Genomic DNA, 288,358 nt, shown 5'->3' with positions numbered 1-288,358 from the left:
CTCCTCTTGGATTGGGAACTGCCTTGCTCCGGGCTTTCCTCCTCGTTGCTGCTCTCTGCATGCACCTGCTCTGTCTCCGCCATGTGCTCTACCACTGCGCCAAAAGAGAAGGGGTGGGGAATACACTACAAAGAAGGTCAGGGGAGGAGTTTCACGCATGCCCAGTGTATATAAAGCATAACACGCGTGCATCGTACGTACGATCTGAGTGGAGGACAGAGTAGCGTAAGCGCCGATCGTGCAAACGAAGGTGCAATTTTAACTTGGGACACCAGTGGTTAGTGGCCTATACTGCTTATAGATTGAGGCCTATATTGGGACAAGATTAGGAGAGTTTAGCCTGACATTAGGGTTTGTCTTGTGTCTTGCAGAGAAAATGGATAAATTTACAGACCCAGACTTCCTGCCAAACTTCATAGACAGGTACAGGGAGCTGCCATGTCTCTGGCAAGTCAAAAACAGTGACTACTCTAACAAGCTAAAGAGGAAGGCAGCACTGGAGAAGCTATTGGATTTGGTGAAGCCGGTGACTCCCGCGGCAGACATCACCTATTTGAAGGCCAAAATTGGTGGCCTGAGGAGCACATATAATAGGGAGCGCAAAAAGGTCCAGGATTCTATGAGATCAGGAGCAGCAGCAGATGACGTATATGTCCCCAGGCTCTGGTACTATGACAGACTGCATTTTGTGTCAGACCAGAGTGAACCCAGGCCATCGCTATCTACACTTCCTTCCACATCAGATGAGGCTTCAGATATCCAACCTGGGCTTTCCACCCAGGAAGATGTGGAGAAGCCCAGCTTGAGCCAGGTATAGCATTGTTCAACATATTTTTGGACAAAAATTGAATGATGTTAACTAGATGCTATTTTTGATCACTAATTTCTGATTTAACAAAGTGGTTTACATATCAATAGACAATAGTAGCCAAAAATGATTGGAACAAGAATGAAAAATGCTGAGGTCAGAATAATAGTCTTTTCTATTTGTTAACATTCAACTTGCAACAGTCATGAGCTTAAAATTGTGTGATTGATGACCAAAAACCTAAAACTATGTACCATTTTCTTACACAGGAAAGTCTCAGCCAGGAGGAGGCCGTGGAAAGCAGCCTGACCGAATCCCAGGTTCCTCCCCTCCACCTTCCAACCAAAGGAACCAGGAAGGTGAGGAACCTGGAGGAGTCAGCAACTACTTTAATTTGCCAGGCTACTGAGGTACTAACGGCGACCCCTGGTGGCCCCGAGTTGTATGGCTGTCTGACAGCCAGTAAACTGGAACGAATGGAGGAGTGCCAATGCCGCATCTGTGGGGAAATAATTCTTCAGGCCCTAAACAAGGGGATGAGGGGCCAACTCACAACTAAAATCCACATGTGTGAGTTGGACTATACTCCTCCACCAACTCCAGCAACACCACCAGTACCTCCAGCAACACCACCACCACCACAGCCACCCAACCCACCACAGCAGCCTGGAAGGAAGCCTGGAAGGAAGTGTTGATATTGATGCCATGGGTTTGGTGTGGTGTGGCAAAAGACACAGGCTGTGTAAGACCACAGCCTCGGGACATATATGTCATCTGCTGCTGTTCCCTATCTCTTGGAGTCCTGGATCGGATTGTGCTCCCTTTTAAATGGACTCCTCAGGTTACCAATTTTGCCTGTCAAATAATTGATGTATGCCCTGGGTTACAAAGGCTTCACCAATTCCAACTGTTTCTCCAGCGTTGCCTTCCTCTTTATTTTGTTAAGACCCCTATTGAATTTCTAATTTTTGTTTCGACAAATACTTGGCTATGTGTTTTACTTTAAAAAGGACAGTTTGTGAGTAGGCAGATACATTTCAAAAATACAATGTCAGATTAACAAAGGTCACCAACATAGTTGTATCACTTTGAGGTTAAGAAATACAAGATAATAATGGTGTTGTGGTAACTGTTGTGGTATTTTTAGCAGTGCAACACAGTGTTTGTATATATTGATTTTAGATATTGCGGTGTTCAAATATCTGTGAGTACTGCTATTTTTATTTTTAATGATCACTGTTCATTTTTACTTTTAATGTTTTGCACAAAGGGTGGTTAGCTCACTTGTAGTCAGAGTCTTCGAGTGAGAAAGTGATACTCCTAAGCACCAAGGCCTGAGGTGTGCCTTGGCCTGACTGGTCAGTATGCCTGAAAAGAGGGCATACCCTGAATGTAAGAAAAAGTAATATGAGTATGTATGAAGATTGGGGGAAACGAGTGGGTGGGAACCCAGAAACACAGACGAGCCCTGACCTGACAGAGGAGGAGGCTTAAGTAGCCCTCTCAGCCTCCTCCCACAAATACAGGCTAGCCGGAGCACTTGTAGTCAGAGTCTTTGAGTGAGAAAGTGATACTCCTAAGCACCAAGGCCTGAGGTGTGCCTTGGCCTGACTGGTCAGTATGCCTGAAAAGAGGGCAAAAAGACACACATTTTGGTGAAGAAGGGAAGGTAACAATCCATCAAGAGGAGTAGCGTGTGCCCGGATGGCAACAGTATATATCCGAAAAGTGTCCACTATGACCTTAGAAACCCCCCCGACTCCTGACTTGGTGATGAGACAAAACCCCCTACAGAACCTGCGAAGCTACCCAGAACCCAACTAAATGTCCTGTGAATGATTGGACAGAGCCTGAAGTCCGAGACGACCCAGACATGAGAATGAACTGCTTGTGAATGAGGATGCGTGGGGGAAGGGGAGCAATGGCTGTCCCTAGGAGCCCATGCAAAATGAATAGCCGAGAAGATCGAAACTTCAAACGGACACCAGTGAAGTGCTCAGTGAAACCCCTCCCTGAGCAGTCTTCCAGGCCACATCCTAGACAAGATCTGAGCCGAGAGTGGAATCCAGAATCATGATGACATTTGCCCAAACCTACCACTTAAGGACCAACAAGGGGATGACGAATGTCAATACAGCCCAAACTGAGAACATGCACAAGAGAAATAACAGACAACAAGACATGAGAACAACAACGCCCCTCTGTGCCTACCTAAGTTTGAGAACATGAGCAGAAATGTCAAGACTACTGCGCGTGAATGAATCTGATGATGGACCCCCCCCTTGTGTGAGTAATGAGTGAGCCCGAGTAACCTGCCATGCAGAGACAGGTAATTAACTGAAAACTAAGGGCTGGTGTACCCACAGACTGCGGTGCGTAATCGTACAGGTGTGGTGAATGAACGTGCATCGTATGATGTATGTTATACGGGAGATAAGATTGTGGTCAACAATCATTAACAAACGAAACCTCAGCCCGTATGGAGCTGTAGACGTGACAGATCCTGACATGTGAGCCCTAGCTACCTGACACAGGTACAACCATGAACAAAAAGCGATGAGACATGACAAACAACGAAGATGAAACAGCTACCGGAGTATGTGCTGTGACTGAACAACAATGCCCCTCTGAGAAATGCTGAAGCAGAAACCTTGTGACAGAAATCTTGGGGCAGAAACACAATGACAACAACGCTATGACAGAAAAAGCTATGACAGAAATGCTGAACCAAATTCTGAGAAACCTGATGACAGAAAAACCTGGGGCAGAAATGTAATGACAGAAACCTTGGGGCAGAAATGCCATGACAGAAAATGCTGGGGTAGAAAACACTCTGACAGAACGCAGATGCAGAAACGCGATGACAGAAATCCTGGGGCAGAAACGCTGAGGCAGACATGCCATGACCGAAACGCAATGACAGAAACGCTGAGACTGAAATACTGATGGCAGAAATGCAAAGACAGAATCCTGGGGCAGAAACGCTATGACGCAAATGTCGAGACAGAAAAAACTGAGCCTGAACGCTGAGCCAGAAATGCTGGGGCAGAACACGATGACAGAAAACACCATGACCGAATAAAGAAAAAACGCCATGACAGAAATCCTGGGGCAGAGATGCCATGACAGAAATCCAGAGCCAGAAACGCTATTACAGAAATCCTGGGGAAGAATGCTATGACAGAACCCTGGGGCAGAACCTCTATGACAGAAATGCCGAGACTGTACGCCGAAACAGAAAAGCTAGGGCAGAACGCTGAGATGGAAATGCTAGGGCAGGACGCTGCGATGGAAATGCTAGGGCAGAACGCAGCGACGGAAATGTTGAACGCTTATGACAGCAGTGCTAGGGCAGAACTCTAATGCCCCGTACACACGGTCGGATTTTCCGATGGAAAATGTCCGATCGGAGCGTGTTGTCGGAAATTCCGACCGTGTGTGGGCTCCATCGGACATTTTCCATCGGATTTTCCGACACACAAAGTTGGAGAGCAGGAGATAAAATTTTCCGACAACAAAATCCGTTGTCGGAAATTCCGATCGTGTGTACACAAATCCGACGGACAAAGTGCCACGCATGCTCAGAATAAATAAAGAGATGAAAGCTATTGGCCACTGCCCCGTTTATAGTCCCGACGTACGTGTTTAACGTCACGGCGTTCAGAACGATCGGATTTTCTGACAACTTTGTGTGACCGTGTGTATGCAAGACAAGTTTGAGCCAACATCCGTCTGAAAAAATCCTAGGATTTTGTTGTCGGAATGTCCAAACAAAGTCCGACCTTGTGTACGCCCTATAAGAGAGAAATGCTGAACCCTAAGACTGAAATGCTGGGCAGAACGTTAAGCCAGAAATGCTGAACGCTATGACAGAAATGCTGAACGCTACGACAGAAATGCTGAACGCTATGACAAAAATGCTGAACGCTATGACAAAAATGCTGAACGCTATGACAGAAATGCTGGGCAGAACGTTTAAGACAGAAATGCTGAACACTACGCCAGAAATGCTGAACGCTATGACAGAAATGTTGAACGCTATGACAGAAATGCCAAACACTACGACAGAAATGCTGAACGCTATGACAGAAATGCTGAACGCTACGACAGAAATGCTGAACGCTACGACAGAACTGCTGGGGCAGAAACACCATGACAGAAATAATAGGGCCGAACGCCATGACAAAAATGCTGGGGCAGAACGCAACAACAGAAATGCTGAGGCAGGAAACGCTATGACAGAAAAAACAATATGACCGAAAAAACTCCATGACAGAAAAACAAGCGCTGAGACTAAACGTCTAAACAGAAACGCTATGACAGAAAACCTGTGCCAAAATGCTATGACAGAAATCCTGGGGCCGAAATGCCACGATATGAACACTTGTGACTGAAGCGGTGGATGCCCGGGAGACGTGCAGGGATCCCCCCCACATGATGCCCCACGTGAATACCGGGAGGTGAGCGGTCGGGTGAGCGCCACCCCTGGCCATGAGAACTGGGAGACGTGCGGGCGTCCCCTCCACGATGCACAGCGCGGTACCAGGGAGGTGAACTGGCGGGCGAGTGGCAAGTGGGTGGGTGGAGAATGGACTTATGGACGGACGCACCCCCCTCCCCCTGGCATGAGAGCCGGGAGAAGTGGGTGGGGAGCACCCCGGACAGATGGGGCTGTGGGGAAAGTAGGTGGTTGGAGGATGGATGACTGGACAGACAGCACAACCCCCCCTCCCCCACGGCGTGAGTGCCGGGAGAAGCGGGCGGGCGCCCACCCAGGCACTGTCAGGAACAGAGGGATGAAAGGAAGAAGCGGGCGGTGGCCCCCACGACTATGCGGGATTGTGCCCAGATGGATGGATAGATCCCCCCGCATGGGAGCCGGGAGAAGCCAGTGGGCAGGCAGCACGCTGACCAGATGGAGCCGTGAATGATGGATGGACGCCCCCCCGCTCCCCCCAGCATGAGCGCCGGGAGAAGCGGGCGGACCCACAGCTCTGGCAAGGCACCTGGATGAGAGATGAAGAGAGAGGCGGGCGGCGTCTGAGGTAATGTACGGATGCCCCCCCGCTTCCCCCTGCACGAGTGCTGGGAGAAGCGGGCGGGCAGCACCTGACCAGCTGCAGCTGAAGGAGGAAGGAGGGTGGGTGGAGGATGGATGGATGCTGGGGGATCAATTCCCCCGGCATAATCACCGGGAGAAGCGGGCGGGCCGCACCTGACTAACTGCAGCCGAGGGGAAGAAGGGTGGGTGGAGGATGGATGGACGGCCCCCCTCCCCCGGCATAATCGCCGGGAGAAGCGGGTGGGCGCCCCACCCCGTGGTGCCGTATGCAGAGAGGAGCAGGCAGCTTGCTGGACATCCCCCCCTAACACCCGGAGAAGCGGGCGGACGGCTCCCCCCTGGAGCAAGCTGGTAAGGGGAGACAGGAGCTGGCTAGTGAGCGGCTCCCTCGTGGAGATGTATTACAAGGGGAGAGGAGTCGGCGGTGGGCGGGCGATCGAGCACCCCCCCGCTGAAACACCGGGAGAAGCAGGGACCCGGAAATGTGGGTGCCGAGGGGGGACCAGGTGGGTGGATAGGCGAACTCCCCGGTGAAGCACCGAGAGAGGCACCGTCACCATGTGCAGCCAACCCGGAAATGACGTGTAGGCCCCACCCCCTATTGAACCCAGAAACACCGACGAGCCCTGGCCTGACAGAGGAGGAGGCTTAAGTAGCCCTCTCAGCCTCCTCCCACAAATACAGGCTAGCCTCCGTCTAGCCTTTACACTTATTAGTACAGCTTCCATGCATTAAAACGCTGTTTAGTTGCAAATACAAAAATACATATAAATACTGCTTACCTGACCTGTTGCCAGAGCCAATATTAGGGAATATGGTAGAATTAGGCAGCTATGGCCTGTAGACTGTGATCACAGAACTGCCCATAACTGCCCAGAAACTACTGGGCAAAAAATTATGGGAGACAAAGTTTCTGGAAATTACATCTGTAACACATTGGAACTTCCTTTTGCACCCTGGACTATACAAAGCTTGTCTTGTCTTGAGGTTGCCCTAAAACATTTGAGAAGGTCTGGCACTTGTGGACAGACTCAGAATATGTAGCTGATGATCAGGAGTCCATGGACTGAATCCATTTGCTCCTGATAAGGTTTAGCCTACGTTATGTATGGAGTTACTCCTCGGCAGTGACTCGCGATACATTTGTTCAGATACGATTCCAACTTTGAGTTATTGTTCTCCTGTTACAGTATCCTAATGGTTGAGAGGGAACAGGAATCTTCTTATAATTCATTCATCCTTGAATTTACTCTATTGGAGAACAACTGATCGAAGGTGTATGGAATGTTTTTGTTTTTTGTTCTATGATAGAATGTGTTAATTAGTAATTGTGTGATTTATGTTTTTGTTAGACGGGGAATGCCCAAAGCCTATGTTTTGTACCTATATTTTTTACCACTTCAATACAAGGCACTTTCACCCCCTTCCTGCCCAGGCCATTTTTCAGCTTTCAGCGCTGACGCACTTTGAATGACAATTGCGTGGTCATGCAACACTGTACCCAAATACAGTTTTAATCATTTTCTTCACACAAATAGAGCTTTCTTTTGGTAGTATTCAATCACTGCTGGGTTTTTTATTTTTTACAAAACAAAAAAAGACCTAAAATTTTGAAAAAAAAAAGTTTTTCTTAGTTTCTGTCAGTCAATTTTGTAAATAAGTCATTTTTCTCCTTCACTTATGTGCACTGATGAGGCTGCACTGATGGGCACTGATGAGGTGGCACTTATGGGCACTGATTAGGTGGCACTGATGAGGCGGCACTAATATGCCGCACCTATGAGCCCTGATAGGTGGCACTGATGGGCACTGATAGGTGGCAATGGTAGAGGGCACGGATAGGCAGCACTGATGGGTGGCACTGATCGGAAGCACTGATGAGCACTGAAAGGCAGCACTGACGGACACTGATTGGTGTCACTGATGGGCACTGATTGGTGGCACTGCTGGGCACTGCTGGGGCTTTACTGTAATCAGGGCACTGATGAGCAGTGCCCTGATTATCTGTCCTGGTCTCCCCTGCGAGGAGATGCAGCTGATCGGCTCTCCTTGCCACACACTCTCCCAGTGTGAGGCAAGAAGAGCAAATTACTGGAACTTCCACATTTACATGTGACCGACTGTGATTGGACACAGCCGATCACATGGTTAAAGAGCTGCCGCATTATTGGCACTTTGCAGAGATCGGGTTTGCGCCGTGTTCTAGTAACGATTGCCGCTCTGAGTGCCCCCGCGGGTACGCAAGAGCGGCTGTTCTGGGGCGATGTCATATGACGTTGTCCCAGAACAAGATTTGGAGGACTCTGGGCAATCCCCGGGAGAGGCCCTAGCAGGGAGCCTGGGAGCCTTTAAATATTGATGAGTCATGCCAGCAGGGGCATTCGGTGGAAGATGGAGACACAGTGTTGAGAAACCTGATGGTGGTCCTGAGGGATACCCCCTAGTCTGGACTGGGGGGGGCCTTGCTTTGGGCTGGGGCTCAGGTGCTGGAAGGATCCTGCCAAAACACACAGGAGGAAGTCTTCCTGGAGACACAAGAGCAAGAGAGGACAGACAGAGTAGTGCAACACTGTTGGGGACTTACAAAGGGGGGAGCCTCCACATGTAGCCAGTCTCCCTTGAAGACAGCGATGTGCTTAAGTCTTCTATCCTTCCCTGGGAGATCTCTTGAGAGTCAGTCGGATGAAATGGTGTATAGAGGCAGCCAGGAGGGTTAGTGAAAGGGGCAGCTGAAGTCGGGTGGGTTGGCAGTGCCTGAAGAGGTGGTGCTGGGATCAGTGAACACAGAGGAGAAGTTACATGCTGTTTCACTACATTTAAGCTACACTTAAAGTGGTTGTAAACCCACGAACAAAACAAACAAAAAAAACCTGCAAGTCAAAGGCATAATGAGCTAGTATGCATAGCATATTAGCTCATCATATATTACTTACCTTGGATCGAAGCCCCCGCAGCGGTCCTCGTTTACCGCTCCGGCTGGTGACATCGCTCCCGGAGTTACTTCCAGCGCTGTGATTGGCCGGATGATGTCACTCCCGCGCATGGGAGCCGCCAGTGATGGCACAGTCTAACTGAAGCTACGGCACATACGTGCCGATGCTTCAGTGCGCATGTGCCGATGACGTTGGCACATGCAGATACACTGGATATCTCCTAAACCGTGCAGGTTTAGGAGATATCCAGGGTAGTTACAGGTAAGCCTTATTATAGGTTTACCTGTAGCAAAAAGTCTTGTAAAGGGTTTACAACCACTTTAAGGGATGAGTTCCTGCCTGTAATGGGCTGTCGCTAATCTGACTGGGAGCCTGTCAGAGCATTTCATAGTGATTCAGCTAGAGCAAGCAAGTGTGTGCAGGAGGAAAGAGGAGACGGGACTGTATATAGGAAATTGTCCCTGAAGTTTGCTGAAGTCGAGTGGGCATCCCATAACTTCCCAGTCCCAATCCAAGTTATTAACCCCCTAATAAATAACAAAAACAAAGCTACGGCCTGTTCTCTGACTCTGGGTGCTTGTGAAGATTCAGTGTGCCTGGCTGTGCAGGAGTGGAAGATCCCTGTTCATCTGCAGCTCCTACATGGAGTGTGCTGTACCCCTTGTTACTCATTCATCAAAAATTGTAAATAGTAAAATAAACACACACACTGTAAAAAGGTATTTTAATAAAACAAAACATATCTGAGTACCTGAGTGTTTTCTGAGTAGTGTGTGTGGATCGTTAGTACTTGTGTATTGTGTACTGTATACTTGAGTATTGCGAGTGCACGTAGGTCTGCGACTGTTCTGCGATTGCACGTAGGTCTGTGAGTACCTGTGTATTGTCTTGAGTATAAGTGCCAGGAAGCTAGCTGTTAGGTAATTTGGACAGGGTAAAATCCCCAAATCCTCACTAAATTTAATAGGTACGATGCCCGGCGGGTGTGGAGAGGCGACTCTTTGTACATCTTGCTGCATGTATGCGTTCCTTGATCATCCGATCGAGGGCGAATACTGCTGTGCAAAATGTAAGCACATTGTTTCCCTGGAAGCCCAGGTTCTGAATCTGGGGAAGCAACTGTCAGCACTGAGAAGTCCCTCCATACTAAAGGAGAGCCAGGAACGTACACGGCAGGTGCCGGCAGGGGCCAGCACAGAGGCGGGTGGAGACAAAGAGGTGCAGGCACTAGCAAAGAGTAGATGGGTGACAGTCAGGAGGGGTAGAGGGGGAAGTGCCAGGGAGGCCGATCCAGGACTGGAGCATCCCAATAAGTACGCTCCATTGAGTGACATTGGAGAAACCAGTCAGGGACCAGCACTGCTGGAGCTGAGGGACTCTCCTAGATGCCGGGGGAAGAACTCCTCCAGTGAGAGTGGGGGGGCAGCAAAGGGAAAGGAAAGACAGATTCTGGTGGTAGGGGACTCAATTCTTAGAAGGACAGAGAGGGCAATCTGTAACCAAGACCTGAAGCGCCGAACAGTATGTTGTCTATCAGGCGCTCGGGTGGACAGATTACTGGGAGGGGCTAGGGAAGACCCGGCTGTCATGGTGCACGTTGACACCAATGACAAAGTCAGAGGCAGATGGAGTGTCCTAAAGAACGATTTTAGGGACTTAGGAGCTAAATTGAGGAAAAGGACCACCAAGGTAGTATTCTCAGGAATACTACCGGTACATCGAGCCACACCAGAAAGGCAGAGGGAGATTAGGGAAGTAAACAAGTGGCTGAAGAGCTGGTGTAGTAAGGAGGGGTTTGGGTTTCTGGAGGACTGGGCCGACTTCTCAGTCGGTAACCGGTACTATAGAAGGGACGGACTGCACCTAAATGAGGAGGGTGCAGATCTGCTGGAAATGAAGATGGCCAAAAAGTTAGAGGGGTTTTTAAACTAGGCGATGGGGGGGAGGGTCCAGAGACAGAGATAGCCAGCGTGGAAGATATTCCAGAGGGTAGTATTGGGGGATTAGTGGTAGGTTAACCAAAGCACAAAAACACAAGGTGAGTATAGTAGCAAGTCCTAGTTGCAATCTCGAAACACCCAATACGAGGACAATATGTGACCGGTCTAAACTATGTGGCATGTTTACCAATGCCAGGAGCATGGCGGACAAGATGGGTGAACTAGAGATACTGTTGTACAAGGAGGATTTGGATTTTGTGGGAATTTCAGAGACCTGGTTCAACAGCTCTCATGATTGGCTGGCAAACATTCAAGGGTATACCCTATACCGCAAGGATAGAGAGGGTAAAAAAGGGGGAGGGGTATGCCTATATATCAAGAATAATGTACAAGTGAATGTGAGAGATGACATCACTGAGGGAGCTAGGGAGGAGGTGGAATCCTTATGGGTAGAGCTCCAAAGGGATGAAGCTAAGGGGAAAATAATACTGGGAGTATGCTATAGGCCCCCTAACCTGAGGGAGGAAGTGGAGACGGATCTCCTATCACAAATTGGATTAGCAGCAAGGATGGGAAGTGTTATCATAATGGGGGATTTTAATTATCCAGACATAGACTGGGCGGAGGGAACCGCGCATTCTTTTAAGGCTCGCCAGTTCCTTAATGTCTTGCAGGACAATTTTATGGGTCAGATGGTAGACGCACCAACTAGAAATAAAACATTACTGGATCTAATGATTACCAACAATACAGACCTGATCACGGATGTGGAAATACGGGGCAATTTAGGTAACAGCGATCACAGGTCAATTAGTTTCAGTATAAATCACACAAATAGGAAACATGAAGGGAACACAAAGACACTGAATTTCAAAAGAGCCAACTTCCCTAAACTACAAACCTTGCTAAAAGGCATAAATTGGGATAAAATATTAGGAACAAAGAATACGGAGGAGAGATGGGTTTGCTTTAAGAGCATATTAAATAAGGGCATTAGCCAATGTATCCCATTGGGTAATAAATTTAAAAGAGCGAACAAAAATCCTGGATGGCTTAACTCCAATGTAAAAATGCATATAAAAGCAAAGGAGAAGGCCTTCAAAAAATACAGGGTTGAGGGATCATCCTCAGCATTCAGACTTTATAAAGAATGCAACAAGAAATGTAAGGGTGCAATTAGGACGGCTAAGATAGAACATGAAAGACACATAGCGGAGGAGAGCAAAAAATTTTTTATGTAAACAGTAAAAAAGGGAGGACAGACCATATTGGCCCCATAAAGAATAAGGAAGGACATCTGGTTACAAAGGATGGGGAGATGGCGAAGGTATTGAATTTATTCTTCTCCTCATTCTTCACGAGTGAATCGGGGGGGCTTCAGTAACCAAAACTGCAGTGTTTATCCTCATGACACAACACAGGAAGCACCTTCATGGTTAACAGAGGACAGAATTAAAATTAGACTTGAGAAACTTAACATTAATAAATCACCGGGACCAGATGGCTTGCATCCGAGGGTACTTAGGGAACTCAGTCAAGTGATTGCCAGACCGTTGTTCCTAATTTTTACAGATAGTCTACTGACTGGAATGGTACCAGCTGATTGGAGAAAAGCCAATGTAGCACCAATATTTAAAGGGCCCAAAATACATCACTGGGAATTACAGACATCAATAGTATGTAAACTCTTGGAGGGGATGATAAGGGACTATATACAAGATTTTAGTAATAAGAACGGTATCATTAGCAGTAATCAGCATGGATTCATGAAGAATCGTTCTTGCCAAACCAATTTATTAACCTTCTATGAGGAGATGAGTTGCCATCTAGATAAAGGAAGGCCCATAGACGTGGTGTATCTGGATTTTGCAAAAGCATTTGACACAGTTCCCCATAGACGTTTACTGTACAAAATAAGGTCCGTTGGCATGGACCATAGGGTGCGTACATGGATTGAAAACTGGCTACAAGGGCAAGTTCAGAGGGTGGTGATAAATGGGGAGTACTCAGAATGGTCAGGGGTGGGTAGTGGGGTTCCCCAGGGTTCTGTGCTGGGACCAATCCTATTTAATTTGTTCATAAACGACCTGGAGGATGGGATAAAAAGTTCAATCTCTGTATTTGCAGACGATACTAAGTTAAGCAGGGCAATAACTTCTCCCCAGGATGTGGAAACCTTGCAAAAAGATCTGAACAAATTAATGGGGTGGGCGACTACATGGCAAATGAGGTTCAATGTAGAAAAATGTAAAATAATGCATTTGGGTGGCAAAAATATGAATGCAATCTATACACTGAGGGGAGAACCTCTGGGGGAATCTAGGATGGAAAAGGACCTTGGGGGTCCTAGTAGATGATAGGCTCAGCAATGGCATGCAATGCCAAGCTGCTGCTAACAAAGCAAACAGAATATTGGCATGCATTAAAAGGGGGATCAACTCCAGAGATAAAACGATAATTCTCCCGCTCTACAAGGCTCTGGTCCGGCCGTACCTGGCGTATGCTGTCCAGTTCTGGGCACCAGTCCTCAGGAAGGATGTACTGGAAATGGAGCGAGTACAAAGAAGGGCAACAAAGCTAATAAAGGGTCTGGAGGATCTTAGTTATGAGGAAAGGTTGCGAGCGCTGAACTTATTCTCTCTGGAGAAGAGACGCTTGAGAGGGGATATGATTTCAATTTACAAATACTGTACTGGTGACCCCACAATAGGGATAAAACTTTTTCGCAGAAGAGAGTTTAATAAGACTCGTGGCCACTCATTACAATTAGAAGAAAAGAGGTTTAACCTTAAACTGCGTAGAGGGTTCTTTACTGTAAGAGCGGCAAGGATGTGGAATTCCCTTCCACAGGCGGTGGTCTTAGATGGGAACCTGGATAGCTTCAGGAATCTATTAGATAATCACCTGAATGACCGCAACATACAGGGATATACAATGTAATACTGACACATAATCACACATAGGTTGGACTTGGTGGACTTGTGTCTTTTTTCAACCTCACCTACTAGGTAACTATGTAACTATCTCACAATGTAAATCCAAAAGATTTTCCTGTATTAGTGTTGGGTCACCTAATGATGCATTTTCTGTCTTTTTGGATCTAGGGGACATTCCCAGTGGGGTGGATGCACAGATGGACAATTTTTGATTTTGTATATATTATGCCTGACTAGTTCTAGTTTATTTATTTTTGACATTTGCACTTTCCATACTTAATGTCCCTCATGGTATGACACTTTTAATTTGTTTATTTGATATTGTTGTGTCTTATGTCCCTTTTGGTAGGTACTGTAGGTACTGTCTGTTCACATTGAGTCAAATCCTGTCCCATATGGTAGGTACTGTCTGTTTGTATTGAGTCAAATCATGTCCCATATGACAGGTAATGTCTTTTTAAATTGAGTGAACCTAGTGTGTTTTTTAACATTAAAAGGAATACATACTAGCATCTTCTTAAAGTGGATCTTTCTGTCGCCTTACAAGTTTGCTGAAAAAAATGTGACAAAATACAGCAGCAGCAGTATCATTTTTCATAATTAGGATCTGTCCTATTATTTAATCCTTCTCCAGGCAGTCACTTTGCTTAGGATGCAATCTTTTATCAGTCTGCTGCAGGTAGAATGAAGCATTTCCTTTGTTTCCCTTCCCCAGTGACATCAACATAGTAACTTTTGTAGCAAGTCAGAGTGAGAGGCTGCGGTAAGATCTGTATCAGGCATTTCTGAACACAGCCAAGAAATGCATAGGCACTACAATTTACATGTGTATAAATAAACAATGTGTATAGTGACCCTGGATGATGCCTGAATAAAGAATTCTCCCCAATTCTAAGGGCTAAGTATCACATGTAGTAGCAGTGCCCACAACACTGATTTCCAGCTTCCAAGGTGATCCAACATGCATGCCACATACACTATATTGTCAAAAGTATTGGGACACCTGCACGCACATTAACTTTAATGGCTTCGCAGTCTTAGTCCGTAGGGTTCAATAATGAGTTGGCCCACCCTTTGCAGCTATAACAGCTTCAACTCTTCTGGTAAGACTGTCCGCAAGGTTTAGGCCTGTGTCCATGGGAATGTTTGACCATTCTTCCAGAAGCGCATTTGTGGTGAGGTCAGGCACTGATGTTGGACAAGAATGCCTGGCTCACAGTCTCCGCTCTAATTCATACCAAAGGTGTTCTTTCATGTTGAAGTCAGGACTCTGTGCAGGCCAGTCAAGTTCCTCCACCCCAAACTTGCTCATCCATGTCTTTATGGACCTTGCTTTGTGCACTGGTCCAAATCATTTGGTGGAGGGGGATTATGGTGTGGGGTTGTTTTTTCAGGGGTTGGGCTTGGCCCCTTAGTTCCAATGAAGGGAATTCTTAAGGCGTCAGCATACCAACACATTTTGTACAATTTCATGCTCCCAATTTTGTGAAATAGTTTGGGGATGGCCCCTTCCTGTTCCAACATGACTACACTCCAGTGCACAAAGCAAGGTCCATAAAGACATGGATGAGTGGGTTTGGGGTGGAGGAAATTGACTGGTCTGCACAGTGTCCTGACCCCAACCCGATAGAACACCTATGGAATGAATTAGAGCAGAGACTGCGAGCCAGGCCTTCTCCTCCAACATCAGTGCCTGACCTCACAAATGCGCTTCTGTAAGGAAGTTCAAACATTCACAGACACACTCCTAAACCTTGTGGACAGCCTTCCCAGAAGAGTTGAAGCTGTTATAGCTACAAAGAGTGGGCCAACTCAATATTGAACCCTACAGACTAAGACTGGGATGTTATTAAAGTTCATGTGCGTGTAAAGGCAGGTGCCCCAAAAGTACTTTTGCAATATAGTGTATAGGTGTATGTAAACTATGTAAAAATGGCCATACCTAAATTTCAGCTTTAACTCTTTTGCTGTCAAATCACTTTTTGCATATTTTTTTGCACATGTGTTAAAATGCACATTTTAGACCTGAAGATTAGTTAAAACCCTCAAACTTTACATATTTTCTGAAAACAGAAACCCTAGAAAACAAAGAGTTGGGTATTTGTATGTCACATGAATTTTAGTGCAACTGTTTATCAAACTTATTCTCAGTAGAAAAAAACTTTACAAAAGATTTAGGGCACCGAAATACAACATATGACCCATTTTGTTGATAAGATAAAAAAGATGAGGGTGCATTGAGTAAATACAGATGTGCTCATATCCCGGCAAAAAATTTGATTTCTTGGCCATTTTTCAGAGAATATGAATGATAACACAAAAACTTTTCTTTCACTCATGGTTAGTGTTTGGCTTAAGCCATTTATTATCAAGCAACTGTGTTTACTCTTTTTAAATCATAATGGCAACAGAAACTACCCAAATGGCCCTGATCAAAAGTTTACATACCCCAGTTCTTAATACCGTGTATTTCCCCCTTTAACATCAATGACAGCTTGAAGTCTTTTGGGGTATATGTGGATGAGGCTCTTTATCTTCTCATTTGGTAAAGCTGCCCATTCCTCTTGGCAAAAAAGCCTCCAGTGGAAGCCCAGGTTCTGAATCTGGGGAAGCAACTGTCAGCACTGAGAAGTCCCTCCATACTAAAGGAGAGCCAGGAACGTACACGGCAGGTGCCGGCAGGGGCCAGCACAGAGGCGGGTGGAGACAAAGAGGTGCAGGCACTAGCAAAGAGTAGATGGGTGACAGTCAGGAGGGGTAGAGGGGGAAGTGCCAGGGAGGCCGATCCAGGACTGGAGCATCCCAATAAGTACGCTCCATTGAGTGACATTGGAGAAACCAGTCAGGGACCAGCACTGCTGGAGCTGAGGGACTCTCCTAGATGCCGGGGGAAGAACTCCTCCAGTGAGAGTGGGGGGGCAGCAAAGGGAAAGGAAAGACAGATTCTGGTGGTAGGGGACTCAATTCTTAGAAGGACAGAGAGGGCAATCTGTAACCAAGACCTGAAGCGCCGAACAGTATGTTGTCTATCAGGCGCTCGGGTGGACAGATTACTGGGAGGGGCTAGGGAAGACCCGGCTGTCATGGTGCACGTTGACACCAATGACAAAGTCAGAGGCAGATGGAGTGTCCTAAAGAACGATTTTAGGGACTTAGGAGCTAAATTGAGGAAAAGGACCACCAAGGTAGTATTCTCAGGAATACTACCGGTACATCGAGCCACACCAGAAAGGCAGAGGGAGATTAGGGAAGTAAACAAGTGGCTGAAGAGCTGGTGTAGTAAGGAGGGGTTTGGGTTTCTGGAGGACTGGGCCGACTTCTCAGTCGGTAACCGGTACTATAGAAGGGACGGACTGCACCTAAATGAGGAGGGTGCAGATCTGCTGGAAATGAAGATGGCCAAAAAGTTAGAGGGGTTTTTAAACTAGGCGATGGGGGGGAGGGTCCAGAGACAGAGATAGCCAGCGTGGAAGATATTCCAGAGGGTAGTATTGGGGGATTAGTGGTAGGTTAACCAAAGCACAAAAACACAAGGTGAGTATAGTAGCAAGTCCTAGTTGCAATCTCGAAACACCCAATACGAGGACAATATGTGACCGGTCTAAACTATGTGGCATGTTTACCAATGCCAGGAGCATGGCGGACAAGATGGGTGAACTAGAGATACTGTTGTACAAGGAGGATTTGGATTTTGTGGGAATTTCAGAGACCTGGTTCAACAGCTCTCATGATTGGCTGGCAAACATTCAAGGGTATACCCTATACCGCAAGGATAGAGAGGGTAAAAAAGGGGGAGGGGTATGCCTATATATCAAGAATAATGTACAAGTGAATGTGAGAGATGACATCACTGAGGGAGCTAGGGAGGAGGTGGAATCCTTATGGGTAGAGCTCCAAAGGGATGAAGCTAAGGGGAAAATAATACTGGGAGTATGCTATAGGCCCCCTAACCTGAGGGAGGAAGTGGAGACGGATCTCCTATCACAAATTGGATTAGCAGCAAGGATGGGAAGTGTTATCATAATGGGGGATTTTAATTATCCAGACATAGACTGGGCGGAGGGAACCGCGCATTCTTTTAAGGCTCGCCAGTTCCTTAATGTCTTGCAGGACAATTTTATGGGTCAGATGGTAGACGCACCAACTAGAAATAAAACATTACTGGATCTAATGATTACCAACAATACAGACCTGATCACGGATGTGGAAATACGGGGCAATTTAGGTAACAGCGATCACAGGTCAATTAGTTTCAGTATAAATCACACAAATAGGAAACATGAAGGGAACACAAAGACACTGAATTTCAAAAGAGCCAACTTCCCTAAACTACAAACCTTGCTAAAAGGCATAAATTGGGATAAAATATTAGGAACAAAGAATACGGAGGAGAGATGGGTTTGCTTTAAGAGCATATTAAATAAGGGCATTAGCCAATGTATCCCATTGGGTAATAAATTTAAAAGAGCGAACAAAAATCCTGGATGGCTTAACTCCAATGTAAAAATGCATATAAAAGCAAAGGAGAAGGCCTTCAAAAAATACAGGGTTGAGGGATCATCCTCAGCATTCAGACTTTATAAAGAATGCAACAAGAAATGTAAGGGTGCAATTAGGACGGCTAAGATAGAACATGAAAGACACATAGCGGAGGAGAGCAAAAAATTTTTTATGTAAACAGTAAAAAAGGGAGGACAGACCATATTGGCCCCATAAAGAATAAGGAAGGACATCTGGTTACAAAGGATGGGGAGATGGCGAAGGTATTGAATTTATTCTTCTCCTCATTCTTCACGAGTGAATCGGGGGGGCTTCAGTAACCAAAACTGCAGTGTTTATCCTCATGACACAACACAGGAAGCACCTTCATGGTTAACAGAGGACAGAATTAAAATTAGACTTGAGAAACTTAACATTAATAAATCACCGGGACCAGATGGCTTGCATCCGAGGGTACTTAGGGAACTCAGTCAAGTGATTGCCAGACCGTTGTTCCTAATTTTTACAGATAGTCTACTGACTGGAATGGTACCAGCTGATTGGAGAAAAGCCAATGTAGCACCAATATTTAAAGGGCCCAAAATACATCACTGGGAATTACAGACATCAATAGTATGTAAACTCTTGGAGGGGATGATAAGGGACTATATACAAGATTTTAGTAATAAGAACGGTATCATTAGCAGTAATCAGCATGGATTCATGAAGAATCGTTCTTGCCAAACCAATTTATTAACCTTCTATGAGGAGATGAGTTGCCATCTAGATAAAGGAAGGCCCATAGACGTGGTGTATCTGGATTTTGCAAAAGCATTTGACACAGTTCCCCATAGACGTTTACTGTACAAAATAAGGTCCGTTGGCATGGACCATAGGGTGCGTACATGGATTGAAAACTGGCTACAAGGGCAAGTTCAGAGGGTGGTGATAAATGGGGAGTACTCAGAATGGTCAGGGGTGGGTAGTGGGGTTCCCCAGGGTTCTGTGCTGGGACCAATCCTATTTAATTTGTTCATAAACGACCTGGAGGATGGGATAAAAAGTTCAATCTCTGTATTTGCAGACGATACTAAGTTAAGCAGGGCAATAACTTCTCCCCAGGATGTGGAAACCTTGCAAAAAGATCTGAACAAATTAATGGGGTGGGCGACTACATGGCAAATGAGGTTCAATGTAGAAAAATGTAAAATAATGCATTTGGGTGGCAAAAATATGAATGCAATCTATACACTGAGGGGAGAACCTCTGGGGGAATCTAGGATGGAAAAGGACCTTGGGGGTCCTAGTAGATGATAGGCTCAGCAATGGCATGCAATGCCAAGCTGCTGCTAACAAAGCAAACAGAATATTGGCATGCATTAAAAGGGGGATCAACTCCAGAGATAAAACGATAATTCTCCCGCTCTACAAGGCTCTGGTCCGGCCGTACCTGGCGTATGCTGTCCAGTTCTGGGCACCAGTCCTCAGGAAGGATGTACTGGAAATGGAGCGAGTACAAAGAAGGGCAACAAAGCTAATAAAGGGTCTGGAGGATCTTAGTTATGAGGAAAGGTTGCGAGCGCTGAACTTATTCTCTCTGGAGAAGAGACGCTTGAGAGGGGATATGATTTCAATTTACAAATACTGTACTGGTGACCCCACAATAGGGATAAAACTTTTTCGCAGAAGAGAGTTTAATAAGACTCGTGGCCACTCATTACAATTAGAAGAAAAGAGGTTTAACCTTAAACTGCGTAGAGGGTTCTTTACTGTAAGAGCGGCAAGGATGTGGAATTCCCTTCCACAGGCGGTGGTCTTAGATGGGAACCTGGATAGCTTCAGGAATCTATTAGATAATCACCTGAATGACCGCAACATACAGGGATATACAATGTAATACTGACACATAATCACACATAGGTTGGACTTGGTGGACTTGTGTCTTTTTTCAACCTCACCTACTAGGTAACTATGTAACTATCTCACAATGTAAATCCAAAAGATTTTCCTGTATTAGTGTTGGGTCACCTAATGATGCATTTTCTGTCTTTTTGGATCTAGGGGACATTCCCAGTGGGGTGGATGCACAGATGGACAATTTTTGATTTTGTATATATTATGCCTGACTAGTTCTAGTTTATTTATTTTTGACATTTGCACTTTCCATACTTAATGTCCCTCATGGTATGACACTTTTAATTTGTTTATTTGATATTGTTGTGTCTTATGTCCCTTTTGGTAGGTACTGTAGGTACTGTCTGTTCACATTGAGTCAAATCCTGTCCCATATGGTAGGTACTGTCTGTTTGTATTGAGTCAAATCATGTCCCATATGACAGGTAATGTCTTTTTAAATTGAGTGAACCTAGTGTGTTTTTTAACATTAAAAGGAATACATACTAGCATCTTCTTAAAGTGGATCTTTCTGTCGCCTTACAAGTTTGCTGAAAAAAATGTGACAAAATACAGCAGCAGCAGTATCATTTTTCATAATTAGGATCTGTCCTATTATTTAATCCTTCTCCAGGCAGTCACTTTGCTTAGGATGCAATCTTTTATCAGTCTGCTGCAGGTAGAATGAAGCATTTCCTTTGTTTCCCTTCCCCAGTGACATCAACATAGTAACTTTTGTAGCAAGTCAGAGTGAGAGGCTGCGGTAAGATCTGTATCAGGCATTTCTGAACACAGCCAAGAAATGCATAGGCACTACAATTTACATGTGTATAAATAAACAATGTGTATAGTGACCCTGGATGATGCCTGAATAAAGAATTCTCCCCAATTCTAAGGGCTAAGTATCACATGTAGTAGCAGTGCCCACAACACTGATTTCCAGCTTCCAAGGTGATCCAACATGCATGCCACATACACTATATTGTCAAAAGTATTGGGACACCTGCACGCACATTAACTTTAATGGCTTCGCAGTCTTAGTCCGTAGGGTTCAATAATGAGTTGGCCCACCCTTTGCAGCTATAACAGCTTCAACTCTTCTGGTAAGACTGTCCGCAAGGTTTAGGCCTGTGTCCATGGGAATGTTTGACCATTCTTCCAGAAGCGCATTTGTGGTGAGGTCAGGCACTGATGTTGGACAAGAATGCCTGGCTCACAGTCTCCGCTCTAATTCATACCAAAGGTGTTCTTTCATGTTGAAGTCAGGACTCTGTGCAGGCCAGTCAAGTTCCTCCACCCCAAACTTGCTCATCCATGTCTTTATGGACCTTGCTTTGTGCACTGGTCCAAATCATTTGGTGGAGGGGGATTATGGTGTGGGGTTGTTTTTTCAGGGGTTGGGCTTGGCCCCTTAGTTCCAATGAAGGGAATTCTTAAGGCGTCAGCATACCAACACATTTTGTACAATTTCATGCTCCCAATTTTGTGAAATAGTTTGGGGATGGCCCCTTCCTGTTCCAACATGACTACACTCCAGTGCACAAAGCAAGGTCCATAAAGACATGGATGAGTGGGTTTGGGGTGGAGGAAATTGACTGGTCTGCACAGTGTCCTGACCCCAACCCGATAGAACACCTATGGAATGAATTAGAGCAGAGACTGCGAGCCAGGCCTTCTCCTCCAACATCAGTGCCTGACCTCACAAATGCGCTTCTGTAAGGAAGTTCAAACATTCACAGACACACTCCTAAACCTTGTGGACAGCCTTCCCAGAAGAGTTGAAGCTGTTATAGCTACAAAGAGTGGGCCAACTCAATATTGAACCCTACAGACTAAGACTGGGATGTTATTAAAGTTCATGTGCGTGTAAAGGCAGGTGCCCCAAAAGTACTTTTGGCAATATAGTGTATAGGTGTATGTAAACTATGTAAAAATGGCCATACCTAAATTTCAGCTTTAACTCTTTTGCTGTCAAATCACTTTTTGCATATTTTTTTGCACATGTGTTAAAATGCACATTTTAGACCTGAAGATTAGTTAAAACCCTCAAACTTTACATATTTTCTGAAAACAGAAACCCTAGAAAACAAAGAGTTGGGTATTTGTATGTCACATGAATTTTAGTGCAACTGTTTATCAAACTTATTCTCAGTAGAAAAAAACTTTACAAAAGATTTAGGGCACCGAAATACAACATATGACCCATTTTGTTGATAAGATAAAAAAGATGAGGGTGCATTGAGTAAATACAGATGTGCTCATATCCCGGCAAAAAATTTGATTTCTTGGCCATTTTTCAGAGAATATGAATGATAACACAAAAACTTTTCTTTCACTCATGGTTAGTGTTTGGCTTAAGCCATTTATTATCAAGCAACTGTGTTTACTCTTTTTAAATCATAATGGCAACAGAAACTACCCAAATGGCCCTGATCAAAAGTTTACATACCCCAGTTCTTAATACCGTGTATTTCCCCCTTTAACATCAATGACAGCTTGAAGTCTTTTGGGGTATATGTGGATGAGGCTCTTTATCTTCTCATTTGGTAAAGCTGCCCATTCCTCTTGGCAAAAAAGCCTCCAGTTCCTCTAAATTCTTGGGCTGTCTTGCATGAACTGCACGTTTGAGATCTCCCCAGAGTGGCTCAATGATATTGGAGGTCAGGAGACTGAGATGGCCACTCCAGAACCTTCATTTTATTCTGCTGTAGCCAATGACAGGTGTGTTTTGGATCATTGTCATGTTTGAATGTCCAATGCGCAGCTTCCTGGCTGTTGAATGCAAATGTTCCTCCAGTTGTTTTTGATAACATACTGCATTCATCTTGCTATCAATTTTGACCAAATTTCCTGTTCCTTTGGAGCTTACACATCCCCAAAACATCAGAGATCCACCTCCGTACCTTTCATCATAGGCCTTATTGACTCCTCTCCAAATGTAGCGCTTATGGTTGTTGCCAAGAAGCTAAATTTTGGTCTCATCATTCCAAATAGTGTTGTGTCAGAAGGTTTGAGGCTCGTCTCTGTGCTGCTTGGCGTATTGTAAGCAGGATAATTTGTGGCATTTGTGTAGTAATGGCTTTCTCGACCATGCAGCTCATCTTTCTCCAAGTGCCTCCTTATTGTGCATCTTGAAACAGCCACACCACATGTTTTCAGAGAGTCCTGTATTTCACCTGAAGTTATTTGTGGGTTTTTCTTTGCATCCCGAACAATTTTCCTGGCAGTTGTGGTTTAAATCTTAGTTGGTCTGCCTGACCGTGGTTTGGTTTCAACAGAACCCCTCATTTTCCACTTCTTAATTAGAGTTTTGCTGATTGTCATTCTCAGTTCCTTGGATATCTTTATATATATGCCTTTCCTGTTTATTACAGTTCATCTACCTTTTCCCGCAGATCCTTTGACTATTCCCATGCTTTCCCCATGACTCAGAATCTAGAAACATCAGTGAAGCACTGAATGAAAGATGCAAGGGTCTGTCAGGAGTCCAGAAACTCACTGACCTTTAATACACACACACCAATTACAAGCAAACAGATCACAGGTGAGGATGGTTACCTTTAATAGCCATTCAAACCCCTTTGTGTCAGCTTGTGTGCATATTATCAGGCCAAAATCACCAGGGTATGTAAACTTTTGATCAGGGTAATTTGGGTAGTTTCTGTTGTCATTATAATTTAAAAATAGTAAACACAGTTTATTGATAATAAATGACTTCAGTCAAACACTAACCACGAATGAAGAAATGTTTTTGTGTTATCATTCATATTCTCTGAAAAATGGCCAAGAAATCATAAATTCTGCCAGGGTATGTAAACTTATGAGCACAACTGTAGATACCCAAGATGTCATGCCTTAAAATTGCATGTGCCTGTGAAAAAACAACATATTCCGGTGCCTAATATTGGCCATAGACAACACTTAAAAGCCTTCAGGTAATTATTTTAGAGTTAGGCCCCATACACACTATCATGCCCCGTACACACGGTCGGACTTTGTTCAGACATTCCGACAACAAAATCCTATGATTTTTTCAGACGGATGTTGGCTCAAACTTGTCTTGCATACACACGGTCACACAGTGACAAAAGTGTTGTATCCATTGCGAACGCTAAGTTGTCGGAAAATCCGATCTTTCTGAACGCGGTGGCGTAAAACACGTATGTCGGGACTATAAACGGGGCAGTGGCCAATAGCTTTCATCTCTTTATTTATTCTGAGCATGCGTGGCACTTTGTCCGTCGGATTTGTGTACACACGATCGGAATTTCCGACAACGGATTTTGTTGTCGGAAAATTTTATAGCCTGCTCTCAAACTTTGTGTGTCGGAAATTCCGATGAAAAATGTGTGATGGAGCCCACACACGGTCGGAATTTCCGACAACAAGGTCCTATCACACATTTTCCGTCGGAAAATCCGACCGTGTGTACGGGGCATTAGATTTTCTGCAGATTTTTGTCTTCAGATTCACCAAAACCATATAATATGAGATCAAACCTTAAGAGTTTTAATTTGTATGTAATCAGGCAGGCCTTTGCACTACATGGTTTTGGTAAATCTGAAGACAAAAATCTGCAGAAAATCTAATAGTGTGTATGGGGTCCAAATCATGAATGATGGCCCTAGCTTTATTGCTTTCACTCCAGGGTGTTTTAGCAGGGAGTGTGTGTAAATTCCCCTGCTGCTGCCAATAAAAACGTTGTCAGTGGCAGTAAAAGGGTTAAAGAAGGAACATCTAAAAGCAGGAAGTATTTAAAGTTATTTAAATATAACAGATAGCCTTGCGAGCAAGTAAAATACAATCTGAGTAATGTATGCAAGCAGCAAGTAACAATCTCCCAATATAAATGTGCAAGTAAACTCAAAACAAATAATGATGCACTGGTGATAATAAATGTATCCAACCACTTAAGCCCCATACACACTATTCGATTTTCTGCAGATTTTTGTCTTCAGATTTACCAAAACCAGGTAGTGCAAGGGCCTGCCTGATTGCATACAAATTGAAACTCTTATGCCCCGTACACACGGTCGGATTTTCCGATGGATAATGTCCGATCGGAGCGTGTTGTCAGAAATTCCGACCGTGTGTGGGCTCCATCGAACATTTTCCATCGGATTTTCCGACACACAAAGTTTGAGAGCAGGCTATAAAACAAAATCCAATCGCGTCAATTTCGACCGTGTGTGGCCAGTTCCGACGCACAAAGTGCCACGCATGCTCAGAAGAAATTCCGAGACGGAACCGCTCAGTCTGGTAAAATTAGCGTTCGCAATGGATACAACACTTTCGTCACAGTGCAATGTTAAAAATGGTTTAATACAGCGCACTCTCTTCTTCTTTATAATGTGAGAAGAATGAAGTAGTTTTGCTGCTCATATTCACACAGACTTCTCACAAACTTCTTTCTTTATTATTTATCGGGATTCCCTCAATATATTTTGATTTGTCACATCTGACAAAATTATTTTTGGGTTGTTTTTTTTTTTAAATTATTTTAAGGCATCATTTTTTCAAATTTTTTTTAGGTTTGTATTTTTTGTAAGGTTGATCTTTGTTTTATTTTATTTTTAGTTTTACTCCAGAATATTTTTGTGTGTGTTTTGTGTGTAAAGTTACCACAACACCATTGATATCTTGTATTATTTAATCTCAAGGAGATTGTTTGGTGTTGGTGTCTCTTGTTAATTTCACATTGTACTTTAGAAATGTACCTGAATCCTCACAAACAAACTGTCCTTTTTGAAGGAAAACACACATAGGCGAGTATAATTGAAACAAAAATTCCTTTATTAAGGGCTCAGAACCAAACAAAGAGGGAGGAACAGCAGAAATTGGCGAAGCCTTGGACCCCCAGGGCAGACATCAATTCTTTAACATCAAAATTGGTAGCCTGAGGAGTCCATATGTAAGGGAGTGCAGTCTGGTCCAGAAGACCCCAAGATCCGGAAAGCAGCAGATGACATCTGTGTCCCCAGGCTGTGGTACTACAAGAGCCTGCATCTTTTGCCAGACCAGACTGAACCCAGGGTCATCACTTTCTGGTCTTCTTTCCACGCTTCCTTCCTGGCTGTGGCTCTGCTGTTGGAGATGTGGCAGGAGGAGGAGTAGGACCTGGAGGAGGAGGAGGAGTAGTAGGACCTGGAGGAGGAGGAGGATCATGTGTGAGGTCACAAATGTGGGTAGCAGATGTTATTTGGCCCCTCAACCCCTTATTGAGAGCTTCCAACATTAAGGACTCACACATGAGTTGTTAGCCCTCCTCCATCCGCTGCATTTTGCAGGCAATTATGCCAGCAAAGTCCTACTCCACAGTGTGGGGGGCTGTCAGGGCCTCTGTAGCCTTCCAAAAGAGGCCTATGGCAGCCTCCTCCAGGATACTCCTCTTCCTGCCACTTTGTCTTTACAGGTGGCTGGGAGGGACCTGGATATCAGGCAGCCTGCTCAGGCCGGCCACCTCCTGGCTGAGACTTCCCTGTGTATGAAAAAGGGACATGGTTTTAGTTTTTGCATCATCAATCCCAATCATAAATTAGTACTCCAAACTAACATCTAGTTAACATCATTGATTGGACAAGCAGAAATATTTAGAGGAATGCTATACCTGGCTCAAGCTGGGCTCCTCCACATGTTGCTGCCTGGAAGGCCCAGGTTGGGCGTCCGAAGCCTCAGCTGGGGGGGAAGGAAAACTGGAGAGTGATGACCTGGGTTCAGTCTGGCCTGACAGAAAATGCAGCCTGTCATAGTACTACATCCTGGGGACATAGATGTCATCTGCTGCTCCGGATCTCTGGGAATCCTGGACCTTCTTGTGCTCCCTTAGATAAGTGCTCCTCAGGCCACCAATTAGGATCTTCAAATAGGTCATGTCTGCCGTGGGGATCACCGTCTTCACAAATTCCAGCAATTGATCCAGTGCTGCCTTCCTCTTTGTTTGGTTCTTATATTCAGGGTGGTTTATCTCCCAAAGACAAGGCAGCTCCCTTAACATATCTATGAAGATTGCCATAAAGTCGGTATCTTTCAAGATATCCATTTTCACTGCAAGACACAACACAAGACAAACCCTAATGTCAGGCAAAACTCTCCTAATCTAGTTACAATATAGGCCTCAATCTAGAAGCAGTATAGGCACAAGTTTGGCTCTTACCTTCGTTATCATGATCAGGGCCTCCGATACTCCTTCCTCCGCTCACAGATCGTACGTACTACGCACGCGTGTTACGCTTTATACACACTGCGCATGCGTGTAACTCCGCCCTCCCCTGACGTTCTTTCTAGTCTATTCCCCACCCCTTTTCGTTCAGCGCAGTGGGTGAAGAGCACAAGGCAGAGTCAGAGCAGGTGCATGCTAATTATAGCAACGAGGAGGAGGAGGAGGAAAGCCCGGATCCGGAAACGTCCCGATCCAGAAGGAGATGATTTAAGGCCTCAAATATGTCCTTTGGTGAGATGTTGGAGATGGTGGACATCCTGAAGAAGGCCGACTATGACGGAAAGTATGGACCTTACCCTAACCCCAATATCGGAAAGGCCAAGATCATGGCGAAAGTGGCGGAATTTCGGGGTACGACAATCGAAAGATCAGCTCAGGAAGCGGTGGTCGGACCTGAAATTAAGAGAGCCCAAGCAGTACAGAAAGATCCAGAGAGTGCTGCAAAAAAAAAAGTAGTTGTGCTGTGTTCCTATTCTTTTTGTCTTTATTATGTTCGTGCTGCTCCATGTGCTTTTCTTAAGTGTTATACAGTTTAAAATGGCAACTTTCATGTTCATGGTCACATTATTCGTTCGTATCAAATATTTTTCTTTTGGCCTATAAAACACCATTGTTTAGGCCATATGCATTTGCCCACATTTTTTAGGGCCTACTTGTATGAAAAATATTTGGTTGTGTAGATGGGTTTGTTACTAGAATGAAATGCAAACTAGATTCTGTGTAAGGAGAGGACACTCAGCAGCTGTTTTCACATCTGGACGCTGGAGCACTAGTGTGGGACACAAGAACACTCTTTTTATTAGGGGGCCCACACAAGTGCTCCAGTGGATACTATAGGGGGGTCTCCATCTGTGAAGCTTGTACAAAACAGGTAAAGTATAGAAGCTTGACAAAGGAAACTAAAAATTCTACATCTTGGAACACTTCCAAGCAATGTTTCATCTTTATAGTTCTGCCATCAAATATCTGTGTGCTAAGTATACCATTTTTGTTTTACATAGGGGAGAAAAGACTCGGAGGACACCCCTCATCCGAGGAGACCACAGACCCCCCACCTCGGGAAGAAGGGGAAATACCCCCAACCCAAGAAGAGCAGGAGGAGGAAGAAGACGTGGTGGAAATAGGCACCACAACAGGTGAGTGTCTGTGACCACAGGCTCAGGTAAGAGATGGATGCCGGCATATTTATAACACATGTTTTTTTTTGGGTTTCTCTCTTTTTAGGTGATCGTGATGTTGTGGATCCAGGGCATTTCACCTCGGAAAGTGCACAGATCCTTATTGGGGAGATCATGGGGTGTAATTTAGCATTGGAAAACCTCAAGAAAAACATCAATGATGTTATTCAAAAAAATAATAACATCATTGATGTTTTGGGGAGAGTTTAAAACCCCTCCAAATCCCTTTGTTTTTTTGTGTGCTACAATGTTAAAAATGTTTTAGCGATTTTTAGAAAAGCCAAATTTTGAGGATGCACACAGTGTGTCAACATGTGCTATCTGCCATCACGGGAGATCAATGGACGCGTTTTGGGGGTGCAACCCCTTCCTCAATAATAGAGTAGCTGAGAGGAAGGGGTTGCTCCCCCAAAACACGCCCCTTGATCCCCCGTGATGGCAGCTAGCACATGTTGACATTCGTAAATTGGTGTGCATCTTCAAAATTTGGCTTTTCCTGGGGTGACTTCACCCCATCTGAACGCAATATCAAACACAGTTCCTAAATACTCATGTCTAATATTGCCTTCAAGTTTTACCTAATGTGAACTTTGTAAGTTCAAGAATTGTGTCTTTCTTGTTGTTTTGAAACATGCCTGTTTTATCTTAAATGGACATTTCTATTTTTGATAATGCCACCACAAAAATTGTTATACAATAAACATGTTGGTTTGTTTTAAAAACCTTTTCTAAATGCACATGTGATTATGCAGGTATTAAAAAGATTGTTAATCAAGAATGTGTGGATTATTGTCTCAACGCTACAACACTTTTGTGGTGATGTAATTGCTGCTTTCTGTGACAATGGGTGTTATTTCCTAAGGGCAAATCCACTTTGCACTACAAGTGCAGTTTCAGTGCATTTTCAAGTGCACTTGTAGTGCAAAGTGTATTTGCCTTTAGTAAATAACACCCAACAGTGCTTTGTATAAGGTTACACAATCACGCCATTTTCAGGACTCACCACATTTCAGTCAGGGTCAGCTAAAACAAACACAAGCAGTAAATGTCACCAAAGATTTGCTTCATTTTTTTTTATTTGATCAAGGTTTCACAAATTGTCTGGCATATTGATGGCCCCCCTACCCTCAAAGAACTCAAAGTATCTTAGCCGGACATCACGGGCACTCAGGGAGGGCAAGCCAGGACGGCCACTTTCAAGCGCCGTCAGGGTTGTTTAATTTATAATTCCGGCCTCAGGCCCAACTGAGCCAGCGTAGTCGGCAGAATGTTGCCGTAAAAAGTTATGTAGAACACAGCACGCCAGGATTATATGATTCAGTTTATACTGGATGGGTGTAAGAAATAGGCGGAACCGGCCATGATTCCAAATGTGTTCTCCATCACTCTTCTGGCTCTGGCCAGCCGGTAATTAAAAACCCTCTGGTCCGGGGTGAGGGTCCTCATTGGGAATGGCCGCATAAGGTGGTCCCCCAGCGCAAAGGCTTCATCTGCAACGAAGACGAATGGGAGTCCTTTCACATTGTCTTCTGGAGGTGGCAAGTCCAAGCTGCCATTCTGGAGACGCCTGTAAAACTCCGTCTGGGCGATGACTCCACCATCGGACATCCGGCCATTCTTCTCCACGTCCACATACAGGAACTCATAATTAGCCGACACCACCGCCAACATCACAAATCTATTGAACCCCTTGTAATTATAATAGTACGACCCCGAGTTGGGTGGTGGGACGATGTGGACATGTTTCCCATCAATTGCCCCTCCGCAGTTAGGAAAGTCCCACCGCTGGGCAAAGTGGGAGGCCACAGTCTGCCATTCCTGTGGCGTGGAAGGAAACTGTTGATGAAAAAAAAAAAAATAGTCTTTTTGCACATTAAAACATGGAAAGCAGATTAGACACAAACATTCTTGGCCAACATCCAGATAACATTTGTTAAGGGGAATTTTACAACACCAAAGTATAAGGTACACCTATCATATCCCCCCCCCTCTCATGGGCCATTTCTAACATTATGGGGGGGGGGGGGACTCTTGGACAGGTAACCCTCTCCACTTCATTGAGAGATGAATGCCTAAATAATGAGTATTACTTGGAACAGCCCCTCCTTAGTTACACTATTGGCAGCCCACTGGACAGGTAAGAAGTGTCATAATACAAAGATATAAATACACACTGTACACATTTGAGCACATTTGGACATTCTGCTATTACCTATCAAGATAATAATAGTATACAAAAACTTTAAACAGTACCATTTGAAAGTATACAGGCAGGCCCTTGCACTACATGCTTTGGGGAATTCATCCATACATCTGAGCACAAAAGAGATGGGTATAGTGTGTATGCGTTTGACAAAGTCACCAGATGATTGAGGATAGATAGAGAATTGGGATCAGCTGACTTAGCAGTTGGGGGGAGGGAGGGTTAAAAATGATTTGGGGTCCCCCCAAAAAAAAGCCTCTGGCACTCTGCCTGATTTTAAAACACAAATCAGATTTCTAAACATTTTAGGGGGTGTTTGGGGTAAAGAACTACTATGGAGCTGACAAAATACATTGTTAAGTGATTACATGAGGTGAATATAGGGCCAGGAGAGCATGCTGGGGAGGTAAGTGAAGGCAAATATGTATGAAGGACAACAAAAATAATGACATAAAAATCCAGCATGCATGAGGACAAAGGGGACATTCACAGCATATTACAATCATGGTAATTAGGGAATGTGGAAAGAAATACAATATATTATCAAACATTAAATACAATAAAATGTGATATTAAAGGATAAAAATCTTACCTTCATATACTCCTTCTGCAGGACCTGGATGATGGCAGAACAGGTCTCTGGGATAATGATCCCCAGAGCCTGGGGGGAGATGCCTGTCGAGAACTTCAAGTCCTGCAGGCTTCTCCCCATCGCCAAGTACCGCAGGGTAGCGACTAGCCTCTGCTCCGCAGTGATGGCTTGCCTCATGCAGGTATCCTGCCTGCTAATATAGGGGGTCAGCAAAGCCAACAAACGGTGAAATACGGGGTCCGTCATCCGGAGAAAGTTCCTGAAATCATCAGGATTATTCTCACGGATCTCGCGGAGCAAAGGCATATGTCACGCTGGAGCAACCAATTCTTGGTCCATGAACTCCTCCCCACCCTGTTCATGGACTGGACTTGTGTCAAGGTAAGGACCCCAACACCAGGCCCCCGCACAGCACGAACTCTACGAGGAGTACGTATACGCAACATGGCTAGAAAACGGTCGGCTGTTCAGAACGAAGTAACAGAACGCACTAAAGAACAGCAAGGCCTGTGAAGAGCGACCTGAAAAACAGTAACGAACGAACAAGAACACAATGACTAAAGTCACGCGGAGCTTGCTTGCACGCACTGAAGAGCAGATACAAACCCACAAGCACAAACTGAACCGCAGAAAACGATCTGAAAGCCACGAGTCTGAAAAAGCGCGAATCGTCTCTCACCAAACTTTTACTAACACGAGATTAGCAAAAGGAGCCCAAAGGGTGCCGCGCTTGGTTCTGAACTGGCCTTTTCTAGTCTCGTCGTATGTGGTTTACGTCACCGCGTTCTTGGCGATCAGAAATTCCAACAACTTTGTGCGACCGTGTGTACGCAAAACAAGTTTGAGCCAACATCCGTTGGAAAAAATCCTAGGATTTTGTTGTCGGAATGTCCGATCAATGTCCGACCGTGTGTACGGGGCATTAAGGTTTGACTTCATATTACATGGTTTTGGTAAATCTGAAGACAAAAATCTGCAGAAGATCTAATAGTGGGTATGGGGCCTTAGTGTCTCAATTCTCCTGTGCAAATATGAGTGCCATCATAATAACATGTGAATATACAATAATATGATACATTCATGTGTATTTCTTCTTGTAATAATATAAATCCCATGCTTGAGTGCAGTCAAATATTTAATTAACCTCCCTGGCGGTATGATTATGTCAGATTTTTATGTCAAAGCAGTACATTGTTTTGCATAGAAATTTGGCTTTTTATATTGTAGGCCTGTAATTCTTAGTAATAACACACTTATATCTGTCCAAACAAGAGTCTAGTAGACATCCCGGGTATGATAAAGTTTGAAACACGAAATCATAAATTATAATATAATAAATAACTATAAATAGTTATAAAAAAATATTAATATAATAAAACAAATTTCCTCACGATTCCCTATCGCTTGATTCTGCAAGTGTTCTAATTTACTATCGCTGTTTTCTAGCTGGTCTAAAAACACTTTTGACGTAAAGGGACACTTTTTGGTTGCTATGGTCAATCTCCAGTTTCCAGGCAGAAAGAACAGTATATATAATATAAAACTGCATGCAGGGCAATGGACAAAGCACTGGGGACAGAAGGGATGTGAAATGATTTCATACAGTAATGTAATCTGTAAGATTACAGTGTACTGTATGTATTATGAATTTTGCACTTTTTGAATTTGCCGCTGGACTCCGGCTCCATGCGTCGTGACGCTCGCAGGGAACAGAGCCCGGAACACAGAGCATCGGGGCGGAGGACAGAGCCCACAGACACAGCGGGGGCACATGGTAGGATCCTGGGGACAAGGTAAGTACACTGCACCAGGATCCTGAGATGCAATCCCGAGTGTGGCTCGCGGTTACCGCTAATGGTACTGAAATGTAAACCCCGAGCCACACTCGGGAAAACCACCAGGGAGGTTAATGAAAATGTCAGAAAAAAGTTGGAACTTGTTAAGTCTTCACAAATTCTCAAAAATCCGTGCTTTGTATCTATTCACCTCAGTGCTCCCCCATAAGAAATGCGCTCACCTCACAGAGTGTGACCTCACACTTAAGTTTGCTCGAATAAAGCTTTTAAGTCACCCCGGACTAACAGATAATGCTTTCCTCCTCGTTGCTCCATTGTTGTGCCTCCATTATGGATCAATATATATGAGAGAAAAAGAGCTCCAAATAGTGCTTATATCATTTTTAACAATATTCAATTTATTAAAAAAATGTGCATAGAACTCACATTTAAAAGGTGCTCCAGTGCACCAACTGTATACAGCAAACATCATTAAAAAAAAAAAAAACGATGCTGCAACTACTTCGTACCTCTCCGTGAAAGATGCAAAAGCGTCTTGCCAAACCAATCTGCCCCTCCCCTACACGTTACATCACAGGGTCTCGTGACTCATTAGGGGGATTCCTGAAGTTGGACAAGACGCTATATCCTCTTTATTCTACATCCATTCTACCCAGTTGATTTTTTGCTTTGGCAGCTGTGCTATGTAAATGCTACCACCTGCCGCTCCCATAGACCGTGTTTGTACTATGTCTATAATTGATAAGACCAATCAATTCCGTTTCAATCTGTTTGTGTATGTGGGCTTAAATCGGATCTTTGCTCCTATATCGCTGGCGCATCGTGGATAAACACAATGCCATACTCTAAATGATTCCTATGCATTATAATACTATATATGGGGCGGCACAGTGGTACAGTGGGTAGCACTTTCACCTAGCAGTAAGAAGGGTCGCTGGTTCAAATCCCAACCACGACACTACCTGCCTGGAGTTTGCATGTTCTCCCTGTGCCTGCGTGGGTTTCCTCCGGGTACTCCGGTTTCCTCCCACACTCTAAAGACATGCTGGTAGGTTAATTGGATCCTGTCTAAAATTGTCCCTAGTATGTATGAATGTGAGTTAGGGACCTTAGAATGTAATCTCCTTGAGGGTGTGGACTGATGTGAATGTACAATGTATATGTAAAGCGCTGCGTAAATTGACAGCGCTATATAAGTACCTGAAATAAATAATATATATAATTTGTAAAAACAATATGCAAACCAATAAAACTGTATATTTAACCGCTTGCCGAGCAGCGCACGTCGATTTTCATCGGCAGAATGGCACTGGTGGGCAAAAGGGCGTACAGGTAAGTCCCCTTTAAGAAGCGGTACTGTGGGCGCCGTGACCGCAGACCGCGGACTCGATGTTCGCCGGGTGCCCGCAATCGTCTCACGGAGAGGTAGAACGGGGAGATGCTTTCGTAATCATCAAGAGCAGCGACCGATCACTGTCATGTGAGGTGTAGCCCCTCCACCCACAGTTAGAATCACTCCCTAGGGCACACTTAACCCCTTCACCGCCCCCTAGTGGTTAACCCCTTTACTGCCAGTGCCATTTACACAGTAATCAGTGCATTTGTTATCACTGTATAAATGACAGTGGTCCCTAAATAGTGCCAAAAGTGTCCGATTTGTCCGCCATAATGTCGCAGTCCTGATAAAAATTGTAGATCGCTGCCATTACTAATAATAAAAAAAAATAATAAAAATGCTATAAATCTATTCCCTATTTTTTTAGACGCTATAAATTTTGCTCAAATCAATCAATATACGCTTATTGCGATTTTTTTTACCAAAAATATGTAGAAGAATACATATCAGCCTAAACTGAGGAAAAAAATTGTTTTTTTATATATTTTTGTGGGATATTTACTATAGCTAAAAGTAAAAAATATTGCTTTTCTTTCAAAATTGTTGCTCTTTTTTTGTTTATAGCGCAAAAAATAAAAACTGCAGAGGCGATCAAATACCACCAAAAGAAAGCCCTATTTGTGGGAAAAAAAGGATGTCAATTTTGTTTGGGTACAACGTCACACGACCGCGCAATTTTCAGTTAAAGCGACACAGTGCCGAATCACAAAAAGTGCTCTGGTCAGGAAGGGGGTAAATCCTTCCAGGGCTGAAGTGGTTAACAGACAATATATTTTAAAGACACCCTAATAACTATTTCCTATATATAAATGCAGCAATTTCAATGATTTTTTTTTGCTTTTGCAGGTGTGCTATGTAAATGCTATCATCTGCTGCTCCCATAGGTCGTGTTTGCACTGTGCCTATGATTGGTGAGACCAGTTATTTACAAGTTAAAATCAGGTTTTTTTGCTAGAAAATTACTTAGAACCCAACGTTATATATATATATATATATATATATATATATATATATATATATATATATATATATATATATATATATATATTAGACACCCTAGAAAATAAAATGGCGGTCAATGCAATACTTTCTGGCATACAGTGTTTGCGCAGCAGTCTTAAAGCACACTTTTTTTTAATTAAAAAATAAGACAACAGTAAAGTTAGCCCAATTTTTTTCTATATTGTGAAAGATATTGTTATGCCAAGTCAATTGATACCCAAGATGTCATGCTTCAAAATTGCGCCCGCTCGTGGAATGGCAACAAAGTTTTACCCTTAAAAATCTCCATAGGCGACGTTTAAAAATTTCTACAAGTTACCAGTTTTGAGTTACAGAGGAGGTCTAGGGCTAGAATTATTGCTCTCACTCTAACAATCACTGCTATACCTCACATGTGTGGTTTGAACACCATTTTCATATGCGGGCGCGACTTATGTATGCGTTCACTTCTGCGTGCAAACTTGGCGGGACGGGGGCATTTTAACGTTTTAATTTTTTTCTTATTTATTTTACTTTTTTTTTATTTTGACACTGTCCTTTTACAAAAAAAATGTTGGGTCACTCTTATTACTATTACAAGGATTTTTGAGAATTTGTGTTACAACTTTTTTCTGACATTTTCATGAATTAAATATTTGACTGCACTCAAGCATGGGATTTTTTATTATTACAAGAAGAAATACACATGAATGTGTCATATTATTGTATATTCACGTGTTATTATGTTGGCACTCATATTTGCACAGGAGAATTGATACACTAAGCGGTTGTATTTAAAGTTGTTTATACTTCTTAAATCACTTTTCCTTTGTTTAAAAGAAGCTAAAACGCACAAGTATCAGTATGAATGAGGCATTACACTTACACATTACTTAGCATTTACTAAACAAGAAAAAAATAAATCTGATGACAGATCCACTTTAATAGGTAAGAAGCTGGTGTGTTTCAGCCTACGCAGCCTTTGTTGTTGCTGAAGTCCCTTCTTTCTGGGATCAAAGCAGTAAGAAATGTAACAGCCTTGTTTCAGCCTACACAGCCTTATCACTGCTAGTAACCAGTTATGATTAAGGTCATGTAGACTGACACAAGGCTGTTACACTTTTTTACTGATTGAGCCCAAAAAGAGGGACTTCGGCTGAGAGTTGCTGTGGTTATTGCCGGAGATTTGCAAGATGAAGCGGTGAATTTCTCCTATGTGTACTTTTTAAGAGGTATTTTACAAGTGATCCACTACTACAAAATGTTATAATACATCTTTTATTAATTTACACTTGTAAAGTGCCACGTAAACTGTTTGCTCTTTATAAATTCTGTATTATAATCATAATTGGGTATTTAGTCTGGTGTCCCTAGCTCTACCCTCTAGGAAGCAGGTCATTTCATATAATTTGTGAGGGTTATCTAGCTATGCCCAAGAGGGTTTCTACCTCCTGGACATTCTTGTGTGCTTTTTTGTATTTCATATGTAAGTTTTTTATGAATTTCCTTATTACGTTTTTTGGGTGCACATTATTTTATGTTCATACATAGTCATATATGTTCATAATAACTGACACTTTTTAATTGTTTCTCCGCGGATATTGTTAAGGCCCCTTTCACACGGCAAGCCCGCTCGGATCCGCCTGTCCGTTTTTAAGGCGGTTCCGAGCGAACCATCCATTGACTCCTATAGGGAGACGGATGTCAGCGGAGATGTGCCTGCTGACACTTGTCTGCCATTGATTCCGCTAAAAACAGAAGTATGGTGATACATTCGCCATCCAACTTGGCGGATAAGATCTGATGAAAACGGACATGCTGTCTGTTTTCGTCCGATCTCTCCATAGGAATCGGTGGCACTCTGACAGGCCCCTCCCCGCTCAGTGAGCAGAGACGGACCTGTCATCCGCCGGCTCAGCGAAGATCAACCTAGCGAACTCCTGCTGAGCTGGCGGACTCCACTAAATGGATCCGCCTTGTGTGAATGAGGCCTAAAGGGGTTGTGAAGGTAATAAAAAAAAAATAAATAACAAACATGTCTATACTTACCAACTTTGTGCAATGGAATCACACAGAGCGGCTGGGAACCTCCTCTTTTCGGGTCCCCCCCCAGTGCTCCTGGCCCCTCCTCTCTGTCCAGTGCCCCCACGGGAAGCTGCATGGGGGGCATTTGTGCGTGCTCATACCCAAGTCCTTCTGCTGGGTCTATTGACACAAAGGGACTTGGCCCCGCCCCCTGCTCCGTCATCACTGGCTTTGATTGACAGCACTGGGAGACAATGGCTCCCCATGCCCCAGCAAAGCCAGTGAGACCTGAAAGTGAGGGAAGAAAGGATCTGCGGATGTGCATGGCGCTGGATCGAAAGGGGTCTAAGGTAAGTAAAGGGGGGGGGGGGTTTAATCAGCAGCTAGAGCATCTTGTAACTTCTATCAGTGTCTGGTTAAAGCTTGTAGAGGGAGTTTTCATTCTCCCCTGATTGTCCTATGAGGCTGCAGGACCCTCTGTCTTGCCCTGCGCTGATCACATGCACTCTGCCAAGGAAAAAAAAACAACCGCTCTAGCAATACCCACCAAATTGAGCATGTGCAGAGTGCCCCCAAGGCGCTGATATATCAGCAGATAGATTGGGGACTGTGGAACAAGGGGAGGATAAGAGAAGACAGGAACAAACAGCCCTTTTACACAGTGCAGAGGATTAACCCCTTAGGTTCCACAGTGAGTATAACAAGCATGCTTTACTGCATATAGCAGGATTGCTAATCATATGCCCTAATACAGAGATGACCACGAGAGGGGGCATTTATAAACCTGCCCATGAAACACAATGATCAAAAGATGTAATAGCAAGAAAGTAAATATTTAAAAGGTCACATCAAATAACTTATTTTAGGTACATATTGGAATATTACCTTAAAAAATATATTCTAGCTTCCCATACAGACACCAGATAGAGAGAATGAAATAATGAGGTGTTTGCAGACGTGAAAACCACCAGATGGTAAGCGATAAAACGGCTCATCTTCCGTCAAATGATGTTTTAGTTATTAGGATGGTTATTACAGACCAGATTAGGTTTAATGTTTTAACCAAAAAGATCACACAGAAATATAGATTGCCTCCTGCATTTAAAATGACTAGTCTCAAAATGCCTTTTAACTCCATATTTGACTTTTATGTGTATTACTACAGAGCTCAAAGTCTTACTGTAGCATACTTTTGAAGACGATCATATTTTAGATGGTATATATTTGAGAATATGATAAAGTAAGACAGAGTAGGATAGACCACCTCCACAGTGACTGCAGATTGTGCTAAAACTCATTTCATTCTATCAGTTTCAGATCTGCTGAAATCAGTGCTTCTACCCTGTTAGCCTTATTAAATATGATAATTGTGAACAGTTCAGAACTAATAAATTATGGATCCTGTCCATAGCTTTGAAGTACAATTCCCATGAAAATGTTGTATGTCGAGTACACTATATTGGTAGTGAAGATAAAAGACCTTGCCAAGCAATTCTGGACCTTGGATGCACACTGAAAAAAAAATATCTAAAGACCATGAGCACACCTTTCATGCCCAGTGTTTAACATGCCTGCCGTGCCAGGTGTATTAGTTGGAGCTGCCTGTTGGTTTGATAGCCTGGTTACTTTCATTGTTTCAGAAATGAAGATAGCACAAAATGCTACATCATACTATGCCAAGCTTTTGATTTGCTTGTGTGTAAGCTCCACCAAGGCCAGAATTCAAGTTTTTTTTTCCAACAATAAAGTACATCTAGCATTGCCCCCCACCCCAACATACACCCACACAGACACATATTCTTCATTGCAAGTATAAAAACCTTGGACAGGTCATTTTTGAACACATTGTTTTTGTTGCATTTTCAATAAAAGTTGTTCCTGTTTAACCCCTTAATAAACCTTTGCTAACTCCACATAACCATAATTACCTCTTACCTCCTTTTTGTATTTGCTAATTTGGTGGCCCAATTTATTTTGTGCTAATGTATTTTTTTTTGTTTATTTGCATAAAAAAGGTTATATTTTACAAAAAGCATCTATGTCAGAAACCATGAATCAAACTGAGACAGAAGTACATTTAAATCACACTTGTTTAATAATAATAAAAAAAGGTAAACAGAGTAAACTGGAACGGATAGTCAGACAAGCCAAAACGTCAGGGAGCCAGAGAACAGCGTAGTAGAACAAACAGCAAGCAGGATCGGGAGCCAGAAGGAATGTCAGCCAAGCAAGTCTTTAACAGGAACACAGGAGAACGTCTCTAGAGATGTGACCAAGGCGAAGGCAGAGATCATCTGCGAGGGCGGCTTAAGTAGGCAGGACTGATGAGCAAGATATCATCAACAGGTGAGTCACTGTGGAGAGATAGGAGCTGACAATTAGACGACAGCTGAGCAGAATGCTTTTAGAAGGAAGGGCTGAGCCCAACCCTGACACTCTATCCATTTTGAAATATTTTGGTTTCTATTTTCCTATAATAAATCTTACACACACTGGCCACTTTATTAGGAACACCTGTTCAATTGCTTGGCAACACAAATTGATAATCAGCCAATCACATGGCAGCAACTCAATGCATTTAGGCATCTACACATGGTGAAAATGACTTGCTGAAGTTCAAACCGAGCATCAGAATGGGGAAGAAAGGGGATTTAAGTGACTTTGAACGTGGCATGGTTGTTGATGCCAGATGGGCTGGTCTGAGTATTTCAAAAACTGCTGATCTACTGGGATTTGCACACACAACTATCTCTAGGGTTTACAGTGAATGGACCGAAAAAGAGAGAATATCCAGTGAGCGGCAATTGTGTAGATAAAAATGCCTTGTTGATGTCAGAGGTCAGAGGAGAATGAGAAGACTGGTTTGAGATAATAGAAAGACAACAGTAACGCATATAACCACTCGTTACAAGGAAAGTATGCAGGATACTATCTCTAAACGCATCACATATCGAACCTTGAAGCAGATGGGCTACAGCAGCAAAAGACCACATCGGGTGCCACTCCTGTCAGCTAGAACAGGAAACTGAGGCTACAATTCGCACAGACTCACCAAAATTAGACAATGGAAGACTGGAAATACATTGCCTGGTCTGATGAATCTTAATTTCAGCTGCGACATTCGGATGGTAGGGTCAGAATTAGGCGTAAACAACATGAAAGCATGGATCCATCCAGTCTTGTATCGACAGTTCAGGCTTATGGTGGTGGTGTAATGGTGTGGAGGATATTTTCTTGGAACACTTTGGCCCCCTTAGTACCAATTGAGCATTGTTTAAACGCCACAGCCCACCTGAGTATTGTTGCTGACCATATCCAATAATTTATGACTACAGTGTACCCATCTTCTGATGTCACTTTCAGCAGGATAATGGACAATGTCACAAAGCTCAAATCATCTCAAACTGGTTTCTTGAACATGACAATGAGATCACTGTACTCCAATGGCCTCCACAGTAACCAGTTCTCAATCCAATAGCACCTTTGGGATGTGGTGGAATGGGAGATTCGCATCGTGGATGAGCAGCCGACAAATCTGCAGCAACTGCGTGATGCTATCATGTCAATATGGTCCGAAATCTCTGAAGAATGGTTCCAACACCTTGTTGAATCTATGCCACGAAGAAGTAAGGCAGTTCTGAAGGCAAAAGGCAGTCCAACCCGGTACTAGCAAGGTGACGGAGTTGTTGACTTTTTTTTTTCATATAAACCTACCCTCGGTATAGTCACTGCTCATTCTTTCACATATACAGTATCTCACAGAAGTGAGTACAACCCTCACATTTTTGTAAATATTTACTTCTATCTTTTCATGTGACAACACTGAAGAAATGACACTTTGCTACAATGTAAAGTAGAGAGTGTACAGCTTGTATAACAGTGTAAATCTGCTGTCCCCTCAAAATAACTCAACACACAGCCATTAATGTCTAAACCACTAGAAACAAAAGTCAGTACACCCCTAAGTGAAAATGTCCAAATTGGGCCCAAAGTGTCAATATTTTGTGTGGCCACCATTATTTTCCAGCACTGCCTTAACCCTCTTGGGCATGGAGTTCACCAGAGCTTCACAGGTTGCCACTGGAGTCCTCTTCCACATCTCTATGATGATATCACGGAGCTGATGAATGTTAGAGAACTTGCACTCCTCTACCTTCCGTTTGAGGATGCCCCACAGATGCTCAATAGGGTTTAGGTCTAGAGACATGCTTGGCCAGTCCATCACCTTTACCCTCAGCTACTTTAGCAAGGCAGTGGTCATCTTGGAGGTGTTTGGGGTTGTTATCATGTTGGAATACTGCCCTGCGGCCCAGTCTCGGAAGGGAGGAGATCATGCTCTGCTTCAGTATGTCACAGTACATGTTGGCATTCATGGTTCCCTCAATGAACTGTAGCTCCCCAGTGCCAGCAGCACTTATACAGCCCCAGACCATGACACTCCCACCACCATGCTTGACTGTAGGCAAGACACACTTGTCTTTGTGCTCCTCACCTGGTTGCCGCCACACACGCTTGACACCATCTGAACCAAATAAGTTTATCTTAGTCTCATCAGACCACAGGACATGGTTCCAGTAATCCATGTCCTTAGTCTGCTTGTCTTCAGCAAACAGTTTGCAGGCTTTCTTGTGCATCATCTTTTAGAAGAGGCTTCCTTCTGAGACAACAGCCATGCAGACCAATTTTATGCAGCGTGCGGCGTATGGTCTGAGCACTGACAGGCTGACCCCCCACCCCTTCAACCTCTGCAGCAATGCTGGCAGCACTCATACGTCTATTTCCCAAAGACAACCTCTGGATATGACGCTGAGCATGTGCACTCAACTTCTTTGGTCGATCATGGCGAGGCCTGTTCTGAGTGGAACCTGTTCTGTTAAACCGGTGTATGGTCTTGGCCACCATGCTGCAGCTCAGTTTCAGGGTCTTGGCAATCTTCTTATAGCCTAGGCCATATGTAGAACAAAAATTATTTTTTTCAGATCCTCAGAGAGTTCTTTGCCATGAGGTGCCATGTTGAACTTCCAGTGACCAGTATGAGAGAGTGAGAGTGATAACACCAGATTTAAAACACCTGCTTCCCATTCCCACCTTGTAACACTAACGAGTCACATGACACCGGGGAGGGAAAATGGCTAATTGGGCCCAATTTGGACATTTTCACTTAGGGGTGTACTCACTATTGTTGCCAGCGGTTTAGACATTAATGGCTGTGTGAGTTATTTTGAGGGGACAGCAAATTGACACTGTTATACAAGCTGTACACTCACGACTTTACATTGTAGCAAAGTGTAATTTCTTCAGTGTTATCACATGAAAAGATATAATGAAATATTTACAAAAGTGTGAGGGGTGTACTCACTTTTGTGAGATACTGTATATATATATATATATATATATATATATATATATATATATATAGTATCTCACAATATGGGGCATTGCTGAGGTGTTATGGAAGCCCAGGTTGCTTTGATAGCAGCCTTCAGCTCATCTGCTGGTGTTGGTCCACTGTGTTGTATCAAGTCCAAAGTCAGTGCAGCCCCCTACCAGGAAATTCTAGAGCACTTCATGCTTCCCTCTGCTGACCAGCTTTATGGAGATGCTGATTTCTTTTTTCCAGCAGGACTTGCCACCTGCCCACACTGCCAAAAGTACCAATACCTTGTACATAAGCTGATATTTTGTATATTTTTTATTAATAAATCTTTATTTTACAAAAACAAATGTAATGAAGAGTTAGCCATGACACAGAGTTAGCATGCTGTATTTTTAAAATCTAATCGGCTGTGGTCATTTACAGTACAGCTATTTTTTTTAACTGTTTAGAGCTTGCCACATGTTGGCTGTGTTTGATATATATATATGGCTTATTTCTCATTTTTCAGATTTATATTTATCTAACAGCAAAGAAATAAAAATTACCTTTACAGGTTTTAGTTCTCATCATAATAAATGAGCTTCAGGACCATTATTTTCATCCTTGCTTCACTACCTAGTGGGTAATTGACCTTAAAAAAGTATGCTGTCAGTAAAGTCAGAACTCCTAAAGCAGGGTTTTCCAACCTTTTGACCTTCCTGAGACACACTGGAAGAAGAGGAATTGTCTTGGGCCGCACATAAAATACACTAAGAATAAGGATAGCCGGTGAGCAGAAAATGTCAGGGAGATCACAAGTCACTGATATAAATAATGTACCTATCTGAGTAATAAAATTTTTTTTGTAATATTTTTTATTATAAAAGTAACAGATGACAACATAAAACTAGTGTGATATTTGACACTGTGTTTGATAAACTAACACATCAATATCTGGTGCAATGGGTGGAGTATTTTAGGTTCTAATTTTGCCCTTTGTGTACTTCATTCTTAAAAATAGTTGCTCACAAATATTGGTGCTGCTGAAAAGTGGTAACATGAATAAGGCGTGATGGTAAAGATTGGGGTATTTTTCTTTGATAGGATAAAATTTGTAAAAGTCCAGTAAAGAGACACTGTCAAATTTTCCTTTGGCAGCATGTGTTTACTAAGTGTAAACGCATTGTTACAAAAATGATTCATGAACATTTATTTCCTAGAATACATCTGCCCTTAGCTCAAACATGCATGCAGGAGAGTGTGCTTAGCTGAGAAAGCCCCTCCTTCTCTCCTCCCCTCCTAAAGACTCCTGGGCAGTGGTGGGCGGTCCATTAGGGGCGCAGCCCACCCAAATTTATGCACCCGGCCCGTAATCTACATGCAGGGCTCCGGACGCATGGATTTCAATGGGTTTTTTTTTTGAAGCACACGATTAGAGCTAGAGGCTCTAATTGGCTTCAAAAAAGGGTGGGCTCAGGGCACAGAACACTGCGTCCTGAGCCCACCCAGTTGTGTGACATTAGCAAATTAATATTTGCTAATGTCTTCCTGCTGATCCCGGTCAATCAGGAAGTGCCCTGAGACCCGATGGGCAAGGGAGTCTTAGGACTGATCACCGGCGTCCGTCTCCCACGGGGGGGCCACTGGTCGATGCCATCTGTGTCCCAAAATATTGAGCACCAGCCGCCAATGCTCCTGGGATGTATGACATAATTTGCCTAGGCAAAAAAACAGGAAGTAACTGAAGAAATGTAAAAAAAAAATAGCTTAAAACAAGTACATATGATATACTTTCCTATCTATTTACTAATGCTAGCAGCATGAGGATTAAAAATAATTATTGTCGATTGGGAGAGAAGTTCCACTTTAAGTAAGTTTAAGATTTTGTGCTGGGCTGCATTCATAGTCGTCTTGGGCCACATGTGGCCTGTGGGCCGCATGTTGGACACCCTTGTCCTAATGTGTTAGTTCAGTACTTAGTAAGTATTAAATTTTACTGCAGGTATTGCACCTGTAGAAAGAAGTCTGCAGTGTCAGCTCCCACATTTCTATCCTGAAAAGCAGCCACAGACATCACACGGTGGTCAGAAACGTGGATACAAACTTACTACAGAAACAGTAATGCGCAATCTGAGAAATCATAGCCAATACTCCACAGAGTGATCAGCTCAAGTTGCTGAAAGATCATAGCAAAGCTTGCTTATGGCAACTGCCACCACATCTGTCCATTATCATTCCATCAATGATGATGTGATATTTATGATAACCTGGAGATCTTACATCATTTTTTTAGCCATCTGTTGGACTTGCATTTTGTAATTGTCAATGTCGTATGTGGCTTCACATAACATAGACAATTAACGCTTAGGATTTTGGTTTGTTAGTTTACACTAAGCAAGTTTTAGGCATACAAGTATTTGATTTCAAATTAAAAAAACAGTTCCTAATCTCTTTATCAATGTTTTTCTGTGTCATGTCTACTCTGTGTCCTTGATCATATGTTTTTTTGTTTTTTTTTTAAGAATATAACTTGGGATCTAGATTTGAAGCATCCATATTTTTGCTGTAGACATTAAATATCTTATAGTATCATCATATGTCAAGTAGAATGTTTACCAGCCATGAAACTTGTCATCCCAGACTAACAGAGCTGGGACAGTGGGATCGCGGGATGTGCTTTGATTGACAAAAGAAATGTAGAAGCAAAAGGGACAAAACCCTCCGCAGCAGGCACTGTGATAAAGAATAATAAAGGGAAGGGGCTTTCTCTTCAGAGAAGGAAGGTCATCCAAATGATAGGAATAAAATAAACAACGTTTGTGAAGTTTGCTTTTCAAAAGCATTCTGGGCCTCCTGCCTCCATGGTGTGCTCAGCACTAGGAATGTTTGATATCACACACTTTGAAATGATGATATATTCATCGCTGTATACTAACCAAGTAAGTTGCTAAACAGCATCAAAGAACAAATCAAAGGGCCAGATCGGAGGCTTTTAAAGGTAATAAGGGATGTTCAAACACAGCGCTGAGTTTGGATATTTTCAGGCGTCCATAGAATCATGCTCTGCAGGAAATAGCGTGAGAAAGGATTTCAGTGTTGGATTGCTTGCTGCTTATTATGAATGATGCTGCCTAACTCATTATGTGTTTTTCTTTTTTTTTTTACTAGTTTGCAAGGACACCGCACCATACATGAAAGGACTGTAAGCTGAAAAACATGTCATTCTTCTCATCAGAGAAGCAAAGTACAAAATGAGCTAATTTTCTTTCTTCTCCTTTTGTGCCAGAGGTAGCTTTAAATACCTCTGAATAGCTAAAAAGGCTGGCTGTTTTCTGAGAAAGGGTCAAAATGTCTCTGAACCCTAGGTACCAGTCTGGTTTTATCCAATACATCTGCATGTGGCACACATCAAGGCCAGCGAGGCCTCCAAAGTTTTTTTTCTCCACTGTGAATCCTTGTTGTTCTTTTAATCAGTGATCAGAATAGCAAAGCTTTAGAAATCTACATGGAGCTCTTTGTAAAGTTAACTTAGTGTTTGCTTTGCACTTGTTGTACAGCAATAAACAGTTTTACTAAATAACCTAAAAAAATATAAACTTTCGTAGGAATCATTAAAATTAAATTAAAAAAAAAAATTAAAAGGGTAGGTCCTGCTAAAACAATTACCGTTGCATCTCAAATTAGAATATCATCAAAAAGTTAATTTATTACAGTAATTCAATTTAAAAAGTGAAACTCATATATTTTATATAGATGCGTTACACACAGAGTGATACATTTCAAGCAATTCTTTATTTTAATTTTAATGATTATTATGGCTTACAGCTAGTGAAAACCCAAAATTCAGTATCTCAGAAAATTAGAATATTACATAAGACCAATAAAATAAAGATTTTTAATACAGAAACGTTGGCTTACTGAAAAGTATGTCTATGTACAATATAGTATGCACTCAATACTTGGTTGGGCTCCTTTTGCATGAATTACTGCATCAATGCGGCGTAGCATGGAGGCGATCAGCCTGTGGCACTGCTGAGGTGTTATGGAAGCCCAGGTTGCTTTGCTATCAGCCTTCAGCTCATATGCATTGTTGTGCCTGGTGTCTCTCATCTTCCTCTTGACAATACCCTACAGATTTTCTATGGGGTTTAGGTCAGGTGAGTTTGCTGGTCAATCAAGCACAGTAATATCATGATCAATAAACCAGGTATTGGCACTTTTGCCACAGTGTGGGCAGGTGCCAGGTACTGCTGGAAAATGAAATCAGCATCTCCGTAAAGCTGGTCAGCAGAGGGAATTTCCTGGTAGAGGGCTGCGCTGACTTTGGACTTGATAAAATACAGTGGACCATCACCAACAGATGACAAGTCTCCCCAAATAATCACTGACTGTGGAAACTTCACACTGGACCTCATGCAACTTTGATTATGTGCCTCTCCACTCTTCCTCCAGACTCTGGGACCTTGATTTCCAAATGAAATGCAAAATTTTCCATAGTCCATGATGATTTGGGGAGCCATGTCATCTGCTGGTGTTGGTCCACTGTGTTTAATCAAGTCCGACGTCAGTGCAGCTCTACCTGGAAATTCTAGAGCACTTCATACTTCCCTCCGCTGACCAGCTTTATGGAGAGGCTGATTTCATTTTCGAGCGGGACTTTCCACCTGCCCACACTGCCAAAAGTACCAAAACCTGGTTTAATGATCATGGTTTCATTGTGCTTGATTAGCCAGCAAACGCACTGACCTAAACCCCACAGGTATTGTCAAGAGGAAGTTGAGAGACACCAGACCCAACAACGCAGATGAACTGAAAGCCACTATCAAAGAAACCTAGGCTTCCATAACACCTCAGCAGTGCCACAGGCTAATTTCCTCCATGCCACGCCACATTAATGCAGTAATTCATGCAGAAGGAGCCCCGACTAAGTACTGAGTACATACTATATTGTACATGGACATACTTTTCATTAAGCCAACATTTCTGTATTAAAAATCCTTTTTCTTTTTTTTTAATTGGTCTTATATAATATTCAAATTTTCTGAGATACTGAATTTTGGGTTTTCACTAACTGTAAGCCATAATCATCAAAATTAAAAGAAAGAAATGCTTGAAAAATATCACTCCGTGTGTCACTTTTTGAAATGAATTACTGAAATTAATTAACTTTTGATGATATTCTTATTTTATGAGATGTACCTGTATATTGTATATACTGGGGTTGACTTTAAGGCCAATAGGCTGTTTACTTTGTAAGTGAAGTTACACTTTGTAAGGGAATTAGCCCCAGAGCTTAGTGAGTGTGGTGAAATTTCAAAGAATACCCAATCACATGCAAGGAGAATAAAAATAACAGCCTTTTTTTTTTTTGTACGCGATTTGGTAATGTACATTTGCAGCCTATGGGCCTTGAACAGCCTTATTGCTTTCAGGAAATCAACCCCATTGTTTGCAAAATCCAGCAATATAAGTGACCATAATCAGTAGAGTAGTTCCATCTGCCCTACACTGGGTCCATGGTTCAATTATGGCATATGGAGACAGACATGGGAATCTCACAAATCTGGTATATTCTTATGGGGGTAAAATATGTAGCAATTGGACTACCTTTCCTTACCTGTCCAATTATTATTTCTTTCTGAGTCTAAACATGCTGTTTTATTGTCACATGACTGTCCTTTTAGGTCTGTAGACATCTATTAACAGTGCCTCAAGTCCCTAGCATTAGAGACCCTGTTGATAGACAATTCACTTCAACAATAACCTTTCCATAAGATAATATTTGCATTTAATCTATTTTATTCATACTTACATGTACAAGCATCCTTTGTGTAGATAACCAAAATCTATGAAACTGTCAGTACAGGGGTCAGTCTTTTGACTGGTTGAACGAAAAAAAAAAACTGAATTGACTCCCCCATCCACACTTGAGTCAAATGTGGGAATCCTCACCGTTGTGTCTTTGTATTCTGAGAGCAGGGAGACTCACTCACCATCAGAATACGCAGATCGGCACTGGAGGGAGGAAAGTTCACTTTCTTGAAAAAGTCAAATTTGCTAGAAAGTTTAAAGGCACTTTGCAAGTGAATGAAAATATATTTTTAAAGGAAAAACACTGCAAGCAAACTTGCAACTGGAATGGATTTTTCCAATAGTCTGAAACAGATATTCAGAAGCATCTAGAAGTTGATTTGTGAAGACTGGTTTAAAGAAAACCCCAGTGGATGAGTTGCCTAGAACAACCAAAAGCATTCCTTGTCAAGAATAAAATCTGGTTGGCCATTTTGGGTAACCACTCCTTTTTCTTGCATATATATATATTAATTACAATGACATCACTCGGGGTAAACTGTCTTGATAGCCAAGGAGCAGCCAAACTTACTAGCATAGACTGTGCTGATTATTTTTTGGGGCTACTTGAGGAACAAATGAACGCTCATCTTCCACTGTGCAATCAGAGGATGAAAAACTTCAGTCTAAGCAAAAACGTTTCTAATGGCAATCCTGCATAAAAAGTAAATACAATAGTAAGTTAAATAATAATTATTCCCTAGATATAATCTATTAACAATTTTCATTTTTTAAAGGTGCATGTGCTTCTTTTGGGGCAACATACTGTGTTTTTGGCACGATATGCTTCAATAGGAGAGCAAAAAAAAAAAAAAAAAAAAACACATAAAAGAAAATGCATAAAAAATGCCTACAAAAACATGCTAAAAAAAGGCATGGTTATGCAGCGCAATAGTGTGCACCTAGGGACAGCCATATTTGTTTATTTAATATGCAGGCTCTGTTTGTTGCACTTTGGTTGTACTTTATTGCTCCATCTCATAAAATGTATGAATGGGCTGACTCAAGGAAAACCATGAACTCCCTGCGTGGCTGATACTCTATCATATCTGAACTGTTTGCTAAGCAGGAATCTGAGTGATAGCACCGGGACACTCTAAGCTCCCTATAGAGGCTAAACTCTATATTTATTACATGAACTAAAATATGGTAGAGCAAACTTGTAGAAATGTGAGTCCTATAAAAAAAAATATATATATACTTTCTGATAAAGATTGCAATGGTTACTGCAAGCTTAATAAACACTAAATATTCTTCCTTTAAAGCTTGCTGCTGTGCTGTGTGGATTTAAAGATAAAGGAATATTTTTATGAAATATATATTTCTAGCAAGTTAGTGATGGGAAAGGACATTAGCTGGAGCTCTGTGAACAAGAATTCATTGTGGGATACGCTACCAGTATACAAGCAGTTCTGGGAAGATCACCAATTACTTGCATAGCAGGAGTGTCTTCAAACGTTCTGCCACAGCCTGCTCACAGCAGTGGATTAATTTCATTAATGATTTCCTGTAGAATGAAGATAAACTAAATGAATGAAAACAAAGCTGGGACTCATTTACAAGGATGTCACAGTCTGCCATACAAAGTTTTACACCAAACGACTAAATATCGCTCATTACTCATTAGGTTTTATCTCCCTTTTCTTTCTTTCGCCAGTCGAGAGCAAAGCAGCTCATGCTTTTTTTTTTTCGGAAATTGATTTAAATTAATATTTTACATGAAGGAGGAGTTTGTTTGTTCATTTACTATGCTTTCAAAGTTTTTCGAACAATAAAATGACTTTGAAACATTATGAAAGAAGTTGTTTTAGGAAACATTACACTCAGAACAGATCTCGGGAGAGCTACTCATTAGCATTTCACATTAGATAACTGTTTATTCTGAATAAATCTGTGAAGCCTTTCTAAACGGTTTTATATATGGAAAATGTATATAAGGAAAGGATATATTGACCATTATCAGCACTAACAAACAATTTATTTGGGTAAGACGGGACCTGGGAAACTAACTTGATATAATTTGAACCTTTGGCCAATAAACTATATATTTCTGAAAAAAAGAACGTAACGTAGGGTAGAGTCACAACATGTAATGATTGTTGGGAGATTAAATACAATATTATCACACTTATGTTGTGACATATGGGGGATTTACTAAGTACAAATAGAGATTTTCTCTTAGAGCAGCACAATTATACATGACAATGCAGCCAAGAATGGACATAACCCATGTGTGCTGCATGCGGATGTGTCACCTGCTATTACTGTATTACTGCACTGAGGAGATGCACGTGCATACTAGCTCATTATGCCTTTGCCTTACAGGTTTTTTTTTGGTCAGGACATACAACCACTTTAAGAGGCCCCCACACTGCACAATTTATTTATTTTAGATACTTATATAGCAGCATCAATTTACGCAATGTATGCATTTACCTGGATGTGATAAACACACTGCAATGGATGGCCCTGGTGTGATGGTGCCCTAAGGAGATTGAGTACATGCTACAGAGATGGTGGCACTTTTGCCTTTGCATAGAGATGATAGAGCAGCTGTGACGGACCCCGTACTCTTGAGGAGTATGTCCGCCGTATAAGCTTCCCTTGCCCAGTAACAGCACGATCCAAGATCCCTCAGCCCACCCAGCCACTAGCCGTAACTCACTGTAGGGTGAATAAAAGCATAAGACTTTATTGAAGAACAGACACAAGTATTTATCTCTGAAGACAATCCCCCCTCCTTCTTGGCATAGAGACAGAGGGTGGGGTAAACTTTACATCCAATCACATGAGGCACAGGTACATTCAAACATTTCAACACATCAAAAACTGAGCATGCAGCCAACAACTAGTGGTACTGAAACATTTAACCTTGCAACAACTGTTTAAAACAGTAACTGGGCACACGGATCACTTCTTTCATGGAGAGACCTGTAAAAGGAGCTTCTCCTCTCCAATGACCTTGAAATAAGTGCCTGCAAACAGTTCAAATATCCAACTTTGTCAGTGGGAAGAATACTTGAGAAAACTCTTATGTCCAAGGTAAGTGTGGTTGTACTGGGAGTCTGGTTAGATCAGACCAGACTGGGCTTCTCAAGTCACCCTGTGCCCCTAATAGACACAGTGTAACTTACACATAAGAGGGGCCTGGGCAGGGCCGTTTTTTCGACTGGGCACGCTGGGCAGTTGCCCGGGGGCCTCATTTAACTGGAGGGCCCCACCCAGGGCCGATCCTCAGCGCTGAAATCTGCTGCAGAAGACTTGAATTTGACTGACTGCACTGCACTGGTTGCTCGTCACTTGCTAGAATTGCCTGCCGCCCAGCATCTAGCTAGCAACCAGTGACATCAGACTCAGTCTGAGGCCGCGGCCGCCCCAGCATTCATGGCGCCGCCTCCTCTGTGGCTAGTGAACAAGCTTCGCCCACCTCTGCCATTCAAACAGCGTGGCTCAGAGGGAGCGTAGCAGAGCAAAACTTTCAGTTTCTAAAGAGATGGATCTAGACGGACGGCCCTGAGATTGATAGCTGCCTTGCTGTGACTCACTGCACTGCACCAGGCCAGCAGCCTCAGGTAGGTCCAACTGTCTAAGACTTAAGCAACTTCAAGTTGTGCCCATTAAAAGCAACCATTGACTGTGCCCATCAAACACAGCCACTGTGCCCATCAAAGCTGCCACTGTGCCCATGAAACACAGCCGCTGTGCCCATCAAAGCTGCCTCTGTGCCCGAACACAGCCACTGTGCCCATCAAAGCTGCCACTGTGCCCATCAAACACAGCCACTGTGCCATTAAACGCAGCCACTGTGCCATTAAACACAGCCACTGTGCCCATCAAACTCTGCCACTGTGCCCATCAAAAGCTGCCGCTGTGCCCATCAAACACAGCCAATGTGCCCATCAAAGCTGCCTCTGTGCCCGAACACAGCCACTGTGCCCATCAAAGCTGCCACTGTGCCCATCAAACACAGCCACTGTGCCATTAAACGCAGCCAATGTGCCATTAAACGCAGCCACTGTTCCCATCGAAAGCTGCCACTGTGCCCATCAAAAGCTGCCATTGTGCCCATCAAACACAGTCACTGTGCCCATCAAACACAGCCACTGTGCCCATCAAATCTGCCACTGTGCCCATCAAACACAGCCACTGTGCCCATCAAAGCTGCCACTGTGCCCATCAAACACGCCACTGTGCCCATCAAACACAGCCACTGTGCCATTAAACGCAGCCACTGTGCCATTAAACGCAGCCACTGTGCCCATCAAACTCTGCCACTGTGCCCATCAAAAGCTGCCACTGTGCCCATCAAACACAGCCAATGTGCCATTAAATGCAGCCACTGTTCCCATCGAAAGCTGCCACTGTGCCCATCAAAAGCTGACACTGTGCCCATCAAAAGCTGCCATTGTGCCCATCAAACACAGCCACTGTGCCCATCAAACACAGCCACTGTGCCCAAAGCTGCCATTGTGCCCATCAAACACAGCCACTGTGCCCATCAAAGCTGCCACTGTGCCCATCAAACACGCCACTGTGCCCATCAAACAGCCACTGTGCCATTAAACGCAGCCACTGTTCCATTAAACGTAGCCACTGTGCCCATCAAACGCTGCCACTGTGCCCATCAAAAGCTGCCACTGTGCCCATCAAACACAGCCAATGTGTCATTAAACGCAGCCACTGTTCCCATCGAAAGCTGCCACCGTGCCCATCAAAAGCTGACACTGTGCCCATCAAAAGCTGCTATTGTGCCCATCAAACACAGCCACTGTGCCCAAACATGCCACTGTGCCCATCAAACACAGCCACTGTGCCCATCAAAGCTGCCACTGTGCCCATCAAACATGCCACTGTGCCCATCAAAGCTGCCACTGTGCCCAAACATGCCACTGTGCCCATCAAAGCTGCCACTGTGCCATCAAATACAGCCACTGTGTGATTAAACACAGCCACTGTTCCATTAAAAGCAGCCACTGTGCCCATCAAAAGCTGCCACTGTGCCCATCAAAAGCTGCCACAGTGCCCATCAAACACAGCCACTGTGCCCATCAAACGCAGTCACTGTGCCCTTAAACGCAGCCACTGTGCCATTAAACGCAGCCACTGTCCCCTTCAACGCTGCCACTGTGCCCATCGAAAGCACAATGGGGCAGCAGCGTTTGGACTGGCTTTCACTCGTGTATAGAAAATGACATCCTAAAAACCATTGACTTCAAGCCAATTATAAAGGAATTCTCTACAAAGAAGTATCGCAAATTTAATAAATAATTAGTGCTTTTGTACGGTCCCATTTCAATCTGTAATTTCTTGTTTTTCAATTTCTTGCTTTTCAAGCTTGTGTTATATTGTCCAAACATTGTGTTAATGTTTAAACACTGATTTTGTTGGAAGTACCAATAAATATAGCCTTATTGATAATTTGCATTTTTATTCTCGTGCGTGATTGTGTAGACAGGGCCCCAGTGCTCTGTATTGCCCGGGGGCCTATAATGCTCTTAAGATGGCCCTGGGCCTGGGGAGCTGAAAAAGGAGTTTCCTGACCCCTCTAAATTAAGCTGGGTTCCAAGGGCCCCCCTCCCAAAGTGACAAGACCAGTCACTCTGCATAAGGATATATAAAAGAAGCCCCCTGCACAAAGTTCAGAAGTTTTATGCTGGATTACTGCACAGATCTAGAAGAAATACACACATTAATATCAAGATTCAAGGTAATAGTAAACATGGGTCTTTCATCTTGACAATATTTATTTAACCAGATTTTAGTTTGGGGTTTACAAAACAAAAATGTTTACTCACCTAGGTGGATGAAGCATCGATCCAATGCTGCATTTGTCCCCCCGCAGGCTCGGCATTGAGAACGGCTGAGATTCATAACTGCTAAATCTTCCCCTCCACTCTGAGCAGAGAGGTGACTGTCAGAACGAGCTCCACTCCTGTGATCCATAGTGGAGGTACAGCCAAAAAAGCAGAAATAAAACCATTGATTTTATTATTTTCCAAAACAGTTACATTTAAAGCATGCCGTGAATGTCACAATTGCTTGTGCACTCAGGCAAACTTTCAATCCATCAAATGTCTGGTGTGCAGCTCCATGGCATCTGCAGATTAAACAGAGGCCAAGACGGCAGCTTCCTTGGCTGTAAAGGATAGAAGGGTTTAGTTGCACTTTAAATATTTTATGGTATAAATTAAGTCCTGTCTAAAGGGCTGTTCTACCCCAAAACTAATCTCTAAAAGGAAACCTACATTCTGAATTTTAGGCATCAGCAATGCACAAAGGGCTTTTTGCATTACACAGGTGATCCGGTATGATCTCAGATCAAAGCAAAGGGTAACCTCTTTGAGATGGATGCTGCAGTCCACATCTATTGATAAGCTCTCTACCTGGAAGAGTGCTGAATGTTACACCAATGCAGGGCTTTTTTTTTTTTTTTTTTTACTATTCTTATAAATCTGAACACTAAAGCTAAATTGACTGAAATTCGTCTGAAATTCGAGGCATGCGTGGGCCTGTTGAAACCAAATGGCTCCACAAAGCGCAACTGAAAAATTAGATCTTTGTACTCACCGTAAAATCCTCTTTTCTGTGGACACAGCCGGATCATTCGAACAAGTATTTTGCCAAATGTAGGAGTGAGGCTAGGTACAACCGAAAGATTAGGACACAACCCAGGGGGTGGCCCCTGCTGCTGAAACCCACCCCCCCACCTGCAGCACATTTTCAGTTAGTAGCCAGCAGTATAGAGATATACAGTATAACACGAGACAAAAACTCTGTTAATAGGGCTTCAATTAACTCAGAGAAAAGGATTTTATGGTGAGTACAAAAATCTAATTTCTCCTTTCACTCATGCATTGAAGGACACAGCTGGATCATTAGAATGAGACCTTTGGGACAAAGCAGTGCCAGATATCAGGGTGGGACAAGATTAAGCAACAAACAGGAACTAATCCCCTGCAGAACTGAAACAGCTGCCTATAAAACCTAATTTCCAAAACTTGCATCAACAGAAACTTAAAGTATGAACCAACGACCAGGTAGCTGCCGTGCAAGCTGGGAAACAGAGGCAGAATACCAAAAAGCCCAGGATGCACTCAAAGTCCTGGTAGACTGGGTAGTAACAGAGAATGGAGGTTCCCATCATGACAGACAGTAAACTTGAACCACAGTCTGCCAAATCCACCGAGGTATGGTCAGTAACACATGTCCTTTCTCAGGACCATCAAAGATAATAAACAGGGTATGAATCCACCTTATGGATGAATGTGGTAGCGTTTAGGTAAACTCCATTGCCTGAACCACATCCAAACTATTGCATTTCTTTAGGATGAATCTGATTGGGATATAAGGAAGGTAGAACAATGTCTTTATTTGAATAGAACTCGGCAAGAAAGATAACTGAGGACAGAGAACCACCTTACCTAGCAGTACCAAAAATGACTGTTTACAAAAAAGAACATCCAGCTCCAACACACTATGTGCAGAGGTGATGGCCACCAAAAATGCCACCTTCTGCGATAACATAGATTAAGGAATACCCTGCTTGTCTTCAAAAGGAGGTTTTTGTAGGATAGAGAGAGAGTTCCATGGCATTAAGGGTGGCATAAAAGGGGGGACCACCCACATAACTCCTTGAATGAAGGTCTGGAATAAAGTGAGAGAGGCCAGCGGGTGTTGAAAGAGGATGGATAGGGCGGAAACCTGGCCCTTCATGGTATGGAGTATGGAGGGCCATCCACCAGTTTATGCCATGGTGAAGGAAAGCTAGAACACGTGCTACTGAAAACCTGTAAGGTTGAAAACCCAGCAATTTGCACAATGTGAAATAGGCCTTCCCGGTATGGTAGTAAATGAATCTGGAGGATTTGTGAAAAGCAGAGAAAAATGTTCTAGGTCCTAAGCTCTAGGCAAAAAAACTGAATATGTGTTTCAGCTGGGTAGTTTGGCCACCAGCAGGGGCCGCCCCTGGGTTGCGTTCTAATCTTTTGGTTATACCTAGTGTCCTACTTCTGCAGGCAACGCAATACTGTAAGTGTACATATGGATCGACACACACCATGGATCGACAACTTCCGTACATTAATACTGTAAGGTTCAATTCCACTGCTGCAACTGTATTCTTCAATGAAAAAAAACAGAGAAAATTGAATGAGTTTGAAGGAATATTATTGGTCAACTAGTTCAGTCACATGCAGTCACTGTTTGGGTATTCAGACAAACACAACAGCTGTCAGAATAGAACAGCCAGGAGGACCAAGATTCCTCCATCTACATTGTTCAGTTCCAATAGGGGAAATTAACTGATATAAAAATTTAAACATGTATGGCTATCTTAATGAAGGATTTACTTAGGTAAAGCAATTAACTCCAGCACTTGTGTGGCACTTGTTTTCCAGGCAGCCTTTTATAACATATCATAAGGCTCCAGAGACATTCTGCATTATCTTCTTTATTAATAGAAGCAATAAAGTTATATCCGCTCAGAGAACATGTCCCAATTTGCAAATCCTTTATGACAAATAACATTCTAAAAAGTCCTGTGGAGTGTCATTTAGCATTTTATCTAAATTCTTCTTTAATTAGAATTGCCTGCTTTTCTTTCATACCGAGATACTGCACTTAAAAGATATTAGATGGTACAGTCAGGGTGCAACCTACCTTGAATGAGAATGAAACAGGCTGCTATTGCTGATCATTCCTAAAAATGCGAGTCTCCTGGGTTTTAAACCGATCCACTGCCTTCAGTTTTTTCCGAGTCAATAATCCTGAACAGGTACCATGATCAGGAGTTCTCGCTTCTTGCTCGACTAAGGCTGCACACATGCTCTTTGTTAAATATATAGAGAGGGAGAGTACTAAAGCCTTGGTAGTTAGGCAAAAAGCATTTTAGCAAAGTGGTCAGAAATGAAAGCCTACATATTTCTCTCAGTATAGGGATGTATTAGGATAGAAATATGGAAGCTGTATTAATTGTATGTTAAACCAAGTTAAAAAGCATAGGGGCGTGTACTGGACCAGCATGTGAGTAGCCGCATTCTCACAGAACTCCCTCAGGTTACCCTAAAGTGATCCTGTTCCCGGCCATAATACACAGTTTCCAGGCCATCGGATGACTCCTGCACCTAGTGAGAACCTGCTGTGCCACCCGGTTCCGACGAATCCACGATGGTTCTGAGGGGAAAGAGCACGGAGGATACACAGAGCCCGGAGCTCCAAAATGGAGCTGCCGTGGGTCTCCAGCAGCGCAGGCCTCGTGGCACTGATAAATCTAAAGACACAGTGAGTAAGACCCCTAAGAATATCAGCATTGATCCCCCCTAAAGACATTTGTTATTATGCCCAGAAGCTGGCAGGATCCCTGAATATTATTGACTCGGCTGAGGAGGGGAGAGATACAGAGGGAGAAGCTGTGGAGCAGATGCAGGGAGAGGAGGAGGTCACAGCATGCACAGATGCAAACATCATGGAAGCAGTCAGAGGAGCTGGAAGCGGATAGTGAGGAGGAGTACAGTGCACAGTCTACCCTAGCTGAGATCCTGAGAGCAGTAAACAAATGTACAGCCTCAGTTAATACACTGCAGAAACTATTTGGTTGCCTAAAGGAGGAAGTGTCCCTGACAGGATCTGCAAAAGATCAGAGAAAAAACCACTGCTGCTGAAAGCAGGATCAGTGATATACTGTAGAAGATAAGCTTCCTCCACTGATCAGAGACTCGCAGTACAATACTAGGATGGCAACCTGTAAAACTGGATGAGAAGGATTAATGTACTTATTGTGACTCTCCCTGAGAAAATGGAGGGCAGGGACCCCACTGATTTCGTGGAAAGATGGCTGCTGGAGGTGTTTGGGAAGGAGGCATTTACATCACTGTATGCTGTTGAAAGAGCTCACAGAGTCCCCCTGAGGCCCCTACCACCAGGGCATCCCCCTCGTCCCGTCCTGGCACACATGATGCACTACAGAGATAGAGAGATCATCCTGCTCTTGGCCCGTGAGAGTCAAAATATACAGTTTAATGGGGCACGCGTCTCCTTCTATCCTGACTTCTCCACTGATGTTTAAAAAAAGAAGGGCCCGCTTCACCGAGGTCAAGAAAAGGCTGCAAAAATTACAGGCGCCTTATGCTATGTTCTATCCGGAAAGGGTTCGCATCACAGCAAAGGGCCAGGCCCATTTCTTTGAAAAGGCAGCTGATGCCTCTGTGTGGCTGGACACAAATAAGAATGCTTTCCGTCAGGCCAGGAGACTGGGGCCGAAGAGGATTGACCTAATCGAGGTCACACTGTGCTACCTGCATCCATGAGCCTGGGAAATACCCAGCTTCAATGGTGCCCCCTTTTCCCTCTGCACTGTTTTGCAGCTGTTATATGCTATGCCGGGAACAAGAGTTGATTTACTGTTCTTTTTCTCCCCAGAGCATGTGTGAAGCGAAATGCTACCCCATGATTAATGTGTCACGATGTGACTGAAGTGGCTCCCCTACTGGTGGTTGTGAGGCCAGCAGGAGACAGGACCTGTTGTCCTATTAACCTTGCCTCTGCGAAATCTTTTATTGCAAGAATTCTCCTGATTGCCCTAAGGAGCTCAGCTGAGACCAGGGCTTTGCAACATCTGCTTTTTTCCCTACCAATTGCTGCAATAACACTGATTGTTCACCTGGAGTTTAGAGTGCCATTGCACTCAGTGGTTCAACTTGTTTGGAACAATATATAGAGCACAGGACATAGACTGCAACGCATAAGTTCTTGGGCACTATGGGGCCTATACCACAAACTCAGACCTTTGTTGGCTCACCGCCATTGGATGGGGGTGGGAGGACAGTAAATGAGACACTGTGGAATGTGATATTATTTAATTGCTCTGATATGTATTTACTATGGCCGGGGGGATGTACGTGTTGGCTATCGTGTCCTGGAATGTTAGGGGTCTGTGTGACCCCCTCAAGCATACCATAGTTTCCACATCTATGCGCAAATACCTCCCTGCTATTTGTGCCTTACAGGAGACTCACCTCACCCCTGATTCCCTGTCTTGCCTGAAATTCCGTTGGGTAGGCAGGGCCTATCATTCCACTCACACCTCATTTTCCAGAGGGGTGAGTGTATTGATACATGGCTCCCTGGATTACCAGGAACTTGATTGTGTGGTTGACACTGAGGGGAGATATGTCATTCTACATTGCCGTCTGTTTTCTTTGAAATGTACACTTGCCTTTGTTTCTATTCCACCCCATATAGTCATCAGGTGTTGCGGGCGGTTCTTGAGTTTCAGTTGAGGCACCCGGATGTACTGTTGTAGATCTTGGGTGACTTTAATTGCTACTTGGACCCTCAATTAGACAAACACCCCCGGTGGCACCGCGGAGAGGCATATGCTGAACAGACTTGAAAAAACTGGTTGAGGAGGTGGGCTGGATCGATTTGTAGAGAAATAGGAACCCTGGGGAGAGACAATTCTCATGCTTTTCAAAATCCCATTTGTCACTGTCAACATTGATCTCTGCGTGGATACGGCTGTCCAATCGGCGGCGGAGATAACATTTGCCTAGAGGGGGATATCGGATCACTCTCCACTGGTCCTTAGTTTGGAGGTTAGTCCCCCCTCGACACTTCTCAGGGCCCCTTGGAAGCTTATTGCCTTTTGGCTCAATCGTCTTCCATCCCAGGCCCAGATCACACAAAAAATAACTGACCTTTGGTTTGATCAGGTGGGGCATTCCAATGAGGGGGTGGGTATGGGATACATTTAAGGCCTTCCTCAGGGGACAATTTATCAGGGAAATTAACGGTTTTAAAAGTCCAGAGCACAAAGCGAGGGGGTGGAGAGATCGGTTCATGATTTGGAGGTCGAGTTTATCACTAACCCCACAGAGGTTCGTAGGGACGCGTGGTTGCGCTTAGCCGACTCACCTCCTCCACGGCACAGCGGAAACGCTTCTTCAGCAAACTTGCATTTTATGAGGCGGGTGAACATACTGGACGCCTGTTAGCAAAAATTGCACACTCACAGTAAACATCACCGTCCATTGGTGCCTTAAGGGTAGCCGCCAGTACAGTAACCAATTCTCCTGACACTTTAATGGCGGCTCTTAGCTCATACTACTCTGACCTATACAGATCCTGGCAGAATTATACATATTAAAGTTCTCTACAAACATATTTAGAAGGGGTAGAGTTACCTTCTCTGTCTGATGCTGACAGGCAACTACTGAATGCTCCTCTGACACTGGAAGAGCTACAGGTGGCGACTGGAATGTTCCCCAACTCCAAAGAACCGGGGGAGGATGGAATCCCTACCGAGGTGTATAAGCAGTATGGTGAACAGTTGCTACCTAAGCTGTTAAGGGTATTTAATGATGCCCAAAAAAATGGGTGCTTCCCTACCTCTGTCCAAAGCCATTATAGTTTTGCTGTTGAAACCTGGAAAGGATCCCTTAGACCCAGGCTTGTATAGGCCAATATCCCTTTTGCAATCGGACGTGAAAATACTGGCTAAGGTGTTGGCCCTGAGATTGAACAAGAGAATATCTTTCATAATTCATTCAGACCAAGCGGGGTTCATGCCTCAGAAATCAACAGCTATAAATCTACACAGGCTATTTATCAATTTACAATCTAAGTCCGATAATATGGGGGACAGAGCGTTGCTCTCCCTTGACGCCCATAAGGCCTTTGACAGTATTAAATGGTCTTATCTATGGGCCATCCTGTATAAATTTGGGTTCGGAAAGGATTTTATAGGTTGGGTCCAGCTGTTGTATAGCTCTCCGAAGGCAGCCATTAAAAAGGCAGGGAAGGTATAGCCTTACTTTAGTCTATTTAGGGACACTAGACAGGGATGCCCCTTGTCCCCTCTACTGTTCGCGCTGGCTATAAAACCGATAGCAGCCAGTGTCCGCTCTAATCCTAACATCAGGTGCTTTGAATATGGAGAACACCACCAAAACTTAATGCTTTATGCCGATGATACCATGCTCCTTTTGGGAGACACGTTGTCAACCCTGGGGGAGGCTATGGAGGTTATCCGAACATTTGGCCACTATTCAGGTTTGGTGATTAACTGGACTAGGTCGTCTCTCATGCTATTAGATAGGAAACCTGACCCACAGCTGTCTACTCTGCTAGATATCCCTGTGTCCGCGGAATTTAGATATTTGGGTATACAGGTTACACCTAACCCACTAGAGTGTATCACCTTGAATCTGACCCCTTTGCTAAATTGCTGCAGGGGTCGGGTGAAAATGTGGTCTAGATTGAAACGGTCAGCGGATAAACTTGATCAAAATGATCTTGATGCCAGCTTTTATATATACTTCACAACTCCCCTATGGTAGTTCCATTGAAGCACTTTCAAGTTAAGCCAAATAAGAGATCTAAAAATTGAGTTAATTCAACAACCAGGGTAAAATTGGAACAGTTACAGCTCCCTAAGGAAGCAGGTGGGTTAGCGCTACCAAACCGTTGGTTGTACTATCTGTCCTTCCAGCTACAACTCATAGCTAGAGCTCTGTGCCCTGCTAATACTCAGGTATTGAACTTGGTGGACCCTACGTAACACCTTCTCTGGGTTGCCACTGGGGGGGAGGTAGTGGAGGGTTTGGCAGCATCATGCCGGGTACACACGAGCGGACTTTCCGGCAGACTTGGTCCGACGTTCTTCCCGCCGGACTTTCCGGCAGACTACCGGAACGGACGGACTTGCCTACACACGACCGGACTTTCCGGCAGGCTAGGTCCGCCTGTCTTTCCGACTGACTTTCGCCGGAGTTACGCCGGACTTTCAGAATGAACGGGCTTGCCCACTCATGGACAAGTCCATTCATTTTGAACGTGACTTGAGTACGACGGGACTAGAAAAGGAAGTGAATCTTGCCGCTTTTATCGGTGAGATTGACACCTTGCGAGCCGCGTCGCGGGGCATACCAGGCCCTTAGGTCTGGTATGGATTTTAAGGGGAACCCCCTACGCCGAAAAAACGGCGTGGGGTCCCCCCTAACATCCATACCAGACCCCGATCCTAACACGCAGCCCGGCTGCTTGAAGTTAGAGAAATCACAATATGGCACGAGATGGCAACAATACAGGATTACTTATATGACCCAAATATTTAGGGATGGCAAATTATGCTCATTCCATACTTTACAGATGGAATCTGAACTCCTTGCCTCTATGCTGTTTTATTATTTCCAACTCCAACATGCTGTCAAGGCCCAACTGGGAACTGACGCGTGGACCCAGAGTCCAACACCCATTTTCAACTATATGAGGGAAGTAACCTCATACAGAGGCTTTATATCGTGCAGCTATTTCATGCTGCTCAATAAATTCCTCCCTGACAGTACTACAGGGGTCATATTCAAGTGGGAAAATGACATTGGGGCTTTTGAAGAGGACCAGTGGGAGGAGGCACTTGCCGCAGTTCCCCGATGTTCCCTAAATGTCGCTCAAAGGCTGTCCCAGCTATATTTACTCTTGCATGTCCATTACACGCGAGCTAGACTGGCGGGAATGGGTGTGCGAGATGATCCTGCCTGTACAAGCTGCATGAGAGACCACGGTGATCTGATCGATAGGTTATGGCGGTGCCCAAAATTGCATATCTATTGGAAGGATGTGATGGGAACTATTAACAGAGTATTTCAGGTCCGTCTCAAGGAAAACCCTAAACCAGTGATGGCGAACCTTGGCACTCCAGATGTTTTAGAACTATATTTCCCATGATGCAGTGTAGACTCTGCAGTGTAGCTGAGCATCATGGGAAACGTAGTTCCAAAACATCTGGGGTGCCAAAGTTCACCATCACCGCCCTAAACTATGCTTGTTGCGAATTATTGAAGTTGCCCCTGAAGAGGAAGCCTCTAGCGGTAGCTAGGGCCCTTTTCCAGGCTAGGAAATGAATTCTGAGACAGTGGAAGTCACCTTAGTCTCCTGCTGGTACACATGCGCAGGTCCCTTTGGCTTAAGCATTGGGCAGCCGAGGCTTCATGCAAAAGATTTTTGACTGGGTTCACGTTTCATGGGGAACGCTTGTTTGGGGATGATTTGGACAAATTAATCCAGAGGATTACCGGGGGGGGGGGGGCAAGACTACTTTGTTGGCGGTTAAGAAGAAGAGTACGTCCCTCATTTAGACGTTCTCTTTCCCCAGCCCCTGGAGCCTCGACCTCCAGGCAGTGGCGACGGCCTCTCCAGTCCAATACTAGGGGAAAGGTCCAAGGCCGGGCCCAAGGGCAGAAAAAATCTTGGAGTCCAAGATCTGTTAAACAGAACCCCAAAGCCTCCTTATGAAGAGGCTCCCCCACTCAGGCGAGTGGGGGGAAGGCTGCTGCGGTTTGCAGATGCCTGGCGGAAAGAGGTTCAGGACAAATGGGTAACCTCCACGGTGTCTCTGGGCTACAAGCTGGAGTTTCGAGAGCTTCCGCCATCCCGCTTTCTAAGGTCAAGAGTCTCCAAAGATCCAGAAAAAAGGAGGCCCTTGCTTCTGGCCTTAGAATGCCTGTTATCCCAAGGGGTGATTATAGAAGTAACCCCAGAAGAGCAAGGCTCAGGGACCTCTTTACGGTTCCAAAACCAAATGGGGATGTCAGACCTATTCTAAAACTAAAAGACCAGAATCAGTTCCCAAACATTCGTTCTTTCCGCATGGAGTCAATCCACTCAGTGGTTTCCACCCCTCAGCGAGGAGAATTTCTGTCATCGATAGACATCAAAGATGCATATTTACATGTACCAATTTTCCACGCTCACCAAAGGTTTCTAAGGTTTGCGGTGGAGCAGCGCCACTTCCAGTTCGTGGCCCTACCTTTCGGTCTTCCTACCGCACCTCAGGTGTTTACGAAGGTTCTAGCCCCGCCCCTGGCAAAACTAAGGGCTCGAGGCATAGCAGTAACAGCTTATCTGGATGATTTGCTACTCGTAGAACAGTCCGTAGCACGCTTAGACCGCAATGTGCTCAGCACAGTGAAGTATGTAGAGTACCTAGGCTGGGTCATCAATCTAGAAAAATCCTCCTTACAGCCCCTAAAAAGGCTGGAATATTTGGGCATGGTCATAGACACAGTCCAAAGCAGAGTATTCTTACCCAAGTCAAAAGCCAAAGCCATAAAGGATTTGGTCGGAGTAGTTAAAACAAGGAAAAATCCTTCCATTTGCCTATGTATGAGGTTATTAGGGAAAATGGTAGCCTCATTCGAGGCTGTTCCTTATGCTCAGTTTCACTCAAGACCTTTACAGAGCAGCATCCTATCTGCCTGGAACAAGAGAGTTCAAGCCTTGGATCTTCCAATGTGCCTGTCACCCTTGGTCTGCCAGAGCCTCAATTGGTGATTACTAACCGAGAATCTACCGAAAGGAAAATCCTTTGTTCCAGTTACTTGGAAAGTCGTAACCACAGATGCCAGCCTTGTAGGCTGGGGAGCAGTTCTGGAGGAAGCCTCTTCCCAAGGAAGATGATTCAGAGCCAAAGGGCTCTTGCCCATCAACATTCTGGAGATTCGGGCAATTCATCTGGCTCGCTGGGCCTGGACTTACAGGTTGTAAAGGCTGTCCTGTACGGATACAGTCAGACAACGCTACAGCAGTGGCCTATATCAATTAACAATGGGGCACCAGGAATCTGGATGAACAGGAGGTGAATCACATTTTTGCTTAGACAGAAAGGCATGTCCCCTGCCTGTCTGCGGTCTTCATTCCAGGGGTAGAAAATTGGCAGGTGGATTTCCTGAGCCGCCAGCAGCTGTGTCCAGGAGAATGGTCTCTACACCCCAACATATTTCGGGCCATATATTGGAAATGGGGTACCCCGGATGTAGACCCTATGGCTTTCAGGTTCAACAAGAAACTAGACAACCTTGTGTCAAGAACAAGGGATCCGCTGGCACAAGGGTCAGAAGCCTTAGCGATTCCGTGGGATCAGTACTTTCTGATCTATGCGTTCCCTCCAGTTCTGCTTCTCCCGCGATTCCTTCAGAGGGTCAAAAGGGAAGGGAAGCTGGTAATTCTGGTGGCCCCGGCTTGGCCCAGGCAACCTTGGTATGCAGAGATCATAAAGATGGCACAGGGAAGAACTTGGGTTCCTCCACTACGCCCAGATCTACTCTCACAGGGCCCAATATTCCATCCTGCCTTACGAAGTCTGAATTTGACGGTTTGGCTGTTGGGATCCACGTCCTGAAGAGCCGTAGGCTCTCGGGTCCAGTCCTATTCACTCTGGTTAATGTTAGGAAGCCAGCCTCCAGGCTCATCTATTACAGAATCTGGAAGGCATGTTTCCTGGTGTGAATCCAGGGGGTGGCATCCTAGAAGGTATGCCATTAGCATGATTATTGCCTTTCTTCAATTAGGCATAGAAATGAGGCTGGCCTTGAGCACTATCAAGGGCCAGATCTCGGCTTTGTCTGTAATTTTTCAAAGACCGCTTGCCTCTCATTCCCTGATCCGGGCCTTTGTTCAAGGGGCACTGTGCTTGAATCCGCCAGTTAAGCCTCCCGTGTGAATTAAATTTGGTTTTGTCTGTTTTACAGAAACAGTCTTTTGAACCATTGCACCATGCTCCTTTAGTTCTTTTAACAAAGAAATTGTTTTTTCTTGTAGCCATATCCTCAGCTAGGAGGGTATCAGAATTAGCAGCTCTTTCATGTAAGGAGCCATATTTGATTTTTCACGAAGACAGGGTGGTGTTGCGTCCTCACGAGGCCTCCATGGCTCAGATCTGCAAGGCTGCAACTTGGTATTCGGTCCATACATTCATTAGATTCTATCCGGTGGATGTAAGAGGGCATAAGGATTCCGCCTTCGGGCGCAGTGTGCTGCAGGCAGCAGTATAGGTCCTCATGTCCGATGGCGGTCTGTGTTTCTGATCTGTGTCTCCCTCCCCTCAAATTTGGGCATAGCTCTGGGACATCCCACTTAGTAATTATCAAAGGCTCTGTGTCCTGTAATGTATGAGCAAGAAAATAGGATTTTTACTTCCTTTTCAATTTTCTTTATTAAAGGTTTTGCAAATTATACAAAATGGCATGAACAATCAGTCAGCAATCATATTTTCTGTCAAATGACACAAACGTGTTGTACAGAACACGAAGAAAAAGGGAAAAATAAAAAAAAACAACGAAAAAAAAAAAAAGGGGGGGGGGTAACAGGTGAGTATTAGTACGCTCTGTAAACATAAGGACACTAATGTTGACCTATCCTTAAAGGGTCTAGAATAACATATCTTACACATTCCATATATCATTAGTGTTTATCAAAATGAAAAATAAAAATAGAACTAAAAAAATAGAAAAGAGAAAGAAGATAAATTTGCCCCGTAAGCGGAGTACTCTTAACGTCTTGGTAATTTTAAATCAAGTTTTAGTACCTTTAGTATATCTCAGTATCAGGGCCCTTGGCGCCAAAGGAGGTTAGGCCTTTAAAGTTAGTTTACCTTGTTCCTCCATCGGAGCCAAGAAAAGAGAGGCTCCATAGCACTCCACTTGTATCCACAAGTAGAATCTTTTAAACATAGAAAGAGAAGAAAGGGAGGGGAGACGAGAAGTGGTTTAAAGTAAGGTTAAGAAGAAGGAGGAGGATGGGAAGGAGAGGAAGAGAAAAAAGATAAAGGTCCAGAATCCAAAGAAGAAGCCGTTTCCCTTGGCCTGGGTCTCCCACTATACAGTTATTGAGATTATGGGGCTTGTAGGTATTTGATCCAGCGGGACCACACCCTGTCAAATCTGGCCTGTCTGTCTTTAAGGATACTGGCCAATTTTTCGTTGACCGTGATCCAAGATATTTTATTCTTTACCAGTGCAAGGTTGACCACTGGAGTTTTCCATGTCGTGCTATTGTGATTTTAGCTGCTGAAAAAATAAAGAAGATGAGAGTTTGGAGATGTCTAGGGGTCCCGTCCGGCAAGTCTGCAAATAGCGCCGTCTTGGGATTTTTAGGTAGATTTTGTCCTGTCACTGAGTAGACCAAGGTGAAAACTCTGATCCAGAAGCGCTGGATCTTGGGACAGGACCACCAAACATGTAACATGGTACCCTCCTGCCCGCATCCTCTAAAGCAAAGGGGTTAAGTTCCGGGGTACATCCTCGCCAGCCTCGCCGGGACAAGGTACCACCTGGACAACACCTTGTAGTTTCCCTCCACCAGGGAAGTATTGAGTATTCCCTTATGCACCATGGTCGACCATTTCCCCCATATCTCCGCCTCTATAGTCTCACCTAAATCAGATTCCCATGCTATTTGGTATGAAGGTTTGGTCTGTTGGGTATTGAAGAGGGCATAGAGCTCAGAGATCCCTCCCCGTGACTCAGTTCTGCGTAAGCATTTATTTTCAAAGTCCTAGTAGTTATGTCTATCAGATCAGTAGCTAGAGATTTGATGAAGTGAATGATTTGGTGTAGACGGAAAGATTCCGTCTGTGACATCTGTAATGTCTCTCGAAAATAAGCCTGTTGCCTGATCCCTTTGTGGTCTATGAAGTGTGCTATCCTGTAAAGGCCTTTGTTAACCCACCACGTGAATTGCTGGGGATTTTGTCCTGGAGGAAAGTGTGGGTTATTGAGTATAGGGGCTACAGGAGAATGAGGAGATTTCAATGGGTGTATTTTGTTCACCGTGTCCCACAGACGCAGGGAATGGGATAAAGAAGGGCACAATATGGCCCGACGTTCTCTTGTCGGGAGCCACAGCAGGAGGTCTATTGGTAATGAGGGACTGGCCTGTGCTTCCAACCGAACCCAGTCTGGTTGGTATGTTGTAAAAAAAATTTGGTAAAGTTGTACCAGTTGAGCCACCCTATAATATTTCATGAAGTGGGGAACTCCCAGTCCTCCCCTCCCTTTGGAAATATAAAGAGTGGAATGAGCCACTCTGCATCCCTTACCACCCCAAATGTATTTATATATTAGCGACTGAAGTTTTTTAAGGAATGCCAATGGTATCGGTATCGGGATCGGTAATGATCGGAAATAGTAAAGGATTCAGGGGAGTACCGTCATCTTTATGGTTGCTATCCTACCCATCCAGGAAAGATCATGTGACTGCCAGTTCTTTAGTTCTTGTTCAATGGACTTAAAAAGCGGGATATAATTAACCTGAAATAGTGTAGAGACATCCCGAGTGAGTTTAATTCCCAGATAAGGGAGTGCTTGTGTGCACCATTTAAAGGGAAACGACTGTTGTATTGCATCCCGTACCGGGCCAGGAAGGTTTATGTCCAACGCTTCAGATTTAGATTGGTTAACTCGTAGACCAGAGACAGTTTCAAATCTAGAGAGTGTAGCAAATAGAATAGGATTTTTAAAACAGCTTACCTGTAAAATCCTTTTCTTGGGAGTACATCACGGGACATAGAGCTCCCGCCCCTCTTCGGGATTATACGCTGGGATACTTATTGCTTTGCTACAAAACTGAGGTACTCTCCATATGGGAGGGGTTATATAGGGGAGGAACTCGCCTTGTAATTCGGGGTTGCCAGTGTCCAATCACCTGATAGTGACTATCTAACCCACTTAGTAATTATCAAAGGCTCTGTATCCCGCGATGTACTCCCAAGAAAAGGTAAGCTGTTTTAAAAATCCTATTATTTGATTAGTCTTGTATTTGAGCTAAATAGTATGCGATTGTAATGCGTGTTTGTGATTAATGCTACAAACCAAGGGTTGCAAATGTATGCTTGATATGTATATGATCTTGCAAACTGTGCTGTGTCTGATTTATTGCTGTTTTTCAATAAAATTCTTATTTATTTATAAAGAAAAAAAAAGTTAAAAAAAAAATACAATTGATCCCTATTTAAGTCTTTATTAACTTTTTTATTTATTCTTTATTAAATTTTTTCCAATACCAAAAATTCAGTATCAAAATAATCATTACATCATCATAAAAACAAAAAAAAAAAAAACAGCAAAAGGGGAAAAAAAGAGAAAAAAGGAAAACACGTTTATCACATATATTTTCCCTTGCTCCAATATTATATAAAATGGCAATACTCATTATCCCTTCCCCCTCCCCCCCCCCCCCCCTTAGTAATCAGTTAATCTCTCTCATATATATATATATATATATATATATATACACACACATATACACACAGTGGGGATGGAAAGTATTCAGACCCCCTTAAATGTTTCACTCTTTATTATATGCTAAAATCATTTAAGTTCATTTTTTTCCTCATTACTGTACACACAGCACCCCATATTGACAGAAAAACACAGAATTGTTGACATTTTGGCAGATTTATTAAAAAAGAAAAACTGTAATATCACATGGTCCTAAGTATTCAGACCTTTTGCTGTGAATCTCATATATGTAACTCAGGTGCTGTCCATTTCTTCTGATCATCCTTGAGATGGTTCTACACCTTCATTTGAGTCCAGCTGTGTTTGATTATACTGATTGAACTTGATTAGGAAAGCCACACACCTGTCTATATAAGACCTTACAGCTCACAGTACATGTCAGAGCAAATGAGAATCATGAGGTCAAAGGAACTGCCTGAAGAGTTCAGAGACAGAATTGTGGCAAGGCACAGATCTGGCCAAGGTTCCAAAAAAATTTCTGCTGCACTTAAGGTTCCTAAGAGCACAGTGGCCTCCATAATCCTTAAATGGAAGACATTTGGGATGACCAGAACCCTTCCTAGAGCTGGCCGTCCGGCCAAATTAAGCTTTCGGGGGAGAATAGCCTTGGTGAGTGAGGTGAAGAAGAACCCAAAGATCACTGTGGCTGAGCTCCAGCGATGCAGTTGGGAGATGGGAGAAAGTTGTAGAAAGTCAACCATCACTGCAGCCCTCCTCCCAGTCGGGGCTTTATGGCAGAGTGGCCCGACGGACGCCTGTCCTCAGTGCAAGACAGTTGGAGTTTGCTAAAAAAAAACACCTGAAGGACTCCAAGATGGTGAGAAATAAGATTCTTTGGTCTGATGAGACCAAGATAGAACGTTTTGGCCTTAATTCTAAGCGGTATGTGTAGAGAAAACCAGGCACTGCTAATCACCTGTCCAATACAGTCCCAACAGTGAAGCATGGTGGTGGTGGCAGCATCATGCCGTGGGGGTGTTTTTCAGCTGCAGGGACAGGACGACTGGTTGCAATCAAGGGAAAGATGAATGCGGCCAAGCACAGGGATATCCTGGACGAAAACCTTCTCCAGAGTGCTCAGGACCTCAGACTGGGCCGAAGGTTTACCTTCCAACAAGACAAAGACCCTAAGCACACAGCTAAAATAATGAAGGAGTGGCTTCACAACAACTCTGACTGTTCCTGATTGGCCCAGCCAGAGCCCTGACTTAAACCCAATTGAGCATCTCTGGAGAGACCTAAAAATGGCTGTCCACCAACGTTTACCATCCAACCTGACAGAACTGGAGAGGATCTGCAAGGAGGAATGGCAGAGGATCCCCAAATCCAGGTGTGAAAAACTTGTCGCATCTTTACCAAAAGGACTCATGGCTGTATTAGATCAAAAGAGTGCTACTAAATAGTGAGCAAAGGGTCTGAATACTTAGGACCATGTGATATTTCAGTTTTTCTTTTTTAATAAATCTGCAACAAGTCTGTGTTTTTCTGTCAATATGGGGTGCTGTGTGTACATTAATGAGGAAAAAAATTAACTTAAATGATTTTAGCAAATGGCTGCATTATAACAAAGAGTGAAAAATTTAAGGGGGTCTAAATACTTACCGTATTTATCGGCGTATAACACGCACCCCAATTTAGGAGGGAAGTTGAAGGAAAAAAAACTTACATTTAAATGCCCATCATTGCAGCCTTCTCAGTGCAGCCTTGCCCCAGTGCAGCCATGTCAGTGCAGCCTTCCCCAGTGCAGCCTTGTCAGTGCAGCCTTCGTCAGTGCAGCCTTCCCCAGTGCAGCCTTGCATCCTGTGATCCCAGACCCCTGCCATCCTGTCCTTCAAAAAAGCCGACCGCGATTTGAAAATGGTGCCGCCGGCGCCGAAAGACACAGAGCCGGTCCTCGGCTCTTCTCGGCAGCTCTCGTTCACTTTCGGCTCCACTCGTAGTCCCGCCCGGGATGGGCGTGACTATAAGCGGAGCTATCTGAACCTAGCCAAGCGGCGCTCGAGTGAAGACGAAAGTGGCCGAGAAGAGCCGAGGACTGGCTCTGTGTATTTCGGCGCCATTTTCAAATCACGGTCGGCGATTTTGAAGATCTGGCTGCTCCGGATCGCAGGGGATCGGCGTATAACACGCACCCGCGATTTTCCCCTGATTTTAAGGGGAAAAAAGTGCATGTTATACGCCGATAAATACGGTGTATATATAAATTCATAGGTCGTTTCACTCAACCATTTCTTTCAATTCGCATAACTTCACTTAGATTTAAAAAGATGTTGCAACATACCTATCCAAAATTGTCAGATTCCGCACTCAACACTCTTAGTGGTTCTCCAGTCCTACTATATACTCCCCACTCTAAAGGGGGGATCCCATTTTTTTCCAGCTAGGGCCTCCACATCCTCTCGAATTCTTTGAGATTTCCTCTTTTTATATAAACTAATCTTTCTTTACAGATAGTCTCATTAACTACACTAATCCAGTCCCTCACTGCTGGGGGTATTGTCGACTGCCATCTCATTGCTATGATTTTTCCAACCTCCATCTCCAAAGTTATCACAAATGTCTCACCCACAGTATTAAGCACCCCCTCCCAATATCAAAACAACTTTGGGCATCTCCATAACATATGTATGAGATTTCCAGTCTCCTGGCATCTGGGGCATATGTCATCTGATCTTCTACCATACTTAAACAGTCTCTTAGGAGTGTAGTAGGCTCTATATATCAGAATCAGGTGAGATACCATCGGTCCCATCTCCAGGATTCTCCTCCACTGCTCCTGTGATATTTCCCCTATATCCTCTTCCCATCTCTCTTTATTCTTACGGAGGTTCAATCCAGTATTAATTCTTTTACATAGCTGTCCGTATAATTCGGATATAAGTCCCTTAGTTGTACCTGCCTGAAGTATGTTTTGGAAGAGAGGAGTTTTATTCCACTCTAAGGCTTGTGACCTAAATTGAGCTTCAAGGGCATTGCTGAATCTGTAAGTATCTGTAAAATGAGTATTGTGGTATATTAAATTCTCGTCTTAAGCCCAAAAATTTTTTAAGATTATTACCATCATACAGCTGTCTCAGCCTATTAATACCCTGTACTTCCCATTCTCTATCAAGAGCACTTTCTGCAAATTCCTATTGTTCCAAAGGGGGGGGGGATATATTCAGTTAACCCAGTGTAGCCCATCTGTTTTTTAACTATTTCCATATTTTTGTTATCATTTTTGTTGTTGGATTCCCATAACAGAAAGAATCCGCATCTAACGCACCAATAATTGTATTGTGAAGAGCTCCAGTTAGCATTAATCTCCCATTAGGGGTACCACCTCCCGGAATATCACATCCCATTAGACCTTGCAACTGTGCTGATAGGGATGAGGTACTGCCAGGCCCCCTTCCCCGGTCGGGAGCTGCATTGTTCGGGGTTGGATCCTAGCTTGTCCCCCTTTCCATATTAACTCTCTAAAAAGGGTTTTTATTGTTTTAAACCATTTCTTGAATATCCAGACTGGAGAGTTATGTAGTAGGTACAATAGTTGTGGCATCCAAATCATTTTAATTAAACTACATCTACCTGCTACCGACATAGGAAACCGCTTCCAGATATTAATTTTTTGTTTAAATTTGGTCAGTAATAGTATTAAATTTTTACTTATATATTGGTTAGGGTCTTTCGTCAGGAATATCCCCAAGTATCTCAGTGTATCCACTACAGCCAGTTGTGGCATTCCTGATATTATTGAGTCACTGATAGGGTCCACCGGTAAAAGCTCTGATTTCTCCCAATTTATCACTAATCCTGTAAATCTTATTTACTCCGAATTCCTCCACTATACTCATTGCTTTTACCAATGACTGCCCCGTATCCCCCAGGAAGAGCAGGATGTCGTCGGGGGCTGTAGGTTCAGGAATGTCCTTCTAATATTCATACTGGTGGATCTATTAGCGATAAATCCCCTCTGATCTGGGTGAATCAATTTTGAGACAATTCTATTCAGCCTAGCTGCCAAGACCTTAGCTAGTATTTTGGCATCTGAGCATAGGAGGGAAATTGGTCTATATGAGGCTGTATCCAGCGGGTCCTTCCCCTCCTTATGTGTCACTATGATAGTTGCTTCTAGCATCGAGGCAGGCAATCTTCCCTCCATAGCTGCTCCTCTCAGTGCTTTTAGGAGCTCCGGGAGTAATATTTCTCCATAGTATTTATACGTCTCCATCGGAAGCCCATCTGGACCGGGAGACTTTTGGTTTGCCATACCAGCTACTGCCTGTTGGAGTTCTACAAGAGTTATTGGGGTTTCCAATTCATCTCTTTCCCCTTGCGTAATGGTCGTTATCTCCAATTTTCCCAAGAAATCATCCATTGCTCCATCCTCCCCCACCTTCTGTGATGTATAAAGTTTTTTATAATAGACACTAAATGTATCCACCATCTCTGAGATGAGAGAAGTAATCTCTTCTCCTATTAACCTAATAGTAGGGATGGTGGAGGGGGAAGAATTAGATTTCACAAGTTGCGCCAACATTCTTCCTACGCTTTCGCCCTCTCAAAAGGCAGATTGCTGCTGGAAGAGATGTCTACTCTCAACTTTCCGTATAATTGCTATTTTATATTTTTTTCTTCCCCGGGGATGGATCGGTTACATAATTATTTTCGGCCCCTAACACCTCTCGGCTAATGTTTTCCTCCCATACCCTGGATTCTTTATTAAATGTAGCTACCTGCTGAATCAAAATACCTCTGAGGTATGCCTTCAAGGTATCCCAAAGCATCCCAGCAGCCACCGTACCTTCATTAAATTATACAAATTCTCTCAATTTAGGCAGGACCCCATCTGTTTTCTTTATTGATTCAAACCAGTATGGACTTATTTTCCACACTATCTAAGCACCATAGGTGAATGATCTGATACCCCTCTTGGAAAGTATAAGATAAGTATAAGATGTTTTCTATCATTTGCAATGCTCTGCCATTTCCCAGGGCCATGTCTATCCTTGGCTCAAACAACTCTTCTCTGTAAGCGCTGAGTGTATCAAAACAGGAAACCTATCCACCTTTTTATCTAAGACCTCATTGAAGTCTCATACTACTATAACCGGTACATCTTCCTTATCCAGCATGAATTCATTTAGTCTAAACATAGCATCCATTTAAAACGGTGGAGGGATATAGATATTTGCCACGACATACATTCTGTTCTCAATTGAGCAGTACAGAAAAATCTATCGGCCATTTTCATCTATGCTGGTCTGTCTGCAGGAAAAAGTCACCCCTGCTCTCACCATAACACTTACCCCTCTAGAATAAGAAGAGTATACAGAGTGGTACTGAAGTTGATATTTCCTGTTCTTTAGTTGTTGGATTGTATGTTTTGTTAGGCGTGTTTCCTGCAGACAGACCAGCTCTACTCCATATCTTTCCAACATGGAGAATACTGCTGCTTTAACTGGTGTACCCAGACCCTTGACGTTCCAGGATCCCATGTTAAGTTATTTTAGCCTACATATGAAAGTGAGGGGAGTATAAAAAGGCTGTCGAAAATACCTATTCAAAAATAAATTTGTGTATAATTCATAACTAATCTGTGCATTAATACCCTTTGTTCTGTGTTGAGACCCCTGTGCATATTTCTCTTTTCTATTACCTTTTGTTATTTTTATCACCACTACCAAAAAAAATAGATATAAATTCAAAAATAAACTTCATGTGAGTTTCAAGCACCCTCTTTCTATTACTAGTATTGGTCCCCTGTGTAGTGTATTGCAACCACTGGGTGCAATTCACTATATATTCTCTTCTGTGTGCTTAGTTATTAATCTTTCATTCAATCTACATTTCTCCTCTACTAATAAGTGAGCTGTTTATCCCCCCCCCCATTCCTCTGTCCCCCCCTTCCCTCCACCCAAACTCCCCTCCCTTCCCCCCACCACCTATCTACGTGTACCCCTAGGGGCTTTTTTGTAACCGTTTCCCACACCACTTGCTCCTCATGTTCTCTCCCATCCATCAATACCCATGCATCATGTGTGTGTCTGTCTTCCCCCCCATACATTTTTAAGTTGCATTTAAGAAAAAAAGAAAATACACATATAAAACAATAGGTTCACACATAACCATTTCCCTCTCCTTTTCCCCCTCCCTCCTCATTTCAATTTGTTCTCTTCCAGCCATATCCCCACTCCGGCCGGGGATTCAAAAATCTGGGTTCCACCCAATGCTACTGCACGTAGTCGTGCTGGGTAGAGCAGAGCATATGTCAACTTAAATTTTTGTAAAGTATGTTTAATCTGCATGAACACAACTCTACGCCTCTGCAGTTCCGGCGAGAAATCTGAGTATAGTGATATCTTAGTGCCATTGAAAGAAATATTTCCCGCCTCCCTGGCCTTCCGTAGCAGTGTCACTTTATCTTTATAATTAAGAATTTTCACCAAAAGTGGCCTAGGATATCCTCCTGGTGGTGGAGCCCTAAAGGGAACTCTATATGCTCTTTCAATTGAAAACATTGTTGAGAATGCCTCTCTTCCAAAGAGTTCAATGAACCATTTTCCCAGAAACTATGGGATTAGGACCCTCACTCCTTTCAGGCAACCCCACCAACCTCAAAATCATGTATTAAGTTCATCAGAGCAGCTAAACTGGTAAGGTTGAGTATTGTACTCCAGAGTTCCAAAAAAAACTACCAAGAGTTGAGAGCTGCAATTATAAATACAAGAATCACTGAGAATCAATGGGTTATTACCATCTTATATTTCAGTCCCTCCGTGAGCAGAAGTGGTTAAGTGAGTATGAATACTTCAGGGGCTTCAAGGGCAGATATATGTAGCAAGCCTTAGTAGTAATTGCTAATCCTTTTACTCAGGAAAGCCTGGGTATCCTGCTCCACAGTCTCTGCAGCCAAACAGCTATAATACAGTATGTCTCACAGTCTTTTGCATCTGGCTTGATCTTACTTGTGGAAATGTATTACTCACCACCCGAACCAGTCCTAAACCCCCCCGGGGGATGGCGCACATACCCCAAAAGTTTGTAGTGAAGGCGGTATTCATCCACGCTTTTTCGGAGCTCTACTCACAGCTTTTCAGTGTGTTCTCCACCATGCCCCCCCCGCTCTCACAGACCATCGCGGGAACCAGGAATCCACATGCCGCTCAGCTGTTTCAGTTTCACTCGCCACACACCGCTCAGCTGTTCGCTCTCACTCGGAGGGTATGCACCGCCTCCTTTCCCGCCCCTCCACACAGGGGCTCAATCTGTCAGCTGGGAAGTCAATTCAGTACAAGCAGTCCGTGCTCCGTGCTCACTGCTCCTGTTTAACAGGAGATCATCAGCTCCAACCACCTCTATAGTCTAAGGTAGGAGGGAGGCTAAACCAGGAATCATGAATGAAACCGAGACAGAAGTATAGTTAAATCACACTTGTTTAATAATAATAATTAGGTAAACAGAGTAAGCGTAGTCAAAACAAGCCAGAGTTCAGTAACAGGATTGGGTAGTCAGCCAAGCAAATGTCAGAGAGCCAGAGATAAACGTAGTAGTACAGCAAGCAGGATCAGAAGCCAGAAGGAATGTCAGCCGAGCAAATCTTCAACAGGAAGGCAGAAGAAAGTCTCTGATGTTGACAAAGTCGAAGGCAGAGATCAAGTGAGCTGGATGACTAAGTAGGCAGGATTGACGAGCAGAATCAACAGCTGGGTAACTGTGGACAGAAATGGGAGCTGGCAATTAGCCGACAGCTGAGCGGCCAGCTCAGAGAAGGAAGGGCTGAGCCCAGCCCTGGCAGTACCCACTCAACGACCCCTCCCTCTCGGAGGACCACCGGGGAAAATGTCTATGGAAATCACAGAGGAGGACAGGGGCATGTACGTCCGAGGATGAGACCCAAGAGCGTTCCTCCGGTCCGTACCACTTCCAATGCACCAGGTACTGTATGCGCCCACGGAACCTACGGGAGTCAACAATGGATTGTACTTCATATTCCTCATGGTTCTCACCCTGTATAGGGTGAGGACGTGGCACCGAGGTGGTAAAGCTATTGCAGACCAAAGGTTTCAATAAGGAGACATGAAACACATTTGAGATGCACATACTAGGAGGAAGGTCCAAGGCGTAAGCCACTGGGTTAATCCTGCGAAGGATACGGAAAGGCCCAATAAAACAAAGTGCGAACGTCAAAGAAGGAACACGAAGTCGGAGGTTGCGAGACGACAGCCAGACTCTGTCCCCAACCTGGTAGGAAGGTGCAGGCAGGCGTCTGCGGTCAGCATGGAGTCTGTACCTATCGTTAGCATGTTGCAAAGCCTCCTGAACTTGTGAAAGTGGATCGAAGACCACGGAGATGCTCCTCTAACGCGGGAATACTGTGCGGAACAAACTAGTCAGGCAACATGGAAGGTTGGAAGCCATAATTCGCCATAAACGGGGACAATCGGGAAGCAGAATTCAAGGCACTGTTGTGAGCAAACTCTGCCCACGGTAATAGGTCTGACCAGTTGTTATGATGGTCAGAAATATAGCAACGTAAGAATCGCTCCAAGGACTGATTGGCTCATTCTGCGGCCCCATTAGACTGCGGGTGATACGCAGAGGAGAAAGCAGCTGAATTCCATTCAGAACACATTGAACTGTGCACAAAAGGCTCGCCAGAACCAGGAGACAAACTGACTACCCCTGTCCGAGACAGTCACCTTGGGTAGCCCATGTAAGCGTAAGATCTCCGGAGCAAAAATGGAAGCCAGTTCCTTAGAAGTGGGCAGCTTCTTAAGTGGAATACAATGACACATCTTTGAGAACAGGTCAACCACCATAAGGATAACAGTGTTGCCTTGGGAATTGGGTAACTCCACATGAAATCCATAGACAGGTGGGTCCAGGGCCTCTTTCCATTGGGTATGGGTTGTAGGAGGCCCACTGGAAGGTGTCGTGGAGTCTTACTCTGAGCACACACGGAACAGGCAGCTACGAAGGAAGTTACATCAGCCCGTAGACTAGGCCACCAGAATTGTTGGAAAATGGTCCAAACGAGTTGATTCTTTCCAGGGTGCCGAGCTGCCTTGGGAAAATGGTAAGTCTGGAGCACGGCAGTACGGAGACTCTCTGGGACAAAGCAGCGGTCACAAGGTTTCTCAGGAGGAGCATGGACCTGAGCAGCAAGAATTTTGTCACCCAAAGGAGAAGTAAGACTGGTGCGAACCGTAGCCAGAATACGATCAGGAGGAATTACAGGAACCGGAACCGACTCCAACTTGGAAGTGGAGGAAAATTGTCGTGACAAGGCGTCAGCCCTTAACATTCTTAGTACCGAGTAAGAATGAGACAATGTGTTTGAAACTCGACAAGAAAAGAGCCCAAAAGAGAGGCGCTTAGCCTCAGACAAGAATGTGAGATTCTTATGGTCAGTAAGAATGAGAACCGGCACAGTGGTACCTTCAAGGAGATGTCTCCATTCTTTCAGGGCTAAAATGATTGCCAACAGCTCTCCGTCACCAATCTCGTAATTGCACTCTGCAGGTGACAATTTCCTGGAAAAGTAGCCACACGGATGCATCGTGCTCTCAGAGTTAGGACGTTGAGACAGAAGGGCGCCAACTCCAGTCTCAGAAACATCAACTTCTAGGATAAAAGGCAATGTAGGATCAGGATGTGGCAACACAGGAGCAGAAACAAAGGCAGTCTTGAGACTCTGAAAGGCCTTAATGGACTCCAGAGACCAACTCTGTGGGTTACCGTCCTTTCTGGTCATATCAGACAGGGGCTTGACCAGAGACGAGAAGTTACGAATAAACTTCCGGTAATAGTTGGCAAAGCCCAGGAAACACTGCAGGGGACGTAAACCCACGGGTCGGGGCCACTGTAGGACTGCTGAAAGTTTCTCTGGGTCCATCGAAAAACCAGCAGTGGAAATGACATAGCCCAGGAATTTAACCTGTTCACGATGGAACTCGCACTTCTCCAGTTTACAATAGAGATTGTTTTCTCTTAATTTCTGAAGCACACGACAGACATCTGTGTGGTGGCTCTCCAGGGACTTGGAAAATATGAGGAGATCATCGAGATAAACCACCGCAAATAACTGCAACAAATCTCAGAGGACATTGTTAATAAATTCCTGGAAAACTGCCGGGGCGTTACAAAGGCCAAAAGGCATTACGAGGTACTCATAATGGCCTGTTCTGGTATTAAACGCAGTTTTCCACTCATCGCTCTCCTTAATCCACACAAGATTGTATGCCCCTCTCAAATCAAGCTTCGTGAAAACCGCTCCCTTGAGGAGGTCAAATAACTCTGTAATCAACGGAATTGGGTAGGCATTCTTAATCGTGAAACAATTGAGACCCCTATAATCAATACAAGGTCTCAATTCACCCCTCTTCCTCTTCACAAAGAAGAAACCAGCACCAGCAGGAGACGAGGATTTGCGGATGAAACCTCGAGAAAGTGCGTCTGCAACACTCCTCCATGGCCTTATCCTCCAAGACTGACAAAGGGTAAACCCGGCCACGAGGGGGTATGGCACCATGTTGAAGGTCAATTGCACAATCATAAGGCCGGTGTGGAGGCAAACTACCAGCTTGACCTTTGTCAAAAACATCGCTAAAATCGCAGTACTGCTCCGGCAGGGAGGAGAGTGAAGAGGTGCACAGGACCTTGGCTACCTTCTGGAAGCATGTCTCACTGCATTGTGGTGACCAGGAGAGAACCTCAGCACGGAGCCAATCAAAAGAGGGGTTGTGCCTCTGTAACCAAGGATAACCAATAACTAGCGGAAACCTAGGTGGGGAATTGGAATTGGATTATCTCATGGTGAAGGCCCTACGGCCATAGACAAGGGAACCGTCTCATGAGTCACATGGGCAGACTGTAGAGGTCTCCCGTCAAGAGCCTCAATGGCAAAAGGAGTGTTACGCAGCTGCAGCAGAATCGAGTGCTGCGATACAAAGGCAGCATCAATGAACAGGCCTGTAGCCCCAGAGTCTATTAGAGCCTGTATCTCGATGGACGACTCAGCCCAAGAAAGTGGTGACCGAAACTAGGAGCTTATCCTTCTGGATAACTGGGGACTAAACAACGCCAATTAAGGTCTGTCCATGACAGGACCTCAAGGTTCGGGCATTCCCTGGACGGGTAGGACAAGACTTCAAAAAGTGACCTGCCTGGCCACAATAAAGGCACAATCTCTCCCTCCTCCTAAAGGTTCTCTCATCCACAGAGAGACACGTGAAGCCCAAGTGCATGGGTTCATCTTCACTGACTGACTCGGTAACAGGAGGCATGGGAGGTGAGGGAGGCACGGTTGGGACTGCAAAGCTCGGAGACAAACGTACAGGAGGCTTCCGCAAGCGCTCCATAAAAGAGAGTCTTTCTCTGAGTCTGGAGTCAATGAGGATGGCAAACGTGATCAACCTCTCCAGCTCAGTGGGTATATCTCAGGCTGCTATCTCATCCTTGATGGAATCCTGAGAGATCATGAGAAAAAGCAGCCACGCGGGCCTCATTGTTCCAAGCAACCTCTGCTGCCAGAGAATTCAATGGCGTAGTCGGCAACAGTTCTCGTACTCTTGTTTGATGGACATGAGGCACTTGGCAGCAGAAGTGGAGCGTGCCGGAATGTCAAATACCCTTTTAAAGGAGGCCACAAAGTTAGGGTAATTCAAGACAACAGGTTTTTGCGTCTCCCATAGAGGGTTTGCCCAGGGGAAGGCTCTCTCAGAAAGCTAAGATATCACGAAACCTACTTTGCTTCTGTCCGTGGGAAATGCCTGGGGCAGCATCTCAAAGTAAATCTTAGCCTGGTTGAGAAACCCTCTGCATTGAACTGGATTGCCCCCAAATCGCTGGGGAAGCGGAGCGGAACCAGACATACCTCTTATAGAGGTAATACTGGAGGCGGGTGCCTGCAGAGACACTGGCGCAGCAGCAGGGACGGCCTGCAACTCAGGTTGTACCGGAGCAGCCACAGTAGGTGTTTCCAGGTGAGCCATGTGACTCGGGAGCATTTGTAACGCTATGGCAAACTGATCCATGCGGTGATATTGCTCATTCGATCTGGAAAAAATATTACCAACAAGTGGATTGACTGTATCTTCTGTATTCATGGCCTTCGCCTATCAGGAACCATGAATCAGACCGAGACAGAAGTATAGTTAAATCACACTTATTTAATAATAATAATTAGGTAAACAGAGTAAGCATAGTCAAAACAAGCCAGAGTTCAGTAACCAGATCGGGTAGTCAGCCAAGCAAATCTCAGAGAGCCAGAGATAAACGTAGTAGTACAGCAAGCAGGATCAGAAGCCAGAAGGAACGTCAGCCGACCAAGTCTTCAACAGGAACGCAGGTGAGCTGGATGACTTTAAGTAGGCAAGACTGAAGAGCAGAATCAACAGCTGGGTAACTGTGGAGAGAAATGGGAGCTGGCAATTAATCGACAGCTGAGCGGCCAGCTCAGAGAAGGAAGGGCTGAGCCCAGCTCTGACAGTCCACGTATGTCCTCACTCACTCCATGCTTTCTCCCTCTCACATCTGGTCACGCCCTATGACACGCCAGTCTTTATTAACTTTAATCAGCTCTGATTAACTCATTGCTCCCCTTCTCTCCTAGTTATATTTTTAATCTGATTTTTTTATTTTATTTTTTACCATAAATATTTAAAAATGTTTTGTTTTTGTTTTTTTAAGTCACATTAAAAAAAAATGTTTAAAAATGAAAAAAACTAAGATCTAAGAGTAGAAATGTTCCATGGGGATGGGGACAGCAGGTTTTTGGTGACAACTGTCTAAAAGGGAATATTAAAAGATTTCCTCTCATCTTTTTTGCCGTTCCATTAACCTGAATTAAAGGAAAATCATCCCATGCGGCACACACAGAAAAATAAACAATCACTTTCACATCAATTATATACAAGTTAAACATGCAATGCCAATTGACAAGTGAGCAAATATTTCAGAGTGGGTTAAAATGACAGTAAAGGGGTTTTCTTTTTAAAAAATAACAAACATGTTATATTTACAAGCTCTGGGCAATGATTTTACCAAGAGCAGCCCTGATGCCCCTCTTCTGGGTCCCTCACCGGCACTCCTGGCTCATCCTGCCTTCCAGGGGCCCCCATGCCACTTGCTATGGGGGCACGACCCTGAGCCGCACTGTGTGCGTCTATTGACACAAACTGGGCAGTTCGGTCCTGCTCATGCTCCCTCATCACTGGATTTGATTTGATCTAAGGTTTGAGATTTGGCTCAGGTAAGTATATAGGGGGGCTGAGGGCTACACAGTAAAATGTTTTTTAACTTAATGCAAAAAAATGGTAAAAACCTTAACCCCTTTCTGTCAGTGTAACACATAGAAAGTGGGCTTTTTTCCGTGGGGCGCACACCACACACCGCATTCTCAGCACAGAGAGCAGACTCTCACCATGAGCGGTACTAACGAGACATCCATAACCATTTACTACCAAATAAACGCCCAATTCGTTCTGGAAAAAACAAGGTATAATTCACTTGGATGCACAAAGTAGTTGTGATGATATGTACAGTTTTACTAACACATGTCAAAATTGCTAAATTGTGCTTAGGCTTTTTTACCCTTAGGCATGAAGGGTTAAGCTTTTACAACCATTTTCCCTTCTATTTTCAAAATAAACACTTTTGACTGACAGTTTGTTTGAATGGCAGCGCAACCTCTGAAGAAAACAAATTACAGGCATATCCCGCTTTAAGTACACTCACTTTACATACACTCACGGGTATGTCCTTACTCGCGAGTGTATGTCCTTACTCGCGAGTGTATGTAAAGTGGCTCTCAAGCTAAAGCTGCAGCTGAGTAATCCGTACATGGATAGTTCAGATTCCTCACTACTTGTAAACACACTCCCCGACTCCCCCCCCCACTACAGTCCCTAACTCCCCCTCCACAGCCCCTGACACCCCAGAAGTGAAAAAGGGTATTGCTTCACTTAAAGTACATTTTAATTTTACATACATGCTCTGGTCCCATTGTTTACTTAAAAGTGGGGTATGCCTGTACTTGTGTTTCTATAGTTTTGTTTTAATGCTCTAAACCAGCTGTCTCCAAACTGCAGCCAGTGGGCCAGATGTGGTCCTTTGCTTGCCTTTCACTGGCCTTTGGGTGACCATTTCTCCTACTGACAAGATGAGGCACCATTCCTTCCACATCAATAGGGAGGCATAATTCCTCCCACTGATACCAACAATTAGGCACTATTCCTCCCATATATACCAACAATGGGGCACTATTCATCCCTCTGGCACACTATTCCTTCCAATAATACAATGATGGGGCACACTTCCTTCCACTGACACCAACAATGGGGAACTATTCCCTCTACTGACACCTAATATGGGGAACTATTCCTCCTATTGAGCACAGGAGGCATGTAAGTTTTTTTTACTCTCATTAGGCATTGTTTACTTCCACTAACACTAGAGCATTTTTTAATCCTGGCTAAAGTCCGGCCACCCTAAAGACCGAAAGACAGTAAAATGGCCTTTTGTTTAGAAAATCTGAAGACCCCTACTCTTACCTGCCAAAACTGAATATGTTTACACTGAAATGTGCTAAAAATCATTTATTCAACTTAATTTTACTATGCCCTTTTGGTTCCTGAAAGCCATTTTCAAATAAAGTACATGTGTCCGAACAGCGATTCTCTGTTCCAAATTCTACTGCGAATTGGAACATCTAGTGCACATTGGTGCATTCTCTACTAGCACTTTTTATGGTTTCCCTGTGAGCAGAAAGGTTACATCATTGCACAGAATAGAACTGCAATGACAAGATGGAGAATCACTAAGGAGATGCAATACCAGTGTGGCCAGAAGAATCAGTTCACTTTCAATTCAGATTCCTATACACTTCATTGATTTCTGGATTGTACTAATCCATTCAGCTTAATACCACTGTCACCAGGTGCTGGGTAACAATTGGCTAGTATCTAGGGTTTCTTTTTGGTTGGTATGTACAACAGCAGTTATTTCTGTTTAAAAGGACTCTCATCATGACATATGGAGGCTGCCCTGGTGAAATCTTTCAGAATCTTCTCTGGACACTGACCAGGAACAAGAACATCTAGTTGAACATCCTAATCTGGCTACCTGTTTTGGGACAAAGACCTTAATCACTGAACCACAGGATCAGTACAATAGCTGTTAAAATAGTATTTTCAAGAGACTAAAGTGTCATTCACCATATTTCTTATAACAGGTTTGTTTTAACATAACCCATCATGGCAGAAAAATGTGGGCTGCCATTGCGGGTTTACTTCTGAAAATGCCAGCTGCCTAGCTGCCATAGCAATTCAGTAGCTTCAATGCTTTGAGTCACTGCTCCGAATTAAGTATGCAATAAGTTTCTAGGTCAATTGCTCAAATGGTAAAAGCCAGATCATGCTCAAGATCAGAATTAGAGCAACTAGCATTGTCCTCAGGAAGTTAGCAATGGCAACCTATGTATTTCTCTCATGAAAAGTTAGGCCCCTTACACACGGGGCACTCTTCGTTGGAGTCTGCCTGCTCAGTGGGTAATCTGACCGCTGATCCCTCCCCCTGAGCAGACACGCAGCCCGCTCTCCTCTATGGGCGATCAGATGTAAACAGACCGCCTGTCTATTTACACCCAATGGCCATACGATTTGATCCACCTCTCCATAGAGGAGGCTGGAGGGTCCGAACAAGTCCGCCTGAAGAACGGTCGGTACACCCGCGTGAAAAGACCCTTACTTTTAACACATTAAAACTTTCTATTCTTCCATGCAGTTCTCGTCTTGGCTCGTCATGCTAGCAAATAAAATACATATAAAAACACAACAGTTCAACAAAACAATGTTTTATTGACTTTCTATCTTTTACACATACAATGAAAATAGAAAAATAAAAATACAGATGAATTTCAGAAAGAGTGTGCAAATCAATTGATAAGCACTTTTTTTTTGCAGTCCAAAGAATTTGGTGCATTTTTGGTACTCTTATAATTTAGCAGAAAAATTAGATGGTTTTGATTGAGAAAAAAATAAATCATACATAAAAACGTCTGTCCTTGCATTTCATATTAACAACAAAATAAAAAAAAAAAAATAGATGCCACTGTATTCCCATTTTCATAACAGGTACCAAAAACGTGTGAAACTGATTTTTTTTTAACATTTTAGTATCCTATATATACAGTATTTTATAGAACAGTTGTCTAGCTGGAATATAAATAAGCTATGTTCCATTCACATTAAATTTCTCACCAACTCAATGAATGTACACACTACCTGGTGGTGGCATGGACTTCCAACTTAGAGGGATCCCCTCACCTTGGGAGTTTATGTTATTTAGAGATGATACTTCGGCAAATAATATGGCAGAACACTACTATACCAATAAACTGAGTAAATATTGGCGTTATATTTTTTTTAGGTCTCATAATAGTTTTTCCATTTATACTTTTTTCCTACCCCAAAAATCACGAAGCAAAAAGGCACCTGCACACCAAGACAATCCTTATAAGCACAGACAAGTAGCACCAGATCTACTGAGTGCATATATTTAATGAGCCAATGACAATACAGCGACAACGAGAGTAGTCAGTGCTGTCTGTTCTAGGGTGAGCCTTTCTGGAAAGTATGGCTGAGCTCCTATGGCACTGGCTGTTTAAATTCAATGTATGGTTTATACAAATTGAACACATTTGGAAGCCCAATTCCAATCAATCTCCCTTCCTGCCCCCAGACATCCCCCACATGTATTTTATTTTAATATACCTTTTTCAGCTATCTTCTGGCTTGTCATCCATGGTACTCTACACATCTTCTCAAGTTCTCAGTGATGCAGAATTTCACCGACATGATGACATCAACGCTGTTCTCTGCTTCACTGTACTGTGAATGCAGGGTGTCGTGGAAATGCCCTGCCTAAGGGATAGGCAAATGACACCCTGCACTCACAAGACATGGGTTATATAACCCTGGATGTCAAACAATCCAGAACAGAATCAGTGCTGGACCTCGATGGAGGTGCATATTGCAGCAAGAGTTGCATTTTTTCCACATATTTTGGGCTAACAAAATCAAATTTATAGCCATGTTATTTTCAGGAGGACGACTGGTGCCACACAGCTGTAAAATCTGCGATACAGCAAAAAGACATACTAATGCATAATAATACAAATAAAATACAAATAAAAAAAAAAAAAAAAAACTTAACACTTGTCTTTTCTGGCCATATAATCACAAAAACATGATCTTGTACACACGCTATTTAATTTTATTCCGGCACAAGCCATATCATCTTTATACAGTATTATGCCATGATAATAGGCATACTGTATATTCATCACCTATGAAGACTCACTGTGATTAATAAAATGAAAAGGAAACCCATATGTTATTGGAAAAAGTTAACAAGCACACAGCTGTGATTTATTTCCTCCTTTAAAAAGGTTCCTCTATTGTACCAACATGGACATATGTACATACATTGCAAATCCATTAAGCCTTTCCCTGTGCATATAGGATTGCAGTCTCTAGTAATTTACCTCTCTGCCCTCACCTATTGGTTTTCATAGTTAAACTGTCGATCGTTGTACCAGCCGAGCTGCCGTCACCTGAGTGTTGGAAAAATCCTCTCAATGGGTATGACTACCAAAAGGTAGCTCCCTGGAGAGGTGGAAATGTGCAAAGATGGTACTTTGAAGATTTTTATCTGTGGATCAGTGGAAAAGGTGCAACTATATTTAAGATCATTACATTGATCATTCCAGGATCAGCAGATAATCATTTATATGAACATTTACAAAACAGATTTTAGTAAGATTCAGTGGCCGAAAGCTTCATTAAGGATAGTATACATGGACCTGCGTTCCAGTTGAGATGTTTTTCATTTACCAATAATTAGACGGACCTCAAACGGCACAACTTGTAGGGTATATTATTTGCTATTGGCAATACATCAATGTAACAGGTATATGGTGTTAAATTAAGGCAGCAGATAATAAAAATGGTCTGAAAAAAAGAAAAGTATTGAAAAGGTGCCACTCAGCTTTGTGTTTCTACAGCTCTGTTTTTGGTTCAGAGATGGAAGTAAAATGAAGAAAACAGATGTGCATAGAGAGGACTATTCTATATGAAATGAAGCAGAGGCTATCCATTTTCTTTTATGTCCCACTTCTAACATTGTTTTAGAACCCTTTGAAAATGAGTTACACTATCAAATTATTACAGTTTTTTTTGCCCCACCCCCACCCCACAGGAAATACACCTTTTGTAATAAAGAAAATCAACTGAGTTCAGAGATGCTAAAAAAAAGGCAGATGTTTGAGTGCTAAAAGTATATTCATCAAGACACAGACAGCCCTCTTTTGGCTGGTGGCTGCAGGCACAGTGGTTATTGTTGCATAGAGATCAATGATCTGTACGCAAATAACTATCTACTTATTCTCTGAATCGAAAACTGAAGTGGAGGACTGAAAAAAGCTGCCAAATACAAGTACCATAGAAGGGCAGAAGGTGCACAAATGTTATCCAAAAAAAAGTGGATTGTGAACAATGGACTGCTTATGTGAAAGGGTTTTAACACATTATTTGCATGAGCCACTATTTCCCTTTCTTTGTAATATGATTGCTTGATCTCAGCTTAATGTTAAATCTAGTACACACGGCCAAATGTTGGATGACATCAGTTCAAAAGAAACCAGGCCGTGTGTACTGCAGTCAGTACGACTGGTTTCTGTCGAAGTGCATGACCGAAAAGGACTGCAGATCAGCTCCTGATTGGCTGAACCAGTGTTCTGGCGGGGGGGGGGGGCGTCCCGCACACAGCAGAAAAGCAGGGGAGATCGCTGTACTCATTTTGGATAGTTAGTACAGCGGCTCCTCCCGAGCTCTTCAGTTTTTTTTTTTCGTTCAGCCCTGCTGGGTTGAAACAAGAAAAAAAAAAAAAAACTACTGGTGTGTACCAGGCTTAAGACACGCCAAGTATTTTCGGTTAGGTGTTCCCTTACCCTAGGAACAGAGTACAAACATTTTACTTGCATGAGCATTTACAAGTGGAGCCTTCTCAGGAATCTGCATATAGCGCATGGCTTTTGTTCTCTTCTTTTGTTAAACATTTTAAAATATCACTGCAAATGAAAAATGTCCAGTCTAAAAAAAAAGTCACTTTAAGATGTGTAATCCTACCAGCCGATAAAGGGCTACTACAAAACTTTCAAACACTACAACTCCATTGTCTATATTTTTAATTTATTTTTAATTAACAATGGAGATGGAAAGACATTGCTCAGTACTGCTGTTTTTATTGCAATTAAACTAAAGCGCATTTGCAAAACGAAAATCCGTGCTTGAAAGTTGAACCACTCAATGGTTCTACGTGGAAGGTGCTGAAGGGAGACTGATGTAGTCATATCAATAACTTTCATTTTCTATAACGCCATGTGCACTTCCAGTTATAAGCACCCAACAGAAACCCTCAAATATGGGTATATTAAGAGTTTACCATCTCTGGTTCAAAAAGAGAAATGCTCACATACAGTATCTTACTCTTAACAAATTTCCCGTGCAAACTAAATAAGGTTCCAAAAATGAAAACTTGCTGACTGAAGACAATTTATTCACAGATAAGGTAAGAATAGCAATATGGCAACCAGGTGGGTAAAAAACCCCCCAAAAAACAAGGACCATTAAAGCCCATCTCAGTGGGGCTGTGCCCGCACTGCACAGGTTAACTGTTCATTTTTGTCTAGAGGAGAGGAGAAGGGAGATGTACTTACCTAAACCTCCAGTACACGACCGATCCGGCAGCCCAGCGGTCTTGAGTTGTGGACTGTTCCTGATGTCATCAAGCCCAGAGCAGGCTCCACAGACCAGGAACAATCCACCGCTGGACCGTGGTGGAGCGTTGTTTTCCAGAGGAAGGAAGGATCGGGTATTAGCTTTCTCCTCACCCCTAAACAAAACAAGCAGTTGACCTGTGCAGTGTAGGCACAGCCCCACTGCATGGGAAAACTTTTCGTTTGCCTGGAGTTGAGCTTTAACATGGACTACTAATACCTTAAAGGTTTAAAAGATTTGCTGGCCTATAGGGGACAACTAGTAAGGTAAATTTGGCAAATATATTTCCTAAACAATCTACCGCTTGCCTACAGTTCCTCATGAGAAATTACAGTGCACTACCTGACCTGGGGCATTCCTGTAGCCTTGTACATGGACATATGCAGTGTGTGATCATTTAACACTGACAACTACTCTCAAGATTTGGAGTGTTTTTCTGAGAATTGTAGTGATGGTTGCCGATGTCACTGCTGATTGTTCTTCTGTGTTCCTGCCGAAGAGGAAGCTGTACATCAGGGCATGCAGTGCAAACATCCCCATTTCTGCTTCATTCATCCTGTGGATCAATGCTTCCTACCTAAGCTGCTCCTGTTGCCCTCTTCCTCATGAGTCTGCCAATTATTAATTCATAAGAGCACTAGTCATCTAGGGAGCAGCTCTGGCATAAGGAAGCAAAAGCTACAGGGAGTCTACAGACAATATTGGTTACTTTCATTGACCCATAAATACCTTTTTTCTTGTGGCACAACTTTCCCTCTACAAATCTGATTTGCAAAGTTACCGTATTTATCGGCGTATACCACGCACCTTCATTTTAAGAGGGAAATTTCAGGAAAAAATTTTTTTTGAATAAACAACTTTGAATTAAAATAAGGGTCAGTGCCCATCAATGCAGCCTGAACAATGCCCATCTGCAGCCTCAATGCAGCCTGATCAATGCCAATCTGCAGCCTACCTCATCAATGCAGCCTGATTAATGCCCATTTTTAGCCTCAATGCTCATCTGCAGCCTCATCATCTTTTATCAATGCAGCCTGAACAGTGCAGGAAATCACAGAGCTGTCATCTCCTGTTTACTCGGCTCTAAGGCCGTCACACACACACAGTCCCGCCTCCGCCATGGGCATTGAACCCTCTCCTGTGATAGACAGAACACTGGACCAATACCAGTGGCGGGACTGTGTGTGTGTGTGACGTGAGAGCCAAGTTAGAGCCTAGTAAACAGCAGATGACAGCTTGGTGAATTCCGGCGGCACTCGTCCCCCTCTTTCCCCTCCGAGGTACACTATCGGCGTATAACATGCACCCGTGATTTGCCCCCTATTTTCAGGGGAAAAAAGTATGTGTTATACGCCAATATGGTAAATATGGTTTAGTGCTTTCCGATGCCCTCTTGCAGTTTTTTTCTGATTGTTAATGTAACTTATTTTACAGGAAAGAGGCGGACTTAAATTCCAGAATTATTCACCTGCTTTGTGTAAAGATGACCTGCCTTCTTAGCGAACCTGGTGAGTTTTATACACTTACCTTACCTGTGAATTCTCTGGGTCCAAATAGCACATTTTCATGTTGTGGAGTTGGAATCAGCATTGAATAGCATTTAAAGTTACAAAAAAAAAAAAAAAAAAAAAAGCATAACCTTATGAGGAGAGTTTTTTCATCATATTGCAACTGATTAAAGAGATACTGGGTCCAATTATTTTTTAAGTGTTATAAAGAAAAAATGTTTACAATTCACAAAGCAACCAGATTCTTAGTAGGTGTATTGAGAGAGAGAGGTATAGGTGGCGCTGCCTCTTTTTAATGTGCAATGGTGATGACGTCAATGTAACAAAACCCGTAAGTAGCGGGAGCAGCTTATGTGTGTTGCCTTCTACCCCTGCAGGGGTTCAACTTTCTGGTGAGTGCGGACCTGAGGGGGGAGCATGAGTGGAGTTCACGCATTTTTTCACCAGGGATCAATACTGCACAGTTCCCCCATGCACAAGTGACTTTTTGGATTCTTCTTTTTTATTTTTTTTTTATATATTTATTGCTTTTTGGCACATATATATGGAAGTTTTTGCACATTAAACACATGGAGCACTTTAATTTTATTTTTATGTAGTTTCATATGATATACTGTGGACTAACAATTATGCAAATAACATCACAGTTTCCTTTCTGATATTTTTATGTCGTTTTTACACAGGATATTGGTTGTATACAAGTTTTTTTACACATTCAGCACGTCAATACTTTATGTTATATTATGACCATTACACATTAAAAAGAGGCAGTGCCACCTATACCTCTCTCTCTCTCTCTCTCTCTCTCTCTCTACACCTACTTACCCATCCCACTTTTGTGGGATTTTTTTCTAGGTAGGAAGCAGTCTTACCATATAACTATAGCGTTAGGTCTAATACTCCATTTATTAACCAGATTCTAACTTTTGTTCGAAAACTGCAAAAGGGAATATAGTTGTTAAGCTTTATTTTACTGCACACAGATAATATGTTCAATATTGCTACCACGCTATCCTATCTGACATACTTGTAGCTATACATTTACAATAATATACTCCCAATACAACCTACATCTCTACTGTGGGTCTTGGCGATCTCCTCAGAAGTGGCATTAGGCATACAAAAACCACTATTGCAGGTCAAGTCTGACAACTCTATTATATTAGCCGATATGTCATTATGAAACCATATGTGTAATGTGGCTCTAATTGATGTGAATATTTCAAGTTATATCAATATATTATAAGTTCTTTATGCCCATTAATGGCTTCTCCTTGTAAGGCAGCAGGTGGTTTAGGTTTAGCGGCCCTTTCAGCACCTTACAATAGTAAATGTATTTATAATAAACCAATCATGACTGGGCAATAAAGGAAACCAGTATTGCTGTAGATGTAGAACAATATGGAGGCCCGGGCTGTTTATTCCTGAAATGGACTCTATCTTGCCATATGTGAGTATTTAATAAAAGGCGCTTAGCAACACAAAGGATATTAAAGTGGAACCTAGCATTAAAAGGCAAAGTCTACTTATTAAAAAGCGCTCCCTCCCCACATCTAAAATCACAGCACTAATGCTGTAAAAACACTTAAGAAAGAAAGTTAGAAAATATATTTACCATACCCTACACTGGAGAGGATGACATCACACTCCTGCCAAGATCCTGGGAACGTTTAGAATTTCAAATTTAGTGAGAAAACACTGAAGCACAGTGAAGAAGCATGTTCTCGCGAGATTTGTTATCCTTAGTTTGGCCAAGATGTCACCCTCGTCTAGGCACCAAGAGCAGAAGCCAGGATAGGTATAGAGGTTTCCTAACTTGTTTACAAAAATGAAGATTCCAGGCATGTATTAAGCATGTCCTGGTCTCTGGATACAGTGTTTTAGGACCAGGGCATATCTGCACACACCCCGCATCTTAACAAGACTCAGACTAGTTCAGGTGAACAGAAAATATATTTAAAAAGAAATAAAAAAAAAAAAAAAGGCCACAGACATTTACAGACTGATTATTATATTTCATGTAAGATTTAGAAAAAAATGCCTACACCCATTTCTCAATCTTATTCCAGTTGCAGGACAGCATTTAACTGCGTCCTACCCTGCCTAATTACCACAAATGAGAAATCTCTCACTAAATCCTAAGAGTGCTGTTCCCACATTACATAAGCAGGCCACAAAGGTCAGAACAGCCATTTGCAATCATGTGCAAAATTAGCATTCAGAGCTAAAGGGATCAGGAGATGATATACGGTTTCCAGCAATCATATGTTAAAGAGCTTAATTAGCAAAAATGAAAAATGCTATAATTGCAAACATAAAGACTGTACAGGAGAATAAAAACATTACAGAAGTCAAATAAATAATATGTAAATATGTTTGCCCTTAACAGAGGATACAATACACAGCGTTCCTTACTACTGCATATTAAATAGCAGAGTATTGCCATATGCTATTATCCCTCAGCATATTACGAAACACAGGCATTGCCATTTGATCTCCAATTTTCTTAATTTGAATAAACAAAACAGCATCTAATGGGTTTGTCCACTAATATTGCTATAAAAAAAAGAAAGCTTAACTTTTTTTGTTTTCCCACTGAACACATTCCTTCTCAGTTTGCCTCCCCCCGACCTTCACATCTCCTCTAATACAGAAATATGACAAGAGATTGGGGTTGGATCACTGTTGTCATTAGTCAAGATCACTAGTTGCTGCAGTGAGCAGTGTTACTACACCAATATCCTCTAAGGCTCTACTCACACTATCATTTATCCCTATGGAATGAGTTTTGATGGAAAGCACACCAAAGATACAACTATCATGATCTTTATAATTGCAGCATGCCAAAAATGATTTGAATGAAGACATATGGTGAACCTTTGCTTTTGTCAGGCAGGGCAAAGCAACGGGCTCACTTTAATCCCCTTCCACAGAAGCATATATATAGCATGGGATCCCTTGCCACTCCGTTCAGGCAATGGGAGTAAAAGGAAAGTTGCTTTGCCCTAAATGGTTCAAAACCAAGTCAATGGACTTGCTGTGTTTTAGTAACACAGTTGAGAACCCGGCTGTAGTAAAATGTGACAAAATACTGGAGAGGCAATGTATGACTGTCCCTCGTCATTTCTGTGCTCTCTTTCACTGCAATCATTTTCATTGGAATATAAAGGAGGAGACATGATTAGTTCCTAAAGGTGGCGACATTATTCTGGTCGATAAGTATATCAAGCCATTTCAAAGTCTATTGATGCTGTAAAATGAGCAATACGCATCATTTGGGTGACAGAAATGGTAAATTTTTCATTGGACAAGCATGGAAAGAAGGAGTCCTTTGGCCTTGGGGAACAAACTTTTTAGCAAAAAAGCCCAATTGCCTTTATCCGCCACAGATATTAAACCATCAACCCACGTTGAAATCAAAAATTTTATCTAAGGACTTTTTAAAATGACCGTTTAAGGACAAAAAAGTTGTAAGGTTAGTTAAGCAGCTATGCAAGTCAAAGACTTGCATTTAAAATACAAAACCATTCTCTGAAACCTTCATTTTTCAGCAGCCCGACCTAAGCACAGAAGACTCAAATTTCCATTCATATCTGGAAATCAAAACCTACATTATTAAAAATGGGACTAAACCTTAAAGAGGTGGAGATCTACCTGGATAACATTGGAGAAGTCAAAGATTACCGGGCACAGTGTCACCCAATGTCACCTCCTCACACCTGATTTAAACCTCTAATTGCCATACTACTGTGTTGCAATCACATGCATTGCTAGGCAATCATGGATTTAAATCAGGTGGTGAGGAGGCAACATATCGCCTCTTCACCACTTGTCCAACACTAGGATCGCTTTTCAGAGGAGCAGCAGTGCCTGGTGCACTTGTAAATGAGCCCTTAGTTGCATTTGGCAGCGGCACCCTTAGAGCTTATTCACACGTACAGTTGAGGGGTGGTAAAGCCCTGTGGTTAAGTTGCGGGTTTACTTCCCCCAATCTCTAAGGCAGCAGCCAAAGTTGTAGACATGCAGAAATTAAGCCCCCTTTTGCTTTTGGTGAATGCTACTGCCTGCCAGTCATGACCCATTCAAGTAAATAGGGCCAGTCTGCAAGAAGATTTCTTCTTTCCTGCTGCTGGCACCACTCTGGCGACCTCTAGCCCGGATAAGAGGTGGAGAAGGCATCAGCTTATGTGGCCCTTGCTCCCTACAACAGCTCCAACTTTACAAGTAGTCCCTCTGCACTCTGTTTGATGCTCTGGGATGGCGGGTCAGCAAGCCCAGACCGCAATCTACTAGTCACCTGTCTGCTATCTACAGGTTGCTGACCCCCCGATCTAAAACAAACCTATTAAATGCTGTTTATGTTTTAAGCATACCTGGCAACTACTGTGTCCGCAATTTAGCATTGAGGTATTCAGAAATCAAGACACTTCAGCTGGAAGATAATACTCTGTTGATATAAGCCACCATGTTGAAAGTGAAGACATTACTGATACACTGTAAAGGTATATTGGCAAAGTACATTTGTTCATTTTTTTGTATATTAGAAACTGCAACTAACAGGTTACAAGAGGATTTCAAGACAATCTGGTTTGTTGCGACCACAAATGATTGTATGGCACGTTTTATGTGGTTTGAAATCTAGAATATTGTGTATCAAGTACCTTTGTTCTAGTCATTCATACAAAAAAGCTAATGTTAGTAAAAATAGACATATTCATATTTAAATTAACTTAATGGAGTTTGCTCTTGATATAATGAATCTGCCATTCAGTCATACAGAGATGCATATTTACAATGGATTACATCAATGTATCTGCAAAATAGTTGTGCCTTGTTAAGAAAACCTACTCATGCTCCAGTAGTATACATGTTATGAATATTGTTTTGTTGTTTAATCCAGCAAAACAGGATATATTAAATCAACAGTTTGGCGTTGTATGAGAAAGAAAAACTGGGACACCGCAATAATAACTTGCATGTCCCAGTAATGTATTAGGATGGGGAAGGTCAAGTCTAACATGCTACACATTTATTTAGTCTTTTTACTGTACAGGCTTTGGAAAGCCTTCCACTTAGCAATGTGCAGTTTTATCAGCAATATTTACAGTATAATCATTTCATCCAGCAACCAGAGCTGCTGGGAACCAAATGGTGCTTCTTGTGTTGAAGTCTTCTTGACTGTTTATCAAGTTGTAGACGATGTTGGCTCTCACTGGGAAAAAGGAATGTTTAGTTGCAGTTGCCTAAAACAAAAAATAAAATCATTATTTAAAATGGGGAAAAATAAACAGTCCATCTACCCTGGATCACAAACAGTCCATCTACCCTCAATCACAAACAACTGTTCTTTTCCTTTCAAATAAGCCAAACACTAAAATCTTTAATTTACTCAAGACCCACAGATGCTATTTTGTACAAAACAAGGGATGGTCATAAATTTCTGATCTGTCCATCCCTGGAACAATTGAACTCTGTAATGTGCAGACTCTTCTGAATTGTGTGCTGTTATTTTATTTTTTTATTTATTTTTATGGAAGAAAGCGCAACTTAAAGTGATTGTAAACGATCACCTTGAAAACCAACCCATTTAGTTTAAAACTGAAATGAAAGACAAAACATTTGTGTATAGATATTTTAAAAAAAAAATTATTAATACCTTTTTTTCCCCCTTTTTTATAAGTGATCACATACCCTCTGTTCTCAGCTGCATAAGAGCTGGGGGGAGGAGAAGCAACAGTAGACTGAGCTTCCCAGTGAAAGACTGTGCAGAGGGGGCTTGTCAGGACAAGTCTGATCATTGGAGGAAAGCAGGCTGAGTTCCCAGCAAAGCTAGAGGACTGACCATGCTGTGTTCTCCTTTTTAGTGGGGTCTAATAAGTGTGGTTTAATAGAAAAGCATAGGGATTGGTAAGAACACCAGGGATTTCACACAAAGGAAGCAATACAAGGATAGGTTCTCGCACAAGTACATATCAGGAATATGAAATGCTGGGATAACAAAATTTTAAAGCTGAACTTCAGCTTGTGTTAGACTTTACATTCAGTGTTTCCAGCTTGGCTCAAACGAACTATGTCCCTTACTAACATGTGAAGCTGCTGGATGTGCGGTATAAACTGTGTTCCTGGTTGGAGTCAAGACTTCCTGTCTCGTACCCAGAACACAATAGTCTATCTGGTTAGCGCTTAGCCATTCAGAGAAAGTGATGTATTCTAGCAATAAATACAAAGCTTCCTCTGAAGTCAGAGGTTGTGACATCATCAGAGCACCTCTCTAACTCAGCCAAAGGAAGCTTTGTATTCATTGCTAGAATACGTCGCTTTCCCTGAATGGCTGAGCATGGGTCAGATAGACTATTGTGTCCTGGGTAGGAGACAGGAAATCTCGGCTCACACCTGGAACACAGTGCAGTATGTTGTATGTAGCTTCTGCTACATACAGTTTATACCGCACATCCAGCGGCCTCATATGTTACTGGGACATAGTTAGTTTGGGCCAAGCTGGTCCAAACCAACTAAGTAAAGTTCAGCTTTAATCCTCTTCAATAAACTTAACCTGGCCATAGATGGATAGAACTTTGAACAAAAATTCTCAGGAAACTTCATATGAAAATTCTGAGAACATTTGCATATCATTCGAAAGATTTTGTTTAACATTTGATTTTGGAACGAATGGGCTTTACCAAATGAAAACCACATACAGTACATGGTTAGAAACTTGTTTGAGAAAGAAATTTCCATCCTGCTCCTTTGAGTTTTCTTGTCATTGTGGTGGAAAACAAACGTCAATTTGACCCACTAGGGATTGGATTAAAGCCTCGTACAGACAATGAGAATATTGGCGGAATGATTGTCCGTTTTTTTTTTTTTTGTTTGTTTTTTTACATGCTAATCTATCGAAAACAAATAGATTACTAAAGTTACAAAAATTCTTGTAAGACAGAATACAACTTTGGAAGTGATGTAATGTATTGTATTCTAATTTATTCTTTCATTTCTAAATATGCGCGGTCTTGGTCACTCAATTTGTTTTGTAAAAATACAATAATAAATTACACAAAAATTGTTTGTCCTGCTGTCTTACGAGAAAAATGTTTGTGCTTGTCCCTTCAGATATTTTTGCATGAACTTTCTTGACCGGCTCCAGAAAGCGTTTTACTAATGAATAGAATCAGGTGATCGCTCTGAATGAATTTTTTTTTTCATCCAGTTTTTTTACTGTGTGTACTAGGCATAACGTTCTTTTCCTATGAATTTTAGTTAGAAATTCTATCCATCTATGACCAGCTTAGAACTGACTGCAGAATAAATAGTAAGTCAGGCAGTTTTTGCTAGACAAACCTAAAGAGATTAAACATGAAGTAAAAGTTGGGTAGCACGTAAATAACAATATAAGCACCTTCCCGCCCGCCCACCGTTATATGATGTCCTGGGCTTTGGGCGGGTATATCTGAATGATGCCTGTAGTTACAGACATCATTCAGATATTGCCGGTTTCAGCCGGCGAATCTCTACACCATAGGAACGATCATAGCGGCCGTTCCGCCGCTTGATCGTTCCTATGGGAGGCGAGAGGGGACGTCCCCCCCCTCCCGCCGCCCTCCGGTGCTTGCTCCGACTCACCGTTACGATCGGTGAGGCGGAGAGCGGATCCGCCGGCGCCGGATGTAGATCATAGAGATTTCCAGCGGACCAGATGGTCCCCGGAGTCTCTATGATCATCGGAGGCCGGGTGCGATGTTATGATGTCATGCCCGGCCTCTCCATTCAAAAAAACGTCGCCGCTTCGGCTGGGAAGCCTTCCCAGCCTAGTGGTGAGATATGGGGTCTTATTGACCCCATATCTTACTATTAAGAGGACCTGTCATATTCCTATTACAAGGGATGTTTACATTCCTTGTAATAGGAATAAAAGTGATCAAAAATGTTTTTTTTTCAAAAAAGTGTCAAAATAAAAAAAAAGAAAATATAATTAACAATAAAAAAAAAAAAAGTTTTAAAGCGCCGCTGTCCCCGTGTGCTCGCACGCAGAAGCGAACGCATACGTAAGTCCCGCCCACATGTGAAAACGGTGTTCAAACCATACATGTGAGGTATCGCCGCAAACGTTGGAGCGAGAGCAATCATTTTGTCTCTAGACCTCCTCTGTAACTCAAAACATGTAACCAGTAAAAAAATTTTAAGCGTCGCCTATGGGGATTTTTAAGTACCGAACATTGGCGCCATTCCACGAGCGTGTGCAATTTTGAAGCGTGACATGTTAGGTATCTATTTACTCTGCGTAACTTCATCTTTCACAATATGCAAAAACATTAGGCTAACTTTACTGTTTTGTTTTTTTTTTAAAACACAAAACTGTTTTTTTCCCCAAAAAAAAGCATTCGAAAAATTCCTGCGAAAATACCGTGTGAGATAAAAAGTTGCAACAACCGCCATTGTATTCTCTAAAAAAACATATATAATGTTTGGGGGGTTCTATGTAATTTTCTAGCAAAAAAATTATGATTTTTACATGTAGGAGAGAAATGTCAGAATTGGCCTGGTAGGGAAGTGGTTAAGATGCATTTTGATATAAAGTGGTCTTTAAAGGCTACTTTTTTTAAATAAAAATAAAAAAGAAGGTATACTTACCTGCTCTGTGCAATGGTATTGCACAGAGCGGCCCCTTAACTCCTCTTTTGGAGTCCCCCGCTGGCACTATCTACTCCTTTCAGGTACCCCCCTCAGCAAGCTTTTTGCTATGGGGGTTATTTGGGAATGCTCCCAATCTGGGTTGTCTGCGCCCATAGACACACACAACGTGGCTCAGCTGCACCCCCAATTCTATCCTCTCAGGATTTGACTGACAGAAGGAGAAGCCTATGGCTACCGCTGCTATCAGAGTCTCCTGACAGCATTGGACCAAGAGAGGACTTAGGTTAGTGTTTAGGGAGGTGGGGGGGCAGGTATTGGAAGTTTTTTCTACCCTAATGCAGAGAATGCATTAAGTTAAAAGCCTTTTGAATTTAGAATCACTTTAAGAAAGACAGACCCATACTCATCCAGCTCTGCGGTCCAACATGCAATTTGACCAAATATTACAAAAGCAAACATATTACTCTATATTTGTACTAGACAAGGATATACTGTTACTTTATTCATTAGGATTTGAAAGTGCAGATCAGTGTTTGAAGTGAAGAAATAAGATTTAGACTACCAACAGGTTTACCAAAGAAAGAGAAAAAAAAAGCAGAAACCAGACTGGTCTAAACTGAAAATATTTCCACACTAAATTTGTAGATTTTAATACACAAGAATATATATATATATATATATATATATATATATATATATATATATATATATATACACACATATATACATTTAAGGTTTAGTCCCCAAAAAATCCAACAGCTTCTTTTCTGCTGATCAAGCCCTGAGATTTACAAAATTCAGCCCCGACCTGATTTTGTTTCTCTCGCAGACAACTAACACAGGTCTAGTCTGTTTCCAATCTCTAACTGAGCAGTGACGGAGAAGGAGCAGACTGATTAGCTCATCTGCCTGTCTCTTTGCTCCCTCCTTCTATCCTTGACTGTACGTGAGCTCTGTTGTACATTTGCAAGAGACTGATTGCAGATCGTGTTCTGGTACCCACACTTCTTACATTTAAAAAAATAAATGTAATGATCTAGTAACGAAAAAAGAACTGCACTAATTTATGTATTTTATATCTGGAGTTCAGCTTTAAGCAGCATTAATATTTTAAAGCTTTTGCATGGTAATTACTAATTATGCATGTCTTATTCCAGCAGTTTTGCTAATAAATGTAAACCACATTGATGAAATGTATGCAATAATCAATAAAAACGTAGCATATTTTTATTTTTCCAGTCCCATAACTCGTCTCCCACATGTTAATCAGTGCGGGCACACAAGCCTATGGCATGTGATTTGCAGTCTTTTACAGCAGAGATCTCAAGTGATTAGGCAGCAGATTAGCATACAGAACAGCAAGAAGCTGTCAATGCAATGCGAAGCAAGTCCCAAGCTATTTGGTGCTATTTTCATGATGTATAGATTTAATAGCAATTCTGCTGGTATAATGTATAAAACATTTTATGGCACTTAACACATGTCCAATATTAATTTGAATCGCCAGGCTCATTTTAAAGGTAAATCAGCTGGAGAACATTTATTGATGGTACTGCCTTCTACTTCATATAAATGGTAATTCAAACAAATTTCTATATTTTGACTATTTTCCCCAAGAGGCGGAGAGAGATGCAATCCATATCAATAACTTCCCATGCAGATGAGCTTTTAGTGCTGATCTGTGTCAACCTTGTGGATAATAGCTGCGTTTGCTTAAAAAAGAAAAAAAAATACTGTATTAATTGCAATATTGGTACAATGAAGGATTTCCTGGAAATTTAATTCTATGAAACAACACCTGCAAGAAGCAGTCTACATGTATATTAGAAATCTTTCTGAAATTGTAGCGCCCAAACTACAACTACAGTTTTTCAGTTGTATTTGTGGAGCTTCAAGCAACAGTTTTTGCAGTCAAATGATGAGCATGTTCCACAAAATTTAAAAAAAACAGAGAAGATGAAGCTACTATTACAGAAATCCTAAAACAAAAAACAAAACAAAATACAAAACAAAAAAACATACAAAATATTAGATATCTGGCATACTATATTTATTTATACTGGTTACATGGCCAGAATAGTTCTAACACAGTTGTGCAGCAAGAAGTATGATTATCCTGTGTTTTTGCTTCCTCTTGGTGCTCGACTTTGCACCCATAAGCCAAAATCTGGGTTAGGGATAACACACTGTAATTATAGTCAACATAAGATGATTTGATCTAACTAGGTGTTTTTAGGGTCCCTAGAAAACAAGAACTGGGTGATATGAGCACAATGCATATACCAAGGTAAGGCAGGATTCAGTATCTGCAATGCAGGGCCCTGCAAAACAGCATATGGTCAGTTATGGAGATTGGTGTGGGCAGAATGGGACTGAAGTGCAGAGAGACAAATTACATGGATGGGTGTACAGATCAGGCATCTGAGCAGACAAGCAGCGAATAGAATGCAGGAATAGATTCAGGATCAGTACAGGCAAGCAGCAACACCGTATAAAACAATAATGGCATAAAACAAGCAGCAATACCGTGACCCAACAAGTGGTAGAAGGCCCTCACCAAAAAAAAAAAAAAAAAGCTCTACAAGTGCCAGTTTCTTTATACCAGACCACCTAAGGAGAGCTTTTTCAGCAGGACTACTTCCAGACCCTTACAACTGCCAGGTTGAGATCACAAAATAAATCTCAGAGTACCAGTAATGAAGCAGATTTGTTTGGGTCAGAGGTAAGGACAGGTGGCCAGCATAATCGTAGGACCAGTCAATACAACAGCATACAGGTCCAGATACTCCAACAGGATCAGAAGTTACATGCCAATACAGATCAGAATAAGGAATCATGCAAGGCTAGAAGGGTGAAGCCCAAACATAGAAACAGAGGAGGTCTGGAAGCTCAAGTTAGTACATCTAACACAACCAGTAAAAAGATCAGAAGATGGAAAAAGCAGTCAGGACACAAGAGGAGTATTGATACATGAGCTACAACCAGATACAGTGGGGACGGAAAGTATTCAGACCCCCTTACATTTTTCACTTTTTGTTATATTGCAGACATTTGCTAAAATCGTTTAAGTAAATTTTTTTTCCTCATTAATGTACACACAGCACCCCATATTGACAGAAAAACACAGAATTGTTGACATTTTTGCAGATTTATTAAAAAAGAAAAACTGAAATATCACATGGTCCTAAGTATTCAGTATTTAGTAAAAGCACCCTTTTGATCTAATACAGCCATAAGTCTTTTTGGGAAAGATGCAACAAGTTTTTCACACCTGGATTTGGGGATCCTCTGCCATTCCTCCTTGCAGATCGTCTCCAGTTCTGTCAGGTTGGATGGAAAACGGTGGACAGCCATTTTTAGGTCTCTCCAGAGATGCTCAATTGGGTTTAAGTCAGGGCTCTGGCTGGGCCATTCAAGAACAGTCACGGAGTTGTTGTGAAGCCACTCCTTCATTATTTTAGCTGTGTGCTTAGGGTCATTGTCTTGTTGGAAGGTAAACCTTCGGCACAGTCTGAGGTCCTGAGCACTCTGGAGAAGGTTTTCATCCAGGATATCCCTGTACTTGGCCGCATTCATCTTTCCCTTGATTGCAACCAGTCGTCCTTTCCCTGCAGCTGAAAAACACCGCCACAGCATGATGCTGCCACCACCATGCTTCACTGTTGGGACTGTATTGGACAGGTGATGAGCAGTGCCTGGTTTTCTCCACACATACCGCTTAGAATTAAGGCCAAAAAGTTCTATCTTGGTCTCATCAGACCAGAGAATCTTATTTCTCACCATCTTGGAGTCCTTCAGGTGATTTTTAGCAAACTCCACGCGGGCTTTCATGTGTCTTGCACTGAGGGGAGGCTTCCGTCGAGCCACTCTGCCATAAAGCCCCGACTGGTGGAGGGCTGCAGTGATGGTTGACTTTCTACAACTTTTTCCCATCTCCCGACTGCATCTCTGGAGCTGAGCCACAGTGATCTTTGGGTTCTTCTTTACCTCTTTCACCAAGGCTCTTCTCCCCCGATAGCTCAGTTTGGTCGGACGGCCAGCTCTAAGAAGGGTTCTGGTCGTCCCAAACGTCTTCCATTTAAGGATTATGGAGCTCTGTGGCTTAGGAACCTTAAGTGCAGCAGAAATATTTTGAAACCTTGGCCAGATCTGTGCCTTGCCACAATTCTGTCTCTGAGCTCTTCAGGCAGTTCCTTTGACCTCATGATTCTCATTTGCTCTGACATGCACTGTGAGCTGTAAGGTCTTATATAGACAGGTGTGTGGCTTTCCTAACCAAGTCCAATCAGTATAATCGAACACAGCTGGACTCAAATGAAGGTGTGGAACCATTTCAAAGACGATCTGAAGAAATGGACAGCACCTGAGTTAAATATATGATTGTCACAGCAAAGGGTCTGAATACTTAGGACCATGTGATATTTCAGTTTTTCTTTTTTAATAAATCTGCAAAAATGTCAACAATTCTGTGTTTTTCTGTCAATATGGGGTGCTGTGTGTACATTAATGAGGGAAAAAAATGAACTTAAATGATTTTAGCAAATGGCTGCAATATAACAAAGAGTGAAAATTTTAAGGGGGTCTGAATACTTTCCGTCCCCACTGTACAAGCAACCAGGTGATAACAGGAGTTAGAGACAAAAAATGCCAACATAGCCCAGGGAAGGAAGGACATAAAAAAACGATCTAAGAGATTCTTGCAAAATTTGTAACAAACACAAGCTTCACTGTTGTAAGGATTGAAATGAAAGGTTTTATATATAATGTTAGTAAAAAAAATTGCACAAAAAAAATATCCACTTTAACCACTTCCAGCCTGCATGACGTCATATGACGTCATGTACCGAATGGAGATATCTGGATGATGCCTGCAGCTACAGGCATCATCCAGATCGCTTTTTTTTCAGCAAGCAATTCTCTACAGCCTGTAAAAGCCATCCTAGCAGCTTATTAGCTGCTGGATTGGTTTTACAGGCAGTGGGAGGGGACGTCCCCCCTCTTACCGCCCATCGGCACCTCTCCGAGCTCTCCTGTGCCATTGGGAAGCCAGAGATCTGATCCGACAGTGGCACCGGGTTACCACAGAGCCGACTGAGGACCGAAAGGTCCCCGGCCAGCTCTATGACCCTGGGAGGCCGGAAGCGACGTCATGACGACACTTCCGGCTCTGGCAGATGTAAACGCTCCGCCTATCTTAATGTCTTCCTACAGCATCACAGCTGGACGCTAAGAGGGGAACATCTGAACGGCATCCATATTTGGCCACCGGTTTGAACCCGTGATTGGGGTGACTTGTGCTGTATGCTGACCACTTTCGTAAGGTTTGCTGGGACATCGTTCTCCTTAAATCTTCCCTGGATAAAGGCCCTGGCCGGGTAATAGGTCGCAGGCTTACAAAGCTTGCCTTAGGGTAAGCGTGCATTCTGTGTGGTGTTATCACTGTGGTTGCAGTGGAGGATTTATCCATTTCTAAGAAGCTTTTACCCACACTTTGGTTATGGAATTTGAGCACTATCAGCACATAGTTTTTCTAGGGCTGCTACAAACTTTCCCATTTATTTATGTGTGTATCCCACTTTAGCAGCTGCTTGTAGTTTCTTATTTATATTCATTTATATTCTCCTAAAAATATTTTTTTCTTAAGGAAATTTTTTTTTTGCCTAACACATTTGGTTTATAGCGCGGTATTTTCTACTTACTAAACTTTCCCAGATGTAAATGCTGCCTTTTTTTCCCCCTAGAAAGCAGAGATCTATTTTTTTTTTTTTTGATCCCATGCTTTCCAGGGTAGAGGAGATCTCTCCATAAAGAGGACCTATAATGCCTTATTTCTATCACAAGGGATGTTTACATTTCTTGTGATAGGAATAAAAGTGATCCAAAAAAAGAAAAACCACTGTGTAAAATATAAAAATAAAATAAATAATCCTAAAAAAAAAAAACAAAAACAAAAAAAAAAAAACAAAAATAAAAACAAAAACTTTGCTCAGAAGCATCACACGTGTGGTATCGTCGATAACGTCAGAGTGAGAGCAATAATTCTAGCACCAGACCTCCTCTGTAACTAGTAACCTGTAAAAATTATTTAAATCGTCACCTACAGAGATTTTTAAATACCGTAGTTTGCTGCCATTCCACATGCGTGTGCAAATTTCAAGTGTGACATGTTCGGTATCTATTTACTCAGTGTAACATCATCTTTTATATTTTACAAAAAAATGGGTTATATAATGTGTATTTTTTTCCCCAAAACAAATAGCATTTGAAAAAATCACTGTGCACCTGGGAGGGAACTAGTTAATAACTTTGGTGTATGAGGTATGCCTCCAAAGAACTTTATTTAAAAGCTGAACTAAACGGCTCACTTTTTTCTCTGGTTGAACAAGAGAAAAATCAATCAATCGAGAATATCTAATAAACTGTCAACCTCAATCAGGTGGGTTCTTTATTCTCCTTTTCTGACAATGCACACAATGTTACACTCTGTGGTAATCTCTTATGACAGGTATTGTTAAGTGGATGAATATGATGAAAATCTAGACGCATCCTCTAAGGATTTTACATGTTTTCTGACAACTGAAAATGGTGATGGTTAAGGAAAACTGTTACCTCAGGTCAATGTATATCCAACAGCTGAGACTTACCTCTAGTACAAGAAGAAAAATCGTGTTCTGTGAGCAGCTGCCATGCTTTCAGACATATTTCGCACCTTGAGGTAATTGACAAATCCTCTAAAGAAGAGCAACAATCCTAAAATAAAAAAAAAATACATATATATATAAATTAACCAAAAGTAAAAACTACTAACTGAACATTTTATGGACTCCTCCAAGCGAAACTCAGGTTAACACAATTAATTCTGGTTAATTATGCATCTTTTCTCATTTGGTACCCTGCTAGCTAGGAACGGACAGGTTGCTGCAGCTCTTCTACCTGCCATTAGTATACAAAAAGACACAGAGGAATTCATGATGCCAGTCATTCAAGTATGTCAGCCACGAAGGTCTGATATTATGTAGGCCTCTTGTTGCATATATTCCATAGACCTTTCAAAGAGAAACATGGCTGACATCTCAATCTTGAAATGCTTGTTGCTTGGGTGTCCTGCTGACCCAGTGGCTTCAGTAGTGTGATCCACTGAATAAGTATGCAAATTAGGAATTTTTTTTTCAGACTTTTCTGATCTCAGAAAGCATTGATGGCAGAGGTCAGCATAACAGCCAGGCAAATAGCATCATCAGAAGGAAACCTGTAACGACAGCCTCCATGTTTTTCAAAGGAAAGGTTTAGTTTAAAATTTGGGCAAGCAGTGGAGCGAGATGGCATATCTTTGGATACCTCGGTTATTATTATTATACAGGATTTATAGTGCCAACAATTTGCACAGCGCTTTACAACATGAGGACAGACAGTACAATTCAATACAAGAGGAATCAGAGGGCTCTGCGCATTTGAGCTTACAATCTAGGAGGAAGGGTCAAGAGATACAAAAGGAATAACTGTGGGGGATTAGCTGATGAAGAAAATAAAAGTAAAGTTATTAGACGCGGGCAGGATAGGCCTTTCTGGAGAGAAGGATTTTCAGGGATCGCCAAAAAAGTGGACAGAGTAGGAAATAGTTGGACAGATTGGGGTAGGAAAATCCATAGGATGTGAGGGGTTCGGGAGAAGTCCTGGAGGCGAGCATGAGAGGAAGTGACAAGGGAGCTAGACAGCAGGAGGTCTTGGGGCAGAAGAAGAGAACAATTAGGTTGGTATTTTGAAACTAGGTTAGTAATGTAGCTGGGAGCAGAGTTGTAGATGGCTTTGTAAGTTATTAGTATTCTGAATTTAATTCATTGGGAGAGTGGATTGGAAACTTTAGTGACCTGAAAATGAAATACTAACCCCACACAATAAAACACATGCTTATTGGACCTTTCCATTTATAGCAACGAGTAAAGATTATAGAAGGTAAAGAGAAACAAGAATATGTGAGATCCTTCTTGATATGATCCTGCCACCTAAATACATGGAGCCAATACAAATGTGAATTTTGGTCAGAAAATAAAGATACCTTACAAGAAACCAGTGCTGAAAAGTAGATGTCAGCTGCCATTGCTGACACCCTGGCTTCAATGTTTTAACTAACCCAGAGCATATACTGTATGTGGATCAGGCACATTGGCCCATATTGGTAAGAGCGGACATAGATGGGTCAAATCTCAGGCCGGATTCCCTTGTGATTATCGCTAGCGGCTGCTACAGCCGCTAGCGATAATCACTGTCTTCTCCCAGTGGGGACGGCTTCCCCCACCTGCCCTCGCTGGGAGCAGACAGCTGCTTAGCAGGAGGGACTACCCTGTCAGCACTGTCTGTGTTGATGGGGGAATCGTGCAAATTTCTTTCCTGCAAACCATAGTTGCAGGAAAGAAATTCGCACAGTCTATGGCCTGCCTAAGTGTACTGCAACTCCTCATTGGCTTACCACTATACAGGATAACCCCCTACCCCCTTTCAGTCCACCATGAATTCTGATATCACTCATCCAACTGATCATCAGCTCAGTGTATGCCACTCCCTCCACTGGCTTCTGATCGCCCATTGAATACCACAAAAGAAAAAAAAAAACAAAAAACTTATAAAGCCATCCACAACTCTGCCCCAAGCTACATCACCAACCTCATCTCAAATTATCAAACCGCCTCCTTCGCTTCTTCCACAAACTCCTGCTCTCTAGCACCCTCATCCCCTCTTCCCATGCTCACATCCAGGATTTCTGCAAAGCCTCCCCCTTTCTCTGGAACGCTTTACTCCAACTCATCAGTCTCCTATGCTGTTTGCCTTTAGACAATCTAAAGCCTGGCACGCACTATAAAGTCAGCTGTCAGCTCGGGTCAGAGCCGCTCTACTAACGATGCAAAGTTAGTACAGAGATATCCCCCGCTGAGCTGTTGTGTTGTGACAGGGGGAGGCCCCCCTGCCAGAACGCTCCGATCAGCGCTCTCCGCCATTGGCGGAAAGCACTGATCAGGAGTAGGTCAGCTGCTAGTTTTCCAGCATGCTCGTCTGACAGAAGCCGGCCATACACACAGACCGAATGTAATTTTCTTTTGTTTTAAACCGGCTGATGTCTCCTGATATTCGGCCTGTGTGTACGGGGCTTTATTCTGCCTCTAGGTCTAACTTTTGTAACACTTGCCAAAGATTGTAAGCTTTCATGAGTAAGGCCCTCCTAATCTTCTTGTCTTGAATTGTATTGTAATAAAAATCAAAAAGTCGCGCTAAAAACTGAGAGTGGCAACAAACAAGTGCCTAAAAAGCCTCATAAAAATATGAGGATAAGTAGTGGTCACTGAGCAAATATTTCAATGCTAGTCAGTGTATAAATGCACCATAAAAATAAAAAAATTTAATAAATAAGTAGGACACAGATAATGCTTCCTATGTCCGTGAAAAAAGAGAAAAGAAAAAAAGAAACACTCAATAATGCGTGACTATATGCAAACAACAAGTGAATGTCTCAAAATAACGAGGCAAAATATAATAATGTGGCAAGTCTATAACTATAGAAGCTATACCAAAACATAAATTGAATAATCAGTGTGGAAATTAAAATTAAACCCAAAAAACGTCCATGGCTGTACAGAAACGATGATGATTATAATCCATACATGTTATGTAACACGCATGCAAAACACAATGATAAGTGTCCCCAAGTGCTGAGTGAATACTGGAACAAAAACTTGCTGTAGTGAAATAGGGTGCGTAGACAGACCTCCACCTCTCAAAAACTGCTGGCTCTTACCAGAAAAAAATTGGTCTCTTAGTTATAGGAGACCTGAAAGGGCGGATGGCTACAACCCCAGCCAGGGATCTGTACAACAGGCACTTATCATCCGAATCCAGTAACTCTCTCCACCACTCACATCAGCATAGATAGGATGTGTCCCCATGGAAGAAATAAAGTGCTCTAGAGATGAACACATGGAGACAGCACTTTATTTCTTCCATGGGGACACATCCTATCCATGTTGATGTGAGTGGTGGAGAGAGTTCCTGGATTCGGATGATAAGTGCCTGTTGTACAGATCCCTGGCTGGGGTTGTAGCCATCCGCCCTTTCAGGTCTCCTATAACTAAGAGACCAATTTTTTCTGGTAAGAGCCAGCAGTTTTTGAGAGGTGGAGGTCTGTCTACGTACCCTATTTCACTACAGCAAGTTTTTGTTCCAGTATTCACTCAGCACTTGGGGACACTTATTGTGTTTTGCATGCGTGTTACATAGCACGTATGGATTATAATCATTATCGTTTCTGTACAGCCATGGACGTTTTTTGGGTTTAATTTTAATTTTGTTTATTTCCACACTGATTATTCAATTTATGTTTTGGTATAGCTTCTATAGTTATAGACTTGCCACATTATTATATTTTGCCTTGTTATTTTGAGACATTCACTTGTTGTTTGCATATAGTCACGCATTATTGAGTGTTTCTTTTTTTCTTTTCTCTTTTTTCACGGACATAGGAAGCATTATCTGTGTCCTACCTATTTATTAAATTTTTTTATTTTTATGGTGCATTTATACACTGACTAGCATTGAAATATTTGCTCAGTGACCACTACTTATCCTCATATTTTTATGAGGCTTTTTAGGCACTTGTTTGTTGCCACTCTCAGTTTTTAGCGCGACTTTTTGATTTTTATTAGATTTATGGTTTACTACTTTTTAGTCGCAGCTCATGTAAATTAGTGTAAGCGCAGTATTTATTTTATACTTTTGAATTGTATTGTAACTGTTTTATTTTGAAAAACACTGCAAAAACTGTTGGTGATATATAGGTTCTGTATAATAATGATACTCAAAAATATAGATGAACATGTATAGCTATACACACATATATACATATGAAACAGCACATGTATATTTACAATATAGTATAAAAATATTACTAAATTCAATTTAAAAAATGCAATAAATGAAAAGTCCCAGAATAATCTAGGGGCTAGCTTACATTCTCTAATTCAGATGCAGATTGTGCATGCTTTGCAAAGGAAACCAGATGAAAATGAATTTGCACTTTTCATTGTGAAGTCCACAGAGCGGATTATAAACAGGTGTGGTGAGACAACACATTTAGGGTTAATACATTATTTCCAAAGTCATTATTACGTGGAGCAAACAACTTTGTAAAATAAGTAATCTTGTTAAATGCAAAGGCTTGCAAACTATTATGGCTGAGTAAATATTCCACAATATATTTTTGGAGAAAAGCTGATACAACGGATGTGCTGTGATCTGGAAGCATGAAGGCTTTTTCTATGCCTGGCTGAGCATGGCATAATGTACTATGCATTTCAAAGAACAGTTTCCTGACTCACAGACACACCATACAGCCTAAGGGGCCTGTGACTCTCCTGCATTTCCATCAAAGCTGTTTTGGGGAACAGCTACATATGAGCTGAAATTATGTAAACTTATAATGAGGGGTTGCCACGAGCAAGACATGTAAAAAAAAAAAAAAAAAAAAAAAGAACAGTCTACATATCTCCTCGTTTTAAAATGATACTGCAAAGAAATGGATTTGGCCGTTGGCATTTTGTATAATGCATAAGCTGCTTCACCCTAAAGGAGCAAATTAGCTACTAGCGACATAGTTATTTTAGCTAAAACTAAACTTGGTACAGATTGTTCAGTATTCTTGCCAACGGGAAAATTAGCAGGTTCGTACTAGCCATTTTTTTCCTTATTTACTACTGAGGTTCTGCTTTGAATTGGAAAAGATATTAACGTATTTAAAGACATTCTAACACCAAGTTAATGACTTTTTTACCCGAGAGGTAAGGGCCCTTTCACATGAGTGTTCAGTCTGGTTCCATCTGTCAGTTTACCAGACTGAACCAAAATGTTTGTCTATGAGCAGGCGGATGTAAACAGATGACGGTCCGTTTACGTTCATTTACATCCGAGCCCTTTATGTCCGCAGAAAAAAAATGGAAAGGGTTTGCATCCTTTTCCACTTTTGTGGACATAAATGGTCGTGGTTTGCTTATGTCCATTTTAAAGCAGGAAATATTTTATATTTTTGTCCACTTATGATTTTTTTTTTCTGAAACAACTAAAAAAACAAAACAAAACCCAGATGGATGTATATAGATGAAAACTGCACTGAAGAGGGATGTATAAACTGACGTAAAATGATTGTTTTCATGTCATATCACATTAGCTAAGAAAATAATTTTATACTAACAGAGAGCCATATTGCTCTCCTTTATTCTCACATGACATGAACAGCTAACCATAAACCACTAAAAAATCAGCGTATACAAAATGTTATAATACTGGGCTGACATTTCTAAAGTTGCCTTTGTTGTCATTTTTTTTAAGGGTGAAGCTCCTCTTTAAGCCTGTTACACACTACACAGTTTGTTTCTGCTAGTTTTTGCAGTTGTAGTACAATCATCTCTATTTCATCTAATTAGAGGTAAGCAAGGCCTCATGCACATGGGCGGTTTGGTCTGTACAGCATTAAAACTGGCCATTTTGGGCACCTAGGTGGTACAAGTGCAACTGCAGCATACAGCTCGATGCTAGCAGCCTGTGAAAATCTATGATGGGCTGAAATACGCATCAGCTGTATACTGCTCTTAGTAGTACTCGCATACACAGCCATACATGGGTGTATGCCCTGAATGCAGTAAGCCCAGGTTAGGGGCATATACATTATCCCACAATAGTGAGTACACCCCTCACGTTTTTGTAAATATGTTATTTTATCTTTTCATGTGACAACACTGAAGAAATGACACTTCGCTACAATGTAAAGTAGTGAGTGTACAGCTTGTATAACAGTGTAAATTTGCTGTCCTCTCAAAATAACTCAACACACAGCCATTAATGTTTAAACCGCTGGCAACAAAAGTGAGTACACCCCTAAGTGAAAATGTCCAAATTGGGCTCAAAGTGTCAATATTTTGTGTGGTCACCATTATTTTCCAGCACTGCCTTAACCCTCTTGGGCATGGAGTTCACCAGAGCTTCACAGGTTGCCACTGGTGTCCCCTTCCACTCCTCCATGACAACATCACGGAGATGGTGGATGTTAGAGACCTTGCGCTCCTCCACCTTCCATTTGAGGATGCCCCCCAGATGCTCAAATAGGGTTTAGATCTGGAGACATGCTTGGCCAGTCCGTCACCTTTACCCTCACCTTCTTTAGCGAGGAGTGGTCGTCCTGGAGGTGTGTTTGGGGTCGTTATCAAGTTGGATTACTGCCCTGCGGCCCAGTCTCCGAGGGGAGGGATCATGCTCTGCTTCAGTATGTCACAGTACATGTTGGCATTCATGGTTCCCTCAATAAACTGTAGTTCCCCAGTGCTGGCAGCACTCATGCAGACCCAGACCATGACACTCCCACCACCATGCTTGACTGTAAGCAAGACACTTGTCTTTGTACTCCTCACCTGGTTGCTGCCACACACGCTTGACACCATCTGAACCAAATAAGTTTATCTTGGTCTCATCAAACCACAGGACATGGTTCCAGTAATCCATGTCCTTAGTCTGCTTGTCTTCAGCAAACCATTGCGGGCTTTCTTGTGCATCATCTTTAGAAGAGGCTTCCTTCTTGGATGACAGCCATGCAGACCTATTTGATGCAGTGTGCGAAGTGTGGTCTGAGCACTGACAGGCTGACCCCCCACCCCTTCAACCTCTGCAGCACTCATATGTCTATTTTCCAAAGACAACCTCCGGATAGGACGCTGAGCATGTGCACTCAACTTCTTTGGTCGAGACCTGTTCTGAGATGAAACCTGTCCTGTTAAACTGCTGTATGGTCTTGGCCACTGTGCTGCAGCTCAGTTTCAGGGTCTTGGCAATCTTCTTATAGCCTAGGCCATCTTAATGTAGAGCAACAATTCTTTTTTTCAGATCATCAGAGAGTTCTTGGCCATGAGGTGCTATGTTGAACTTCCAGTGACCAGTATGAGAGAGTAATAGTGATAACACCAAATTTAACATACCTGCTACCCATTCACACCTGGGACCTTGTAACACTAACAAGTCACATGACACCGGGGAGGGAAAATGGCTAATTGGGCCCGATTTGGACATTTTCGCTTAGGGGTGTACTCACTTTTGTTGCCAGCAATTTAGACATTAATGGCTGTGTCAACACTGTATCCTGGCCTAGGACGACAAGGCCCAGGCCTAGGGCAGGACTTTGCAGGGGGGCAGCACGGAAAGAGTCCCCGCCGGATTGCGCTACACTGCTAGTGTAGCGTCAGTCTTATGGGGCGGACTAGGCTGAGAGGCAAATTAGTCTAGTGCCCCCATAAAGCGGCCGCACTGCTTACGGTATGTGGGCAGCCGGCATTCAGCAACTATGGGGGGCGCTTCTAATTTTGACTGTCCTATCATCCTGGATCACAAACCTTCCTCACTGTGCTATATGTTTTCTGCTGCACCATTGGCATGGTTATATTTTCTTAGTCCTCTCCATAAAATTATCAGAAATTTGTGCTTAAAGTAGAACTATAGGTAACACTTTTTTTTTTCATTGTGGGTAGAATAAGGGAGGGTTATAGCCCCTGTCAGTATATTTTTTATCATCCCTGTCCCATTGCAGAGATTTCCCTTCACTTCCTGCCCGAAAGCCAAACAGGAAGTGAGAGGAAATCTTTCAGGTCCATAAATATTGGGACATCGACACAATTCCAATCATTTTGGCTCTATACACTACCACAATGGATTTGAAATAAAACAAACAAGGTGTGCTTTAACTGCAGACTTTCAGCTTTAATTTGAGGGTATTTACATCCAAATCAGGTGAACGGTGTAGGAATTACAACAGTTTGTATATGTGCCTCCCACTTTTTAAGGGACCAAAAGTAATGGGACAATTGGCTACTCAGCTATTCCATGGCCAGGTGTGTGTTATTCCCTCATTATCCCATTTACAACGAGCAGATAAAAGGTCAAGAGTTAATTTCCAGTGTGCTATTTGCATTTGGAAACTGTTGCTGTCAACTGTCAATATGAGATCCAAAGAGCTGTCACTATCAGTGAAGCAAGCCATCATTAGGCTGAAAAAACAAAACAAACCCATCAGAGAGATAGCAAAAACATTAGGTGTAGCCAAATCAACTGTTTGGAACATCCTTAAAAAGAAAGAACGCACCGGTGAGCTCAGCAACACCAAAAGACCCGGAAGACCATGGAAAACAACTGTGGTGGATGACCGAAGAATTCATTCCCTGGTGAAGAAAATACCCATCACAACTGTTGGCCAGATCAAGAACACTCTCCAGGAGGTAGGTGTATGTGTGTCAAAGTCAACAATCAAGAGAAGACTTCACCAGAGTGAATACAGAGGGTTCACCACAAGATGTAAACCGTTGGTGAGCCTCAAAAACAGGAAGGCCAGATTAGAGTTTGCCAAACAACATCTAAAAAAGCTTTCACAGTTCTGGAACAACATCCTATGGACAGATGAGACCAAGATCAACTTGTACCAGAGTGATGGGAAGAGAAGAGTATGGAAAAGGAAAGAAACTGCTCATGATCCAAAGCATACCACCTCATCAGTGAAGCATGGTGGTGGTAGTGTTATGGCGTGGGCATGTATGGCTGCCAATGGAACTTGTTCTCCTGTATCTATTGATGATGTGACTGCTGACAAAAGGAGCAGGATGAATTCTGAAGTGTTTCGGGCAATATTATCTGCTCATATTCAGCAAAATGCTTCAGAACTCATTGGACGGCGCTTCACAGTGCAGATAGACAATGACCCCAAGCATACTAAGAAAGCAACCAAAGAGTTTTTTAAGGGAAAGAAGTGGAATGTTATGCAATGCCCAAGTCAATCACCTGACCTGAATCCGATTGAGCACACATTTCACTTGCTGAAGACAAAACTAAAGGGAAAATGCCCAAAGAACAAGCAGGAACTGAAGACAGTTGCGAGGCCTAGCAGAGCATCACCAGGGATGAAACCCAGCGTCTGGTGATGTCTATGCGTTCCATAGACTGCAAAGGATTTGCAACCAAGTATTAAAAAGTGAAAGTGTGATGGATGATTGTTAATCTGTCCCATTACTTTTGGTCCCTTAAAAAGTGGGAGGCAAATATACAAACTGTTGTAATTCCTACACCGTTCACCTGATTTGGATGTAAATACCCTCAAATTAAAGCTGAAAGTCTGCAGTTAAAGCACATCTTGCTTGTTTCATTTCAAATCCATTATGGTGGTGTATCGAGCCAAAAAGATTAGTATTTTGTCGGTGTCCCAATATTTATGGAACTGACTGTATGCAAATTAAGGGAATCCATTGCCCCCCCCCCCCACCCCAGGCCCTCGGAACTGTCCCCACTCGAAAATTTCAGGGCGGGTCTTAAACAGCAAGGGGTGTGGCCTTGACAGGAAGGGGTGGGTCATATTTAAATGGGGGGGTGCACGAGTTTAGTGAGGCCTAGGGCAGCACAAATCCTAAATACACTACTGGACTGTGTGTTGAGTTATTTTGAGGGGACAGCAAATTTACACTGTTATACAAGCTGTGCACTTACTACTTTACATTGTAGCAAAGTGTAATTTCTTCAGTGTTGTCAAATGAAAAGATATAATTAAAGAGGTGTACTCACTTTTGTGAGATACTGTATTCCTCTATGCAAGTACTCCTTAGAACAGCATTCGGCTGCACATAGCAGTCATGTATTTTCCTCCATTATTGATTTTAAAAGGCTGCATGAGGCACCTGTGTCTCCTTGGTACCTAAAACTTCCCTGTTTTTACACTGTACAAATCAAAGTCTGTACTGCAACTGCAAAAACTAGTCCTAACAGATACAAAAAGCAATAAAAACCTGACAGGTGTTCTAATCCCCCCCCCCCCCCCCCAAAAAAAAAGTTTTGCCTTTAGTTATACTGTCACTGTTTGGCAGTGTCACTGTATTCAGGAAGCCATGGGTGCTGCAGCTGCTGAATATATGAGCTGGCAGTGGAGATTGTTGTGAAAATTCTATGAAGATGTATTTTTATACATATTGTCATAAGTATCTCCCAGTGTTAGTACTCCCGCAACCCACTCTAAAGAGCTGACTGGGGCAGACTGACGCTGGTTGAGATCCGTTTGGTAGTGGAAAGCTCCTTGGGGATGTAGAGAAGTGTTTGTGGAGTGGGGACATGTCTGCCAGCGAAGGGTCCCTGTGCGATGCACAGAACGATCATCTGGGGGTAAGTATGGTCATGTCTGTTTACTGGGGCAATGCGGGAGACATGGTTTAAGTAACACAGATTATTTAAAGATGTATTATACCATTATGCTAAAAGGATGCTTATTAGCGCAAGAGTATAGTGGAATATTCACAACAAGATTCCCTCATGTATGCTATTTAGTGTAGATAAGGGAAACAACAAGCAGTGTATGGCTAGCTTTAGGCTACCCCATCATGTCACTACCCCCCCATTTTTAAAAAGTCATTTCTTTTATCTTCTTTCTTATTGAGCAACAACTACTCGAAAGAGTCCGTGGTCCAGAGTAAACTAAGCCCACGCTGTAAAAGAAGAGCATGTATGCTTATCTTTCCAGCAGACTGTATTTAATTACCCCTCGTTTGCCAATCCCCAGTCACTGCATGTACTGAAGATATCCAGCTATGCTGAATATCTGCTTCCCCCATCGCACACTGTACTGGCCTTTTTCTGAAAATAATTAGTTGCTTAGTTGTGTCTGGTTTCAGCACTGTAATGGGAATCACTTTAGGCGGGGAGCCCGTGGAACCCAGAATCCCTTGGGGAAGGCTGGGAAACCCTTGTTTCAGCTCCCCATCCACCTCCTATGTGTAAATCACCCTGTGTCTCTAAAAGGGGCACAGGGTGACCGAGATCCCCAGTCTGATCTGTTCTAATCGGACTCACTGTACAACCACACTGGAATGTTTATATATATATATATATATATATATATATATATATACATACACACACACACACACACACACACACTTGTTCCAGGTCAAGGTCCAGGACATACAAGACATTAAAGGATGACAGCCGGAAAAAATAACATTCTCAAAAGCAGAGGTCAGAAATGGCAACTTTCATAATTCTCTCATGACAGCTGCAATTTAAGTTTTCCTTCCAAAGTATTGAAGAATTTGCCTTTTGAAATCCACAAAATGACCAAAGACTATTTCAATCTTTTCTTTGAGTTTTTTGACCACACTTTTTAAAATAAATGTAATGGTAAAAGGGTTTTGTTTTTTGTTTTTTTACTTTAATGTGTTCTCTGCATTAAGGTAAAACACCTTTTTCATGTCAACTTTCTACAGCACCCCAAAATACTTTCCTAAATCAGATTTCAATCCAGTATTGTGCCCATCTGCAGCAGCTTTGCTCTTCCCTTTTCTCACAGGATGCTTGGCAGGAGCCATTGACGCCTGCTACTGTCAATCAAACCCTGGTCCTATTGTACTGGGCCCAGACCTCATCAGCTAAACAGGGAGGCCCAGGTCAACTTTATTGTTCATTTCTGTCTAGATTAATAAATGGATTTTACTAGACCACACCCCCGCTCCTACTTCCTTACCAGGGTTTAAAGTACATTTCCCTGGGCCCCGCCAAGTCAAGTGGCGCCCAGGAGGTGGGACTTTTTTCTGATTTTCAGGCGTAGGGGGATAAAGCAAGTGCCACTGTTTTGCTGCACCCCAAGGGGGTTGGGTGGAGTGTAGGTCGAGTCGGGGGAGCCATGTCAGGAAGGCTGTACGGGGCCCTATATTTTCCAACAGCGGCCATGCAATAGACGCACACAATGCGGCTCAGGACTGAGGCCGCATGAGTGCCCCCATAGCAATCTGGCTGAATGTTTTGCACATACATAATACTGGAAATGTAAAGTGTCTCAATATCCAATTTATTACATATTCAGCACATTTCTCTTTGTGATTTGCTGATCTTAGTAATATACATTAAATAAAGACATATTACACACAAAAGGGTAACTCAGGGGTGGTTTGTGTGTGAAAACTGAACCTATGTCTCTGGCCAGCTAAAGATAAAGTTAGTATTTACATTGGGTTGAATAATTACTAGTACCCCTAATCATAACTGCTTATTGTTTCGAACAGAAATTCAGTGTGCCGCAGGGAGATGCCAAATCATTCATTACGAACAAGAAGGCTGCAGCCAAACCATAATTCTTACTACAGTTTATATTCTGACAAAGAAGCTAAAGTAGCATAATACAGGTAAAAACATTTCATTTTTCATTTTAAAAGCATTTCAAAATTATTGCATGCTGTACATTTTCCTGGGAAAAGCAGGTTTTATAACTTGCCTAAAACATATAAAAGTTCTCATAAATACGTTTTATTGTTGCTGAACTATGACTGCTATAGAGATTTTATCTATTTTTTTTCCACAGTAAGTATTAGACAGGCTGCCTTCATCCATCATTTTGATTGAAGAAAGCAAGTAGCAATCACCACACTGATGAAGCTAAGTGTCAGAAGAGATACCAGCTTTACACAGCTATGTTATGGGCAGCAATATACCCAGAATGCACCGTGTCCTCTGGAAGACCTCTGTACCTGCTTCATTCCACACTGCACTCTATAAGGAATTCTGGCCGTCTGTAGCATACTAAACACACAGAAATAAAGATAAAAGCAATTACACAGCATAAAAGAGGGAACAAAAATTCCCTCTTTGTTTAACGGAAACTTGGGATAGGGGAAACATAGAGCCAGACACTGTTGTCTGCTGAAAATGCTAGCCACCTGGCTATTACCAATTGTGCCAGCAACAGGAATGCCACACACCAAGATGCAAAATAACAGTCTCTCTTTATTAAAGCCACACGCAGGGATAACATTTCCTACCACCCTCTTCTAACCCATGCCCACTGTCTTTTTTCCCCCCTTACCTGATGGAGCCAGCAGTACCCACCCAACTCCCCCATCCAGGTCCCCCACTGCCACTGGTTCCAGTGCAGGGGTGCTGAGACCCCCCAGTGATGACATTAGTCCTACACCAGCAGCCATCCAATAGAAAATGGTTTACATCATGTAGGCAGTGACATGGACAGCTAAAGAAGGACCCCAAGAAGGTAATAAAAAGACGAGAAGGGGCTGCGGCGTCACGTGACCACATGGTTATGTAAAAAAATGGGCATTTAAAAAGGGGATTTTTTTCCCCCCCCAGCAATCACACAGGGGGGGTGGCAGGGAGTGACACTGATCCTGAAGTGGAGCTTTAAAATTGTCAGCAGCAACATGTTCTACTCTCAAATGTTAAGTGCCAGGCATGGGGCTTTCCCTATGAGAAAGAGCTGTGCCTACCACAAAACATGTCAGAATAGAACTGCTGGCCATTTTTTAATAATGGAAGACTATTATTTTGCATCTTAGCATGCAGGATTCCTGTTCATGTTACAATTGATTGCACTGGTGGAGATGAACTGAGCAAACACTTGAGATTTGATTGTGGTATCGGATCTCACCTGGAGTGACGTGAAATATTTACCACTGGCTATTATGTTGACTCTCTGGATGCAATAACTTTATTAGCCCAAAAGTAGTATGCTGATCAGGAGACTTACAAGTCCATACCTACATTCTGCTTCCAGGATCAGTGGCTCAAAGTACTGAAGTCAGAGGGTCGGCATAACAAAAAAACAATGAGCACTGTCAAAAGAACAACTCTGCAATAATTTTCCTGAATAAATTCCGAGGAAACCCACTCATGTATGATCTAGCATTTACACTTTGCCTCTAGCAGGTATAAACAAATGTAATTACACAGAGTGAAACTTGCCTTAAGTTTCATTATATTTTATTGCTTTAACAGTCATGCCTTTATTTAATATCTGAGTACAAAAACAATTATCTGCAATCATGCTTAATAAGTCTGAAGCATTTTAGTGTAGTTGAACCAATTAACAATAAATTCAGATTGGTTACTACAGATTATTCATTTTGTCTTTCTAAATAAAGCCCATGTGGGATTATATAATTAGGCAATGCCAACATCAAGAATTATGTACCAAGTACACTCTCAGGAATGTCATTTCTGAACAATGTCTGAAAAAGAAAGTGGCTGAACATGGCAGAATCACCAAGTTTTATTTTAATGAAAGCTCCAGCGTATATAAAAATTAAATAAGTTAAAAACTGAAAACCACTTTTTGCCCTGGTATTAACATGGCAAAGTTTGAATCAGATTTTAGTGACTGAGTTTAGATCTACACTATATTACCAAAAGTATTGCCAGTCTTAGTCAGTAGTGTTCAATATTGAGTTGGCCCACACTTTGCAGCTATAACAGCTTCAACTCTTCTGGGAAGGCAGTCCACAAGGTTTAGGAGTGTGTCTGTGAGAATAACCATTCTTCCAGAAGCGCATTTGTGAGGTCAGGCACTGATGTTGGATGAGAAGGCCTGGCTCACAGTCTCTGCTCTAATTTATCCAAAAGGTGTTCTATCGAGTTGAGCTCGTGACTCTGTGCAGGTCAGTCAAGTTCCTCCAACCCAAACTCGCTCATCCATGTCTTTATGGACCTTGCTTTGTGCACTGGCCCAAATCATTTGGCGGAGGGGGGATTATAGTGTGGGGTTGTTTTCAGGGGTTGGGCTTGGCCCCTTAGTTCCAGTGAAGGGAACTCTTAAGGCATCAGCATACCAACACATTGTGGACAATTTCATGCTCCCAACTTTGTGAGAACAGTTTGGGGATGACCCCTTTCCTTTTCCAACATGACTGCGCACCAGTGCACAAAGCAAGGTCCATAAAGACACGGATGAGCGAGTTTGGGGTGGCCTGCACAAAGTCCAGACCTCAACCCGATAGAACACCTTTGGGATGATTTAGAGCGGAGACTGCAAGTCAGACTTCATCCAACATGAGCGTCCCACCTCTCAATTCCGCTTCTAGAAGAATGGTCAAACATTCCCATAAACACCTAAACCTTGTGGACAGCCTTCCCAGAAGATTTGAAGTTGTTATAGCTGCAAAGGGTGGGCCAACTCAATATTGAACCCTACAGGCTAAGACTGGGATGCCAATAAAAACCAGAAGGTTTTTTTATCTTAATGCATTCTATGCATTAGGATAAAATGCCTAATGTGTGTAGCAGCCTCCCCAGCATCCCCTAACACTTACCTGAGCCCCATCTCTGTCAAGTGATGTCTAAGAGTCCCTCGGCTGTCCCTGACTCTCCCTCCTGATTGGCTGAGACAGCAGCGGTGCCATTGGTTCCAGCGGCTGTCACAGTCAGTTAGCCAATTGTGCGAGAGGGGACGGGGCCGAACGGCAGCTCCATGTCTAAATGGACACAAAGAGCTGCAGTTTGGCTCGGGTGCCCCCATAGTAAGCTGCTTGATGTAGGTGCACTCAACAGGAGGGAGGGGCCAGGAGCAGCGAAGAGGGACCTGAGAAGAGGAGGATCTGGACTGCTTTCTGCAAAACCAATGCACAGAGCAGTTGAGTATAACATGTTTATTTATGCTTTTTCTTTTTAAACAAGACTTTACAATCAGGTTGAAGTCCATGTAAAGGCAGGTGTCCCAATACTTTTGACAACATAGTGTATGTGTCCTGTTTTACCTGCCAAAAGATTTGTGATTCTGTTCAGCCATTTTTATGATCCTCACTCATCAAAAACACATCCTGCTCACTGGACAATGCATCAGTATAATCATCCATGTACAATGAGAACTACAATGGAACTTGGATCCCCTATGTATTTTATTTTTTAATCCCCTCTATCTTGTTTACTGGGCTATCCCCAAAATACATTTTCACGTCTGGTGTCATCCTGCTCCAATCCACCACCACACTGTCATGTCTCGTTTCACCATGTTCTTCATTTACTTGTTCTCTTCTGGGTGCTTGCAGCTGGCCCTCTGATGACAAGCATGCATCGGTGGCCGGCTGCAAGAAGAAAGATGAGACAACCTGTAGACTGATAATGCACAGCCACCCATATGCTTTCAAGTTTTGGGGGCCCTACTGAGATGCACAATATCAGTACCCCAACAGGCGGCAGGCAATTGGCACATCATTCTCTCCTAGTGCCAAGAGGGGGCAAGGAATAAGGTATTAAAAAATGGTTAGAAAATAAATGTCTGATTGTGGGAGAGAAGGGGGGTAGGAGTTAAACAGCACAAAATTGGTGGGGAGGGTAAAATCACAGGATTGGGCATGCGGGGTGTATGTAACATGTTCCAAAGGTAAACTTATCCTTTAATCAAGACAAAAGTAGCGTTCTTCCAAGCTGTGCATGTGGCAGAGATGTGTGATAGCCAAGACTGGCTGAATGCAACTATAAATACTTTGGCAGGTAAAGGAGTGCAAACCTTTTTATGATCGTTGTGTATTAGTTTTTGTGCAGTGCTCCATTTTAAGGGTTTAAAATGATACTCATCAGTCAGCTGCATAAATACTCACCAAGTACAAGGAATATCCACCAAAGCCAGTATTGTCCATTGAAATATCCAGTAAAATAGTCAGAGAACTGAAAAAAAAAAAAAAAAATAGTAGAGTTCAGATAAGTATTTCAAAATGACAAAAATACATAAAAAACAAAAAGTTTTTTTTTTTTCCGCTCATCCCAGTGGGTTAAAACGAAAAAAAAAAAAAAAAAAAAACCTGACAGCTCCAGTCGGAGCTGCTGTACTCACTATGCAAAGTTAGTACAGTGATCTCCCCTGCTGAGTGTTGTATTTTGACAGGGGGATACCCATCGCCGCCAGAACACTATGATCAGCGTTCTCCGCCATTGGCGCTGATCAGGAGTCGGTGGGCTGCTGGTTTTTTTAAACCGCCACATGTCTCCCGACATTGGGCTCGTGTGTACCCAGCAATAGCCGTAAACTGATTATTATTTGTACTAAATAGTATTAAACTTGTGTTACAATTGATTTCAGGCTTTCCAAAAGTATATTTTCTAAAAACTTGTACTATGCTGGGTCATAGTTCCTAAAATATTCACCAGAAATGTTAAAACCTTCTGCAGATTAGGGTTAAAAAGCACATGAGCTAATACATTGGGATTGCACTCATTTTCCCCAGAACTTGGTAAATGTGGTGAAGCTTCATTTCGTAAAGAATACCATATCAGTATCAGGTGCAAGGAAAAATAAAGAAAAGACAGCATTTTTGCTTGCACATGATTGGATGATTGAAATCAGAAGAGCTTCACCACATTCACCAAGCTCTGGTGAAAATTAGTGCCAACTGTTCTTGCAAAGTGCACAGTCTATTTGCCTTTAGTAAATCAACGCCACTGAAAAATGTTACTTCTTAGGTAAGACTTCATGCACATAGGCGTACTGAAAGACTCCAATTTAATCCGTTTTGGTAATCACGTGCATTTCTGTGCGCTTTAAGATGTATGACATTTAGAAGCGTATACGCATAATCTCATGCTATTGGTGAGAATATTAATTTATTCTGGCCACTAGAACATATTTATGGAAGTATACACATGTTTAAATATGTATGTGCAGAATTATGCCACTAAAGTCTTCTCTGAATGCAGGTTTAGGGCATGAATGCTGCTTTGGAATACGAATTCAAAACACCACAATGTATATACGGTAATGCATTGGTTGAAATAGAGCAGCATTTAGAGAAAAAGAAAAATGCCTGTAAAAGCAGCGTTTTTCTTTGTTTCTTGTCAATGGGCATGAGGCCTTAAGCCCCAGTTCACACTAATGCAACTTAGGTTCTGCGTGCGGGCACAGCCTATTAATTTCAATGGGCAGCCCTACCCGCAAAAAAAACACAGGGAAACAAGTCCCTGGCCCTTTTTTGTCAATCGCGACATACCGAGTGGTTTGGCATTCATGAAAACAAAAACGTACAGTGTTTGCGGATATCTGGAGTAGCAATTAAGAATTAATGGCACCCCAGTGTGTCTGCTAAAGTGCAACCCTATTCGCAGATATGTATTGAACTGTATTGTAATTGTGCTGTCCCCCCTCTACATTGTAAAATGCTGCGTAAACTGTGGCGCTATATGAATCGTGAATATATATATATATATATATATATATATATATATATATATATATATATATATATATATATATTTATTACACACCATATTATAAAGATTGCTTTAGGCTGGGTTCACACTATCTTGCATGCGGCTCACAGCAGGGGTCCAGTGCCTTCCCATTCACCGTTTCAGGCCTGATTTTAGCCCAATATTTTGGCTGAATTTGGACCTGAAATGGACCAAAAGACGCACAGGACCACTGTGCAAATTCACAACAGAGCTGCAGCGGAGATATATAAACCGGCTCCATAGAGAGCCGGTCAAAATCTCCTGCCATTGTGAATTGGAATACGGGGAACCCGCATCCAATTCGCAATACTGTGAACACAGCCTCAGAAAGACATTTATAGCAGGAGCCACATGAAAAAAATTACATCAAATAAGCAAGAAAAACAATCAAGTAAAATAAATCTAAGTATGGTTAACTTTGTAATATAATATGGAAAATAATACAAATTTATATAATATATATATATATATATATATATATATATATATATATATACATATATACACACATACACACACACAAATACAGTGTATATATTGTTCACCATGGATGTTGAATGTACACTTGTTCTTGTCAAATTGCTGTCACTTTGCATCGACTTGCACTTCATGGCCTAAAGATTCTCAGCGCTGTGCGACTCAAAACATTATCCCCAAAGTCACACTGCTTTAATCTTATCAGAACGGGATGTTCGGCTGACCCCTTAAAAGAGAAACTTTTGACCTTCAGCAAACCCCCCATTGCTATCTGCTGCCAAGGATACCAACCTCAAAGGCTCAGACTCATTAAAGTCTTTTCATTTTCAAACTAGATGCTCCTGTATTTGGTTCCCAGCAGAGAGCAGAACATGGCTAAATGAACCTTAAAGTGCCGCTTGAGCCCTGTTGCTGGCCACGGTAGATAGTTTTGTCCTCCGTGCGATAAGGGAATATGAATAGGCACACTTTGATTGATACTGCAGTAGGCTGTACGCTCCACTGATAACACGACACATCAAACGTCTTTAGTATTCATCGTTCTCACACTTCTTGTACCACGCGCTTAAATAGCTTCTCATAAGACATTATCAGAATACAATTTTTAGAGGCTTTCTTTCTAGGTCTGTACAAATTTGCTTTAAATGAAATATACACGGTACAGAACACAACAGATTGTGTAATCTGCCTTTGTTGATTATATTTGATAGGGTTTTTATTAATATGGCTGGATATTGGTTCCAGTTTAAATAACAGTACATCGACCATTTTCGAATGTCCTTGGTGCCGTACTGTTAGTCTCCGCTGTTCTAATAAAAAATAGAAAAAGCAGCACAGAGGGAACGCAATGTTCAAACATGTTAGTAGCTGGGGAGCTTTTCAATAGTACTTCGTCATTATTACTCTCAGAGTAACTGCACCTTGGTATGTACGATCTCAATCATCCAAAAAATGCATTCTTCTCTGTTTTTAGCTACATTTTTTCTTGCTTTCTTTAAAATTAGGACACAGCAAACCGGTACAGAACACCCTCACAAACTGCGTGTCTGTGACTTCTCCCACGTCACGAGGATTTGGCAGCACCGTTCATACAAAAGAAGATACCACTGCATAATGCAATTTTTTTTTCTTGCCTCAACTGACACTGTAAAAAGGAAACAATTCTGAACATGCACCTGCTGTTGGAGGCATATGGACAGTGACTTTTTATAGAACGGGTATATAAGAAAAAAAAAAAAAGGGTGTAATATGTGGCTATTTTGAAAAATCTGGAAACAAAATTATCTTAGGCCGGCCATACATTATACAATTTACTTGTTCTATGTCCTCCACATTACCCTTCAACTACTACACTATATTTGGACGCCTGCCTTTACACACACATGAACTTTAATGGCAACCCAGTCTTAGTCCGTAGGGTTCAATATTGCGTTGGCCCACCCTTTAGAGCTATAACAGCTTCAACTCTTCTGGGAATATATAAAGACAAGAGAGAGCGCACGCCAGCCCTAGTGTGTTATCGTTTAATAGATGAAGATAAGTGTATAAAAAACGAGGGTTGCACTCACAAACATCCAGCGTTAAATGGCATAAACAGCTCCATAATAGCCTCCTCTCCTGGTCTGTAGGACGATAACTCACTAAGGCTGGCGTGCGCTCTCTCGTCTTTATATATTTTCAGAATCATGTCTACCACCCACTGGACTTTTGGGAGAGCTGCAACACCTTAAGCGAGGAATATACATACAGACTGTTTACTGTTGGAATAGGTATAGTGGGGACAGCGCTGAACTTGGTTTGTTGTATGTGTTTGAACTCTTCTAGGAAGGTTGTCCACAAGGTTTAGGAGTTTGTCTATGGGAACGTTTGACCATTCTTCCAGAAATGCATTTGTGAGGTCAGGCACTGATGTTGGATGAGAAGGCCTGGCTCACAGCCTCCGCTCTAATTTATCCAAAAGGTGTTCTATCCGGTTGAGGTCAGTACTCTGTGCAGGCCAGTCAAGTTCTTCCACCCCAAACTCGCTCATCCATGTCTTTATTGACCTTGCTTTGTGCATTGGTCCAAATCATTTGGTGGAGGGGGATTATGATGTGGGGTTGTTTTCAGGGGTTGGGCTTGGCCCCTTAGTTCCAGTGAAAGGAACTCTTAAGGTGTCAGCATACCAAGACATTTTGGACAATTTCATGCTCCCAAATTTGTGGGAACAGTTTGGGGATGGCCCCTTCCTCTTCCAACATGACTGCGCACCAGTGCACAAAGCAAGGTCAATAAAGACATGGATGAGTGAGTTTGGGGAGGAGGAACTTGACTGGCTGCACAGAGTCCTGACCTCAACCGATAGAACACCTTTGGGATGAATTAAAGCAGAGACTGCGAGCCAGGCCTTCTCCTCTATCAGTGCCTGACCTCACAAATGCGCTTCTGGAAGAATGGTCAAACATTCCCATAGACACACTCCTAAACCTTGTGGGCAGCCTTCCCAGAAGAGTTGAAGTTGTTATAGCTGCAAAAGGGTGGACCAACTCAATATTGAACCCTACGGACTAAGACTGGGATGACATCATGTACATGTAAAGGCAGGCGTCCCAATATTTTTGGTAATATAGTGTATGTAATACAAGGGCCTGCCTGATTGCATACAAATGAAAAAAGTGTTTAGGTCTGACCTCATATTTTATGGTTTGGATAAATCTAGGAAAATTATAAAAAAAAAATTGTATAAATGTATGGCTAGCCTTAGTGATCTGAACCTTTAATAACTGGTTCACACCAGGGGTGCAGAGATTGGGCTGGGCAGCCTTCCATGGAGCAGTCTCAGTGCCTTGCTCCCTATGACGGCAGTCTGCATACAGTACTATTTTTCAAAGCAGCAAATCGTGACACAAACTACCACATCACAACAACGCTGTTTAAATATGACCAAAATAATACCTTTATTATTAGAGGGATTTTTGGAGTGCCAAGTATAAACTGCACAGTTGTATTTGTTAAAAAAAAGCTTAATCCAGACCATAAAATGCTCATGATGTATAAAATATAAAGACCACAAAATAGCTTGCAGTTATCCCTAATAAAACAACTATACTTCTATATACCCTAAAAATCCCTTTATCAATGAAAGTATGATTTTGAATATAATTCAGGGACGTGGTGCCCATGATTATCCACCAGCTACCCTATAGTTTTTTCCTGTGTGATTATAACAATTACATTTTTGACATTGCAGTGTAATACGTTGAGATGAGTGCACTGGCATTGTTTGCCACCAGTGGCTGTGCGATTAGCGCAGCCTACTGGTGTGAATGAGCCCTCTGAGGAATTCTCTTTTTTTTTGTTAAACTTACACTGGTCCAGCTTGGTTACATCTAATTCTTCATATCTCACATCTGGAGGGCTGTTGGGGATGCAGAAATTCAGTGTAGAAGTCTGTGCTCCAATACAGTCAAGCTGGTGCTGCTCAAGCGAATAGGGTGGCACTTACTTGGCACCTCTGCCGTTTAGAGAACATCCTGTATTTTATCAATGAAAACATGCCGTTCTCTGATTGGATGAAGCGGAGATTATGACATCTGCTCCTGCTTTCTGCCTCAAGCAATTAGAGAATGCCTTGTTTTTATTGAACAAAAATTACACAACGTTCTATGAACAGCACCCCTGTATTCAGTATACACTATTATTATTGTACAAGTTTTACATAGTGCCAGTAGTTTGCGCCGCACTTAACAAAATCAAGGCAGTACAGTTACAATGCAATTCAGTACAGGAGGAATCAGAGGGCCTTGCTCCTGAGAGCTTACAATCTAAAAGGGAGGGTTAAAGTGGAACTTCACAATCAATCAACACTATTTTAATCCTTATGCTGCTAGCATTAGTACATAGATAGGAAAGTATATCCTGTTTACTTTTTTAAACTTTTTTTTTTTTTTTTTTTCACTTCCTGGTTTTCAGGCCTAGGCAAATGACAAAAGCTTCCAACTGTCCCCGATTTCAAGGGACTGTCCCTCATTCCTCCTCATTTTGGTCTGATCTGTATATAAAATACACTACTTATCTTATCACTTATCAAAAAGAGTTTCCCAGGGCTAAACCTTTCATCCAATTTCTAAATGGCTGCATTTGTAAATTCCCAAAAAATTATATAGGAATAGTAGTGATAAAAAAGCACTTGTGGTTTTAACAATTTTTTGTTCAGTTCTCTTTTAAGGGGGGTATGGCAGGTAGTCTGTCCCATGCCTACATACTTTTGCCAATAGATGTCCCTCATTCCTATCTCAAAAAGTTGGAAGGTATGCAAATGATATCATACATCCCAGGAGTCTTCAGGAGGGGAGGAGGGGTTGTCTCAGCTAAGCACACCCCTCCTGCATGTATGCCTGGGCTAACGGCAGAAGGATTCCAGAAAGTAAATGCTACATGAATCATCTGCCCTTACTCAAGATGGCCACAGCCAGAAATGCTAGTGCGTTGTTTTTCAAAGTGATTTCTCAGCAAAACAAAGCATGGAGACATGGGAAGGGGGAGTTTGCTTTGAATATTAAAAATGAATTAAGTCGCATTTTTGGTTTGTGGTGCTCAGATGCAGTGTAGTTCAGCTTTGTAGTTCAGGGTTGTAAAGGTTTGTGTTTTTTCACCTTAATGCCTCATATGCATTAAGGTGAAAAAACACTTGTCAGTGACCGCCCCCCCCCTGTTTTACTTACCTGAACCCTCAAACTTGTCCCACGGGGATGCGCTCTCTCTCTGCCTGGGGTTCTCAGCTCTTGATTGGATAGATTGATAGCAGCGCAGCCATTGGCTCCCGCTGCTGTCAATCAAATCCAATGATGCGGACGCTGGGGGGCGGGGGCAAGTCCTGCATTCGGCGTCAATGGACGCCGAATGCAGGATTCGGGAGCGCGCCTGCAAGGTAACCCCCTGGGAGCGCGATTCTCCGAGGGGGTTATCCGATAAGGGGAGGAGCCACCGAGGGACCCCAGAAGAGCAGGTTTGGGGCCACTCTGTGCAAAACGAGCTGCACAATGGAGGTAAGTATGATATGTTTGTTATTTAAAGCGGTAGTAAACCCGCTGACTTTTTTTTTTCCCTACACCTGTAAGGGAAAAGGCATAATGAGCTAGTATGCACCGCATACTAGCTCATTATGAGATACTTACCTCAGAGCGAGGCGCGGCATCTCACCCGGTCCACGCCAAGGGAGCTGACATTTCCCCTTTGCGTGCCTTCCGGGTATCACGGCTCCGGCGCTGTGAGTGGCTAGAGCCGTGATATTGTCACTCCCGCGCATGCGCGCGGGAGACTTTTTTCCCGGCACAGTCTGGCGGCTGCCGGGCTTTCAGCCGAGAATCCCATGTGCGCATGCGCCACTGCAGTCAGCGGCTCATTGCGAGTTAGGAGATTTTTTTTTTACCTACAGGTAAGTCTTATTATAGGCTTACCTGTAGGTAAAAGTTTAAAAAATAGCTATACAACCGAACCTTTAGTGTCCCTTTAAGTATACATTTTTTTTTGGGGAGGTGTATTTGGGTGGGGTTATTTGTGGGAAATGTTTTGTGTTGTTTTTGAATTGTTGTTGTATTATAAAAAAATAATAAAAAACTATTTAATTGAAAAAAAAAGTATACATATGGCAAGTGGCTTGAGCAGCACCCAGAAAAGACCGATGCTAACTGTATGTATAAAGCACAGGCTACTGCAGAGCATTTCTGCATCCCTGACAATGGATGTGAGATATGAATAATCAGATGTAACCAAGCTAAAACAATGTAAGCTTTAAAATAAAAAGATCATTCTTGAACTGCTGTGTTGAAATAGTCGAAGTGCAGATTGACTCAGAAGAGACGCTCATTCCTCTTTCTCTTGCTCTACATTCGACTTTCAATTAGAGAGAAGAGCAAGCTTCTGCTGTGTGCTCACTCTTCAGCAAATCCATAATAATATGCCACCAGTGCATCCAATTTAATAGGATTCAGAAAAAAAACCATATTGTATATTAACAAGGCACAGGTGCCAAATTGTAATTGGAACGGACAGAGGTTTAACAGCGGTCCCCACACCAGCAGAGCGTGCATAGCGTGTATCTCTCTATGAGTCTTCTATCACAGCTAAAGGAAAGACTATAGCTGCCAGTAGAGGTAAAGTTAATCTTAGCTGGAATGAAGTCAATATCAGAAGACAGGAACATAATATCTATGTTATATGGGCATCCTGGCCCTTCAGAGCCCAATCCAGATGGCACAGCTCTGACCTCAGTTCCCATGGCACTGGACAGACCTAATAAAACCTCTCACATAAAAAGTGCACAGAGCTGACTATCCGTACTAAAGATCTTTCCCCAGATGCGGCATTTCTTTGCACGCAGCGTGATTATTGGGGCTGTAAAAGATCAAACCACAAATTGAACAGTTCCGTCTTAGCACTGAGAACCAGAAAACGCTGTGCAGAGATTTCCAAGCATTTCAAAAATCGACTCTAAGAACATTAGCTGGACATAAATGCTCTTTATTGCCATTTCGTATGCCTTGGTAATAAATATTGTATCGTTTAGGACCAGCATAGGAAAGCCTTTTTTTTCTGTATTTTACTGGTAAATTCGGGTATTGGGCGTAAAAACTAGATTCTAACTCTAATAATGTAAAAATACAACGCTAAACTCTGTATTCACAAAAAAAAATTAAAAAGGAAAATAAAAAATCCGGCATTTTCATGCTCAAACACAGATCTTTCCAGAACAGTGGAGAAATATAAAACCCAAACAAAACCTATCTGTACAAAAACTGAAGCAATACTGACACACAGTGGCCAAATAGATGTACAGCAATAGATGACACAACAGCAAGCTATAAGTATACTTAGTGCAACAATAGGCAGATATGAAAGAAAACCATTTTATCCAGTTATAAATATACCTAAATATATTTTTAAAAAGGTAACCCTTTAGTACAGCGTGTCTTAGTAAAAGCTTCTTATAATACTTTCCACAACCGTATTCAGTCTAGGAGAGGAAGGGCAGCAATGTAAACCAATTAGGCCTTTCTGCGTCACACTGTGCCGTAAATCTAATAAATGGAGTCTGCCTCCTACTGAAAAAAAAAAAAAAGGGAAAAAAGACAAAAAACAAAAACACACGATGTTCACTAAAAGCTTCTTTCTTATTTTATTCCAACTTAGTACAGGACACAAGATTAAGCTCTGACGCAATTTCCCGCTGTCCAGAAAGAAAAGGCTTTAGAGCTTTACCTTGTATCCTCTGGTAATCGGGAATAAAAGAAAGATGTTTTTATTGGACACAGAGAGGGAGATTAAAGGCTCGCACACACTATACGAAAATCAAGAGAACGTTTTCATCCAAATAATTTTCGCATGATTTTCGTATAGTGTGTACACAACTTTTGACAGCCGTTTGTGAATTTACATACGGAAATTCTCGAAGGGACAAACTCCAAAATTTTTCTCGTACAGAAACAGAACGAATGATTTTCGTTTAATGTGTACCGTTTTCGTATGATTTTCGTATATTGTGTATCCTACATTACTAAAACTGATGCACACACAAGCTGGTGCAGATGTGCTAATTAACCAATCACCTTCTAGGTTTTAGCCCACATTCATATTGGGCCGATTTGACATGTCAAATCGCATGCCAAATCGGAGCCTATTACTTTGTGGCGCCGCACTGGTTCCCAAAAGTAGTTTCTGCACTACTTTTGGCGACTTCGGGGGCGATTTCAATAGACATCTGTGCAGGAACCCGCACATATGTCTGTGGAATCGCCCCCAAAGTCAGACTGAAATGCCGGTTTAAAACCGTGCGAGTTCTGCTGAATTTCAAACCCGCCCTCAATGTTTACGTGGGCTTATTACCAAAGCTTGATTGAACAAGCTGAAGTTAGAAGCTGATTGGTTACCATGCACAGCTGCACCAGATTCTGTGCGCAATCGTTTTAGTAAATCTAGGTTGAGATTTAAAAAAAAATTTGTGTGTTGAGACTGGGAACAAGCCTAGATTTGCACCTAGCCATACATTAATAGATTTCCCTAGTTCAGTCTGTAGACTAAATGACAAAAAACAATTTGATTCCTCCATCTGCACTAAAACAGAACGGAGGGAGGAATCTCCCTGACTGACTATTGTATTAAGCACTTCCGGACCGCCCACCGTCGTTATATGTCAGTACTTTGAAGAGGAATATCGTTGTTATGGCAGCAGCTAGCTGCCATAACCCCGGTATCCTCTTCTTCAGCGGGCAGTCCGCTTCAAGATAAAAGCAGTCTCTGTGGCAGATTCGCTGCAAGATCACTTTTATTGGCGGCGGGGGAGAGGGCCTCCCCCCTCGCACCGCGCTCCGGTGCCCTCCGGCGCTTACCGGAGCCGTCGGCAGCAGCAGAGGCGATCAGATCCTTTCCCTAACCTGACAAGGAGTTGAGTGAGGGGAAGATGACCTCCACCCGTCTCCATATCAATGCAAGGCGGAAGCGACATCAAAACGTTCCTTCCGCCCATAGCTCTTAAAGGGACATTTCTTTTTTTTATTGCATTTTAGTGTAAATATGAGATCTGAGGTCTTTTTGACCCCAGATCTCATATTTAGGAGGTCCTGTCATGCTTTTTTTCTATTACAAGGGATGTTACATTCCTCGTAATAGGAATAAAGATGACACAATTTAAAAAAAAAAAAAAGAACAGTGTAAAAATAAAAAATAAAGAAAGGAAAAAGAAATAAGAAAAAGAAAAACTTTTTTTTTTAAACGCGCCCCGTCCCACCAAGCTCGCGTGCAGAAGTGAACACATTCATGAGTAGTGCCCGCATATGAAAACGGTGTTCAAACCACACATGTGAGGTATTGCTGCGATCGGTAGAGCGAGAGCAATAATTCAAGCCATAGGCCTCCTCCTGTAACTTAAATTTTTCCAAAAAGAGTGCACTTGCAAGACCGCAGCAGAAATACGGTGTGACAAAAAGTATTGCGACGACTGCCATTTTACTCTCTAGGGTGTTAAAATATATATATATATATATATATATATATATGTATATATATATATATATATATATATATATATATAAAATATGTTTGGGGTTTTTTTTTTGAGGTATTGTGCTGGTGTAGAAAAACTAAGTAATTTTCTAGCAAAAAAAAAACAGTTTTTAACTTGTAAACAACAAATCTCAGAAAGAGGCTTGGTCCTTAAGTGGTTAAGATGGCCACAGTACCTGTGGCTGTCTGAAAACCCAAATTTTCACTGCTCTTGAGAGGATGCAGTCACTGTTCTGCGTTTAATTTTCCACCTGGCCCCTTTGTTTTTTTTTTTTTTTATTTAGGTTTGTCAAGCCTGGTAGTAATAGGGCCACCTATGGCTCGACATTTTAGCTAATTCAGACAAAATTGGTCAAAATTTAAGTGGTGTACAGCTAGCCAGCCAAAGACACCATTTAGGCTTCTTCCCAGTCTCAACAACATCAAAAGAAAGAAAAAGAAACTCTCGCTCTATTGTCCACTAAAAACGTCTTTCTTTTACTCCTACTTACCACAGAACACAAAATAAAGTACTATGGATTTTTCTTCTATACAGCGGGAATTGGCATCACAGCTTAATCTTGTGCCCTGTACCAACGTTGGATAAAAGAGAGAAGCTTTTAGTGAACAATGCGTGTTTTTTTTTCCCTCTTCTGATAGGCTGGCTATCTATGGACCAACCTGGAGCAATAGAGTGGAACGATAGCAGGAAAGAGCACAGAAGTGACTGCTCCTTTCCCCACCTTGACTGGCCTGTACTAATTTGACTATAACATTGAAGTAAATGGTCGCAGGACTTGGCTGCGATGTCTGGGTTAGAAAATCAGATCAAAAGAAATACTAATTTTTGAGGCAGGAAAGACTGTCCACAAATACTGTATGTTTTAAATTAGTACTTGCCTATTTTCCAGGAGTATTAAGTGAAAATTCACTTAGCTTAATACACCTTATGCCCGGTACACACGACCAGAAAATCGTACGAAAAATACCGCTTTCGAAGCGATCATACGATAAATCGGATCATTAGTACAGAGCCGATCAGGACAGTTCATCTGATTTGATCGGACACGCACAAAAAAAAAATTGCGGACGATGCCAGATCGTACGATTTTTGTTTAATCAGTACAGCTGTCGTTTGAAAATGCAATACAAATGCATTACAACACCTGACATCACTTCTGAATTTTTATTCTGTCGTATGAGAATTTTCGTGACTTTAGTTAACTCATCCGATTCGATCTGAGATTTGCATGCAGAAAAAAACAAAAACAAAAAAAACGGATGATCATTCGTCTGATAATCTCATTGTGTGTACTGGGCATTAGGCTGAATGTTGCAACAATGTTTCACACCAGCACAATACCTCAAAAAAAAAAAAAAAATCACCATTTTTGTAACACTGTGCACCACAATGGATAGTAGTATACTTCTGTGCGCTATAGTGCATGTATGTTCCCTTAGTGCATTGTGGTCCCATTATAAATGATCACCACTACAAGGCTCTGATGTATGCAACGGTGTGAATAGCCCTTAAAGTGGTTGTAAACCTCAGACATAAAATACGAGTAAAGCATATCCCTCTATAGTGTGTACTTGTCTAAATCTAGAGCCATAAGGGGTTGATTTACTAAGGCCCCTTTCACACTTGTACAACTTGTCCCACGATTTGGGACTGCAAAGTAGCACGACAAGTCATTCCCCATGATTTCCAATGACAACCATTCAGCAAAAGAGTGAGAAGATAGCGGAGAAAACCCAGCAGAAGCAGAAGACAGCGGACAGAGGGAGAAGAACCAGAGAGGGTTAGAAGAGGTTGCCAGAAGACCCAGAGAAGAAATCGGAAGAGACCCCGGAGCTGCCTAATAAATTACTTTAAAAACATGTGTTCTGTGTTTTATTTTTGACACTTTCTTTTTTTTTTTTTTTTTTTAGGTGAATGGGTACAATGTACCCGATACTCATTCACATAGGGTGGGGGGCCGGGATCTGGGGGCTTCCAGATCCCGATAAGCCCCCCCCCCCCCCAACTCACAGACCCTGACAACCAACGGCCAGGGTTGTCGGCGGGAAGAGGTCCTCATCAACATGGAGACAAGGTGCTTTGGGGGTGGGGGGGGGGGGCCTGCCCCAAAGCACCCACCCCCCCATGTTGAGGGCATGCGATGTGGCCTGGTACGGTTCAGGGGGGGGGTGGGCTCGCCTGTACCCACCCCCTTTCTTGACCTGCTGGGCTGTGTGCTCAGATAAGGGTCTGGCATGGATTTGGGGGGGGGGGGCCCACGATGAAGAAAATCCATGTCAGACAGAAAGACCTGATAAGCTCTTTGAGGGGGAACCCATGCCTTTTTTTTTTTTTACATTTTAGGGGGAACTCCACACACAGATTCATACCAGACAGTGCCTGGTATTGTCGGGGATAAAAGTCGGATCCCTGTTCACTGAAGTTGGTCTTCAAGTCGCAGGGCAAAGTCGGATCCACAGACGTACGACAGTTTTGTCAAAAATCGCTGCAAAATCGAGCAACTTTGAAGTGTAAAAGGGGCCTTAAGGCAAATAATCGGTGAGGGGGGAGGGGGGGGGGGGTGATGAGAAAATTTCACCTAAGGACCTATTATATTTACTTTCGTATCACAGATTTAAAGTGGTAGTAAACCCTCATTTTGCAAATGCTCTGAAGGAACAGCATACCTTCAGAGCTGTATGCCGTGACCGAGCATGTGCGCGGGAGTGACGTCATCGCAGCTTGTCCAGTCATGTGGTCAGAGTCCCCGAACCCGTAAGGAAGACTGGGTGAAGATGGAAGCACCTGCAGCAGTGACAGCGCGCTGTTGGAGGGCTTTGTTTCAAGGTCAGTTTTTCATAACGTGCTAGTATGTGGGGCATACTAGCACATTATGATATTACCTTGCAGGAGAACCCCCCCCCCCAAGACTTTACTATCACTTTAAAGTACTACACGTTGCCTATGTACCTTGGTATGTGTACACGGTACCTCCCATAGAAAAACATCTTTGCTTAGTTGGATCTACATCTCAAGGCTATTATAACAATTTTTCAATATAACGTATAATAACAACAGAAAACAGTTTAGAAAACTCAATGCAAATACAAGGTTAACTGCACAATAGCAATGTGATTTCAAATTAAAAAACAGATGGGAAAATAAACTTACCCTGACAATTAGAATCCATTTGATCAGTGATAATCCAAAGCCACAGATTGCTCCATAGCGTCCAGCAATTGTGTTGGTTATGCAAAATGATAAACAGAATCCAATCCAGTTAAAAATGAAAGCCACTAAGAGAAAAAAAAAAAAGACAGATAACTATTAGCAAGAAGGATTAGTTCAGAACATGGTTCACATACATGTTTAATGTAGGGCAAGAAAATATGACTCAATGTTTTCAAAAGCACACTTACCATGGCACCTAAACAGAATAAAGCAACCCAATTAAAGTGAACCCATGTTTTTCCTAGTGTAGTATCTTAGGCCCCTTTTACACGGGTGGATCCGTTGGACGGACTCCTATTGCTCAGTGGGGATTGCTCCGTTGACCCCCCCAGAGCAGATGGATGACAGGTCCTGCAGGGATGGACCTGTCAGAGTCCCGCTCTCCTCTATGGGAATCAGATTTAAACGCACAGCCCATCTGTTTTCATCCTATCCCATCCAATCCGCTGGACGGGATGGTGAACGTATCCCCATACGTCTGTTTTAAGGGGATTTTGTCAGATTGGATGCCAGGCTGGTATAAGCGGACACATATCCGCTGACATCTGCCTCCCCATAGAGGAAAACGGACAGACGGACCCGATTGGTCCGATCGTGTGAAAGGGGCCCAAGTACTTCACCTTTACCCACCTTAATACCCCCATAACGTAAAAAAAAAGTTTAATTGACACAAAACCGGCATGGTCATGGACATGTAATGGTACATAAGAAGGGAGAGATTACCCCTACATACATACCAACACTGAAAATGGCATTGCTCATTTTTTCTAAACTATATGGATCACTTTTTTTGAGAGCTGTATAGTGCACATAGCACTGCAGCTTACAATGGCTGTTTGGGGTTTGTGCACCCTTGCCCTAACAATCCGTAACATGGGCAGCTCATGAAGGACGTCACCTCCCATGTGGTTTTTCACTTCTTCTAAAGAAACAGGCTGAACCATGACACGTCAGCCTATAGCTCACAGCAGAAGCCTGCTTTCTATTACTATTATTATTATTATTGGTACTTCAAGAGCGCTGTTTTACGCAGCGCTTTATATATATTGTACATTCACATCAGTCCCTGCCCTCAAGGAGCTTACAATCTAAGGGCCCCAATTAACATTCATACATACATATGCTAGGGCCGGCCAATCTAGACAGAAGCCAATTAACCTACCAGCAAGTCTTTGGAGTATGGGAGGAAACCGGAGTACCCGGAGGTAACCCAAGCAGGCACAGGGAGAACATGCAAACTCCAAGCAGGTAGTGTCTGCTTATAAGGGTGATGACACTGCTCTTGCATAGACACACACAAGCAGCATTGTCACCCTGAGGCTCAGTTCACACTATGAACCACATGTGAATCGCACAGGAACTGCACCGCATTAATGTCCAGATCTCATGCAAATCAGTGCAGTGCGATTTTATCCTATTTATTTTGAATGGGCTCAAATCACACTGCATCGCACCAAAGACATGCATGCAGCAATTTTGGAACTGCACTGCAACCGGATCGCATGGTCAATTTATACCATGCGATCCGGTGCAGGCAAATGCACTACCAATGCGACCTATGTTTGGGGTGTCGTTAAAACGGAGTTCCACCCAAAAATGGAACTTCCGCTTTAAGGGAAAGTGACCCCCTGATGTGCTACATTTGGCATGTCTTTTTGTTGGGGGGGAGTGGAAACCCACTTTTTAGAGGGTTCCAGCTCCCACTTCCTCCTGTTGCACCTGCGGCACCGGAAGGAAGATCATCTCGCCCCCCTCCCTCTCGGCAATCATCTGGGACACGTCCCAGATGATCGCCCGGCCAGTCATAGCGTGGCTTGCGCATGCGCAGTGCGTGCCTGGCTGTGAAGACACAGCTGGGCGTCCACAGTGACAATCCCAGCGCCGCAGAGAGGAGGGGGAGACGAGCGGGGCTTTGTTCCCCCACATCGCTGGACCCCGGGACAGGTACGTGTCCGATTATTAAAAGTCAGCAGCTGCAGTATTTGTAGCTGCTGACTTTTAATTTTTTATTTTTAATTGGAACTCCGCTTTAAGATTGCACTGACACTGTTTGTGAATCACAAAGGCAGTGCGGTTTGAATGTGGTGTGGCCCTAGCCTGAAAAAACAGTAAGCGGAGGAGAATGCACTTACTGACAGGATCATCAGGTACAAAAAAACTAAAGGAAAGTCTACAGAGGCAATGGAACAAACTAAACAGTTGCAAAGGAAGGTATGCTACCATATACTTTTTGTTTTAGGTTTACATACAGTTTAGTAAACTGTCAATATGAACTTGTACCTACAGGTAAGTTTACAATAAGGCTTACCTGTAGGTACAATGAATGGCTCCCAAACTGCACCACTTAGGAGATATTCATATCCACAATAGACAATGACATCAATGGAGCATGCACAGTGATGCTTTGCATTCTGGGCACACATAGTGTACTGTGGAATGCAGAGCGCTGTGCTACAATAGTGACTCCTTTGTACATGTGCAGGAGTGACATCATTGCGACCCAGCCATCTGGACAGCTGGAGCACGCAAACCCGGAAGGAAGCCCTGGGGAAGATGGAAGCGCTGGCAGCGGTGACAGCTTGCCACTGGAGTGAAGCTGCATGATTAATCATCAAGAATCATTATGGCGAACTTGACTAAAGTGTTTCACAATTCTTTCTATGCAAAGAATTCTCTCTGCTCTTCTGAAGCCACAGCCATCAAAAGAAAGGAAGAGAAAAACTGGGCAGTTTGCCAAGAATCAAAACATTCTTTATAAGTTGAACTTAAGTATAAACATTGTAACAATTTGTCAATGGAATAGACTTTGTGTGTAAGTGAAAACATTTTAAACACTTAAACACTAAACCTTTTTCTGACATTTGTTGGTTTCAAGTTAAAATCATTTTTTTTTTGCTAGAAAATTACTCAGAACCCCCAAACATTTTATATATATATATTTATATATTTATTTAGTACACACCCTAGAGAATAAAATGATGGTTGTTGCAACTTTTTGGGAAAAAATTACTTTAATGAATTTAAAAAAATAAATAAATAAATAACCAGTAAAGTTGGCCCATTTTTTTGTATAATGAAAGATTTTACATTGCGAGAATCGTAAGAGAATTGTGATCTTTTTATTCTAAGCAAAAAAAATCGTTATCCTCATTTTGGCCTGAACCGTGCAGCTCTATGCTGGAATGTTTCGCTTGAAAGCTAAATTTGTCATAACCTGCTAGTATGGCGACCTGCAGCTGATCTTTCCCCATTACATGCCTTGATCTGGACTGTGTCTATTTGTGTGCTGTCATCTTGGTAGAGGCAGGGCTTTGCATCCTTATGTGAGATCCTCCAGTAGGAAAACAGTGAGCATCCCAGTAGTGACATCGCCAACTCCCATTCCAAATCTCCTAAGACTAGCAGTCAGAGGCTGCAGTGCCTTAGATGTCACACTGCAGATACAAAGCTAGGAGGTTGAAGGCACATTCATAAATCGGAAACTATACTGCTATATTTAAAGAGGATTTACAGACAAAAAAAATACATATTTTCAGTGCACTGCCTAGGCACAATTAACGCTTCTAGATATACCCTATAACATAGAAAATCTTCACTTTTTGAATTCAGGTGCACTGTAATGTCTCTTTCACAGGGGTGGACCAATCAGGTCCACCTGTCAGTTTTTTTTAAATGGACTCAATCGGACCATCCGTTGCCCTCTATAGAGCAGCGGATGTTAACAGGTGTGTTCGGTGACACCCGCTGACATCTGATCAGATCCTATCCACTTAAAACAGACGGATGGGAGATCTGTTCCTCGTCCATCTGGCGGATCGGATCAGGTGACAGTCGGATGGAAACAGACAGGAGGTTAGTTTGCATCTGTCCTCCCACAGAGGACAGCTGGCTGTGTCCACTCTGCATAAGCGGAGCGGATACGTATCTGTCTGCTCAGAGGGGATCAGCAGTACAGTGGGTGGGGCCATGCAAACAATTAATGGGTGCCTTTGTGGCTATCTGGAAATCCAGAAATGCTGGATTATGATACAACCTAGATTTACAGTAATTTATTCATACAGCTCTCGGGCTACGACACTCGCCAGTGTGCAGTAGGTGGGGGCTCAGGGATTGCCTACTGCTAATAATCCTTACATAGTATTGTACTTTATTCTCTTACGTGAGGTTTACACCTAAGCTGTAAATTCAGCTTCTTTTATTATCTAATGACAGTATCTAATCTGATGAAGCTAAATTTGAAATGCTAAAGAAGCAAGCACTTCATCCCAGAATCATCTAATACATTAATTTTAATTACTACATAGACTAAAAACAACACGCTTTATATACGACTCAAGAATAAATTAAAGAAGCATCTCCAGCAAAAGCTTAAATCAATATAATCAGTTAAGGAGTAAATGACAGTCATGAAGTCGTTTGCTCATGCTACAAATGTAATGAGAAGATTGCCACTTGACAAAGAAAAGTGGCTAAACCCTTCTTAGCTTTTGCTCAATAGGTCAGGAATGGATGCCAATTACAGCTCTCCCAATACTAGCACTATTAGAGTGCAGTTTACTACTACATACAATCATACATTTCACCGAAGCCTCAAGTCTTTTCTAATGCAAAATTTAAAGCTATATGCCTATTTATTGTATGCATTTTATGACACAGTTTTACTCTGGACAATCTAGTGGCATTCTGTGCATCAGGGGATGTAGACCAAGTGAGAAAAATTAGCTGCACACCAACATACATTCAACAGGTTTATTGAAAGACTGCCCCCGGGACTAAAACACACCAAGGTCCGTTGTTTTAGTCCTGGGGCAGTCCTTCAATAAACCTGTTGGACTTATGTTGGTGTGCAGCTAATTTTGCTCGCCTACATGTTAACAGTTGTGAGCCGGAGCCAACAACCAGCCCTTCCTTTCTGTAGGATTTTTATACTCACCTGGAGCAGCGATCGATCTAATTTCGCCTATCAGGGGATGTAACTGGCATAGCAATAAAAGCACATGCTCTGGTCAATTTCTATGTAGATTTTAACCACTTCAGCCCTGGAAGGTTTTACCCACTTCCTGACCAGGTCATTTTTTGCGATACAGCACTGCACTGCTTTAACTGACAATTGCGCGGTCATGTGACACTGTACCCAAATAAAACTGATGTCTTTTTTCCCATAAATATTTTGATTAAAAATCTTTTTTTTTTTTACTTTCTGCTATAAAACATTCCCAAATAAATAATAATAAAAATATATATATCAAAATTTCATCATCAGTTTAGGCCAATATGTAGTCTGCTACAAATTTTTGGTAAAAGAAATCCCAATAAGCATATATTGATTGGTTTGCGCAAAAGTTATTGCGTCTACAAACTATGGGTTAGATTTATGGCATTATTTATTTAAATTAGTTTTACTAGTAATGGCAGTGATCTGCGATTTTTAGTGGCACTGTGACATTGTGGCGGTCGAAGCTGACCCTAAGCGACACTTTTTGGGGACCAGTGACACCAATACATTAATCAATGCTAAAAAAATGCACTGATCCCTGCATAAATGACACTGGCAGTGAAGTGGTTAACAACAGGGGGCGATCAAGGGGTAAAGTCTGTCCCTGGGAGGTGCTTTCTAACTGGGGGGGGGGGGGGGGGGGGGAGTGTTACACTGGAGGAAAACTTAGCTGAAACAGAAGATCTCTCTTTTCCATATTGACAGATCAGCGGTGCGCCTTGTTTACATAGGCACACCTCTACTCTGTCTCCTGTGAAGGATCGGTGGGAGCAGCGCTCCGGCGGCGCACCCCCTACACCATGTGCACAAAATCATGTACAGGTACGTGATTTTGTGCACCCATGCCGCTGTACAGTTGGCAGTCTGGAAGTGGTTAAAAGAAGGTGCACATGGGCCGGGCAGTTCACAGAGCAATACAATAAAAGAAAAAAAAAATACCTAGCAATGTGATCAGCCTCCCTGTCTGATGACTGGCAAGATATGTTCACATTACAGAAAGTCTATTGTTTTCAAATCAGCCCAGACCTAACCAGAGACTTGCATTTAAGGAGCTTTGCACTGAAGCATAGTCATTGTGCAGTACTACTAGTAAGCAGGAAGAGCTTAAGTGGTTAGCACTTCCATCTGGCAGCACTTAGGGTCATCAGTTTGAATCTCAAGCACGGCAATACCTGCCTGGAGTGTGCATATTCTACTAGTGCCTGTATGGCCTGGGTACTCAGGTTTCCTCCCACACTCAAAAAGGCATGCTGGTAGGTTTATTGGAGCCTGTCTAAATCTAACCATATATTGACCATATATAGTATATGTATGAATGTCAGAGGGACCCATCTCAAGATCTTCTGAAATGAGGCAGGAGCAAAATCCAAGCATCAGAGGCATCAGTGGTAACAGTGTCAAAGAGAAGCCCCACTTCAAGAGAGGACTTTTACTTTGAGCTTTTACCAAGTCCAAGTTCAAGTTTGGCAAGTGTACGTGCTTGTTTCATACTGCACAGCCTTCCCAGGAGTGTAATGCCCCGTACACACGGTCGGATTTTCTGATGGAAAATGTGTGATAGGACCTTGTTGTCGGAAATTCTGACCGTGTGTAGGCTCTATCACACATTTTCCGACACACAAAGTTTGAGAGCAGGATATAAAATTTTCCGACAACAAAATCCGTTGTCGGAAATTCCGATCGTGTGTACACAAATCCGACGGACAAAATGCCACGCATGCTCAGAATAAATAAAGGGATGAAAGCTATTGGCCACTGCCCCGTTTATAGTCCCGACGTACGTGTTTTACGTCACCGCGTTTAGAACGATCAGATTTTCGGACAACTTTGTGTGACCATGTGTATGCAAGACAAGTTTGAGCCAACATCCGTTGGAAAAAATCCTAGGATTTTGTTGTCGGAATGTCCGAACAAAGTCTGACCGTGTGTACGGGCATAACAGTGATCCTCTTCTATGGTGCCCTCCTAAACCTAAAAGTAGAACTATAGGCAAAACTGTTGTTTTTTTTTCCTTTTTTAATTTGGATAGAGCAAGGGAGGGTTATAACCCCTGTGAGATTTTTTTTTTTCGCCATCTGTTTCTTATTGCAGAGATTTCTCTTCACTTCCTGTCCCACACAGGAAGTGAGAGGAAATTCCAGCATAATAAAGGCACCAGGTCAATAGAACTAGTGTCGCCACTGGAAGATTTTCATTCTACTTCTTTTCTGGGGACAACCCAAAATTTGGGATTTTCTTTTACTTTCCTTTTCAATGATATTTGTAATTAAGATTGTAAGCTCTAACAAGCAGGGCCCTCTGATTCTCCTGTTATAAACTGTATTGTAATTGTACTGTCTGCCCTCATGCTGTAAAGCGCTGCGCAAACTATTGGCACTATATAAATCCTGTATAATAACAATAATAATAACAAGACAAATAGAAAGGTGAATCTCCTTAACAGAGCTACAAAAAGCAATAAAAACTGTTAGGTGTTCTAATCCATCTGCGCTATATACAAAACTAACAAAAAAAAGTTTTGCCTTTAGTTATACTTTAAAATCCGCAGCATGCCGCAGACGATGCGCTGGAGAATCAGTAACATAACCACAAAAGGTAGAGATGAAGATGGCTATTATTCTCTATAGCTTCTCCCAGCTTTGAGATGCACTAAACCTTTAATGACAAAGAAGCTGTGTATTTACTTACAAGCCTATTATTTGGATTCTGAGAATAAAAAAAAAAAAAAAAAAAAAAAAAAAAAGGGCATGCTCTGTACTTCCAAAAATACATTCATGCATCTAGAATACTCTTGATTATACAGGTGGGAGGTTTCATCATAGCACTAGACATCTATTCCAAGATAAACATCTACTGAGTTAGATATTAGAAATGTGTACTTTATTAAACAAAGCGTCTTTTTGTTAACAAATGAGCAGTTTAATTGTGACTGCTTGCAGTTTCTTCCTTGCGGAGTACAATAAGGCCAATCATTCAGTCTATAAAACAAGGACTCGTGTGAGATTTATAGCAAGCTGTACTGGACACACCTTCTTCTGCTCTGTACTGGATTGGTAAAATGGGGCAGCGATAGAAACAAAGCACTCGATTATGGCATGTTATATCTTTTTTTTTCTCTGTTTTGCTGTGTATTAAAAAAAATGGTATAGTGTTGCTTGGAAGGGAAATGTAAATGTATATTTAGCTTTGTATTCAGACAGCAAGACGGCCCATCTTCAGAATACACTGATCAGCGTTGCAGCCCATTGGCTGCATGCACTGATTGAATGCTGGTTTTCCACCAGAATCATTCAACAGAAGCCAGTCTAACAACCGGCTTCTGTTGAACAGACAGAGCTACATACAGATCAAAATTCAGATGGTTCCTGCTGAACCAGCTGAATTTCGATCCATGTACAGCCATCTTAACTGTCTGTTGGTGCTTGCAGCATATGAGAAGTTGACAGAAATTTTATAAACTAGAACGTCTAGAACCTAAATGAATACTGTACAAAAAAAACCCTTGGGGAGACACAGTTCTGTGCATGAAAACATTGTTATTGAGAGAGTGGAGAAGACTGGTACAAGATGTCCATAACTGCACAAAATAACCAACTCTTTACAACACGCTTGTGCATCTCTCAACTCACAACAGATGGACACAGTCTGGGCAGTGAGCATCTTAAAGTGGTCGGATCCAGGCTAACCTAAGACACCTACTCGGCATCAGTGTCAGGTGCGCTCCACGCTGATCCTCATCCGGTTCCTGTTTCCTGATCACATGCCGGCCTCACCTTGCGGACATCTGGGTTTTTCCTCCCCCCCCCCTACAGCCCAGCACCCGCCAGCCGTTGAACACGCTACTGTGGACAGCCTCCCCCCCTTGCACCTTGGTACCCACTTTGGATCCTGCATTGGGAGCAGCTGACATGACGTCCTTGGGCTATCTACATACTTGTATGTGCTTGATTTTAACTGAATCATTGTGAGTAGCCATTTGGCCGTTTGTTTTATCTTCATTAAATTATGTTTTGATACTGCACTTAGATTGGCACACCTTGTCTCCTTTCCACATTGCCTTCCAGAGTTGCGCTTCAACTCCCAAGGGAGCAGCCGCAGGTGTCCAGTATCATACCCATTTGATTTCTGTCATATCCTGCTGATTTGGGACCTCCTAGTCATAGCCTATATGTGCTTTTTATTACCACTACTCATACGACCTATTGTAGCCCCATACGGTCTCCTTTTGGACATTGTGGACTTTTGGGACTTTATTTTAAATTCATCTTATTTTCATGTTTATTGTTTTTCTTGCATGTTTTCGTAACATCTTGCGCCATTTTCTCTTTTTTATATCAACTCACAACATATCAACCCTTGAGGAAGAGGAGCTAAAGCAGCAGAAAGCAACTCACAGTTCAAATATTCTTTCGGTCTAAGAAAAGGAAAAGGTGGCAACATTGGGCAACAGGTGGCAACATTCTCCTAGTTTTACTGGAACTTGCTTCTGGTCTCCATGGTGGCAGCCCTGACAGACTCACCTATTTTCTCGCCTGCATTCCCTGTCCGACTATTATGGACTACATATTGTCATTTTGAGGTATTTTAGCATTGCGCCTTTTTACTTGTCAAATGGCAACATTGGGCACAGGAGCATGTAAAATGAAAACCTGAAGACTGGAAAACACTTTTATTGGTTTATGTTGATTATAGACTCAACATTTTGCACATAAAACAGAAATCCATTGATATATCCTGCTTTTTGCTAAAGAGGAAGTTCCTCCAAAACTTTTTTGAGGATAGAAGTAGCTAGCAACACTGTGAGGTTTTCATGGTTTCCTGTGGCAACATTAGAGATCCATTTATTTCCTGTTAGGGTAACTGGTGCCACCTGCTATTCTGAATTGACCCTCTAAACCTTTCTCAATTTTTTTAATCCAGAGGAACCCATGAAAAAAAATTTTCAGGTCTCCAGGAACCCCTGCTAAATCTAATTTAATGGTGGTCATGCTCCTTACATTGGTGAATAGAAGGAAGAACTTACAGACAACTAACAAGTTCATTGGTGTCATGCTGTTGACTCTGTCAAGTGATGATAGCCCTGCAACTATAGAGACACCATCAAATGGTCAATTAGGCACAGTCCAAGAAACCCCTAGCAACCTTTGAAGGAACCCTAGTTGAGAAATGCTGCTCTATATAATGCTTTACACCATTACATACTGCTAGCAAAAAAAAAATGGAACTCTGTTTGCTGCAATACATGTTCAGGGTGGCAAAATTCATCAAAAGTGACCCCTTTCTGGCTGATCTACCACCAGAACGCAAACGTACTTGTTCCTAGCATAAAAATAGAGGGATGTACTGTATATAGCTCAAAGATGGGGTAAAGTGGCAAAGTGTGAGGAGAGCTACGGAACCAATTAGGTCATTGACCTGCATTATGCAACAGAATTGGAAAAAAAAAAGCCTGTGCTCAAATCCAAACTGCATATACTGTACATTTTTAATGCATGAGGTGATAAAAGGGTGTGGACATATGCCGACACCTAAATCTCTCAATTAAAGTAATATTAAACACACATTGTTTAATTTAAATTGTCCCTTCTTTTTCTGCATGTGGAATTTAACTGCAATTATTGTAATTTAAAAAAAAATACTCTAAGTACCCTTTTCCCAATTGAAATACAGATGTCACATGACTGTCTGCAGGGAAACAAGCAGGAAGCACTTCAAATCTTCTGCTGTTAGGCACATGTTCAAAATGAAAAAAAAAAAAAGCCTTTGGAATACGGAGTAAACATAAATAATTCATATCAATAAACTGTTTTAAATTGACAGACAAATATATATTTGAAATTAAATCTTTATTAATTTTTGACAACATGGTTTGGGCGGATTTCTGCCAGTCACAGGCTGTGTCACACCCCTTCAGTCTGTGTTTTAGAATAAGAGGGAAGTGAAGCCTCCATCAATCAAGAAGTAATATCACACCCTTATTGAGTTTAGCTGGTTGGTGGGCATGGAGAAGGCAGGGAGTGGGCTGTCATTTACCACTGTGTATACACCCACATGTGTGACTCTATAGTCATATGGGCTGCTCAGATGTGATAGGGAGGAAATACTCAGCATGGAAACACTGAAAACCGAGCATGTGCAGAGCTTCCACCACAACCACAGCTTCAAAATCTCTAGCTAGGCAGGCTGTCTCATAGCTCTAAACTGGAAATGACATGCCCCTCCCCATCTCCTGAAGCCCTTTTCTCCAGAATTAAGGATGTGGAATTGATGGAAAAATGAGGGTTAGGATGCAGGACAGACTGGAGGCTCATAATAAGGTCTAGGAGCTGTGGCACCTTCGGGAGGACCCACCATGAGCAGGTAATAAAAAAGCTATTGCAATGACTCCTTTTTCTTTTCCCCCTTCTTCCTCCTTCCCCATCCTTCCCTTCCTATAGAGTATTCTTGTGACTCTTTCAACAATACACAAATTGTTACGATTTATTAAACAAATAAGAGATACAATATCTGATGAAATGATAATGCTAGATAAAGAATGACTACCCCTTCCCGCCGACCGAACGCACATATGCGTGCTCGGCTTTCTGGGGTTATACCGGGATGATGCCCGCAGCTGCAGGCATCATCCCGGTACCGTTGTTTTCAGCGGGCGATCGGCTACCGGAATATAACAACCGATGCGGCTAAAAGCCGCTCGGCTGTTATCCCGGAGGAGCGGGAGGGGACATCCCCCCCTCCCGCCGCCTCCCGCCGCTGTTACCGGGCCTCCCGTGCGATCGGGAGGCCCGGTGTCCGTTCGGCTGCCTTCGGCGGCTGGGGGCGGGCTGGAACGAAGCTGCGAGCGGCTTCGTTCCAGCCTTCTTGTTGTAAATGCGGAAGCGACGTCACTTCCCGTTTACTCGGCTGCCAATGGCGCCGAATTCAAAAAAGTACACAGTATTCAGAATCGCCGTTTTCGGCGATCTGAATACTTTGAAGTGTAAAGGAGGGATGGGGGGTCTTTTAGACCCCCCATCCCTCCATAAAGAGTACCTGTCACCACATATTACTGTCACAAGGGATGTTTACATTGCTTGTGACAGCAATAAAAGTAAAAAAAAAAAAAAAAAAAAAAAAAAATTTTAAACACAATTTATAAAGTACAAAAATAAATAAATTAAATAAAAAAAAAAAAAATTTTTAAAGTGCCCCTGTCCCCGCGAGCTCGCGCAGCGAAGAAAACGCATACGGAAGTTGCGCCCGCATATGTAAACGGTGTTCAAACCACACATGTGAGGTATCGCCGCGATCGTCAGAGCGAGAGCAATAATTCTAGCCCTAGACCTCCTCTGTAGCTCAAACCTGGTAACCGTAAAATTTTTTTAAATCGTCGCCTATGGAAATTCAAAGGTACCGTAGTTCGTCGCCATTCCACGAGTGCGTGCAATTATAAAGGGTGACATGTTTGGTATCTATTTACTCGGCGTAACATCATCTTTCACATTATACAAAAAAATTGGGGTAACTTTACTGTTTGGATTTTTTAAAATTCATGAAAGTGTCACTTTTCCAAAAATTTGCGTTTAAAACACCGCTGCACAAATACCGTGTGATAAAAAATATTGCAACAATCGCCATTTTATTCTCTAGATTCTCTGCTAAAAAAATATATATAATGTTTGGGGGTTCTAAGTCATTTTCTAGCAAAAAATACGGATTTTAACTTGTAAACACCAAATTTAAAAAATAGACTTAGTCATGAAAGGGTTAAACATAGCATCAATATTCATGGATAACTGTCTGAAAGAAACAATGCATATTAAGACTTTCAACTGAGATTGTGTACCTCTTTAATCTGTATCGCAAATACAAACAATAATAAAATATTATTTGATAAAAAAAAAAAAAAATCTCTAGCTAAATTTGGGGACATGAAGAGAAGGTGGAGATAGACAGCAGCAGGATCAACCTGCTTTTTTGTAGAATACTCACAATGACTGAGTATGAACAGTATGTAATACAGCATTTATTGAAAGCTTTTTATGATGTGGGTTTAGTGACACTTTAACTCCCTACACAGCTATAAACCCATACACAAACTTTGCTAGAATTTTGTTTCTTATCTGTAAAACCATAGACTACTTTCACACTGAGGCAGTTTCCAGGCATTTTAGTGCTAGAAATAGCGCTTTAAAACTGCCTCCCATGCCGCCCGAATGTGAAAGCCTGAGTGTTTTCACACTGGGGTGGTGTGCTTGCAGGACATTAGAAAAAGTCCTGCAAGCAACATCTTTGGGGCGGTTTGGGAGCATTGTATACAGCGCTCCCAAAACGCCCCTGCCCATTGCAATGAATGGGCAGTGCTTCCGAATCATCATAACACAGGCGTTTTTACCCCTTCTTCGGCTGCTAGCGGGGGTTAAAAACGCCCAGCTAGCAACCGAAAGGCGCCCCTAAAACGAGCGGAGCTTTACCGCTAATGCACAAGCGGCCCCAGTGTGAAAGGGGTCATAAAGAAATTTCCCTTTAGGTCCCCTTTCACACCTGTCCACTGTGGTGTGTTACTTTGAACAGGCTTCTAACTTATCATAAGGTGTGTTAAAGCAAAGCAATAGTGTAAAACCAGCCTTACTTCTTGCAGGAGAATAAATACATATTCCAACTATTCCTCAAAAGACTTTTGTTCATTGAAGAGGGATTCTGACAAAGCATGTTGTTCTCAAACAAAAATTGCCAGAACTCTTTAATTAATTAAATAAACACCATCAGTATTGCTATATGCAAGCCAAGGAAACACCCTGGCTTCTAACTTAAAGATCTACAATGCATTTCCCCCTCCTGGCTGCAGGATATAATCTAAAGCGATAACTGTCACTCTCACCGGCAAAGGTGGTTTCAAGAAAATAAAGCTGACTCTAGTCTATTGAAGAATTCTGGCTTCTAGCATGTTGTTCTCAAGCAAAAGTGCCAAAAATAATTAGTGAAGGTTTACAGAGACAGTGAATTACACATCATTGGTAATGCTATACGCAAGCTAAAGACAATCCTTGGCATCTAACTGTAAGATCTACAATGCATGTCCTCCCTCTGGCAGTAGGGTATGTTCTAAAGCTATAACTGTCACTCTCACTTGGCTCAGACTGAAGACCAACTAACAGAAAAAAGAAAAGTTGTGTTTTTGTTATATAGTGTCTATGTGCTTAGAAGAGGCAGGTCTGAAAATGTAGGGTCCAAGTACAGTGATCGGTCTGTGGTTTTCAAGGTTTGTAGTGGATTAGCTACTGTTGGAAATATTCACAAAATTACTTACTCTCCATTTTATTTTAGTTCCCTTTTATATTTTTAGCTAAAACTCAGCACACTAGCCACACAGGCTGTTAAATGCACAGCAAGAGGTCTCTGAGGGCCCTTGCTCTACCAAAACAGGCCTCAATGGTAATCAACATCAAGTAGATGTTTCAAGAGCCCTCACCTAAAAAGGTCTCCTCCAGCTATGCAGCACCAAATCTATAGTCACTGCCTCTGAGCCCCGGGTTCACACCGGGGCGGCACGACTTGCAGGTCACCTCACCGAGGCAACCTGCACACGACTGCCACAGCGACTTGCAAAACAACTTCTGTATAGAAGTCTATGCAAGTCGCCCCCAAAGTAGTACAGGAACCTTTTTCTAAGTCGGAGCGACTTGCGTCGCTCCTATTAGAACGGTTCCATTGTACAAAACGGGAGGCGACTTGTCAGGCGGCTACGTCGCCTGACAAGTCGCCCCTGTGTGAACCGGCACTAAAACTTGCTGATTTAATTTTACAGGTTTATGTAAACTAAGCTGATATAGCCAAGCCAGCTGAACTAGTACCTGTGCACCTAGTTAAATACGTCTGGTGTATCTTCTTCAAACTCTCCTAGTTCATGTTCCCCATACATTTTGAAAATGGTAGAGCACAAGCTTATCGGGTTCTTATGGGCAGATTAACCCCTCCAAAATAAAACTACAGTCCTCGTTTTACAGAAATAAAGGGGAGGTATTGGCTTTCTTGACCTGTTGCAGTACCACCAATTTGTATACCTCACTAAGGTCATAGACTGGGTGACCCTTGAACAAGTCATGTCACCACTCCCCCTTTAAGCACTTCATGGTTCCCCACTTCTGGTTATATGACCATCAAAACAAAAAAGACCACAGAAAATGGGACTTTTTAGGCACCATATTGAACACACAAATCCGTATGTATATGTGAATATTGTTTTTTATTAGAAAATGGATTAAAAACAAATGAAAACCATTGAATAGTATTAACCCAAACTAGTGTGTGAGCGTACACACCCACTGTATACAGGTAGGAACCTGCCAAAGTATTAGCACTGGCACATGCGTAATAAAACAAACACAGTCACCAAGGACAAATAATATGGCGGGGGGGCTATCTCTGTAGAGGGGTGCATCACCTCACACTAGGCGGACAGTGCTGTGCTCAACATGTTTCGCGTTGACAAATAACGCTTCTTCTAGAGCGCAAGGGGTTAATTACAGTGTTAAACCAAGCAAAATGCATGGACCACAAAAGAGCGAGGAACAGAGTCAGTGGCAGGCATGACCCCCCATATGATTACAAGTAGAAATGGGGATACACAACAAACTCTCTGTTGTGTATCCACATTTCTACTTTAAAAACCCTGCCGAGGTATCACAAGCACATCTCAGAAGGAATGAGCCAACACCATGTACACTAACCCTTATTTGTCGTCGTTCACGGTGAAGAGATACCATAGATTTCATAAACAATGGTACAACATAAAAATAGGATTTTTTAAAACAGCTTACCTGTAAAATCCTTTTCTTTCGAAGGACATCACGGGACACAGAGCCACAGTAATTACTGATGGGTTATATAGGTATCACTGGTGATTGGACACTGGCACACCCTATCAGGAAGTTCAACCCCCTATATAATCCCTCCCCCTTGCAGGGATACCTCAGTTTTGTAGCCAAGCAATATAGTGTATTAGAAGAGGGGCGGGACCTCTGTGTCCCGTGATGTCCTTCGAAAGAAAAGGATTTTACAGGTAAGCTGTTTTAAAAAATCCTATTTTCTTTCTCGAACATCACGGGACACAGAGCCACAGTAATTACCGATGGGATGTCCCAGAGCAATGCTACCTGAGGGGGGGGAACCACGACCAAGTAGGGTGCAATCAGACCTGAGGACCCTGTACCGCTGCCTGCAGCACACTACGCCCAAAGGCGATATCCTCATGCCTTCTCACATCCACCTGATAGAATCTGGTGAATGTATGAACTGAAGACCAGGTTGCGGCCTTGCAGATTTGAGCCATAGAGGCCCGGTGATGCACTGCCCAAGAAGCACCAATAGCCCTTGTGGAATGTGCCCTGATCTGAAACGGAGGAATCTTCTGTTTCAAACCGTAAGCTTGAATGATCAACTGTCGAATCCATTTAGAAATGGTAGCTTTTGACGCTGCCTGTCCTCTATTGGGACCCTCTGGCAGCACAAACAAAACATCCGTCTTGCGGATCTGAGTAGTTGCCCCTAGATAGGCCTTAACTGCTCTTACTACATCCAACGAATGTAGAGATCTCTCTTCCGGAGAACAGGGATCTGGAAAAAAGGAAGGTAGAACAATGTCTTGGTTTAAATGAAAATCAGAAACCACCTTCGGTAAAAAACTAGGATGAGGGCGTAGTACCACTCTATCCTTGTGTATAATCAAATAAGGCTCCTTACAGGAAAGAGCTGCTAATTCTAATACTCTTCTAGCAGAAGAGATGGCCACCAGAAAAATTAATTTCCTTGTCAACAAGACCAAAGGAATCTGACTTATTGGTTCAAAAGGCTGTTTCTGTAACACAGCCAGGACCAAATTCAAGTCCCAGGGGTTTAGGGGCGCTTTAACCGGAGGATTAAGACGCATCACCCCCTGCATAAAGTTTCGGACCAAAGAATGCGAAGCAAGTGGCCGCTGAAATAATACTGATAAAGCAGAAACCTGGCCCTTGATGGTACTCAAGGCCAGCTTCATCTCTAATCCCATCTGTAGAAAATCAAGGATTCTACCTATGACATATTTCCTGGGATGCCAACCTCTGGATTCACACCAGGTTATATAAGCCTTCCAGACTCTATGATAAATCATCCTGGAAGCTGGCTTCCTTGCATTAATCAACGTAGATATGACAGGACCTGAGAGCCCACGACTCTTCAGAACGTGGGTCTCAATAGCCAAACTGTCAAATTTAGCGTTTGTAAGGCAGGATGGAACACTGGACCCTGAGATAACAGGTCTGGGCGTACCGGTAGGGTCCACGGGGAACCCACCGTCATCCTTACTATTTCTGCATACCAAGTCCTTCTGGGCCAAGCGGGGGCCACCAGAAGTACCGACTTCCTTTCCTGCCTGATCCTGCGAAGGAGTCGTGGTAGTAGCAGAATAGGCGGGAATGCGTAAATCAGTGAGAACCGATGCCACGGAATCACCAACGCATCCGTCTCGCATGCAAGAGGATCTTTTGTCCTTGCCACAAATCTATCTTTTTGTTGAATCGGGATGCAAAGAGATCTACATCTGGAACCCCCCATCTTTGGCATATGGCCCAAAAGACATCGGGATGCAGAGACCATTCCCCTGGAAGTAACTGCTGGCGACTTAGATAGTCCGCCTGCCAATTCTCTATTCCCAGGATGAAAACTGCCGATATGCATGGCACATGCATCTCTGCCCAGACTAAGATCTGGTTCACCTCTTTTTGAGCAGCTCGGCTCCGGGTGCCTCCCTGATGATTGACATAAGCCACTGCTGTGGCATTGTCGGACTGGATCCTGACCGGACAACCCTGTAGCCTGATAGTCCAGGCTTTTAGAGCTAGATGTATCGCCCGGATCTCCAGAATGTTGATGGGTAAGGTCCTCTCTGTCTTGGACCATACCCCTTGGACCGCAGCCTGTTCCAGAACTGCTCCCCAACCTGACAGACTGGCATCTGTTGTTACCACCGTCCAGGTAACCGGTAGAAAGGATTTCCCCTTCTGCAGGTTTTCGGGTATGAGCCACCAATTGAGGCTCTGACGCACCGCATGCGACAGGTGCATCGGAAAGTCTAATGCCTGAACCTTCTTGTTCCAGGTCGACAGAATACTGTGTTGCAGCATTCTTGAGTGAAACTGAGCATAGGGAACTGCTTCGAATGAAGACACCATCTTCCCTAGTAGCCTCATACAAAGGCGGACTGAGGGACCCTTCTTGGTCCTTACTGTCAGAATCAGCTCTCTCAAAGCAGTGATCTTTGCCTGGGGTAGAAATATTTTCTCCTGGCTTGTATCTATAATCAGACCTAAATACTCCAGTCTTCTTACTGGTTTTAGGAAAGACTTTTCTAAGTTGAGGATCCAACCCAGGTGTTCTAGATACCTGACCGTGGTCCTCAAGTTTCCATTCAAAGAGGCTACCGACCGGTCTATCAAGAGCAGGTCGTCTAGGTATGCTATGACAGCTATACCCTGAGCCCTTAATCTGGCCAGAGGAGGAGCCAAGATCTTTGTGAACACTCGAGGTGCAGTGGCTATCCCAAAAGGCAGAGCCACAAACTGGAAATGGCGCCCTCCTACCTCGAAGCGCAGAAACTTCTGATGAGCAGGAAAAATGGGCACATGCAGATATGCATCTCTGATGTCTAGGGTTGTCCCGATACCGATACTAGTATCGGTATCGGCACCGATACCGAGCATTTGCCCAAGTACTTGTACTCGGGCAAATGCTCCCGATGCCTCCCCCGATACCTGAACTGTCAGCTGTGATCGGCGCGTGGGGGAGTTACAAGATTCTCCCCCAGCGGCTTTCACCAGCTTTAGTGACAGACAGCAGTGATCGCTCACAGCTGACTGTCACTGCATCCTCCTCCATGCCCCCTCCTTTCCTCTGTCCCTCTCAGCTGTCCCCCTCGTTCTGCTCTTATCTGTCCCTCTCAGCTGTCCCCTCCGTTCTGCTCTTATCTGTCCCGTCCGTTCTCCCCCTCAGTTCCTCCGTCCTCCCCCTCCTCCTTCCTTTGTGTATGGATAGAGTCAGCTGACTCTGTCCATTCACATAACTGAAACATTGTAATCTCCTGTGATTACGATGTGTCAGTTTATGAATGGAGAGAAGCTGCGGTCTTCTCTCCATTCATTGTCAGTGCAGCTGACGCTGCAGAGAAAGGGACTGGGGAATCTCTATCCTCTGTCTCTTTCTCTGTCTCAAGGGGGAGATATCAGAGGTCTGTTAAGACCCCTGATATCTCACCAAAGCCCCCCAAAAGGGCTGATTAAAAAAAAAAACAAAAACAATAAAGAATAAAAGAAATATTATTGTAAAAAAAAAAAAAAATAACACACACATACAACGTTCACCCCCTCCCCCCCCCCCCCCCCAAAAAAAAAAAGCAAGCACTGTTAAAAAAAAAAAAAAAAAATGAAAAAAAAAAACACTGTCACGTGACATTAAAAAAAAAGTATCGGTAATCGGTATCGGCGAGTACTTGAAAAAAAGTATCGGTACTTGTACTCGGTCCTAAAAAAGTGGTATCGGGACAACCCTACTGATGTCTATTGATGCCAGAAATTCTCCTCCCTGCAGGGTGGGAAGTACTGTTCGAATTGATTCCATGCGGAAGGATTGAATCCTTAGGAATCTGTTCAGATCCCTTAAGTCCAAAATGGGCTTGACATCTCCATTTGGCTTTTGGACCGTAAAAAGGTTGGAATAGAAGCCCAATCCCTGGTCTTTTGTGGGAACTATCATAATGACCTCCTGCGACAAAAGTTGCTCTAACGCTAGAAGGAGCGACTGCTTCTTCTCTGGGTCTCTGGGAACATTTGATCTGAGGTACCGAGGAGAAGGGAATTCCTGAAACTCCAGCTTGTACCCTAAGGTTATCGTGGAAACTACCCATCTGTCCTGGAAGTCCTCGTGCCAGAGCTCTGAGAACTGTCGCAGTCTTCCCCCCACTCGAGTGAGCGGGGGCGCCCCCTCATGCAGAGGTCTTAGTGTTTTGCCTAGTAGGCTTCTTTCCCCAGGACTTCTTTTGTCCCTGGGGTTGACTCTTGTCTCTGGACCCCGATGGAGGCGGCCGTCGAGACTGCCTGGAGGCTGAAGCCCCCGGCGCTGGGGAAAGAGTCAGTTTGAAAGAGGGACACTTACTCTTCTTCTTGACAGGTAAGAGAGTGCTTTTCCCACAAGAGATTCTCTTGATATAGTTATCCAAGTCCTCTCCAAACAACCTTGCACCACGAAATGGAAACCCAGCCAGTAGCTTCTTACATGGTGCTTCGGCTGACCAATTTTTCAACCATAGGATTCTACGTATATGCACCAACCCCAGTGAAAGACGGGAGGTTTGCACGACTGAATCTCTAATGGCGTCAACCACAAAGCATAAGGCCGCTGGAAGGTTAGCAAACCCCTGGGCCTGCTGTTCAGGTAATACTTTGATGACCTGCTTACCATGGTCTCTTAAGTATTGACAGACTCCAATCGCTGCTACTGCAGGTTGGGCCACTGATCCTGCTAAGGAGAAAACATCCTTCAATAGGGATTCCATCCTTTTATCTACAGGATCCCTGAGCATCTGAGCATTGTCTACAGGACAAGTCAGGCTATTATTTACGGAGGAAATGGCGGCATCAATAGCTGGTATTCCCCACATTTTAATAAACTTTTCTTCCATCGGATAAAGTGTTGAAAACTTTCTCGGCGGAAAAAAACGTTTGTCTGGGTGATCCCACTCAGAATAAATAAGCTTTTCAAGTAAAGTATGAACAGGAAAAGCATGTGCTGCTTGGAAAGGTTTCAGTGACCCCAAAGCAGAAGAGGATTCTTTAGCAGTTTCAGGTATGGGCAACTTAAATGTGGAGCGGACCAATCCAGTGAGGATCTGCACTAAGACTTTCTCCTCTTGGGAAGTCGCAGAGGGTCCCTCTCCACCTGAATCCTCCGAAGAGGAATCATCCATCCCATCCCGATCCTCTGAAAGGGATTCATCTCCTTTATCCCAGAGCTCCTCTGTCTGAGGGTCTTGGGGAACAGAGGAAAGCCTAGTGCGTTTTCTTCCACTGAGTGAAGACGTAATCACGGCCATTAATCTTTCCTCTAGACCATTAATGGTTGAGGAAAAAACCTCTTGTGTAATATATACAGGGGCTGAAGTGCCAGAAGCAGGTGTAGCCCCTGACCCCGATGGCTCTCCCTGGCTAGCCGTCCCTGGCCCATCTTTAGGGGGGGAGGATGCTGCCGACAGGGGGCCCTCAGAACCTGAACGAGATCCCCTAGTGTCTCTGGTTCCTGGGGTGCTTGAACCTCTTCTACCCATAGTGCAAAGCAACAAGGTGTGAGGTATACAAATGAACACTGCCCGCTGAGCGATGTAGTCTGGCTAAAAGCCTTGCTACCCAATGCTCAGTCTGGTGTTACTTCAGTAAATGCTGCCTAGGAGAATGCCTGTGTCCCACCTTACATGGGACCGTCAGCTCTGTGTCTCTCAGAAGGCTGAGTGCACCTGTACAGAGTGCCTTTAATAGCCTGCAGCTGGCCTGAGTGGGAGTCTAAACACTCTGTGCTGACATCCCGCCCCCTCCTCTACCGCCCCCCCCCTCGAGTTTTGAAAAAAACGAGCGCTTCCCGCACTGCCGACTCTCCTGTCATGCTTCTGGAGAAAAGGCTGGGGATGGGGGGGGGGGGGAGGAGGGAGACTGGTAACAAGATCTGCCTGAACGGCTATCTTCAGAGATGGTGGCCATTAGGCCGCAGAGCCCGGGTGGTATAACCACTTTCTAGACCCCTGTGGCCCCTCTCTAGCCTGGGGGGAACATTCAAACATGAGAAATCCCCCTTTCCACCTTACCTGCTTGCAGCCTGCTTTGAGATGCTGGGACATAATCAGCACTGAACACCTGAGACAGTCAGTCAGCATGTGTAGGTTTGTGCTCTTGGCAGCCCCCGGTGGTCAAAATAGGCATAGCATGCATTTACCTTAAAGGAGAAAAGCCACTAGAACTCAAAAATTCTGTGGAATCTCCTCTTACCTTATCCAGTTGCAGGGTGCTGTTTACACAGACCCAATCTTCACCTCTCACGGTGGGCTCCGTTTGAAAAAACCGTCAGAGACTGGGGCCCCCATCAGTAGGGGGATCCAACAGTTCTGGGACCGTAAAGCACCTCACCAGAAATTAGGAAGTTTAAAGCCATTTTCTGATCTGCGGGGTCCAGCTCTCTAAAAAGAGAAGCATTACGGGTAAAACCTCGTTTCTTCGGACACGAGGCCCGGGTACCATTCAATTCGGCCATGAAAAGACACTTTGAATGGATCCGGTTCGCCTGGCTTGCCCCAGTATAGGATCCTAGGATATTCCCTTTGGAGCTCAGCACAGGACATCTTTACACATCCATCACCTAAGACACTGGCGTAAAAACTGTGGTATCCCTGCAAGGGGGAGGGATTATATAGGGGGTTGAACTTCCTGATAGGGTGTGCCAGTGTCCAATCACCAGTGATACCTATATAACCCATCAGTAATTACTGTGGCTCTGTGTCCCGTGATGTTCGAGAAAGAAAAGGCTGTTTCCCATGTTTCCATTGTACGTACTAGCACAATAGATGAAGACAATCTGACATATAGGTCATGCTTGACTGTCTGTTCCCATTCACAACAGTTACAACAGGTGACGTACTGTTGGTGAAAGTCAGCTAGAAAAGGGTCAACGTGTTCTGTTTACACAGTGATTGCAGATAAGCTGAACAAAATATATGAAATGTTAGGCAAAATTTTGTTAACATTTTTTGCAGGGCAGTAAACCCTTATCTACATACACATTTCTAACCACAATAGAAGATTATCTAAAAACGGCTACAATTCCATTGCTAAGCTACGCATTATTCTCTGCATCTGCAAATTGTTCGTGAACATTCTGTGATTATGTATTTGTTCAGAACAGTATGTTGCATGAATAGTAGTACATTGTTCACCTGAACATATGCATCATTTTGTATTTGCGTTTATCAAGCAGTTACAATAATTTGAACCTTTGCAGCTGTACACAAAGCAGAAAATGGAAATACACAAATGTGCCCTCAGGAATATCCTTACTAGTGAAATCTAAAAATTGTAACGCCACTTACATTTAGCTGTATGGGGCCGCAAATAAAAACCACAATGATTTCAGTCACCTATTTTCCTTAAGAGTACCATCCAACAATTACATACAATTTCGGCACTGGCATCACCTCAATCGCCCCCCCCCCCTTTCCCTCTCGCTTCATTCCTCGTTTCCTTTCCATCCTCATTTAATCTCTAACTATTCTCCTACAGTTTGCACAGCCTTCAATGCCAGAGATGCCATCCAACTGCATAAAAAAGGAATACTAAGCTGAGGCTTCAAATCACATATTTATCTAAGGCCTCTTGCATTTGGGCATCTTTACCCATACAATGTAAATGTCTTTCCCCTGCCCTAAAAAAAAAAAAACCCAGGTGCAGCGTATAGCCTCCCACTGACACATTGTTTAGTTTTTTGCATATGCCCATACGCTATACTTATTTTTGCGACAGCACTGGTGTATACCCAAGTACTGCCACACACTGCCATCCAGCTTCACAGCCTGTAAAAGTCTATGAGAGGATGAAAAATGCATTGGATCGATGCTGTACTCAGTGGTACTGACATTAAGGACTGCATGTGTTCAGCGATCCAAGCCCAGAACGCTGGCTTCTTGTGTTCCAGGCATTCATTCCTGGGTACATATGACCATACAACTCATAGGATTTCTTTTGGTTAGCCTGAGGGCTAAATAAAAAGAAATCTAAGAGATTCCTCTATCTACGCTGTGGCTATTATATTCTGATTGAATGCAGGTGCTGTTCAGCAACAATTTTTTGCCTGGCTCCTTTGATGTTTAAATTGAATGATGTTGGGCAGAGTGGTGCCAACAGAGCCACCATCTGATCAGATTTTGCTTGGTTCATCAGTAACCAGTCTAAACTCATTCAGGCCAGTTAAAGGGATGGGTAAAACCCATTAGTGTTTTGTTTTTTTTCACCATATGTATTTTATTGGGGAGATTTCCACATCACAAAGTAAAAATCCCCCCCAAAATTAGTGAAATCCAGAGCTAGTGTCCCCATTGGTAGTTTTCGCCTCTTATGCTGGCCACACACTATACGAGAAATCGGCCAAACCCATTTAAAAAAAAAAAAACAAACATTCGGACGCGAGAGCAAACAATAGTGCCATTATATAATGACAGATAAATCGTTCAGTGGACATAAATTAAATTAATTTTTTTTTTTTTACGTATACCTAATGCAATCAGTTTGGACGGGAAACATATTAACCTTTCACTTTATCGTAAGTTCAGCAGAAAATTTCCAAACTTGTCCTTCATTTTTTCAGCTCAAAAACGTCCCAACGATTACCGATTTTGTGCCCATTAAACGGTGATCCACTCCCAAAATGTATATATTTATTTTTTTAAAGTCAGCAGCTACAAACGCTGTAGCTGCTGACTTTTAATAAAGACACTTACCTGTCCATGGAGCCCGCAATGTCGGCACCCTGAGGCCGATCCATCCATCGGATCGGGTGCAGGTGCCGCCATTCTAACTAAGGAAAACCGGCAGTGGAACCTTGCGGCTTCACTGCCCATTTCCTACTGCGCATGCGCAAGGCGCTTGGTGAATGGCCAACTGTCTTCTGAGACACACACAGGTCCCAGAAGACAAGCGGGGGGCTCGCCGCACAAAAGGATATGACATCCTGCGCCGCAGACCGGATGGATCGGAAGTACACTATGTACTTCATAAACAGGTACTATAGAAGGAAAAAACATTTTTTTTTTTTTTTTAATATCCAAAAAGGAGGATATCTTTAGTTTAAGACCACCTCTCAAAAGTGGTTGGAGCTCCGCTTTAACTAGGCAAAAAACGAACGAACTGGCCAAATGAGCGAATTTCGTCCGATTTTTCGCATAGTGTATGGCCAGCATAACTCTGTTCTAATGACCACTCAAAATGTGGGGTCTTTTTTCACTTTCACTCTTAGCCTGGGTTCACACTGATGTGATGCGGGAACCAGTGTGGTTACAGCGCTGGTTTCTGCATTGCTCCTCTCCTGCAGGCAGTTCACACTGCCTTGTGCGAACCACTGCAGGTGTCATTACCAAAGTTAATGACGCCCCCAGTTTAGTTCACAGATCGCAGTGCGAACTGTGAACTTGCACAGGAATCAGATCGCATAGGTGAGAACACCCATGCGATCCGCTTCTAGTGTGGGGAGAAAAGTCCCTGCACTATTTTTTGTGCGAATCCAATGCGAGCTCAACCATACAACTGCATGGCTGAACTCGCACTGCTCAGAGATTGCATGTGATCAGCACCTGTAGTGCAGGTGCAAATCACATGTGATCCCTGAGATCTCGCTAGTGTGAACCCGGGCTAAGCGATAACTAACTGACAGGTTGAATATGGGGAATTGGGAAACAGAAAGCAATAAAAACCAGGTATTCCCATCTCATTTCTCTCCATCCAAAACCTCTTCTTCTGGGGGCCCCCGCTGGTGCTCCAGGCTCCACCACTTTCCATGGGGGCACCCGTGTGTACTCGCTCACGAACTGCCCTGTCTGCGTCTATTAACCTCTTCCCGCCCAAGGTACTTCATATGACGTCCTTGACTTTGTGCGTGTATATCTGAATTATGCCTGCAGCTACAGGCATCATTCAGATATCGGCTTTTTCAGCCGGCTGTTCCGCCGCTTGATCGTTCTTATGGGCGGCGAGAGGGGACGCCCCCCCCTCCCACCGCCCTCCGCTGCCTCTACCGACTCACCACTTCCGTCAGTGAGTCAGAGAACGGATCCGCCAGCCCCGGAGAGAGTCTCTATGATCGTTCGGACGCCGAGCGCCATGTTTTTTTATTTCAGGCATCCCAGCCTAGAGCTGAGATGTGGGGTATTATTGACCCCATAACTGACTGTAAAGAGGACCGATCATGCCATATTCCTATTACAAGGGATGTTTACATTCCTTTTAATAGGAATAAAAGTGATCAAAATGTTTTTTTTTTTTTTTTTAAGTGTCAAACTAAAAAAAGCAATGTAAAATTAATAATAAAAAAAAAAATTTAAAGCGCCCCTGTCCCCATGTGTTCGCACGCAAATGCATACGTAATTCCCGCCCACGTATAAAAACGGTGTTCAAACCACACATGTATACACAGGTATCGCAGCGAACGTTAGAGCGAGAGCAAGATTTCTAGCCTTAGACCTCCTCTGTAACTCAAAACATGTAACCAGTAAAAAATTTGAAAGTGTCGCCTATGGGGATTTTTAAGCACCGAAGTTTGGCGCCATTCCACGAGCGTGTGCAATTTTGAAGCGTGACATGTTGGGTATCTTCTGCATAACTTCATCTTTCATATTATCCAAAAAAATTTGCTAATGTTTTTTGTTTTTTTTTTAAAGCATGAAACTTTTTTTTTTTTTAGAAAAATTGCTGCGCAAATACCGTGTGAGATAAAAAGTTACAACGACCGCCATTGTATTCTCTAGGGTTTTTGGTAAAAAAACATATATAATGTTTAGGAGTTCTATGTAAATTTCTAGCAGAAAAATGATGAATTTTACATGTAGGAGAGAAATGTCAGAATTGGCCTGGATGGGAAGTGGTTAACACAGAGCGGACGGCTTGCCCCGCCCCCCACGACTCGACACAGCATTTGATGGACAGCAGCAGGAGCCAATGGTGGCTGCTGCTATTAATCTGCCCAGGGAAGAGGGAGACAGCGGTGAGCTGCTGCTCTCATGCACATTGCTGGATTGGATCATGCTCAGGTAAGTATAAGGGGGGGCTGGGGGGGGATTTTGCAGCACAGAAGGTTTTTCACCTTAATGCATAGAATGAATTAAGGTCAAAAAACCTTAAAGTGATTGTAAAGGATCTTTTTTTTTTTTTTAAATAACAAACGTCATACCTCCACTGTGCAGCTCGTTTTGCACATATTGGCCCTGAACATCCTCTTCTGGGGTCCTCGCCGGCTCTTGCGGCTCCTCCCTGTATCAGATAACCCCCTAGGACAGTGACGGCGAACCTTGGCACCCCAGATGTTTTGGAACTACATTTCCCATGATTCTCAACTGCTCTGCAGAAGGCATGAGCATCATGGGAAATGTAGTTCCAAAACATCTGGGGTGCCAAGGTTAGCAATCACTGCCCTAGGAGAAGCGCTCTCCCGAGGGGGTTACCTTGCGGGTGCTCTCCCGGGTCCAGCATTTGCATCCACAGACACGAATGCCAGACTCGGCCCCGCTACCCACGTCACTGGATTTGATTGACAGCAGCGGGACCCAATAGCTGCGCTGCTATCAATCTATCCAATCAGGAGCTGGGAATCCGTGGAGAGAGGGACAGCGCGTCCCCGAAGAGATGAAGGGGCTCAGGTAAGTAAAATTGGGGGCTGGTGACTGCCATGTGTTTTTTCACCTTAAAGCATAGGATGTATTAGGTGAAAAAACACAAGGGTTTACAGCCCCTTTAAGACTTTAGGACCACTTTAACTGGTTTTCTGCAGTAAATTGCCATAAAATGTGATCTGATCCTCATCTAAGTCACAACAATAGACAAACACAATGTGCCTGCATAGTAGGGCCATTCAACATCATTGGCAGCCCTTCATTATCAGCTTAATCATATAGTGTTCGTCTATTGTTGTAATTTAGATGAGGAATGAGTCACATATTATAGCAAATTACTGCATTAATCAGACCTCAGACAGACAAGCAACGACAGCAATGGGAGACAATCAGGTTTTGCTGCACTGCATAGCATTGGCAATGTTAACACTGGGAGCTTGCTGAAAAAAGAAAAAATAGGATATTTATAACAGCTTACCTGTAAAATCCTTTTCTTTGAAGTACATCACAGGACACAGAGCCATAGCAGTTACTATGCGGGTTATAGGCCACCTTCAGGTGATGGGGACTGGCACACCCTAAGACAAGTCCCTATACTCCCACTCCCTATATAACCCCTCCCACTACTGGTAGTACCTCAGTTTTTGTAGCAAAGCAATACACATGTATACCAGAAAGAGGGGAGGGACCTCTGTGTCCCGTGATGCACTTCAAAGAAAAGGATTTTACAGGTAAGCTGTTATAAAAATCCTATTTTCTTATCGTACATCACGGGACACAGAGTCATAGCAGTTACTATGTGGGATGTCCCATAGCAATGCCAACTGAGGGGAGGGAGACACAACAGAACTAGGGCAACATGAGACTAGAGGAGTTATACTGCTGCCTGCAGCACATTACGCCCAAAGGCGATATCCTCATGCCTTTTTACATTCACCTGATAAAGTCTGGTAAATGTATGGACTGAAGACCAAGTTGAGGCCTTGCAAATTTGAACCATGGAAGCTTGGTGATGCACCCCCACGAAGCTCAAATGGCCCTAGTGGGGTGTGCTTTAATATGAAAAGGTGGAACTTTCCTCCTTAAACCATAAGCTTGAACAATCACTTGTCAAATCCATTTAGAAATAGTAGATTTCAATGCTGCCTGTCCTCTTTTGGGACCTTAAGGCAACACAAACAAAATATCCATTTTTCTAATCTGAACAGCCGTTCTCAAATAGATTTTGACTGCTCTCACCACATCAAGAGAAGAGAATGTAGTGACTTTTATTCTGCAGAACTGGGTTCTGGGAAAAAATGAAGGTAGAACAATATCCTGGTGTAAATGAAAACCTGAGACTACCTTAGGTAGAAAATTAGGATGAGGACACAATACAACCTTATCCTTGTGAATAATTAAATATGGCTCTTTGCAAAAAAGAGCAACCAACTCTGATAGTGATCTTGCAGAAGATATGGCTACCAGCAAAACTTTCCTTGTCAAAAAGGATCAAGGGAATATGTCGTATCAGCTCAAAAGGCTGTTTATGTAATGCCGACAGGACTAAATTCAAATCCCAAGGGTTCAGGGGTGACTTAACCGGAGGTTTTAAGCCGCGTTACCCCCTGAATAAAGCTAGGAACCAAAGAGTGTGAAGCAAGTGGTCGGTGAAAAAATACTGATAAGGCCGAAACCTGGTCCCTGATAGTACTCAAGACTGGCTTTATTTCTGATCCCATCTGTAGAAAGTCAAGGATTCTACCTATGATATATTTCCTGGGGTGCCAACCCCTGGATTCACACCAGGAGACATATGCCTTTCAGACTCTTTAATATATGACTCTGGAGGCCGGGTTCCTTGTATTAACCAGAGTAGACTCCACTAAACCTGACAGCCCACGCTTCTCCAGAATGTGGGTCTCAATAGCCAAACCGTTAAATTTAGCATTTGTAAAGTAGGATGGAATACCGGACCTTGCAAGAGAAGGTCTGGCGGTGCTTGTAGGGTCCATGGGTCCCCTACCGCCATCTTTACGATCTCTGCATACCAAGATTTCCTGGGCCACGGTGGGGGCCCACAAGAATCATTCACTTCCCTTTCTGTTTGATCCTGCAAAGAAGTCATGGACGCAGGCAGAATAGGAGGGAATGCATAAATCAGTGAGAACCGATTCCACAGGAATAGCAAGGCATCAGTTCTGCATGCTAACGGATCCTTTGTTCTTGACACAAAGTTGTTGATTTCTTTGTTAAACCTGGACGCAAACAGATCTATGCCTGGGATCCCCCATCTTTGACATACTGATATGAAGATATCAGGGTGAAGGAACCATTCTACCGAGAACAACTGCTGGCAACTCAAGTACTCCGCCTGCCAATTTTCTATTCCTAGAATGAAGACTGCCGATAGGCAAAGTACATTGTTTTCTGCCCAAGATAGGATATGATTCACCTTTCTCTGGGCCGCACAACTTCTTGTGACCCCTTGATGATTAATATATCCCATATGGCATTGTCGGATTAAATCATAGCAGGACAATTTCGTAAACTGAACATTCAGGCCCTCCCCTTTGCAGATTTTTGGTTATTAACCATAAACTGTGGCTCCGGCGCACCCAGCCTACAGCACCTGGTATTTCCAGGTGGTCTCCCATCCAGGCACTAGCCAGGCCTGACCCTGCTTAGCCTCCAAGATCCGATGAGATCAGGCGCTTTCAGGGTGATGTGGCCGTAGGCTTTGGAGTCAGACACATTGGGAATCTAGAGCTTGAACCCTTTGTTCCAAGCCGATAGGATACTGTTTTGCAGCAGTCTCGAATGAAACTGAGCATAAGGAACGACCTCAAATGAAGCCACCATCTTTCCCAACAACTTCATGCAAAGCTGAATAGAAGAATTCATCTTGCTTCGACCACCTGAATCAGTTCCTTTTATGGCGCTGATTTTTGCCTAGGGTAAGAATACCCTTTTCTGGGTGTATCTATGATCAGACCCAAGTATTTTAGCCTTCTTCATGGATTTAAAGAAGATTTCTTCTAGGTTGAGAATCCGACCTAGACATTCTAGGTAGTCGAATGTGGTGACCATACTTTGGTCTAAGCGGGCTACCGGCTGGTCTAGGTAAACCATAATCGTTATACCTTGGGCCCTTAATCTGGTTAGAAAAGGGGCCAGAACCTTTGTAAAACACTCAAGGTGCAGGCTAGACCGAAAAGCAGAGCTACACACTGAAAATTAAGATTTTCCACCTTGAAAAGTAGATATTACTAGTGAGCAAGGAAATAGGCACATGGGAGGTATGCATCTTTGATGTCGATTGACACCAGAAGTTCTCCTCCTTGTAGGATGGAGATAACTGATTAGATTTACTCCATGCGAAAAAAAGAGTGGTTATATTCAGGAATTGAATTTAGATTTTTGAGATCCAGAATGTCCATTTAGTTTTGGAAAAAAAGGTTTAAACCAAACCCCAACCTCTGACTTACATGGGGACCACCATGATCATTTTTTACCAAAAGATGGTCCAATGCTTGAGAGAAAGACCTCTTTTTCTCTGGATCCTTAGAAATATTTGATCTGAGAAAACGAGGAGAAGGGAACTCTCGGAACTCCAGTTTGTACCTTGGAGCTATTGAGGAAGTCCCCCATCTGTCTCAGCACTCTTCCTGCCAGATCCTTGAGAACTGCAGAAGAATTCCCCCCTATTCAAGTGAGCGGGGGCGCCTCCTCATAAGGAGGCTTCAGTATTTTGTAGGTTTCCTCCCCCAATACCTCTTTTGTCCCTGGGGTCGACCCTGAGATTATCTTTTGAACTTGACGGGGGAGGCCGTCGTGACTGCCTGGAGTTTTTAAAATGAAAATACATTTACTCCTTTTCTTAAATGGAAAAGGGGTACTATTTCCCCTAGAATATCTTTGGCTGTATTACCCAAATCATCCCCAAATAGCTACCGCAAAAGGAAGACTAGCCAGGAGCTTCTTGCATGGTGCTTAGCGAAGGGCGCAAGCCCTGAAGGATAGAATCTCTCATAGCAACTATTGCAAACATAAAGCTTATCCCACTAATTCGGGGTACTTTGTCGCAGTAAGTGGGCTTAGCACTATATGACCATATAGTGTGACCAAACCCCCGTATTTTTTGAATATGTTCAGGTGTTTTTACCTAGCCTTGCAGGAAATGTCATTCTTGAATGTGTGCGCTGTAAAATATTTTGTACTGTTTGTAAGTCTTATAGCAGCACCATCTTGAATTTAAACGCATTGTAGGGTGTGCCCCCCAGATATGTTTTTGTATATTGCAAACATAAAGCTGCTAGTAGCTTGCCAGATCCTGAGCCTTCTGAGCAGGATAACCTTGAACACCTGTTTAAACTGGTCTCTCAACGATTAACCAATTACTATCAGTGCAGGCTGAGACACTCAAACTGCCAGAGAAAAAAGTGTTTTTTTTTTGTTTGTTTTTTTTTTTAACAATAGGAATTTCAACCGTTCAACTGTTGGATCCCTAAGTATTTGAGCATTGTCTGCCGGACAAGTCAAACTCTTATTTCCAGAGAATATAGCAGCGTTAATTGCTGATATACCCCACTTTTAGTGAATTTTCTCCACCATAAGATAAAGTGTTAAAAAACTTTTTTAGGAGGGAAAAAAATGCTTATCTGGGTGATCCACTAAGATAAAAAAAAGCTTTTCCAGCAATGACAGGAAAGGTAAGCACAGCTTGAGGAGGCTTTAGCAAACCCAAACACTCAGTTAAGGGTACATAAATGAGGAGTGGACCATTCAGCAAGAAATTGCATCATCAATTTTACAGATTGTGAAAGCTGATCCACCCGCATTTGACACTGAAGAGGATTCATTAGCCTCACCATGGTCCCCTGAGGGAACTCATCTTCTCCTGCCCCTGGTTCCTCAGTTTGAGGGTCCTGGGTAATGGAAGAGAACCTGTCACATTTTGTCCCACACTGGGATGCGATTAAGCCGCTAACCTTTTTTTTTTTTCAAACCTATCATGGCTGAGGAAAAAAGACCCTTATAAGTAACATAAACAGGGGCTGCAGTGTTGAAAACAGTTGCAAACATTTCATGGCGCCGATGCTCACTCTGACCAGCTACCCTCTCTCAGGGGAGGATGCCATTGTAGAGATGAGTAGGCTTTCCAGAGCTTGAGGGAGACCCTTTTAGCCCTTTTTTGGGGGTGTTTCAACCCCCCTTCTGACCTTAGCCCGATGCACAAAAGCAGAGGTACTACCAGAAGAAATCACATCCACTGCTTGTGCAATAGTTCAGCCACTGCCGCTGCTATTAATGCTCAGCCTGATGCAAACAGTAAATGTGTCAAATAGGAAATGCCTGTGTCACCAAACTTCTTTCATGCCCCTCTTAGCTCTTGTGTCCCTCCGAAAACTTGCAGCCAGCACAAATTGAGTTTCTACAACACACTCCCACGCCGGCGTTGGAGAACGCCAACGCTGCGCTAAGCCCCGCCCCCTCCATCGCATCGCGCCCCCCCTCCTTTCTCTTTTAAAAATAAGGGGTTTCCTGCGCGAGCGCGGGCTCCGATCTGCTGGGATCGGCTTGTGTGGGAGGGATGGTGAGGAGACCTGAAAGCCGCCGCCGTGCTAGGGGCAGTGAAAGAAAAAAATGGCATTGCCGATCATTCTTAGCTCTCTCCTAATGTTCAGCCTCATGAAGAGAGGGAGAGTTCAGCCCAAGTGGGGGGTGTCTGGTGAAGCAAAATCCCCCCCGAACTTCCGGAGGTCTGTCTGCTAGCCGGAGGAAAAAAAGCCTGCTGCTTCTGTGACACAGTGTGATCTCTGAGCAAAGCATGAGAAGGTACGTGCTCCATACAGCCCCCAGTGGTGACACTTAGGCATGACAACATTTTACTTTTTAAAGGAGACATTTCATAAGAGAATTTTAAAAGTTTCTTAGAAAAACTGCACTTACTATTCCCGTCGCAGGGTTTTCTGTGAAAAAAAACAGACCCTATCTTCACCCTTCACGGTGGGTTCCGTTAACAAACCTTCAGGAACCGTGGACCCTCGGGAAACCCACACTCCTGGCCCTGTAATAGCACCCTGCCAGTAAAACTTTATGGCTGAAAATACCAAAGTATTGAGGCATGTTGAAAAGTACCGGGGTCCAACTCTCTAAAAAGAGAAGCGTTACAGGTAAAACCTTGTTTCTTCGGACATGAGGCCCGGGTACCATTTAATTCGGCCTAAAAGACACTTTGAATGGATCTGGCTGCATAGCTAGCCCCTGCAAGGATTGCTCCAGTGGAGCTCAGCACAGCACACCTTTGCTCGTGACCAACACCTTAAACACTGGTGAAAAAACGGAGGTACTCCCAGTAGTGGGAGGGGTTATATAGGCAGTGGACTTCCTGTCTTAGGTTGTGCCAGTGTCCATCACCTGAAGGTGGCCTATAACCCACATAGTAACTACTATGGCTCTGCGTCCCATGATGTACGATAAGAAAGCAGATAACAAGAAAAGCAATGTACTTGTTAATGTGCTGTAGCTCATACCATTTTCCAATCAGAATAATGGAAACAGATCAATACCAAAAGTATAAAGTACTTGCTGAACAAATATATTGATATAAAAAAAAATTAGAAAAAAAGAGAAAAGCAGCCAGGGGAATTCATAAAGTGCGGCTATGACACTCATTGAAATTTCAACATGCCTCAGAAATGTCTGTGCAACAGACTGATGTACCATGATTGATGACGTGCATGAATTTGGGGCATGCACCTCGTGCGGAGGCATCCTGAGACCGGATCTCCCTTCCCACCACTGCTGCAGTCACACATTAGTTCCCCATCAGGTCTGCTCCTCTTGTGATTGACCGCAGGAAATGTATCCACAGCCAATAGACAGCCTGCTTTTGTCTATGGTATCTACCAATTGGCTGCTGTCGATCTCAAGGAGAGAGCGGACCTAATGGGAGCCTAGTGTCTCAACCACCCTATCAACCACTGTTAGCGTTACTGGTTGCTAGGAAGTGGTCAGCTGTGAAGCTCATTGTGTCCTTAACCAATGACAAGTGGGGAGAGGAGGAGGCAACGGCAGTAAATATGCCACCTTCCTGCATTGCGTACAGACACTGACACTCTTCCTGTCACTGTATGCCAACTTAGGGGAGGGCTTAATTACCTCCTTTTTCCTTATCTACGAACTAGAGATAATTTTTTTTTTTTTAATTGGTGCAATAATAGCAATAAAAAAAAGTTGCAAAAAAAAAAAAAAAAAGTGAGACTTCCTAAACTTTATCTAAAAGTATTATGAGACGATCCTACTCTTCTCCAACAGTACCACAAACTAGATAGCAAAATCGGAGATAGTGAAGGAGGTCAAACGAACTAGCAAGTGATATTGTTATCAATACAAAAGCGTGAGAGAAATTGCCACCTCCACACGAATATAATGTAAAACGCATCGAACATCCAGACCTCTCATCATATACAGAAGTCAGCGTTCACTTTAGGAAAATTCAACCACAGGTCAGGAAACGTCCATATTGGTAATGGCAAATAAAAAAACTCCCAGCAGTGTAAAAAAATAATTACTCCAATAAGTGTAAAACGGTTTTTATTAAAAACAACTGATCAAATAATAAAAAATAAATAATTTTTTAATCACATAAGAACGCTGTCCATACAGCGCAGACCACATGTATCGTAGCTCAACCCAACGTGTTTTGTTCAAAAGGATGCCATCAGAGGCTCAGTAATGCAGTAATAGTGTCACTTTGAAATACCTGAGCTGGTACAGTAACTGAATCAGGTGCACATGTCATTTTTTTAATCTGATGCAGAACAGAGGCATACTACCAGAAAATTTACCTTATTGAATTCCCCAAGTAAGTCGAACCATATCCTAACTTTTTACATTTCTTTTTATACCAAATCCTATGTATGCAGCAAATGTATTACTCTCCGATGTCTCACTCTGCTGTCCTTTCTAATTTATATAGTTTTTTTAATAAAAATATGATGGAGGAAAAAAAAAAGTTATATAAATCTTAAAATGGAAGCAGATGCCTTCGCAATGGATTCTAGTTCAAACTGGTTTTGTTTTAATCCACAATCCAAAGGACAGAGAAAAACTTACTGAAGAAAGCCAGCATGAAGATTCCATCATTTCCCACTCTTAACTGGTCAGCGTCGCTGAAGTCATCCCGTGGAGGATATTCTTCTTCCTGAGAGAAGAAATGAAACAAATTTATGTATCAAAATGCACGTTCCCTTCTGACTTATGTTAATCAAAAATAAAGCTACGCATTTCTCGTGTTAAACTTCCTTAATAAAGAGATGAAACGCAGTAGCACATTTGCAATGCACAGGATTTATAACAAAATAAGATTCTTGGATCTCCAATAATAGCAATTTAACACTACTGGAGACGTGACAGCGAGATGTGTCAAATTCAATCGTAAGGTGAGGCAAGAGCTGGGAACTCTGGTAGAGCGTTCACTATAGTATGTGACAGATATGCAAGAAACAAGAATTCCATAACTGATTTAAGATTGCCAGTGGCCACACGGCTGAAAATATCTATTTAATGTAAAAACAGACCTCTTGAAATCAGAACTCCGATATTTTGAAAAGCCCCCACCCACACCAGTTTTTTAATTATTCCCCTAAAGTATGTATAGCCATAACTTTTCTGGCTGGTCATGTGACATTTTGGGGACTTCTTCCTGTTCCCCATGGTAACTGGTCTACTTATTAAACTTAACCGCAATTTTTTGCACAGAGCAGCCCCGATCCTCCCCCTCTGATCCTTCTCCTCTCAGTCCTCCCATTGGCACTTCAGGCTCCTTCCCCCACCAAGTGCCCTACCCACCATAGCAAACCACTTGCTATGGGGACCACTGTTGCTGGCTCGCTCCTGAGCTGGCTCTGTATGTCCATAGACACACAGAACGTGGCTCGGGCCGCCCCTCCTCACTGGCTGTGATTGACAGCAGCTAGAGCCTTTGTCTCTGAGCCTATGTGGAGGTAAAGACCAGAGTGAGCCGCTTCTCTCATGACCAGCGCTAGATCGAGATCGGGCTCAAGTGAGTATAAGGTGGGGCTGGAGCGGCTGCTCTATGTAGTATTGCACAGAGAGGTGACACATCTCCATTTGTACCCAGGCTATGGGCATTAAAGCAGTTATATGTTCTTAACCAGTAAAAGAGATGTTAAAAAAACAGTTCTGTCTACTCTAGCTGCTTGTACTTTGAAGTATTTAAAGAAGTTGAAACCCCCAAAAAAAGGAAGAGATCCCGTTCCTTTATAGCACCTTAAACAGCACAATGGTTGTGCTGACTAATCTGTCCCTCTCTATAATATAAAAAATTCCTGGTTGATCCTGCCAGTTCCTGTGTCCCCCTTAGTGTGCTGACCACAGTAATCATGGCTGCTGATCCATGATACCATGGTCAGCTTAGGTTCCTCCATCATCCCGCTGCTCTCCTCTCTCCCCCTCCCTCCCTGTCAGCTCCTGTGTGTGTGTGTATATGAGCCATCTACTCTGCCTCCCCCTCCCCTCCTGCCGCTATTAGTAGCTGGCAGTAAAGTAACAAAAAAGATTACTGCCAGCCCCTCTGTTCTACCAAACTATACTACACGGTGTACAGGTTTGTATAAAATGGGGCCTGTAAATTCCATATTTCAGTTCATTTCTGGTCAGTCACATGACCTCCGGCCACTTTCCTCCTCCGATCTAGGAAGTACAGTGGGAGGAGCTGAGTGGGTAGCCCAACGATCACGTGACATCCCGGTTGACGTCAGAGGGAGATCTCGGCACTCCCACTGTAGCCCTTGGATCGGGGAGGAGAGCGGCCGGAGGTCACGTGACCAGCCAGAAACTAACTGAAATAAGGTATTTATAGGCACAATTTTATACAAAATGGTACACAGGGTCGTATAGCTTAGTAGAACAGAGAGGCTGCCAGTAATCGTTATTTTACTTTAAAAGGACTTTAATTCTCAAAGATTACAAAAGAGACTCTGACATCAGTTTCTAATAGCTTAGAAATATTTGTCGTTTGTTTTCATTAGGTTGGCAGGTTTTAAATTGGTTGGCAGGCAATCAGAAATATGGTGCAATATAAGGTAATAGACAAAGAGCCAAGATTCTTCTGTTGTGAACTTAAAAGATGAATTTCACCATAACGCTTATTCGTAAGCTAAATAGATGAATGATTGATTTAAAGTGCTTTTACAGAACTTGTCTGAGCACCAGTTTTCTTTAACATATTCTTTTACAAATGCCTTCTCATTTTTAGATATGGTATGGCATAGTAACTTCCAATCCACTGTTGGATTTTGACTGCTATCTGGGATGACAGTGGGAAGGACCTCTTTGGCATTCTTTTACTAATATGACATCCAAAGCTGTGTGTTTGACTATAGCTACCATTGTCACCAACTTGAGTTTTGTAAATATTAGAATTAAAACACACTCGAGCAGGGGTGTCCAACCTGCGACACATGAGCCACATGCAGCCCAAGAAAGCTATGAATGGGGCAACTGTATTTGTGAGCAAAATATTTTTAAGGATGAAGCACATGAAGGGCAAGATTAGAACCAAAACATCTGATGAGCACCCTGAGAATTCATTGAGAATTGCTACTCCATTCATTGAATCAAAAACAGTGTTAAATATCGCACTAGTTTTAGGTTGTCCTCTTTTACTTTTTTAATACAAAATATTACAAAAAAAGTCGTTTACTTACTTAGACAGTGATCACTGATATAAATCATGTACCTAACTTGAGATCTGTCTGACTTTTTCTGCTCATCAGCTATCCCTAATGTTAGTGTATTTTATGTGCGGCTCAAGACCATCCCTCTTCTTCTAATGTGGCCCAGGAAGATCAAAAGGTTGGAACACCCCTGAACTAGAGGGTGCAGGGAAAAGAAATGCCCATTTTCCATAGAAACAGAGAAAGTTACAGCAATACTTATCATAGCAGTGTGGCTAAGTGGTTCACACTTCTGCCAAGCAGCACTAGGGCTCCAATCCTAACCATAGGTACTACCTACCTGGAGTTTGCATGTTCTCCCTGTGCCTGCGTGGGTTTCCTCCGGGTACTCTGGTTTTCTCCCACACTTCAAAGACATGCTGGTAGGTTAATTGGCCCCTGTTTAAATTGGCCCTAGTATGTGTATGTATGAATGTGAGATCCATGCACGTTTCCTATACGAGTTCAAAATGCACTGCATTTACAATCTAGCAAGCAGGTGCCAGTGTTTACGACATTCCAAATGCAGGTCGCAACACAGTGCATCTGCCTGCACTGGATCACATGGTACAGTAGTACCATGCCATCTGGTTGCTGTGCATTTTGTAAAGTAGCTGCATGCACTACTTTTGGTACGGTCCAGTGTGATTTCAGCGCATTCAAATGAAAATCGCACTGCACCTGGATCGCATGTGAATCGCACATGGTTTGAACCGACCATAAAACTTGCAGTTAAAATTCCCAGGTGATGAAATAAAAGTTGTTTATTAATAAAAATTAGATGAAGGGCAGGTAGTTGTTCTGGCCAGTAGGGTCAAATAAGGTAAATGTTGGCCACACTTTTATAACTTCTAGCTGGACAAATAACCATTACCACTTAAAGCAAGTTGTCATAGTTCTTGTCGTTCTTTTCCCTTGGGACGTGTAAATACCACTTTCAATAATATCACCACGGGGGGAGAAATATCTAGCAGGGGTGTGACTTAAAGCCGTATTAAACCCCAAACCAAAACAAAATTTATTGCAGCTATAAATTGGTAAATCATTAAATGCAGTGGCTGCATTAGCTTTCTTTTTTCTGAGTCCCCCCCCCAGTTTTCACCTGGTGATCTGGCCAGTAATTAGAGTTGCCACCTCATCCCTTTAAACCCGAACACATATTAAATTACACAGGTTCTGTGGCTGATTAAGGTGGTAATTAAACTCACTTAGTGCCTTACCTGCATTCAATTAGCCACAGAACCTGTGTAATTAATATGTGTTCGGGTTTAAAGGGGTGAGGTGGCAACTCTACCAGTAACATACCTCCTGTATTAGGCCTCATGTACACAGGACTTTTTCTTACAGCCACTTCGAGGGGCGTCAGATGTTTTTGATCCTGCCTCTAAACTCCCCTGCATGTTAGCCTATGTGTCCATGCACACATGGGGGTTTATTTTCTGAAGTTGGAGGGTGCAAAATCAGGCTCCCTTCTGCATAGGAAACCAATCAGCTTCCAGGTTGTACTGCCAAAGCTTAATTGAACAAGCTGAAGATAGAAGCTGATTGGCTACCATGCACAGCTGCACCAGATTCTGAGTGCTCCAGCTTTAGTAAATCTACCCTATAGACATTTAGCAGTGTTTAGTGGAAGGGACTTTTAGCCCAGGTCCAAACTGAGCTGCGGGAATGAAGCCGTGTGAGTTCAGATGAACTCGCACAATTTCACTCCCGCATGTCAGTCCCGATTTCAGCAGCGATTTCACAGACATCTGTGGGGGTTTCTGCACAGATGCCAATGGAAATTGCACCCCGAAATCGCAAAAAGTAGTACAGAAACAAGTTTTTAAAATTGGTGTGGCGTCGCAAATGCAGCTTCGCACCGATTAGGACAGTGCCATTGCTGGCAATTGCCACTGATTTGATATGTCAAATCGCACCAATGTGAACCAGGGCTAAAAAGGCAGAAAAAAAAAAAAAAAAACACTGCCAGTACGCCCAAAAGCAGCAGAGCTTTGGCAGAAAAAACGATTGACGCTTGTAAACGAGTTTAAAAGCTTGTTAATGTTAGAGCGTTAATTCATTTCAACGGCCAGAATAAATGAATTAGGGTCCAAGCGCTTGAGGACTGTAAATGCACCATAACGAGTGCATCATTTTTACAAGCGTCAGGAATTTTTTCTGCCAAAACGCTGCTGCCAGGAGAAAAGGCTTCTAGGAGAGTTTTCAATACGTCCAGTGTAGGTGAGTGCCTCCACTCTGGATTGAGGAGCAACAGAGACACCTTTGGACAGCAGCACTGTCAGTCTGGGGGGATATTAGTGTTAAGTGTATTAGCAGATTTAGAAACACTAACAAATTGAAGCCAACTTTCAGCTAACACTTATTAGGGCTAGTTTACACTTGCTTCAAAACAGGGCTTCGGACATGCTATGTTAAAGCTCTCTGAATGCCAGTCAAAACTCCTGTCACTAAATAAAATGGTTAGCTTACAATCCTCTTTACACCTTGCTTCTGCTTTGCTTCAGCTTCCCTTCAAAAATTCTACCCCATGCAGCTTTAGTGGTGCTTCAAAGCCTCCATAGAGCTCTATGACAAAGTTTGTTGCTCGCTTGAAGCATCTGCGGCTTTTGAGAGGCTTTAATTCAGCTTTAGCTTCGCTTTGTGTTGGAGAAATTGCAGGTGTGAGATATCAGCATCCGCAAAGCTTCAAAAGGAGCACCACCAAAGCCTCATCGAAGCACCATTTCATAAAAGCTTGTTGAAGCAGTAGGAGCTTTAGGGCTCATGCAAACAGGACGTTTTAAAAACGGCAGCTCTACACGTTTAGCCGCGTTTTTACATTAGCGTTATTGCACGTTTTTTTATTAAGAACACTCTTTATAATGTAAAAACGCCTAAAAACGTCAAACACGTCCAAACAGACTTGACACTTTTTGTTCTTACTGCTCCTGGAAGCACAGGCTGTCGTTTTTTTCTGCTGCTCCTAAACGCTTATGCCTCCAAACGCCTCTGACAGTTTATGTGTGCATGGACACATAGGCTAAGGCTAAGGAGGGGCTTTTAGAGGCAGTTAAAAAAAAAAAAAAAAAAAAAAAAAGTCAAAACACCCCTAACAGCAGCTGTATAAATGCACTGTGTGCATGAGCCCTTAAAGGGGTTGTAAACCCTTACAGACCACTTGTACCTACAGGTAAGGCTTACCTGTAGGTACTGGAAATATATCCTAAACCTGCATGGTTTAGGAGATATTTAACATATACGCTTGCACCAACCTCATCGGCTCATGCGCACTGAAGAAAGGGCACGATCGTGCCGTTTATATAGTGCCCGTGCCCTGTCGGCTCCTGTGCGAATGCTCAGGAGTGACGTCATGCGACAACAGTCACAGAGCCGGAGTTCATGGCCCCGAAAGAAAGAGGGGTAAAGATGGATGCGGCCACCAGCGGGGACATCGCGGGCTTCATTTGCAGGTAAGTGGCACATAATGGGCTGGTATGCAATGCATACCAGCCCATTATGCTTTTATTTTGCAGGGGAATAAAGAGGAAGTAAAACCAATCAGGGTTTACTTCCTCTTTAATGTGCATTGAAGCCGAAGCACGTGTAAGCCCATGAGCCCTTAAGCTGTTACAGGAACAGTTTTGTTCCTTTAGGGATACAGATTTTACATAAAAGCTGACTATTGTAAGGATCCCTGTCACTCGTAAATGGATTGTCTCATCCCTCTAACGCAGGGGTTTCCAATCTTTCTAAATAGGGGGACAGTTTACTGTCCTTCAGACTTTAGGGGGGCCGGACTGTGGTCACTGAGAGTAGCCGATGTCAAAAGGAAAAAAACACCACCCCATCGTTGGTGTCAGTGGGAGGAGTTGTGCCCCAATCGTTGGTGTTAGTGGGAGGAGTTGTGCCCCAATCGTTGGTGTCAGTGGGAGGAGTTGTGCCCCAATCGTTGGTGTCAGTGGGAGGAGTTGTGCCCCAATCGTTGGTGTTAGTGGGAGGAGTTGTGCCCCAATCGTTGGTGTCAGTGGGAGGAGTTGTGCCCCAATCGTTGGTGTCAGTGGGAGGAGTTGTGCCCCAATCGTTGGTGTCAGTGGGAGGAGTTGTTCCCCAATCGTTGGTGTCAGTGGGAGGAGTTGTTCCCCAATCGTTGGTGTCAGTGGGAGGAGTTGTGCCCCAATCGTTGGTGTCAGTGGGAGGAGTTGTGCCCCAATCGTTGGTGTCAGTGGGAGGAGTTGTGCCCCATCGCTGGTGTCAGTGGGAGGAGTTGTGCCCCATCGCTGGTGTCAGTGGGAGGAGTTGTGCTTCATCATTGGGTCCAATTGTTAGTGTTATTGGAAGGAATTGTGCTCCATTGTTGGTGTCATTGGGAGAAATTGTGCCCCTTCACTGGTTTCAGTGGGGAAGAATTATGCCACGTTGTTGGTATCAGTGGATAAAATAGTGCCCCAAAGGCCAGATAAAAGCAAGCCAAGGACCACATCTGGTCCCCGGGTCGGCAGTAGGGAAACCACTGCTCTAATGGCTACATCTACAGGATAGCTTGTTCTGTTGAAAAACAACAAACCTACTGGCTTGATCCCCAGGTGAAAACAAAAAAAGGAAAGCTGAAAAAATAAAATTAATACAGCCTAATGCAGCCACCCCATCTAAGAATCGGTAAGGCAAAATATGATAAATATTTATTTTTTGGGTTTAATACCGCTTTAAGGAAAACAATCAGTTCAAAGCAAAAGTATGACAAAACCCTACAGTAAAAATCTTAGCATGAAGGGGCAATGACGATGTATATATTTGTTCTGGTAAGTACTTGCTATAAATCGCCAGCAAGTGACTTGCACAGTTCAGCAGCATGGAGAGCGAAGGAATGAGTCTAAATATGACAAAACACCTCTGCAGTAAGTAAGCGCTCAGCATTGACAGCATAATCACCGGAAATGGCAATGCACTCCCGTTCCTAGGTATGAGCGGGCATGATGAATGATTAATGAGCTGCAATTTTCCCAATATGAAGTAATCTGGGCAAAATAGCTCAAGTAGGGTCAGGTGATCAAATTCATATCCTTTATCAAAATGTAAGGGATTGTGTGGGAAAGGGAACACTACAAAATTGTTCAAAACTGCTTTAGCGTGAACATTGTGTGTTATTTACCTACGTTGTATGAACAAAGGCTAGGCTTATGAAGTGCAAATCACAATGCTTGTTTATTTTCAAGAGGCTGTACAGACAAGAAAAGCATTAGTAGTGCATGCAGAAGTGCCGACTATTGTGTGAAGTGCCTGTTAATGTGTTTTTATAAAGTCTCTTCTCCAGGCCGATGAGCATTTTGCCAGAACTCGCCACACTCATCACAAGTGATGTACAGTTATGCACAATATGTCACAGAGAGGCAATCGGAAATAATGGGCGATAAACACAATAACCTAACCTACGGCTTTCATTTGCAGAGTGCATGTTCACAGATTTTCCCACACAATCCAAGCATAAAACACAATCTGGATGGGCAGATCATAGCTGGCAGAGAAAATACCCCATCTTTATTTTGTGGACTGCAGAAAATAAACTGCAATTTCCTGTTTTCACAAAAAACACACACACACACACACAAACACACAAGTCCAAATCCCCCCCCCCCCCAAAAAAAAAAAAAAAAAAAAAAAGCTGAACGCCAAGGAAAGGAAAAATGCATCTTTATAGCAAGGGTTAAAATGCTCATTTAAGGCTGGCGGGGGGGCTGCAAAAAAGCAGTTTTACTTACCAGGTCCTACACACTCTTCAAACTGCACAACGAGTCCCCCACAGTCTCATCAAGCCCAATGCAGATTGCTGGCTGCTGAGGCTGCGGACAATCATCTAGACCTAAATAAGCACTTAAAGAGGAAGTAAACCACGCCAAAGTTTTTTTTTTTTTTTTTTAAAACCCTGCAAAGTAAAAAGGCATAATGCATACTAGCACTTAATGAAATACTTACCTTAGAACAGAGCCCTACATTGTGCTGTGAGCTCTGACTGACGCTTTCATCTTCACCCGGTCTTCCTTCCGGGTTCACGTTCTACGGCCGTCTGATTGACCGCACCGCAATGACGTCACTCCCACGCATACACACAGGAGTCACAGACCAGGGCACGGAGGTCTGAAGGGACGGCACGGGTATACCGTCCCTTCAGAGTGCATGCGCTGGTGACATGACCGGCTGCATGAACTGGGAATATCTCCTAAATGGTGTACATGTAGGAGATATTCAAGTAAGCCTCATTATAGTCTTACGTGTAGGTACAAGGATACAGAATGGGTTTACATCCACTTTAAGGGCTCATGTACACAGGGCAGCTGAAAACCTCTTCTGAACGCTGGAAACCGACAGTGAAAAACGTCCATTTTACAGCTTCTACATACTGAGTTTATACGAGTTTAGCAGCAGTTATGAGCATTTGAGGTTTGAAGCGCTTTTTTAAAGATAACCTCAGGAGACCCTCCCAAATGGCCACAATGCATGAAAAACAAGTCATTTATTAACTACAGTGCTTTTCAAAAGTATTCACCCCCTTGGCATTTTTCGTGTTTTGTTGCCTCACAACCTGGAATTAACATGGATTGTTTGAGGATTTGTATCATTTATAGAACATGCCCACAACTTTAAAGGTTTTTCTTTCTTTCTTTTTTTTTTTTTTTTTTATTGTGAAGCAAACAACAAATAGGACAAAATAACAGAAAAAGTCAATGTGCATAACTATTCACCCCCCCTAAAGTCAATACTTTGTAGAAACACCTTTTGCGGCTATCACAGCTCCAAGTGGCTTTGGATAAGTCTCTACGAGCTTGCCACATCTTACCAGTAGGATTTTTGCCCATTCCTCCTTGCAAAACTGCTACAGCTCCTTCAGGTTGGATGGTTTGCACTTGTGAACAGCAATCTTCAAGTCTGACCACAGATTTTCTATTGGATTGAGGTCTGGGCTTTGACTAAGCCATTCCAACACATTTACATGTTTCCCCTTAAACCACTCAAGTTTTGCTTTAGCAGTGTGTTTGAGGTCATTGTCCTGCTGGAAGGTGAACCTCCGTCCTAGCCTCAAATCACACACAGAGCGGTACAGGTTTTGCTCAAGAATATCCCTGTATTTAGCACCATCCATCTTTCCAACTCTGACCAATTTCCCCTGACTGCTGAAAAACATCCCCACAGCATGATGCTGCCACCACCGTGTTTCACTGTGGGGATGGTGTTCTCTGGGTAATGTGATGTGTTGGGTTTGCGCCAGACATAGCGTTTTCTTTGATGGCCAAAAAGTTCAATTTTAGTCTCATCAGACCAGAGCACATTCCTCCATACATTTTGTGAGTCTCCCACATGCCTTTTCGCAAACTCAAAACGTGCCATTCTGTTTTTTGCTGATAGTAATGGCTTTCTTCTGGCCACTCTGCCATAAAGCCCAACACTATGGAGCGTAAGGCTTATTGTCATCCTGTGTACAGATAAGTCTCTGCTGTGGAACTCTGCAGCTCCTCCAGGGTTACCTTAGGTCTCTGTGCTGCCTCTCTGATTAATGCCCTCCTTGCCCGGTCCATGAGTTTTGGTGTGCGGCCGTCTCTTGGCAGGTTTGCTGTTGTGCCATGTTCTTTCCGTTATGATAGATTTGATGGTGCTCCTAGGGATCATCAAAGATTTGGATTTTTTTTATTTTTTAACCTACTAACCCTAACGTGTACTTCTCAACAACATTGTTCCTTAGTTGTTTGGAGAGTTCCTAGGTCTTCATGGCAGTGTTTGGTTAGTGGTGCCTCTTGCGCCTTTCAAAAAAGGTGTGTATATGTAATGATAGATCATGTGACACTTAGATTGCACACAGGTGGACATCATTTCACAAATTATGTGACTTCTGAAGGTAATTGGTTGCACCAGAGCTTCATAACAAAGGGGGCGAATACATACGCACATGCCAATTATCAGTTTTTAATTTCTGAAAAAAAGTTTTATGCACCATATATACTCAAGGATAAGCCGAGGCACCTAATTTACCAAAAAAAAAAACTGGGAAAACTTATTGACTCGAGTACAAGCCAAGGGTGAGAAATGCAGCAGCTACCGTAAGTGGAAAAGAGGGTCAACAATGCCCATCTGCAGCTGCATACCTCAGTGTCCATTGCATACCTCAGTATCCATTGCATGCCTCAGTGTCCATTGCATGCCTTACTGTGCCGATCTGCATAGCTGATCTCCATGTCATGCAGTCAGACGGTGGCCATTCCAGTGTACAAAAGTCGCACCTCCACCTTGTCCTCGTCTGTGATTGACTGATTCCTAGCAGTCATCGTTCAGTGTCCGCCTATCACGGACATCCTCTCATCCTCGTCCTTGGGATGAAGACGAGAGGCCATCCGTGATAGGGGGAACACTGAACGATGACTCACTGCTGGGAAACTGAGTGTTCCCCTATCATGGACGAGGAGGAGGAGGCACGGCTTTTGTACACTGGAATGGCTGCCGTCTGACTGCATGACACGCTGATCAGGTAGGCAGACAGCAGTGACTCGAGTATAAGCCGAGGGGGGCACTTTCAGCACAAAAATATTTTTTGAATTTTACTTCACCAACTTAGACTATTGTGTTCTTGTGTTCTGATCCATCACATATAATTCAGGTTAAAAAAACATTGAACTAAAGGCTGTAATGTAACAAAATAGGTAAAAAGCCAAGGGGGGTGAATACATTTGCAAGGCATTGTATTTCAGCCATTCTGCGAGAGAAGAGAGAGCAGTGTGCTTGTATATAGCTGTCTTACTTTTTGTGTTTTCACTATGGATCCCATCATGAGCATGTGTGAGGAAATGCACCCGATGTTGCTGTTGCTCCGAAGATGTAGAAAATTGCGTGAGAGGACCAGAGCTCATCGCTACTGGACTCATCCATTGATGCAGGGAATAGCATGTGGTGAAATTTGTGTTTCTTTCAACATTTCTATATGTTCACAAAGTATCAGAAATGTTTTCCCATTTAAAAACAAATGCAAACTGATTGCAGAAATGTATCGGCCTCCTGGACCGGTATCGTGCTTTCTTGATCACTTTGCTGCCTGGCTACCCTACCTTTCTCTCCTCTGAAATACCCATGATCATTCTTGGTGACTTCAACATTCCGGTCAATGTTAACAGCCCAACCACAGCTAAACTTCTCGACTTAACCTCATCTTTTGACCTAACCCAGTGGGCACATACTTCTACTTACTCCATTGGTAATACCATTGACCTTGTATTCTCCCTTCTCTGTAACCCTGGTAACCTCACCAACACCCCCTTTCCTCTCTCTGATCACAACCTCATTATTTTCACTGTATCCTTGCCTCCAACCACCCATCCCTCCAAGCAGCAAACAATTACTTGTAGAAACCTTCGCCACTTTAACCCTTCTCTTCTCTATTCTGTTATTGACCACCTATATGACATAATCTCTCCCCTATCCTGTCGTGACCTGGCCACCTCTGTCTACAACAGTTCACTCTCATCATCACTAGATGCACTTGCTCCTCTAACAACACACAGAATCAAGCTCTGACTGTTACAACCCTGGCAAACTGACAACTCTAGAGATCTCTAGAGACATTGCCATGCTCTTGAACGACTGTGGCGTAAAACCAAATGCCTGCAAGACTTCAACCCTATATAAATCTGCCCTTGTAAAATACAATACCTGCCTCCATGCTGCCAAACAAGCCTACTTTGTCTCTCTCATTAATTCCTTATCATCCAGTCCCCGTCGGCTCTTCTCAACCTTTAACTCTCTGCTTCGTCCCCCACACCCTCTACCCACTAACTCACTCACTGCCCAAGAGATTGAAAATCACTTCAAAGACAAGATTGATGCAATTCGTGAGGACACCTCCACTGTGCGTACGTCTTCCCCACCCAACATACTTTGCCTAGCAGAACATTCAACACTCTCCTCTTTTGAATTGGCTACTACTGAAGAGGTTACAAAACTTTTCTCAGATACCCACCTAACCAATTGTCCCTTGGATCCTGTTCCCTCACAACTACTATGGTCACCCTCTTCTTCTATCCTCTGCTCCCTCACATCTTCAATCTCTCCCTCTCTAGTGGCACCTTCCCCATGCACAGATCACTCCCATACTTAAAAAGCCCTCACTGGACCCTACCAACCTGAACAAATTAAGACCCATCTCATTGCTCCCATTCACCTCTAAACTCTCAGAACGCTTAGTCTACAACCATCTTAGCTCCTACCTTAGTGAAAATAACCTTCTTGACCCCTTACAGACTGGCTTTTGCTAGCAGCACTCCACGGAAACTGCCTTACTAAAACTCACTAACGATTCACTAACTGCTAAAACCAACAGCCAGTACTCCATACTCCTACTACTTGACCTCTCTGCAGCCTTTGATACTGTTGACCACCCGCTCCTTCTCAATAAACTACATTCCCTTGGCCTCCGAGATTCTGCTCTACCCTGGTTCTCTGCCCATTTATCACAGCGCTCCTTCAGTGTCACCTACAACTCTGTCTCCTCCTCTCCATTGCCCCTTTTTGTGGGGGTCCCCCAAGGCTCTGTTCTTGGACCCATTCTCTTCTCTACTCCTCATCTCACTCCTTCAGTCTCCTCTCGCATTGCTAACTTACTGAGATATCAGCATGGATGTCGCACCACTTCATTAAACTAAATCTCTCTAAAACTGAGCTATTAATATTCCCCCCCGTCCATGCCCCCCTCCATGACTCTTCCATCAAAATCAACAATGCAACCATCAGTCCCTCCCCTTACGCCAGGGTACTAGGTGTAATCCTAGACTCTGACTTGTCATTTTAGCCTCAAATCCAATCGTTGTCAAAAGTTTGTAGAATTCACTTCCGTAACATCTCCAAAATTCGCCCCTTTTTAACAAATGAAACCACCAAGCTCCTCATTCACATCCTTGCTATCTCTCGCCTTGACTATTGCAACTCCCTTCTCATTGGCCTGCCTCTCCATAGGCTGTCCCCTCTTCAGTCTATCACGAATGCTGCTGCCAGACCTATACACCTTACCAACCACTCAGTGTCTGCCAACCTTCTCCTCCAATCCCTACACTGGCTCCCAATCACCCAGCAAATTAAATTCAAAATACTAACCACAACATACAAAGCCATTCACAACTCTGCCCCGAGCTACATCACCAATCTTGTCTCCAAATATCACCCAAATCGTCCTCTCTGCTCTTCTCAAGACCTCCTGCTCTCAAGCTCTCTCATCTCCTCCTCCCATGCTCGTCTCCAGGATTTCTCCAGAGCCTCTCCCATCCTCTGGAACTCGCTACCTCAACCTGTCTGGCTATCCCCTACCCTTGCTACCTTCAGGCAATCCCTGAAAACTCATCTCTTCAAGAAAGCCCATCACGTCTCCTAGCCCAACTAATCTCCTACCACTTCCAACAGCTCATTCCACACAGTTACAACCTTTTGTACCACCTGCCCCACCCTATTCGATTGTAAGCTCTTCTGAGCAGGGCCCTCTTAATCCTCTTGTATTTTATTGTATTATAACTGTATTGTCTCCTTTTTATATTGTAAAGCGCTACATAAACTGCTGACGCTATATAAATCCTGTATAATCATAAAATAATAAAATGCAAACGCAAACATTCATATATGTGGTCCACTGCAGTTAGGACTGTACACTATAGCTGCTAATCGGACGTTTAGGAGCAGTTGGGCGTTTTTTTTTAAGCAACCCCTGAAATCTCCTCTATGTTATCTTATGTGTACATGTACACCCAGTCATTTATAGTAGTTTAGAGGCAGTTGAGGTTACAGGCATTTTGTTTTGTTTTTTTAAAGCACAAAAAATGCATTCAGGACTGCAGTTTACTGGCATTTTAAACACCAAAAGCTTGTAACCGCGGTAAACTGTGTTTATGCGTGTTTACGTTTAGAAACGTTTTGAAAGGGGAAAACATTTCTGATAATTTTTAAACATATAAAAAATTTTAATAATTAAAAAATGCTGTTCCCTACATCAATGGATGAGTCCAGTAGCGATGAACTCTGGTCCTCTCATGCAATTTTCTATATCTTCGAAGCCTCAGCAATAGCAACATCAGGAATATATATGTATGTAAACCTTGTGAGCTGCCTAAACTAAAACCTCAACAACCTAAAAATAAAATATACTGAAAAATAGCTGGCAGCACTCCCCACTTCCTCAAAATGTGACAATACAAACATATATAACCAATGTGTGGTGCTAAAATAAACACACGACAGAGTAGCAACTATATACTATACTGTAAAGTTATATTATATTAAAATCCCCAATAACAGTGCAAGTGCTTAATAATAAAGATAAAGTGCAAGTGCTCAGTGTGTATATACACAGTCCTGAATAATATTTGCAAACACACAAAATAGTAGTCCATAATAATATCAAGGAAATCAGTGAAACAAATGGTGTCTTCATGCAATGTGCACTCTCCCCCCTTTAGGTGTGCCCTCACCTTAAAGGGGTTTTAAAGGTTTGTGTTTTTTCACCTTAATGCATCCTATGCATTGCATCACGATCTAATATAGATAACATATACATACATACATACATACATAAATAAAAGGCAACACCTAGTGGTGAAAACTAAAATTGAACAAATACCTATGAGGAAAATCATGGAACCATAACAACCACGTGTATGTCGTGGTGGTGTCAGGGTCACCATATCTAGCAAGAAAGCACATTAACGTTAAATGTCACTGTGCATACTCAGTATGCATATTGGAATAACACAATGAATAGTGTATCCACCTTACTAAATATAAAAAGATGGGAACATAATTAAAAATACTGCATCATGTGTAACACTAATAAAACCCTTATATATTAATAAGGCCGAAATTAAATTATAATAGAGACATTAATCAATAATTTAAAACAAATATAAAAAAATGGCCATAAAACAATTAAGATCAAATTCCCTATTCAAGCCTCTGGGTGCTACAGTGCCCAACTCATATACCCACCAGGACTCCCTTTGACTAAGTGTCCTGACACAGTGGCTACAGAAGCATTTTCTCACACATGCTCATGATGGGATCCATAAAAAAAATAAGACATTCTACAAGCACACTGCTCTCTCTTATGTTGCTCTCTCTTCTCTCACAGAATGGCTGCAATAGTTAATAAATTACTTGTTTTGCATGCATTGTGGGCATTTAGGAGGATCTCCTGAGGTTACCTTTAAAAAACACTTCTAACCTCAAATGCTCATGACTGCTGCTAAACTCGTATAAACTTGGTATGTGAAAGCTGTAAAATGCACGTTTTTCACTGTCGGTTTTCAGCTGTCATTTTTCCAGCTTTCAGAAGAGGTTTTCAGCTACCCTGTGTACATGGGGCCCTAAGGCCTCATGTACCCTCATGTAGCCCTAAGGCCTCATGTACCCTTATGTAGCCCTAAGGTCTCATGTACCCTAAAGCTTCATGTACCCTCATGTAGCCCTAAGGCCTCATGTACCCTGATGTAGCCCTAAGGCCTCATGTACCCTGCTGCTGGTAAACAGACGTTCAGAGGCAGTTGGAAGCTTTTTTCAGCTGCCCCTAAACTCATTCAATGTTAGCTTATGTGTACATGTACACAGGGTCATTTAATGTCGTTTTTTTAAGCAGTTGCGTTTAGAGGTTTTTCTTTGAAGGCAAAAAAATGGGTTCAGACACCGATGTTTCAGACGCCAGACTCGGCACTGGCGTTTAGGTGCGTTTTGGTTAAAAAGCGTTTTTAAAAGGTGCCCTATTTTATTTGAGGGTCTAATGATGTTATCTTAAATAAACGCTCCTAGATGCAAACGCAGCTAAACACAACTAAACGGACATTTTAAACGCCGGTTTCAAGCTGTCAAGAAAACATTCAGAAGAGGTCGCCTGAGCGTCCCGAGTACATTAGGCCTTACAAGCATTTGGCGTTTGAAATGGCAGTAAACTACCGTCCTGAACACGATTTTTCTGCCAGTAACCTCAGCTGCCTCTAAACTACTATAAAACTGCTGAGTGTACATGTACACATAAGAGAACAGAGGAGAGTTCAGGGGCTGTTGGAAAAAAAAAAAAAAAAACGCTCGAGTGCGCCTAAACTTCAGTTAATCAGCTGCAGTGTACATGAGGCCTAACCCTTGCAGTGTGGGGGCAGCCCAACTACAATGGAGCATTTTTACTTCCCTCACAGATTGATTTCATGCATGGAATACAGGCACTTGCTAGAAATTAACACACAAAAAAATTCTAAATGAATGCAGTAATCACAAGACATTTTGGCAACTTGGTTGCCAAAAATACAGTTCAAATCCATACAATAGAGCCATTTTACTTGCAGAAGGATTTGCATTCCTGATCATCCAGGCCTGAAATTTACATTACTGTACAGCCAAGACTGGTGATCAGACATTTCTACAGTTACACACGGGCAGGATGTCAGGTGGCATCGGCCAGTTCAACAGAAACCAGCTGGCATTCGGCCTGGGTGTACTGTGGTCGGTTCGGCCGGCTTTTGTCGAAAGGGCATGACTGAATAAAGGTCTTGCGATTGGTTCCCGATAAGCGCTCTCAGCCATTGTCTGAGTAGCACTGACCAGAGTGTTTTGATGGGGGCTGCGACCCCCTCAGAACACAATAGCACAGCAGGGGAGATCACTGTACCAACATCAGATAGTTAGTACAGCAGCTCCTACCTGAGTCGTCAGGTTTTTTTTGTTCAGCCCTGTTGGGTTGAATGAATAAAAAAAACTACTAGGGTGTACGAGGCTTAAGGCCTCGTGCACACAGGACGTTTAAAAAACGCCAGCACTGCTGCCAGGAAAAAACAGCGTTAAAAACACGCTGTTAGCCACGTTTTTGAATAACGTTAATTGGCGTTTTTTTTTTTTTTTTGCAGCTTGTTTTCAATAAAAACACTCCCTATAAGGGAAAAATGCCTAAAAATGCCAAACGCGGCTAACAGCTTGTTATAGTGTTTAGCAACGTTTAGGGGACGTTTTTGGTTTTTACTGCTCCTGAAAGCACAGGCTGTCATTTTTTTTCTACTGCTCCTAAACACTTATACCTCAAAACGCCTCTGACAGTTTATGTGTGTATGGACACATAGGCGGGGCTTTTAGAGGCAGTTAAAAAAAAAAAATGTCAGACGCCCCTAACAGCAGCTGTCCATAGACGATTCATTTTTATTTTTTTCATTTAACTAGCAGGTTTAACGAGAAAAAAAAAAATAAATGACTAGATTCCCCCATCCTCACATTCGATGTGGATGAAGTAAACCTTCCTCTGTGCCTTTGTATTCTGACAGGAGAGAGACTTCTGCGCCATCAAAATATACTGATCAGCACTGCTGGCTATAGCGGGCTGTGGTGATCGAGCAGACATTTTCAATCATTTCAATGATTGACTTCTGTTCAACCACCCTGCCCATATATGGATCGAAACTTACCCGGTTCCTGCTGAAATGGCCAAATTTAGATCCGTGTATGGTCAGCACACGGGAGATTACTTTTATTTATTGTGAAATGCCCTGTGCTGGCATCGGCTGTCCTAGTGGTGGAAATCTGAAGTCTTCTGCCCCCTCTCATAACCAGCAGCTGGCAGGGGTTAATACAAAATACTGGGCTTATGATAGGCACTCATCAAGGGTGCCAACTTTGCCTGCCCTTTTCCGCCCTCCATTAATAAAAGCTGTAAAATAGATTCCAGGAATGAAAAGTGATCTATGAATGGAGGACAGGCAGATGAATAAAAAGGTGCGCCTTCTCCAGCCGAGGACTTAGGATCGCCACTAGGACAATCGGCACCAGAACAAGGGACACAAAAGACGACATTAAAATGTAGGCAATGTCTCTTGGGCGGATTAAGAAAATAAAAAAATGTTTTGCAATTTTTCTGTATAGAACGCATGGGATGCGACAAAACGCATAAAAACACACTGGAACGCAAATGTCGGAGGAAAAAAAAAAAGGTGGGAAAAAAAATTGCACAGGAATGCATCAAAAAACGTGAACGCAGAAATTGTGGTGTGAGGTGGCCCTTTGTCAAAGTGCTGTACAGAAGGTTATAAGAGGTAAGTTGAAGTCTGGTTTATACCAGCTGCATTTAAAAGTAGATTTTTTTTTGATTTTTTTATTCAATCCATAACTGCATTAATTCATGAGAATTAGATCTGCCTGGGGTATAGCTACAGGGCAACACTAGAGCTTTTACAAATAAGCTGAAATGTAATATCTGCAAAAAACAGATGGATGACATTCACATTTACAAGGCTTTTATCAAGGATGCCAACAATAAATATTTTAATTGAATAAAGTTCTGCACAGTTGTTATATTTTTTATTATGACAGCCACTTGCGACATACTGCAAAGATTTTTATTTAGATTACGTTCTGCCTCTCACTGTTCAGCTTTAGAGGTAACAAACATGCACTTTTCCTAAGGACTGCTTACATTCTCCAAATGTCAGTCTCTGCAGAGATGCTAAGGTCACAGCAGAGTCTGTCCATCAAGAAAGCCACATGTATGTTTCCCTCAATGATAAATCATCTGACTAGCACAGTCAGATAGAAGAAATGTCTCCTAGCATCCCAAGGAGTTCTGAATGCAGACAAATTTCAACAAAGTTACAAGTGATGTTTTTTTTTTTTCTTTCTTTCCAGCTGCAATTTAACTGGCAGGAAATCTGATTGCGAACACAAAAATGCCCCCCCCCCCCAAAAAAAAGTGATTTAATTATTTGCAAGTTGTAAAGGTCATAACCATGTGCGTTACTTACAAAGAAACTTTCCATCATAACAACAATTCTAAATTTTAGTATCATAAAAGTATACACTCATGTAAGCAGAACATTTATTTTATGGTGCATGCATGGAGATGGGGGCACACATGTAATAATATTTACAGTACTTATTAAATCATTTACTATATAAAAGGAAACTATAGTGACTTGGTCATTTAAAGCGGTTGTAACCCAAAAAAAAAAAAAAAAAAAAAAAAGATCCCGTTCCGTTAAAACACGATATACAGCATAGTGCTTGTGCGGAGTAATTTGTCCCTCTTTATGCTGTAAAATACCTGGTTGATCCTGCCTGTTGACCACAGTAATTATGGCTGCTTATCCACGAAACCATGGTCAGATTACATGCTTCCGTCCTCCGTCGTCCCCCACCCCCCGCTATTCTGTGTAAAGCAACTGTGCCTAATAACTAGAATCCCCTCTGTTATATGAAGATATGTTGCACAGTGTCTTTGTTTTATAAAAATCCTGAAGCTCAATACCTTATTTCAGAGCGCCCATGTGTGGTCACATGACTGTCCTGCGCTCTCCTCCTGCGCTGGCTGACATCAGAGGGGAATCTCAATGCCTCCCGCTGTAGTCCTAAGATCGGGGGAGGGAGTGCGGCAAGACGTCACATGACCGCACAGCGGCACTGTGAAATAAGGTATTGCACTGCATAATATTTATAAAACAAAGACACTGTGCAACATAACAAAGGGGATTATATATATATAATTTTTTTTTGGTAAAAAAAAATCAACCTTTATTTTACAAATAAACATTTAATACAGGGTGCACCCATGACATTGATTTTGCAGAACATTCTGATTTTGCTAAAGAGAAACCCAACACTGGCTGCTTACTGTCCAACTCAGTCTGTTGAAAATCCAGATGTGGCCCTATCTACATTTTATTGTTGAAGGAGATGGTGACAACTTGCTTGAAAAGTAATACTCCAGTAGCTGCTGGCAGCAGAAACTATGTACAGCAATGGGAGGAGACTAAGGGGAAAACTACAGTGCTAGATTCCCACACTGAGGTCCCAAGATATATTTTACACAAACCTTTCACCCAAAATGAAATGGTCACAATTTAAGGACTTCTTTAAAAGGGAAACTTTAGGACAAATTATATTTTAACTTTTTTCTTTATATGTTTTTTTTCTTCAATAAATATTTCCTAAAAGGAAAAAAAAAAGAAGAAGAAGGATTCCAGGAGCACTACAGCCTCTACTACATCTAAAGATAGAGAGCAGTAGTTGGCCTTGTCTGTATGAAACTTCACAGCAAGGAGTGTAATAAGGGAGTCTCTGGAGTTAGATATTTAGGTCTGTGTGTAAATTTCAGATTACGTTTTAGAGCTCTGTTAAAAAACAGACTTTTAACAAGTCTAAAAGATGTGAAAAATTACTAAACTCCACATACTGGCCTACAAACAGACACAAAACATATTATATTAGCCTGTTTAAAAAAAAAATATATATATACCTTATATACTCGAGTATAAGTCGAGTTTTTCAGCACATTTTTTGTGCTGAAAGTGCCCCCCTCGGCTTCTACTCGAGTCAAGCACTTTTCTGCAGCAAAAAATTTCATTTTCCGAACCGAATTTGGGGCCCCGTATCTCAGGGTCACTTAGTGCTAAGAACCCCAAATTTGGTGTGCAAACCCAGTGGAAATGGTACCCCAACATATCCAAAGATGGAGTTCCTAGCTCTAAGTGGCCCCGAGATACGGGGCCCCAAAATCGGTTTGGAAAATGTAATTCTTTGCTACAGAAAAGTGCTTGACATTTTCTGAACTGATATTTGGGGCCCTGTATCTCGGGGCCACTTGGTGCTAAAAACTCCAGCTTTGGATATTTTATGGTGCTAGTTCCACTGTGTTTGCACCCCAAATTTGGGGTTCTTAGCACTAAGTGGCCCCAAGATACGGGGCCCCAAATTCGGTCAACTGTGTCCATCTGCAGCAATGTCATTTTGGGACCCTTTAGGTTCAGAGACCCCAAATTTTGGCTGCAGCTAGGGGGCATCTAGGAACCCTTAACTACCGAGTTTGAAGTTCGGGGGACCTATGGCTGCAAATGGGCACAGTGAGGCATGCAAATGGGCACAGTGAGGCTGCAAATGGGCATTGTTGACCCTCTTTTCCACTTACAGTAGCTGTGCATTTCTCACCCTCGTCTTATACTCGGGTCAATAAGTTTTTCCCATTTTTTTGTGGTAAATTAGGGCCTCGACTTATACTCGAGTATATACGGTACTTTTTTTAGATTACATTTTTGTTAGCAAGCATAATAAAGAATTTGTAGAAAACACATACATATGCCCTTTAACGACACAGCAAAGAGAACAGTTATGGGAATATGTTGCTGTGCAATAAAAATTTGAAATCTTAGTCCACGGGGCCTCCGGCAAATGTTTTCTTTTTTCCCAAAGAATGAGCAAAAGATTTTTAAGGCACTCAAGATACTGTAATGATACGATCTTCTCTTTGCTGTGATTAGCTTCTGTAAAGGGTGCCTTAGACTTAGGCTACACACACACTTAAAGCCATGCAAGACCCCTATCATCATGGGTTAAAAATAATTATTAAAAATAACTATTGTTTGTATTGTCATTAAAAGGCTCATTTTTTTTTTAAACCAAGAGGTCATACTTACTTGGCTTTGTGTAATGATATTGTACAGAGATGTCCCCTTGCCTCCTCTTCTGGGAGTTCCCTGCTGGCACCCATGCATGCTAGTTGCCGAGCTTGTAAGTCACACCCCAGCTCCCTCTTCACAGGAGTTTGACTGACAGTAGCTTATGGCTCCATTACACTCTGTTTCTAATGTGAAAGCAGGAAGCGAAGGGAGCGGTACTACAGCCAGGACAGCATTGGAGCGGTGACAGGAGCCCGATAAGTATTTAGGGATGTGGGCAGGTAGGACAGAAAAGTTTTTTACCTTAATGCAGAGAATGCATTAGGGTAAAAAAGAAAAAAAAACAAAAACTGTAAAGCTCCATGCAGACTTGCGTTTTTTTAAGCTCCTAGAAGCTAGTGTATCCTATGTGTCCATTCACACTACTTTAGGCTATTAGCATTTTTTGAGCTTTACCGTCTAGGAGCAGATTTTTTTTTTTTTTTTTTTTTTTTTTTACAGTTTTTTCCAGCAGAAAAAAAAAAAACGCTGAATGCTCCCAACTGCTTTTAAATGCTACTATAATGCACCTAACAGCTACTAGAAGCTGGCACAAGAATGCCATTATCAGCATTTTTCATCCAGCGTTTTTTTTGAACTTATGAAAAATGCTAGTGTGCATGGAGCCTGAGAGTTTAGAACCACTTTAAGTGTTACCTGTACTATAAATCACCAGTGGAAGTCCATTTTGCCCAATACAGAGGTAATTTATTGGCAATTTAGGTGTAGTCCAACTAGCTATGATAATCCAATAAGGGAAGATTCGCAAGTCAAGCTGGCAAATGCTATACCATTAGTATAAGGTATAGCATTTGACAGCTTGCCTTAGGAATCTTCAAGATCTATGCCAATGCTACTGTATATGTCAGCAGCTAAGCTCTAATCAATTATAACAATGATAATACATATTTTTCCACAGTGTTTGATTTTATAAGAACATTGTTTTATATGAAATTGTAAGTTCTAGTCATCACACAAAGAAGAAAAAATGCCTATTCATGTCTATGTAGCACAACAATGGAGCTTACGACTGCACAATTGTTGAAAATGAATATAAGTAATATTTTTCTAAATTGGGAGATGATATAAAGAATGCATAGAATGCATTAAGATAAAAAAAACCTTCTGCCTTTACAACTCCTTTAGGCCCCTTTCACACTGGGGCGGTTTTCAGGCATTATTGCGCTAAAAATAGCGCCTGCAAACCGCCCCAAAACAGCCTCCGCTGTTTGTTCAGTGTGAAAGCCCAAGGGCTTTCACACTGAAGCGGTGCGCTGGCAGGAGAGGAAAAAATCTCCTGCAAGCCGCATCTTTGGAGCGGTGAAGGAGCGGTGTATTCACCGCTTCTAAACCGCTCCTGCCCATTGAAATCAATGGGACAGCGCGGCTATACCGCGGCTATAGCCGCGCTATACGAGGGGTTTTAACCCTTTTTCGGCCACCAGCGGGGGGTTTAGCGGCCGAATACTGCGGTAAAACAGCACTAAAAATAGCGTTGTTTTACCTCCGACGCCCCCTACCGCCCCAGTGTGAAAGGGGCCTTAATGTTGGCCCTACCAGCTTCACATGAAGGCAGGAAGGGAAGGTAATTATGGGTTACCATTAAGAACACCTACAAGCTGGAAAGCAGATTTAAACAGGCCAATTCTTTACAGCCAAGGAAGCTGCCATCTTAGCATCTGTTTCACCAGCAGTTACAATGGTACTGCAAATGTGATCAGTAAGGACGCCAGACATTTTTTCGCTTGACTGTTTGGCTGAGAGCACAAGCAACGCTGACAGCTATCATTCACAGACAGCATGCCTCGAATAAAACAGTTTTGGGAAACTGTTAAATTGAGGGGTTTAGTTCTGCTTTAAAATGCCAGTCGGCAACTGCTCTAAAGACAATAACTGCAGTACCACGTATTGGATTTGTGTGTGGCACAAAATATCTTCCTACAAAAAAAAAAAAAGACAATTTCATTCCTAAATGTTTGACACAACCATAAAGGTTATGAAAAGCTTGAAAAGAAATCCCCACTGGTTGAACCTCTAATGCTTTGCAGGCGCACAAAGCATGATAGAAAAAGAATTAGAGGAAAAAATATTACATACACACACACACACACACACACACACGCACACACACACACACAGAATTTATGATTTCTTGGCCATTTTTCATAGAACATGAATGATAATATAAAAACATTTCTTTCACTCATGGTTAGTGTTTGGCTGAAGCCATTTATTATCAATCAACTGTGTTTACTCTTTTTAAATCATAATGGCAACAGAAACTACCCAAATGACCCTGATCAAAAGTTTACATACCCTGGTGATTTTGGCCTGATAACATGCACACAAGTTGACACAAAGGGGTTTGAATGGCTATTAAAAAGGTAACCATCCTAACCTGTGATCTGTTTGTTTGCAATTGGTGAGTGTGTGTATAAAAGGTCAGTGAGTTTCTGGACTCCTGACAGACCCTTGCATCTTTCATCCAGTGCTGCACTGACGTTTCTGGATTCTGAGTTATGGGGAAAGCAAAAGAATTGTCAAAGGATCTGCAGGAACAGGGTAGTTGAACTGTATAAAACAGGAAAGGGATATAAAAAGATATCCAAGGAATTTAAAATTCCAATCAGCAGTGTTCAAACTATAATCAAGATGTGGAAAATGAGGGGTTCTGTTAAATCCAAACCACGGTCAGGTAGACCAACTAAAATTTCAGCCACAACTGCCAGGAAAATTGTTTGGGATGCAAAGAAAAACCCACAAATAACTTCAGGTGAAATATAGGACTCTCTGAAAACGTGGTGTGGCTGTTTCAAGATGCACAATAAGGAGGCACTTGGAAAAAGATGAGCTGCATGGTTGAGTCGCCAGAAGAAAGCCATTACTACGGAAATGCCACAAAGTATTCCACTTACAATACGCCAAACAGCACAGAGACAAGCCTCAAACCTTCTGGCACAAAGTCATTTGGAGTGATGAGACAAAAATTGAACTTTTTGGCCACAACCATAAAAGCTACATTTGGAGAGAAGTCAACAAGGCCTATGATGAAAGGTACACCAATCCTACTTTCAAACACCGAGGTGGATCGCTGATATTTTGGGCATGTGTGAGCTACAAAGACATAGGAAATTTGGTCAAAATTGATGGCAAGATGAATGCAGTATGTTATCAAAAAATACTGAAGGAACATCTGCATTCATCAGCCAGGAAGCTGCGCATGGGACATACTTGGACATTCCAACATAACAATAATCCAAAAGACAAGGCCAAGTCGACCTGTCATTGGCTACAGCAGAATAAATTAAAGGTTCTGGAGTGGCCATCTCAGTCACCTGACCTCAATATCATTGAGCCACTCTGGGGAGATCTCAAACATGCAGTTCATGCAAGACAGCCCAAGAATTTACAGGAACTGGAGGCTTTTGCCAAGAGGAATGGGGAGCTTTACCATCTGAGAAGATAAAGAGCCTCATCCACAAATGACTTCAAGCTGTCATTGATGTTAAAGGGGGCAATACACAGTATTAAGAACTGGGGTATGTAAATTTTTGATCAGGGTCATTTGGGTAGTTTCTGTTGCCATTATGATTTAAAAAGAGTAAACACAGTTGATTGATCAGCCCTGCGTGTCCGCCCCAGGGGGAACGCCCTCACGGGCACCTCTGCTTTTTCGCTCCCCATTCTTGTGGGACAGTCACTGGTGAGTGTGTACATACACTGTCTAACTACTCCAATGTTATACCATATTTGAAGTTAATTACTTTTTGCATTTAATTATAATTGTCTTCTTAGATGTTATGTATGGACATCTCCTGAAGAAGCAAGTATTGCCGCGAAACTATTGAGGCAAACGTCCGCTAATACATCATTGTGCCTTCAATACACATCTGGGCTGTATTTATTATGCTTGTTCTGTATAATTTTTTACTGCAACAACTCCCAATCGACTTGTTGTATACTGTGTTTACACATTTTATTAATGTATCGCAATAAATTTTGAACTAATTTATACTCTGTTGGTTTAATCAGGTACCGCTATAGTCCATTCAACCCCCCTGTGGGGAGGCAAGGCCTAATTGGAGTGGCTCTTGCTCTCTTCTCCCCTCCTTTTCTTCTCAATCTATTAATTTAGGATGATGGTACCGGGTAATTATAATACCTAATAAGTGGCAATTCCCTCTATACAGTTGAATGATAATAAATGGCTTCAGCCTAACACTAACCATGAGTGAAAGAAAAAAAATGGCCAAGAAATCATAAATTCTGCCAGGGTATGTAAACACATACATACTATATATATATATATATATATATATATATATATATATATATTTATATTATACACATAAATCTGTTCCTGGCTTACGGTTTGATGTCACAGAAGAGAATTGCGTAGAACATAATTTTGAAATGTGTGATATGGGAACTGAATTTATATTTAGGAAAACCCATTAGCGTCAAGGTAAAATAGTAAAATACGATATGGTATAAAAAGGACAGCATCACCATGCAGCATTGTATTGAGCACAATTTTTCATCCAACATTTTAATAACAATAACAGATGGGGAAATGAAAAAAGTTCAAATCTCAGCATGAAACAATTGATATCAAAGACTAAAATGGTTCCATACCTCTGAAGGACTGAGGAATATTTCATCAAACAGACTTCTAGACTCTCTAACTGGGCCGTGCTTAGCATGGAAAACAAAGACACAAGACAAAGAACTGAAGCACACAAGTAAGGCTTTGACCTAGAAGTAAATAGTTTCACAGTTTCTCAGCCGACAATCACTGAAATGTTACAAAATGTTCACACAAAGCGATATGACACCTAGGACAAATCAGCAAGATTAAACACAAAAAAAAAAAAAAACACACAGCATACACTGTCATATTGCTCTGTGAAAAGAGAAGGGATGCAAAGAAAATCCTGAATCATGTATTCTATGTTGGACAACTAAGGAAAGACATCTATTTGGGGTGTAGGATAAAGTATGGTGTCCATGAGCTATAATGCAGAATGAAAAACCTTGACTAAATGATTCCATCTTAATCTCATTCAGATCTTCTTCTTGCCACTAAACCTATTAAATCAATTCCTGGCAACAATTCCTGGTAAAAAAAAAAAAAATCAGTGAGCTACCCATGCTTTCCAAGAAACACTGCAACTGGCCCAAAATTAGAAGGTTCAAGTTTACTTTAACTGCAACCAGTTTTTCACAAGCCACCTCAGCAGGGTGACTAAAACAGTAGTTTTTAACCTCCTGGAACTTTTTTTAAAAATCGTTTTAAATATACAGTAAAACCTTGGATTGCAAGCATAATTCGTTTCAGAAACATGCTTGTAATCCAAACCACTCGTATATCAAAGCAAATTTCCCCATTAGAAATAATGGAAACTCAGATGACTCGTACCACAACCATTTATTCATAAGTCCTTCAGTTTATAGTCCATATTAGGGTTGCACTCATACCAACTATTTGCCCACGCAAATGCTCCCAATGCTTCACCCGATACCTTGCATCCCAAAAGTCAGTGGGTGGGAGAAGGTGGAGCACAGGTCTGGCACAGCGAGAGTCCTTGCAGCGGAGGAAGGTAAGCTTATGGGGCAGGGGTGTGGGTCGCAGTCGCATACATCCATCAGCATTGGTGACCGGGCCATCAGAATCGTTAACGGAAGTGACGGCCCGAGTCTCCGTAAGAGGCTGTACATGGCAACGCTCATCTTGGTACACTCTGAACTCAGCCTCAGTAGCCTGCAGTGAGGTCAGACACTGATGTTGGACGAGAAGGCCTGGCTTGCAGTCTTCGTTCTAATTAATCCCAAAGGTGTTTTATCGGTTTGAGGTCAGGACTCTGTGCAGGACAGTCAAGTTCCTCCACTCCAAACTCGCTCATCTCATGGACCTTGCTTTGTGCACTGGTGTGCAGTCATGTTGGAGTAGGAAGGGTCCATCCCCAAACTGTTTCCACCAATGAGAGCATGAAATTGGCCAAACTGTCTTGGTATGCTGACACCTTAAGAGTTCCCTTCACTGAAACTAAGGGGCCAAGCTCAACCCCTGAAAAAACAACCCCACATCATAATCCCCCCTCCACCAAATGATTTGGACCAGTGCACAAAAGCAAGGTCCATAGAGACACGGATGAGCGAGTTTGGGGTAGAAGAACTTTACTGGCCTGCACATTGCCTTGACCTCACAAATGCACTTCTAGAAGAATGGTTAAACATTCCCAAAGACACATTCCTAAACCTTGTGGACAGCCTTCTCAGAAGAGTTGAAGCTGTTATAGCTGCAAAGGGTGGGCCAACTCAATATTGAACCCTATGGACTAGGATGCCATTAAAGTTCATGTGTGTGTAGAGGCAGGTGTCCCAATACTTTTGGTAATATAGTGTATTTCACTGCAATTCAAACAGGGAGGAAGCAGGAGGCTCATAGAAATTGCAAACTGGAGTTCAACCATGTTTGCTCAACAACAAAACGACCAATAGCAACACCCATATAAACAAATTCTAGTCAGTAAAGTCAAAGCATGGCTCTAGATCAGTGGTTCTCAACCATTCTAGTGCCATGACCCCTTGATAAAATTTCCCAAGTTGTGGGGACCCCTAACAGTAAAATTATTTTTGTAGCATGGGTTGTCAGCACCCAAGGCAAAACGAGTAATTTGCATCCCTAACCCAAGGACATTTAGAGTTCCTCAAGTCCCTTCCACTTGTACAGTGTTAAAACCCCTTATGGAACATTTTAGGACGTACCACTCTCTTTCTCTTTCCCTCTCTATCCTAATGTCTTGATTTTTCTTACCATCCCTCTCTCTAGCTGTCTTTCTTGTTCTTTCTCTTATTCTTCCTCTCCCTTTTTTTGTTCCTCCCCCTCTTTTCCTCTCCCTTCCACGTATTCTCTATTTTTATTCCTTCTCTTACTCCTTGGTGGCAGGAAGTTGGGATGGGTGGCAATGATGGGGGGAGTTCTGATCAGCCAACTTAGGTGCTCTTGGTCGAGGTCATCTGCTGATCTGAGAACTGTAGTGGGGACTTTTAATGGCAACTATAATCATAGGTAGTATTACTCACTGTGTCTCCGACTTTGTGGTGTCTTGTAGCAGTGACACCTATGATGAAATCAGGAGATAGGGTTTCCTCCAGACCCTCTCACTTCACAATCCTCACCATTCAGCTGACATCTAGTCTCTGCCCCCCCCCCAGCCATGCCGTGAACTGAATGGGTGGCTGCAAAGAGGCTGAGTGGGCAGCCGCGGGCTCCAGGAACAGCCCAGCTGGGTGGCCAAAAGCTCCAGGAACAGCCCTGCTGTGCTGCCACAAAAAAGGCTGGGAGAGCAGTGCGGGCTTCAGGAACAGCACAGGATTCGGTGAGGGGGCCCCGACCCCAGGTTGAGAACCACTGCACTAGATGCAGAGAACAAGACGACCCATTAAACAAAACACAAAGGACTAAAGAATATTATTCCTAAAATGTCAACCAGAAGGCAAGACAGGTTGTGTGGTAGGACCACTGTAACTGGGACAGACTGTAAGGGAAATTAACATTTTTCAGTTGTTACGCAGACAGAAGTAGGGCGATATAATTCAGTGGATTACCCTGTGCCGGTGACAACTCTGAAAGGGAAGATAATCCTACACTACTGAGAGACTTCCTCTCACTTTCTATTGAGTTTTCCTAGACAGGAAGTGTGTCAAATCCCCCCAATAGGGACACAAGGAGCAAAACACCTCAAGTTTTAACCCTTCAAGGTCTGTATTTTAAGTGGCCAAAAACACACAAAAAAAAATAATAAAAAACATATGAGGACATTTAAGTATATTTTTCATGAACATGAACTGTGTAAAGTAGTAATAAACCCTCATCACCTTTTTGTTTTAAGACATTGAGTACAATAAAATAAACATTCCCCAGTAAACTATTTTTAAAACTCTTACCCCAGGACATGAAGTTGACAACTTTCAATGCTGCTGGCTCCTGCTCCTATAGACCACTTACACCGCTGCGCATTAGCGGTAAAGCGCCGCTAGTTTTATCAGCGCTTTACCATCATTTTAGCTGCACTTTTCAGCCCCTAGCGGGGTGCTTTTAACCCCCGCTAGCGGCCAAAGAAAGGCTTAAATGCGCCTGAAAAGCGCCGAAGCACCTGCAAAGCATTCAACATTACCACCCCATCATTGGTGTCAGTGGGAGGAATAGTGCCCCATAATTGGTGTCAATAAGAGGACTAGTAATACTCCATATTGCCATCGCAGACATTTCTGGATAAAGCTCTAGAAGATTTGGGTGCTGCAGAACCACCAGCTGGAAACAATCAGAAAGAGGAACAGTACCCCATCATTGGTGTCAGTGGGACGAATAGTGCCCCACTGCTGGTATCCGTGCAGAAATGATTGCCCCATTGTTGGTGTCAGTGAGCAGAATAGTGCCTCATTTAGGTGGGAGGAATAGTGCCACAAGGGCCAGATAAGGGCCATAGTTTGGAGACTACTGTTCTAGACTATAGGGCTGTGTGTTTCTATCGATGTGCAGTGTGTAGGGAGACACAACTCTATTACACGCATTGTGGGCTCCCTGGACAGGTAACTGTCCTTATTAAAAGTCAGCAGCTACAGTGTTCGTAGCTGCTGATTTAAAAAAAAAACAAAAAAAAAACCCTTTTTTTCGAGGGTGGAACTCTGCTTTAAACTGGAACATAAGCAAAGATTAAAAGATAAAAAAAAGTTGTATACTAAGTAAACGATTAAATCCACTGCTGAAAGTACTTACAAAACTGAGGGTTTATTATCACTTGATAATCAGAAATCAAAATATACTGAAATTGATGGAGCAAAAAGATCTTTTTTTTATTGTGTGCCATAAACTCTTGCTAAGGAAGCATGGAAATGGTGTAAGTGCTTAAAGTATTCCAACTAAACCAAGGCTGAGCAAAATAATCTGCTTAAGAGCTTTTACAATGCAAAAAAAAAAGCTGCTAAAGTGCAGCAACTCATCAAATGCTGTTCTCTTTATCTCACACAAGAGAAAGCTATTTCATACTGTGTAATTGAGCTGGGCCGACAGACTGGAAGTGTTTAAAACAACTCCCTGCGTGCTGAAATGGGCTCATAGAACAAGATAGCTCTAAGTACTATTCTCTCACATGACATAAAACATTACCAGATAACAAACTCAACAACGTGCTGTACAATTCCAATCGAGTCCAGAGCTGCTGCAAAGAAAACAAAAAGAAGGGGAACAGAATAAAGCAAAGGATGACATGCTCAGCACTCATCAGAATTTCATAGCGAATTAAGAATCTGCTAGGCAGCCATCTGGAAAGATGCAGAACACTATAAAAAAAATGGGCAACCCTAGGATAACAACTCAAAATTCTGTTCAACAATAAACTCTGGGTAAAAAAGTTTTTTTTTTTGTTACTTGCCATGAAAAAAAAAAAAAAAAAAAATTACCTGTAATGATGATGGGTGGGAAAACGTACTTTCCCACCTTCATTCAGCACCAGACACCACTGTAACCCACTGACACACAGGCTCTACTATATTCATCACTCGCTGTACAACTCCTCCCTTCACAAAACATCTTGCATTCTTTTCACAGTATGGAAACGGAGGAGGTGGGGGAATTCATGTTACAATGTCCCCTCCTCCAGTCACAGAAAGTCGTGCACTGTGTGAAAAGAAAGCAAAATATTTGGTGAATGGAGGTGTGCAATGAGCAACCCAGCAAGATCAATGGAGAAGAGCTGGGAATGTAAGATTCTGTGCCGGGCTAAAAGAAAAGGCTTTTTTAATGGTGTCTGGGCTAAACGTTTTACTAAGCGCAGCAGCAGGAAACACCAGTTTGACGTGACGGTTATAAGTCGGTGTCCCCATCAAGGGTATTTCTTCTTCATTTCTGTACCCTCTCACACCCTGAAAACACAGGATGTTATAAAACTAAAACGTAGCGAAGGTCCCCAGTAGGGTTGTACCGATACCGAGTATCTGCACAAGTATCGGTACTCGTGCAAATGCACCGATACCTGAAACCGATACTTTCAGGCTCAGTTCTTTCAGCTGTCAGTGGGTCTCCCCTGTATTAACCACTTACCAACCGGCTCATGTACATATACATCAGCTGCTGCCACAACCAAGGTATCCATCTTTAGAGCCGGCGGTTCTGTTTACGATAATGGTGGTCTCTGTGGTGGATTCACCGCGAGAACACCGTTATCGGCGGCAGGAGAGGTGCCACCCCCCTCCCGACGCTTTCCCGCGCCCTCCGCCGCTTACCGGAGCCGTCAGTAGCGGTGGAGGCGATCGGGTCCTTTCACGTCTGTGGTATGGAGATGAGTGAGGCTAAGATGGCCCCCACCCGTCTCCATACCACAGGAGGGCAGAAGTGACGTCAAAACATCAATCCCACCCATACGTCTTAAATGTACATTTTTCTGTTGTCATTTTTTTCAAATGACAATTTTTTTTTTTTTTTGCATTCTAGTCCAAATATGAAACCTGAGGACTTTTTGACCCCAGATCTTTAAGAGGTCCTGTCATGCTTTTTTTCTATTACAATGTTTACATTCCTTGTAATAGGAATAAAAGTGACCCAATTTAAAAAAAAAAAAAAAAAAAAAAACAGTAAAAAATAAATAAAATCAAGTAAAATAAATAAGAAAAAAACATTTTTTAAAGCGCCCCGTCCCGATGAGCTTGCGCGCAGAAGCGAACACATATGAAAACATATGCATTTGTCAAACCACACATGTGAGGTATCACCACGATCGGTAGACAGAAATAATTCTAGCACTAGACCTCCTCTGTAACGCAAAACATGCAACCTGTAGAACTTTTTAAACATTGCATATGGATATTTTTGAGGGTAAAAGTTTGAGGCCATTCCATGGCGCAATTTTGAAGCATGACATGTTGGGTATCAATTTACTTGGCGTAACATTATCTTTCACAATATAAAAAAAATTGGACTAACTTTACTGGTGTCTTATTTTTTTTATTCAAAAATGAATTTTTTCCAAAAAAAGTGAATTTTTTCCAAAAAAAGTGAATTTTTTCCAAAAAAAAAAAAGTGCGCTTGTAAGACCGCTGCGCAAATACGGTGCGAAAAAAAGTATTGCAATGACCACCATTTTATTCTCTAGGGTGAAGAAAAAAACAATATATAATGATTGAGGGTTCTAAGTAATTTTCTAGCAAAAAAAAAAAATTATGTTTTAAACATGTAAACACCAAAATCTCAAAACAAGGCTAGTCCTTAAGTGGTTAAAAAAGTCTGGTAATTGGAGCTGTCAAAAACCAAAAAAAAAAAAAGCAGCCCGCAATGTTTATTTCCAACATTGCTCAGGCCTTAATTAACTCCCTATTCTCCTCCATTTAATTATTATTTTCCTGCATATATATTAACATATATTTACACATTTCACATTGAAAAAGCGCTAAATTTAAAAATCTATTTCATTTGTAAATAACTTGTCAAAGCGTTGTACCATTGCTGACAGTTGGAAAAAAAAAAAAAAAAGTTGCGGTAGGTATCGGTAATTGGCATCAGCGAGTACTAAAAAAAAAAATAAATAAATAAATAAAAAAGTATCGGTACTTGTACTCGTAAAAGAAATGGTATCGGGTGCATCCCTAGTCCCCAGGGCTTTTACCATAACGTGCAAGTATGCACAGCTTATTCACACATCATGGCACGGCACATCTCCCCCTCTGTACTGTGTTACTGCCGCTATCTTCTGCTGGTCTGGTCCGGAGTTTAATCTTTGGCCATCTACCAATTACCATCTACCAATTGGCCATCTACCAAGTCTTTGACAGGTATCCGGTCCCACTTCTGGGAGACCGGGCCGTGGCGATCTACCTCAGCAGCTCGGTCCCCTTCCTCCTCTTCTGTCGGCCAGTGAAAAAGCGCAGCGCGCTTCACGCATGTGCAGTGGGGGCCCGGTTGTGAAGCCGAAAGGCTACACTGCCGGGTTCCCTGAGTAGCAATGGCTGCGGCAGCACCCGACCAGCCAATCCGAAGATCACTTGCGGTGCCCTCATCGCTGGACTCCAGGACAGGGACTTGTCCTAATGTTAAAAGTTAGCAGCTACAGTAGGTGAGACTGCTGACTTTTAATTTTTAAAGGGGCGGGCGGACCTCCTCTTGAAACAAGTTTATATGTACTCATTTCTAGACAGATCACCAGCAGATGTATACAAAACAGCTACAGAGAAATCAGAATAATGTAGAAACTCAGCATTACGTGGAAACATGTTCAAGAAACAAAAGAGGAAGGATGACATGAAAACCACATTAGCACATTGAGACACATGTACTTTCTCAAGAGTTAGACTGTAAAATGTATTTCTAGCTAAACCTTTTTTTTTTTTCTTGAAAAACAAAAAACAAAGTCGATGATAACAAGTCCAAATCTGGATCTGCCCTACTTTTGATAGACTAAGGCTACAAACCACCCAAGTCACTAGTTCCACTGGGAATGACATCGGAAGGAATCTGCAGATACCTGCAGCTATTTCTGTCTTCCATAAGTGGATAGCTGCAGATATATGTGGCTGTCCACCAAGCCAGCGATTACCTGTGATGACTGCTGCTGGACGCACTTTGTCATCCATGCAAATCTAGCCTAAATTTCACTTTCTGTTGGGTCTCTAGAGTGGGAAGTCAAGTGATGTCCCCTCTTATGTGACAGACAAAAAAAAAAAATGGATATGGTTGTAACCATTACCTGCCCAATCCAAGGCTAAAAGATAAGAGTTTAACAATCTGACATTGACTAGAAGCAGGAGTCCCTTTTACCCGTATGTGGGTAATCACTGAAAAAAATAGGGGGCAAATCACGGGTGCGTGTTATACGCCAATGGTGTACCTCGGAGGGGAACGAGCGCCGCCGGAATTCACCAAGCCGTCATCTCCTGTATAATCAGCTCTCACTTGGCTCTGACGTCACACACACAGTCCCGCCTCTGCCACCGGCATTGGACCAGTGTTCTGTCAATCACAGGAGCTGGTGTATGTGACTGCCGAGTAAACAGGAGATGACGGCTCGGTGATTTCCTGCATGATTTTACTGCATGAGAGATGGTAAAACTGCAGATGGGCATCAGGCTGCATTGAGGCTGCAGATGGGCGCAGATCAGGCTGCATTGAGGCTGCAGATGGGCACAGATCAGGCTGCAGATGGGCACAGATCAGGCTGCAGATGGGCACAGATCAGGCTGCATTGAGGCTGCAGATGGGCACAGATCAGGCTGCAGATGGGCACAGATCAGGCTGCATTGAGGCTGCAGATGGGCACAGATCAGGCTGTAGATGGGCACAGATCAGGCTGTAGATGGGCACAGATCAGGCTGCATTGAGGCTGTAGATGGGCACAGATCAGGCTGTAGATGGGCACAGATCAGGCTGCATTGAGGCTGCAGATGGGCACAGATCAGGCTGCAGATGGGCACAGATCAGGCTGCATTGAGGCTGCAGATGGGCACAGATCAGGCTGTAGATGGGCACAGATCAGGCTGTAGATGGGCACAGATCAGGCTGTAGATGGGCACAGATCAGGCTGCATTGAGGCTGTAGATGGGGACTAACCAGGCTGCATTGGTGGGCACTGACCATTATTTTGCTTCAAAGTGGTTTATTTAAAAAAAAAAAAAAAACTTTTTTCCTGAAACTTCCCTCTTAAATTGAAGGTGCGTGTTATATGCCTGTGCATGTTATACACCGATAAATACGGTACTTATTTTATATACTGCCATCAAAGGCCTCATGCACGCAGATGTCTGGAGGCTGCAAAGGCCTTTAGCATAAAATTTCTGGTGGCAGGGGAGCCACATGTGGCACGTACAGCAGCCCATACAAATGAATGGCTGTACGAGGCCATACTCACAAATGGAATGTGCATCAGCATTTACCTGCTTATGCGTGTACGGTGTATTTCTCAAACGCACAAGTTGCGGGTTTGGGGAAACATGTCATACACGAATGCACTGATAACCACTGATGCACAAACCATCAGTGTTTACATGAGTATTGCTGCATACTACCATTCACTTGTTTGGTACACGAGTGCTTTATTGATGCATTTTTGCTGTGTTTTCAATGCATTTCAATGGGGAGGTGTGTTTTTTTTAACTGACCAAAAATGCAGCAAGCAGCATTTTTAACACATGCAAGGGACCAGTGTGAAGACATACATAGAATTCAATGGGATGCATTTTTCTTGAGCTTTTCTTGCGCTAAAGGTGCCAATAATGACTGAAAAATTCATGATATTAAATAAAAAGGTCAAATATAAGACAACTATATATAAAAATATTTTATTTTTTAAAACTGTCATTTTCAGCCAAAAGTTATCCTGAATTTTCGGTTTCGCAACCAAAATTTCTATTCGGGTGGAAGGAAAGAAAAATGCTTGATTCCCCCATTGCGCTATTGTATTCTACCAGTGGAGAGAGTGTGGGAAGCATTCCCGGCTGGCACAATACAATGGTTACTGCTAGTGGCTATAGCTGACAGGTTGGTTGTACCAAGTTAAATCGATGGACCAACTTAGGTACAATCAGCCTGCCCACATATGGATGAAAATTCTGCAGGTCCCTGTTGAACCAGACAAATTTCGATCCATGTATGGCCAGCTTTGGGTTGTATACAGTAAAATAGTGATTGATTATTCTGCACAGTTGTTCATTAGATACATAAATTATCCATAGACATGAGACATTGGGGTTGATTTACTAAAGGCAAACCCACTTTGCACTACAAGTGCACTTGCAAGTGCAGTCGCTGTAGATCTGAGGGGAAGATCTGAAACGAGGGGAAGCTCTGCAGATTTTATCATCCAATTATGTGCAAGCAAAAATTCAGTTTTTTATTTTCCTTGCATGTCCCCCTCAGATCTACAGCGACTGCACTTCCAAGTGCACTTGTAGTGCAAAGTGGATTTGCCTTTAGTAAATAAACTCCTTTGTTTTCAAACTGAGTGGTAATTATCAGACTGCAATATGATTGTATGTTAGGAGGCGGTGTATCCTTGACAAACATTTGGCCAACAATTTCAGGAAGAAGGCGTGGAATTAATAGCTCATAATGGATTTCCAATCTTATTGTCTCCCTGAGATATGGTCAGTGCCAGGGGTCTGGCTATGGACAGTAACTGATATGTCTAGTAACTGATCTGATAATATTGCAAGTGACAGAAGGCAGGGATACTTGTGCGGGGCTCTATTCCTAACACTGCACTTCTGTCAATAAAAGATATCTAAACCCAAGAATATAAATTTAAGGTCTCATGCAGACAGGACATCAAAAATGCCCCTTCTATGGTAGCCTACAGTGCCTTGAAAAAGTATTCAAACCCCTTGAAATTTTCCACATGTTGTCATGTTACAACCAAAAATAAATTTTATTGGGATTTTATGTGATAGACCAACACAAAGTGGCACATAATTGTGAAGTGGAAGGAAAATGATAAATGGTTTTCAACATTTTTTACATATAAATATGTGAAAAGTGTGGGGTACATTTGTATTCAGCCCCCTGAGTCAATACTTTGTAGAACCACCTTTCTATGCAATTACAGCTGCAAGTCTTTTGGGTATGTCTCTACTAGCTTTGCGCATCTAGAGAGTGACATTTTTGCCCATTCTTCTTTGTAAAATAGCTCAAGCTCTGTCAGATTGGACGGAGAGCATCTGTGAACAGCAATTTTCAAGTCTTGCCACAGATTCCCAATTAGATTTTGGTCTGGACTTTGACTGGACCATTGTAACACATGAATATACTTTGATCTAAACATTTCCATTGTAACTCTGGCTGTATGTTAAGGGTCGTTGTCCTGCTGAAAGGTGAATCTCCACCCCAGTCTCAAGTCTTTTGCAGACTAACAGGTTTTCTTCTAAGATTGCCCTGTATTTGGCTCCATCCATCTTCCCATCAAATCTGACCAGCTTCCCTGTCCCTGCTGAAGAAAAGCATCCCCACAACACGATGCTGTCACCATCATGTTTCAAAAGTGGGGATGGTGGGTTCAGGTTGATGTGCAGTGTTAGTTTTCCACCACATATAGCAATTTGCTTTTAGGCCAAAAAGTTCCATTTTGGTCCCATCTGACCAGAGCACCTTCTTTCACATGTTTGCTGCATTCCCCACGTGGCTTCTTTCAAACTGCAAACGGGACTTCTTATGGCTTTCCTTCTACAATCGCTTCTTTTTGCCACTCTTCCATAAATGTCAGATTTGTGGAGTGCACGACTAATAGTTGTCCTGTGGACAGATTCTCCCACCTGAGCTGTGGATCTCTGCAGCTCCTCCAGAGTTACCATGGGCCTCTTGGCTGCTTCTCTGATGAATGCTTTCCTTGCCCAGGCTGTCAGTTTAGGTGGACGGCCATGTCTTGGTAGGTTTGCAGTTGTGTCATACTCTTTCCATTTTCGGATGATGGATTGAACAGTGCTCCGTGAGATGTTCAAAGCTTGGGATATTTTTTTATAATCTAACCCTGCTTTAAACTTCTCCACAACTTTATACTTGACCTGTCTGGTGTGTTCCTTGGCCTTCATGATGCGGTTTGTTCACTAAGGTTCTCTAGCAAACCTCTGAGGGCTTCACAGAACAGCTGTATTTATACTGAGAATAAATTACGCACAGGTGGACTTTATTTACCAATTAGGCGACTACTAAACGCAATTGGTTCCACTAGATTTTAGTTAGGGGCAGAGTAAAGGGGGCTGAATACAAATGCACACCACACTTTTCACATATTTATTTGTAAAAAAATTTGAAAACCATGTATCATTTTCCTTCCACTTCACACTTATATGCCATTTTGTGTTGGTCTATCACATACAATCCCAATAAAATACATTTTACGTTTTTGATTGTAACGTGACAAAATGTGGAAAATTTCAAGGGGTGTGAATACTTTTTCAAGGCACTGTATGTGTTCATGCACACCTAGGCATTTACAGACATTTAGAGGCAGAAAAAAAAAATAAACATACCACCAGAGTGTTACTGCTAGAGCGTTCAGGCATGTTTGTGTGTTAAAGCATTCTAATGGTCAGAATAAACTGATATTCTATCCAAAAGAATGCATCAACGCCAAGCTCGTGAGCGTGGTTTAAACAAGGCTTTTAGGCACATTTTTTATTCGGCTACATTTTCCTCCCCTGCAGCAAAGGTGCCCAGGGGAGGAAAAAAATGTCCTGTGTGCAGAAGGGTTTTTCAGGCTAGGAACATTTTTAGCAAACCAAGTAAATATCTTTTGATTTTGCCATAAATATATTTTTCTTGTCACTGCCTGTAAGTTGAACTGGAAGCATAAACAATGTTATCTCATTTGTATGAACTACTAATCTCCCCATCTTTCCATGCAATCGGGACGAGCAAAGGCAGAAATGATTAAAGTCCAACTACGGCTCACTCCATAGCTACAGAGCAGTGAGTGAGCATAGCTAACCAGGGACAGGAAAAAAGTGTTTTTTGCAGGATTACCAGGTAAACATAAAAATGGCGGTAAAAAAGACAAAAAAAAATGAATGCAGCCATTAAGCATTTAATCTGCAATATATTAAAATTTTGTTTTTAGGTTTGTACACACTTCAAAAAGAAAACTATGGAATTTGTGAAAAAAATAAATTACACTCACCTAGGTGAATGCAGCAAAGATCCGATGCTGCATCTATCCCCGTCGGCTCCAGACCAAGAACTGAACAATCAAACACTGCTAATCGCTCAGCTCTCGGTCTTCAGGCTGTGGAGAGTTGGTGACTGAAAGTGACTCTTCCTCCTGATTGGCTGAGACACAGCAGCGGCACCATTGGCTGCCGCTACTGTCAAAGTCAGTTAGCCAATCAGGAGAGAAAGAGAGCCTGAATGGACACAGGGAGCTGTGACTCGGCTCAAGCTGCTAGCTGTGGGGGTACTTAACAGGAGGGAAGGGCCAGGAGCACAGAAGAGGGACCCAAGAAGAGGAGGATCCAGGCTGCTCTGTGCAAATCCACTGCACAGGGCAGGTAAGTATAACCTGTTTGTTATTTTTATAGAAAAAAAAAAATACATAATGAGACTTTACAGTACAATCATTTTAAGGGCTAGCTATGTGATTGGTCAGGATGCCTCCCTCCTCCCATGGTCATCCAACAATGTATCTAGCAAGTTGACTGCATTGATAGCTGACACTTACCTCCAGCTCCAAGCACTTTCATAAAACAAGCGCCAGCAAGAGGAATGTAGAGGACGGGGGTATGTCAGCCCCTATTTCCTCTACATTCCTCTTGCCAGTCCTTGTCTTAAGAAAATACTAAATACAAGCATTGGCTAGCCATGCAGTCATCTTCTTGCTAGCTGCATTGCTGGACAGCTGTGGGGGAAAAGGGGAGCATCCTGTATGGCCATGTGCTAGTCTTCCACGTAGGAAGGTGTGACAAACTACAGGTACTTTGTCCCCGGGGGGGTGGGGCAGAACACTATTCTAGAAAATTAAATTTGACTTGGTCTTTAAAGCAGAACTGAAAGAAGGGCTGTGGTGGGTAGGGGGTTTGCACTTGTAATATTGTGCATGTATAAACAACTTACATTCACATTATACAAAACTTACCTTTGTGTTTGTCCTGCTCCACCTGTGACAGCTCTGTTATCTCCCTTGCCAGTCAACGACGCCATCTTAATGGAAGCTCATCTCGTTGTGGCATATTTTTTCACCATCCATAGGGTGGCCACTGATGATGCAACTCATGTGTCATAGAGCTGCACCTTCATAGAACTTAGCGAACAGATACAAAGTGTGTACAATGCACTACACATGTGTAGCAGATCATGTTAATAAACCTTCTAGTGAGAGTGAAGAGAGTTTTTAGCAGAAGACATACAAAGTCTCTTCTCTTACAAAGCTGCCCATACTAGAATTTTTTCCTGGGTTCAGCTTTCCTTTAAAATTGTACCTGTGCTCTGTATGGTAAAAGCAAATGTGCACTTCAGATTCATTTATTCTGATGTTCTCCTTGAAATCTGAATGACAGTACAATATTATGACATCAGTAAAACAGTGATGCTTCTTGACATATGTTTAGCATGTTTGAAAACACTTTAGCATCAATCATTATAAGACAAATTGAAAAAATTGAAACATTAAGAACTTCACGTTTAGGAAGTCACATTCTAAAAAACACAACTTACCCTCTGTGCCGCTTCGGCAGCTGCTGCCGCCATTGCTGCGGCTTTGGCCTTCTCAGCCTCATCATAAGTTGGAAGAGTAGTGGCTACGCTGTAAGGAGGTGGTACAGGGTAGAAGTCACTCTGTGTTTCTACAGGAAGGCAGAAAAAAAATGAAAACATATTTACAGCAAACAGAAGATATAACAAATTCATTCTGGTAAGAAGAAAAAAAATATAGGTATAAATTCACATTTCTAAGACTTTGGTGTTCTGTAATCTGATGCTATGAGCCAATTAAAAAAAAACATCACTATGAACACATGTAATGTAGAAATAGTGTAAGTGGTATTATGGGCGCATTGCCAACATCCCAAAAAGTTTCCAGTGCAGCTAATAAACCTTGGTAAACTTACCTTTTACAGTGTCACTAAACCCACATCATAAAAAACACTATCAATAAATGCTGTATTACATGCTGTTCATACTCAGTCACTATGAGAGTCATTTTCTGCATTCAGCAAAAAACCTGGTTGATCCTGCTGCTCTCTATCTCCCCCTTCTGTCCAAGTCTCCTATTCAGCTAGGGATTTTCCAGAGCAGTGTTGGCAGCTCTGCACCTGCTCAGTTTTTAGTGAGTTTCTATCTATGCTTAGCATTTCCTCCCTAGCACATCTGAGCAGTCCATGCGACTAAAGAGTCATACATGTGGGTGTATACACAGTGGTAAATGACAGCCCACTACCTCCCTTCCACCTCAATGTCCACTAACCAGCTAAACACGATGAGGGAGGGATGTTATATGTAGATTGATGGAGGCTTCACCCCCTCTTATTCTAAGACATAGGCCGGAGGGCTGTGGCACAGTCTGAGTGGCAGAAATCCGCCCACACCATGTTATTGCCAAAAATAAATAAATAATTTGATTTCAAATATATATTTGTATGACAACTTAAAACAGTTTATAGATATAAATTATTTTTACACTGTATTCCAAAGGCTGTTTTTTATTTTGAACATGTGGCCAGCAGTAGAGGACTAGAAGCTCCTCCTGCTTATGTTTCCCAGCAGACAGGCTAAGAAAGATCTAGGTCACGTGACAGCTGTATATCGATTAGGAAAAAGGTACTTCGATTTTTTAATTAAAATAATTACAGTGCCATCATCCACATACAGAAATAAAAGGGACAATGTAAATTAAATAATGTGTGTTTAATATCACTTTTAATTCCCCTTGTTCTTCTGTGTTTTTGCCTGTAAGGGGTGTCTCTTTTTGGCTGTACTGGATCACAATGAACTCAGGGTATGTGGTGCAGGTGAACTCACAGGGCACACATGCATATATATGTGTAATAATTACACTCATATAAAACATAAAAACATGTATTTATTTTTTTTACCGAGGGCCTAGGTTGCAAAATAGACTGCCCACCATTCTCCTGTCCAAAAATGCTTGTTTTATTGCTGTGTTTGTATTTAGTCATTTCAATAACTCCCTAATTTTTAACAAATATTTTTGCTAGAGTGGATTTTTTTTTCTAATGCTGGCTAGGTGGGCATTTTTGTTCTTGCCTGATATTTTATGTGCTGCATCTTTACTTGCAGATGTTTTTAATGAACCGTGAATAGAAAAAAACAAAAAAATTCTTGTGATATAAACTGGTTAAATAAATATTTTCAGTAACCCTGCAAGGAGAGAGAGAGAAAGGAAAACATAAAAAGGAAGGAAGGAAGGAAGGAAGGAAGGCGGGAAGGGAAGGGAAGGGAAGGGAAGGGAAGGGAAGGGAAGGAAGGAAGCTGCCATTGCCGTTTTCCTGTCCAGGTTGGTGTCAGGTATAGTCAGCGGGGAGCGGTGCCTTGCGTTTCTACAATGTAAGGTACTGTTAATCCAAAGGGGTATTTCATTCATTACTATGCACCGCAGCGTAGCAGAGATACTTTGTCACTTCCTGTTGTGTCTCAGGGAAAAGTTCCCACAGATGGCAAAAAAAATTTAAAAATTACAGGACTTTATTCAATACACTATCCAAACAAGTAAAAAATAATGTTTGGGCATTTTATATACGGTACTTTGTGTTCATTCAAAGTGAAAATCCTGCCTTTTGATACAGTGAGGAAGGTTTCATTTAGAACGCCTGTTTTAGATGCAGGGACGAACTGAATGCCGTTGGCTGCCACTGTGCTATTACTGGGCGTCTGGTGAGTCCCTGTGCCTTTAACTGCTTCCAGCCCAGACCAATTCTGGTATTTCTCTCCTATATATATCCACATTTTTTGCTAGAAAATTACTCAGAACCCCCAAACATTATATATTTTCAGCAGAGACCCTACATAAAATGGCAGTCGTTGCAATTTTTTATGTCACACGGTATTTGCACAGCAATTTTTCAAATCAATTTTTTTGAAAAAAATACACTTTAATGAATTTTGATGCAAAAAAAGCACAATATAACCAATTTTTTAGTAAAATATAAAAGATGATGTTGCACCGATTAAATAGATACCAAACATGTCATGCTTTAAAACTGTGCTCCCTCAAGGAATAGCGCCAAAGTGCGGTACTTAAAAATCTCCATAGGCAACACTTTAAAAACAGGTTACCAATTTAGAGTAACAGAGGAGATCTAGTGCTATAATTATTGCACTCACAAGAACGATTGCAGCGATGTCTCACATGTGTAGTTTGAATGTAGTTTACATATGCGGGCACAACCTACATATGCATTGCTTCTGCGTGTGAGCACGAGGGGATGGGGGCGCTTTAAGAAAAAAAAAATTTTTAGCATTTATTTTATTTTTATACCTTCACTTTCATTTTTTACTTTTAGATCACTTTTATTCCTATTACAAGGAATGTAATCATCCCTTTTAATAGGAATAAGGCATGGTGGGTCTATAAGATCCCACATCTCTATGCTGAAGAGCATAAAATCTAAAATAAAAAAAAATATATATATATATATATATATATATATATATATATATATATATATATATATAAAAAATGATCTCAGGCTTTCCAGCAAAAAACTGTCAGTGTTGCACATGGAAGCAACCATTTGTTTCCTTCACTAGAGCTAAGAGGGAAATCTCCTGGATTATGGCCCAGGAGAAAATCATTAGCAAGCTCTTACACTCCTCTAAGAAGTTTGAGGCGACATGGGAACCAAGGGCAAAGTATATGAAAATACCGCTCCTCCTGTAGAGCCATCGGCTCACCATTTTCTATGACTGGTTCTTTCCACCCTGGTCTCTTATCTATTCTCCCTGGTATCTTTCCACCTTCTATCGTTTGTGTCCGCTCCTCACGTTCTCTCTGACCCTCAAGCTCTCTCCTCCAATAACCACTGAAGATTCAAGGCTCATATATTAAGAGACGTGTCCGGCTTCTTGGCTCTGACTTGGTTTCTCTTTTTATTCTCTTTTTATTCCTCTTGGTCTTATTGTTAATATCAATCCTATGCTTTTCTACATTATTTGTGGTTACCTCTGTGCTACAGGGTTTTTATCCTATTGAAAGAATAAGAGCAAGACGTATTGTCCTTCCCCCCATGATCACAGCTGGGGTGTCAGGGGGTATTGGACGATACCCATCACCTTATTATCAATGTGTAGCACTGATGCTACTGTCCATGCCAGGTGGTTACTGTGGTATATCAGTTGTATTCACCTTTAAGACTACCTTTACTATTTCACAATGTATAACAGATTTAGCTTACTCTGTTATATGTCCTTTATCGGTTCCATTTTGTTTTCTGTAAAACTTCAATAAAAACATTGAAATATAAAACTGGCAGTGTTTACATCTACCAGAGCCAGAAGTAATGTCATGATGTTGCTTCCAGCCTCCCGGGGTCATAGAGATGGCCGGGAGCCATCTAGTCAATGGCCAACTCTATGTTACACTGGTGAGGGGGGGCTGCCTGTAAAAGCAATCAGCCACTAAGATGGCTTTAACAACACATGGAATCGCCGGCTTAAAAAAAAAAAAAAAAAAAAAAGATATCTGGATGATGCCTGAAGATGCAAGCATCGTCCAAATATCTTAACTCAAAGACCAGGACATCATATGATATCCACCCGGGGGAAGTGGTTAAGGAAGGGTGGGCACCCTCCAGGCAAACCTGCTGTCCTTAATCTATCCATCTATATGTGCTCCAACTTGGAGATTCTCAAGACTAGAGAATTAGGACCGCAGTATACAGAGGAGCCTTGATGTGGCCGCTGCAGCTTACTCATACATTTGCAAATGTGTGTAAACGTAACTCTCTGTTTTTAGTGTGAACTATTAACAGAGTCAATTTGTTTTTGTTTTTTGCAGGCTAGCTGGTAAGTGTGCTGGGAAATGTTAATTTGTTTGTGATATTCGTTGCCCTTTCATGTGCATCTTACTGCAGAGGCTATTTATAGTTTGGAGTGGTTACCACTTGTTTGTGCTGTAGGTTTTTATTGCTGCCTGCCTTGTTAGGATGCGTCCCTCTCAGGTCATGGTGGCAGATAGTCACTGGAAAGTGAGGGAAAGCCTATCCCATAAGGACATTTTTTTCCTTTTTACAAGAGTAATAGTAGATTTACCTCCCTCCCATTCTTTGTCATTTGTACGTAAAGCAAAGCCAAGCTGACATCTTGAAGTCATACTGCTACCCAATAGGACTGCTGATGATAATGATTTCGATAGTCTGGCAAGGTGGTATGAAGACATATCTGGCAATCCAACTTTTTTCATTGTTTTTATTTTTAGTACAGTAGGTAAAAGGTTGAAGAACCTTTTATCAGGGTTCACTGCTGTCGGCGTTCATTGTAAACACACCTTTTATTTTTATATGGCAGAGAGGTTGATAGGATACCTTGACCCACTAAATGATTTTTAAAGGCAGCTGGTTAAAAACACCCTTTAAAACCTGAACATGGTCATTGGTTTTGGGGCCCCGTAGGTGGCTAGGCTCCCAAAAAGTCTCACACGTGTAGTATCCCCAGGAGTAGTAGCAGAATGTGTTTTGAGGTGTAATGCCACATATACCCATGGCATGTGTGAAAAATATCTCATTTCCAAAAACTTGTGGCAAAAATTAAAAATCCTGGCATTTCTGTAGACCCTTGTGCCTCCTACAGTGTACCCCACTGTGGTCCATCTCCCTCAGAAAACTGTGCCCAGAGGTATAGCTGAAAAACACCCCGGCTCAGTGTGGAGCTCTGGACCTATGCTGCCATTATGGACCTTGCCCCACATTTGCCCCTTAAATCTCTTTTTTATTGATTTTCATAAGCAATACAAAGAGAACATCCTTGCCCCAATGTTGCTAGAGCAGGGTTCTCAAACTGGTGGCCCTCCAGCTGTTGCCGAACTACAAGTCCCATCATGCCTCTGCCTGAAGGAGTCGTGCTTGTAATGATCAGCCTTGCAATGCCTCATGGGATTTGTAGTTTTGCAGCAGCTGGAGGGCCGCCAGTCTGAGACCCCTGTGCTACAGTATTGCCCTGATTATGACTAGCATAAGGTGTCTGGCCAGTAGAGGTCCATAAGATCACGTTACTGAGCATGTGTTCCAAAAAAAAAAAAAAAAAAAAAGGAATATGGCCACCCTAAGAATAGGTGGTGAACATTTTCTATATCTCTGCATTTCCTCAGATTCTCTACAGAATCAGTTAATAGCTCAAGTGACTCATAGTTTAAAAGGTACACTCTAGACAAAATTAAAAAATGAACCTTGTGACACATGCAGAAGTCTCAACCAAACTTTCTCAGTACAGTTTTTACAAGAACTGCTGTGGTCTTCGAGTTTACCCTAGTTCCTTCTGTCAGTAATCTGGTAATCTGAGAACTCCTGCTTGTGATGCAGATGAATTCCCAATCTCCCTCTCATGTACAGAAACCTCAAGTAGAATCTTCTCACAGCCATCAAATTAACATAGACCATTACATATGACATAAAGTACAGAAACAGTAAGAAAAAGCGGAGACTGCACAGTACATGCATCTGGAAGTACAGTCCCTTTGACCCTGTGAGATGTTCTTTAGATTCTGGCTAATTGGGTTGCAAAAAAGGTCAAAAGCAACATGTGCAGCCAGTTATACATACATAAGAAGAAATACTGTATGTAGTCTGCTACTACTGAAAATGCCAGTTGCCTGACTTGCTCTGGCTTTGATATCTCCTGTATCACAGACCCAGAACGTGTACAGTGAGTAAAGTCAAAACTCCTAAACGACCTTCTTGTTTCTGAGTCACTGAACAAGAAAGAGTTAGAATTAGAATGAAAGCCAAGATCATATATTCCTCTTTGTACAACATTTAGCAAGCCAATTTTTGTTCAGTGGCAGAATGGGTTGGATAGTCTTAGTAGCTCACTAAATGGTTTCACTTGTTGACTATATACACACACACATACACATAGGTGCATCTTTCCTGGTAGGTCTACATTAAAAGGGGCCATCCAGAGATCAGAATTGTGAAAGTATGTTTGAGGTATATTCATCTCTAAGGTCTCACGTCTGCTGTAAATTTCTCTCTCGGGGCTGTTCTTAAATGTGGCCAGCTTAACAGAAGTGCGTGGGCTCTCCCACTCAACTGAAACTGTTTAATCAACTTCTGTCAAAGGAACACGCTGGAAAATCTTCCATCGATCAGCAGCTGCAGCCAACCAGCTGTAGTCTCTGATCGGTGTGTTCTGACAGTGAGCCGTGTCACTATCAGAATACAATGTCCCGGTGGGGAATTCCACCCACCACTTTGTGTGGATGGAAAAAAAAGAACCGTTAATGGATTTAGTCTGTGTTTGTGCCTTCTTACATCTGTTCTGTGTTAGAAGAACTTAGGAACTGCGCCCTGACTGGCCAGTGCATCTGTGTTTGTTATGTACTGGCACGCCTTTGACAACGCCTTGGGAAGCATACTTGCATTTGTCCTGTCACACAAGTCCATCCTACTGTAAATGACTCTTGTGAAGACCAAGTGCCTCTAGCTCTGCACCACAGTGAGAGCAATTTACCATCAGAAGACAATATAGGCGTACTCCTGGCTCTGTCCACTGACTCTATATCTCCTCTCCTGAGCTTGCATCGTGTTCAGATTTCTGTCCATGCTTTGTCTTGGTTTTTTTAGTTTGTACTTGTCATCAATCCTTCAATCAAGGAACTCCTTGAACCCCTAGATAAAGCAAGCAGTCCCCTACTATCTGTGACAAGAACGGTCTGTCTTTTTTTAATTTAACATCATTACGGAATCAATTGTTCTTTCAGACACTGAAGCACCAAGAGCAATCCAAGTCAAAATCTGACATCTGTCATTTACGAATCGGTATTAGAGTTCTAAAAAGCAAAAAAAATAAAAAGATGTAGTGGTAAAATTCTGAAGTTAGTGAGACTACGTAAAATAAGCCCCATGGTAAATCTGCTCCGAATGATTAAGGGAAATGAAATTAGTTAAGAGTAAAACATAGTGGAACAACAAGAGGAAGTTATTAACCACTTTACCTTGCAGTCATCTCCCCTGCTTATGCACTTTCCACCAACTACTAGAATGTTTACTGCACATTGGAAAGGTAATAACACAAAGAAGTAGAAAGCCAAGAGTTGATGCATTTATCATAACAAGGTTTTCTAGCAGATTGTCATCATTTTCATTTTTGTGGTGCTTGTAAGTTCAGGATGACCAACCAAAGGACTGGAAAATCCATCAGTGGACCAAAAAAAGTGTTGCTGTTTTGGAACACTTTGCATTCCAGCACTGTGCACTGCACTCGTGTTTGCTCTTACAGGCAAAGTAATCTCATCTGACAGTTAAATTAAAGAGCGGCAGAGCGGCTGAGGGAGTACTACTGAAGTGGGTACCGAGGCGAGTCAAACCACTGAACACCTACACGGCATTTATATGCAAAAGATAAAAACAAATAGCAACTAGAGATTTACAGTAACTTATTGCAAGTGCTGCAAGGGTTTTCTTTTTTTTTTTCCCCTCAATACTGAAACCCATTTTTGGGGATCTCCTACTGCAGTAACCAACATCAAGTTTAGGGATTATTATTGTGGCTGGTGACACCAATATTGGGGGGTATTATTGCAGCCACTGACCACAATATTGTGGTTATTGGGCCACTGACCTAAAAGCTGGGGTTATTGCTTCCACTGACCTCAAATGCTGGGGTCAGTGATCACCCCCAACGTTGGGGATTATTAAGGCGGCCACTAACCTAAAAGTTGAGGTTAATATTGCTTCCAGTGATCCCAATGTTGTTATTGTTGTTACCAATGACATTAATACTGGAGGTTATTTTTGCTGCTACTGACATCAATGGGGCCAATTTTACTCCCACTTTCTCTTCAGTGTAACCCCAGGCCCCATTTTGTCTAAAACATAGCAAAACAAAAGGCAGAAAGGTGCCACACTACAAGCCATGCAACAAAGTGGAAAACCTGCTTGTCAATGTAGATTATAGATCCACTGTTAATCTGCTCCTGAAGAAGTGAATGTTCTTGAAATGCTTTGAGAAAAAATTCTGGGTCTTGGAAACATCCAAAGTATCAATATGTACTGTATAAGAATGATCTTGTAAAACTATAGTTAGAAAGAACCAAACATTTTCTTTGCATGGTTTAGGTATTTTGAATAATTGTGAATAGAAATATAAGCAAGTAGGTTTTTTTTATCATGAAAATTGTAATTTTATAATGTAGGATTAAAAGTTACAAATTTTACATTCTGTTTATGCAGTACCCTAAAAGTCCTATCAAATACTAAGCTTTTAAGAAGCCAACTATGAATTATTGTTATATCCACCGACATCAAATGACAGAGGTTATTTTTGACCCACTTATTGACACCAAATATGAAGGTTATTTTTATGCCACTTACACTATACTCTCCGCATTAAGGTAAAAAGACTTTCAATAGTAGCCTCACCACCCACCTCCTGCTCAAATACTTACCTGAATCCGATCTCAATCCAGTGATGTCCCATCTGCAGCAGTTCTTCTCTACTATCCACAGGTTTGACTGAGAGCATCATAACCCATTGGCTCTTGCTGCTGTGGGGGACAGGGGCTAAGCCACACTGTCTGAAAAAAATGCACACAGCAGGGACGTGCAGTCAGGGGAGGCAGGTGAGGCATAGCCTTATCTGCTATAAACATTTAAAAAAAAAAAAAAAAAAAGTAGCTCGTGACCTCAGGTCACAGAGACCTCAACTGGGGGTAGGTAGCCTTATGCTGTGTACACACGACCGGACTTTCGACGGACTGAATCACGTCGGAGTTTTCCATGGACTTCCGTCAAATCGGACTTCTCTACACACAATCACACCAAAGTCCAATGGATTCGACCGCCATGACGTACGACCGGACTAGTATAAGGAAGTTCATAGCTAGTAGCCAATAGCTGCCCTAGCGTCGGTTTTCGTCCGCTGGACTAGCATACAGACGAACAGATTTTTTGACCGGACTCGAGTCCATCGGAAAGATTTGAAACATGTTCTAAATCTAAAGTCCGTCACATTTTCAACAAAAAAGGTCCGCTGCAGGTCAGATGAAGCCCACACACGGTCGAATTGTCCGACGGATTCGTTCTGTCAGACAAGTTGGGTCGAAAAGTCCGGCCGTGTGTGCACGGCATAAGTCCTACCCCACCACTGGTAAAAATTTGGGGCTCCTACGACCTATGATTCCTGAGATACGGGGCTCCTTGTGCCGCCTGTCAGAAGCTACATACAGAGCAGCCAGTTTAAATACAAGCTGGCACGCTCTGTTTGCAGCAGACTGAGAGGATGAGCTCACAGTGCCTCTCCTCACTTATTGTCAGAAGCACTGAGCTTAGTGGACAGCTTGGAGTCTTGGAACAATGGTAAAGTACCATTAGCTCCAGCTGTCCAATAAAAATGCTGCAGTGGAGACACGCCTCTCACTGCAGTGTCACAGAAGGGGCTTGTGTCTAAAAGACAAATGCTTCCTTCCAGCCCAGCCCTCTTAACTACAAGGAAAAAACATGGGTTTATGGGTATAAGATTTACCCACAATCCCATGCTTTCCTCACACAGTTAAAGCGGAGTTCCACCCGTTTTTAGTTTATTAAAAGTCAGCAGCTACAAAAAGTGTAGCTGCTGACTTTTAATAAACAGACACTTTCCTGTCCCACGATCCAACGCGATCCGCCCGAAGTCTCGCTCTTCCCCCTGCTCTCCGCGGCACCATCATAGCAACTGTGAGCACCCAGCCGTGACAGCTTAGGGCTTCACGGCCGGGCGTGCACTGCGCATGCACGAGTCGTGCTATTGTCTCTGCTATTGGCCAGGCAATCTTCTGGGACCTATGACATGTCCCAGAAGATTGCAGGGAGAGAGGGGCCGCCTAGGGGGAGAAGAGTCGCCTAGGCGGCCAAAAAGCGAAAGAAGGAAGTGGGACAGTATGTTTCTCTAAAAAGAAGGTACACATTCTCCCCCCCCAAAAGATTACATGCAAAATGTGGCATGTAAGGGGGAGGGCTTAAAGCAGAAGTTCCACCTTTGGGTGGAACTCCCCTTTAAGAGGGATAATGAGAATCTGCTGCTGTTAAAAAGGTACTGTTATAATCAAGCTAAATCCCATATTATGCTATATGTTATAAGATAATAATTTATTATTTATCTATTTACTGTGAAATTACTGGTATGAAGTTATAATATCAAACTTCAGTAATTTGTCCGTTAAGCCACCTGCTTGAGTACAGTTTTTGAAAATATAGTAAATTACCTTAAAACAATATATAATTATTATTTAATAATTATTTGTATATTACTATAATTTGTATATTACTGTAATTAACCCCTTGCCACCCAAGCTAATTCTGACACTTCTCTCCTACATGTAATAATCATCATTTTTTTGCTAGAAAATTGCTCAAAACCCCGAAACAACGTTTCGTGAAAAAAAAAAAAGAAAAAAAGTTAGCCAATTGTTTAATGTGAAAGATGATGTTACGCCGAGTAAATAGATACCCAACATGTCACGCTTTAAAATTGCGCACACTTGTGGAATGGCGCCAAACTTCAGTATATAAAAATCTCCAGAAGACGCTTTAATTTTTTTTTGCAGGTTACCAGTTTATAGTTACAGAGGAGGTCTAGTGCTAGAATAATTGCTCTCTCTAACGATCGCGGCGTATGTAACCTGTTTGTATCTGGCTTTGATACTAGCCAGTGCCTCAGCAGCCACTGACCGCATGTCCCTGGTACACAGCCTGGCTCAGAATCAAGCACTCATGAGTTCCCCCATAGCAAGCGGCTTGCTATCTATGCAGGCACTCGGAAGGGGAAAGAAGCTCAGAATGCGGGCGTGGACTCCAGAACAGGAGCATCGGGGCCGCTCTGTGCAAATCGAATGTCTTTTATTTTATTTTTTGTTTTATTTTTGAAAAGGCTTTACAATCTTTTTAATTTTACACCAACTGATTCTAATGACACTGGTTATTTTTATACCTACTGACACCAGTGATAGAATTGATTTTTGCACATATTGACCAGCAATGTAAATGCTACGTTATCATACGTCTGACCCCTGCAGTCTCATAGCTTGGAGAAGCGAGGAGGAAGGAGAATCAGAGGAGTGCCTTGCCATCCTAGGCTAAGAGGCTGTGTATGTCTATTGATGCGCACAGTGTAGGGAGAAACACCTCTAGTGTTTGCTGCAAGAAAAAAGAGCCACCCTGAAACAGGAAACCTGGGGCAGCGGTCATGACACCAGCTTAACCACTTCAAGACCGCCCACCACATATATACTGCGGCGGGGCGGCTCTATTGCACGAAAACAACATACCTGTACGTCCTTTTGTGCAATAGATACTGTGGGCGCACATGCCCGCTGCATGGAGCCGATCCGCGGGTCCGGCGGACCCAATGTCCTTCAGCCACTCATGATCGCTCCACAGAGAGGCAGAACTGGGATCTGCCTATGTAAACAAGGCAGATCCCCGTTCTGACAGGGAAGTACACAGAGATATTCTGTTCCTAGTAATCAGGAACAGTGATCTCTGTGTTCTTCCTGTCAGTCCATCTCCCCCACAGTTATTAAACACTTGCAGGGAACCTAACCCTTTGATCGCCCCTGATGTTAACCCCTTCCCTGCCAGTGTAATTTATATAGTGATCAGTGCATTTATTTAGCTCTGATCACTGTATTGGTTTCACTGGTCCTCAAAAAGTGTTACTTGGGTAACAGGAGTGCAAAAACGAATTGCACTATGATCCATAGGAGAAGTACAGTCAAATGAGCTTTGGCTGGACCTCTCCTTTAAGGGGGTAAAACCTTCCGGGGTTGAAGTGGTTAAACTGGAACATAGGCAAAGATTAAAAGATAAAAGTAGCTGCATCCTAAGTAAGTGATTAAAACAGCTGCTGAATGTGCTTAAAAACTGATGGTTTATTATCACTTTAACGCACCTCAATTTACAATGTAATTCAAGACAAAAAAATGTTTTCCCCATTTTGAGAGAAGTGGGGTGTGTCAGAACAGCTTTTGTTACCGTTTCCCCCTTGGAGAGATCTCAGGCATAAACATGAGCATTAATATGCCATTCAAGAGGTAAATGGTGTGCCTTGATTCAGTGAAACATTTGGACCGTACCTCTTGCAGTCTCTAAACCTACCTGTGTTTGTGGCAATGTCAGCCACAATGCTGCTGTAAGGTGGAGGAGATGCTTCTACTGTAGAACTTCCAGATGCCTGGGCAGCCAGAGGAGCTTGTGAGGAGGTTGATGGCTGTTCTACGGCTGGAGCTTCCGAAGAGTCATCTTCATTCTCAAGCTAAACACAAACAAAATGTACATTTATTTCAGACATTGAAGGATGAAGAGGATGACAGTAGGCCCAATCTCTTTTCTCTGGAGCAAATGCGTTCATGCAAGTCATGCCATTAGTAGGTACCCAAGGTGCAACAACAGTATGTCGTTTATTTAACATGCTTAACATTAAAACATGCTTCAGGAAAACCTCAGATTGCTTGTTCTACCAGCTATCCAACAATTAACCAGATGAAACCAGTATGATGGATCCTATGTTGTGTTCCTCTGTACATTGTATTGCAGAAGAAGGGAAATGTATTTACTGGACCTTGTTTGCCTTAGTCCACACAAAACAAGTATGGTGGATAATATGATGTGTTTCCTCTGTACATTTACAGCATAAACAAAAGGCATACTTTTAAATGGACCCTGAAGGGCTTCAAGTCTGTCTGGTTATTCTTGATGTTCTCCCTAGGGGAGATGATAGTAGGGATGGACAGTTTCTCATAACACCTGGACATGCACACTATTAGAGGAAGGGTCAGGGCCCTGTTTCCATGTTGCTTTGACACACAGAGGGAAATTGCTGAAGTTCACCTATGAATGTAAATATCCATTGATAGCCACAATGCTCTTTTAGGGCCCGTTCACACCTGTCTGCTTTGATACATTAATGTACGCCTGTTATGTTTTTTATGTTGTGTGTTAATGGATGTTGCGATAAGACAGCTTATTCAAGTGGGCTGCCAACACAACAGCATAATCAAAAAAGAACGGACATTCACCATTTTTTCTAGATGCAGCACACCACAACACACAGTAGTGTGTTACCAGGTATTGTGTTGTGCTGCAACACACGTGTGTCAGAGGTGCATTGCTTTGCCATAATGTGCATGTTACCGCAATGCACCATAGCTGACGGGCGTGAAAGGGCCCAAACACTTTCAAATAGTAATTTTATTTGATGCTGTAAACCAAACCATCCATGCAAATGGAAGGTCCACGACCTTGCCACCCACCCACTCTAAAAAAACAAATAAGCTGTAAAAAAGAAGAAAAAAAAAAATACTCACCATGGTCCTGGCTTCTAGGAGATGCCACCACCTCTCACTCCTGCATTCTGGCCACTCAACATATCACAGGTGGCCGGTTTCCCAGGAGGCAGCAGTAAGGCACAGTGATGTCACCTGTGCCTCCTGGATGCCATGACCAAGGTATTTTTGTTTTTTGTTAAAATTTTTTGGGCAGTGGAGGGGGGGATTGCATGCAAGAGGATCTTCTGTTTTTGTCATGGAAGGTCAGGTTTATGTAACTTAAGTGTTTTTCAAGCTTTAAGGTTTTTTTTTTTCCCCTTAAAGCAGAACTCTGGGATTTTCAAAAAAATCTCCCATTAGTACACCCCCCACACAAAACACTAAACCGTTATTACATTTGTGAAATTTTTTACCGTTTAAGAGATATGACCGATTTAATTTTCAGGAAGTCAGCTTTGTGATTCAAAATTTCTCCAAAGTGAGTAAAATATTCTGTGACCCCAAACCGAAATTGTGGATGCCATTCCTGTTGTAGGAATAACAATCAATAAAGCCGACCACTGTGGGTGCAGGCTAGGACCGAGCTTGTCCCGACTCCAAACACCAATGTGCAGGGAAGAAAATGTCCATGTGAGCCACACATCTCTGCACACCCCAGCTAAGAAAGTGCAACAGTCTCAGCCTGGGTTCCAGCCAGGCCACACCCCCAATGTATTTCACTCCACCTCTGGAGCTTAATCATGGGGATGGTGAGGTTCCCCATGATTAAGCTATGGGGGCAGAGTGAAATGTGTTGGGGCATGGCCTTGGCTGGAGTCTGGTCTGAGGCAGTTACAGGTTCTTACCTGGGGTTTGCAGAGATGTGCAGCTCATATGGACATTTTCTTCCCTGTTGGAAAACTCCTAGACAGTAAAGATGAGCATGGGTTCAGTCCGAACTGATGTTTGGTCAAAACTGTAAGGTAGCTGTTGATGCCAGGCCAATGAACTGTAGGTGAGGGATTCCCCACCCCGTAGCTGCACGTATACAAAAAACACAAATTGGTATGCCATTGGTGACCTAATATGCCAACATGCCATTGGTGACCTTGGTGCGGGCAGGGAATGTCCAACCTGCAACCGATTGGCCCGGGAATGACAGCTTTTTTTCCAGATTAGGCTGAACCTAAGCTCATCACTATTAAAAAGCCACTGAAATAAATGTCTCCACTGATTATTTCCACTTTAATGCTGTTCAAAATTTTTTATTTTCCCTTACTTCAGTCCCTGTAATAGTGATCAGCAGGACATATAAAAAAGGGAATGTACGCAGTTTGGATACAGAGCAATAAAAACCTGAAAGAAGTTCTAACCCCTCACCACTCTATCCTAGGCCTGGTTTACACTAGCAGTTGGGGGCGATTATGGAGCAGCAGTGTGAGGTTCAGGGGGTTAAAACGGGCGGTGGGGAGGTAATACAAATGCCTCTTATTGCTGTTAAATGCTCTCTCATCGGAGAGCACTAGTAGTGTAAATAAGGCCCTAAACAAAAAAAATTGGTCTCATGAAACAGTTGCATAAAGCTAGGAAAACACAGGGCTTTTTGCTTACTCATTAACAAATGTTCCACCCACACATCTACCAGTCACTAACATTATTTCCTCTTGACATATAGCATTCAAAATTGTAAGAACAAGGAATCAGATAATACGTTGGCGTGACAGTAATATTGGATCACCAGACAGGAGCTCTTGTGTGTGGATACAGTCAACATATAGTATCCCACAAAAGTGAGTACACCCCTCACATTTTTGTAAATATTTTATTATATCTTTTCATGTGACAACACTGAAGAAATGATACTTTGCTACAATGTAAAGTAGCGAGTGTACAGCTTGTATAACTGTGGTAAATTTGCTGCCCCCTCAAAATAACAACACACCGCCATTAATGTCTTATACACTGGCAAAAAAAGTGAGTACACACCTAAGTAAAAATGTCCAAATTGGGTCCAAAGTGTCAATATTTTGTGTGGCCACCATTATTTTCCAGCACTGCCTTAACCCTCTTGGGCATGGCGATCACTAGAGCTTTACAGGTTGCCACTAAAGTCCTCTTCCACTCCTCCATGACGACATCACAGAGCTGGTGTATGTTAGAGACCTTGCGCTCCTTCAACTTTAATTTGAGGATGCCCCACAGATGTTTAATAGGGTTTAGGTCTGGAGACATGCTTGGCCAGTCCATCACCTTTACCCTCAGCTTCTTTAGCAAGGCAGTGGTCGTCTTGGAGGTGTGTTTGGAGTCGTTATGTTGGAATACTGCCCTGCGGCCCAGTCTCCGAAGGGAGGGGGGTCATGCTCTGCTTCAGTATGTCACAGTACATGTTGGCATTCATGGTTCCCTCAATGAACTGTAGCTCCCTAGTGCCGGCAGCACTCATGCAGCCCCAGACTATGACACTCCCAACAACATGCTTGACTGTAGGCAAGACACACTTGTCTTTCTACTCCTCACCTGGTTGCCACCACACACGTTTGACACCATCTGAACCAAATAAGTTTATCTTGGTCTCATCAGACCACGGGACATGGTTCCAGTAATCCATGTCCTTAGTTTGGTGGTCTTCAGCAAACTGTTTGCGGACTTTCTTGTGCATAATCTTTAGAAGAGGCTTCCTTCTGAGACAACAGCCACGTAGACCAATTTGATGCAGTGTGCGGCGTATGGTCTGAGCACTGACAGGCTGATCCCCCACTCCTTCAACCTCTGCAGCAATGCTGGCAGCACTCATACGTCTAATAAAGTGGTGAGTGTCCTTCGTGCTATCAGTGGTGAATCATTAAAGGTGAAAAATATTAGGATAATTGCAGCAATCTATAGTGTTCACAACAACACAAACAAATAGAAAGAAAAGAAAGGTGATTCCGCGCAGTAGCCCAGTACCTGAGGAATAATCCTCTGAATATAGTGGAAGTTAAACAATAATGACAAGGATAAAATAATGAAGTGCAATGTTTGCATGTGGATAATGTGTCACTGTAAAGTAGATAAAAAAAAAATAATACCACATAAAAAGTTGTGACAAGAAAAACTGAGCACTTCAAATAATCACATAAATCTATAAAAATGCCTAATGTGAAGTGCCAAAAAAATCTATTAATAGTGTGGCAATAACAACAACAGTGGGAAAATGCATATAAAGTGTTAATAGTCCAAATAATAAAATATGAAATTCTATGTCCATATGGTGAGGTGGACTGTTCTTAAGGGTCACAGATATAAAAGGTAAAAGGTGATTCAGTGGGTGACTCATAAATAATATGATTCAGTGATGTTGCCCATAAATAACTCCATGTAATTTCTCTTGGATGTGGTCTCACAGAACTCTCACCTTAAAGCTGATGAATAATTGCATCTGTGAGTAAAGGTGTATTGGTGTTATCACTGTTGGGTGCTGTCAATGAAGCCTGTTGTGAATTTCTCCTTTAAATTCCTCCGCAAGCGTCTCCTAAAAGGCTCCGGTATCGCCACAGCAGTGGCAGGGGGAAAGAGAGAGAAAGAAAGGCCTCCACTAGTGTAGTATGTTTAAACGATAGGGGGATATTTATTAAATGTCTAAAGTGGAATCTTACATTGTAACAAACGTTTAAAAGCAAATGGAAAAAGTAATGACTATATGGCGTTCTCAGCGCCCTCTCACTTTTCCTCCTGGTGTACATCTTGCTCCGGCCACTCCCTACGCATTACGACACGATCACGTGTCTTCATCTGGGTCCCCAGATGAATTGGTCTGCATGGCTGTTGTCTCAGAAGGAAGCCTCTTCTAAAGATTACTGTGCGAAATCACCTTTCTTTTCTAGCACTCATACGTCTATTTCCCAAAGACAACCTCTGCATATGACGCTGAGCATGTGCACTCAACGTTCTGAGTGGAACCTGTCCTGTTAAACTGCTGTATGCTCTTGGCCACCATGCTGCAGCTCAGTTTCAGGGTCTTGGCAATTTTCTTATAGCCTAGGCCATCTTTATGTAGAGCAACAACTCAGATCCTCAGAGAGCTCTTTGCCATGAGGTGCCATGTTGAACTTGCAGTGATCAGTATGAGAGAGTGAGAGCGATAACACCAAATTTAACACACCTGCTGCCCATTCACACCTGAGACCTTGTAACACTAATGCTGCGTACACACGACCGGTTTTGCCTTCGGAATAAACTCCGAAGGTTTCTCCGAAGGAATTCCATTCCAGCGCTCTTGCCTACACACAGTCAACCCAAAGTTCGACCGTCCAGAACACGGTGACGTACAACACTTACGACGGGACTAGAAAAAGGAAGTTTAATAGCTAGTAGCTTCCGTCTTGTAGTTGCTTCAGAGCATGCGTCGTTTTTGGTCCGTCGGAACAGCATACAGACGATCGGTTTTCCCCGATAGGAATTGGTTCCGTCGGAAATATTTAGAGCATGTTCCATTTCTAGATCCATCAGAATTTTCAAAAAAAAAAGTCAGATGAGGCCTACACACGATCAGAATAGACGAGGAAAAACTTCCGTCTGACTTTTTCTATCGGACATATCGCTCGTGTGTACACGGCTTAACAAGTCGCATGACACTGGGGAGGGAAGATGGCTAACTGGGCCCAATTTGGACATTTTCACTTAGGGGTGTACTCACTTTTGTTGCCAGCGGTTTCGTTAAATTTATTTTACTTTCTGCTATAAAACATATCCAATAAAAAAGTTTAAAAATCAAAATCTCTTCATAACTTTAGGCCAATATGTATTCTGCTACATATTTTTGGTAAAAAAAAAAAAAATCCCAATAAGCGTATATTGATTGGTTTACGTGAATGCTATAGCGTCTACAAACTATGTTATATATAGTGGAATTTTTCTTTTTTATACTATAAATATGGCAATCAGCAACTTATAGCGGGACAGTGATGGTGGACAGTCTGACACCAACTGACACGTTGTGGGAACCAGTGACACTAATACAGTGATCAGTACTAAAAATACACACAGTTAATGTACTAATGACACTGGCTGGGAAGGGGTTAACATCTAGGGCGATCAGTGGGTTAAATGTGTGCCCAACAGTGCTTAGTGTGTTTACTGTGGGGTGCTTTCACTAAGATGTGCTGGTTTTTATTCCCTGCTTTGCAGGGGGGGAAAAAAACAGCACATCCCAGCTGACAGGACAGAGCTATGTCCTGTCCTCCTACTTGCCGATCAGTGGGTGCTGGCAGTCATTCACTGGCCAGCACCCGCCGATAGGCTTGTGCGGTAGGGCTGCAACTAACGATTATTTTCATAATCGATTAGTTGGCCGATTATTGTTTTGATTAATCGGTTAATAACTTTAAAAAAAAAGTGTGGTGTATAATTTAGTTAATATGTAAAGTTTAAAAAAAAGGCAATTTATTCCTAAATATCTTTATACACAGGGGTAAATATAGATAACCAACTACATGTTTAAGGAGTAAAATCTTTAATCCTCTCTGAGAATAACAGACAGAAGAGATATACTCTATATACTATTAGAGGTTCAATCTGGTAAATATGATCAGACTCAGATCAAAATTCTAGACTGTTTTGCAGATTTTCAAACAGAACTATAATATTACATGCTTTTCTGCAGCTTCTCCATTGAAGTATATTGAACCAAAAAAGCACCGTTTTGCATTGAAAAAGGTCCTTGACCCTTTCCAAATACACAGCAGCTGAAAAAAGCATAGATGTGAATGTTAAATAAACTGTAGTGCATTTCTGCAAAAAGCACCAAAAAACACATGGGTGGGAACCAGGCCTAAGACATTTAGTAACATAATGGAGTTTAAAAAAAAAAATAAAAAAATTAGCCCTTAGTTTTTTTACTTTGCAACAGTGAAAGTAATATTTACAGTAGAGACTATTTGCTTTTTTTGTACTATATAGAGCTAATTTTAGCTTTTTTAACCCCTGACCGATTAATCGATTACTATTTTCATAATCGATTAATTTCATAATCGATTAGTTGTCGATTAATCGATTAGTTGTCGATTAATCGATTAGTTGTCTCGGCCCTATTGTGCGGTGTCTAATCACGGCACAGTGGGTGCACCCACTACCCGGAAGTATGGTGATCCAGCACAGGAGAGCCGCTCTGCCGCCGTACTCTTATGTGAGGCGGTCAGCAAATTGATATCAGACAGCGACACCAGCAACTATAAGGCAGCCTTTTTCAACTTTTTCACATTGGAGAAACCCTTTAAAAAGTCTGAGATCTAAGGGAACCCATGAAATAATTTCCTGATCTACAGCTCACAATAAATAATTAGTGTGACCAATGAGCTGTGGATGTCTGTACCGTGCAAAATATATAATGAACCTTATTGGGTCTGGGGCTGTCTATTGTGGTGGAGATGGTGGTTTAATGTATGTGAAAAATATTGCCCCATGTAGTACTATCAAGAGTAGTAAACAGTAGTCCTGCCATCACATACTGCTGGCTGTGAACCGCTTCTCTAATCCCACGAAATGCTCTTCAATGATGAGAACTTTAGGAGTATTGCGGGGAAGTAATGTATGGAAATTGAAGGTACCATTGTGCAGATATAAACCCACTACAACTTGCGGTGAGTCCCCTAAGGGTGTACTGCTGAATCCTAAAGAATCCCTGCTATAGGAGTAAAATGGCTACTTTTCTCAAAGTGATATTAAAAGGCAGATTTGTTTTCTTGAAATACATGTTATACTTACCTGCTCTGTGCAGTGGTTTTAGACAGAGCAGCCCCGATCCTTCTCTTCTCGGATCCCCCGCCAGTGTTCTTGGCTCCCTCCTCCCGAACTGAGCCGCTGCTGTGTGTGTCCATTCAGACATAGAGCACAGTTCAGCCCTGTCCCTGTTCTCTCCTCATTGGCTCACTGGCTATGACTGAGAGTAGCCAGAGCCAGGCTGACTCAGCCAGTGAGGTGGAAGAGACCCAGGAAAATCGCTGCTCTCATGTGCATCTCTGGATCAAGATGGAACTCAGGTAAGTATTAGGGGGGCTGCTGCACACAGGTTTTTTTTAACTTCATGCAAAGAATGCATGAAGGTAAAAAACCTTGAGCCTTTACAACCACCTGAATACTAATGTTTGAAAATAAGCAAAATGCATTACAAAAACAACAAATATAGTTGTTAAAGTGGAAGTAAACTTCCTCTACTGACATTTACCTATAGGTAAGCCTATAATAAAGGCTTACCCATAGGGAGAGCAAATATCTCCTAAACGTGCACCCTTTAGGAGATATTTACATTACATGCAGCCAGTGACATCACTTGCGCATGCGCTCTTTAGGAACAGCCACCGGTGCGGTTCCTTCTGAGCCCTGTGCCATGACCGGCGCTTCCCGCGCACATTCGCGGGAGTGGCGTCATCGCGGCTCCGGCCAGTCACAGAGCCAGAGCCCACAAACCCGGAGGCAAGATGGGTGAAAATGGAAGCGGCTGCAGTGCTAACATCTCGGCACTGGGAACAGCTTCGTTTTAAGGCAAGTTTCACATAATGTGCTAGTATGCAATGCATTCTAGCACATTATGACTTTACCTTGCAAGAAAAAAAAAAACAGCGTCCAGCGGTATACAACTGCTTTAAATAAGTCAAGACAACAAGATTGTATTTGTTAAGCAGCACATTAAATGATGTAGACATTTGTCATGAGATGTAAAAGAGGGATAAAAGACAGACAGAACACAGTCTTCTGTATTCCTGGATCTCAGGCAATGTCATGCCCTTTAGAGGTCACACCAGTGACTGGGTTTATCTAATAGGAGGTCAATGTTTTGCAACAAACACCAATCTTACAGTTTTTACATTTTTCATTATAGGATCTTGTTGAAACAACAACATGAGAACATCAAGAAAAAAAACAGATAAAACTAGTTTTGGAAATCTAAATGTCTGTACTGTATACACGTCTCATAGTATAAGACTAAGATCACACTAGTCTCTTCTCTCAATCACTTTACAGAGAGCCACCAAACAGCCCCTGTCATCGGTAGTTAGCTGGCCCACACGGCGCCCAATGTTTTTAATGCTGCACAATAAAAATCTTTGACTTGTGTAACAAAAATGCAGGCTTGATCCATCCTCTGGCTTGTTGACAATTTTTGAGCAATTTGGGGCACTTTCTAGGCATTTTGCCAAGGCACCCCTGAAGAACCCAGAAGGCAGCCTGGTTGAAAAAGGCTGGTTAAGGCCACCTTCTGAATGCCTATTTTTTTTGCCAAAAGACCATTTTCAGTGGGAATAATGTGCTGCATCAGGTTTAGGCAAGTTCAACTTTAAATAAATAAATGCACATCTTTTGTAGGTAAAAATTGTGCATTTATTATTTTGTTTTCGTCTCAGGAGCCTGCAGAGCATTGCACCTGCTAACAGCGTATTGCAAGTGCAATATCAGACTTCTGCAGCCACTACCTACAGCTTTCTGCCTGTACCTCTGTATGGGTTGTTTGATCGGGGTGTGCTGCATTAGTAACATGTTAAACCCCCAAAAAACATGTTACCAAAAGGTGAACTTAACATGTTTGTTATTGTAGAAAAAAAATGGGTATGTTATACTTACCTGCTCTGTGCAACGGTTTTGCACAGAGCATCCCTGATTTGCCTCTTCATACCAGCACTCCTGCCTGAATAGAGATTAGGCTCAGGTAAGCATTTCAGTGGTTTTAATTTTGGATAGAGTAGAGAGGGATTAGAAAGGCTGTCCATTTTTATTGTTGTCTGTGCCTTCGCTAGGGAGATCCACCCTCTCCAGTTGTCCTGTTTACCATTATCATTGAAAGTGAAAGCAAAAGAAAATCCCAAATTGTGCGTTGTCTCCAGAAAAGTAATAGGAGGAGAAATATTCCAATGAGGACACTAGTTCTGGTAAAATGGGGGTCCCCAAGGAATTCCCTTCTTTTGTTTCCTCTCATTTCCTGTTTGGCTATGGGACTGAAAGTGAAGGAAATTCTCCGCAATGGGACACAGATGGCGAAAAAAAAACAGGGGTTATAACCCTCCCTTGCTCTAAAATGAAGAAAAAAGTTTTGTTCTACTTTAACCACTTCAGCCTCCGAAAGGTCTACCCCCCTTATGACCAGGCCATTTTTTTGCGATGCAGAACTGCGTCGCTTTAACTGCCAATTGCGCGGTCATGCAGCGTTGTACACAAACAAAATGTATGTCCTTTCTTTCCCACAGATAGGACTTCCTTTTGGTGGTATTTGATCACCTCTGCGGGTTTTTATTTTTTGCGCTATCAACAAAAAAAAAAAAAAAGACAGACAATTTTGAAAAATAAATAAATAAATATAATATTTTTTACATTTTGCTATAATATCCAAAAAAAAAAAAAAATTTTTTTTCTAAAAAACAAAAATTTCTTCATCAGTTTAGGCCAATATGTATTCTTCTACATATTTATGGTAAAAAAAATCCCAATAAGCGTATAATGATTGGTTTGCGCAAAAGTTATAGCGTCTACAAAATAGGGGATATATTTATGGCATTTTTATTATTGATTTATTTTTTACTAGTAATGGCAGTGATCAGCGATTTTTAGCGGGAGCTGCGACATTGCGGCGGACAGATCGGACACTTTTGACACTTTTTTGGGACCACTGACATTTATACAACGATCAGTGCTAAAAATAGCCACTGATTATTGTATAAATGTCACTGGCAGGGAAGGGGTTAACACTAGGGGGCGATCAAGGGGTTAAGTGTTCCCTAGGGATGCGTTTCTAACTGTGGGGGAGTGGACTGACTGGGAGTAAAGAGAGATCGCTATTCCTAATCACTAGGAACAACAGATCTCTCTCTCCTCCCCTGTCAAAATGGGGTTCTGTTTGTTTACATTGACAGATCCCCGTTCTGGCTCTCTGTGGAGCAATCGTGGGTTGGCAGACGGACATCGCGGCCGCTGGCCATGCGCATTGGCTCCGGTGGTGCGCGCCTGCTATTGCTCTTAAAGCAGCCATTTCATTTTTTTTTTTTTTCATCTATTCCCTCTTTCGTTTCCCTCCACCTTGTTTATCCCTTTTCTCTCTCTTCTCCATTAGTCCTTCACGTTCTCCATGGTATCATTTCATTTCCCCCCCCTCCCTTCCCCCTTCTTTCCTCCCCCCCTCTCCTCCCCCCCCCTTCCCCCTTTTCCTTTTCTCCCCCCCTCCTCTTCCCCCCCCCCCCCCTTTGTCCTTCCCTTCCCTTTTGTTTCCCCCTCTCATTTCCTTCCCTTTTCCTTTCTTTCTTCTTTCTCCCCTCCCCATTCCTGGTTTGCCTTTACGGACTCGTTCTGCTAGTCATGTTTTATGTTTTTCCTTTGTGTATGGCTGTCAGTGAATAGCGCGGTAGCCTTGGCAACGAGATGCTGAAACCCACATGATCCCGCCTCAACACTATATAAGTTGACGAGGCTTGCTACCGCGCATGCTCTGAAGAAATCCGGTCTACGGATGAAACGCGTCAGCATGACGCCACCACGCTGCCCTTAGCGTACCTGCTGACAAACAGACCCACCTACCAGCCTTGATCACGCCGATCACTCTGACCCGCGAGACCAGCGATTGCTTGAATTCTGCCACAGCGGCTAGCCGGAAGAGAGGAGGAGGGGTGGACTGTTGCCTCAATTGCTCGGACTTTATCTGCATTATTTACGTGAGTTTACTCACTCTTACTGCCTATCCGCTACTCACGATTGAGGCACCCTTTGGATGACCCCCCCACTCCCCATCGGACTGGACCATCTATGAAAAGGAATTCCTCATACAGGAGATGGTGACAGCTGCAAAAAAACAACATCGGGTGAGATCCTCCTTTACTGTATCCCTGATTCGGGACTGTCACTTTAGTTTCTCACCGCATGTGTTAATTGACTTTCGTTCCACAGTGTCAGCTCACCACTAATCCTACCTTTCCAACTCCAGCTGCCTGTTAGTCCTATCCATACCTTCTGGTCTGCAGCCTTGTGAGCCATCCCTGGCCTAGAGAGGCTCCGACCTGTCAGCCCACATATACTTACATCCAGTAGCGGCTTTGGTCTCATCCATCCATTCCCTCCCGGACCTTTCCACAAAGGCCCCCCGACATCATTGTCCCCCCTCCCAACGGCTAATCGTGTCTCTCACACCACTATTCAGTGCTGATCAAGTTCTGTTGTCACTACAACCCATACATCCACTCAATTATTTGTCATCCCTTCTTCCATGCTATTTGGACTTCCAGTAATGCTTTGCATATATGTTTTATGCCTTGATATCATGGTTGTTTATTTATTTATTCATAGTGAATGACTCGCTTAATCTATCATGAGTGGTTGTTTGTGACCGGTGGTTGTCTGTGTCTGCACATGACTGTTAGGTCCTTTTAATGGTGATGGTACCTGAATTATCAGGATATTTTCTGGATTAGTATATATTGTGAGTCTTTTTTCATTAAACAGTATTTAAATTTACATTGACTCCTGCCTGTTCCCTACCCATGAATTCACTTTCTCTCCCCCCTTTTTTGGTATATGCTGTATTGAATTCTGGGGAACACACCTATTACTGATTGGTGCTAGCAGGTGTCTCAAATTATATGTAGACCTGTTTGGACCCAATCCTCAGTCTGCTATTAGCTATACTGAAATCACAGAGTGTTGTAGTTCTTTTATCCTTCCCCCCTTTTTTTTTGCTCAGCCGACGTACACCTACAGGGATTCGCGCAGCCGAGCAAACCTGCCACAGAATAATGACAGAGGCTGGTCGGCAAGCCGTTAAGGTGGGTTGTTGAGCACCTGCCCCCCCCCCCCCATCCCCATGTAAAAGAGGCACTTCCTCTGAAAATACATATATAAAAAAAAAGAAATCTCTACAAGACAAGTATATTGGAAATAGTTGGCTTTTCTGCAGCAACCAGACCATCCAAGTGTAGAACGATGTCATCAGTAAGATAAAGTGGAAATCTATCTGTCCCTACAATCTGTGTGTAGGAGTGTGCACAGAGCACAGTCTTATAGAACAGTACCCTGTATACAGTATTCTTCTATAGTATGGGAGGCAGTGCAATCTGTCCTCATTAGTGCTGCATATTCAGAAGTTCTTCTGAACTGACTGTGTCCTCAATGAGGCCTATTCCCTCACTGTGTAATTAGTAAGGAATGTACCAGGCAACTAGAGCAACACCCATGTGACAAAAGACTAGTCAGTCCTTTGTAAATTACTGAGCCGAGAAAACACCTTGATGACTACACAGCCACTGTCCCGTAATTACTTTCATCAAAATGCTGCCAACGAACAAGTACTCAACAAACCCAAAGACCTTAGCACATATAAAATTTGTCTAGTCTATATTTGTGCATTCATTGCTGAAACCTGGGAGATACAGAGGGTAAAATAAGTATTGAACACGTCACCATTTTTCTAGGTAAATATATTTCTAAAAAGGTGCTATTGACATAAAATTTTCACCACATGTTGGCAACAACCCATACTACAAAGAAGTCAAAAGAAATACGTTCAGAAATTAAGTTACAGTGGAACCTCGGATTACGAGCATAATCCGTTCCAGGAGTATACTCGTAATCCAATGTTTGGAAAAATACTAAAGCGCTGACGCAGATAAATTATACAAAAATTGTGATTAATAAGAGATAACCAAATAATATAGCTGCAATTAATTTGTGAGTGACAAGTGAATAATTAAGTGTATGTGAATAATTGCGCTGATATTAACCTCTTAGTATTGCACCTTAGTGTGTAGCTCAATGAGTGATAAATAAATAAATATTACTAATATACATAAATCTCCCTATTCATTCACCCATATAAAAATACCTATGAAATATGGTACCACAATAATCCTTAATTATGATTGCCAAATTAAATATATAAATAAATAAATATCTTGTGTGCGCCAATAATGAATACTCAAAAGTTCAACTGATAAAATAAATCAAAATTAGTGAGTTCAGTGCCGAGTCTCCTGTGATATAAAACAATAGAAGATTTACTGTCACTATCACCACTCCGTCACCAATGGCGTTTAATCTGATTTTCCGTTCATTTCCATGACATGAAAGATCACAATAGAATGATACTGAATGCTAGGATACTTAGTTTCACTCACATATCCTCATTCGCAAGATCGCATAAAGATTAAAATGATCAGCTGCATAGAGCTCTGCGCTAAAGGCTCCTCATCCGCCGCCAGTGCTCACACACAGCCACTGTTGGAAACGTCACAGGCTCCTCCTCCCGAAGCATTGCGTCACAGACACGTGACTTTTTCAATCCAATGTACTCGCATATCAAAGCGAGTTTTCCCATTGAAGTCAATGGAAACGAAAATAATTTGTTCCGCATTGACGCCAATGGGATGCAATACCGCATAAGGCCAGAGGTGGGGGGTGCCGGAGAGCCTCGGAAACGACTGAAAAGGCCCGAGGGACACTTCGGCTGACCTCGGCAAACCTCAGAAAGACTCCGTTCACAAGCCTTTCCGAGGTCAGCCGAACTGTCCTCGGACCTTTCCATGCATTTCCGAACGGCAACTTTCAGCTCTGGTTGGCTCCGGCGCCCCCCACCTCAGGCCAAAAGCGGTACTGCACACCGCAGAACACACTAACTAAAATGCATTTAATACTTAGTACAAAATACTTTGTTGGTAATGACATCTTCAAGATGCCTCCTGTATGGAGAAACTAGTAGCATGCATTGCTCAGGTGATTCTGGACCATTCTTTCAGTCTTCAAATCTTGAAGGTTCCCTGGGCCTCTTCTATGAACTCTGATCTTTAGTTATTTCCATAGATTCTCTATTGGACTCAAGTCAGGCGATTGGCTGGGCCATTCTAACATTCTTTATTTTCTTTCTTTGAAACCAATTGAGTTTCCTTGGCTTTGTGTTTGGAAACATTGTCTTGCTGAAATGTCAACGCTCGTTTCAGCTTCATCATCCTGGTAGATGGCAAATTTTTCCATTCATTCTTCCTTCAATGATATGAAGTTTACCAGTACTGTATGCTGAAAAACAGCCCCATACCATGATGTTCCCACCTCCAAACTTCACTGTTGGTATGGTGTTTTTGGGGCGATGTGCAGTGCCATTGGCTCTCCAAACATGGTGTGTGTTATGGCATCCAAAGAGTTCCATTTTGGTCACTTCTGACCAGACTATATTCTCCCAGTATTTCACAGGCTTGTCTAAATGTTGTGCAGCAAACTTTAAATGAGCTTCAACATGCTTGTTCCTCAGCAGTGGAGTCTTGCATGGTGAGCGTGCATACAGGCCATGGCGGTTGAGTGTATTACTTATTGTTTTATTTGAAACAATTCTACCTAATTCCAGGTCTTTCTGAAGTTCTCCAAGTGGTCCTTGGCTCCAGGACAAGTCTTCTGATAATTCTTTTCACTCCTGTCAGAAATCTTGTGAGGAGCACCTGGTCGTGGCTGGTTTATGGTGCAATGATGGTTCCTTCCACTTACAGATTATGGCCCCAACAGTGCTCACTGAACATTCTGAAGTTTAGAAATCCTTCTGTAACCAAATGCCATCAGTATGTTTTGCAACAATAAGGTTGCAAAGGTCTTGAGAGAGCTCTTAGCTTTTACCCATCATGAGAGGTTTGTGCGACACATTGGTAATGAGACACCTTTTTATAGGCCATCAGTTGAGACTAAACCAGCCAATTTTAATTTGCACTGACATGGGGCGGGATTGCTTTCTAATTACTGATAGATTTCAGCTGGTGTCTTAGCTTCCCATGCCTTTTTGCACCTCCGTTTCTTCAAGTGTATAATACTTTTTCCCTGTGTCATCCCATTTTATTACACATAACCAAATTTCTGAACTTATTTGTTTTGGTTTCTTTGTATGTATGGATTGCATGGGTCGTTACTGACATGTGGTGAAATTTTCATGTCAATAGCACCTTTAGGCTGGGTTCACAATGGATGCTGGATGCAGTTTGCAGCAGGGGTCCAGTGCGTCCCTGTTGCCTGTTTCAGCTAATTAGTTTCATCTTGCAGAACGATCACCTTTAAAAGTTTAAAATGCAGAACAATTTCATTTTAACAAAAGTCATCCACCTATAGCAGAAATCTTGGTGGTATTGATTTTTCTTTATGAAACCATCTTAACTGGTTATGGGACCAACATGCAGCCACCTAGCAGAGTTTTTATATAGCTTAAGGCTCCATTCACACTTGTTCGACTTGTCATGCAACTTTGGACATCAAAGTTGCATGACAAGTCATTCCCCATGTTTTTCAATGAGAACCATTCATATATCTGTGACTTAAAGTTGCAGCAATTTCAGAATAGTTAATGCACTACTTTGGTCCGACTTTCATGTAACTTGAGGGCCGCAGACTTCAATGTTAACCCTCAGAAGTTGCATGTAAGTCGTACCTGAATGTTACACAATGCAACTTGTGTGCAACAGTTGTGCATTATCACTGGTCAAAGCCAAAGTCATATCCATGTAGCACCCATCCAAAAAGGTGTACTCCAAAATCGGCGCAACTTTGGAGTCGTAAAAGTGTGAATGGAGCCATATGCCCCGTACACACGATCGGACATTGATCGGACATTCCGACAACAAAATCCATGGATTTTTTCCGACGGATGTCGGCTCAAACTTGTCCTGCATACACACGTCGGAAATTCTAAAACGTCAATAACGCAGTGACGTACAACACTTACGACGAGCCGAGAAAAATTAAGTTCAATAGCCAGTGCGGCTCTTCTGCTTGATTCTGAGCATGCGTGGCACTTTGTGCGTCGGAACTGTATACACGCGATCGGAAATCATTCGATTTTCTGATAGTGTGTACACAACTTTCAACATCCGATTCAGACTTTCCAAACAAAAAATTCCGAAGGGACAAACTCCAAAACTTTTCTCGTGAACAGAACTAACGATTTTTGTTTACTGTGTACTGTTTTTGAAAAAAAAAAAAAAAAAAAAACACATGATCAGAAACAATAAACATTAAGTCAAGCAAAAAAAAAGAAGAAGAAGAAGAAGAAGAAGAAGAAGAAGAAGAAGAAGAAGAAGAAGAAGCCATTGTCGTACGAGAATTTGTCGCCGTACGTCGTTAGACGTCAGCACTTTGAAGAGTATTATCGTTGTTATGGCAGCAGCTAGCTTCAGCGGGCGGCTTTTAGATAAAAGTGGTCTCTGCGGCGGATTCGCCGCAAGATCACTTTTATCGGTGGCAGGAGAGGGCTCCCCCCTCCCGCCATGCTCCGGTGCCCTCCGCCGCCTACCAGTGTTCTAACCACACATGTGAGGTATCACCACGATCGTTAGAGCAAGAGCAATAATTCTAGCCCTAGACCTTCTTTGTAACTCTAAACATGCAACCTGTAGAATTTTTTAAACAATCGCCTATATAGATTTTTAAGGGTAAAAGTTTGTCGCCATTCCATGAGCGGGCGCAATTTTGAAATGTGGCATGTTAGGTATCAATTTCCTCGGTGTAACATCATCTTTCACAATATAAAAAATATTGGGCCAACTTTACTGTTGTCTTATTTTTTAATTCAAAAAAGTATATTGTTTCCAAAGAAGTAGTAACTTGTAAGACCGCTGCGCAAATATGGTGGGGCGGCACAGTGGTGTAGTGGGTAGCACTTTCGCCTAGTAGTAAAAAGGGTCGCTGGTTCAAATCCCAACCATGACCGATGTGAGTGTGCGATGTATGTGTGGAGCGCTGCATAAATTGACAGCACTATATGGATACCTTAAATAAATAATAATAATAATAATAAAAATAATAATAGATGAGCATCTTAATGAGACACAATGTACAGGCATAGGGACAATTGTATACACGCCCCCACACTCACTAAGGTTGAACTGAATGGACTGGTGTCTTCATTCAACCTTACTATGTAACTATGTGTGACAGAAAGTACTGGAACGACCGCCATTTTATTCTCTAGAGTGTTAGAAAAAAAAATATATAATGTTTGGGAGTTTTCTAGCAAAAAAAAAAAAAACTGTTTTAAAGCAGTAAACAACAAATCTCAAAATGAGGCTCTGTCCTTAAGTGGTTAAGGCTGCCAGGGCACTCAAGAAAAAGCACAGGTATCGCTATGTTGGTTATATATAATACCAGAAAAATGACAGTTAATCTACCTCAGTTATCTTCAAAATATCAAGAACTCAGTTATCAAAAAAAAAGATGTAAAGTAATTAACATATGACATTTAAAGTATAGCGACTGAAGCAGGCTGACTCATTTCCTCAAGTGTGGCACTTTCTGAGATAGAAAAGATAGATATACTTAAAAAAAAAAAAGCAAAAAAAAACACAACACACACATAAACCTGATGCAATTGGCATAAAAAGGAACATCAATAAATTTGAAAGAAAAGATTTCAGCATCGAGCACATCAATCTGTTGCTTAACAAACCCTGTGAAATAAAGCTCCATATCAAAATGGAGAAAGTATTCTATTTTTAATTCGATCTCGTCTCACGTGTAAACTGCTCAGCAGGAAGAACAGTTATAAAAAGAATCTTGTGGTTACGCAGCACTTATGATATAATTCTTTCCATTTAGCAGTAATCTACAAGTGTGTGTAAAAATAAATAAATGGGCTTTTCCAGAGAATACATTTTTTTTTTTTTTTTTTATAAAAGTGGAATTTCCACAAAAACATAATGCTGCAGAATATAAGATGGATGGCATTGGCACTTAAAGTAGACACACAACGGAGTTATTTACCAACACTGGAGAGTGCAAAATATGCTGCAGCTCTTCATAGAAATCAGCTTCCAGGTTTTATTGCTAAAAGCCATAGTGGACAAGCTGAAGTTAGAAGCGGATTGGCTACTATGCACAGCTGCACCAGATTCTGAGTGCAGAAGTTTTAGAAAATCTCCCTCACAGTGCCCAAATTTAGGTTTTTACAATATGGCAGCCTCGCCCACTTTGAATGTAGATGCCATGTAGATGCCACTCTTATGCCTAGTACACAGGAGACATTGGCCAGTCCAATAAAAACCTGCTGACATTCGGCCCGTGTGCATATCAGCCAGTCTGTTTGGCCGGCTTCTGTCACATGAGCATGCTGGAAAACCAGCAGCAAACCGGCACCCAATCGGTGCTCTCAGCCAATGGCAGGAGCCAATTTATGGGTCAGAACAGACTGATTAACAGTACACCAATGTAAATGAGGCCTTGTTCCTGAAATCGTCTCCTCCTCTGCTCATCCCTTAAAGAAGGAACTGCAGTCTGCTCACATAATTTGTAATAAAAAAATCTTTGCCATTCTGAAGCTTCCCTCCAACCACTTTGCATATTATTTTATTATTATTTTATATATACTGTGATTCTGTACTTGCCAAATATGCTGCAGAAATCTCCCTCCGCTAAGTCTGGCTGCATCCATTTTAACTGTGGGCAGCTGAAGCTGCTGCCTGTTCATTTCCTGGATTTACACAGGCACACAGAGGCACACCGCCAGCTCTGCAGATTTCATTGGCCTCTTATGACTAATCCCACCTCCCTTCCTGGAAACTCTCAGGAGAGTGAGAGAGAGCTGTGCATGATGTCATAAGCCTAGGCCAATGACCAGACAAGAAACAGGAAGTGGGCTGTATAAGATATTTACTTACAGAAAAAAAAATTACTATCCAAAGTTAAAATAACAAGGGCAGAAGATTTAATAGAGAAAAAAGTGGATTAAAGAAGATTTAATAGATGGAAAGTTGAAAAAAAAAAAAATGACTGAAGGTCCACTTTAAACTCCCCATAGGTTTGAATGGGTACTCACCTACCATAGAGACTCTAGGTATATGGACGAATTGAAGTCCATGGGCAGTTACTAGGCAGACACAGCCAGCACAGGGGAAGATATTGGAAGGGAGGCTGTAAAACTAGGGAGAAGGCTGCTAGCATCAGGAAGAGGCAAGTAAGCTCCTGGTTGGAGGTGGGGAGGACTCAAGCTTGGGGGGCTAGAGAGGGATAGGTTTAGTAAAAAAAAGTCATAAGCCTAGGCCAATGTTGTACTTTAAGTTCGGCTTTTTGTAATTTCACTGTTAAAAAGCCAGAGACTGTACAGCCACAGAAGGTCCCAAGTCCTCAATCCAGGTCCTCACACTGCCGATGTTTCCAGGTCAAGGGACCTCTAATCCAGTGCTGCAATGGGCCTTTGAGACCAATGGTCCCCTCCACCAACGTCTGCCTTCTACTCAATCCTGAGAGGACCCTGACACTTGTGGGCAGGTTGAAACAGGTGCTGCCGTGACCGGAAAGGTAGGAGTTAATCCCCCACCCAGTTTCTTGGTCATTTTGGCGGGTTCTTCTCTGGGTCTGGTTCACTTGTCTTGTGTCATATAAATTGGGTCAATGGTCTGGCTCAAAAAGTCCTCCCCTTGAGCAGCACATTGAGAGAGAGTTCTAGCACAGCTGTGGGTTGCGAGACTCAAAGGATTGAGACAGAGGATGAGACCTGGAGCAGCAGAAGGTTGTCATTCATCACTGCCTGCATGTAGAGACTTAACTTGGGGTTTGCCCTGATGACAACAGCACTGGCGTATGCCTCTGAAGGTTTTGTATCTGCGTGAGAATGCCTCTGAAGGACTAGGATTGCTGGACTACACCTCAGCAGGTATGCCAGCGTGTAGTTAGGAGTAGGGACGTAGGAAAATCCTGTTCTTGTATGTTGGACTTTGGAATGTTCATTTATGCACTTTTCTTCAGTACTGAAACGTTGCCCTTGCCTGGTCTGAAGTTATTAAAGAGATGTATCACAAGTAACTGGCACACATAGAGTTAACAAGTGGGTCTTGACACATTGGGGTATGCAGACATAAGTATGGAGTAGAATGAGAAGACGTGTGATTGACTGGGGTAACGAAAGTGTAGCAGTCTGTTGGTGGCATGTTCAATGTTACAGGTGGCACGGCCTCTAGCAGCGAGGCAGATGTCGGCACACCTTGGCACACCTTACGCCAGAGCTCTGTCTCCTATAGCATGAGAGCGGATTGTACCACAGAGGTTCCCCATCCTTTACAGAGGTATGGAAGGTCAAGAGTTACAGTGCATCCGGAAAGTATTCACAGCGCTAAACTTTTTCCACATTTTGTTATGTTACAGCCTTATTCCGAAATGGATTAAATTCGTTATTTTCCTCAAAATTCTACAAACATACCCCATAATGACAATATGAAAGAACTTTGTTTGAAATCTACAAATTTATAATAAAAATAAATAAAAAACACATGTACATAAGTACTCACAGCCTTTGCTCAATACTTTGTTGAAGCACCTTTGGCACCAATTATAGCCTCAAGTCTTTTTGAGTATAATGTTACAAGCTTGGCACACCTATTTTTGGGAAGTTTCTCCCATTCTTCTTTGTAGGACCTCTCAAGCTCCATCAGGTTGGATGGGGAGCGTCGGTGCACAGCCATTTTCAGATCTCTCCAGAGATGTTCAATCGGGTTCAAGTCTGGGGTCTGACTGGGTCACTCAAGGACATTCGCAGAGTTGTCCTGTTGCCACTTCTTTGTTATCTTGGCTTCGTGCTTAGGGTCGTTGTCTTGTTGGAAGATGAACCTTCGCCCCAATCTGAGGTCCAGAGTGCTCTGGAGTGGGTTTTCATCAAGGATGTCTCTGTACAGTTCTGCATTCATCTTTCCCACGATCCTGACTAGTCTCCCAGTTCCTGCTGCTGAAAAACATCCCCACAGCCTGATGCTGCCACCACCACGCTTCACTGTAGGGATGTATTGGTTAGGTGATGAGCCGTGCCTGGTTTCCTCCAGATATGATGCTTGCCATTCAGGCCAAACAGTTCAATCTTTGTTTCATCAGACCAGAGAATTTTGTTTCTCATGGTCAGAGTCCTTCAGGTGCCTATTGGCAAACTCCAGGTGGGCTGCCATGTGCCTTTTACTGAGGTGTGGCTTCTCTACCATACAGGCCTGATTGGTTTAGTGCTGCAGAGATAGTTCTTCTTCTGGAAGGTTCTCCTCTCTCCACAGAAAAATGCTGAAGCTCTGTCAGAATGACCATTGGGTTCTTGGCCACCTCCCTGACTAAGACCCTTCTCCCCCGATCGCTCGGTTTGGCTGAGCAGCCTGCTCTGGGAAGAGCCCTGGTGAATCCAAACTTCTTCCATTTACAGACGATGGAAGCCACTGTGCTCATTGGGGCCTTCAATGCTGCAGAAATGTTTCTGTTTTATTATTTATTTTTTTATTTGTAATAAATTTGCAAATATTTCAAACAAACTTCTTTAACGTTGTCGTTATAGGGTATTGTTCATAAAATTTTGAGGAAAATAATTAATTTAATCCATTTTGGAATAAGGCTGTAACATAGCAAAATGTGGAAAAAGTGAAGCGCTGTGAATACTTTCCAGACTTCTGAGTAGTAGTGGAAAACGCTGGACAAGTGGATGTGGACAGAGCTCAGGGTGTCCCTCCTAAATGTAGATTACCAGGAAGGTGTACCATGGGAACCGAGATGTAACTGGAGAACAGTTGTAGTGTCAATGTACATGGTGTATGTTCATCTCTAACATGGTGTATGTTCATCTGCTTTAAGGTCAAGTATTCCCCCACTGCAGCCTTAGCCTTGTCCCAAGTAATTGGTGAAGACATCATAAAGCAAGGGTACCCTATGCATAGTGAAGTGACCCTGTACAAGGTGCAAAACAAAGTAGAGTGGGATCCTTTATAGTACTTATTATCATCAACAATACACCATTACATGCCATAATAATTCACCCCAGACCCAACCATCTGATCCGGAAAAACCCTATTAAAATTATTATTTGGTTCTTATTTACCCCCAAAAAATAAATAAATAAAAAAAGTGAAATATGGGATTACCGTCATTAAAAAAAAAGGAAAACATGATCGGTAATATAAGTGATATAATCGTGCAACCATCAATACAAAAACACCACCAAAAATAAAAAATAAAAAAAATGAAGTCAGTTTAACCACTTAAAGAGTAAACCTTTTTTCTGACACTTGTTGCTTACAAGTTAAAATATGTATTTTTTGCTAGAAAATTACTTAGAACCCCCAAACATTATATTATATTTTTTTTAGCAGAGACCCTAGAGAATAAAATGGCAATTGTTCCTGATGCAACTGAGCATGCGCAGAGTGCCCCAAGGTTCTGTGCTATCAGGAGATGGATTGGGGTTAGTAAAAGAAGGGGAAGATCAGAGAAGACCGGATCAAACAGCCTTTTTACACAATGCCCTTAGGTTCCACAGTGAGTATAACAAGCATGCTTTACTGCATATACAGACTGGTTTTACTATTGTGGGTGTAGTAACACTTAAACAATCACTTTTTTATTTTTTTATTACAAAAGTAAAAGAGGGCAACATAAAGTTTTTGATAAACAAACGCATCAATATCTGGTTAGATGGATGAACTAGCAATTCCCAGTTAATTCTCAAGGTGCCCTCATCAGATATTTTGGTTCTTTTAAATCCAAAAGCAAACATTTACTATATTGCAGCTTACTAATTCTTAGATGTGATGGCTGTTTATTTTATAGTTATAGTTTTATAGTTTTTTTTTTAGGCTCTTTCTTCTCTTTTCATCTGGTGATCCAGCCAGTAAGGCTGGCCATACACAATCCCCAATTTCCCCATCAACGCAGACAGTGCTGATGGGAATCAGCAATGGTCTGAGGCGGATGGGGAAAGCCGTCCCTGCTGGGAGATGAAAGCTATTATCGCTAGCGGCTATAGCATCGATAATCGCAAGAGAATTTGCCAGGCTGGTTGTACCCAAGTTGATCAACCCAATTTTGATCAATTGATTAAATCGATCAACTTGGTACATTCAGCCTGCCCATTACCAGTTCAAATCTCAGCCGGTTCCTAGTGAACCAGCCGAGATTCGAACAATGTATGGCTGGCCTAATCCTGTTGTTTTTCAGAAGCACAAGTTCTCCAGCAGAATGTATCAGTTTACATGGATGAGACAAACCACTTCACACTGACAGGGGTGATAAACATAATTAGCTTTTATTTATTCATGTAAAGCCTTTATCTCTTCATTACTCCTCCGCCCCCGACTGACAATGCTGCTCTCTGCTCGCTCTAGAGTTGTGTCTCACTTAAGGCCTCATGTACACTGCTGTTGGTAAACGGACCTTTGGGAGCAGTTGGGCATATTTTTCAACTGCTCCTGAACTCTCCTTTATGTTGTCTTAGGTTTCATGTACATGGGATGTTTTTACAACCTCTCCTGAATGATTTAACTTCACAGATAGTAACCCACATTTAAAACGTCCTTTTTGCCACATTTACATGCCACGTTTAGTGTTGGGAAGCGTTGGAAAAAAAATATTTTTTTTTTTTCAAAATAGCCAAAAATGAAAAACACCTGTAAACGAGACGTGGCTAAACGCGAGTTACGGCGTTTAGCACTTGAAATGCCTCTAAACACAGCTTCTGAATGCTTTTTTTTGGGTTACAAAAAAAGCCTCTAAACTCAACTGCCTAGAAGCAACTGTAAATGACCCTGTGTACATGTACTGATAAGATAACATGGAGGAGAGTTCAGGAGCAGTTGAAAAAAAATGCCCAACTGCTCCTAAACGTGAGGCCTTATCAGTATATGTACACTGGTTCGTTTATAGTCGTTTCTAGGCAGTTAATTTTAGAGGCTTTTTTTGGAACCCAAAAAAATGCGTTCAGAAGTTGTGTTTAGAGGCATTTCAAGCGCCAAACGCATCTAAACGCGGCTAAATGTGGTAACTCGCGTTTAGCCGTGTTTTGTTTACATGCGTTTTTCCCTTTTGGCTATTTTGAAAAAAAATAACAAAAAATGTTTTCTTTTTTCAAACGCTTCTAAACGCAAACACAGCTATAGGCCGCTAAACGTGGCATGTAAATGTGGGTTACTATCTGTCAATTGTTCAGGAGAGGTTGTAAAAACTTCCAGTGTACATGAAGCCTAATACAGGAGGAGCATTACTGGCCAGATCACCAGATGAAAAGGTGGGGGGGGGGTCATAGTAAAAAAAAAACTGATGCAACCACCACATCATCTGATGATTGGTAAGCTGCAATATATGACATTTTAGGATTCTTGGTAATACAGCTCTGTCTGGGGTCCAGCTGTAATGCCCCGTACACACGGTCGGATTTTCCGATGGAAAATGTCCGATCGGAGCGTGTTGTCGGAAATTCCAACCGTGTGTGGGCTCCATCGGACATTCTCCATCGGATTTTCCGACACACAAAGTTGGAGAGCAGGAGATAAAATTTTTCGACAACAAAATCCGTTGTCGGAAATTCCGATCGTGTGTACACAAATCCGACGGACAAAGTGCCACGCATGCTCAGAATAAAATAAAGAGATGAAAGCTATTGGCCACTGCCCCGTTTATAGTCCCGACGTACGTGTTTTACGTCACCACGTTTAGAACGATCGGATTTTCCGACAACTTTGTGCGACCGTGTGTAGACAAAACAAGTTTGAGCCAACATCCGTCGGAAAAAATCCTAGGATTTTGTTGTCGGAATGTCCGAACAAAGTCCGACCGTGTGTACGCCCTATAAGAATGTTAATGAGAAGAACACCTCTTCATTAACAAGGCTCATGAAAATGAAGCAAGCAAGTGAATAAAAGGTAGAAAATGTCAACAATTAGCTAGACATATAATATACTTAAACGAAAAAAAAAAAAAAAAAAAAAAAATCAATAAATAGGGGCAGACTCAGCCTAGGTTCACACTTGTGCGATGCGGGAACCAGCATGATTCCAGCGCCGGTTTTCCGCATCGTATCTCTCCTGCAGGCAGATCACACTGCCCTCTGCGAACCGCTGCAGGTATCAATACATTGTTAATGACACCCCCAGATCGATTCACAGATCACAGTGCGAACTGTGAACTTGCACAGGAATCGGATCGCATAGGTGAGAACACCCATGCGATCCGATTTCAGTGCGGGTGAAAAAAGTCCCTGCACCTTTTTTGTGTAAATTCAATGCGAGTTCAGCCATACAACTGTATGGCTAAACTAACATTGCACAGACATTGCATGCGATCGGCACAGCAGTGCGGGTGCGAATCACATGCGATGTCTGCGTTCGCACAAATGTGAACCTAGGCTGAATGTTTTATTTTTTTTTTCTGTCACTCTCATGTTTCTACTAGGGCTGCAACTAACGATTATTTTCATAATCGATTAGTTGGCTGATTATTGTTTCGATTAATGCATTAATCGGATAATAACCTTAAAAAAAAAGTGTGGTGTATAATTTAATATGCAAAGTTTAAAAAAAATGTATTCTTAAAAAATCTCTATGCAGTGGTAAATATAAATACCCATCTATACGTTTAGGGAGAAAAATCTCTAATCCACTCTGAGAATAACAGACAGAAGAGCTATACTGTATATACTATTGGAGGTTGAATCTGGTAAATATCAGACTAGGAGATCACATTTTTTATTTGGACCCCTTTCACACCGGGGCGCATGTAATGATCCCTGCCCCCTGTAATGTTCCCTGCCCCCTTGTAATGTGCCCTGCTCCAATGTGCCCTGCCTGCATGTAATATGCCCTGCTCCCACATAATGTGGCTTGCCTCCATGTAAAAGTTTACTTTAAATGTAATTGTAATGCCTTCTATTACCTCCAGTCTATCAGCCTTCACCTTCTCTGGGTTCAGATGCCGATCTTCCCTGCACAGTCTTTAAAGTATTTTTTTTTTAAACAACAAACATGTTATACTTACCTGCTCTGTGTAATAGTTTTGCACAGAGCAGCCCGATTCTCCTCTTCTGGGGTTCCTCACCGATGCATCTGGCTCCTCCTGCCTTCAGAGTGCCCCAATAGCAAGCTACAAATTATAGTATAGTGTGCCCCTATAACAAAGTAAAAAGTTTCTGCCTTTAGACCCAGTTACTTCCTGCCCAGGACTACATGTCCCATGAGGCATTGCTCCTCACACATTCACAAGTTCTCAGGCACTTACTGACATGTATGGACAGAGCACTGAGCTGTATGTGTGCTGCACTGTATTTCTTGATATGTAAACAAATATTGCATTCTGTATGCAGGCCAACTAATCAGCTGGCCGATTAATCAATTATGAAAATAGTTGACAACTATTTTCATAATCAATTAATCGATTAGTTGTTTCAGCCCTAGTTTCTACATCAATCTGTGTAATCAGAAAAGGAGCACACCCTGTTCTCTGACACAGGTAACACACTGGTCAAAGTAAAAAGAAAACAACCAACATTGCAAGTCACTGAAATATAATGCAATGAGTAATTTCTCATAACTAGCATTTCTTTATCATCATACAGGCCATAAACACATTCCAGGACTGAACTTGGAACTCCTAATATAAAACAAAAAAAAAAAAAACAATTGCCAAGACACAACGATAAAACCTTAAAACCAAACTAAGACATAATAAACATTCCAATGAAATAAGATAGTTACCACCTCCATACACAAAGCCAAAGTCCTAAAACCTCACCATACATAAGTAGGCAATTTACTGATCATTACAGGAATCCATTCAGCTCCTTCATCTTTCACCACTTAAAGGGGTTGTTCTTTGTGTTTTTTCACCTTAATACATCCTATGCGTTAAGGTGAAAAAACTTCTCTCACTGACCAGCCCCCCCCAGTGTTACTCACCTGAGCCCATTCGTTCCCCCGCCAGAGACGCGCTCTACCTCTCACCCAGCTCTACTACAGATGTTGTACCTGTTTATCTGCAGTCTTCTCATCTCTACATCTGTTCAAAGTCCAGAATGTATAAGCTTGTCTGAGAGTTAACAAAAAAAGTGGTTGGAGAGCTGAAGTTATTCTGCAGAGCTCAGGGTGAAGAGAGCTCTGAGAGCTGATTGGAGGGAAGGAACACCCGCCACCCCCACCCCTTCACACAGCTGAGGATGTCAATCAGTTGGAGATTCCTCCCGTCACCTGTTCTTTGTTGGCGTCAGGAAAAAATGTCAGAAGTGAGTCATGCCGATAGCAGAGGAACAAAACAGCAGACATAAATGAGACTTAGTGCTCTGGATTGAGACAAGTATACACTATAGAGGGACATGTAAAGTGAACAGATAGACTATGGGGGTACCTCAACCTATATAGAATTTATAAACAAAGAACCGATATGATGGATTATCATGGTACCATAGAGGAATTTATACACTTAATATTTTTCAATCAATTTATTTTACAAAAATTAATACATAGAAAAAAAAAACTATAAAATCGATGGAGCTGTTCTCGTAAGGTTCAACAGTAATAGTTACAACAGATGTCAAAAAGATGGTGGACACTATAGAGGGATATGCTTTGTTCATATTTCATGTCTAAGGTTTACAACCACTTTAAAGTGGTTGTAAAGGCAGAAGGTTTTTTTTTTTTTATCTTTATGCATGAAGATAAAAAGCCTTCTGTGTGGAGCAGCCTCCCCCCCCCCCCCCCATAATTACCTGAGGTCCCTCTCTGTCCAGCGATGTCCACAAGTGTCTCAGCCGTCTGAGATTCTCCCTCCTGATTGGCTGCTGCTAAAGTGAGCTAGCCAATCAGGGGAGAGAGAGGGCAGGGCTGGGGCTCCATGTCTAAATGGACATAGGGAGCTGTGACTCGGCTCGGGTGCCCCCATAGCAAGCTGCTTGCTGTGGGGGCACTGAACAGGAGGGAGGGGCCAGGAGCACAGAAGAGGGACCCGAGAATAGAAGGAACTGAGCTGCTCTGTGCAAACCCACTGCAACAAAGCAGATAAGTAGGATATGTTTGTTATTTTTATAGGAAAAAAACAAAAAAACAGGACTTTACATTCACTTTAAGCTTGGTTGTGTTCAGATCCTAGTCCCAACCCACCCCTGTGAGCCCACCAGGGATGCCGTCATTATATTAGACCAATCATCTGTGGCCAAGGCATTTCCTGCTCTGCATTCAAGGGACTTGTGTATACACGGGGCTGCGGACAAGGAATACTCTGAATGCTTATGACTGGCCCAGGACAGTAACAGCTTCCTGACAGACTGGCTCAGGTGGGTCTAGACTGGAATCCAAAACCAGATCAACGGTGTTGCCTCAATCTGCAGCTCTGAGATGCTTCGTTAATGAATTTGATCGCATTTCAATCAGATGATGACATTTAATGGAGGTTAGGGATGACCTGCCAATTAATGCAACACAGTCGATCATTTTCCTTCCTAGCTGATCAATTCCACCAGAGATCGGAAGGGAAGTTATGCCTACTCGATTGTTTGCCGTTTCAAACGTATCGAATGTCAATCAGATAACAGAATCAAAAGCGCGTGTGTCCACTGTAAAATCTAAATTCATGTTCTTTAACGCTTGGCGTGCTGGCCATTTTCTGCCTTGTTGGTAATTCATTGGATGACGACATGAAGATCTACCAAAATTATTTGCGAACGCCACACTGCCAAATCAACCACAACTTTTTCATGTAGGGTACAACTTTTTTGTTGTTGTTTACTCTCCAACTATGCAGGGAACGGACTTCTCATTTGCTCTGGTCTCTTTACTGGGAACAAAGGGATCATTGTTTCACCCTTGTGGTTGTTTGGAAAAGCAATACAATAGGATACACTTCAAGAGATAGATATATACGTGTGTGTGTGTGTGTGTGTGTGTGTGTGTGTGTGTGTGTGTGTGTGTGTGTGTGTGTGTGTGTGTGTGTGTGTGTGTGTGTGTGTGTGTGTGTATATATATATATATATATATATATATACATACATACACACACACACACACACATACATACACACACACTCTTCTCTCTAATAAAAATAAATTATATCCTGTATGTGTTATCAAAATATATATCATCATTATCATCATGAACTATAAAAAATATTATATATATATATATATATATATATATATATACATACACACACACACACACACACCTTTGTTTTTTAGGTCAAGATTATATATAGACCTATAATTATTGAACAAAATATGTGATCTTGACCTATAAAACAAGAATATATATATATATATATATATATATATATATATATATATATATATATATAGTTGAAGATGATATATTTTGATAACACATACAGGATATAATGTATTTTTAGTAGAGAGAAGAGTGATATGGATAGGTGATGAGCTCCTGATTGTACATTGGGGGATGACAATGGGCACACTTCCAGACTTACAGGCCTGGCCATGTAGATCTGATGGGATGGAATATAATGGGCTCCCCTCCCCAGATTAGACAATACACAGTGGTCCGCTGTACGGGATGGATGGTACGGTCAGCTGATCGGACTGGCTGTATACAGACAATAGCAGGAACGCATTGCAGCTGGCAGTCCAGAAAAGAACGGGCCCATTGTAGCCTAGCGCTGTCAGCACATCCACACTGGTGACATCACGGCTCACATGACGTCACCCACACACGTCCCTCGGTACTCACCACTTGGTACCGGCTGACGGCCTGGAGGTATTGGTGATCCATGACCCAGCGGAGCCTGATCGGCGATCCCCGGCTTGGCTGGATTGGGCTGTGTGTGACTCCCTACTTCCTGTACGTAGACGGCGGTTTCCTGTACGAGTCGCTGTGCCGATCGCTCTCTGTGTGGCATATAACGGTGTACACAGCCTGTATACACAACACTTCACCGCTAACCTCCGCCACTGACAGCGCCGCCCCCTTCTGGGCGTACCCCCAGTACGGGAAGGTGTGGCCTCATCTGCTTGGCAGTTGCTATGGTTTCCCAGGAACGCAACTACATCCGTATTGGGTGACGTTCGCACATCCCGATCACATGGTGATGTTGATCCCGGAAGTAAAGCTCCGTCTTAGAAGCATAGCTCCCAACTGTCCCTGATTTGGAGCAGTGTCCCTCATTCCTCCTCATTTTGGTCTGATCTATATAGATGTATATACAATGCACTTTTTATCTATCAAAAAGTGTTTTCCAGCACCAAACCTTTCATCTGATTTCTAAATGCCTGTATTTGTAAATTCCAAAAGCCAATATAAAGGAATTGTAGTTAAACTAATCTTGTTTTTTTTTTTTTTTGTACAATTCTCCTTTAAGGGGTGTGGCAGGGGGCGTGTCCTATGCCTGTATACTTTTGTTGATAGGTGTCCCTCATTCCCATCTCAAAAAGTTGGGAGGTATGTTAGAAGTCACAGGGCTTTCTATCCTTATGCCGCGTACACACGGTCGGACTTTTCGTCTACAAAAGTCCAACGGACGCTGACGGACTAAAGCTGGCTGGTAATCCGATCGTGTGTGGGCTTCTCCGGACTTTCAACGTACTTTTTTAGCCTCAAATCCGACGGACTTTAGATTTGAAGCATGCTTCAAATCTTTACGTCGTAACTACGACGGACCCCGAAGTCCGCTCGTCTGTATGCTAGTCCGACGGACAAAAAAACGACGCATGCTCATAAGCAAAAACTAAACGGAAGCACTCGGTCTAGTAAAACTAGTGTTCGTATTGTAGGTAGCACATTCATCACGCTGCAAAATCTGTGATCGTTGAATGCAGCGCATTTTATTTCTTCTTTACGAAGGCTCTATAAAGAACGAAGGTGTTTTGCTGTTCATAATCAGAGTTCTCCCAAACTGATTTCTGGATTCTTTTTCTCTTTGATCTCATGAATGATATAGTATGCATTTTAAAAACAATGTTTCCATACTAATAATACTTTTTCCCCTTTTTTTTTTTTTAGGTTTGTAAAGTTACCACAAAGAACCCATTATTCTTTTTTTTTTTTTATAGTGATTATTTTTTAGTTTTTAGATAAAGTTAACCCAAAGCACCGTTTTTGGTTATGTAAATTTTTTTATTTTCAAGACTTACCACTTGAACATTATTAACATTAGTAATGTATTTTTGGTGTGTTTTTTCCAAACTCAATGAGATTGTTGTCCCTTGTTAATTTAACATTGTGTGTAAAATCAATGATTTCAAAGAAAACACATAAAGTCTTTTGCTAAACTCAAAAAAGATCCATTTATTCATGGTCAAAATAAAATAAAGAGGAAGTCAACGCTGGAAAAAGTCGGTGTACCAGAAAATTGGGATCTTGCGGAGTCCATATAAGAGGGAGCACAATCTGGTCCAAGAATCCCAGAGATCAACAGCACCAGCAGATGATCTAGATGTCCCCAGACTGTGGTCCTACAACAGCCTGCGTCTTCTGTCAGACCAGACTGAACCCAGGTCATCACTTTCTTCTCTTCCCTGCAGCCTTTCCTCCACGCTGCCCTGCAGCCTTCCCTGTAGCCTTCTTTTGAGGCTGTGGCTCTGGTGTTTCAGTTGTGGCAGGAGGAGGAGGAGGAGGAGGAGGAGGGGGGGCTGCCTCATGTAGTTGGGTGTTTTGTGTTAGCGTGCCCTGCAGCCCCTTATGGATTGTTTCCCCAAATAGGCGCTCACAAATGAGGCGCTGCTCCCAATCCATCTGAAGAAGCCTGCTGGCTAAGTAGCAGCCATAGGATTCTTCCGCTTCGGGGGGGCTCCTTAAAAAACGGGTGGCCTCTTGCATGAGGCGCAGGGATGCGTCCTGTGTGACCATCCCCTTCCTGGCCCTTTTTTTGGGAAGGTGGAGGGGAGGCACTTGGGATTCGGTCAGGCTCCTACTGGGCCCAGTCACCTCACTTGGCCCAGCCACCTCACTTGGCCCAGCCACCTCACTGGGAGCAGCCACCTCACTGGGAGCAGCCACCTCCTGCCTGACACTGGGCCCAGCCTCCTCCAGGATGATGGTGAATCCGGCCTCCTCCAGGCTGTCCATGGGCCCGGTCTCCTCCTGCCTGCCACTTTCCCCACATTCCTCCTGGATGGACTCATCCTGTGTATAAAAAAAGGACAATAGTTTGAGTATATTTTTTTGGGTTCATCAATGACACACAGTTTGCTTCTCATGAATAGCAAATTCAATGTGAATACTTCTCTTTAATAAAAGAGTCTAATCAGACACCCTAATTATTTCAAGCAGGTGGCAAACATATTTAGCCACTACTGTCAATTGATATGTATACACAATTTTGAGTGCAAAATTATTTTAGACAATTATAACATCCAGTTAACATCATTAATATTAGTACAGTAAATATTTGTTAAAATAATTTACATGACTCCAGATGGTCATATCTGGTTCATCCAGGATGGAAGACCCAGCTTGCTCCTCATCAGCCTCTGCTGGGGTGGAGGGAAGGGTGGAGGGAAGGGTTGAAAGTGATGGCCTGGCTTCATTCTGGTCATCCAGAAAACGGAGTTGATTGTAGTACCACAGCCTGGGTACATAAACATCATCTGCTGATGCTCCTGATCTCCTTGATTCCTGGATCTTCTTATGCTCCCTCTTATACATGTTCCTCAAGACCCCAATTTTCTTCAGCAATGTCTCCATTGTTGCTTCCGGGATGGTCGCCTGGACAAAGGACAGAAGTCTCTCCAGCGTTGACTTCCTCACATGCTTTGCATAATACTGAGGGCGTTTCACCTCCCACAAATTCCTCATCTCTCGATATTTCGAAATAAAAGCTGTAAGGAACTCTGGATCCTTAAATAGGGGATTCATTATATCTGGAAAAGATGAAGTCACAAGACAAAAAACACTTTTATTATAGGTTTCTGCTAACCCCTCATCATCTTCTCCCTATGTAGGCCTCATCAATCTATCAAGCCATATAGGCCGCTTGCTACAAAGTCATGACCATAAAACCCAAAAAATATATATCTAAAATTACCTTCGTTTTGTAACGTCCTGGTCCACTATCACCTACCACAGAACGTACGTACGACACGTGCGCAAGGCCCCTCTTTATACACTACGCATGTGTGAAACTCCGCCTGCGTCGCCCGCCCCTGACGTTCGAAATTAACTCATGTTCTCCGCCCCCTAATTCGACGCACAGAACGTACGTACGACACGTGCGCAAGGCCCCTCTTTATACACTACGCATGTGTGAAACTCCGCCTGCGTCGCCCGCCCCTGACGTTCGATTTTAACTCATGTTCTCCGCCCATTTTTTGTTACGGCGCGTAGTGGAGTTAAAGAATGGCGGAAACACCTGAAATGTTGACCTCAGGTAGTGGAGACAGCCCGGAGGCTGGAACGTCAACTAAATCTATGAGGCCTAGATTTAAGGCCTCTAATATGAGTTTTAAAGAGATGGTGGAGATGGTGGCCATTCTTCACAAAGACGACTATGATGGGAATTATGGGCCGTACGCACGGCCAAATTTGCGCAAGGCCAAAATAATGGCGAAGGTCGTGGAGACTTTGCAGGCATCTTTTGGGGTCCAGCGCTCCAAAGATCAATTGAGAAAAAGATGGTCTGACCTGAAACTCAGGGAGCCGGATCAATACCGACGTATCCGGAAAGTTCTTAAAAAAAGTAAGTACTTGTCGTGTTTTTCTCTTGTGTTTATTACCTTGTATACTGCTCCATGTGCTTTTCCTTCCTATACGATTTTTTGTTCATCGTTTTAAACGATCTTTTAATAAACCTCGTTACATATCTATAGATAGATCTATATATATAGATATCTATATCTATATCTATATCTATATCTATATCTATAGATATAGATATAGATATAGAGAGAGAGAGAAATATATAGAGAGAGAGAAATATAGAGATAGGTAGATAGATAGATATAGAAATGTAAAACATTCTTTTGGAATATTTTAAGTTATCTTAATTTTTTTTCTTTACATTTAGGCTAGGTTCAGGCTAGGTTCACACTGCTGCGAATTCTATTGCGAATTTGAGCCGTTGCGATCGCTCAAATTCGCAAGTCATTTAAATTACATAGATTAACATTAGTGCCGTTCACATCGACGCGTTGCGAATATAACCTGCGTGAAAAAAAGGTCCTGTGCGAGTTTACTGCGTTGCGTTGCGAATTTAGTCTCCATAGACATCAATGTAAATCGTTCTTGAATCGCATTGATTGGTTCACATATGTGCGAATTCCACCACACTACTCTCCACAAAAACCAGGAAGTACACAGGAAGTTAAGACCCTTTTTTTTTTTACATTATGATTCCATTGGCTAGACTATCAATCGCAGCTATATCCAACTCCTGAAATTCGCGGTAAAATCGTGGTAAATTCGCGGTAAATTCGCGGTAAAATCGCGGTAAATTCGCACTGCAGCAGTGTGAACCCAGCCTCACACTGCTGCAGTGCAAATTTACCGCGAATTTACCGCGATTTTACCGCGATTTTACCGCGATTTTACCGCGAATTTCAGGAGTTGGATATAGCTGCGATTGATAGTCTAGCCAATGGAATCATAATGTAAAAAAAAAAAGGGTCTTAACTTCCTGTGTACTTCCTGGTTTTTGTGGAGAGTAGTGTGGTGGAATTCGCACATATGTGAACCAATCAATGCGATTCAAGAACGATTTACATTGATGTCTATGGAGACTAAATTCGCAACGCAACGCAGTAAACTCGCACAGGACCTTTTTTTCACGCAGGTTATATTCGCAACGCGTCGATGTGAACGGCACTAATGTTAATCTATGTAATTTAAATGACTTGCGAATTTGAGCGATCGCAACGGCTCAAATTCGCAATAGAATTCGCAGCAGTGTGAACCTAGCCGATAGCCTCCGGCTAGGTTCACACTGCTGCGAATTCTATTGCGAATTTGAGCCGTTGCGATCGCTCAAATTCGCAAGTCATTTAAATTACATAGATTAACATTAGTGCCGTTCACATCGACGCGTTGCGAATATAACCTGCGTGAAAAAAAGGTCCTGTGCGAGTTTACTGCGTTGCGTTGCGAATTTAGTCTCCATAGACATCAATGTAAATCGTTCTTGAATCGCATTGATGGTTCACATATGTGCGAATTCCACCACACTACTCTCCACAAAAACCAGGAAGTAATTCGCAATAGAATTCGCAGCAGTGTGAACCTAGCCTCCGGCTAGGTTCACACTGCTGCAAATTCTATTGCGAATTTGAGCCGTTGCGATCGCTCAAATTCGCAAGTCATTTAAATTACATAGATTAACATTAGTGCCGTTCACATCGACGCGTTGCGAATATAACCTGCGTGAAAAAAAGGTCCTGTGCGAGTTTACTGCGTTGCGTTGCGAATTTAGTCTCCATAGACATCAATGTAAATCGTTCTTGAATCGCATTGATGGTTCACATATGTGCGAATTCCACCACACTACTCTCCACAAAAACCAGGAAGTACACAGGAAGTTAAGACCCTTTTTTTTTTTACATTATGATTCCATTGGCTAGACTATCAATCGCAGCTATATCCAACTCCTGAAATTCGCGGTAAAATCGCGGTAAAATCGCGGTAAATTCGCGGTAAAATCGCGTTAAATTCGCACTGCAGCAGTGTGAACCTAGCCTCAGTTAGATATTTAGAGATTTTGTTCCAGATATAGAGAGAGATCAAAAGATTATTAACTATATTTTGAGATATTGATATCTATCTATCCGATATGTCTTTATAATTTTAAATATTGCGGTAAAATAGGAACTCTACACAAACCACTTCACTACAAATGTTGCAAAATTACTATGTACTAAAATATCTGTGTGCTAAGTAGATTAATAATTTTTTGTTTCACATAGGGGAAAAATCACTCAGCCAACAAGAAGACAGTCCACCCCAAGCAAAACATGATTGGGAAATCAGCCCAAGTCCCACTGAGGATGTGGAGGAAGGAGAGGTGGGCGACATGGGCACCCCACCAGGTGAGTGTCTGACACACCAGCCTACGTTAATCTATGCATGGCTGCCTTTTGTTTAATGTAATTTGTCTACTCTATTTTAGGGGATCTGGTTGTGCTTCATTCAAGCAACAGTGCCACCCCCGAGGATGTGGAGGAATTAGGCTACATGGGCACCCCACCAGGTCAGTGTCTGAGACAACAGCTTTATTTATGGTAAGGTAAACTATGTATGTGTGCATATTTCTAAAGACATTTTTTGGTTTCATTCCACTTTAGGTACAACAAGAAGTGACTATTTCACCTCTGAAAGTGCCCAACGGCTAATTGGTCAAATAATGGCCTGGAATAAAGACATCGATGAAATGCGTAATCGGCTGGATCGTATGCAGCAGGAAATGAAGGACATGATTGATGTTTTGGGTCGAATCTAAATGCCCTTTTTTAAACCCCAAAACATCAATCATGTCCTTCATTTCCTGTTTTGCTGACCCCATTCTGGGCCTTCTCTTTCTTTTTTTGGCAGAACATAAATGGCTGTTTAACCTAATGTAAAAAAGGAGGGCTGTTTCTCGTAAATACCTCAAAAATCCACAAAAAAATAAAACTTGATTTTCTCAAAAACCCAAAAAAAAAAAAAATAATTGATTTTAAAAAACCAAAAAAAACTAAAAAAAACTTGATTTTCAAAAACCAAAAAAAACTAAAAAAAACTTGATTTTAAAAAACCAAAAAAAACTAAAAAAAACTTGATTTTAAAAAACCAAAAAAACTAAAAAAAACTTGATTTTCAAAAACCAAAAAAAACTAAAAAAAACTTGATTTTCAAAAACCAAAAAAAACTAAAAAAAACTTGATTTTCAAAAACCAAAAAAAACTAAAAAAAACTTGATTTTAAAAAACCAAAAAAACTAAAAAAAACTTGATTTTAAAAAACCAAAAAAAATTAAAAAAACTTGATTTTCAAAAACCAAAAAAAACTAAAAAAAACTTGATTTTCAAAAACCAAAAAAAACTAAAAAAAACTTGATTTAAAAAAAAAAAAAAAATAACAAAACTTGATTTTCAAAAAAACAAAAAAAACAACAAAACTTGATTTTCCAAAAAAACAAAAAAAACAACAAAACTTGATTTTCCAAAAAAACAAAAAAAATAACAAAACTTGATTTTCAAAAAAACAAAAAAAACAACAAAACTTGATTTTCCAAAAAAACAAAAAAAAATAACAAAACTTGATTTTCAAAAAAACAAAAAAAACAACAAAACTTGATTTTCCAAAAAAACAAAAAAAATAACAAAACTTGATTTTCAAAAAAACAAAAAAAATAACAAAACTTGATTTTCAAAAAAACAAAAAAAACAACAAAACTTGATTTTCCAAAAAAAAAATAAAAAAGCCTGTTTGCGAAAATCAAAAAGCCAAAAATATTTTTTTGTGGATTAGGTAGAAATATTTAAATATAATTATATTTTTCTACATTATTAAGATATCATTATATTTTTGTCTATGAACATTTTATACTAAATGCAGAACTGAATGCATAACAACCATTAATAAAAACATCTCCTTATAGGAATTAAATAAATGTGTGGTTTGTTATTTCAAGGCTCAGTATCAGTTTGGTTATAATTGTAAAAAAGTTGTTTACAGTGGCAATGGAGCTTATTTAGACATTTAAAATTAAAATACAGTTGGCACTACAACTGCTCGACCATAACCTAGGAGACAGCCCAAAAGAAAGGCAAGCAATAAATATAATGCAAGATTTCCTCAATATTTTTTTTATTGTAAAAAATTATATATCCTGGCCCATTGCAATGGCCCCCCTACCCATAAAATAATTAACATATTGCTGTCTAACTTGACGGGCACTTTGGGGGGCCAAGCCAGTACGGACAGTATCCAGGCCTGTAAGGTTGGCTTCTATTTGTCCGGCCTCAGGCCCAACTGTGCCTATATAATTGGGAGAATGCTTGTTTAAAAAGTTGTGCAGAATGCAGCACGATAAAATGATAAAATTAAGTTTGTATTCCGCCAAATTAATGGCTGTTTGAAACAGGCGGAACCGGCTGGCCAGAATTCCAAACGCATTCTCAACCACTCTTCTAGCTCTGGCCAGCCGGTAATTAAAAACCCTCCTCTCCGGGGTGAGGGTTCTTTGGGGGAATGGCCTCATGAGGTGCTTGCTGAGAGCGAAGGCTTCATCGGCAATGAAGACAAAGGGGAGTCCTTCCACGTTATCCTCATCAGGTGGCAATCCCAGGCCACCACTCTGGAGACGCTGGCAGAACTCCGTCTGGGCAAATACTCCTCCATCCGACATCCGGCCATTCTTCCCCACGTCCACATATAAAAAATCATAGTGTGCCGACACCACCGCCATTAAAACAATACTGTGGAACCCCTTATAATTAAAATAATATGACCCCGAATGGGGTGGTGGCACAATGTGGACATGTTTCCCATCTATAGCCCCTCCACAATTGGGAAAGTCCCAACGGCTGGCAAAATGGGATGCCACAGTCTGCCATTCCTGTGGCGTTGAAGGAAACTGGGGAATCAAACAAGAAAACCAAAATCAATTAATTTGGAAGCTAACATTGCAAGAAAATTATAGACAATTAAAAACATTATTCCCCAGCATCAGTATAACATTAAATAATTTAATTCTTCTGGAATAACTAATATGGAAAGGCACACTTATCAGATTGCTCACCCCCTCTGATGGAACATTGATTACATTTTAGGGGGTTGTGAAATCCCTAAAAAAGATTACTTTTAGGACACGCAGGAATTTAGGGACTAAAAAGGCTACAAGACTGCAGTTGTCGCACTCTGCAGGTGCAGTTGCTAACCAGCTTACAGTAAATGAGGTAATGTAAAAAGGCATTCATGTTGCAAGGAGTACACAATCACAGGCAAGGGCAATTAATGAAAACACTTTGAGGCTTGCATATGATTTGATGATGGAAATCAGCAGAGCTTCTGCTCATTTACTAAAGCACTGGAACAAATGCACTTGTAGAGTGCACATGCATTTTGCAAACTGCAACATATATTTGCTTTAGACAAATCAACACCACAGAACATTCAAGCAAATTTTAACGAGGGTGGGGGGTGGGGGGGTTGTGAAATCTAGATAATTGCTCATTAGCAGCACACTATTTGGAGTGAGTTTAGGTGGGGGGGGGGTGGGGGAGTTGTGAAATCTAGATAATTGCTAATTATAAGCACACTAAATACACTCAAACAAAATACATTCAAAATGAGTAGACTAGGTGGATATGTTCCCATCACTTCATGCTGGGAAGGTTATTGAAGGAAAATATACATGCATGACAAAAAATAACAGGAAAAAATTCCAGCATGTGTGAGGATAAAAAGGGGACATTCACACTATATTGCAATTTAAATGTAAGAGAGGGGCATTGAGGCCAATATATGGTCCTCAGGGACTTTTAACGGTGCTTGAGTCAGGTAATATATCCAACATATCATAAAATCATATTTTATTAAACAATCTTATAAAAGGAAACAGACATGATCAAGGACAATATACAATATAAAAAAAGAGGGGGAGGGGAAAAAAGATAACCCTTTGATATACAAATTAATACCACTTTCTCAACATGTTTCGCTTGCATAAGCTTCTTCAGGAGATATATTTGTGATATTAAGGTCAACTATAAGAAATAGAAAGAATATCCATAAATCATACATATACATATCTGCTAATACCTCATGTAATCATAATATTAGAGTATAGACAATATACAAAATAAATCTAATAATTAAATCTACATCTGTGTAAACATTATATATTAAAGAAAAAAAAAAAAAAAGGGGGGGGGGAGGGGGAAGGGGAGGGGGAAGAGAAAGGGAGGGGGATTTCATTCAGCTCAAAAGAGCTTACCTGTAGAAAGAAGTCTACAAATCACATGGACATTGTGTAATGGCAAAATGCTTCCTCCTTGATTCTCACCTCACTAGGGAGGCATGCAGAGGGAGATAAAAATCTTTAAGTATAAGCTCTTCTTTGGAAGAGAAAAAAGAAAAAAGTAAGTCTAAGTGGTTTAAATAATTAACGATGATAATTCTATATAAATATAAAATAATTTCAATCCAGGAATACCTCAATAGAATCAATTCAGGGTAAAAAAGAAAGCTACATCCGAGAGATGGTAGATTGCAAAATTGCTAACAAATGTAGAAAGATGGTTCTAAAAACGCAGTGGAGTAGCAGACACAGAGGGGGGCGGTATACGTCCATACACAGCTGTTGGCTAAGCTGGACCTGGAGGTATTGCTGCAAACTGACCACAAAGAACCTAAAAAATATATATTTGTATTTTTTACTATATTGCAATGATGGTAAGTAGTGTTTGAAGCAAGAAATACATTACATTATCAAAGATTACATAAAAGAACATGTGATGCTAATAAAAGAAAAATATCTTACCTTAATATAGTCCTTCTGCAGGACCTGTATGATGGCAGAACAGGTCTCTGGGATAATGATCCCCAGAGCCTGGGGGGAGATGCCTGTCGAGAACTTAAGGTCCTGCAGGCTTTTCCCTGTGGCCAAATACCGCAAGGTAGCGACCAGCCTCTGCTCCGGAGTGATGGCTTGCCTCATTCAGGTATCCTGCCTGCTGATATAGGGGGTCAGCAAAGCCAACAAACGGTCAAAAACGGGGTCCGTCATCCGGAGAAAGTTCCTGAAATCCTCAGGATTATTCTCACGGATCTCACGGAGCAAAGGCATGTGACAGAACTGGTCACGCTGAAGCAACCAATTCTTGGTCCATGAACTCCTCCTCGCCCTGTTCATGGACTGGTCTTGGGCTGAAGAATAAACTACAGCACCAAGCACATACAATGCACGAGCTCTACGACGAGTACGTACAGGTAACATGGCTTCAAAACGGTCAGCTGGTCAGAACGCACTAAACAGAACGCACTGAAGAACAGCAAGGCCTGTGAAGAACGACCTGAAAATCAGGAACGAGCGGCCAATAAAACAAAGATTTCTCAATGCCAACTGACCAAACGCACTGAAAAGCAGATACAAACCTCACAAGCACAGACTGAACAACAGTTAAAACGAACTGAAAAATACGAGTCTCACAAGCGCGAATCGTCTCTCACCAAACTTCTACTAACACGAGATAAACACGAGATTAGCAGAAGGAGCCCAAAGGGTGTCGTACGGGCTATTGAACTTCCGTTTTATAGTCTCGTCGGACTTGGAGTACGTCACCGCGTACTAGGCTGTCGTACTTTTGTGTGGTCGTGTGTAGGCAAGTCCGTTCGTAAGAAAGTCTGCCGCAAGTCCGCCGAAGGTACGTCGGAAGTATGTCGGACAGGCTGTCGGACTTTTGTAGACGAAAAGTCCGACCGTGTGTACGCGGCATTAGTCTGAATCACATTCCCAGCCAAACCAGGACAAGCTCACCCACCCACGTGCTTCAATACGGGGCACCTTCACCCCCTTCCTGCCCAGGCCAATTTTCAGTGCTGTCGCACTGTGAATGACAATTACGCAGTAATGCAACGCTGTAGCCATATGTCATTTATATATCTTTATTTTTTCACACAAATAGAGCTTTCTTTTAGTTTTATTCCATCACCACTGGGTTTTTATTTTTTTTGTAGACACTTACTCCTGTGGTGTCTACATCTCAACCAGTAACAATGCAGTCTGGCATTAACATCCCATAGACGTTAATGTAGGGGTTGTTACCTTCTTTCTGGCAAATTAAAGTGGAACTAAACTCATTGATTTAATAGTTTCAAAAAACAGCTAGGCTCCTTTCACACTGAAGGCATTTTTCAGGTGCTAAAATGCTGTAAAGCGCCTTAAAAAAGCCTCCCCTGCAGCCCCAATGTGAGAGCCTGAGTGCGTTCACACTGAAGCAGTGCGCTTGCAGGACGTTAGAAAAAGTCTGTAAGCAGCATCTTTGGAGCGGTATATACACCACTCCTCCACCGCCACTGGGCATTAAAATGAATGGGCACCGCTGCCGAAGTGCCTGCAAAGCGTTTCGGCAGCGGCGCCTTTTGGGCGCATTTAACCCTTTCTTCGGTGGGTAGCGGGGGTTAAAAGCACCCTGCTAGCAGCCGAAAAGCGCCACTAAAACTACGGAAAAGTGCCGCTAAAAATAGAGGTGCTTTACTGCTAACGGGGCGCGCTGGCAGTGTGAAAGGGGTCTTGCATTCAAGGCATGCTGGGAATGTAACTGTCACATTTGCTTGTGTTCTCAAACAAACTGTCAAACCATCAAATGGCTGGTGTCATAACTGATCACATGTGTGTGGATGAGGCGACTCGCCCCGCACATGGGGGTACGTGGAATGCGCTTATTAATGCCTGAGACCAGGCAGGGACTGCGGTCATGTGAAAAGTATAACATTAAGGCAGTTTCCTGACTTAGAGATGAGCCATCACACTGAGTGCAGTAAAAGTGCAGAATTCATGTGAAAAGTGCTGTGCCATGTCACTATATACTGTAACTTGATGTAGATGTGGAGCCTTCACCCACTCCACCAGTCAGCATACCTCTGTTACCTCACTCCCAGTAACAGAATCGGCTCCAGCCATGCACCTAGGACAGACCTCATTCGTGGACTTGTTAACTGCTTTCTTCCTGAACCTTGTGACCAGGTCATGGATCTCTGTAATGCAGGTTCCATTCCAGTTGCTACAGGAAACCGACTGCTGGGGAGGGAGCCAGAACAGTGCTTGGTTACCCGTAGCAACTACACTGCTTCTTTGCTTAACTTGCTGAGTAGACTTGTTGTGGCAGCTGAGCTTCATAGCCTACGTGTGCTATACAGATGCTGGATCTTTTCATACACCAGAACCAACATGCACCCCTTTGAATAACCTCAGACCAGGCTCAGAGCGGTTGATGCAACTTTACTTAAAGTAGTACTATAGACAAAACTTTGTTTCTTAATTTTGGATAGAGCAAGGGAGGGTTATAACCCCTGTCAGATTTTTTTTCACAGCAAAAAAAAGGTATAAACCGGAGGTCTGAGAGGCAGAGAATTCACTGACTTGCCTGTGTGGTGTGGTTGTGCCTCAAATAATTAGGCAAAGAAAAGGGGGAAGACAGTGATAAGAACACACTGTCAAAAAGTAGGCACTTTTTACCAAACAGTTTAATTCAATAATTTTATTAGAAAATAATAAATAAACCACTAGATGGCATTATACATACACCATTATGTGTTATACATACACCGTTACTACAGCTGAGTTGAAACTCTAAGCCATTGGCCTCGTTTAACCTTGAGAACTGATGACAATCAACACCAATGGGAACCTAATTAACCTCATATTTGATGGATATAAAAGTACTATCTGCATAATCCCTCCCTATTCTGAAGAAGTCCACTGATTGGTGGACGAAACGCGCCAATCAAGTGATGTCATCACATGATTCAATCTCGACTTGGAACCCACATGCATCGAAGCCGATCCATAGCCATCTGAATACTGACATTAGCCGGCTCTTCATTTGGCATGAAGGAATACATCGGCATATGAAAGAGAAGCTTGCATCAATAGAGCTAACAGTGCTACCACCAGCAAAATGTATTTGTGAACACTCTCTATGACTGACCAGCATTTCAGTGGGAATTAAACTGAAACAAGTATCTGTCATTCGGACAAGCTGAAGCACACAAGGAGAGGTGGAACAGTGAGTAACCACATAGCGGTAAACCTGCTTGTAATCTTTACCAACATTGAATTTCCACCTGCTGTTATTGCCTGTTCCATAAAGCATGAATAAACTGGAAACACTAGTATGCTACTAGGGTAGCTTCTCTATAAATATCTCGGACATTATCATATTTTTCCATAAGTAAACTATTTGTCAGAGAATTTAGTAGACCAGACTGTGAGGAAACCAGAGGAAACCAGAAACACATGTAAGTGAAAAATAAGGGTGTTTATTATTAAATGGGTGACAAATAAGTGAAATATATACAGTGCAAACCAACCACAAACAAATGGTATATACAAATGGATAGGAAATACCGTAATCGTAACAAAAGCCGGGCCGAGGTCATACACAAGGAGGTCAGTCAGATAGGAAAGGACGGGGAACCAACAGGACAGGGAGAGGATGGATGAATAGGCTGCAGGGCAGGGATCCAGGGAAACCAGGAAACCAGAGGGACAAGAACAGGATGGGCTCAGGATAGGGATTGGATCAGGCCAGGACAGATGCAGGCTCAAGGACAAGATACAGGCAGCAAGATCAGGGCACAGGGAGAGAGATACCAAGGCAAGCATGTGAGGGCTTGTCGGGTATTTATAAGGCTGCAGTAATTGACCTCATGTTATAGCGCAGAGGGTGCTGTCTGCTCCACACTGCCGGAGTACACCCGCTGGTGGACACGGGTACTACGGCCCTAGGATGCAACAGTGCCACCAGCAGGTGAGTCCTCTTACTACAGGTCCTAGTGTTGAAAGACACCCATTGGTGGACACTGGTACTGCGATCCAAGAGACCGATAGCGCCACCAACGGGTAAATCTTCTCATGACACTATTTGATTGAGTGGAAGGAACTCTTTAAAGAAATAATTGTATGGAACCTAGATACATACTATTTCTCTGCAACACTCACACAAACAATCTCAAAATTCCCTACAATCATTTTATGTTGTTCATGCCCACAGCTGAAAATACTTGATTACTATGGGAATCTACTTGAACTGCAAACATTTACTGCCCATAGAGCAATTGGTAAAAACATCGTATGATTATATGGAGAAGTATTGTTTGCCCATGAATATACCTCTCTAGAGAACAGAGAGATAAGTTCTATCTATCTACAACGGCATACCATCTCAAATAGAACCATGGTTCCTAGATAGAATTCTTATCTAATTGATGCCGCAACATAGTTTTTTGAGGTTTCACTCATACCTTACTCACTATTGTCTTGGCGTATCCATCAGAGCATTGTCCTACCACCACTAGCCCGGGATACTCTTTTACACTCAGCAATTTTTTGATCTGATAATATTAAATAATTTCCAGCACACGGGATAACAATCCGGATTGTTTCCACTATATATTTTTTCTAATAAAATTATTGAATTAAACTGCTTGGTTAAAAGTGCCTACTTTTTGACAGTATGTTCTTATCAATGTCTTCCCCATTTTTTTGCCAGATTTTTTTTTCACCATCTGTGTCCCTTTGCAAAGATTTCCCTTCACTTCCTGTCCCATAGCCAAACAGAAAGTGAGAGGAAATCCCTGCAAATTAAGGTAATTCCTCGGGGATCCCCAGATCACCAGAACTAGTGTCCCCATTGGAAGATTTCCCCTCTATTACTTTTCGGGGACAACCCAAAATTTGGGATTTTTATTTAGGCTACTTTCACTCTGAGGCGTTTTACAGGCCTGCAAAGCGCCTCTCCTGTCTTTCCTGAGTGCTTTCACACTGGAGCGGTGCACTTGCAAGACATTAAAAAAAGTCTTGCAAGCAGCATCCTTGGGGCGCTTTAGGAGCGGTGTATACAATGGGCAGCGCCCCAGAAGCACCTCCAAAGTGCTTCAACAGCGGCGCTACACGGGCGATTTTAACCCTTTATTTGGTGGCTAGTTGGGGGTTAAATGCACCCCGCTAGCGGCCGAAAAGCGGCGCTAAAACGATGGTAAAGTGCCGCTAAGACTAGAGGCGGTTTACCGCTGATGCCCCCACCGCCTCAGTGTGAAAGTGCCCTTACTGTACTTTCACTTTCAATGATTATGATAAACGGGATAAATAGAGAAGGTGAAGGGATTAGAAGGGAAGGGATTAGAACCCTGTCAGTAATAATAAACTGACAGGGGTTCTAATCCCTCTCCACTCTATCCAAGATGGCAGCTTCCTTGGCTGAAAAGGATAGGAGGGTTTAGTTCTGCTTTAAGGGAGTTTGGAGTATGGGGCACAGCGGGGCTAATAACAGCATGTGTAGTGCTGAAAATTTTGTTCTGGTAAAATACAGGATGTGGGTTTGCTTAAAGGGCAAGATTAAAAATAAGCATAAAGATGTGTGCAGTGCTATACAAACAACAAGTAAAGTATTTTTTTTCAATTTTGCAAGTGAAAAAATGTAAAAAAGGAAAACTAAGGCAGAGTCCCAGTGCAAAAAATTATTTTCCAAACTTACAAGTGAAAAATAAAAAGAAACAAAAAATAAAAAAAATATAAAAAGAAAAAACTAAAGCAAAGTCCCAGTGCAAAAATCAATCCCTATATAAAAAAGCAAACTTTATCCATATGTGATGAACAGTGGCAAGTAATAAAAAATCGTGCAGAATCTTCAAATAAATGTGCATCCAGCTCCATACTCAAGTGAGTAAGTAGCCTGCTTACCAGCTATCTGTGACTGCTAGAAAGCAGTCTCACCTAACACAGGGAAATCGGTCTCCCCAAGACCAACCTCCCTGGCGGTTTTCCCGAGTCTGGCTCGGGGTGGGATTTCAGAACCAAAAGCAGTAACCCTGAGCCAGACTCGGGATCGCATCGCAGGATCCAGGAAGAGCTTACTTACCTTGTCCCCTGGTCTGATCCTGCGATGTCTCCACTCAGTGTGAGCGGCTTGTCCTCCGCTTGATTCATCACGGACCTGAGCTCCGTTCCCTGTTTATATATGGATTGCTTTTTGCACTGGGGCTTTGCTTTAGTTTTTTCTTTTTATATTTTTTTATTTTTTGTTTCTTTTTATTTTTCACTTGTAAATTTGAAAAATTATTTTTTGCACTGGGACTCTGCCTTAGTTTTCCTTTTTTACATTTTTTCACTTACAAAATTGAAAAAATTACTTTACTTGTTGTTTGTTTGTATAGCGCTGCACTCATCTTTATGCATATTCACTTGGAGTTTCTGTATTTTACTTTTTAGTGCTGGCAGCTTTTTGTATTTCACTATACTTTATATTTATTTTATATTTCATTTCTCTGATTTTCTAGCACAGCGTTAGCCCATCGTGGGTTCTTTGAAAAGATTAAAAATAAACATATCCTGTAACCACTCCAGACCCGGAAGGATTTCCCCCTTAATGATCAGAGCACTTTTTGCAATTTGGCACTGCGCTACTTTAACTGGTAATTGTGCGGTCATGCAATGATGTACCCAAACAAAATTTGTGTCCTTTTTTCCCACAATCAGAGCTTTCTTTTTGGTGGTATTTTATCACCTCTGTGATTTTTATTTTCTGCGATATAAACGAAAAAAGACTGAAAATTTTGATTTACACAAAAGTTATAGCGTCTACAAACTATGGTACATTTTCTGTAATTCATGTCATTTCTTGAGGTGCTAAAATGGCAGGGCAGTACAACCCCCCCCCCCCACCAATTTACCTCATTTTGAAAAGTAGACACCCCAAAGAAATTGCTGAGAGGCATGTTGAGCCCATTGAATATTTTTTTTTGTCACAAGTGATTGAAAAAGACAAAAGATATATATATATATTTTTTCCACAAAGTTGTCACTAAATGATATATTGCTCACACATGCCATGGGTATATGTGGAATTACACCCCAATATACATTCTGCTGCTTCTCCTGAGTATGGGGATACCACATGTGTGAGACTTTTTGGGAGGCTAGCCACGTACAGGACCTCAAAAACCAATCGCCGCATTCAGGATTTCTAAGGGCGATTTTACTCCTCACTACCTATCACAGTGTCGGAGGCCATGAAATGCCAATATAGCACAAAACCCCCCAAATGACCCCATTTTGGAAAGTTGACACCCCAAGTGATTTGCTGAGAGGCATGTTGAGTCCATGGAATATTTTATATTTTGCCACAGCGTTCCGGCCTTGAACCCCGAAAAGGGTTTTTTTCCTTCCAATTGGCATCTGTCACCGAACTGTTGGCAGTTCTCCTTGGGGCTGTGCAAGCCCTGTTGCTTCAGGGTGTGCTTGTCCCGGTTCCAGTGGATACAGAATGGAGTCCTTCCGTACAGTGGTGGCGTCCCTTCATCATGGGGACTTTCGGCTTCTGTCGACATCATGGATGCTGATTTATGCACTCCAATATGTGCCCAACACCAACACTTCCTCCATTTTACTGTGGGAAAAGAGCATTTTCAGCTTGCGGTGTTGACTTTTGGTCTCGTCTCCACCCCTCGCGTACTCACAAAGGTGTTGGCTCCAGTTCTGGCGTGGTTATTTAAGCGGGGGATTGCGGTCCTGGGCTGCTTGGATGATCTTCTTCTGCGAGCAGAGTCCTCGGCTACCCGGAGGGGTGATGTAACTCGCTATACAGACCTCAGTTTTCAGTTGGCTTCTATACTACGTGAAGTCTGCTCCTTCCAGAAAATTGGATTATCTGGGCCTGACTCTGGTTTCATCTCTGGCCAGAGTGTTTCTTCCTCTAGACAAACGCCAGAAGTTGCATGCTGCGTTTCAACTACTGTTGTCTCGCAGGTGGGCCTCCCTGCGGTCCTGCGGGTGGGTGTTGGGCTGATCATATCTACCTTTGAGGTGGTTCCATTTGTGCAGTTACATACAAGCTCCTTTCAAGTGAGATCCTGGCGTAAAGTGCCAGAGGTCTCTGGGCTATCAGATTCGGCTGAGCCAGAAAACCGGGGGTCCCTGGTCTGGTGGCTTCGCTCTCCAGGATTTCGGCAGGGCACATCCTTTCTCCCCTTGTATTGGACAGTGGTCACCATCAATGCCAGTCTGTCCGGGTGGGGAGGTGTCCTGAGACTGGGTTCTGCTCAGGGTCATTGGCTGCTGGAGGAATCCGGACTGCCGATTGATATCCTGGGACTTCGAGCGATCAGACTATGTACGGTTCATGGAGGTCGACTTTGGGGGCTCTACGGGTACCGTTCCAATCAGATGATATCACGGCGGTGGTCTATGTCAATTACCAGGGTGGAACGAAGAGTGTGTTGGCAGCCCTGACAATAGCCAGCATCCTCCAGTGGGCAGAATGCCTTGTTCCGGCCCTCTCCACCATATGCATTCTAGGAGTGGAAAAATTGCAAAAATAGCAAGCGGTTGCCTCAGTCGGCTAGTGTTGGTCCACAGGGTGGTCCTTTCACCAGGACATGTTTAATCAGATATGTCTCCGATGGGGCACTCCCGAGGTAGACCTGTTGGCATCCCGGCTTAACGGAACGGTATTGAGGTTTCTGGCAAGGTCACGGGCTCCTCTGGTGGACACTGCAGATGCTCTGGTGGTACCGTGGGGTCGGTATAGTCGGATCTACGCCTCTCCTCCTCTCAAGATTGTGCTGTGGCTTTTGCGCAGGATCGAGGCCGAAGGAATTCCGGTCATTCTAGTGGGCCCGGATGGTCTTGTCGGTCTTGGTATGCTGACCTGGTGCGCTTGGTCGCTGACGTCCCTTGGCGACTGCCTCTCAGGGAGGTTCTACTGTCCCAAGAGCCGATCTTCCATCCTACTTCAGTAACTGGTTTTTGAAGACCTAGCTGTTATGAGCCAGGTGCTGAAGTTACGACGCTGCTGAAGGCTAGGAAGCCTTCCTCTGGGAAGATTTGCTACCAGACATGGATAGCATACATATCCTGGTGTGTGACGCTTGCCATTTACCCTCGTTCTTTCTCAGTGGCTCAGATTTTGACCTTCCTTCACGGGGGGGGGGGGGTGGTGGTTGAGCAGAACTTGGCCTTGAGTACCATCAAGGGCCAGGTGTCGGCCTTGGTGGTTTTCTTCGGTGTCCCCCTGGTCTCGCACTCCCTGGTGCGTACTCTTAATCAAGGGGTTCGACATCTGACTCCACCGGTGCGGTCGCTTCTACCGCTATGGGATCTACTCTTGGTGCGTTCGGTTCTACAGGAGCCTCCCTTTGAAAATATTCGGGAGGTTCTTCTGCTTGCTCTGTCCCAGAAGGTGGCTTCTGGGACACCTCTGCTATCACCTCTGCTCGCAGAGTGTCAGTACTGTAGGCATTACCATGTCATAATTCTTACCTGGTGATCCACAAAGATGAAGTGGTTCTTCGCCCTTGTCCATGGTTTCCTCCTCTGATTCCTTTTGATTAAGGACATTGTATTGCCTTCCCTGTGTCCCAAGTCAAAATGTCCTAAGGGATTTACCTTACATGCCCTGGATGTGTTCGGGCAATTCGGGTGTATTTGGCAGTCACAGGGCCTTTTCGGAGATCAGACTCACTGTTTGTGATCACGGACAGGCCAAAAAGGGGGCTGTCTGCTTCTTCTGCGACCTTGCTAGATAGCTCAGACAGACGATGACTCTATTCTATCAGGGGTTGGGTTCCTCCTTTCCCTGTTTCGGTGCATTCTACTTGGCTGTTTTATTGCTTCTGAGGCCTTCCATCATCAGTCGTCAGCTGCACTGGTTTGCATGGCAGCCACTTTGTCGTCGGTGTACACTTTCACAAAATTCTACAATGTGGCTGTGCTGGCATCTGAGGATCCTTCTTTTGACCGCAAGGTGTTGCAGGCTGCTGTTTAGAGGGTCTATTCCCTCTTGAAGGGGTATTGTTCAGGTTGGGCTCCAGTTTGTTTCTGTGTTGAGCTCCTGTTACCTGGTTGGCTCTTGTGTTAGCCTTGGGATTTTTCGTTGTCCCACCCCTCATGTTTGGCACTGCTTTGGGACGTCCCTATGGTTCTGAATAAGCGCTGTGTCTGTCAATAAACGAATGAGAAAATAGGATTTTTGACTTACCGTAAAATCCGTTTTTCTGAGCTCATTGACAGACACAGCACCCACCCCTCTATGGAGTTTTTAATGCTTCTGACACTGCTTGGGACAAAACTGAAGGCCTATAGCAGAGATGGGGGTGTATATTACCTAAGACTGCCCATGGGCGCAGCCAAGTCTTTTTTCTGCCTAGTGTCCTACTCCTGTAGAGGGCGATATAACCCTATGGTTCTGAATAAGGAAGCGCTGTATCTGTCAATGAACTCAGAGAAACGGATTTTACGGTAAGTCAAAAATCCTAATATTGCTCTAACATGCCATGGGTAAATGTGAAATTACACCCCAAAATACATTCGGCTGCTTTTCCTGAGTACGGAAATACCACGTGTGAGACTTTTTGCCAGTCTAGCCGCGTACAACCAATCACCGCCTTTAGGCTTTCTAAAGGTGTACATTTTTGATTTCACTTCTTACTACTAGGGATGAGCTTCGCGTTCGAGTCAAACCCATGTTCGACTCGAACAATGGCTGTTCGATCGTTCGCCGAATTGCGAACGGCCCAAATTTGCGTGGCGCGTCACGGCCCATAATTCACTGCGGCATCGCAGTGCATTGCTGGCTGATGATTGGCCAAGCATGCACTATGACCCGCATGCTTGGCCAATCACAGTGCCGTTGGTAGAGAGAGCTGTAATTGGCCCAAGCCAGGGTGGCTTGGGCCAATTATGGCTCAGGGGGTTTAGAACACGCCCCACACTATATAAGGCCGCCTGCACGGCGGCCCTGTGTAGTGTGTTCCGGCGTGCTTAGATAGAGAGAGAGAGACAGTGTCATTTAATTTGAGTTAGCTAGATTAGGCAGGACAGTCAGTGAGTTAGCTGCACTTATAGTGTATTGTGTATATATATGCATCCCAGGTGTTGCATATATATATATTAGGGCTGCAACTAACGATTAATTTCATAATCGATTAGTTGGCCGATTATTGTTTTGATTAATCGATTAATCGGTTGATAAGCTTAAAAAAAAAGTGTTGTGCATAATTTAGTTAATTTGTAAAGTTTTTAAAAAAAAGGCAATGTATTCTTAAATATCTCTTTGCAGTGGTAAATATAAATAACTATATGGTTAGGGAGCAACATATCTAATCCACTCTGAGAATAACAGACAGAAGAGATATACTGTATATACTATTAGAGGAGAGATATACTGTATATGCTATTAGAGGATATATACTATTAAAAAAGGGGTGAATCTGGTAAATATCATCAGACTCAGAGATCAATTTTTTTTTATTTTTTTTTTTAAACAATGTCTTCCTTCAAAAAAAAAAATGGCATTTTAAGAACGTTTGTTCGATTTTCTAATCGTTAGTGGGGTCAAATTGACGTTCATTTTCAACCACAGTGACAATTTGGAAATGTTAGAAAACTTCTTGGTCAAAGGAATTTTCAGAAGGTGTATGTGGTTTTCGTTCATTTTAAAAACAATGTTAAAAACAAGTAAAAATTTCAAACATTCTTTCATTCAGCGAATGTACAAAGATTTTTCGTCTGAATATTCTTGTCTGAAAATTGATCCCTGTGGCCAGCATAAGGCTCGCTACACACCTATGCAGTTTGCTTTTGATATGTTTCTGTAGTGCTTTTTGCTGTGCATTTTGATTTTTGCTCACGTGATTTTGCTGCAATTTGCAATTTTTTGCATTTCATGGCCAATTTGTTGTTGGGCAGATTAAAAAACACAAATTGCTACAAAAACGCATTACATGCTTTTCTGCAGCTTTTCCATTGAAGTGTATTGAACCAAAAAAGCACAGTTTTGCATAAAAAAAAGTCCCTGACCCTTTCCAAATACGCAGCGGCTGAAAAAAAGCATAGATGTGAATGTGTCCCATAGGAAACCATGTAAATGAACTGCAGTCCGTTTCTGCAAAAAGCACCAAAAAACACATAGATGTGAACCAGGTCTAAGACGTTTAGTAACATAATGGGGTTAAAAAAACCCCTAAAATTAGCCCTTTATAGTACAAAAAAAGCAAATAATCTCTATTGTAAGGGGTTCATTTTTTTTACTGTAGAACGGTGATAGTAACATTTACAGTAGCGATTTGCTCTTTTTTGTACTATAAAAGGCTCAATTTAATTTTTTTAACCCCATTATGTTACTGGCCGATTAATCGATTATGAAAATAGTAATCGATTATTTTCATAATCGATTAGTTGTTTCAGCCCTAATATATATATATATATATATATATATATATATATATATATATATATATACACACTGTATTCAGTTTAGCTAGATCCGTTTCTGTTATCTTCCTACTGACAGGCAGGCTTGTCTTGTTACAGTATTTACAGCTACCTGAAGAAAATTGCTGGTGTTCTTTTGATCCTATTAGTACCACAGTCAGGCAGCTAGACTATTTAAAGTTAGTGTAGTGCGTCCTCCTCACAGTGTTCAGCTAAAACTACAAGTTAGTGTAGTGAGACCTCTGCACAGTGTTCAGCTAAAGCTACAAGTTAGTGTAGTGAGACCTCTGCACAGTGTTCAGCTAAAACTACAAGTTAGTGTAGTGAGACCTCTGCACAGTGTTCAGCTAAAGCTACAAGTTAGTGTAGTGAGACCTCTGCACAGTGTTCAGCTAAAACTACAAGTTAGTGTAGTGCGTCCTCCTCACAGTGTTCAGCTAAAACTACAAGTTAGTGTAGTGCGTCCTGCTCACAGTGTTCAGCTAAAACTACAAGTTAGTGTAGTGCGACCTCTGCACAGTGTTCAGCTAAAGCTACAAGTTAGTGTAGTGAGACCTCTGCACAGTGTTCAGCTAAAACTACAAGTTAGTGTAGTGCGTCCTCCTCACAGTGTTCAGATAAAACTACATGTTAGTGTAGTGTGACCTCTGCACAGTGTTCAGCTAAAGCTACAAGTTAGTGTAGTGAGACCTCTGCACAGTGTTCAGCTAAAACTACAAGTTAGTGTAGTGCGTCCTCCTCACAGTGTTCAGATAAAACTACATGCTAGTGTAGTGCGTCCTGCTCACAGTGTTCAGCTAAAACTACAAGTTAGTGTAGTGCGACCTCTGTACAGTGTTCAGCTAAAGCTCCAAGTTAATGTAGTGAGACCTCTGCACAGTGTTCAACTAAAACTACAAGTTAGTGTAGTGCATCCTCCTCACAGTTTTCAGCTAAAACTACAAGTTAGTGTAGTGAGACCTCTGCACAGTGTTCAGCTAAAGCTACAAGTTAGGGTAGTGCGTCCTCCTCACAGTGTTCAGCTAAAACTACAAGTTAGTGTAGTGAGACCTCTGCACAGTGTTCAGCTAAAGCTACAAGTTAGTGTAGTGCGTCCTGCTCACAGTGTTCAGCTAAAACTACAAGTTAGTGTAGTGCATCCTGCTCACAGTGTTCAGCTAAAACTACAAGTTAGTGTAGTGCGACCTCTGCACAGTGTTCAGCTAAAGCTACTACAAGTTAGTGTAGTGAGACCTCGGCACAGTGTTCAGCTAAAGCTACAAGTTAGTGTAGTGCGTCCTCCTCACAGTGTTCAGCTAAACCTACAAGTTATTTTTTTGCGAGCTCTGCACAGTGTTCAGCTAAAGCTACCTGTAGAAGGTTGGTGGTGTTTTCCTGATCCTATCACTACCGCAGGCAGCTAAATAAGCTACAAGTTAGTTTCTTGCGAGCTCTGCACAGTGTTCAGCTAAAGCTACCTGTAGAAGGTTGGTGGTGTTCTCATACTACAGGCAGGCAGTTGATTTTGCTAGCTGCAGTATCAATATATATATATATATATATATATATCCCAGCTTAGTGCAGCTACAGGCCATTAGTATGTCTGGAAGGCCAACAAGGAGAGGCAGACAGTCACAAGCCAATAAAAGAGGGCAAGCAGGCTCTGTGTCTAGAGGCAACAGTGCTGGTCATGGAGACAGTGCATCCTCATCAGCAAGCTCCTCACAGCGAGCTCTGCACAGTGTTCAGCTAAAGCTACCTGTAGAAGGTTGGTGGTGTTCTCATACTACAGGCAGGCAGTTGATTTTGCTAGCTGCAGTATCTATCTATCTATATATATATATATATATATATATATATATATATATATATATATATCCCAGCTTAGTGCAGCTACAGGCCATTAGTATGTCTGGAAGGCCAACAAGGAGAGGCAGACAGTCACAAGCCAATAAAAGAGGGCAAGCAGGCTCTGTGTCTAGAGGCAACAGTGCTGGTCGTGGAGACGGTGCATCCTCATCAGCAAGTGGCCGTGGGACATGCTTGGCCTTTTTTTCAGCAGCTGGCCGTGTTGAGCCGCAACATGCGGAAGACTTGGTCGAGTGGATGACCAAGCCGTCCTCATCCTCCTCATCCTCTCTCACCCATGCTCAGGGTACTTTGTCTGGCAAAGCAGCGGCCTCTTCCCTCGGCTCAATGTCATCAGTGACTCCTTCCCTAGCCCCACCATGTCCCCACTGTTTGACCACAGTGTTGGGTACATGCTCCAGGAGGATGCCCAGCGTTTGGAAGGCTCTGATGATGATACTGAGCTAGATGAAGGCAGTAACGTGAGCACGGACAAAGGGGGTGCCCAAGAAGGACAGCAATCTGGCAGTCATGCTCCCCCTGCTGCAGCATACTGCCAGGTTTGCTCCAGTGATGAGGAGGGAGGGGATGATGAGGTCACTGACTCAACGTGGGTGCCTGATAGGAGAGAGGAGGAGGAGGCTGCACATCACCAACGAGGCAGGATGTCCTCCAGGGGCCAGCCTAAGGGCAGCACACTGACTGCATCACACCCCAAAGCTCTGCATGTGCAGGGCGCTGCAGTCTCTGCGCGTTATTCAAAAAGTTCTTTGGTGTGGGTCTTTTTTGAGACGAGTGCATCAGATCGCACCGCTGCTATTTGCAACATATGTCTCAAGCGTATCTCGCGTTGCCAAAACATCTCCCGCTTGGGCACCACATGCTTGACCAGACATATGTTGACCTGCCATGCAGTTAGTTGGCAAGCGTATTTAAAAGACCCACACCAAAGAACAAAGAGGACCTCTCCTTGCTCCTCATCAGCTGAGATCTCGAACCCCACTATACCTTCAGTCCTCTCTGAGACCTGCACTGAGAGGAATGAAGGTGTAGAATTAGGTGTGTCACAGCCAAGTACTTGTGGGCAATCTGCTTTCGGTACACCGACATCAGATTGTACCAGGCAAATTTCCCTGCCCCAGCTGCTGCACCGCAGAAAGAAGTTCGCTCCCAGCCATCCACATGCCCAGCGGTTGAATGCTAGCTTGGCAAAATTGCTATCACTTCAACTGTTGCCTTTTCAGTTGGTAGACTCTGTCCCCTTCCGTGAGTTTGTGGAATGTGCAGTTCCTCAGTGGCAGGTACCCAAACGCCACTTTTTCTCACGGAAGGCGATTCCGGCTCTCTACCGGCATGTGGAAGGCAATGTCTTGGCCTCGCTGGACAGGGCGGTCAGCAGTAAGGTGCATATTACCGCTGACTCATGGTTCAGCAGGCATGGACAAGGACGTTACCTAAGTTTCACCGCGCATTGGGTGACTCTGCTGGCAGCTGGGCAGGATGCAGGACAAGATGCAGTAGTGTTGGAGGTTGTTCCGCCACCACGCCTCCAAAATGCCACTACTAATGATTGTGACACACCTCTCTCCTCCACCCCCTCCTCTTCTTCTTCCTCCATGGCCTCTTCCTGTGCTTTGTCCTCGGAACCAGCGGTGCTCTGTAGCCGTTCAAGCGGCTACGCAAGTATGCAGGCCAAAAGATGCCATGCGGTGCTTGAGCTGGTGTGCTTGGGGGACAGGAGCCACACTGGGGCAGAGGTTCTGTCAGCTCTGCAGGGGCAGGTTCAGAGGTGGTTGACGCCATGCCAACTTAAGGCAGGAATGGTGGTTTGCGACAATGGCACCAACCTCCTCTTGGCCCTCCGACAGGGACAAATGACCCATGTGCCCTGTTTGGCTCACGTCCTTAACTTGGTGGTGCAGCGGTTCTTGGGCAGGTACCCGGGCTTACAGGATGTCCTGAGGCAGGCCAGGAAAGTCTGTGTGCATTTCCGCTGGTCATATAATGCCAGTGCTCGGCTGGCAGACCTCCAAAAGGTGTTTAACCTGCCCAAGAACCGCCTAATCTGTGACATGCCCACCAGGTGGAACTCAACGTTGGCCATGCTGCAGCGGCTGCACACGCAGCAGAGGGCCATCAATGAGTACCTGTGCGACTATGGCACCAGGACAGGGTCAGAAGAGCTTGTTTTTTTTTCTCCACGTCAGTGGGCCATGATCAGGGATGCATGCACTGTCCTGTCACCATTTGAGGAGGCCACGAGGATGGTGAGCAGTGACAGTGCATGCATCAGTGACACTGTCCCCCTTGTCCACCTGTTGGAGCACACGCTGCGTGGAATAATGGACAGGGCATTTGAGGCAGAACAGAGGCAGGAAGAGGAGGACTTCCTTAGCTCTCAAGGCCCCCTTTATCCAGACAGTGTTCCTGCGTGCCCACCGATTACACAGAAAGAGGACGAGGATGAGGAGGAGGAGGATTGTGTCAGTATGGAGGTGGAGCCTGGCACTCAGCATCAGCAGCAGTCTTTAAGGGATCAGTCCCAAGAAACACATGGACTTGTACGTGGCTGGGAGGAGGTGGCTGCAGACCATGTCGTCCTTAGTGACCCAGAGGACTCCGGACCGAATGCCTCAGCAAACCTACGCTGCATGGCCTCCCTGATCCTGCAAAGCCTGCGTAAAGATCCTCGTATTCGTGGTATCAAGGAGAAGGACCAATACTGGCTGGCAACCCTCCTTGATACACGTTACAAGGGTAAGGTTGCGGACCTTATCTTGCCATCGCAGAGGGAGCAGAGGATGAAACATCTTCAGGAGGCCTTGCAGAAAGGTCTGTGCAACGCGTTCCCAGAGACTGGGAGGTTACAAACTCCTGTTTCTGGACAATGTGTTGCTGAGGCTTCGGTCAGTCAAAGAAGGAGCGGTGGAGAAGGTGGCCGTCTGACCGATGCGTTCAGACAATTTTTTGGTCCGCAGCCCCAAGGTATGATCGGTTCCAGCAACCATCGCCAGCGTCTGCTTTACATGGTGCAGGAATACCTAGGGGCAAGATCTGACTTGGACACCTTTCCCACCGAAAATCCTCTGGGTTACTGGGTCTTGAGGATGGATCACTGGCCAGGGCTTGCACAGTATGCAATTGAGCTACTGGCCTGTCCTGCATCCAGTGTTCTTTCTGAACGCACATTCAGTGCTGCTGGAGGCTTTGTAACCGATCACAGGGTGCGTCTGTCCACCGACTCGGTCGATCAACTGACCTTTATAAAAATGAATCAGTCTTGGATCACCACCAGCTACCAAGCACCTGATGCTGATGTAACCGAATAATTTTTTTTGAAATCTCAGATCCCTTCAAAGACTACCTATGCTGATGCTGAGTGACTATCCTGAGTAATTATCCTCTTCCTCCTCAATAATCACGCTGATAGCTTGTAAGAACATTTTTGGTTCTGGGCGCCACCACCAGTGCCTAAGGCCCAATTTTTCAGCCCCTGTTTAACAGGGGCGTGTAATTACAATTTTTGATGCAATACTTTGCAGCAGGGCTCGTTTTTGCGTTCCAACTAGAGTATCTGTGAGGGGTTGCAGTGTTGTGGCACCAGCACCAGTGCCTAAGGCCCAATTTTTCAGCCCCTGTTTAACAGGGGCGTGTAATTACAATTTTTGATGCAATACTTTGCAGCAGGGCTCGTTCCTGCATTCCAACTAGAGTATCTGTGAGGGGTTGCAGTGTTGTGGCACCAGCACCAGTGCCTAAGGCCCAATTTTTCAGCCCCTGTTTACCAGCGGAGTGTAATTACAATTTTTGATGCAATACTTTGCAGCAGGGCTCGTTTCTGCGTTTCAACTAGAGTATCTGTGAGGGGTTGCAGTGTTGTGGCACCAGCACCCGTGCCTAAGGCCCAATTTTTCAGCCCCTGTTTAACAGGGGCGTGTAATTACAATTTTTGATGCAATACTTTGCAGCAGGGCTCGTTCCTGCGTTTCAACTAGAGTATCTGTGAGGGGTTGCAGTGTTGTGGCACCAGCACCAGTGCCTAAGGCCCAATTTTTCAGCCCCTGTTCAACAGGGGCATGTAATTACAATTCTTGATCTAATATTTCACAGCAGGGCCCGTTTCTGCGCCCACCAAGAGCAAATGAGGACTTACCGTGTTGTGGCACTAGCACCACCACCACCACCAAAGGCCCAATTTTTCTGCCCCTGTTCAACAGGAGCATGTAATTACAATTCTTGATCTAATATTTCACAGCAGGGCCCTGTGAGGGCTTACAGTGTTGTGGCCACAACACCTAAGGCCCAAATTTCTGCTGAGTATATAGGGCAGGCCCCTACTTTCAAACATCAAACTTACAAATGACTCCTACTTGCAAACAGAAGGAGACAACAGGAAGTGAGATGAAATCTACCCCTAGGAAGGGAAATTCTCTCCTGTAAGAGTTAATATTGGAAAAACGTTTCTCCTTTCCACTGATGCTTTATCACCAATCCTTGTTTCACAAAAAAACCCCAATTTTCTAAAAAACATTTGTCATTGGGACAAAAAATGAGGTGAAATCTTCTGAAGAGGAGCACAGACAGCAAAACAAATGTCACCGGGGTTGATAACCTTTCCCTATGTTTTCCAAAAAGCTTAAAATCGATTTTTTGGCTGGAACTAAACACGTTAAAAATGTACCAGTTCAAAATTACAAACAGATTCTACTTAACAACAAACCTACAGTCCCTGTCTTGTTTGCACCGCCTGTATACTGCTGTTCAGAGTATATAGGGCCTGGTGGCCCCACGCCTTTCCTTTTTTTACTTTAGGTGCGGGGTTCCCCTTAATATCCATACAAGACCCAAAGGGCCTAGTAATGGACTGGGGGGTACCCATGCTGTTTGTCTCACTGATTTTCATCCATATTGCCAGGACCCGACATTACATTAAAGCCGCAAGCAGTTTTAAATGACTTTTTTTCCTTTAAAAATGACATTTTGTGCAGGGACTGTTCTAAGCACGGGAAACACACGCCACTTTACAGGCATACTATAGACACCCCCCAGGTATGATATTTAAAGGAATATTTCACTTTTTTTTTTAACTATAACCACTTCAGCCCCGGAAGGATTTACCCCCTTCCTGACCAGAGCACTTTTTACAATTTGGCACTGCGTTGTTTTAACTGCTAATTGCACGGTCATGTAATGCTGTACCCAAACAAAATTTGCGTCCTTTTCTTCCCACAAATAGAGCTTTCTTTTGATGTTATTTGATCACCTCTGCGGTTTTTATTTTTTGCGCTATAAACGTAAAAAGACTGAAAATTTTGAAAAAAAAATGAAATTTTCTACTTTTTGTTATAAAAAAAATCCAATAAACTCAATTTTAGTCATACATTTAGGCCAAAATGTATTCGGCCACATGTCTTTGGTAAAAAAAATGTCAATACGCGTATATTTATTGGTTTGCGCAAAAGTTATAGCGTCTACAAACTAGGGTACATTTTCTGGAATTTACACAGCTTTTAGTTTATGACTGCCTATGTCATTTCTTGAGGTGCTAAAATGGCAGGGCAGTACAACCCCCCCCCCCCCAAATGACCCCATTTTGGAAAGTAGACACCCCAAGGAAATTGCTAAGAGGCATGTTGAGCCCATTGAATATTAATTTTTTTTGTCCCAAGTGATTGAATAATGACAAAAAAAAAAAAATTACAAAAAGTTGTCACTAAATGATATATTGCTCACACAGGCCATGGGCATATGTGGAATTGCACCCCAAAATACATTCAGCTGCTTCTCCTGAGTACAGGGATACCACATGTGTGGGACTTTTTGGGAGCCTAGCCGCGTACGGGGCCCCGAAAACCAATCACCGCCTTCAGGATTTCTAAGGGCGTAAATTTTTGATTTCACTTTTTACTACCTATCACAGTTTTGAAGGCCATAAAATGCCCAGATGGCACAAACCCCCCCCAAATGA

General features: G+C 42.6%; 1 protein-coding gene and 1 pseudogene across 2 annotated transcripts; both read right to left on the bottom strand.

Annotated features, from left to right (window-relative positions):
- Positions 1–90,456: 90,456 nt before the first annotated feature.
- NDFIP2 (Nedd4 family interacting protein 2) lies at positions 90,457–257,680 on the bottom strand. Of its 2 annotated transcripts, XM_073614357.1 has the most exons (9): positions 257,397–257,680; positions 226,822–226,978; positions 214,235–214,362; positions 199,684–199,743; positions 172,977–173,064; positions 137,398–137,522; positions 123,107–123,173; positions 106,325–106,430; positions 90,457–96,292 (listed from the first exon to the last, which is right to left on the bottom strand). In XM_073614357.1, the coding sequence occupies exons 1-8, from the start codon at positions 257,436–257,438 to the stop codon at positions 106,327–106,329; spliced, it is 771 nt and encodes a 256-aa protein (XP_073470458.1). In that variant the 5' UTR covers positions 257,439–257,680; the 3' UTR covers positions 90,457–96,292; positions 106,325–106,326. The 2 variants fall into 2 exon arrangements, with proteins under 2 accessions (XP_073470458.1, XP_073470459.1); XM_073614358.1 differs by lacking the exon at positions 199,684–199,743 and having other exon boundaries at positions 257,397–257,672.
- Positions 167,476–167,594, bottom strand: LOC141130774 (5S ribosomal RNA; annotated as a pseudogene).
- Positions 257,681–288,358: the final 30,678 nt, after the last annotated feature.

This window comes from Aquarana catesbeiana, linkage group LG02, assembly GCF_042186555.1.
Source record: "Aquarana catesbeiana isolate 2022-GZ linkage group LG02, ASM4218655v1, whole genome shotgun sequence".
Taxonomy (NCBI): domain Eukaryota; kingdom Metazoa; phylum Chordata; class Amphibia; order Anura; family Ranidae; genus Aquarana; species Aquarana catesbeiana.
The sequence above is the reverse complement of the archived record's forward strand: the minus strand, read 5'-3'. Positions and strand labels throughout refer to the sequence as shown.

Coding starts and splice junctions, on each gene's coding strand:
- NDFIP2 (XM_073614357.1), bottom strand. CDS start 257,438: ATGGATCACCAATACCTCCAGGCCGTCAGCCGGTACCAAGTG. Junction 226,979..257,396: donor CCGTCAGCCGGTACCAAGTG/GTGAGTACCGAG, acceptor GTTTGTGTTTAG/CTTGAGAATGAAGATGACTC. Junction 106,431..123,106: donor GTGGATATTCCTTGTACTTG/GTGAGTATTTAT, acceptor TTTTTATTTTAG/GATTGTTGCTCTTCTTTAGA.